This window comes from Anoplopoma fimbria, chromosome 7 (genome assembly GCF_027596085.1).
Source record: "Anoplopoma fimbria isolate UVic2021 breed Golden Eagle Sablefish chromosome 7, Afim_UVic_2022, whole genome shotgun sequence".
NCBI classification, from domain to species: Eukaryota; Metazoa; Chordata; class Actinopteri; order Perciformes; family Anoplopomatidae; genus Anoplopoma; species Anoplopoma fimbria.
In genome coordinates this window covers 16,373,844-16,634,858 of record NC_072455.1, presented here as the reverse complement: position 1 = coordinate 16,634,858, position 261,015 = coordinate 16,373,844, and the positions used below count along the sequence as shown (strand labels likewise).

General features: G+C 40.2%; 6 protein-coding genes and 1 non-coding gene across 9 annotated transcripts; 3 read left to right on the top strand and 4 right to left on the bottom strand.

Annotated features, from left to right (window-relative positions):
- Positions 1-5,396: 5,396 nt before the first annotated feature.
- On the top strand, positions 5,397-8,186 carry rpl34 (ribosomal protein L34). The gene is made up of 5 exons (XM_054601324.1): positions 5,397-5,432; positions 5,726-5,797; positions 5,921-6,020; positions 7,797-7,900; positions 8,061-8,186. The coding sequence occupies exons 2-5, from the start codon at positions 5,733-5,735 to the stop codon at positions 8,143-8,145; spliced, it is 354 nt and encodes a 117-aa protein (XP_054457299.1). The 5' UTR covers positions 5,397-5,432; positions 5,726-5,732; the 3' UTR covers positions 8,146-8,186.
- A 2,052-nt stretch (positions 8,187-10,238) lies between these two features.
- On the top strand, positions 10,239-11,919 carry ostc (oligosaccharyltransferase complex subunit). Its single transcript, XM_054601395.1, has 4 exons — positions 10,239-10,458; positions 10,822-10,915; positions 11,036-11,233; positions 11,393-11,919. Exons 1-4 carry the CDS (start codon positions 10,320-10,322, stop codon positions 11,409-11,411), a joined length of 450 nt encoding a protein of 149 aa, XP_054457370.1. The 5' UTR covers positions 10,239-10,319; the 3' UTR covers positions 11,412-11,919.
- Positions 11,920-13,415: 1,496 nt separating this feature from the next.
- On the bottom strand, positions 13,416-22,969 carry etnppl (ethanolamine-phosphate phospho-lyase). The gene is made up of 13 exons (XM_054601111.1): positions 22,814-22,969; positions 21,930-22,048; positions 21,334-21,493; positions 19,783-19,857; positions 19,401-19,494; positions 17,696-17,812; positions 16,810-16,892; positions 16,241-16,466; positions 15,491-15,645; positions 15,010-15,099; positions 14,493-14,623; positions 14,245-14,315; positions 13,416-14,079 (listed from the first exon to the last, which is right to left on the bottom strand). The coding sequence occupies exons 1-13, from the start codon at positions 22,870-22,872 to the stop codon at positions 13,978-13,980; spliced, it is 1,482 nt and encodes a 493-aa protein (XP_054457086.1). The 5' UTR covers positions 22,873-22,969; the 3' UTR covers positions 13,416-13,977.
- Positions 22,970-30,089: 7,120 nt separating this feature from the next.
- Positions 30,090-175,186, bottom strand: LOC129093468 (collagen alpha-1(XXV) chain). Its single transcript, XM_054601495.1, is given in 38 exon segments — positions 30,090-30,136; positions 30,139-30,171; positions 30,174-30,285; positions 31,827-31,880; positions 32,999-33,025; positions 33,437-33,490; positions 33,606-33,659; positions 34,204-34,239; positions 34,584-34,664; positions 35,175-35,201; positions 35,553-35,603; positions 35,693-35,755; positions 35,878-35,958; positions 36,185-36,229; positions 36,435-36,479; positions 37,751-37,774; positions 39,225-39,302; positions 39,551-39,595; positions 40,057-40,101; positions 40,886-40,954; positions 42,008-42,070; positions 43,604-43,648; positions 45,406-45,441; positions 45,827-45,859; positions 51,550-51,594; positions 53,801-53,827; positions 54,400-54,444; positions 56,411-56,455; positions 57,909-57,935; positions 63,246-63,281; positions 64,477-64,593; positions 65,239-65,310; positions 71,090-71,116; positions 73,227-73,253; positions 84,282-84,289; positions 88,101-88,145; positions 174,648-174,717; positions 174,847-175,186. Coding segments are annotated over 38 exon segments (2,127 nt in total). The 5' UTR covers positions 175,135-175,186.
- A 6,713-nt stretch (positions 175,187-181,899) lies between these two features.
- Positions 181,900-188,331, bottom strand: larp7 (La ribonucleoprotein 7, transcriptional regulator). 3 transcript variants are annotated; one of them, XM_054601261.1, is made up of 13 exons: positions 188,203-188,331; positions 187,652-187,866; positions 187,331-187,431; positions 187,120-187,203; positions 186,539-186,703; positions 186,317-186,419; positions 185,868-186,176; positions 185,525-185,678; positions 185,224-185,393; positions 184,637-184,746; positions 183,926-184,085; positions 182,801-182,892; positions 181,900-182,364 (listed from the first exon to the last, which is right to left on the bottom strand). In XM_054601261.1, the coding sequence occupies exons 2-13, from the start codon at positions 187,851-187,853 to the stop codon at positions 182,287-182,289; spliced, it is 1,728 nt and encodes a 575-aa protein (XP_054457236.1). In that variant the 5' UTR covers positions 187,854-187,866; positions 188,203-188,331; the 3' UTR covers positions 181,900-182,286. The 3 variants fall into 3 exon arrangements, with proteins under 3 accessions (XP_054457236.1, XP_054457235.1, XP_054457237.1); XM_054601260.1 differs by having other exon boundaries at positions 187,652-187,854; XM_054601262.1 differs by having other exon boundaries at positions 185,230-185,393; positions 187,652-187,854.
- A 447-nt stretch (positions 188,332-188,778) lies between these two features.
- Positions 188,779-188,852, top strand: trnai-aau (transfer RNA isoleucine (anticodon AAU)). Its single transcript has one exon. It is a non-coding gene; the product is annotated as a tRNA-Ile (tRNA).
- A 4,697-nt stretch (positions 188,853-193,549) lies between these two features.
- Positions 193,550-253,412, bottom strand: LOC129093172 (ADAMTS-like protein 1). Its single transcript, XM_054601091.1, has 26 exons — positions 253,379-253,412; positions 252,685-252,908; positions 224,873-225,000; positions 219,697-219,742; positions 219,093-219,329; positions 217,758-217,884; positions 217,444-217,518; positions 215,009-215,166; positions 213,508-213,619; positions 213,170-213,308; positions 213,021-213,071; positions 212,712-212,916; positions 211,538-211,685; positions 211,359-211,443; positions 207,778-208,100; positions 206,107-206,236; positions 203,166-203,376; positions 202,893-203,072; positions 202,614-202,767; positions 201,441-202,449; positions 201,202-201,329; positions 197,374-197,494; positions 196,935-197,139; positions 196,512-196,621; positions 196,204-196,424; positions 193,550-195,489 (listed from the first exon to the last, which is right to left on the bottom strand). The coding sequence occupies exons 1-26, from the start codon at positions 253,410-253,412 to the stop codon at positions 195,380-195,382; spliced, it is 4,671 nt and encodes a 1,556-aa protein (XP_054457066.1). The 3' UTR covers positions 193,550-195,379.
- Between the last annotated feature and the right edge of the window lie 7,603 nt (positions 253,413-261,015).

Below are 261,015 nucleotides of genomic sequence, written 5' to 3'. Positions count from 1 at the left end.
GTTTCGGAGGGGTGATGGTGCCAGTTGTTTTGATTTGGCTGAAATCTGTGCTGTGACAGAAACAACAGAAATTTCCATGCAGGCCCTGCCCCCCACCCGGTCCACCCTCGCTTTGGCCCGGCAGCTAAATCCGAGCCTTTGTGTCCCACATAGTTGTATGGATTTGTCAGCAATGGGGCAGGGGCAGTGGGGGGTAGACAGGGTGATGATAATCAAGCACGTTTTTTTCCGGGGAAGAGGGAAGGACAATTGACTGAAACAAGGTATTGAATTAGCTCCATTAAACAAGTGATATTTGTCATCTGCAGAACCAAAAGCAGTTTGGTTCTGCAGATGAGGAAAGCAGTGAAATTGGAGAGTCCCAAGATAAGCTTTTTCTAAGAGACTTGCTCCGGATTAGATGTTGAAAGCCTCATATTAGCAACCCCCCCACCACCAGCACAAGTCTGTACAAAGAGGCTTGGACAGACCACCTGCCCCTTAGGAAAATGCAGTCAGCAAAACAAAATGGGCACAGCCACCAATAGGATGCCCAGATAGTAACAAGTGAATCAATGAGGCTCTTAAAAACAGCTGAGTAAATGTATTCTAAAAAGACAAATGGTCTGCCATTGACTGAAAACACAAAAGCAAGATTGTTCAAAGTGGGAGAGACCATTTTAGCTGGAAATCAGAGGTGTATGGGAATACTCATTTTAGCAGCAGTAGCTCTGAAGAGATTAATGATTTGATAATCCTCAGACAGGACTGATCACTAAGTGCTGGGGCTGATTAGATACCAGCCCCCAGTGTGAAAGTGAGACCCTACTTTTACTGGTGGTCCATTTAAAAACACATGTTGCAGCTCAGATCATTTTGAAGAGATCTCAAATTTAACCTCGGTTATATTTCCATATTTAAGTAATTGATCTGTTCCGCTATATTTTTTGGTGTGAAATGATATATTATTGCATATACTGTTCTACAATAATGGAAACGTACAACAACAGTTTTATTTCCCAGAGTTTTTTTTATTCACTATTAGGTCGAAAATAACTTCTGGTAGGAAAATTGTTCTATTTATGTATTCACGAATTTCTTCTTAATTTCGGGACACTGCACCTAAACATACACTAGAACTTCAAGTTTAAGAGAGTTTGCTAGCATCCTCACAATGACAATGCTAACATGCTGATGTTTGGCAGGTATGATGCTTCCCACATTGACAGTCTTAAGAGTATTAGCATGCTGATATTTGCTTATTAGCACTTAACATAAAGTACAACTGAGGCTGATGTGAGTGTCTTTAGATTTGCAGGCAATTGGTCATATACCAAAATAAATGGACAAACTGAAATATGGAGATTGAGTGAAATCTCTTTTGACCTGCTTGCATGCATTTATCCAAATAGTCACAAAACTCAACATTTATATCGCACAAATTAATATTTTTCCAACAGCTGCTTACAGGTAGAGAATCAGTAACTACTCTACAGCTATAGAGCATGGGGGTCTTAACTTTAATCCGTTGTATAGAAGGTACTAGTTTATTTTAGACAGGATAAGTTTGAGTGTACTGTATGCAAGGTTTGCCAGGATGCTAAACTTAAAATGATTAAAAACTGGATTGCTTGCCTTTTGTCTCATACGTAGGCTACACTCTGACAAATCTACAGAAACTACAAGATAACATTTTACATTCGACGGTAAGCTACAATGTGTATTAAAGTAAAATACATTATATTAAGTACATTTCTCTGTTGGGGTCATGAGCTTAGCTGTTGTAAAAATCCAATCAATCTTTGCCTTTTGTGACCTTACAGAATTTAACTATGCAGGACAATAGTAGGGAGGGACACAAAGGACAAAATAGACGTATTGATCCGCTCACTCTAGCTTTAACTTCACATTATTAAAGGCAGATGGGACAATAGTGCACTGTCCCTTCATGACCTTAACTAGCTGAATATGGCGTTTAATATTTATTGGCTTTACATCCATGATATGTGGCCACAAATTTCCAATTGTTACGTTTGTTGTAAACAATTTCATTTGTGGGTTTCAAGGTTCAAACGAACAACAATATTCTGACCTGGATCATAGTTTCTTTGGTCTGATGTGAAGGAGGACAGCATTGATACAGGATGTGTGCTGCATTATAAGGTTAATCCTTATGTCAACCGCCACACAGATGGGCTGACCTGCTGGGCTGCAGGGATGAAGTTCCGGGGGAAGTTAAAAATCGCCGCTGCCTGTCTGGTGACGACAAAGCAGTGGGCTCGGGCAAAAAATCCAGCAACTGAAAAAAAAAAAAGTTGAAAAATGTTTCATGCTCTGATGTCATTAGGAAGGCGAAAGCAGAGCTGTAATCCTATTTTAATCGCAGTGGATTTATTAAACAGGAGCAGCAGGTTTAAATCTCAGCAGATTACACAGAAGGCCCAAGGAGATGTGGAGAGGGGGGTAGCAGAGGCTTGCGTAATCAAGTGCACTTAAGGTGATATGATTCATCTTTGACTAGTCGGGACCAATTGAGAGGGAGGGGCCACGGGTGTCAGGGGACTCAGATGGCTTTCCAGTCAATCAAATGTAAATTATCTAACTTGTGAGTTTATTGACGTTTTGGTGCAAGATCTAAATTAAACTTTCCTTTGAGATGTCTTAGAATAATTACTTTAGACAAGATTAAGACAGAGTGCCTGCAGATGTTACTAATTATTTGGATGTGTGTGTGCGTGTGTGCGCCGCAGTGTCTCTCGGAGTCGGTGCAAATCTCCTTGGCACCCTTTGTAAAAGGCCGTGATTCTCGTGAAGAACTAGTTAATCCAAGGTCGTGTCACATCTGGACTTAATCAAATCAATCCCTGAACAGAACATGTAGAACAAGCTTCAACCCCGAGAGGTCATCAGTAATGAAAAGTTTCCAACCTAAAAAAAACAAAACAATGAGTGCAGTGAAGGGTATTCGTTTGTATTAATGTTTGTCACATGTTCATAAAAAATGTTGTGGAAATAAAATCTTTCTTCTCATGGACAGTTCCATACAACAAACTTGGCAACTGAAAATAAATGTCTCTCTCACCTGGACTAGGTTCTCACCCACAACACAACATTTTTTTTTTAATCCGTTTCCAAGTTAATGCATCAAATGTAAGAGATGACATTGTAATTATTCAATTATCATTAAGTAGTATAATGTTTACGTTTGTCAAACAATATTCCCAGGTGCACTGAATAATCTCCAGACAACACTGCACAATAATGAGCCTGCCAACACCAAACACCAAATCCAGTCCATATGGAGTTCTGACTGAGTTTAACATAAAACCAGACAGTTAGTTTTATGCCCTTAAAACGGATGCAGAACATGCCATCCCTCTGTACTGAGCCTTGTGTTGTCACTGAACTTTGCCTATGCCAAATATTTAGTCTTAAAGGATGCCAAGCTCACCATCTGTTGGCTTTGCTTGCCACATGTCTGTTTCGTGACACAGCACCTCTTTGATATGGAGCCATTTTGATCCATTTCTCTCATTAGAGAGAAAAAGCTCAAAATTAGAGCAACCTAGTGTGCTGCAGATTATACTCTGTATTGGTTGGCAGTGTGCATGGCATGTACATTTAAAAGGACTTTACAAAGGGTGATCAGTTGGACAGGTTTTTTTAAAATAGTTAGCAACAATTTTGACACTTTTTGGATGACTCAACTCTCTTACGGATTACTTTTCATAAAGCATTTCGTGGAAAATGACAACAATCAAAAACATAGCCTTGTTCCTTTTGAGAAAGGAAATGATGAACATTTCAATTTTTTGCAAAATTCCATTTAGAAGAATGTTTAAAATGTTTGTGGCACTTGAAACAACTCACAGGCTTTACTGTTTTCGATCATATCAGGCTGAATCGAAAGCAAAATATTAATTATTGCTCTTTATGATACCTATGCAAATTTGGGACTACCATACAGAGGGGTGGTGTTTGCATAGAAATGATCATTTCCACTACGCGGCTGTGGCGTAGTGGAGAGCAAGGTAGTTCTCCAATCAGAGGATCGGCAGTCGATGTGTCCTTGGGCAAGACACTTAACCCCAAGTTGCTCCCGAAGGCTTGCCATCGGTGTGGACTGGATGTTAGTTAGAGTCTGATGGTGGCACCTTGCATGGTAGCCTGTCATCAGTGTGTGAATGGGTGAATGATATGTAATATACTACTGATTGTAAGTCGCTTTGGATAAAAGCGTCTGCTAAATGACTGTAATGTAATGTAAAATCATTAAGGCACCATGCAGGGTTACATTGAAACTTAACAGAGACGGCCTTGTTGAACACAGATAAATAAAAAAAAAAGAAGCTCCCTTATTCTTAAGAAAACTTACAATTCTTAATGAGCTCCTATTTTGATAATATATTAGATTTAAGTTGAAGAGACTGTTGAAACTAAATGGGGTATGTGCATGCATACATTTCTTCACAAAGCCAACCAAAACTGTCAGGTTTCTTCAACTAGCATACCACTGCTGCCATCTACTGGACAATAAAAACAAAAATGTAATCTTGTTGGTTTACAGTCACTTACATTGCTCCTTGGTTGTGTAATGTCCCCTTTAGCACTTGAAGGAAATAACCCTCAATTAATCTTTTTCCGTGGCAAACACTTTGACTTGCCAAGCAGGAAAAACACATGTGCGAATTTGTCTCCAGGTGTGCCAGACATGACAGTTGGCAAGCGAGAACAATAGCAGAAAGCTGGATCATGAAAATGGCAGGCAGCCATCATTAAAATTATTGGTTACACCTGTGCTACTCCTGCAGAGACATGTCAAAATAGACTGTGGAAGGGTTTAAATCAAGTGGTCTCAAACACAGTGTTGTGAGAGTGAATTATGCAATTGTGTCAATTGGTCACCTATAATCAATAAAAAGAAAAAGTAATTGTGTCTATCAGATATGGAGAGCTTTTTTTTTTGCACATTTTCACAACATTCAAAAGCCTGGTATCAATTTATATATATATATATATATATATATACATATACATATTAGTTTTTTGCACACACACAGACAAGATAACTAGTTTTTTTCATAATAAAGAAAGCAATTGGCTATGGTAATTTTAAAATAAACTCCATTAACTGTATCCTTCTATAATTGAATGAACATCCTATCATTTAGTTTGTACTAATCTATGTGTAGTAACTTGCCTCTGCACTATACTTTTGCTCTGGCTTATGCTTTAAGATGCTTGTTTAAGAAAGGAGATGCACTTATGACTTCTGTTGAATACACTTCCTGTAAGTCGCTTTGGATAAAAGCGTCTGCTGAATGACTGTAATGTAATGTAATGTAATGTAATGTAGTAAAACGAAACACCAGCAGGGGGCAGAGCCAGCGCAGAGGCGCTTTAACATGGAACATCCGCCTTGCTCCTTCCTCTTCCGGTTACGGCGACAACAGGTATGGCGGCCCCCTGCTTTACTCTGGAACATAATGATTTCAAAATCCGCTTTAATCCTATGTTTTAGAAGATAATGTGGTTGATGTCAAGTAAAGATCCTACTACAAACAAGTCTTTGTTTCCAACGATGTGACTATTGTATTAGTTTGTGGTTTCTGTGAGACATTTTAGAGATGCCATGTCGGGGTCCCTGAGGCCGCTATGTATAGATGGAGTCGTACGGCAGCACGGCTAGCAGTTAGCATGATAGCATTATGCTCTAAAATGACCTGACTCTTTGATTTGTTTGCAGCTTCAAAATGGTGCAGCGCCTGACTTACCGTCGTAGGTTGTCCTACAACACCGCCTCCAACAAAACCAGACTGTAAGTGCCTCTTTACAGCCACAGTGTCTGTTATGCCGCCTGCTTGGGAAGCTAACAAACACCATAGCATCTTCAGGCGTGAGCTGCTGTGTAAGTGCATCTAATCTAAGTGTTGTGTTGCAGGTCCCGGACGCCCGGTAACCGTATCGTGTACCTGTACACCAAGAAAGTCGGCAAAGCTCCCAAGTCTGCATGTGGCATCTGCCCAGGAAGACTGCGTGGTGTAAGTATATCATTGTGTTTTCCTTCTCCCCCCCAGTAAGCTGAGTGCATGCATTACAGGTCTGGAGAGCCCACATGGGGCTGCTCCCCTTATATGCTGCCTTCAATTAAAACAAAATCAGTAGTACATTACATTAGTCATTTAGCAGATGCTTTTATCCAAAGCGACTTACAGGAAGTGTATTCAACATAGGTATTCAAGAGAACTACTAGTCACCAGAAGTCATAAGTGCATCTCCTTTCTTAAACAAGCATCTTAAAGCATAAACCAGAGCAAAAGTACAGTGCAGAGGCAAATTACTACGAAAACAATAATTGCAACAGACTAATACGAATATAATAAGTGCTACAAACTACTACGAATAGGATAAGTGCAGTAAACGAATACGAATTCAATAAGTGCAGCGAACTGATACGAATACAATGAGTGCAACAACTAATACGAATACAATAAGTGCTACGAGTAGTAGTTGTTGATGTATTTCTAAAATCTATAACTATGTAATAACTTTAGATTCAATTGTGGACTTAAAAAGGAAATCCTGTTTCTCTGAATACATCTTGAAGTTAAACGTGCATTGGTTATGATAAGGCACTGAATAGGTGGGATGAAAGCCAGTATGCTCAAAATGCTTTGCTTCAATAGCAGCACAGCTCCCTTTGCTTGCTGTTTAGAAATAATTCCAGGACTTCTCCTGTACGCATAATGCTACAAAAACAGACATATACCCATATTCAGATCTTGTTCATGTGGTGCCCATGAAAACAATCTTGGGCATACGCGAGGTTCAGTTAATTACAGATGTCATGTTTCTTGCTTTGCATCGTGAAAGTTTCAGTCATGAGTAATGTGCTGAAGGCTGTCCAGGTGATCTTAACATAGTGCTTCATGTCCTGCAAGCATAATGGCATTTGTACGTACTTTTTCATATCAGGTTGAAAGATATTGGTAGGAACTGTGCTGATTGACATCCTCATGTTAAAAACAATTGACCTGAACTGGTACTTTATGAGCCCAAATTTGGCATCGCATTAGGAGGCTCGAGGTATCCAGATGTGGCATTTTTAAAATCCAGCAGATGAGACCTTTTTGGAATACACGGCTACGGTTCATTCTGTAAACAGGGATGGGGAATTTCTCAACAAACCAGTAAACCCAGTATTTTAAATGCATCGATTACATTGGTCAACCTAAAAACAAGCTGTCTTAATGTATTCAGTGCCTTGCGTAGTTTGCATTAGAGCGAGATCATAGAAACTGCTCAAATTAGCCTTAATGTGAACTTGTTCTCTTACATCAATATGTGGATTGTCATCTAGTGCTTTTGTTCAGGTTTCCTTCGCTCTGTAAAGTCAGTATTCAGTTAGGGGGGGGAATTACCCCCTAACTGAATTCCCAAATTTTCTCAAATCCAAAGTTGCTATGTAGTATTTTACACCTGGAAGCAACATATTATCTTGATCAGTAATGCTGTAATATTTAGGAACATAATTGTGTAAAAAGTGTTGTGTGTTGTACTTGCACACTAGGAAAACACGTTTTGCAGTTATGACCATGGCAGTATAAAAAACTTGGTGCACATTTCTTTTGGGTAGACTGTTCAAATCTTTAAGGATGCCATGAAACCTTTCCTTAGTCATTTCTATTGAGAAGCTTACAGTCTGGAGTTTGATTGTTTTCAAGCATGCAGATTGTCTACATGCTCCACTCGTTTGGATAACTTTGCCTGGTAGTGGTGTCTGTCTCATTGTGGATTTGATTTGTTCTGTATTGTAGGTCCGGGCTGTTAGACCTCAGGTTCTGATGAGGCTCTCTAAGACCAAGAAGCACGTCAGCAGGGCCTACGGAGGCTCCATGTGCGCAAAGTGTGTGCGTGATAGGTAAGAGAAGCACTTCCCTTCTTCTCCTTACTTTATTGCTGAGAAACTGGAGTGATGCATTTGCTTTAAAGAAAACTGGGACAAGTTGTCACCTCAACCCCTCAAAACAGTTATGGCTCTTCCATTATTTCTAAATTGTCTGTTTTGCTTTCGTTCTCAGGATCAAGCGTGCTTTCCTGATTGAGGAGCAGAAGATCGTCGTCAAGGTGCTCAAGGCACAGGCACAGAGCCAGAAATCTAAGTAAATGTGTACTTCAACTGCTGTCAATAAAAATTGACAAACCAATCCATTTTCTGTTGTGATTAACAATGTCTTGGTGTATTTAATTGAAAAGAGAGGAAATCTGTGTGACTGTTTTAAATTGGAACAAATGCTAAAAGTACCATTTTTACATTTTCGGATTGTAAGAAAATTATCATTCGACCTTCTTAACTTAAGTTTAACATTCTGACAAATACAATGTGGTCTACAATATTTTTTTCCGAATCATAAGTGATTTAATGGATTATTTTTGACAGTGACAAGCATTTCAGTGTTAAAAGAAAACAAATGGCATTGATGCCTGACTTATTTAAAAACACCTTTTTAAATGGACAGCTCTTAGTCAAATTGGGACGTTGCCCTTAAGGAGCAAAGGGATTACACAGTGAGAATCCCTGATGCACAATCCGAAATCCCAAATATTTGTATTCTGTGATCTTGTGAAGATTAAAAAATCTGATTTGATTTAGGGTAAATTATTCATCCTGATAAGTAAATAAGAAATTACATTTTTGCCTAAAGTTAAGCTAATATGCATGATTAAGCAGTAGAAAATCACAAACAAGCTACTTTAAATAAATATGTATTATATACATTTTAGAAACCTTTACATGTACTACACTGTACCACCACCAACTCAATTAAATATACGAAACAAATGTTGCCACTAGGAATATGTGACGATGGCCACATTTGAAAGTAGAGTTAAAAGCAATTTTACTGAACTTTGCTGAATTGGATAATATCTTTTTTTTTTTTTTTTTTTTTTTTAAACATTTGCTATACAGTACCAGTCAAGTTTGGACACACCTTCTCATTCAACTACTTTGAAGAATCTAAAATATAAAACATTCTGGTTTGTTAAGCATTTTCTTTGTTTACCACATAATTCCATATGTGTTCCTTCATAGTTTGGATGTCTTCAATATTAATCTACAATGTAGAAAAGAATAAAAATAAAGAAAAACCATTGAATGAGAAGGTGTCAAAAGTTTTGACTGGTACTATAAGTTTAAGATAAGAGTTTGGGGAATGTTTTTGCTTGGACGGGGTGCATCACACTAACACCGCCTAATAAAAATGAGTACACACACGGTAGGAAGGATGGACTGCACTCATTCATTTTCCGTAACCTGCTTATCCAGGTAAGGGTCGCAGGGGTGCTGGAGCCGATCTCAGCTGTCAATGGGCGAAGGCCGGGTACACCCTGGACAGGTCGCCAGTCTGTCACATGGCTGACATATCATTATCTACCCAAGATATTCCTTGTTGCCAGTGTTTTGGTACTTGTTGTAAAAAAAGAAAAAAAACAAGTTTAATGAAATCTTAAGTAAAGAGGTAAAAAAAAATGAAACACCAAAGTATGGTTTACATTTTGTACTACCTTGTCATTTGCAAGTGCCTTCATCATTTCAAGTGTTGATTGTAGAAAGAAATGTTATAGACAGACAACCATTCACACTCACATCCACACCTGCGGGCAATTTAGAGTCTTCAATGCACCTAAGCTGCATGTCTTTGGACTTCAAGAAGTACTACCCTGAGCCTTCCTCGTAGCACTTATTGCACTCACTGTATTTGTATCAGTTCGCTGCACTTATTGAATTTGTATTTGTTTACTGCACTTATCCTAGTCGTAGTAGTTTGTAGCACTTACTATATTCGGATTAGTCTGTTGCAATTATTGTTTTCGTAGTAATTTGCCTCTGCACTATACTTTTGCTCTGGTTTATGCTTTAAGATGCTTGTTTAAGAAAGGAGATGCACTTATGACTTCTGGTGACTAGTAGTTCTCTTGAATACCTATGTTGAATACACTTCCTGTAAGTCGCTTTGGATAAAAGCATCTGCTAAATGACTGTAATGTAATGTAATGTAATGTAATGTAATGGGAGGAACCCGGAGAGAACCCACACTGACACAGGGAGAACATGCAAACTCCACACAGAAGGTCGTCTAGGCCGGGAATTGAACCCGGGCCCCTCTGACTGCGAGGCGGCAGTGCTAACCACTACACCACCGTGCAGCCCTACTGGAGAAGAAAAAAGGAAAAAAAACATGTACTTCCGGGACACGTCAACACAGCCGCTCTGCAGACGGATATCGGCCATCGAGAGCAGCTCCTCTGTAGTGGTAGACAGGATTTCTTTTACAGCCATGGAGACATTGTACAGTTTACCGTTTGCGTTGCTGGAATGCCCAAATGTGAAACTGAAGAAACCCTCGTGGCTGCACATGCCGTCGGCCATGACTGTGTACGCGGTGGTTATCGTGTCCTACTTTCTCATCACTGGAGGTAAACGGGTCTGCTGAGCTAACACTGCTAGCCTGTTAGCGATGAATCTACTTAGTCAAGATGTCATGAGAAGGATGAAGTTAAATAATGCCAAATTGTAGCCTTTGCATTGCTTAAACTAGCTTGCTTGCTTGCTGTCACACATTCAACACAATGGGCGAGAGAGTAAGTTAAGCTTGCAGCAGAATGCATCTTGGTCTATTTAACATCTTGGTTAAGCAGTGTCGTTTGTAGTTGAAATGTCCAACTTTTCAATCACATTTAGTAGCTCTGTTGTGTTTACCATGCATATAAATGCCCTTAAACACTGCTAAGTTGTATTACGTTGTGATTGATTCCTCTTCAATCTCCCCCACATCATAGGTATCATCTACGATGTTATTGTGGAGCCACCAAGTGTGGGTTCAATGACTGATGAGCATGGACACCAGCGACCAGTGGCCTTTTTGGCTTACAGGTATGTCAGCCAAAACATTGTGAGCACCTCGACAAACTGCAGCTAAAGCAAGGAGCCAGTTGTTGATGGTCACGTCAGATTTAAGCCACAGTGCATAATAAGTCCATTTGTTTTTTTCAGAGTAAACGGACAGTACATCATGGAAGGACTGGCTTCCAGTTTCCTTTTCACGATGGGAGGCCTGGGCTTCATAATCCTGGACCGCTCCAATGCACCAAACATTCCCAAACTCAACCGCTTCCTGTTGCTCTTTATCGGTTTTGTCAGCGTTCTCCTCAGCTTCTTCATGGCCAGAGTATTCATGCGCATGAAGCTGCCGTAAGTCTAGGCTTGTTTCCCCACCTTCACCTATAATATTTCTTATTCTAACACCAATCTGTGTCCTAGTAAAGTCAATGATCGCCTGTAATTCTACTGCTCTGAACTTACATTTGTTGCGTCACAATGTCTTAACAAATGAATAATTTGTCTTTTCAGAGGATACCTCATGGGCTAAGGACAAATAGAGCACACCCAAATGATTTGGATGGACAGATGACATCAACGCATTGGTGCCAAACTAAAATATGGATAAACGCAACCCTTTACTATAATCAACCATTGAGAACTGAAAGCACTGACCTTGCTCAAGAAGTTAGACCTGGCTGCACTGACAGTCTCGCACTGGATCTGTCTCATTGGTGTTCTTTGACTTTCTTCCCTTTTCTCTATCTTCAAATTTCCAAACAAACTGATGCAGCAGAGGATCACATACAGATATGACAGCAACATCATTATGACCATTTTAGTCTTAAAATCCAGGTCCTCTCAAGAAATTAGAATTTGATTTGATTGAGGAAGTTAACTGGTTTGGAATCGGGACTATCACTATATAAATCATTTAGAGGTCAGTCTGAATAATGTTTAAGTTCTACGTTTTTGTAAAGAAATTGTTGAAAAAGCCTCTAACTTGTCACAGTTGCATTTTTGTACAAGGATGTGAAATAAATCTTCTTTTCAGAGCCCCTTGCAGTTGTAATATGTACGTACTTTCGGTATAAACACATTTAGAGTCATTTTCTATATCAACGTATCAAGAGCTACACCGGGCAAAGATTAATTTGTACACATTTTGTGGCCTGTTTGTGCATCCTGTTTGTAGGAGACAAGTCTGCACAATAATTGTAATTTGCCTCCAGCAGGTGGCGTCGTAGTTCTACCAGGCAGAAGTGTTTACCTGCCATTGCCACATTGTACTGAGGTGAAACATCCAGTAATGTGACTTCAGTTCTGAACCTTGTGACACTACTGTGGTTTCACTTGGGTGCTTATGATTATTGCATTCTTGAATGCCAACCCTAAAGGTTGTTACGATTTCACATTAGAAATGCATTACCAATGACTGTGTTTTTAAGTCTTTGATGTACCACAGATTCAAATCAGACATCACAGTTCTGCATATAGTTGTTACTTTTTGGTTCAGCAGTGTATGGAGTCCACACCCCATTACAAACACCATCTGTTGACAGTAGCTAATTGGTTGTGGCTCCTCTTAAACCTGTGGAGAATAACTTTCTGCATTGTAAATAGTGATAAGTCTTTGTTTTCCAGCTGTTCCTTAATATGACTAGCTGCTTACGATTAATGCTGTTTCTTCAGTTAAAGCAAATTTAGTTTATCTTGTTCATCACTCATGACACAATGCTCAGGTTCCAGAAGGCCATTTACATTTTAAGTTCAATGCAAGAATTGAATGACAACCTGAAGCTTTTGGTCACTAGACCCTCATTACATCAGATGTTTGACAAAAGTAAAAAATCCCAGATCTTAAAATCAAATCAAATGGGGCACACCTGTCCTGTCATGCAAGTATACGTGGGAAATGCAGTTCACAGCTGTACCTCCCCAAGGCCTTCTACTGAACAATGGATGCTACACAGCTGCTGATGGTAAATAATTGCCTAATGCAATGAGGATGTAAAACACAATGGATCTACATATTGGAAGAGGATGTGCTCCACAGTCAGTAAAGCAGTCATAAAGTGCTGCTGTACTTTCAACCCTCAGAACCATCAGTGACATTGATTTATAGCAGACGGCTCTATTAAAATATAAAATAATAAATGTAAAGACATACAACAAAACAACAATTGTTCTGTTGAGTAGGTAACTATAGCCTCCTGTCTGCTGCTCTCCATATTAGGGAGAATAGCCCTGGACTTAAGCCAACTCTCAGCTATCAGAGACTAAGCGAACATCTTGGTCTTTCATGAACACCATGGATGTACCATAAATTATATATTTTTCTCTGGGCACCAAAGGAAGGGCCTCTCTCTGACTGAGCACTAGAACATGCAAGGAAGGAAGTTTTGGGAACCATGTCCAGTCTCTGTTAAGATGGAATTTTGAGACATTGGGAAACAGTTGCACACTTGTCACTTGTACAGACAGTTTTCCCTTTCATGTATATATTACGCATGCATGTGATTCAATCTGACCACCCAGAAAGCAGAGGTCAGGGTCAGACTTTCCACAATTTATTAATAGAGTATTACATACAGTATTTTATTCGAAACAGATCGATAACCACAAAACAGGAATTCCACATGTTCAACTAAACTGATTAAAGTTTATTTTCAGTGAAAGCTGTATATGAATGCTTGAGTCACTGTATTTATTGACATGATACCTTTTTGATTTATTAATTTATGATTTATTAACATCTGACTTCCCTGATAATCAAGGTCACGTAAATGTTGGCAGAAATTAAAGTTAAGAGTGCACAGATTTGTTTCGCACAAAAATAAAACTTAATAAACATAATGTTATGAGGAACAAGTGGCTTGATTCCTAAGTGTAATTAAAAAAAACCAACTACCTGAGAAGACACTGCAATCTCAGAGATATACAGTATATTATCATCAATGTAAAATCATTTTTAATCAAGTTACATGCAAAGGCACTTCTTTTTTTTATCCAGCATTTTGTCAACTCTAAAGTTTATAATGTCCGACCCGAATCCTTAACTTGGTAAAAGATAAAGTGTTGTCCCTTCACAGGTCTAACTCTGTTTGTGGGCGGCATTATGTCCTGATGCGTTTGGTTTGTTGATGAGCTCCTCGACTGCTCCCTCTGTTGTGTGCTAACCCACTGTGACACTGGTGTCCATTTTCATCAGTTGGCAGCTTGAGATAAAACCATGAAGAGATGAAGTTAAATTGAAAAATCAATTTAGTTGGATAGTAAAGAAAATGTTGATATCTGTTGTAGTTGTCCATTATACATTTGTATAGATAATTCATTTTAGGTATAAAGGGTATTTAAAAAAAAAAAAGCAGAGTCACACTTACCTTTCTTTTACTGCTGTCATTCTCTACGCTCAATGTATTGTGCAACTTCAAGCCCAATGCTTCTTCAAGCTCTGGAAACACAATAACACATACAATGAGAACTAGTTCAGCCCAAGTTGGCAACCATTACACACCTTGATCCTTTTAAATAATGCACAACCCTGAAAGATGACAGCGCCTTCCAGCGCCACCCTCCTAGACAACACCAGAGAAAAAAAATTGTAATGTGAGGGAACAAAGTAAAGTACCTGTGAGAATTTGGTCAATTTTCTCCACCACCAGGTCAGCATCCTCCGTAGTGAAGCACATGGGGGGCTTAAATTTGAGCACATTGCGATGAGGTCCGTCAGCACTGAGAAGGATGTCCTGTTCCTTTAGCCTGGGAGAAAATATTAATTACTCTCTCCACACTGTATCAATTTACACACTTAAACTAAGTGGATGAGTCATTTAAAAAGCTGTTGTCACAGCAGACATCCTGAACTCACATAACAGGAAAAGCACAGGTGGAACCAATGATTTTAACGATGGTTCTGCTTCATGCAAGTATCCATGAATCAATGACATTGAGCCAGATGTTTTTACGATTCCACTTTATTATCCCTCCATAAATTGATAAGCCTTTAGTGCACCAAAGCCGTCATAACACTGGTGGAACTTTTCATGGTTGCAGTTATCTCAGCAGACAACAGAGAATGTTGACATATAATGAATTGTATTACCATTATTAATACATCAGTCACTAATCTGAGTTCTCACACTTACCTATATATGACCTCTTGGGCTTCTGCTGTAGCAGGAGTGAGCTTCAACCTGTCCTTCACAAGCTCCATGCCAGCAAAGAGACCTCGACCCCTGCAGGACATGACGCAATTTGGTTTAGTCATCTCTGACCTCTGCTTAATTCTCAGAAGTGTTACAAGTTGACCATTAGGAGATTCTTTCACAGAAAGTTATTTGATCAGTTTTCTCTCCCAAAACATGTTTGGGATCACCAATAAGTTATAATCTACCACTTTTTCATCATAGTGACAGGGGAAGTTTTCAATAAGAGCTTGTTAGAACATAATGGCAGGTGGAAGTCCAACATTAAATAAATGTTGGTCCGGGGATTACAGAAACATAACATATATATTCTTGTATTACAAACTCCAGATTGATCATTTAGTCAGATATAATTCAGCAGTGTCCTGGATCAGCTGTTGCCCTGTCACATCCTGTAACATTGGGAGGTGTGTGTGCTTACCTGATATCACCAACCAGTGGATGCTTCTCTTTCTGCTTTTCCAGCAGATTGGTCAGGTATCTCCCCACACGCAGTGCATTACCCTGGAGATCCTCTTTCACAATCACGTCTAGGACGGCCATACCGATGGCACACGACACTGGGTTACCGCCAAACTGAGAAATTCAAAACCCACACACAGAGGAAAGATTACACCGCGGTTACACTCACACCACCTCGCAAATCAGCTGCTTGATCATCAGGAGAATCTGTATACTGAGGACAGAACCAGTCAGCATTGTTTATTTGGCAACACATTAAACTCTAGTACTTTCAGTATGTGACTGGAACAAATCCAAACTGCAGCAAACTGTCTGAAAATACATAACATTCTCTTACATTTGTGTTATTATCCAAACTATTCTTGTTTCACAGCAATAAATATAATCTGAGGCAGTCAGTGGAAAAAAAAAACAGAATGTTTCCTCATCATGTGGAAAACAGATGTGTTGTTACGCTTGGCATGTATATACAAGAACACCGTGTCAAGGACGAGGTCAGGTCCGTGCCATTTTGGGTCAACTTCAAGGAAAAAGCAAAGATCATGTAACGTGTTCTTTGCAATCTGCCTTTGTTTGTTTTTTTGTAGATCGAAATAAATAAATGACTTAAAACAATATATATATTTTTTTTTTTTCCAGAAGGAGGGTGCAAAATAAAATTGACTTTTTTATATTAGATCACACGTACAATTCTTCATTATGCTCTTACAGTATTGAAATACTCCATTCCAGATGACATGAAGGCCTCCGCCACCTCTTTGGTCGTGACCACACATGACATTGGGTGACCGTTCCCAATAGGCTTTCCCATTGTGACAATGTCAGGCACAAAATCCTCTCCCTGAAGCTGGAAGGCCCAGAAGTGGGTGCCAACACGCCCAAAGCCCACTTGGACTTCATCGGCGATGAAAAGGCCCCCTGCCTTGCGGACATGCCTGTAGAGGGGCAGGAATATCAATGAGCGTGGAGATAAACTCTAAGTAGTTACTCATTCTCTCAATAAGGCACAAACTCACAAAAGCAACAAGATACAAGAAAGATTTTTTTTGATACTGCAGCACTGTCTGCAGCACTGAGAGAATATTCTTAATAAACTCTCAAATATGCATTATGGTGCAGCTGCTATGTCTTTTTCTGGGTCTGTACTTGTTCATTGATTTAAAAAAGTTTTTGCAGCGTGTAAAGTATGTTAACAAAATTTTTAAAAGAAAGAAAGAAAGAAAAAAACAGTACGGAGCACACACATGAACTAATCTCTGCAGTAACTTGGGTACATACTGTGCCACTTGCTGGAAATAGCCCATCGGGGGAATGACCTGCCCACCACAGCTCTGCAATGACTCGGCAATAAAGGCGGCAATCTGTACAAAAGAAAACCATCGGGCCTATCAATCTAAAGCCAGACTGATAAACTGGAAAAGAGGAGGAGTTCTGGCGTCTTTGACCTGTCGATCTCCCTCTTTCCTGAGTGAGCTGGCACTTTTGAAGTTGATATTGCACAAACAAAGAAAGAGGCAATCATGTAACGTTTGGACAGAAATGAATGTTAATGTTCTGTAGGTCACTGTGGAGTAAAAAAATAAAAAATTAAAAAATGTTGGCTGTGTGTATTCACTTGAAAACAATTTTATAAGATCAGCAGGGTGCATCATTCAATCACATACATGTATCTCTCCAGAATCACATGGGTTTCCTCCTGTAGACGCATTTCTGCACAAACATCCATTAGAAACATTCTGTAAAATCCCTGGGCAGAAATCCCGTCCCTCTCGCCACTGGAATCAGGGTTGGCTTGAGCTTTTCAACATAGGATTAAGGGCCAACAACCTTGGACAATAAGATTCCCCTACACATGTTCTTGTGAAATGGAATTTGACCCTAAACGCCAGAGTGCTTGGCCTGAACCTGAGAAAAGGAAAGAAAAAGAAAAAAAATGGTAAATGTAATATGTATTCATAAAAAAAAAGGGGGTAATGTGTGCCATGTTGTTTTCATACTCAAGGAAATTTGACATTGCATAACACATTTTTTGTTATTCAGGGCCATGTCCTTGGAAAGAAAAAGAGCCATCATTTAAAAATGCAAAATCAAGCAAAAGCCATATTTCTGTAGTTATTTCTGCAGTGACTTCTGCAAACACAACAGTATCAAACACAAACTGTACCTTGCCTCCTTTTTCATGGACTCCGTGTATCATATCTTTGACTTCATCTGCATATGCTGTGGCAGGATCAGGGTGGTCCGCTCTGTATTTGCCTCTGTACACATCTGGACTGGGAGCCTGTGTAAGGGACGAGAGGTTGAAATGATTACTAAAGACGATTCACAGACAACAGCTGTGTCCTAATGTGTGTGTAGCACATTAAGAAATAAAAAAGAGGCAGATATATTATTAGGGAAGTTAAAGTATTCAGGCTACATCTGCTTAAAAGTTTGATGTCGTCGTGTTGATGGACACCCTTGTCCAAAAATGCAACACATAATAAAAATAGAGGAGCTCCTCAAGCTAGAAAAAAAATGAATGTTAATAAAGAATTAATAAAAGGGACAGTGCAGGACTACGAATTAACATCTTGAAAAACAACAACAAAAAGAGTGACATATGTGGTAAACAGGTATAACTGCCTGAGAGCTACAAAGTACATTTCTGAAAGCAAAGTGGGTGTGGTCTTAGCTCAGGCCACACCAATTTTTGAACTTTGACAATCTGTCAGTCTGTCCACACACACACACACACACACCTTGTAAGGTTCTCGAAACAGCAATTTTCCGAATGAAAACCCCATCTAAATTACACTTTATAATTATGTTGAGATTTTCCTTTTAGACTCTGCAATTTGAATCATAATATAATAGAAAATTCAACTTCAACTCTGTACTGATTGAAGGTTAATTTGTCTATAAGGTGAGTGAAAAGAGTAACTAAGTGTGCTTTTGGATGCCTTAGCGCGTCAGGCCCTTGAAAGAGAGCAAGTATTTTGTCTTAAGTTTATGCAAGTGGCTGACCAAGGGAACATCCTCCCTTTTTAAATGTCGGACGGTGAAATAAACCTATAATGGCAAGTATTCTTCAAGCCATTTACTTATGGAACCATTTCTTCTTAATTCCAGTGGCAGTATGACCCTCAGGTAACAAAGCATTAACAGCACTTGTTATTTTCCCCCACTCCGTGTCTAAACCAAGTCCCTTAATTCCACTGCTGAGGCTGTTAAAGTATATATTGTTCTTTTATGGATCTCCTAAAGCAGGATTATAATCTCAAAACTTGTAAAGCAGCACTTTTTAGTCTTTAGTGCCATTTTCATGAGTGCACACTTCCAGACATAGGGGGCAGGACACACAGCCTATGCCCAATGTCAGCTGGGATCTTGTTTTTCATGCTTCTGGTTCTTTTCTTATCCACACACCAGGACTTGTGTGTTGTCGTTGCTGTGTGTTTCTCAGTGTCGCTGGTTACTTGTTGATCGGAGCAGGAGGACGTTAAGGAATTGGAAGCAGCTGGACACCGTCCCCTGTTTGCCATCCTGGTAGTCTGTGAGCACCCTGTACCCCTTGCACCACCTTGAGCTATGTTGGACATTTCTATCTCTACCCTAGTTAACCTGGCAGTATGTTTTCCTGCCAGAATAATTTGTTAGAATTCAGATTTTCTTATATCTGTTAAACTAATTCAGCCTTTGTTTGAAAAACTCCTTTCTTGTATTTAAACCCTCCCGTGTGATTCCCTTCTTTGCTGTGGTTTTAGAGCCGGACCATAACAACCAAAGGAGTGATAGCCCAGTAGCCTGCCAAAGCCCGGTAGTGCAAGTTGAGTCATGGTGTTTTAATAGTGTGCAGGCAGGCAGATGGGGAAAGAAAAAGCACTCACCACATGGACTGATTGATTCCGCTCAGCATCAGACGGGTGGTGGAACTTATACGGACTGATGTCAATGAGCGATGAGACATGGCCATGATACGCACTGCAAACAAAGCAAACACATTCAGGCCACGGAACAAACCACACAAAATTCATGTTATTAATTTCACCTGCGTTGACAGGTCAAAATGGCTGTTGTGAAAAGGGCCTATGTTATTAGAGTGTGCAAAACATGGATAAGTGAAGACAGATCTGTTTTCACCACACAAAAGCATATCATTAAAAAAAAATACACTGAATAAAAGGACTTGTTATCATCTATAAGCATTCATTTTGCCCGCCTGGCACTGTACCAGGTGCTTGTGAACAATGACAAGGCAAAAACACTTACTTTTCCAGCGTGATGATATCTTTGTGGCCAGTGTACTGCCATGCTAGTCGAAGGGCCAGGTCATTGGCTTCAGATCTGAAGTTCAAAGGGGCAAGGGTTATTTTGAGTTACTCAGTCACCACAGAATACACAAGGGAAGCCATGGACGTCACAAGCAGGTAATGGAATGGCATATGAAGTGACACCTATTTATCAAATTTTGGTAGTAAAGTATAAGGCGTAATTATGCCTGTTAAGTATCTTAGTGAGATATTGAAGCTAGTTCTACCCTGAAACACATTTTTTCTTTACTTTGTTATGGTCAAAATATTTGTAACTACATTTACATAAATGTGTCGGCTCTAAAGGAACTGTAGACTGATTTGTACTAGAATGAATCCTGTTCTGGCACCTTTGCCTTACCCGTATGTTGCTGTTATCATAACATTTCATTTCAAAAGGCAAAAGTTTTTTTTACATTGAAAAGGGAATCACATTGCAAAAACAACTGCGACAGCTGGCGACCTGAGAGTAAATTCATGGCCTTCACACTGACTAGTTTTCTTCCACACTAAGGTTAAACATTTGTGGCCACACACACATTATATCCAAAATTACGGGCATTAAAATGCCATTATAAAAGCCTCAACTCTTGTGGGAAAGCATTCACTTTGATTCTGGAACCTGGCTGCAAGGTTTGGCTCCTATTCAACCACAAGAACCTGAGTGAGGTGTTCCCATTCATACCTATGTGTTAACAGGCTAGTCAGGTTCTTCCACACCAAACTCAGAAAACTACCTATGTTTCATGTTGACACTAGAAAAGGGTCCCCAAACTCTTGCCATAATGTTGGAAGCGCACTATCGTCTATAATGTTGCTGTATGTTGTGTTTTATCCCTAAAGTGAAACTACAGGCGCATGAACAATATATTATAGCTTATCTTTTTCCCTTTTCCACTTCAATGTACAATCTGTTTGCACAGGAGTGCACTTCTAACCCGTTACACAGGTGTTAGAAAACCCTTGTGATGATTACTTAAGATCTCTGTTTAGCCTGTTTTGTAACTGTCTCAAGGCACCTTATCCTTGACCAGATAATTCCTGTTCACGCTGCAGAGCTCCAGCAAGTGGTGTAAATAAGTAACCCTGCCAGACTGGTCCAGTTTGATGACTAGGGTTATCAGGGAGACTGTGTCAAGGCTGAGAAAGCTAGACATGGAATTATATTATGTTGTTGTTCTTTTGTTTCGGAATCCTACACATTCTATAGGAATGCTGACCTGAATTGTTCACATTTAACATATATTTTTTAGGTCAACTTATGTTGTTGAACGTAATTACCGTCCAGACGGGCAAGAGGCTGATCCAAAGAGAATTATCTGCCCTATTCTCTCACGTATGTTGTTCCTTCTTGATTACAGTTAATTGGTAGCCATAAATGTTTGAATTACACCCTTTTATCTTACAGAATCATAAACTCTCTCAGGCTACAGTTCAAGTAATTTAAGCTGACACGAGACAAGACATGAATAAATGATAATTGCATCCATCAATCAGTTTACCCACATACCCTGAGTTGACAAAGTAGCACACAGAGAGCTTGTCGGGCAGTGTGGCCTGCAGCCTCTGGGCATACAGTACAAGGTTGTCGTGCAAGAATCGTGAGTTGGTGTTGAGCAGTTCCATCTGCTGAGCTCCTGCCTTCACTACATCCGGGTGACAGTGGCCCACTGGGAAACGAAAGAAAGGATGCACAAAGGATCAGAACCGGTCCTCACATTCAGGACTAAAACACGCTTCGAACCATCTGACTGTAATTTGAGGTCAAAACATACCATGACAACTGATATTGAAGGGACATAATTGGAGGCCATAAGCTTTTAAATTAAAGAGCGGTGAATGAGGGAAGTCAGGAGACATCCTGTTATACATTCCTGTCTCTGCGAGTGGTGCAGCTTTAGTCACTCTAAATGAGGTGTATGTTACATGACAACTTCGTAGAGCAGATCAGTTGGTCAAGTCAGTCTGCTCATGCACTCTAGTGAAAAGCAGTCTTCAAATATAACTCCTCTAGCTTTGAAAGCACATTTGAATGCCACTTTGGACATAAAAGTGGTATAAAAACAGATCTGATTATATTTTGTGTGTGTTTGTGCGTGTGTTTACCGTGAGCCACATTGTTGATGCAATCCAGGTAGCTGCGTCCTTTTTCATCATACATGTACTGGCCTTTGGCTTTCACAATCTTGATAGGGTCATGGCTGAAGAAAATCTTACAAGATGGCCTGCAGAAGAGCTAATATTAACATTTTTTCCATACGTGCAAAATTTAAACTTCGCCTTGATTGAACAGGTTTTTATGTTGTACAGTGGTTAAGATAGTGTCATACTGTGCGTAATGGGCACAGCCGAAATACATATGCTGTTATAAAAATGCAATGCATACAAATGAAGTACTGCTACAATTATACATTACATTACATTATTACATTACAGTCATTTAGCAGACGCTTTTATCCAAAGCGACTTACAGGAAGTGTATTCAACATAGGTATTCAAGAGAACTACTAGTCACCAGAAGTCATAAGTGCATCTCCTTTCTTAAACAAGCATCTTAAAGCATAAACCAGAGCAAAAGTATAGTGCAGAGGCAAATTACTACGAAAACAATAATTGCAACAGACTAATACGAATATAATAAGTGCTACAAACTACTACGAATAGGATAAGTGCAGTAAACAAATACAAATTCAATAAGTGCAGCGAACTGATACGAATACAGTAAGTGCAACAACTAATACGAGTGCAATAAGTGCTACGAGGAAGGCTCAGGGTAGTACTTCTTGTACTTCTCTATACAACCTAATTAATAAATACAATTCATTTCTGAAATTTGTTTGGGGACAAAATCTTGATATTCCGGTTTTAAAAAAAAGTTAAAACTATTTAAAGCTGCAGTAACTAGACTGAAAAAAAAAAAAAAAGTTGTGAAGTCGTATGTATGGAAAGCTTTGTAGTGAAATGTAACTGTGAGATGTCAGTGATCTTACCCGACGTGCTTCTTCCTCAGGTCTATCGTCTTCTCCTTCCCAAGTATCTCCGCAGACATCCTGCTGTTGTCGAGCAATAGAGGACGATGCACTCTTTCCTCTGAAGATCAGCTACATCTGCTCGATCACAAACCACCCAGCTGTTCCGACAGCCCAGGGGCTGTGCTCACACACACACACACACACACACACACACACACACACACACACACACACACACACACACACACACACACACACACACACACACACACACACACACACACACACACACACACACACACACACACACACACACACACACACACACACACACACACGCAAAGGCAGAAAGAGACACGCTCACACCAGCCGCAGCTCGTGCAGCTCTCTCGTGGTGCTGCCACCTAGCAGCAGTTTTACACGAGCAGGTGCCTCGGGGGGGGGCAGTGACGTGTCGTTACCCCACTAGTATGATTTCAGGCTGTTTAAAAGAAACACCTGTTAAAAAGATAAGGATAGAGGCCTAGTGTATGTTTTCATATATTTCCATTTTATAATTATAACTATGATTACCTACGTGTGTTAAAAATTTTTTTTTCTGTCTGTAAATATTATATTTCAGTTATTGTGTTTTTCTACTGTTTTTATTGCTTATTTATAATACTTGTTTTTTTATTTCATTTTTTATTTTTATCTTGTCTTTCTTCTACTATGTCTCTTGTGTGCACTTTACTCTATGCTGCTGTAAGCCTGCAAAAGCCTGCTAATAAAGGATTATCTTATCTCTTATCTTATCTTATCTTATTTCAGAAGCAGATATTGTCCGTTTTACACTACTTTATTTATCAAATGAACCAGCTATACACTGTTTCTGTTTTCTGCCAATTAATACTTCTATTTCTGTACAATTTAGTGGGGCATATTGTACTTTTTTTTTTTAACCTCACAACATTGAGTTACGGCTTGTTTTATAAAAATATTTTACAACTAATTATCATTGGAAAAACGACGCAGTACAGTGCAGTACAGTTAATAGTTAAAATGAGCTCCACATTGACCAGTTCCATTATTTAAAACTTCTTCCACATTAAGGCACCAGTAATAATAATCCAATAACATAAAATGATAATATAACAGTGACAGGCGTTGTATTAGCATAGACAAAGGTGCATCTTTTCTGGTTATTATCTGCAATTCCTCGTATAGAGAACGTCATTATAATAATAGTAATTCAACTAAGACTATAGATAAAAAAAGCAAGTCTATTGTTTGATGTAATTGAAAGACTGTTTATTTGGCTCCAACAGCACAGTCATATGAAATGTCATCTTGAAATATAGTAGTGTGTGAACACAAGGGTCTTTAAAGAAATGTCAATCAAGTGGGTAAAAAAAAACACCAAGTAATACAAAAACTGAACAAATATCACAACCAAAAAATGCAGTTTTAACAGAAAGCCAATTAAGTAAAAATTTGCTTAGTCATTTTGCTCCTGCACCAGGACTGCATTTTATTTTGGAGAGTATGTGGCGATACACTTTTTCAGTAAGGCTGCGATGTATTGGAGGGTACAATCTGTAAGAGTTTATGATAAGAGACCAGTGTCTTTTAGAATAATACAGATGGATGTGACTTTTAATAATCCTACGAACATCTGAGAGGTTTTTAATGAGTCAACTGTGGCCCATTGGTGTATGCTACTTTTTCTTCTGAGGAAGACATGACTCAAAGAATTTCTGCAACAATGATACACACACACACACACACACAGATGTGGCTCATCTTTGAGTCATTTTGGAGCCCCTCCTCAGCTCCACTAATACTGACATGAAATAAATGTTTGTAATAATTTGGCACATCTGCAATCAGCAGAATAAACTACATTTGAATAGTTTACAAGGAAACACAACAATCCCACAAACAAACCATAAAAAAAAAATCAATAGTAAATTAGCTGCACATGCTAAAGGTACAGCATCTTGTGAGAACAAATACTGTAACAAAGGCTGGAAATAAAAACAAAATTAAAAAAAATAAAAACACATTGCAACAATTTAGTAGATATTAAGTACTGGAAATAACATTTTGAAACACACGTGAAGAGACAGAATTTGAGGAAATATTTAAACCAATCAAGAATTGAGATTTAATTAAAGGTCCATGTTTACATTTGTTTCTATGTCTGCTGGTAAATAAACCAGGTAGTGGTATAGAGGGTAGCATGAGTGAACAAATGGAGCTATTAGAAAATCACGATGATGTGATAGTTCAGCTGCATTTGATGCTACACACATTAACCAAAATATAAATTGCACTTCTTGTCAAATGAGCACACAGTTTAACAGTACATTACTAATCCACTATACATATATCAAACTACATTCAATGCAAAAAGAGAGAGAGAGAGACAGAGAGAGAGAGAAGAGGAAGCGTGAGAAAAAGTTGTGATATTTAACTTCACGCCGGTGCATTGGCTGGGCCTGTCAACACTCAGGCCACTTTATTGTATTCGTTAGCTGTTCGACACACAAAGTGAAATAAAAGTAGATGAACCACTGTAAGGCCTATAATCTGAATTAAATGCACAGTGAATACACACTGGTCTGTTTTTTGTTGTAAATGACCACCTCCCTTTAAACTGGTCCATTTCCATTAATGGACTGGTGTAAAGCAACTATAATGTAATGCCTAAGGATGATCCAAAATTCTTCATAATATCAAAAGAGACACAGCGGAAACTGACACCAAAAGCCAAAACAACTGTAAGGAATGCTGTTTGGAAACCAAAATGCCTTCATTTAGGAAATTATACAAAAATAAATAATAACCTGCAAGTAAAATATTGAGACAAATACACAAATATATGCACAGAAAAACGTAAAATAAAACCCCAACAACAATAAAGAAACCTGTTGTGTAGTTCTTGCCACTGGTAGAGCGCATCAACTGAGCTGTTGTTGAGCTGCTATCAGATAGCACCATTAAAATCTATACAGATGTGCATCCATTCTTTATAACGATGAGATGAACTGTACAATCAAACGGAAACCATATGGGAATAAATCCTCTTGAATCCACCTGTGGTTGCTGCCACATCACAACAAATTGTTGGTGTTTCACATCTGCGTTTACAGTAAATCATTCATGCATATTTGTAATGTTGAAGAAAAGAAATACTGCGAGTGTCACCTTTCATAGCACCTACTATGTCAGAAGGCAATTAGAAAATAAGAAATATGAAAAGATGAATGAACCATGTTGAAAAATAAATCTATTGCTCCATTTCTTGCTCCATCTGATACGGAATGTGACATAACTGGCCACCAGTTAGACTGTGGTGTATTATTGGAAGTTGACCAAATAACTGTCTAATTTAGCTTTTCTTGCACTTTAATACATGTTTTCCATATGATTTTAAGACAATACATGAGGTGTAAAAGAGCAGTGTAACGCAACTGAGATTGTTTCGGTTCAACATGATCAGCCTTAAATACAAGCAACAGTAAGTTCAGCTAAATCTGATTGTTGCTTAGTTCGAGCTAAATGAACCCCAAAGCCCAAACAATGCTCAATGCTTCTTTTACACTTGCCCAAATCAAAACTTGTTTTCAATATTTAAGAAAACCATATGTTATATATTGTGTTCATGCAGTGAATTGACAACACTGTACAACTAACCCATACAACAAGTCCAGAATGAACAAGTAGCATATTTGATACGATGCTGGATGTGTTTTGCGCAAACAATATGAGCTTCTTCAAAACCCATGATTAAGATCAGAGGCAGTCGGCGGATGCAGTCTTCATACTGCACGCTCAGGTCAAGCTGTAAAAATGATTCATATGAAAAACAGTGCGTGATGTGTGTCTTTTCGATGCTCTCATAACAACTTCTTTTTTTTTTTTTTTACCAAACATAGCTTACCCTCCTGAAATAAACACCATTCCAATACTTCAAAATATGATATAAAGTTGTACATTTCTGATAAAGGAATGAATAAAAGCTTGAGGCACCAAAGGCTATTATACACAAAACACAAACAATGTTAAAGAAAGAGAGCAAAAAAAGAAAAAAAGAAATAAACATGATTGCATTCTGTTAACGCTCTCAGTAGATCTCGAAGCGTTGCCTGTTTGGTGAGGCAGATGCTCCGGCTGATCTTCGTGGAGATCGATGAGAGTCTTAGCGACTCTCCTGCAGAATCCATTCCCCGGGGCCCCGAGGGGGTCCATAGCAGGCCTGTCCAATCTCAAATCCATGTGAGCCTGATTTGTTTTCCTATCAGTGCAAGGAGCCCGCTAAGTTCTCCCCTTCTTGTCCAGAGACATGTAGGTGTGGGAGGCGCCATACTGGTGATGATGATGCTGAGCCACATGAGTGCAACAGTGAAGAACCTGCTGATATCATACCCTCTGCAGGGATCACCACAATAAAGCAACAATAACCAACAGCTTTACTTTCTGGTTGACTTTCAGGCTACCAGCCATGGCGTGACTCCCTTGGGAAGATTAAAGGAAAGCAGAAATTACTAATTCAGAGCTCTGGGGTTGTTGTTGTTTTTTTATGTTAGTGTTGTTTTTCTTCTCTGCAGAAGCCATGACGCAACCACAAAACAGTGACATGTATGTACAATACATATAAATATAGTTTCAGTACTACTCATGCTTTTGCAGGGTCGGGGGTTGCAATGTTCTGTTTGGCACAGTTCTTTTTTTTTTTAGTCTTTTAGAAAATGGTGCTGCATGAATGGGCGGTGAGCTTGTTGAGACCAAACAACATAGAACACCTAGCGTTTGGTGTTAGAGAGCCAGTCCAGATCCCCCTCCTCCTCCACTTCCTCCTCCTTCCTCGTCTCCTTTCACCCTTTGTGAATCTGGCCGGGCCGTGAAGCTCCAGTCTGAGCCATGCAAAGACTACAGAGACAAGTTCTGCCGACAGCCAAGGATCTGAACTCCACCACGATGCGGATGTGAGAAAGCGGACACACGTCTTGTTTTTTTTTTCCCCACACGGTGATGTAAGTAGAAGCAGCTTTGAGTGTGAAACGCGGGACGGCTATCTCTTTTTTGTTTCATTGTACACATAGACTTCTTTTCTCTTAGACATTTTTTTTTTCCATTAAAAAAACTATAAATACCATAAAAGAAGCATTATTTACAAACTCCATGCGTTTCAGGTTAGAGTGATCACTGCAAGAAAAACACAGGAGAGAGAAGGACATGAAGATGGACATGTTTTCACATTGTTTCATGACTGAGTTGTACAATATGGTTTGACACAGTGACATTTTTCACACAACAGTCAAAGGTTGTTACGACTTATGTCACAGAAAACCCATGCAAACAGAGAGAAGCTGAAATCCACATGAAAAAAAATGAACTTACGAGTGAACAAAATATGAGGAGCATTTTCCATGTCAATTAAACAGTAAAAGAGTAATAGAATCACAGTCCAAAACTTTTGATGGCCCTTTCCAAACCTTTCCCATACACAGAGGTCTGAAAATCCTCATTTGACTGTAGCTGGACCTTGTATTTTGTTCACTCCGTTACTGAAATGTGTCATATGACTTAAATGTAGTCTTACCTTCTGCCAGCATCCAGGCATTGGTAATCCATCTGGGCCCTGTTTAGTAAAGAGTAACAGGGAAGAAAAAAAAACATGAGGACTGGAAGAGGAACGGGCGGTTTGGTGTTAACAGAAGCATCAAATCAATAAGCCCAAATCACACGTGGGAGATGCAGCAAGCACATTGAAATGAACTTCTTCACAGGCTGCTTACGTAACAGGAATTTAACCTACAGTTAATACTGAACTATCCCAGAGCTACAAACCTGTGAATATGACGCTGCTTTTTTGTAAGTCTCTACCATTCTCTATTCTAACAGACGTATTAAGAGACAACTGATCACATTGTCTTTTGGAAAATTTGACACCAAGTCTTAATCTTTGATGCAGATAACACATTTGTGATAAAATCATAATAAATATTGCATGTAATGACAACTGCAAAAGTGTATACTTATTCAAGCATATAAAACACAGCAAAATATAGCTCATGCACATCGAGATGTACATGATTCTGCCCTCTGATTTTATTATAGTTGCCCCACACTCGTGTTTCAAAATAACAGTGAGCTGGATTTGGGGACACTATGACAAAATCAGGGGATTCATCTTAAAATAAAGTTATTGCAGATGGTGTAAATGTAATTTAATGAGATGACATTTGTGGTATGGGATGTTTTCTTACCTACTATACCTAATTTCCTTGTCTGCAGAGAGTACAACATCACTATGGCCTTTAGTTAGTATACTTTAAACACTAAAAGTTCCACCCATAATGTTCGAGCTTCCATGCATTACACTTCATTGTTTCAGAAGCAGAAAGCATCATGAAAAGCATGACTTTCAAAAAGAAAATCCCATAGAAGAGGTCTGGAGCAATAATCAGTGTATTCTATTGTTGTTCCCTTGTCGTCATGGTCTGGCCCAATTGGTACAACTACAGGAAGGGGAAATGGGAGTTAACAGAGTAGAGGAGGGGTCAATGGGCACCAGTAAAGGAGTCGGTGTTAGCATCGGGTTAAAAGGTAACTAGTCCATTGAGGAATCAGCAGGAAGGAAATAGGATTTAAGCAGAACTTTTTTTTCCAGTTTTAATCAAGGGAATGGAAGGGTTCAGTTAGAAGGATATATTCAACTATTAATTATCTCAATAATCATATGTTTATTTTGTGTATTTCATTTGTAATGATGTGTTTTATCTAAAAGAGGCTGCTTGCTGTCAGGATGTTAGTATATGAAGAAAAATGTTGGTGTATGTTTGTTTTTTTAACAATTCAGAAATGGAAAATGTAGTTGTGATTAAAATAAGGTGTGTTCATGCCTATCAAGCTCTCAAATCATGCATGGGTTTGGTCTCCGCAACAGCTGAAGGTGAGCGGCATGCATGGGGTAAGAGGTGGAGGAAGAAGAGAAATACTGTACCAATTGGCATGGGGCATCCAGCCCGTCCAGACCTGGCTGACCTGGTTCCCCCTTTTCACCCTTAAATCCCCGGAAACCCTGTTTGCAAAGATGACCTAGGAGTGTTACTGGGAGAGAGGTGCATGACCCTTGACCCCTGTCATCCGTCCACTACGACGGACACAAAGGGGGAGGAGGAGCTGCCCTGTGAGCTTGCTGATACCACAATCCAGCCCAATTATATGTTTTTCAGCATTTAATGGCATGTTTTTGTGTCTGAATTGCAGAGTTACAGGAGAGTAATGGACTCTGTGTTTCAGGTTGCTATGGTTTGGTGGACGCTGGGTATCTGTTTAGCCACAGGGCGCTCTTCCTTGTTTGGGAACCACTGCTCTACGCGGCTGGGGAGGCGATTTTCCAGCTTGGGACATACCAATGGGCAGGGTGCATCTAATCCAGGGGCACCCTGTTCTCCTTTCTCGCCCTTAGGCCCTTTTTTGCCCTTCTTTCCCTTCTCCCCCTGTGGATACAACGTTTTGGTGAAGTTAGCATCATTTTTTAAACATCTGGGAGAGCACTGATATTAGGAGGGATGTGATTATAAAGGGAGGCTATGGCTCACAAAGGAGAAAGACACATGGTCAAGTTAGATAGGAGGGGATATCAGACAGTAATGGGAATTCCTTAGGGCAGGAAGAGGACGAAAAGGGGAATATTACAGTAGGAAGGAGTAAAAAACAGCGCTGATCGCCAAAAGGGGTGTCAAGGGCAGGAAGGATGAGAAAGAGAAGTAGGGAAATAAAACCTCCAGGAGGACACAATTAAATCAAATACACACTGGAAAAATGTTAACTGTATCCCTCCAAGTTTGGGTTGAAGTTTGACTTCTTTGTCATTCAGAAACATGCACGGGACAAAAACAAGCTGCATAATAATAAAAAAAAGTTGATATAAAAAAAGCATGAAATTATCTTTATTTTCAATAAACTTCAGAGCTACATTTCGGCCCTCATGGGATGAGATGTGCAATTTTTGGTGCATGATTATACTTTTGTTGGTATGAAATTTCAGAAAACTGTACTACACTGCGTTTTTTCAAAATAATCATTTTCCTTGATCGTCACTCAAAGTCATCCATAACCTTTTAAATTCAAAGTTTAATGTATTTGTCAACCATTTTCGAACACAAAATTGATCCCAGCACGGCTTCTATTCCGGGTATTTAGCAACAACTGGAACAGAAGCAGTGCTGGGATCTATTTTGTGATGGAAATTGGATTACAAATACAGAGATTCACAGAGACGTGAGAACGCAAAAATGCAAATTGTGGTTATCTATTAGGAATGGGATACAGTTTCTCAAACACATCAAACCTCTAAGAAATACATTAGAAGTGTTAGTAAGTGGAAACATACAAATTGAGCACTGAAAAAAACTACTGTGTACATAAACAAGGGATCAGTTATCAACAGGCTCAAGAGCTCATGGAAGTGGCATGTTTTAAGTATTTTCATGCATGAAAACAACAGAATTAAAAACAAACGTGAATCTTAAGAGCCTGTTGTCAATGGACTGCTGTGGTCTATCATGTTGAAATCCCTTTTTTGGATGCCTCAGAATGAAATTTGACTCGTGATTTTGAGAAATGAGATGACAAATCATTCAAAAAAGGAGAACAAAAGTTTGAGAGGACTGGGGATGATATTTTATGCAAAGGAAATATGTTATATTTTATGACGTTTTTATGCAATTATTTTCAAAAAATCTGGTTGATGAGTTACTCTCTTAAGAAAGTCAAAAGGCTATTTATCTGTAACATCATAAGTAATCCATTAGGATCATAAATATATATATATTTTATTTCATAATTCCTGTCAACCACTCTATTCCTTCCAACAACCATATACACTACCTTTGGTCTGTAAATCACAGATTAACTGTAAAACTAAATTTATCATAGAAAGTAGAATACCTCTTTAGTTCCTGTCACTGTCCATTGACATCAGTCCTCTGTCTAATGTTAAGGGGTTGGCAAGCCATAATATTCTATCTACATCTACCTTTTCTCCTCTTTCCCCAACGTCGCCTTTCTCTCCCCTTAAGCCTTGCAACCCCTGTAAAAGTTCAACTCTACTTAATTACTATGGCTTTACTATGCAAAGACAAGAGGGAGTGTTAAAAACCTGGAAAACTGTAGGAAACACATCAGGATCAAAACTAAAGGAAAAGAAAAAGATGAGGGATGTGCAACAATAATATGTATATTATGTACAATATCTAGCTGCCTTTTAAGTATAATAAAAGTTTTGTACAAAGGAAAAATTGGCAATTCATCCGAATCACTTGCAATAACAGATCCTTACAAAAAACAAGCTTAATGCATTTTGACACTGGAGCTGTACCTTATTGTCGCTCACCATCAAAGGTAATCATTTTATCTATCCAGTTTGTTATTTAAACCGTCTGCATTGCAGTTTGCGATCGGTCAATCTGAAGAGCTGCAATGCATTTTTGGGCGGTGGAAAATCTGATTAAGATCACCCCTCATACTCAGAAATGCTAACTAATCTAGAATACATCCAGGCATTTCTCGCATAAACAATATCCAAATACTATGCAGTTGGAACGCAATACGTACTAAATGTTATGTCCTACTACTAACTAGTTAATATGCAATTATTAACAGCAAAGGTCCATGTCAAAAGCTATACTCCACCATCACTGATTAGATAATTAGCATCGGGTGTGTAGCACCATATGATATATATGAAGTAAACCACGACTGTCCTATATGTTGAATATGAAGTGCAGAAGTAATATGCTGGAATATTGTTATTTAAGATTTGTGCGTGATTATATTTTTAGGTTACCTTTAACTTTTGATATACATATTCAAGGATATTAAGGGATTTTTTTGAAAATGTAACTTAATAGCATGGGGATATATGTGATACTTGTGGGATTGGCAAACTGAGCTGTTGCATACAATAAGTTGTTCATGTTGATTGGGTGTCTGTGTATATGAAGTATACATCTGGTGCCTATTAGACAATTACTGATGATAGAGGTCAAATCTAGTTAAGCTTGTTTTTTTTTTGGGGGGGGGTTTATATTTAAAAGCTTTTTGCCAAGCACCCCTGTACTGGAAGATGCATTTACTGTCACTAATGCTTACACTTTTTGTCCCTATGCCTTCAGGGAAAACTGTACAAACAAAGTTGAAGATACTTACATCCAAGCCCGGTGTTCCAGTAGCTCCCTGCAAATATAAAATATTAGCTGTATCATCATTACAGAGTTGAATTTCACAAATGCCAACGTGGTTCTAACTCTCTCAGTGAAAGCGTGCACAAATATACAGATCATACCTTTTTCAATACATGTTGGAAATGTAGGAAGCAAACAACTGCACCTATTTTATATAGGGGTACTTATTTTACTGCTTAAAGATCACTTTGTCCTTTCCAGCAACAAACTCTTTAGGATACTATATTTAATTGCAATGACACCTAGAGTGGCTGGAGGAGCTTCTCTTAACCAGGATTCAAGATTACATAAATGCTTTTAGCAAAATGCATAAGCTCCACATGGCTGCTGCCGATCTTATCTTTACTCATCCCTCAATAAAGATAATGTTTTTTCAACATGATAATATCCTCATCGTACTTACAGGTAGTCCATAAGGTCCCCTCGGTCCTGGTTCGCCTTGTGCTCCTCTCTCACCCTAATACAAATGAATCAGTGTTGCAATCACATGAAACCAAAAACACTTAAAATGAAAGTTCAAATGTATTGTATCATTAGTCAGACATAAGTTCAAAATCAAATGTTAATCTTACTATGTCACCCTTTGGTCCAGCTGGACCAGCTGGACCCGTAGGCCCGTCCATGCCCTGCAAAAAGTAGCGTTGCCATGGTGAGTTTATATCAATGGACTATCGCAGGTATTTTAAAATAAAGTTGATTTTCAAAACAAATACAAGATGGAAAGCAAAAATTATGTTGAGCGTCCACATTTGTACAATATTCCCGTCAGGTTTGACCTACAAGCAGCACACAGAACTGCTGCCAGAACACGTGCATTGGCCACAAAGGACATCTACAACACTGCTGACACAGTTAATGTATGAGTGTGTGTTAATGCCATGTTAATGCAACACAGGACAAAAGGAGAGCCTTGAAATGCCTGCTGTAACAGCTTCATGTATGATCGCTTTTAAAATCAGTGTGGCTTAATTTAACTCATGACAACTAGCTAAGATGAAAACATTTGACAGATGTTTATAGAACTTTCTTTTCACAGTGAAATACAATTAACTGGAGTGATGGTGGTAACAGATTTGGGGGAAAGTGTGGGAGGGGGACTGTATGGAGGGTGAGAGGGAGGAAAGTAGGCATACGTTGGTTGGTGAAGCCTCTTGGTCACTTGACACTCACCCTAATTCCGGGCTTGCCGTCCAAGCCGGAGGCTCCCTGCGTGGTTATGGAGGTATGAGTGACATGAACAAGGCGGGATTAGTACCAGATGAGCACTGTTATTAGGACAGGTTGATGGCAGGGTTTACAACATCTCAAATACACTGTGTGTTACAGGGAGTCAGCCCAGGCAAATGAAAATGAAGACAGAAAATGGATAGCCATTTAGACAATCACACACATACATACAAACACAAACTCACTCAAATGGGTGCAGTAATGTATGCAATAAGAAAACAGACAGGGCTAAAATACAAATGAGAAATTTCTATGGATATCTAAGGGAATCAAGGACAGGGCTTTGTGGTTGGAGTTGTCCCATGATGCACGGCTGTACTTACCGGGAGACCCAGTGGTCCACGATCCCCTTTGTGGCCCGATTCTCCTCGAATACCCTTCACACCATGCAAACCAGGTTCCCCCTTTAAAAAAAACAAAGGAAACAAGGGAAGAAGGCGAACATGACACAGTTTTTGCACTTGTGCCTTTCTCTCTCGTGTCATATTTAACTAAGCTGATGTACTTGCAAGATTCCTGCACTTTTTTTGGGTTACATTGCACACACATGGTTGACGGCAGTTATTGTAAGTCGCTTTGGATAAAAGCGTCAACTAAATAAATCTAGGCTCGCTCATGTGGTTTCTACAAGAAATAGTGAAGATGCATCAGTGACAGAAAGTAAAAACTTATAATTGGCTTGTTTACGGAGATTCACAGTCATCTAGAGCTTGTTCTTTTCAAGGGTTAACAAATGTTTCACTTTGGAATGGACTTATACAAGTATACACATATTTCATAGGAGGGTATTACAAATACACTTGATTCTCACCAGAGAGGAAATGGTGAGAAGAACTAATGAAAAGGGCCTGTCTTGGTCATATAAACCTGAGTTGTTATCATACGTGCACTTTACATTTCTTGCTCTGATTTACCTTTGGTCCAGGGAAACCATGGGGGCCCTGAAAACATAGCAAAATATTAGTTAGTGGTTGGTCTCACAATCAACAATATTTATTTCTTATTCTATACAACTAAACCAAGTTGTTTTTTATCAGTCTTTCTACCTAATTATAATAATCTATCCTCAATTTCCTTCTTGTCCAACTCCCTGTCAATAACCTGCTGGTGAAGATGTGCAGACATATTCTTGTCTTTTGCCATTAAAGCTATGCTGTCTGAGAATACAGTTTGAAGTTACCTGTAGTTAGTTTGGAAAGGTAGATGTATAACTTGCATGTTTAAGCACAGCTTGCTCCTAAACGATAAGTACAGTATATCGTCCACTGATGAGACCTTTTAGAGACACTCACCATGGGTCCTGGGGGTCCATGGGGCCCTGTTGACCCTGGAGTGCCGACGATCTGGGAAGTTTGCAATGAACAACAACTATAATAAAACTTCTTTAGTATTGTTATGCCGAGTCATAATAAATGTCTTATATGTGACTTACTGAAGAACCTTGAGGACCAGGCAGACCTGAATCTCCCTTATCCCCTTTTACGCCATTGACACCCTATGGAGCAAAAGATACACAAGACATGTTTGGTTTCTATGGTTTCTGATGACCATAAACAAAGATTTTATCAGGCTCAGTCACGGGAAACAGTTATAGTTCAAATATATCTAGATTCTTACAGGTAGGCCTGTTAAACCGGTTGCTCCTTTCTCCCCTGAAGCTCCAGGCATTCCCATGTCACCTTTGGAACCTTTGTAGCCCTGAGAAGGGAGGGGAAACATGTCAACAGATAATGAAAAGGAGCTATGGTGAGTCAGTTATTCACCCTGTGGATACTTATGCAAATAGTTTTTATTTTTAATACACATTAGTATGTATAAGAGGCCTTCAGTCTCAATATGCTTCCTCCTCTGAGATAATCCTCAGTTAATTACGCATCAATAAAACAATTCAAAATTGAAAACATTATATATATAATGAACTCACTCTTTCACCATCGAGTCCAGGTAGACCGGGCATACCACGATCCCCCTGGGAGAGGACAAAGATACATTTTACATACACAGTCAAAATGCAGATGTTACTGGTTTGATTTTGTTTGCAGGACAGTAATATGTTGTGATTTTGTTAGTTGAAGAAAGAAGTCAACATGAGCTTTTGCACATGTAAGGAAAACATTTAAAATTGTAGCTATAGGCAGAAACACAATGCATAATGTGCAGGAAATAGAGTTTACCTTTATACCCGCTGGTCCGATTGGCCCAGGAGGTCCAGGAGGACCCTGAACACAGAGAGAGGAGCAGGAGGAGTTTCAATTAGATTTCTACTCAACTGATTTCAACTGTTTCAATAAAAACAATCATTTAAATAAAATAAGAAACTACGTTTCATCATTGGAACATCCCATCACAATGAAATGACTTACATAAAGGACACAAAATGTTAGCAACTGGTGATGAACAATCAAGCTCAACTGAGTCAAAGTCAAAAACATGTTAGCTACAACATACAGATAAATCATAATAATAATCAGATGAGTCAGCAACAAACTCACTCATTTACTCATATACTTATAGCTACACTTAGTAAAGGTAACTTCAATGCTAGAATGATGCTAGTAAAATGCTTATTCCATACAAAGATCACCAACATAATCCAAATAAAGTTGAGCTTTGGTAAATAAGGATGTACAATGCTAAACATGCTACATTTTCCCGTGCTAACGAACATAAAGTATAGTGTTGCACAAATGCAATTTGGTTTTTTGGCTTATAGGCTACATAAATGTAATACTTGGTTGGTAAAAGGGAAATCAGGGATCAGTTACATAATAACCCCCTTCCTCCCACTTTTTCTATGATGTGTACAGTTTTTTCTAACCTGGAATACTACCTGGCTTCAGATTTGCCATGTCAAGCTTAATTACATATGAAATGAACATTATAATTCAGGAATATGCAATATAACAGTAAAAAAACTGAAACACTAAGGTCTTTAAACTAGATTTTGAACAGAGACCCGGTTCAAGACAGGTCCTAAAGATTTGGTGATAAAGCAGGACCCAATGAATGATCTTATCATATCAATCAATATTATTCTTGTTGCATATTCCCAAATCAATGTTCAGTTACATCAACACAAACCGGGGCCTTGGAGTTCTGGGCCCACTTTGCCTACTTGGCAATCTAGCCTCAACTATAATCATGACTGCTATATGCTCGGAATGATTTGGACCAAAAAGTGGACCGTGTGAGTTTTGGAAAACCCCTTTTCAAATATTTTCTCATGAGGTTGTTTAAAATGATATTTTACTAACATTCAGGGTGACAACCAGCAACTCTGGCAGCCTGTAGGGTTGCTCACACAGAGGCATCAACGCAGCGCTGAATACTGTTTTCATTCATTGTTAAGCAAACACTAGCTGGGCAAGACGGCACAAGTACAACAAGGCAATGCAAATCAGGGTTGGGTTTTGGTTGGGCCCATGCGAGGAGGAGGGATGAATCACTCATGGAGATGACACAACACAAAGAATACACAGAGCCGAATTACCGTTACTGTTATTGTGGTTATCTTCTGCAGTGGGCCAAAGGAGTGGTAATGGGCAGGAGGGCGAGAGATAAGATTGCAGAGTTCACACAGGAAAGAAACCTTTGTGTCAGCACATTTCGGCACGGATACAACCTCAAAATTAATGATTTATTAAAGTCCAGCTAACAGCCTGTTTATCTGTAGAGGACGTACTCTGAATAGTATTAATTTGAAGGCATTGCACTTTGATTTAAGGAATACATTTTCTTATGAACCATAGACCATAGACCATGAACCATACCTTTCTATTCATTTCTCATGAAATGTTCATGTTCAACTAATAATTAATAAATGGGTTAAGCTAGCTAAAATCTGATTTGTTAGCCTCGGCAAACATGGTCAAGTGTGATATCTTACAGTTTAATTCACTTTTATTGGTAAAAAAGTTTTATTTTCATTTAGTTAGGTTAGAATTTATTTATTCATGTTTCATTCTTTTTGAGAAGTTGATCTCTTTTCCTTTTAATTGAGAGTAATTCATGATTTATTCCTCATTCTTAATTTCGTATTACTTATTGTTTATTTATTGCGATGACCAGTATGTGTTTTTAAAAATGATTAATCAGTGTATAATTCTGTGTGCTTAAAATTCATTGAAAAGTAAGACTTTGAAGAGGGGAGTTTTGTTTAAGTAACTTAGCTCCTGATCATTATTAGAGTTGCAAAAGGGAAACAGGGGTGTAAATAAGGTAATGCAGCAAATGCAACTGTTAGACAGTCAACCTCTGGTGAGATGTTCGACCAATGAAAGCCAGACAGAACCCTTAACTATCTTGAAAAACAGAACTGTCATAGATTAAGATGCTATATAAAAAGTCTTATCCAATAGTTTGGTGCCATTTCTGTTGTAAACCGCATACAGATCTGGAGGTGAGATGCTCCAAGTAAAGATTTCCAAATAGGGTGAGACAACAAAAATATCTGGGTTTTCAGGATCTTCTTGTTTTCTGGCTCTTTTTAGGCCTTTTGAGCTTTTTGGCTTTGGGCTATTTGACTCTCTAGCTTGAGCACCTTATTGGGGTCTTTTTGCTTTTTGACTTTTCTTTTAAAGCCCTAGACAGGGTTTTTTGACTCTTTTTGTAATCTTCATATTATTGTAAAAAACTAATACAACTGGGTTGTATTTTGGACACTGAAATCAAAGTCTTCTCTTTCTCATCTCTGAGGTTGTCTGCATAGTCCCTAAAAGGTAAGAGATCCCTTCTCCTGGGATAGGCCCACATTAGATTTTAATTCAGCATACATTTTAAAAGCACAGTTGAACACAAGCTAAGGTTGAATACATTGTTGTTCATTTTGATATTGACTTGCTAAATGCGATTTGCGAAGTTTGTTTCATGTACTGCTGTATATTTTACATAAGACAACAAACGTGTGTGAAATTTAACTGTGTTAAAGGTCTCTCTGAATGTGGTTAGTTAAGTTCTTGTCTGACCTGTAAAGCCTCCTGAATGTTTCCATTGTAGTCAACGATTTCAGTGGCTCCTTGGTCTCCTTTCTGTCCAGGAGGGCCCTGCACATTATTGCCATCAAGAAACACATTTAAACCCATGTTTTTTTATACAGTACTCCCAACTTAGAAATAACATAATTTCCAACATTTAAGACCAACATCATTAAAACTGCTAAGGTTAGACTGCTGCCCCCTGGTGGTAATCAACGTGAGATGCTGCATGTCATGGGAAATTAAAGCACTTTTTTCCCACATGCATCATCAAATCATCCGAGAAAGCAACGAATAGAGGCAATATAATTGTTTACCTTCGGGCCAGAAGATCCAATTTCTCCTTTATCTCCAGTCTCCCCCTAATGTGAGAAAACAAACAAAAGTTATAAAGGAATTGCCAATACTATTATTAGTAAATTCTCCTTTGCAGAAAGCAAAAACGTGGAATCAGTTTTGGAATCATACATCACATATATCTCATCATTATGGTGTAAGAAGTTCTAGAATTTTCAATCATAACATGGAAAGACACATAATACTGCTGTATATGAGTTTTTCCCTCTTCATCATATGGATTATTTTAAGGATCTTAGGATCCTTCTGAAATGTTAGTTTTTTTATTTCAGACTTGGAGACCTGGTACAAGGGCATGTATCTGCTTCCTGTTTGTCTGAAAGTTTGTGAGAAAAAACAAACAAAACTTTGAACATCGAATGGTGGAAATCCAAGATCGGATTCACATGCGAAATCTAACACAAGGATCCGCTCATTAAGGGCCTGTTCTCGCCAAATGAAAAGAAAACACATCTGCCATGCTCACCTTTGAGCCTCTAGGACCGGGTGTACCAGACTCTCCTTGTGAACCCTGCCGTGAGTAAGAAAAATTAGATGACGAACAGAGTCATGAGGGACTCTTTAAAAACGACAAGCCCATTTCTTGAGATGTAAACATGAAATTGATAAACACTCTTTTATGGGTTCAATCTAAATTCATAATTTAAAAAAATCATTTAAAATGCATATCTCACAAAGGAATATCATCGACCTCTTGTTCTCCTCCCGAGAGAGCAACACCGTCAGCTTCAGTGACATGACCAGCTTTTAATATGCCATAGCCGCCATGCAATGGAGAAAGTGTTTATTTGAACTCTGGCATTGATAAAGAAGGGGGTTTCACTTTTGGGGTTTCTAATATGATGTGAAACAGATCTGTGAGTCGTCTCAGTTTAGACTGGAGCTTAAGCTACCTGCTGGCTCAGTGCCAGACATAAACAATGGTAAACTCATTTATATTTGGTTTACTTTACGCGGACTCCAGGGAAAGCCTTGAACCTATTACAGGCTATAATGAGTTAGCCAGCTCTCTTTGTTAAGATAGCTGACTATTTGACGGATAGAGTGAGCCCTTGCTTTGGGATGCATTCTTCTTTTTCTTATTTCAAACTCTAGGAACTATGGCGTGTGCTTAAATCAGCTTGGCTCTAGATGGCAGCAAAAATCCATGACTTACATGTGTGAAGAGACGGTTGTGAACAAGCAGAAAGCTGTATAATGCACACTGCTGAATGGTCCAGTTTATTTTTTCTTCTCAGAGTTCATGCCATTTGTATATGCATTGCACACATGCACGTGTGCACTTAATAACTGACCTTTGGTCCAAGGGGTCCAAGTTCTCCTCTCTCACCCTTCCCTTGTGGCCCGTGGTCGCCTTTCTCTCCCTATACAGACAAAAGAGCAAACAAAGAGAAGTTACCTCTGCAACCGTTATCTGTCAAGGAAAAGTGTTGATCAAGGCCTGGTTTCTTTTTCTTGTCAGCAGAAGAGCTGCGATGCATCTTTTGACTGAACATCAGGCGTGAACTTCAATTTCCTTAATGTGAGGCAGTATTGACTGGACTGAGGAATCTACAAAAAAAACTCCACGCCCTTCCCATGGGTTTGCTTACTGGGCAGATTTACATGGTGAATCATAGATATTTATGCTGAGTCGGCACAATCGGTTTACAGATTGTGAAGGTGAAATGTTATTTTTTTAAGAAAACCCCCCAAAAAACTTCTGTATCAAGCCCTCTTTGTCCTAATGTGAATATAAGGTGAATGTTTAAGGAAAAATGCAAATCCTTTGTTGTATGGCTGTGTGCATTTTCTTTCATTGTAAAGTGACCTAAAATAGCCAATAGAGGGGGGTGTGGTGTAAGTCAAAGCTCATACTCTCTGTTACTTATTTCTGATACTTCAATTATTACCCTCCAAAAAATTGGATAAACCCCAAGTTGTCTCAAACCTGTGGCCAATCCTGAACATCAGGAAAAACAATCAGATAAAATATTTGCTGCGATGCTCCTCTTTTTCAGCTCTAACTCTGACATTTGAGTGAGCAACATGCCAGATGACAATGCAAAAACCAATATACCATGATTAGTGATGCACTGCAAACAGCTCTGTGCAAAAGGACAACGGCAACATTAATTGTAGTGCGACTGGATTATCACCGCTGGCTCCACAGTGTGAAAATGTCACGACTCAAAGGGAGCGGTGGGGATTAGCTCATTCTGACCACTTCCAAGTGACATTTTGAAGAAACGGGGGCTTAATCACCTCGGTAGAGTGATAATAATGGATAATGAGACCATAAACCCAGAGGAACTGCTGATTTCAATGACGATCCCACTGACAGGATGCGATAAAAAGCTGACAAAGCTGAAATGTGCACTGTGTCACTCTCACATTGTTATGAACAAGATTATTGTAATCAAGCAAAAGTCACCCACCTTAGTTCCTGGGAGTCCTGGAAGCCCTGGCTCTCCCTGGGGGCCGAGGTATCCAGGCTCACCCTTAAAAAAAAAGAAAAGCAGATATTAATTCCTTTACCACAAGGGAATTTTTGGTGTAGCGTTACCTGCACCCGCTGTTAATGAGCACTGAACACATACACAAGATGCATGGCCAAACATATTCAAAACGACAGGCATGCACTTACTGCTCACACAAACAAACACACTCAGGGACACATGCATAAATCACACACACACACAGACACGAATAAATCATCACTGGCTTGTTAATTTATCCCCTGGCTTCACATCCATTAATGACTCGCTCTTATGAGCCTCAATAGACGTTATGACTGACCTTGTTAGAAACTCATCAGAGCTAAAGAAGCGCTATGCTTAAAAGCTGTGTGCAAAAAAAAACAGGCTTTCTGCCACTTATGAAGAAGCGTTCATATTTTTACATTTGCGCTTTCACTTATGAGGAGTCAGCTTCCAGTATGAGGTGTGATGCTTGATTTGATTTGCATTACATCTGATTGGGAAATTACTTTATTGCTAAACCATCTGCAACCAGAGCTCCAACCCACTGTATTCAGAAACTCTGGAAGCGTTTGGAGAGGTAATGGACACTTGCCTCTCAAACTTTTAAACATTGATTGGATAAAGAGCCAAGAATGCAGAGCAGAACAAAGTGCAAGCGGAGCTCAGTACCCAAGAGTGCTAAGTTAGCAAAAATATTGTTAGAATCCATCAAGCAGTCAGGCCTCTTAAGTAAAAACAGGAGTATATAAAATGTAAAATGAAAGGGCTTTTTTTTATTTTTATAAGGCCAGCACATAACAAGCACACCAAAGAAAAAAAACAAACAGAAAAAAACAGAAAAAAGCATCATCTCATCGTGCCCGTGTGAGCATTCCTTGCATTCACGTTTGTTTCAAGCTAATGATCCTGAGAAACACTGAGGTGGTTGGTATTCTTTAAACAGAAGATGCAGCAAATTATTATGTGCCTCTTGTTTCACCATCTGCTGTTTGTTTTTAATGACAGACTAAACAAGCAAGCATTTTAACTAAACCAACAAAAGCCTAATTTGAAGAAATTTCTAAATAATTAAATAGAAATAGCTCTTCCGCTCCTTAGTGAGCGGACATATCCCCCCCCCCAAGTCTTTTGGTTCCACTTTCAGGAAGTAGAATGGAGTTGTTGCCAGGGATGCAGTGTTCAAATCATTAATTCAGAGACCGCTACAGTGAACCTAAATTAAACCGTTTTCTTCTTTTTGATCTGGCATGCTCAGATCAAAAGCATCAACTATTTGGCCTTGTCGGTTTACCCTGAGCGATTTACTTTTCACTGCACTGTATATACAGCTATTACTGTGCGTCTGCCACTTAAGCAGATGTAACCTTGCAGTCTAGGTACAAATCCCTCACAGCAGGAAAAGCAAGATTATGAGACCTTAATGTGTGGTGCATGACGCATGACGCTAGGCCAGCCGAGTTTTGCTCTGAATTCTGCCACAGACGGGCCGAAGAGGATGGACAGGGACAACACCGGGGGGATGACTGGGGATAAAAACAGCGAAGCATTTACCTTTATCCCTGGGAGTCCAGGCAGCCCTGGAAGTCCTGGCTCTCCCTACACAGGAAGAGTGTGACATGTTACAGCCAAGCCAAGCTAAGCTGAGTCAAGCCTCATTTGTGGGCTCTTTGGGGTTCTATCAGCCCTACACTTTATTTTCTATTTGTGTTTTCTCTGGCTATCAAGCTGCTGTAATCCTGAAAAGCAACATGCTCTCCGCAAGTGTATGTTGCCTGCCTGCGGTAAGCACCGGCGGAAGGTAGTGCACATGCACTTTCAAACCAAGTCATGCAGCCATGGCTTGACAGCGTGATTAGTGCTTGTTATAACACTCAACCTTTCACAAAGTGCAATGGAGTCTTATTTTTATGATTTCATTGGTTTGGGCAGGTGTGAAAAGTTCTGGTTCCTGGAAGGAAAAATTGTCAGATACTTTGGATTAAATTTGCAAAAGCTGTTGGAGTGAGCTGCCGTGGCTTCAAGGTCGTTAGAGTTTGGCCGTGCTGCTAGTCAAGAGTTGGCCTCTTTCTCTGTTACCAAGGTCGGGTCATTGTCAAGTTGAGAACTCCAAACTCCCAGTACATGCAAGTTTGAAAAAACGCACATTTGATTCAACTGTGGAAAAATAAGAGGTCAAGTCTCTCTGCGAGACTTTCAAAACAAAATGTTTGACTCCGGATAATTTAACGCTCTATTAAGACCGTTGTATTCATGGCATATGAAAAGAAATGATTAGCGCTGCACGAGAATGATCAACTGTAACGTCCCTCAGGGGATCAGGAAGAGGGCTGTAAGTTTCCATTTAGGCTAACGAAAACACCGTAAAACTAATGATCAAAAGTCTTTTTTTGTGGACTGCTACTTCACAAATACTTGAATGCCATCCAATGGTAATATTAAATGGGGAACAACAACTCAATCTCCTGATGGCCATTTTGATGAGAAATATAATTTGTAAGTGTGTCAGCACAAGCAGAACGGCTGTAAAACGAGAGATAACATAAAGCTGGTTAAAAAATTAGTACGGGCCACAAGTGTTGCATTTGCAGCACAGCAGAAAAAAATAACATTTGCTGAAAGCCCCTCAGTCTGTCTGGAACCAGTTTGTCCAAACACAGAAAAGAGAAGGGGAATTAATGGGGCGCAGCGCTTGGGATTAAAAAGTGTAATTAGATGGGGCACTGGTGCAATCTCGAAGCGGTTTGGTCAAGGGACAAGTAATGGCTTTTATTTCGTAGGAAAATAGCTCCTTCTGCTGCATGCTTGTTTTATTAGTTTCTCATCAGCAACTGTTTCCTTAACAATATTCTTGGAAAGTGTGAAACACCAGAAGAAAAACTGCCTGACAAACGTTGCTTAAAAACAAAAAAAACTTCTGTAGAATTGATGCGAAGCAGAGTGTTGGGATTACCTGGTGGTTTTATACTCTGTCAAGTACAGGTAACAATAAAAAATGGAGCAAAGGCTCAGTAAATCCAGAGGTGTTAGTTTGATACCTGGGACATTACGCTGGCTCAAAGCAAGTATCAAGCCAAAGTAAATGTAAGATGAGTGGGAGCACTGTGATGTAGAGTTCAAGTTGAAGTGTCAGGTTCTGCTCCGTGAGCCCCCACATGTACAACCATCCTTATTACACTTTAAAAAGATTCTGTTACTGCTTAGTTGAATATTTAAGTAAAGAAACCTATAATGATTAACATAATGTATTCAACAAAATATGGTTAGTCTATATGACAGAAAATGTACTGCCATCACTGCTTCATTTACTTCTATATACTACTATCTATCTAATGTGTAGCAAGTGCAATTATTACCTTTAGTCCACTTCGTCCAGGCTCTCCAGGTTCACCCTGAAATACATGCATAGAGTTTTTTTTTCAGCTGCTTCCTTTCTGGATTGGGTTGCACCAGCTTTTTGTAAATCCATTACTAAGTTAGTGGCTAACTTTAACAGTTTCTTTAGATTTCAATTTCACAAAAAGATATCCATCACTATAACAGTATTTTGACCAAGTATCAGATCAGATATATCGATCATATTACTCTTGTCAGTTTCAGTTAGCTAGGTGAACAGGAAGTCACTTTATGTAAACATCCCAAGAAATAGTTAGATTGTGTAGTGCAAACTCCTGTTTTGGTGACAATTACAATTTGCCTTAGCAACATACAAACAGCTGGTGCAACTCACGCATAATTGAGGACATGGAAAAACGTTTAGCTTAGCTTAGCCCTCACCTTGATGCCTGCTGCAGAGGAGCCTGCATCTCCCTAAGAAAAACATAAAAAAACAAATTAGAAAAAGGTTCAACATGGAAAACCATCTAAAAGTGATGGAGGTAATTACAAGACTGGATGGGTCTTTGTGCACAGGAACAAATATTATTTGCAATTACAGCAACAAAAATATGAAAGGAGCCAATTTGTACTGAACAATGCAGAACATAATTTGACAACTGCTGTATTTCCTGAGTTGTCTGGGTGAAATTGTGTGAAATCCAGAGCAGATTGTCTGCTATTCTAAGCAGTGTTCAGATTGAATGTACTTTTCACAAAAGTTTGAGACAGCATTTTTTATATCTACAGTGTTTCAAATCATTTCACTGTTTTTACACTGTCAAGAGTACAGCTGCAAACTGGTGATGACATGAAACTCAAAACTATAAAGAAATCCCAAACAGTACAGGAGGTAAGGGGCTTTAAAGCTATACTACCAACCATACAACCATTTAAACCCTTTGCATTGCATCTCTTCAGGTATGTTACAGAAGTAGAAGTAGACGAAGCTACTTATTCCACATTATTTCCAGCAAAATCATCCAAACATACAGAGGCTCTTTCCTATGCACTGCATTACTATTGCAGTGTACAGTAAAAACATACATAGAACAAGGGGCCAATAAGCGTAATTATGGGTGGTTGGTGGGAAAAGGGAGTGGGGGAGAAGGAGGTTGGGTCTTTAGCTCTGGTGTGGACTCTGTGGTTTCACTACACATACGCCTTGCACTCAGAAGTTGCTAGAGGAATGCCTCTAGCCCTCAGCTTTTTATGGGAGTCATTACGATGCATAGCACACAAGGCATGTTTAATTGCAGCATTTTTTTGCAGACAATAAACTTATTACTGTTTACAGCTGGGCTTTGTTGCATTCTGAAGTGCGCCTCTATTCATATCTTAAAGGTTATCATTCCGATTTTTTATAAGGGCATTTTCATATAGATATTTTATTGAAGGTACAAAGGATCTATGAGAATTAACTTTTCTAGTTGGCTGTGTAAACAGGCTCCTCGTATTACATTATCGAAGATGAATAAAAGGCTTTCACATGAGGAAGTTTAATGTTTTTGGTCAAGTACAACATGGATGTCATGTCGCGGTTGAACTCAAAATTATAATAAAACAGGAAACTTTATATATAGAGAGGCCCATTATTCAGACTTTTTTGTGTCTTGGTTAATTCTTACAACAAAGCAAACATCAAAGTCAGAGTTGGTGTACACCTGTTGCTTTTTGGCAGGGAAGTAAATCTAAGAATGCCTCACATCTGTACTTAATTGTTACATCTTATACAAAAAAGAACCCACTTTAGCTCACGATCAAGCTTGGGAGAATATGTAAGAATGATTAACTATTTTTCCCATTGTAAATCTCAGCAGGATGAGACCATAAGGTTCTAATATTGTGGAAAATGCATTTGACACACGATTAATTAAAAAGCCACCATGAGATATGTTAAGTATTGGAGGATGCCGCACACACAATTAACACTTCATTCCCCTGCTGCTGAACTGATAGTCACATTTCTGACAAGCCAGACACAAGTGACACTTAACTCGAGAACCAAGTGAGAGTTTTCACGAGTTTAATCTATTCCAAATGATGAACTATGAGATGGAAAATGTGGTGGAATTGGGAGGTGAGCTGAGGTGTGGCACAGAGTGCTGAAACGTCCCAATTGGGCCAATTATCATGGCGAGGCTACAGCCTGTGATTCAACCGCAGAGCAGAGCAGGACGGAGAGCTGTCACCACAGCTCCACTCCATTATAGGCGCCCAGAGCTGTTGCTGCATATTGGCATTTAAAGATAATAGCGTGGAGATCTCATAATGTATACTTGGTTAATCAGGCAATTTTCCAGCTGTTTGCCTGTGTGAGAGCCAATGAGATGGAGAGAATTAATCGGCGAGCAGTGGAGCCAGAGTAGAGTTGTGACAAATGTAACCATTAAATGTAACCACAGCCCTTTAAACATGACTCCTACTTCATATAACGGTCATTAGTAAAGATGACCAAATTTAGCGGCCTCAGCTGAATATCGACCTCAGTCCCCGAGTTAGAATACATGTGAGTCGACACAGATTGTGATTGGCTCCCAGGGCAGAGAGGCCCCGCCAACAGCTGAAACACGGCCAGGTTATAAGAGCTTGGACCGGATTTTAGGATTCAAAAATCGTACCAACCACTGTGCCACACCGGCCAGAGCCAAGAGCTCAGCCTGGAAGTTCCCAAAACCAATTTAAGAGTTTACTTGTTTTTTCTTCTTCTATTAAACCTTTGAAGAATGTGCCCATCTATGAAGTTTAACTTTCTCAACAAGAGGAGTCACAGTTAATTTCACACCTAGTTAAATACTTAGGCAGAATGCATCAGAGGTAAATGGTTTAGAACTAAAGCTTTTAACTGCAGTGATGATTCGCTATAAATGAGGCCGGGAATGGAAATGCAGAGGATGTAGAAAACATGTATCGTCATAATTGATGATGGCTTATAAAAGTAAAACAGCAGGTATACTGATGATGTATACTTTAAAGAGTGGTAGAAAGTTACAGTGCATTTACTCAAATTCTGTATTTAATTACAATTGTAAGATACCCGCAACTGGCTATTTTTACATTTACATGATTATCTGAGCAAATATGTTGCATTTTTAATCTGTTAAATACCTTGTTATTGAGCCCTTATTACACCTGGCTTATAGGTTTTCTGTGTGGCAGTTTGATAATACACAACTTTATTTAAGAATATGAACCATCTGAGCACACAGATATTAAGTGTTAAACTAGTTTTTGACACAGGGCCTCTCTACAAGATACGGCCTTAAAGATTAGGTTATAAAGCAGGACTTATGATGATATTGTATTTTAATGGTGAAAATTTTGAAACATCTCTTAAGCCTAATAATTAACACGTTATATCTTTCTTTAACCCATACAAAAGCGACAATTGTTGCTGTTTTCCGGGGGTTTGTTGGTCTCAGATTGTTTCTTAGCTCGAGCCAGTTGCCAGGCAACCAGTGGAGGATCCAGGAAGTTACTGGTTCTTGCCAAGAAATAGTTGGGCAAATAACCACCCATGAAATGACGAAATATCTTGTTACTAAATGAGCCTTAGAGGGGCAGGTAGGGTTGGTTTGTTACTTTTGTAAATTGTAACCCAATGGTTTCTTGTTTCCAGTCTTAACACTAAGCTTTAGTTATTGAGATCTGCATATAATAAAATAAAACAAAAGGAGAAGAAATATACAATAACACAAGAAAATGATCAGGTTGGACGAAAGAATCTTGGGGTCTTGTTAAAAAATCATGGCCAAAATGCAGAGCTTGAGGCTTCAAAACGTTAGTCTACACATCAATGTGTGACGTAACTGTGACTGTGTCCACTTCTTATAGTTTAGGGTTTGATCCAATAGAAGATTAAGATAATATGTACTTTCACCTAAAAATCTTTTAGTTGCAGTAGAGTAGAGTACTGTGGTATTATTAAAGTAAAGGATCTGAGGTACTCTCTCTACCACTGACTACAAATGCACACAACATCTAATAATGAACAGAGTTATACTGTAGGTTTACTCTCATCTTAAACATAAAACAACAGGGTTTTTTCATTCAGAGAGATTCAGAGAGTAAAAGATTGCATGTTCTAGGTTATGAGGGAAACAGATTTAAACTTGTGTCTCAGAATAAACGTGCATATAACAGAGCGGAGATGTCCTGTCAGTTATTCTCTTTCACAGTCTGCAGATCCCCCACCGTCTAAACAATCTCCTTTTGTATCATGCAAAGCCCGGTCTGACTGCTTGCACCGCCATTTCTCTCCCCGCTCTGCACTCCCTCAGGTCTCTCTGCTCACCATACCGAAGCTTTCTCTGCCTCACCTCTCACCCCGTGTTACCACATTTTCCCCCGCAGTGCGTGCTGTGTATTGTTAACTTTGGCATCATCAGCGTGGAAGATTAAAAGATGCTCTCGCCTCCCCTCATCTGTCCCCTCTACTCTCTGGTTTCCCTTTGCCAGTTAAACAATAATATCAGGAGGAGAGATTGATCATACACACTATTCTGACGACAGGAGGCTCAGTGTGTGGAAAGACATGTAGTTTTCTCTAGCTGATCCCGTGTCCTGTGTGTGTATATACGTAAGCATGCAGGAAACTTATTTTCTTTACTTGCACTGAAACTTCAATCAATCCTTGTATCCAACATGTGTTAAACTCATCCATATACTGAGTCATATCTTTATTGAAAAACAATTATTCCTACCATATGTTGTGCCTTATAGTCACTTTAACATCTTGACATTGATGAGCTGAGAAGATGAGGTAATCCTATCCAAACTAATGAAAAAAAAACAACTCACCATTTCCAAGTCTTTACACTACCTTCTGTCTCTTTTTATTGCGAAATACATGAATTTGCTCTTGAAGAAACCAATGGCAGGTGACTGGCTACAGAAATCTGAATTCCCTTGGTGCTCAATTCCACTATTTCTTTTTCACTCCTGCAGTGAAAATACATCTTTTTTTTTGGTGGGGGGGCGGCTTTTACTGCGTTGAGGTAGATCAGATCAAAGCTCCACTCGAGCTGCAAAGTTTTATCGGCCTCCTCTTTCCTTTTTGTTCACTCATTTTCCACAGATGATATCCTGCATCTGTTTCCCTCAAATGGTGTCTTTCTTGGCAGCTGTGTTCAGCAGTCTTTTAAAAACCCGAGTACCCATAAAGTGAGAAGTTATCAAAGTTGTACTCCGCTGAACAGCAATAAATTGGCAGTGACATTTTGAGTACACTGCTTCTAGTCATATGCTGGTCTATCAGTAGTATTTTGTTTTTATACCTAACTCAGCATCTCTAGCAAAAAGCAGTATCTCCAGTGAATAAAAGAATCACAGTATTTTGTGTCGGCTTTCTTTTCTTAGCAACTGTGTTGTCATTTTTTGGCAACTTTGGGAAGACTTTTTATCCCTTCCGAGCAGTGCGAGCAATTTTTGTGTGGGCTGAATCCACATTTTCAAAGAACTGTCTATTGCGATCCATATAATTATTTAGTTTTCAAAAATGGTTTAAAACTAATTTGATGTGTAAAGAGGCCCAAATCTTCTTAGGTCGCCCAAAACAAATGAAGCTGTGCCCTATTTCCATAAATGCTGCTTTAACCAAATAATAACAGCAAAGGCAGCATGAAAAGTCCTGGATTGGATGCATAATCTGATTTAGGACATGATGTCAATGCACTAAACAAAAAAATAAGAAAAGCGTTTTGGACAAAAAACATGAATCTATTACTTTAGGTCTGAACAATCAGTCCAGCAGAGCTCCACTTGTGAACCCTTTTGTTGGAAATGGATCCGAACTTAACAAGCTGTCTTGATGATAAATGGTCCCAAATTAATGCACGAGCCATCCGACAAGAAAATGAAGCGTCAGCATAGCATAGAAAGTCTAATTAAGCAGAAAAGGACGCATCAAGTGCCAGGATGATTGCTGTTGTGCAGCCTTGACTACAGGTGATGGGACTCGACCTAAGCTACTTCTGCTTCTGATGCTGCTCTCCACAGGTCACCTCTCACATGCCTAACATTAACTTTTTTTTATGTTTTACAGCCACAGCCAGACTCAACTTTTTCTCTGTGCAGGTTTCAAGACATAAACACAGAGAAGGAAAGTTAAAGTGGAATGTACATACCTTCTCCCCTATATCACCTTTCGGTCCATCTTCACCCATATCGCCCTGTGATGAAATTACACAGAGGTAAACATACTCAGTTCTTGAACGCAAGAATGTGTCAATGCTGAAATAAACAAGACAGCTGAGAATGGAAAAACTAAAGATAAAATATATAAAACATGATCACCAGATTGTTTGAACATGCGTTACACACGGTAGGACTTCTGTGATTGACTGCCGTGTAAAACAGCGTAATGGATGCTTGGAGAGAAAAGCCAACTACATTGTACATGTTGAATTCACTTTGGTCACTAACTGAGTCATCGCACATGGTTCAAATATGATTGCAGGTGATGTAATACACTTTGTGGAGCATTGTGGAGGTCCTTAACTCATGGCATCAACTGTGAAGAACTTTACTTCTAAACTCACAACTTTTCCATCTTAGCTGTTTGAAATAGATTGAATTTAAGGGCTGTTTTTAGCCACGCTAGCAGTATGGCACTATGGATGGCAATATTGGTTTGGTCCATACTGAAATATCTCAACAGTGGATGGTTTCCAGACAATTGTTCTTAATGAACTAATGTTAATGGCCTTACACGCTGAACTAAGATGGTGAACAGTATTATACCTGCTTGTTAGCATGCTGAAGTTAGCTCAGAGCTCTTGCTGATACATAACTTATCAAAAAAACATTGTAGCCTATTATGTTCCTAATTTGAAGGTGAGCATATCCAAGGATTTAAAATAAGATAAGATAATCCTTTATTAGTCCCGCAGCGGGGAAATTTGCAAAAAGGGTTGTGTCCTTATACCCATGTTAGAAGTTCAAGAAAATGAGCGTCCTGAAATAAGCTCTGTGCTTCTCAAACAATCAGTTTTTATCTGTAAGAGACTGGCACTGCTTTCTGATATTTGCCTTCTGGCTCTTTAGTTGGCAACCAAAGCCAAAAACAATAGTTTATGTTAACAAATTTGGCGTCCCTGGAAATAAAAGCTCATAGTACTGAGTGAATTTCAGTGCTGTCTTTGGCAGTCTTCTGGCTGTCCTTCACTTTTCATAAATCCACAGTGTTTTAAATTAAAGTCTAATCAATCAATCATGAATAGCAATTCCAAGAATTTAAAATCAAAAAGGTTGTGTCCTTGTGAAAGAAGAAAATCAGCTTACTGTAACAGGCCCTAAGCGTGACAGCAAGCGTTTGTCAGTTTAGATGCATTGTTATTTTTTTACCATCTATCTATTGGTTAGAGGTTAAAATAACTACAAGCATGGAGTCAGAATTTTAAAAAAAATCCTGGCTGCCTCTTTACTTAACTAACAAAAGCCAAAACTGCATTTCATGTTAACACATCTCAAAAACTTGTAGTATTTCAAGTCTGCAATTCCCAGTCTGAGGAAAGGGACTCAATATGATTACAAAGGTTGGAAATAAGATATTTAACATATTCCAACACAGTAATAGTTGTTTTTTCTGTCTAATATTTGTTTTCTACAAAAAAATAATGGATAGTTTTCCATTTTAATGCTTGTAAAAACTCTTTAATGCTTGTAAAAACTCTTGCATGTCTACTCTCTTGTAGACATGCAACCTGTGACAAGACCAAGGAATGACGACATGGCTTCATCTTAACCTGATTGACCGGTATTCCCAAAGCAATCTCCTCTAGATGCAGTTTCTCTAAATGTACATTCAACCATTATTTGCACCCATTCTCCACAGAACACCGGTGATGCTGTGAGCAGTGGTTGCCTGATTATTACAGTGAAGCCGATGTGTTAACGGTGGGGAATAAGTCTGGTTTGAAGAAAAACTCAGAACAACAACTGAGAACAAGAGCCTGCAGGGCCAGTTTTGTGGTCGATGAAGAACAGTGAGTCATCACCTCCCTCCCCGTCCTGTCTCACTATTGAAGCAGTCGCAGTGTTCACAACCCCCCCCCCCCCCACCCGCTGCCGTCCAACAAAAGCGAGTAAGAGCACTATTAGAATTATGGAATGGAGAGAATAAGGCTATTGTGTGGGTTCAGTTTTTTGGTCTCCTCCGAGGCATGGTGTTGGAGAAATTGGAGTTCAAGTTTGTGACTCACTAAATAATTGAGTCACTGGTAGCCAAATCTCAGATGGGTGTCACCTTTGAAAAAAACGAGGTGGAGTTGTGTGAAATAAAGGCAGAGCTGCCGTCATGACGGCTGTTCTAACACATGCTGGGATATCAAGACTGATGCTTACAATAATCTTTGGTGATCTGAATTAGTACTTTACCTTTTCACCTCGCTCTCCCATTTCACCCTGTTGGGAAAGAAAGCAGAGCGTTAAACACATAGAAGCTCAGGGGGAGTATGTTCAGTAGGGGGAATTATTGCAGCAATTCAGGATCAGATAGTATCTGGGGTTAAATTCATGATGGATTAAGGATGTTCTCCTGTGTTATGGCTGCTTTTTCCCCAGACAGACCCTCGAGTATCTGTAGTGTAGTATTTATAAAACTTACACTGTCAATATTACCAGGTCAGAATCCTACCTACAATTATATTTCACCACAAATTCAACTATTTGTAGTTACCACTTTCACATTTAATTGCACACATTAAATATCTGTTATTAAGGTAAAATGTTATTATTCATATATTGCAAAAAAAAGATAATGTAAACATGGTCTAACAAATGTATGTATAATGTATATTCAAAAAAATATATATAATAAAAAAAATGGTATAAAAATGGCAAAAAAAAAAGAAAAGGCTAAAAATGACAAAGTTTCTTTGATGGGAAAGGATAAAAGATGATATTTTTTCTGACTTGAAAAATAAAAAAAATGAAAAAAATGATTGCCATGAATTTACAAGAATAAGAGGTTTGACCTTGGCTCCGGGGACACCGTCCAATCCTGGGATGCCAACATCCCCCTATGGACAGCATAACATACACACAGTGGCTGTATTCAGTGTGCTGTCTCAGCAATGTGACCTCTGATTTAAGGTCAGGAGATACAAAAAGCTTCACATTTAGTTCATTATATAGAGATTATAGGTGTTATGCATTTGCAGGATGGTTGATAACAGAGCAGTGGATAGGATAGATAGTGTATTTTACTTCACTTTATTGCAAAGAATGGACTCTCTATATTGTGCTGTACAGCTTCAGCTGAATAAATTCCATAGAATTCTCCCGAAAAGTACCAAAGTATAAACTATAAAAGCCGCAAACTAAATTTGAAAGTAGAGAGGATAAACAGGCTGATTAAAAGCTTAATTTTCTCTGGTGTGGTTCTGAACATGAGCAAAAGAAGAAAGCCAAGTCCATCTGATTAATGCCAGTTTGTCGCGGCTGTCACTAAGAACCTCGCTCCATCTGTTGCCAAAAACAATTAACCTTGTGACCTTTGCAAACCTACCACATCATTAGCCTTTTAGAAGAGTAGCAGCTATTTTTCAAACCAGGGTGACAAGCTAAACTGGATGACGCTGATTATTGTAGCCAGAATGGAAGATCTGTCATTTAAATCAAAATACATGTCAATAGGCTGCTCAATACTGGCCTTATTGTCGGGAAAACTGGGTGATTGAATGCACTCATTTTGGTAACAAACTGTGCTTATTTTTCTTTCTCAGTTCGTTATTGTTTTCATTTTTTTCCCCCACAATGTTTTGTTTTCATGAAGGATTGTGTATGATCTGTGTATAGGGAGTATCCCCTCTTCTACACACTAGTGGTGAAACTCTTCATAAATACTGGAATCATGTATCATCTATCAGCCCACATATGGGAGTCATTGACATAATGATGATGATATATTGCCATAATGATGATGGGGTCTGATTAAAAACCCCTAAACTGGGGCTGATAAGGTTTGCATTAGTAATCATCCGTTTTTTGGTGGATATCTATGTCAGATCAATACGATGTCTGCCAGTCAACCTGCCACTGCTGGCAGAGCAGCCGTTATTGCTTTAGAGTTCAACTTTCTGCATGAGTGACGGTTACATACCATAACATAGTCTCTTTTATAACTGCATTGCACAGTATTGGAGTTCTATTTCATGCTGGCAAACTAGACTCCTTACACAAGTATGAAATTATGCCTTCAGCTTTTGGTGTCTCCATGTTGAGTATGGCTTCCACTCTGGTTTCTATTACAGCCATGCGTGCCTCTCAGCTCATATCTTTATAAATGCATGCTTGAGATTAGGAAGATGTCGCCTCTCAAATCATCTCTCCATTCACTCTCGTTTGTCCTGGAATTAACATGCTTCCCCATTTTTTTCCCCATTGCAAAACACCTGCACTTTGTCTTCTTTATTCAGTTTGAGAATGAAATGCAGAAAAGAGCCGAGAGTGTGAACAGATTCACAGGCGGCCGGAATTTGTGGTTAAGACTCGAGGATGCAGCCCAGGAGGATTTCTCCCAAATAGGATAGCGGTTTGAGATTGCCAGAATGCATGGCGGAACTTTTTTTAAATGAAAAGTGCAACACATGGCCAAAAGGACTAATGAAAGACTCTAAGTATGTTAAAGTCAGTTTTTTGAACATAAAATACTTTCAGGTGTGGCTGGAAGTTAGCCTTTTTGGTACTTTTTTATGTGTATTAATTTATGAGGGAGGCAATATACCATGTTACGGCTACATTTTGTACAGTTTTTTCACCTAAAAATATCCATCTGAACAAGACAGCTAAACTCATCTTGAAACCTTTGTTAATAAAAAAGGGAACTGACATCACGCTTTGCTTGTAAATCCCTCTGCTTGATTGTAAAATGAAATTTTACAACTGAAGAAGATTAACAAAACTAGCCTAAACTATGAATTTAGAAATGTGTACCGCAATCATCAACTGTATTGTTTGCATATCTCTTTATATGAATGACCTCACCTTCAGTCCATCAACACCTGGGTTGCCAGGAGGCCCGAGGGAACCCTGAGAAATAACACACAAAGGCCTTTAATTGTTTCATTGCATTCAACAATCACATTGTACTTTGCTTGCAAAGAAACTGGGCATTGCAAAGTTATGGTTATCAAACAATAAAATAAACAAAGCAATGTAGTTTTGCTGTTAAAAAAATATATAGTACCACGATACCATCAAACGTTGACACACACAGACGTTGGATTAAAAGCAGACCTGTCTATTGTTCCCATCCCCGCTTCAGTGTGTGCTGATCTTACAAAAACCTGGCCAGAATAAATATTGCATGTCATATTTTAACAGCCGCTATGTTATGGATGTCAGAGGCAAAGGGCAAGGCTGACTCTGCTATGAGAGAAGAGAAAGTGAGGAAACTTTTTTAATATATACTGTTGCTCCTATGTTTGCATGTGGTCCTTTAACTTACTTAAAGCAGATGATTTAGACTCTGAGGTTGTACCAAGCATGTTTTAATGAACTCCTACTCCCTTGCACAGCGGTTTGCTTATGTTGGCTGTTTGTGCTTCTTCGTAATAAAAATGAATTACTGTTACCGTGGTCACATTTATGCATGTATTAGAGATGAGTGAAACAATGGTGCATAGAATTGAAGTAATGAAAAACTATACTGTATATCCAAAGTGTAACATGGGATGAAGGAGAATTGGATGGCATTATGGAGTGAAAGCAGATACAATATTTAACTATTACTATATGTATAAGTTCAAATATATGACTCGCACTCTACTCTTTATCATGTTGTGACACCAAATCAATCAGCAAGGTGATGAAACTTGAATAACTGTTGTCACGGCCCCTCTGCTTAACACAGCACTGCCCCAGCAGCAGATCTGATTGAGTAGCCTCCGGGCCTGGCTTATGAGTCATTAACACGGCGGTGTGTCATCAGTGACCCCCTCCACACACACACACACACCCTCCCCACGCCGACGGGAGGCCTTGCCGACAGATGACAGCGCAGACAGGAAGTGTCTGATTGGGTTACACTGAACAAACACTGGCAGCTACCTGATGGCTGGATATGGCTTACATCTGTTCCCCACATCAGCCCCACCAGGGACCCGGGGCCTGTATCGCAACGCTTAAGTCCAGGTTCTCTGTTCTCTGTCTCCCTCCTAGTGTTGTTAAAGCCTTAACTCTCCTCTTGTTCATTTACCTGCCCCGACCGTGGCCCTGCATTACTAATCTCCAAGTAAATGTATTCAACACCCAGCACATGTTTTTACAGCCATTTGTGCAACTTGTGCACAGTTACTATCAAATCCAAAACATTATTCTACTTCTATAGAAATCCTCATTTGGTTTGTTAGAATTTCAACTTTTTCAGTGTGGAATGTATTTTTTTTTTTCAGGACAAAACTTAGTCAGGGAATCTAATTTTATTTAAATTAAAGAAAAGTAAAAAATGTCAATGGACAAAGAAAATATTATCTAGACTTACTTTCTCCCCTTGTGGCCCTTCAGGTCCCTATAAATGAGAGGCGAGACAAAGAGAGAGAGAAAGTGGAGGAGAGACAGAACAAAAAAAGTCCATGTCAGATGAAATAATATGATTTGCACAGCCAACATGGTCACAGCAGAGAGACTGGCAAGGCTTCTGGTCGGATTCCATACAGTGAGCACACACACCCTTCGGGCAGAACCGAATCACAATCGATCCCTTGTTTTACCCTCCGACAAAGACTGAAAATCAGCCTGTGCCTTCTTTTCATCGAGCTTCACCATAAACATTGAATCTCTAATGAGACCATGAATAACAAAATCTTTTACGGTTTTATCTTTCATGTTGATCTCTTTCTTTATTTGTTTTAGCGACTGTAAAAACTTGTTTGGCTGTTCCACATTCTAAGCTTACAGTCCAACACATAGAGAGGTTGATAACCTAAATGGGCCAACAGTTGGAAAGCCTTACAAAGCTAATAAGTTAAACAGGGTAAAAAAAGGCGCCACATCCCTAACTGATATTTAACTCGGTGATAGATGTGTCTGGGAGGACAGTTTCTATATTCAACTTGCTTTTTACCACAGTAAAACTGGAGGCAATGTTGGACCCATAACCTACTAAACTAGAACTGCTGGACTGCTTTATGATCTAAATGAGGACCAAGTTAAAAGTTAATTTCTTCCATTTTGGCTTCACACGACTCAGAACTGTTGCAGGACCCACGGCAGTTCATCAACACCTCTAAGCCTGGCTGCTATGACACTTCATGTTGGCCAATATTTTTCTCCCTGTCAGCTCAGGATCTACAGCGAACGGTGTCATTTGGCTCATCACTCTCAGTTGAATCAAGGCCAAGCAGGCCTTATACCCCACAAGCTCTCTACAACAGTTTTCCTTGCCTGATTCATGTTGATGCAGTATAATTGGCAAAACCTAAGATTTTGTTCCCTGATGAGTGTAAAAGGTTTGTGTGCCTGTATGCGAAAGTAGCGAACAAGGACACATCACGGTCAACAAGTTTTACTTTCAGTGCAATTTTTTTTTGAAGAAGACATGTAGGTTGGTGGTGGCCAACGTATGCCTTGTATCCAAAGCACCAATGGATGCTTAGCTCAGCAAAAAGGACGATAACAATGGCTAATTTTTCGGAGAATAAACTGTTTGTTCAATCTCTTGTTTTGTTTTTCTTGATGAAACAAGGCGATCACCAAGTAGCTGAAGCTCAAAACTTTCCCATTCTGAATTTCCATTTCACGTTCTCACATTAACAGAAATAGCCCACACAGTTACAGCTCATTTATAGTGCATTCCATCCGCACTTATAACAAAAACCTCAATGAACAACTTTCATTTTACCAGCCGACCAAGAAAAAGGTTTTCCTCCCGCTTGCCTTTAAAAGCCTTTGTTGGCTTTCCTCAGTAGGGTTTGGTAAACATCTTTATGACCCTCTAGGTATGTGAGAGCATGTGCCACTCGCCTGAGCGCTAATTAGCTTGGCTACATCTGAGAGCACTCAGGAGCTACTGGCTGAAAAGGAAATTTTTCACAAAGTCAAGGGCCCTTGAGGAAGTCTTGGTCCTGGCACTTTTGTTCTCAACTTAGGGCTCTATAAAAATAAAAATGGAGAAGAATCCAAACATTTTCTTTCAAAAGGATAATTTTTTCAACTTAAAGTATTCATCCTGATACCACATGCTCAGCATACAGCACCTCAGCTGCCTCATTTAACATTCATAAAAGAAAATAATCGGCAAATGTGCAATATCAACAGGACGCCTATTGAAGTCGAGCATCCAAGCACAAATACAAAGCGCTGAATGTTGGTGCTTTCATTCATGACTCGGAAATGACAAACAATGAAGCAATTGACAGGTCCATTCCCACACTCAGACTGCAGTTGAACCCTCAGTCACTTGAAGAACCACCAGAGTGTACATTTCTCGCTCAGCGTTCACAGGGAAAATATTTCGGCTGATAAAAGCACAGAAGAGCTTCATGTTGGATCTTTCTGTTCAAAGCCTCTGTTTCACTTAGAAGATCATTGAAAAAGCGTAGCAATATAGGACAGCTATTAACATTAACTTAAGTTACTTTCAGATTTAAAGGAAAAATATTTTTTGACAACCTTATTGTTACCTCAAGTTTGGTCGATATAGCAAAACATTGTGCTCGCCACCACCACTGTTGATTGTGCACATGTGTGCTTTATTTAAACTGTGTATATGACTTTTCATTTTGTAAGACCTTTCAATCCCACTAGCTTTACTGCTGCTACAACTACTACTGTAAACAAAGCAGCAGCTATGTAGCAAGAATATGGCACATATAGACCACCCAATCAACCGAAGTGTTAACTAAGAAGTAGTTTTGAAATGCTCTCAGTGGATTCCAGTTGAGTATTTGTCAATTTTATGCAAAATGACAGTGTTGACCACTGTACTATGGTAACCTTTATGCGTTGCAGTTGCCATTAAGGTCTCTGTTGTCTCTTCCTTGGTATTTCATCTGGGGCTCTGATTAATTATGTTTTTGTTTTTTAAAGCGAGTTTGATATATTTTAGACTAAATATTTACTTGACTAGAAATTCTATACCATTAGGATTGAGTATTTTCCACTAGAATCACATACTTAGCACTCTGGAGTGTTGGTCAGACATTTTGATAGAGCAAACCATTCATCTAAAGACCAAAGATGCAAGCAGAAGAGCAAAGAAAGTCCCCTTGGAAAAACCAACGAGAGAATGAAAGAGGTTTTGGTAGAAAAATATGTAGATATACGACAAATAGAGCTTGGCTGTAAAAAAGAAAGAAAATTAAATTTTGTTTAAGAACAAAGAAAAGATATTTGCCTATTGATGTCAACGTTTGCCACAGCATTGGAGTCCACCGAGCGTGTTCTAAGTCATTTGCTCACATCTTTGCCCCTTATGTTTGGCTTCACATTAAAAGGAAATTTAGTCAAGGATACAAAAATATTGTAGGTATACCTTCATTATAAGGTCATATTAAGTCAATTAAATCCCTACATGCATGTCTGTTGTGCTTTTAAACAAATAAAACATGCGCCAGTGAGTCACTGGCGCATGTTGGGTAGTTCTGGATTGAAAAGATGTAATAGAGGAGCAGCGAAATTAAAAATAACACCAAAACGCAGATAGGGGAGTTTTATTAACGGACACCACATAAAATACACAACTGTTTTTCTTTTTTAGTCTTTTGGAAGCAAAATCAAGTCCCAAATGAAAACTGTGTGCAAGGCTAGAAGCCACCTTTATAGAGATGAAGACCCCCTTAATTTACCCCAGAGAGACTTTATGGCACTGATGGTTTCGAATTGAGTCCTGAAAATATTTCCTTTTTCTTCCTCCCACCTCCCCCCTCCTCCTTGTTGCTCCACAAGGGCTTAATCCCTCTAACCAGCACCATATGTCCTGGAAGGCTGCTGGAAAAATCTGGAATCTACTTTTGCCTCTTTAACAATAGCATATACATCAAAAACGCTGAGCTGTGTCAAGTGGGCGCTAGCTCCTAGAGCACCATAAAAGAAGCAGAAGTTGGTGAAGGACCAGCCTCAAAATCCCTACCTTCAGTTGACTTGTGCAGATCTAAATGGGCCGATCAAAGGTTATCCTTTAAGCTTGCTGCACAAACTGGAGCCTATCAGTCTAGTTGATTATGCACATCTAATTCATATTGATTTCCAAAGGCCGATCAAGGGTGTGGACTGGAGTTTTGGTTCTGGATGGAGAATTTATTTTTATTCCCTCTCCAGAGGCTTAAGAACCCAAATTATAATTTAAAGAAACGTCTCCCTCTAATCCATTATCTTATTTTAGCAAAATAAACTGCTGCTGACTGGAAAGAGAAGCTAGGAAGCTCCACCGTCCATGTCACATCACATCTCTTCACAACCTCTAAGACGTGCTCATCTCACGCTGCTTTAGGGGGGGATTGATTCCTATATTATGGCATTACTCCTTATTAAAAGTACATTAGTGTCATGCTGTATACTCCTGAAATAGTATGCCTTATTTCAAGAAATACAGTGAGCAGCGCATATTTATTATTCAAAGCTCCGGGCGAGGCCTCCAAGCTCATTTTGAATGGGATTCAGCATTCATCTTTTGGAGAAATACTCCAGCTGCTCTCGTGAGAGGTTGTATAAGCACTGGAGACTTATGGGAGCACACCTGGGAACACTGAGAAATCTGCTGCAAATTTGACATTCATGACACTAAAAAAACATGCTGCTTACACAGCGATGAGCACAAGGGGGGATAATGGGTAAAACGTATAATTAAAGCCAACAAAAGCGGAAAACTGCAGCAACATAAAAGCAGAAGAGGGTAACTCTCGAGTTAATGCGTCTCTCTAGCCACTTAAGCACCACCATCCTTCATTTTCTCTCTCCATTTTTTTCTAATCCACCAACTTTTTCCACACCATGGAAAGGGTCAGTGATGAAATCAGAGATGAAAGCGCTTGATAACACCTCCTCTGTCAGCTTTACTTACTCTCTTGCAGTTGTGAAAACTGACATCACCGAGACTTTTCTCATGTCACGTTTTCCGTCTTTTCTTTCTCTGGAATTTGGCTTGACCTATTCGATGTAGCTTTTATGAGGAAACTTTAATCAAATGCTTTATTTGCTGAACACCACAAGTGGTATCCAGTTGCTGTTAACTGGAACAGCTTGTCCCTACTGTATAAGGAGTTTTTCTTGGAGGGTATCATAAATTGTATCATTGATATTCAGCATATTACCCCAAAACCTTGGGAATATCTCTTAAACAAATGTGCATATAAAAAAAACCATCCTAAATGCATGATTGCTTTGTTAGTTAAAGACACAAGATAAAAATGAATAAACTCTGTTAAGCTACAAAATCCAAATAGATGTAGTGTATTTTTGATAACGTCTCAGTGGATTTGTATGCAAATGAAACACGTCCAGCAAAAAGAAACCGCATCCACATGACATGAGCCATTTTGGAAATTGTTGGTATCGCTGGATTTTATTTGCATTCAATGTTGAACAAAGTTTAGGATACTCATAATGAAAAAAGGTAAACAAGTGGAGTTAGTTGATAAGACTGATACCATTCTCATGTCTGTATGGTTAAAATGAAGCTACCTACAACAGGCTGTTAGCTTAGCTTAGCATAAGGACTGGAAACAGGGAAACAGCGAGCCTGGCCCTGTCCAAAAGTAACAAAATCTGCCTACCAGCGCCTCTAAAGCTCTCTAATAACACATACACATATCATATTTGTTTCATCCGGACAAAAGCTGAAGCATAAAAATATCACAACAAGGAAAAAGTTTGTGCTTACCATTATTCCTGTTTCTCCAGGCTGCCCTGGATCACCCTGTATAAACACAAAACAGCCAGTTAATGGAGGAGCATTGGGCCAAGGCTTCTTTGAGAAGTTGAGAACACGCATGGTGTTTTAAAAAAGATCATAAAGAGCATTCTGAGTAAAACAAGTCAAATATTAGGGTGAAAAACAGCTGCATTTTCCACAATATAGTTGAGTTCCCCATTTCTTTTAGTGTTTTAACAGCCGCTGTGGTTCAACGGAGCCAGGTTGCCAAGTAGAGCTCAGCATTGTACTGCTCATATACCAAGTTGGCTGGGAGGCATTTCATCATGCTGTGGCACCTGTAGCCTTCACTGTCTCTTTCCAACCTTGTTCTAGTCTCTGCTTTCTGTTCAGGCCTGGCTCTTGGATTTCCCTGCAGTTTCTGGGCTAGAAAAGAGACATATGCCATGGCCAGATTTCTATGCCAAAGCCAGGCTTGAACATTATTCCATTTTTGCCTCTTTGTGACGGTTACAAGGCAATTTTTGCTACCCTCCTTCTGTGGCATTTGCGGTAGGAGAAATAAATCATGGGAGAAATAAAGCACACCGGCAAGATCATTTTAATTTCTTGGAAAAACGCAACAACTATTGCAACTGCAACTGGAAGAGCTGAAAACAATAATCATCAAAAACTTGGAAAGAATCAGATAAACAACACTTAATATTTTTTGCACTCCCACTGTGAACTCTGCCAACACAATAAAGATCAGCCGGAGCCCTCAGAAGGTTTTATGGCTTAAGATAATTGACAGGCCTTTTCTGTTTCTTCTTTCGCTCACAGGCAGAGATCACATAAATTAATGTGATGCCAGTGACAGGCTTAAAGACTTGGAACATGTTACATTATAATGAAAAACAACCAAATAAACGTAAATCCATACAAAGAGGCAGTCTCTTGGGAGCATATTCATGTTGAGCTAAACACATCAGGGCAATGAACTGCAATGTAGTTTGTCTAGTCTTCATTAGAAAGCTTTTCATGGGGATAAACCCTCCCAGCACTGTGTCAAAGTCATATTGAATAAGAGTACATAAAGAGCTGAACTTGTTTTACTCTAAATGGAAACAATGCAGTGCTTTTTACAGAGAAAATCCCTAGAATTCTACTGATTCAATGCCATTTAAATAATACACTCGCTGCAAATCTTTGTTCAGTTTATTCAAACTTCCTCAGTTGTCAGGTATAAATCAATACTCACTGCCAGACCGGGTACACCTCTGGGTCCATCTTTCCCTGTGTCCCCTGGAGGCCCCCTCGGCCCAGGAGGGCCCGGTGGCCCTGGAGGCCCTGGAGGCCCGGCTTGCCCTTGATCTCCCTGTGTGGCAAAATAACACATTTAAACATCAGTACTCTGTGTGATATTGTTGGATCCACTGAGACTGGAGCCACTGCAGTTAAATGATAATGAAGAGAGAGTAGTGGAATGATCTCGTGGGTGGCTATGGGCCGCCTCCATTCATAACATGGAGGAGAGTTTGCATTTTGGGCCTTATGGCTTAAACTAGCAGACAAGATGGAGCTGAATCTGATTTGTAGCGGGGACAGTAATCCCCTAAAATCTATGCATTCCTAAATGGAATTAATGAGTTGAATAGGAGTTGTGCATTAGGCACCAAAAAAAAAAAGTGTGGAGCTACAATAATCGGGGCAAAAATACACTGAAAAATATGTGGTCCATTATTCTACTGGATTATAAAAAACTCTAAGAAAACCTTCAACAATCCATTTTTTAGGGAAAGTGCTTAAAGTGTTGCCAGTACAGTAATTCATTTTACCTTAATGAAAACTTGTTTTTTCCCCTCATTTCCATATTTCACTTTAACATTAACAAAAGGAGTACAAAAGAGTACTTATGACGGTTGTTTCTAAAAGGGTCGCATGCAAACTGCAGAATGCCCAGAGAGAAGTGATTCGGTGAGACTTGGCACGACAGAGAGACGGGAGAAGACACAGCCACTACCTTAATGAGCCGTCGCTTTATGAGCTGCTGGTCAGCGGAAAGAAAGCCATGATTGATCTTAGGGAAGACCATCTGAGCAGGTGTGTGAGGTCAAGAAGGCGGAGGTCAGAGGTGAGAGAAGGTTGAAGAAGGATGAGGTCCCAGAAGAAGGAGGAGGAGGAAGGCAAATGCAAAAAGAAACAGATTTTGTTAGAAAGTCCTATGTTCATGAACCCCCGTCCAGCGACTTTACAGATAGGGGGAGAAATCCACACTTTTCCAGCACTGAGGTGGTTTGCTTCGGAAGTCTGGGCTTTTTTTCTTGGAGCCAGGACCCATAATTACCACCTCAGGGGTGTAAGGGCGCCACAGTGGGCTCGCAGACCCCGGAAAAAATGGGATTTTCTCCTCCTCTGTGAAAGCACTGCCATTATCTTCATTGCGCCTGCTGCTAAGTCAGACCCCGGGAGCTGCACACACTGAAACCAGCGTGGTCAACCTTCTGAGTTGAGGTTAATTTCCAACCTTGTTGCTTTCAATGCATGCATTATTCTGCTAGTGTCCATTGGTATTAAGTGGCTTCATCCATCGCTGAAAGAATCCCAAATCCCGAATGCCAAATTGGTGGATTGAAGGATTTGTGGCGAACCATGGGCATGAGCTTTAGAAAAACATTTTGCCACTTTGGTTCATCATCGAGTATTCCTCTTGGAGTTCCTTCCATTTATTTTAGCATCAATGGATACAAGCCAGACCACGGCTTCTTGTTTCAGTCAGCTACATATTTCTGGGTTGTAAAAGGCCACCTTTGCTTTAAATGGGGAACCTGGCATTAGGCATGGAACAGATATCTCTAGTGACTGACTGGTAGCGGCAGTGGGGGAAGAGGATAATGATTGACTGGCTGTGATTAATTAGATGGGGTTTTTCCTGTGCCTAGTCTATCGTCAGGCTTTGAGACAAAGCAGCCAACAGTGATTTATTTACTTCCAGTGTGTGCTACAGAGGGGTCGGACTGAGCAACTAGGCCGCACCACCACCGACAAACCTTGACAGTCAGGATCTGATTGCTGTGCAAAGCAGCCAGCGTAGGGAGACCAGGCAATCCCTAAAGGGACAAACAGCAGAACATGGCACAACACACACATGACACTCAAACACTGGGTGAACAAAAACAGTTAAAGCAGGAAGAAGATGCATCCAACTTCAAGATATTCTCACAAATTTGTGAAACAAGCAGTATAATATGTGAAATACTTTGACATTCATTCGAGGGGATTTTTTGAAACATCAAATTCAACTGTCAAACAATTTGTTAAGAGGACAAGACATTTCAATTCAGACCTACACTTTTTATTTTAAACATCCACGCTTTAAAACAGGTCCAAGTATAGAATGCATGCTACAATGTCATCACGAAAGTAAACATTTCCTGTTGTTTTCTTCTGAATATACAGACAGAACATTTGGCCAGATGATTATCTTAGAACAGACTTTGAACTATATCGTGCTGGTAAATTGAGGAGCTGTATTGTTCGCAGAGTTTTAGGGGACATTAAGGGATTGAGATGTTCACTGGCAATTCAATCAAATGGTTTCCAATTCCCTTGTTAACAATGGGCATGATAGATGTGATCCACTCATGAAAACGAATAAAAGAAGAAAGCATCAGGCCTTTTTCTTGTTAAGAGGAGACAAGGGTGTATAGCTGAATGCCACCTTTAATCTGAATCCAGAAACACTGACATATTGTCAGCCAAACATGGTTTAGAATGTTATACTCAAATAAATACACTTTGTTTAGTTTTATTGACTATCATCAATCATTCTTTAAGGGTATATTGTCCATTCTTAGACATATAGATTTATATTTCATTGCACTGCCGTGCAAGCTTGCAAAGTCTTTGATAGTGACACGTCTTTTACAGTCATGTTGGAGTATTAATGTCCACTGAAACATGAATTGACCGTTTGCAAAAAAAACACGAAACAGCGCTTGTCAATTCAAAGCTTAGCAAGAATAAATAGGCATGGCAGAGCTGTCAAGCTTTGTTTTTTTCAACAAGCTAAGGTGGTGTTCATGGGGCTGTTACTAGAATTTACAGAGTTTGGATGTTGTTGTCTTTTTTTCTTAGCCTTTCCAAAACGAAACACACAACAGAGGCCTTATTGCTTCATAAATTACTCTGCAAAAAGGGAAAGCTTGGTGACAAACACTGGAACGTAAATGTTTTTACCTATAATGCTAAGTATTTATAAGAACATGTAAAGATTCTACCACATTGGTTGTACAGTGATTGCATATTATCTATCTTTTTGTTGCAGGTTTTGCTTCACCAGAAATAACCAATCCAAAAGAACAGTATTTCTCAAAGACTGGCACACTAGCATAAACATGCCCTGTAAGAGACCAAATCTCCCTCCATATTCAAGTTTTAAGATAAAATCTGGTCTATCCAAACATGGCTTTGGTGCCATCCCTCTGGTTTCCAAAGATAATTCAAAAAGCATGGCTCATTAAGAATATGGCTTTCATGGCAGGCAGATTGAATTCAGCCCTGCAGCAGAGCAGAGCAATACCCTTACATTGGAGACAATAGCCATGCTGTGTGTAACTGGGACTGAAGCGCAAAATATTTCCTAAGTTATTTACAACCTCAAACATCTTGAGGACAAAGAAAGGAAAACAAGAACTGGATTATGGTCAGGGTGGAAACAGTCTATCCAAAGAGTCCTGGCAGGAAAATTAAATGTGGCGCATGTGCAGACTGGTGCATGTGAGTGTACTCTTGGTTGTATCAGCAACCTACGCTGACCAGTGTGTGTTTGAAATGTGTAAAAATAAGACAATGATTTTTTGACCAAAAACCGTAGTTTGATCTTCCTGTGCAGAAGATGAGAGTAAAGCAGAGAAAAGCTTGACTAGGTGTGTGTTAGTGATCACCCCGCGCTGCCTCTGCGCTGATGTCTATGTGTGAGAATGATAATGACATGGCGGTTGACAGAGAATCCTAACCATTCACAGATTTCTTTGTTTTGCTTCTCTCCTCGAAAGTGGATGTTGGTTATTTGGTGAGGAGCTCTATTGCTAAATATTTGCCTGCAGCAAGATGACTGCAACTGTAGTAAACAAAAAGCCAGATATGAGGACAATCAGCAACAGCCGTCATAGAACACTGGCCAGAACCAGCATCTCCACGACCACACCAAACACACAAAACATCCTGACCAAACGCAGGCTGAGGCATTTTCTGAATAGCTTTATGTGGATTGGATTACCAGTTCTATGCACAGATGGCTTTAATACATTCAGGAGGGGAATAGTACATTCATTTAAAGCCTCAGATTTGGCATCAATGTGATTCATCAAATGTAACTCAAGTGAAATTAATTTTAAGGACTCTTATTTCATGTGCAAACAGTGGGACTGTAAAACACCTCCTGTTCACGCCTGAAAAGTAAAATCCTGGAAATTACATAATCACAGACTCTATATTTTGGAAGAAGATTGCAAATTGGTCAATTCCCATAATGGGAGAAGTAAAGTCCTGGACAAGCTAGAGCAGGGTTTTTTTTGGTTTAATCACAGGAATGTTTCCTCTAGCTGACCCAGGAATTCACAAACCCTTGCCTGACACCTGTAGCTTGTGCCATCCCTCATAAAAAGACCACACAGCTTTCTTGGTGACACACAGAGCCAGTAACTCCTGTGAATTATACCCCACCAGTTGAGCTACGACGGTGGCCACACATTTGTTTGTGAAAACTGGCCAATTTATTATTTGTTGCTTGTTTAACCTTTGGTGTTTGGATGTGGCCTTTGACTTTCAGGGCCGACAAATGGCTGACCCTGACATGTGGGTAACAGGCACGGAAGTGTGTGTCTGTGAGGCCATGTGGCAATTCTCACACTGTCATTGGCAACAGGAGGCTTAGGGGTTTTGACTTGACCTAAACACAAACACATATTTTATAAGAATGCAAACACAAAAAGTCTATCCTTTTAATGATTATAACTTTAAATGTGTTAGATTTGATGTAATCTGGCAAACTGTGGTGTGTAGGGGACATATTTTTGACATGCCCTATTGTTTACATGAACCTCAATATGGGTTTAATAGCCTCGCCGCACACAGTCAGTACTGGGCATGAAATTAGTTTAATTTCCAGCCAGATAGAGTCAAGGTCAGGCAGCACTTGTCCCGTTATGTCTTGATTTATTAAGGAAATCTCTCTAATACTGTTCCACTACATTCACCAACTAATCTAATGTGCAAAGTCAATATGCCATTCCAGGGAGGTAATATAATTTGCTGGTGACCTAGACTGCTTTCATGCCCCTGCAGTCCTTCATATGTGCCTGGGACTGTTTGTTAATTTGTACCTGTTAGGGGACAATTTTGCTGTAATTGGAAGTTAATGAAATGCTTTCTTGAAGTGGACAGTTTATGTATTTACTCTACAAGACAAATAGGGCCTGGCTGGTCCCTGTTACAACTCTGTCAGCCACACTGCTGTTTCAAAATTGTAAATCACTTCACTGATAGGTACAGATGACTCCATTTCCTAGGTTAAAAGGGTACAAATTATGACTAGAACCCAAGAAATTCTTTCCAAACGGCAATAGTTTACTACGGTCAATTCAGCTAGTAAGCCAAGATATTTCCCTTCTGCCCGGTTGCAGTGGTTTAGTCTTCGCAACTATAATAATTATCCAATACTTTCCATATCATTAAAAATTAACTAAGGATATCACAAAGCTGTAAGATATTATTAGATCTTATCAAAGTGTGAAACAACTCAGAGATCCACAATTTCTGTGAACTTGGCTGTCATTTGAGGAGTGCCCATATGTGGCGTAATACGTATCGCTTCGGGACCACTAATCGAATTTCACAGAGAAGGTCATTGGTATTGACTTCCAAATCATAAGAATTGTGGTGCTTTGGCATGTAGAACTGGCCTGGAGGAGAGCTGACAGAGATAATTGGCAAACTACTAACGTCTGTATGGGCGCCGATACAGAATTGGGATCAGATCCACTTGGGAGATGGCTGGTGCTCTGGTGACTAGACAACCCTCTGTTTTGTTGTGTTCTCTTTGCGTTGTGCTCCAACCTCTATATGATCTCTTTCACCATATGGAAATCAATTACAGCCATTTAAAGTGACTTTGAATGCATACCATCTACTCTTGATGATGACAGCAGATACAGAGGAAGTGAAAAGTCCCCATATACACATGTGACCCCAGTTAATGCAATCTACTTTAAACAAACCTGTGCAGTCGCAGTCTGCTTTTCAAAGAGGCCTCATTTTTGAACCATTATTTGAGGAAATAAGGGCGCTCTTGCTGCTAGTTGGAGATGGAGTAATTCATTTCAGAGTCTGTCAAGCACGGAAAAGCACTCACATAATCATCATTTAGAAGCAGCACTTTTATAGAAATGTCAAACTACGGAGCTGGAAATGATTAAAGCTGTGAATATACCGTGTCACATTGAGGATTGAAGTGAATCACAAGTAATTATAGAGACAGAGCTAGTTGGCTTTTGATTATAGCTGATATTTAGCAGATATCATCTGCTGATGTTCAAAAAGCTTGTACGCATGTTCAATTTGAAAACAAGAGGTTAAGAGAAGGTCTTCGCGTCCCAAAAACTTTATCACCCTGAGGTATCTTACACGTGTTCCAGCCCATTCTTGATGTTAAAATGAATGGTGCTGAAATGCTTGTTGTATTTGGCCAGATGGGAAGAACACTATCCCAGGAATTCCATGCATCTCAAACCTTTTGCCCACAATTCCGCTGGGGGAGACACACACAGTCACATTCATCAGCTAATCACAATAAGTCAGAGTAAACCACATACCCGTGGTCCCTGGTCGCCTTGATCCCCCTGCAGAAGATAGGGAAAATAATTTGTCTTGAAATGCAAAGGTCAAACACAGAGTGGACGCACACACAGACACAAGTACAATGCTAACTGCCGAGACACTGAAAATCACCGAGGCATAATTCAGAACACATTGATAACGAAAATAATACAGGAACCCTCAACTATTTAATGTGGTTGAGAATAAAATCACTTATGATAACATGGACTGAGATGAGCTGGGTATATGGGAGAGAGAGAGAGAAAGAAAGACAGCAGTGGTGTGAGGTTTGGTGGGTTTTGATGAGGAGGGGCTTAGTGTGGGCGAACTGCATTGCCAGGCCAGATTTTATGCCCCAGAGATCTTTGGCTCTCTGCCCTCATTGGGGGTAGATCTCTGTGGACGTTCCTGAGAAAACGGTCGGTTTTGAATTAACCTGCATGGTGAAGTCTGTGGGTTTATCACATTAGAGTGAAACCAAACCAAAAGCACACTTTTGTTTGAAACAACTGAAGGAAGACCAAATGTTGGAAGCTGAATTATAGCCGTAATCTGTCTAGAATTGGATAACTGAAAACCCTTAAACCATCTCTTCTGCACTCCACTCTCCTGGCTGAGTTACAATTTAGCAACAGCACTAAAAAAGAGCCGGACAGCTTGGACGGGGATTTTGCTCAAACAAACTTCTATGCAACGCCTGAGTAATTTCAAATAAAACAGATCTCGGAATATTTGTAATTTTTCATTGGGTAGACGTTCCAAAACCGTATTTAACGGAGGAAAAAGTTGTGAATGGCCACACTGATGCACGCTGTATTCGTCTTGGGTGGGAGGAATGCACACAGTTGTTTTTCATTTCATTAAACTGCAGATGCAGTGGCTCACATTAGAGGCATGAACATGCATCCAATCAGCCGGACTGGGTTATTCACGATTGTCATAACGGATGCTCCAAAATCATTTAAATCTGTTTTTTTAAGCCATGCTTATGGGTTCCATTTTGTGCTTTGAGGGGCACCAAATAAGAGATCACACTGTAGATTTATTACATTGGTCAGCGACAATAACCAACATCATTCCACACCCTACAGTACTAGAAATCATCTGGTACCAAAGAGTGCGACTTGATGCAGATGACAACTGTGAACCATTTCTCTGTGATTGACTCTAGCTCTGGTTAGCACTCTCACGCTATATCAGTTTATGTTTATTTTACAGCACAACAATAAAATAATCCTATAATGGGTTATAGTCCATGTTGTTGCTCACCTCATACAAAATATTAATACATACTTAATTTATTCATTGATGGCCTGTTAAACAGAACAGCTCTTCCCCAGTAGCATTTTACAAGTATGCACTTTTAGCCACTTGTTTCCATCATGAGTGAATAAAGGGATTTATGTCAACTTTGGTGTGAATCAAGGGATGACAGGGCTTCTTTCAACGCAAAGCCATAGGCACACATCTGTCCCAGAGTCCTGATGACTTATAAAGAGACAGTGTGGTTATTTTGCATGCTCCACTGCTGTTTTATGGAGGAATGCTCAGCGAGGCATTTGAGGGCTCCAACTTGGACTCTGGCTTTGAGTCAATAATGTTCTGTGATCAGGATTTGTGAACGACAGGAGAATTCAAAAATTCAGCATGATATGAATGGGAATTATTGCCCCAAAAAGCAAAACTACACTGTCTTTATGGAGTATTATGCTAAAAAATAGCATTATGGGATGGTTATTAAAGACTGAAATGTCGATGGAATCACTTTCTTATTGAGAATTACATAAGAAAATTGATACCACCATTTACAGTAAATATGAATCTGGAGCCAGCAGTAGGGTAATAGTCATTACAGAAACAAAGGAGAACATCTAGTGTAGCTGGACAGTATTTGATAACCTAACCGCACAGAACTAGGCTAGCTGTTTTCCCCTGCTTCCAGTATTTGTGCTAAGCTAGCTGGCTGCTGCCTTTAGCTTAGCATGCAAATATCAATATTTTTCCAAACTCTGGAAGAAAGAGAATAAGCTGATTTTCCAAAAATTGGAACTGCTGCTTTACGCTGTGGAACAGAAAAACGCAGTAGATCAACAGTATACCAGTTAATATATCAAACTGAACATAATTACTCACCTTTTCACCCTTGGTACCTGAAGGGCCCTACGAAAAGAGAAAGCAATGATTAACAAACTTTTTTACAACAAAAAATGATGACCCATGTCAGTTATTTGTAATCACTCTGGTGCCTTGGCACACAGTGGTAAAACACAATACACTACAACGTCTGTAAAAACAGGGTGACTAATCATGTTTGCCAACAAACAAACAGCTACTTAACAAAGTTTGAACAGCATGAACTTCAGAGGGAGAAGGCGAAATCCAAAAATGAACAAATTGAGTTTTGATGAAACATTGTGCACTTTTTGAGAACTCAGTATTTGATTAAAATTCCCTGTCACAGTCTGGAACCGGTACTTTATGTATTGTAGATGGCAGGGCTTATACAAACATATAATTAAAACTAAAAACAGGCCCAAATCAAGTCCTTGTTTACTTAGAGGATCAAATCCAGCATCTCCGACCAAGTATTGGCAAGCACATTGTAAAAATGTGCCCTGAACACACAGCACTTTTTGTGAGGCAGTTTTTGCATCCAACTTCTGTCAATCAGCTAGCAGGGACTCCTGGGTGGGCTCTGTAAAAGGTCATCACTGAAGTAGAGGGTTTGACAACGAGGTGTGCATCCACACGCTGGAGACTAATGAGCTTGTGTTCAAAACACTATTTTTAACATTGAAGTTGAATGATGAAGCCCAGTATTCAGGGCTTTCTTTCTTCCTCTGATTTCGAACTTTTGGAATAGGCTAGAATTGGAAAAATCAGTATTAGGTCAGTGTCAACACAGCAGATTGACTAACAGACCATGGATACTGATGCTAACCTGTATTTAACCTGAAAAGCTATCTGTCAAATATTTGAACTGAATATTCCACAATCACTTCAAAGGTTTGGGCAATTGTGCATTTCTTTTATAACTGCCAAAAAAACATCACATATGTCCTCAGGTAAAAAGAACAAGTTGTTCAGCTGTCACCAATGCAACTATGGTAATAGCTCTGCGGCGGTAACTTTTCCAGGCTAATACCAGTCAAACGTGGTTTGCTTCCAAAGATATCAGACTCACAGAGGAAAAAGTCTGCTGACACTAATCCATAGATTGATGCCATTAGAAGCAGACCTGTGTTTGGTCCAAAGACTCACAGGAACACCCTCCAGTGATCCAGAACAGCAGGTTTTGCACACACAGACAGGTTTCCACTGCGCTGGCACACAATAGCACGGTCGAAAACCTAAATGCTCTAGAGATAGTCCAGCAGTTTTCCTCAGCCAATTTCCCACACTGCTCTGCAGGAAGTGAGATGTATTCGACTCAGTGCCTTTGGACATGATTTTTTAATGCGCAGTTAACTATCCATAGCTTTTTGTCTATGTATAGTAGTGCATATGTTCCAAACAGGATCTGGACTAGGCTCAAAAAGCCTTTGGTCATGATGTTATGAAGCTGTACAGCAAGCTTGTGTAGTGCATGGTCCCATTTATTTAAATATGAGGCATTCACTTCAACAATCCCAGACAAAAGCTGATGGGAAATGCAGCTTTAATACATACACATCTAAGGAGGTGGTCCATTTGCTTACTTGTCTGACCATACAAAGAGCCACAACACACTTGTAAACATAAAGTGCGCCATTACGAAAACAATGTTTCCGATTGCGGTTTCCAAGGGGGGAATAACGGGCAACAAATTGGAATCAAATGTGACTTTCACTTTTACAATGATGTAGATGCAGTCCAGAGAGGCTAAACACGTTTCCAGCATACTCCTTAAAATGGAAGGCAGCAAGAAAATCAGTGCAGGCTTTTTGTTGTGGAGGAAAATTGCCTTTGGACAATAGGCTATTGACTAGCTGTTACTGCAAACATATGAACGTCTGTAACAAAGAAATGCATAAATATACACGCTGCAGCTTTTTGCGAAAGCCTGCTTTACATATTATATTTGGCACTTAAACATACACATAGTTGGCACACAAAATGACTGGGCACCATAAATTTGTGGAAAGAAATTAAAACTCTGCTTTATATGATTTAACATTTCAATAAATCCAGATTGTTAGTGCAGCAATGTAGAAAACCAATCCTGGCTTGCTTACACTGGCAACCTGTTGCTTTTAGAATTGATTTTAAGATATTTTTGATTACGTATAAAGTCCTAAGAGACCTCGCCCTTCAGCTAGTTATCTATCGGATCCCTTATTAGCCCGTTTCATCCCACACCCTGAGAACCTCAGATTCATCATTCTTTGTTTTACCAAGGTCCAGATTCATACATGAATGGGATATAGCCTTTGCAATGAGGGCTCCTAGACTGGGGAATGGCCTAGCTGAGTACATCAGGGCTGCAAATTAGGTCTCATCTTTTATATACCTTTTAGAAACCAACTTTTTCAGAATTGCTTTACTGTGTTATAATTTACTTTTGACTTTTAGTTTATTTTATTCATATTTTGTTTTCAATGTGTTTGGTTTTACTGTAAAGCACTTTGTAACAATGTTATAAAAGGCGGTTTGAAAGTTATCACACACTACACAGTGTTCAGGTTCTACCGCTATCAAATTGTAAATTTCTATCATCAAATGAATCTTCCCACCTCAAAGTAACTGCAGACATACCCCCTGGTTGTTAATCGGGGAACTTAGTAATGCCATCAGATATTTAAACTTTATATGACAATTATAAATGATACCTTTTTAAAGCTAAGTATTTTGATTAAGTATAATGGTTGATAGATTGTATTGATTAAATAAAAACTTCACTCAGATGCTTTTACTGGTAGATTTAACCTTCACAAGTGGAATACTGCTTTTAACACACCTAAACATATCTTGCACAAAAAACATGTTCATTTAGCTCTTCCATCTGGTGTTAGAGCATGTGGTAATGATTTCCCTACACAGTCTGCACCTGCTCATTATATGGCCCATCATTTGCACATCACATGGACAGACAGCACCCACTGGAGCTTTTCCAAAAGGTTTAAGCCAGTACAGTGAGAGTCTTTTATAGAGCCTATTAAACAGCTCTCCTGCAAGGACCATTTCAAAAGGAGCGAACTGTACTACAGTAGAGCTGCAGCGGGTGTCTATTTGTCGAGCAGTCTCTGCAGCTTTGTGGTTTCAGTCCGGCTTAAGGAAGGTTTCTAATCAGCACCTGTGTATGCTTTTCACATCTTTTTTACTGCTTCTGCTCTGGCTCTTTTTCAAAAGCAGCCCTCCAGCAGGTGCTCCGTGGCTCATCAGGCTGCTTCTGTTTGATCAAACTTGCTCTCTGTGCGTTACTTTGTTGAAGACGATTGAACCTATAGTGCCTTTGACACCTTTACATTCTGATCACACTTTGTTCTTGAAGGGCCACATGCATATCCTAAAAAACGGCAAACTAATTTATAATGCTCGTTAGACCAATAGTTAGCCATTTTGGAATATACAACTCATGTTCAGCAGCTGGTTGTCTAACATCTGGTTACCTTAGCTACCTTAGCTTAGCATAAGGACTAAAAAAGTCTGAAACAGTTAGCATAACTCAGTCCGGCGTAACAAAATCCTTTTTGTTGCCGGGGCTATGTAACTTCATGGAGCCTTCTCTTCAGTGTGAAGTTGCTAGGCATCCAGTGGAGACCAACGGAGAGTTACTGCTCCCGCTCTAGAAAAAGCCTGGACCTTAACCACCTGTAAAACCACAACTTGCTGTTTTTACAATTTGGTTTTGTACAGATTAAACAAATCCATTACAATTGATTGGTCTAAAGAGCCTTGCTGGACTTTGAACAGAGCCAGGCTAGCTCTCTCCCTCTGTTTCCAGTCATTATGCTAGGCTAAGCTAACCGGCTCCTTGCTGTACCTTTATGTTTACATGAAGCTCAGCATTACAAGCAAATAAGCCATTTTGCCTAAAATGTATTTTATTCCTTTAACAGATTTTTAAATAGAAGCAAAGCACATTATTGCTGTAAGCATGTGTATTTTGGATTAGTTTTTTGTAATTTCCAATAGGAAGCACTTATTGAAAATGACACATATCTAATTGATGTAAAGCCTGACACACTTATGTCAAACTTCAGTCATGAGATGATTTGTAACAGAACATCCTGTATGCATGATACTGTCAAGTTTTTGGTGGAACACTGGATCAGGATTAAGCTTTTTTTTCCTATCCATATACATGACTCTCATACTAAGCCAACCCATGACCACTGTCTCCTGCAATGGTCCAAATGAGCTGTTGGTCTGAAAAAGAAGAGGAAACCCACTGCCACCTTTAAAACAGAGTAGAGGAGAAATATGGAAAGGTCTGATGGGATATATAAAAATGCGAAGGGAACTGGGGCCAAACCCGCAAGCAACATGAACATTGCCATTCAAATCTGACAATGCAAGTTACTTCACTTCATATTAAAGAGTGAATGATGTTCAATAAAATTATCCTGGCACCGAGGTACATTTCATATTTGGCCCCTGCAATGCAAATTACAGAGAGGTGAAAATATTGCACAACTAGATAGTCATGTGTTCTGTGTTGGTCTGTGCTTTACTGTAGAAGAAGTATAAGAATGTATCTTTATTTAATCCTTATTTCAACCTTTATCTTAGTAAATATACTTTATAGATTTTGACTTTCAAACATGTTTACCAGTTCCTACTGTAGAGCGGATGATGTGCTTTCTTTAGTTTCATATTCTATGTCAAACAAATGATGTATGTGCAGCCAAGATGCCTCTGCATTTACATTTCTTATTTATTATAACACTCTTGGATCACTAATATGAGGTATCCCATCCCGTGACCTTAGTATGGCAGCAGAGAAGCAGTTAAACCTTGCACTATTGATGAACCTTATGGGTATTCCTTCTGAGTATTTGACCAGCGCTACATAGCGAAGTTTTGTTGAGTCACACACATGCACAAGGAGGCGAATATAAGCATACGTGCCGCCTGTTTCACGCTATTCTGCTGATGTGAAAGTTGGTTGTGGTAATCTGCAATAAGTGTACCAATGTGGCCGTACCAATGTTTACTTAATGCAAAACATATTCTGTTTTCTTACCAAAAAACTCCATAGTGTGAAATTAATTTTAAGGCAAGGAATTAACTTTCTTGCTCGTGCAGATTTTATAGTCTTGGTGCTGGTATTCGGCTGTAAGGAGTTGACTTTGAAAAAGGATTAAATGCCAAGGAATAGAAAAAGTTGATTACAATGAAATCAATTCAAAGGCCTGTTCCAACAAAGTGAAATGACTCATCTATCACACACTAAATGTCCAGGCAAAGTCCACTAACTTATGCTGTAAAGCTTCTGTCAGCTTAATTGTCTCACAATGTCTCACATAAAAGTGAGGACAGTGAAAATCCATTCTTCACATTCCTACTCTTCTGTAATTTACTACAACACGATGAATCAAAGCTTGACAGTGCTCGCCTGACTGTGCAGCGGGAGGCGAAGGGCTGGCTTGCGTCCATAGCTTTAGCTGTTGTTGACATGAGCAAAGTAATTCTTGTGGGTTTGGCTGCAGGCTGCTGGTACAATCTTGTGAAGCAATCTACCTAATCCAACTAGATGCAAGAAGTCAGGAACAGGGGATCTGAATGTAACCTCGGTCTGGACTCTGCTGTATTCGTTTTCATCACAGTGACCTGTTAAATGGATCGTGGTCCAGAAAACCCATCCATCAGACATAGCTCATATCCTCATTGCAGAACCTGGGCCAACAGTGCTGGCAGCCGTTGCTGTAGCCTGAACTACCGGCCACATGGATCCAATCATCTCACCCTGGAGCACTGGCATCTCTGAGAGCGCAGGCCAACAACTACCGGTTTTACAACCTCTTCTTACGGGCATACGGTTTTCTCACACAGCTACACAATATTAATAAACATGTGTGTACACAGGAAGCTAAGCAGAGCAAATCTCCAGGCACCAAGTGTTGACAGGGAATGAGTAAGTCAAGAGGGGGGCAGGTGAGGAGTGCTGCTCACCGTAAAAGTGAGAGGAGGGCCACAATAAAGGGTTTGAAAAGACTAAACCCTGACTTACGCACTTCACACAGTTAAGTGATGCGTCATGTTTGCCAAACTTTGAAACTGAGAGTTCTAGATTTTACAACAACCTGGATTGATTTTAACTTGGCTGATATAAATGAAAATAAAATTGTGTCTTTCCAAAAATGCTATACTCTTCTTTCAAAGATTACCATCTATGACCAATTTGGCGTCTTTAAGAGTGTTTTCTTTTTGCACTATGTAAAGAAAATAATGCAGCATTCATTCTGTCAACATTTCCCATAACCTCTCTACCCAGCAAAGTTAAAACATCTCATCTGGATACAGAGATTTTATTGATTGAACCAATGAAAGAGTGAAAATAGTGGTAATGCAACTGCAAAATGCACTTTTAGCCATTTGCAGCTCCTGTGAGAATCATTGGAAGTGAAATCTACTCAACTTCAAACATGCATAAATCTGGAACAGAGTAAAAGACATCCAGTAAAAAACACATATCTATATGTACACTTCCATTTGTTAGCTCTGCATGGGCCCTGGGGGGACAGTTTTTTTCAAGGCGGGAAACTAATCGAGGACAGGGATGTGAGTAATCAGAGCAGAATGGGCAGGAGCGGACAACCACAAGTGGCTGGTGCTCGTCGGGGGAATCTGGACGCAGAGGTTAGGTAGGGATAGGAAAACCACACTGGAAAACTGACTTGGGAATGGCATCTGGTTCCCATATTCACAGTGTATCACAATTAGCCGGCATAAAATGACTTTAATGTGTGCGTATGTGTTTGTGAGTGTGTTAGTGTGTGTGTGCGCTTGTTTTTATGTGTATGATGTTCCTGTGGGAGCAAGGACGCTGTGAACTAAAGCAACTGAAACTGGTAGTGTGTCTGGTTGTAGGTGTGTGTTGTGTGTCAGGATGCAAATCAAACATGGAGGAGATTCTTATTCACCATCTCAGTCAGGGAAGTTCTCATCATTCCAGAGGAGGGGAACTATTTAAACAGCTTTAACAAAAGCTTTTTAAAAATCCTGACATCGAAGCCAATTTTTTTCTTTGTCTGCACAAATTGACCCGCAAAATTCTTCCCCTGGATATGAAATGTTGAATAACGGACAATGTTCCAGTGGGAAATAGATTTATTTCACTTCTTCTGTTGATTCAATTAGAACCACATAGTGGCAGCTCTACATTTCTCATCATTTGATGAAATGAGTTGGAGGAAAATTCCTCTCAATCAAAAAGCTTTTTCTTAAAGCTGGAGTGCAGGATTTTCACATACAAATGAACACCAGTTACATTAAAGCCCTTGCCAAACAAGTTCACACAATGTTGATTAAGCCTAGCGCTACCAGGTATAGCTCCATGTATTTTGCAGTATGTGGCGACTTTCCCGCCCTGCTGCACCCATGATGCATTTTATGACAAACCAGCCTGATCTAAAGGTAGCAAGGAATAGGGTACCTATGGCAGAAAACCCTAAGAAGTTTCCAAGAAAAGTTACTGAAATGGATGCTCCAGATAAGGAAACCTGGCATTCAGAGGTAGGATTAAAGTAAAAATGATAAAGCAATCAATGGTGAGGACACACATGGATTGGTGTAGCTTTTTGATTGTACGAGAGTCAACTGTGTTTTCCAGCTTGAAACTGCAAGCATCACAGTCATACTGTTTAAATTCTAAGCTACCGACGGTTTCCCCTGTGAGTATTCAGCCTGCTCAGCCAGCCAACCTGCACCATTAACTGCTTCAAATCACTATGAGTGAAGCTCACCGTTGGCCTGAGCGCTGCCTCTCGTCACTTGCTGACAGACAAGTGTTGCTGATGGGCACGGCATGAGCAGAGGACTGACATCTCAAAAGGTCAAACTCTTAATGTTGTCACATCCAGTGCCAGTAGTGCCTCCTCAGGCACCACTGCCCTTATGAGCCCAAATGAACAGCCACGTCATATAGATCCACTTGCAGCCGTCGGTGAGCCTCTAACGCGCCAAAGCCTCTGTGTGTCTCCTTCTGCATCCGTGCTCTGATGTGAAACTGTTAACAGGTGTAGCAATAATTTTAAATTAACATAACATCGGAGCACGCATGGCCTCCCTCGACTCTAACTAGAACCTCACTTTTGATAAACTGACGCCATCTCCTCTTCCGGAGGGCTAAAGTGATCAAAGTCCAGCTGGAATATGTTTTATTAACAGGTGTGGAGCTGCGGCGCATAACAGATGAAGGATGAAGGGTGGAGTGCATCTGAGCTCCTCTGCTTTACCCCCACATTGCCTCTAATCCCTGGAGCACAGCTGCATAATTCATACGCTGTGACAGATCATCCTCACCCTACGTCTCTGGAATCTCAGCTTGTGAAGCGGGGAGGTGGAAACTACTTGTCAAATACAGATACATATTCAACCAGTTTTATTTACCTCACTGCTAACATGACTGACTTGTAACTGGCCTGGCTTGAGACTCCAGTGTGGTGCAGAGGCATGCTGAAGTGGGTTCGCTATTCCAACATCGTATAATTTTCAAATATTTCCCCTTTCCTTCTAAGCAGATTTCAAAGTATACAAGTTTCTTTCTCTTTCTGTGTAATTTTAATTTAGTATGGCATACAGTCTCTGCTAAAAAAGTGAAGTTGGCGGGGGGTGTTAGTGGGTACTCTAGTGAAGCCCCGGCGATGGTGTTTTATGCTTGATTGGTGCTAAATGGTGTGCGCACACACAGCGGTTGGTGCTTGGAGTTGATGTTTTGACACGGGCAGCTCTTCAAGAGCCGCAGAAATATGAGGAAAGAAGAATTTTTAAAAATGAGAAGCAAAGACATGATAATTCTTGCCTCAGCTGGCATGCCACTGACTTTAAATTTTATGAACGGAAAAAAAAACATTCCTCTGGTTTCAGTTGCAAGAAGAGGCAAAATACTCTTCTTGTAAAGGCTGCAAAGGTTGAAAATGACCTCAACCCATAACTGTTACATGTCTCCATTAATAGTTTTACAAGACAAGATGAAATATCCAACTAAATATCACTTGACAACTGACCATGCAAAATTGACACAAAAGCCCAAGCAGTGGAGAAAAAAGGAAATTACATGAAAACAAATCACTTTTCCATGTCTTAACGCTGCTTGTGAGCCCCAAATGAATATCTTTCCTGAGGAGCTTTGATTGAGGAGATCTATTTTCTCCTTATGTCACTGAAACCGCAGGTCCCTGTCCTTCATCGGTGGCAAAGTCACGATTAAGTCATATAGATCTGTAATGGCTTCAGCAGTGGTTGGTTTGTTTGGCTCAGAGGGCTGTGTACAATTTACACAGTGTTGCCTGAGTTATAGAGGGAGCTGTTGAATATTCATAGGGACGTGTCCCCTGCCTTCCCCCCGGGTGGGCATACCAAACGAGAGGCCACATGAGATCAGTTGTTCCCAGTTTAAGAACATTTTTTTTTTTTTTCGGAAACAGATTTGGTGAACATTCGGTGAGTCATTGTCAGATCATTGCAATTTTTGAAGACTGTTTTTGAAGGCTGTCTTTAGAAATGCAGTCAACCTTTTTGGTTCTTTTTTGGTCTGTACTGTACAGTATATTTGCTTAGTGCAGTAGAGGTTCTGCTTAAACCTGGTTGCTTTTCCTAAAGTAAAACAATTGAGCCCTTCCAAACATTTACAGCTCCTTCTGCTTCCTAAAATGACTTCATCAGAGAGTGATTTACTGGCCCCAACTGGAACATTGTCAGGTACCTACTGTTTGTGCAGTGGATTTACTGTCTCAACCGAAGGAACACTCCTCCAAGAACCAAACAAAACAGTCAGCCCATACATTTACAGGCAAATCCAACTTTTTAGAGACAACACTCTGCACACTTTAGCTGGCGCTTGAGACATCTCACAGTATGATTTTATATATCAGATGTACGGCCTGGCGAGAGAGTCGGAGAAGTGAGACCACCTGCACTTACTTACGTCCCAGAACCCCAGGAGCGAGTGTCAGAGAAGGCTCTGAGGATTAACTTACAACTTTTACGGCTCGGTCGGCACACGCTATTATACCTATTCAATCACACATGCCTCTGGACTATAAATAATTCTAACAGTGCACACACACACACACATTGCCCGCTTGACCCGGTTATACAGAGAACTGTCACAATCCTCTGTGCTTATGTAAGTATGAGTTTTTCTTCAACTTTGGGGAGACTCTGAAGTTTTTCCATCTGTTAAGGGGAGTGGATCTGTGATCACCCTGCAGTGTAATGAGGTGAGATAATCTGTTCGGGTGCAGGGAGCTGGCAGGGATGGAGGATGGTAGCAAGGATATTACAAACCAGACTGCCCAAATGACAGGGAAGAGGGTCCCCATTAGGTGAAGGCACGGATAAAGAGATTAGTTTAATAATAGAGTCTTACTGTGTGGTACAACAGAGATTTCTGGCAGCCCATTTGTCATAATCAGATGTCTTTTACATCAATTGTAAATACATAGTGTTATACTTTTTTAAGTCTTTAGATCATTTATTAATACGTTTAATCTCGTTTGTTTAAGCTTTTAAAAAAAAAAATCATTCTTTCATCATTTTTTTGTTTTTAATGGGGGCAAGTTGCAGTGACTACCTGGAGTCTCCACTGGTTACCTGGTAACCTAATGGGGAATAATAATAATAATAATAATAATAATAATTAAGCCTTTATTAGTCCCACAATGGGGAAATTATTTCTCTGCATTTAACCCATCCCGGAGGAGCAGTGGGCTGCAATGAAGCGCCCGGGGAGCAACTTGGGGTTAGGTGTCTTGCTCAAGGACACCTCGGCATGTTGCCGGTAGAGGGGTTTGAACCACCAACCTTGTGGTTACGGGACAAGCGCTCTACCTCATGTGCCACAGCCACCCAGGCTAGGGAGCCCAAAATGTACCAAATCATGGCTTTATGCCAATATTTCCCTTTCATGTAAATTGTTCCTGACTTCAAAACAGTGAATTAGCATTAGCTCAACTGCGTCCTGCAGTCATGGTTTCGCTGTGGGGAGTTTTTACCTTCACATGGGGATCACAGTTGGGGAAGATGTGAGGCAGGCATACTTACAGGAGGTCCTGAAAGAGAAGAAAAAAAAAAAATACTTAGTGTGTTTTCAATCAGCGATCAAACAGACTCAGCTCATCAATGTTCCACTGAAACCACATATCCAAGTGACTCAGATGGGAAATCAGGCTCTTGCTGATAATTTGTTCTTTGGGAAGGAACGTTCGATAAAGATGCATCTCTTCCATGATGCGTTCATGGACTAAACAGAATACATAGACATTCCACAGTATAACTCCAAAATCCGACCTCTATTTCTACCTACACTATGGTATATAACAATAGCACTGTGACAAAAAATCCCAATCTATTTTCCATGCAGTCGGGCCAACAATGGGCACCAGGTCTGGTGATCACATTTTACATTCGTAAGTTGCTCTAATTTCACTACTACATCGGGTTGCACGCTTGTTAAAAATCCGCCCACGTTTTTGTGAGGTGACACTCGTCTTTTCCCCAATTACTGCAGCTCAAAGGACTGTGTGCCAACGCACTTCAGGGTCCTGCAAATCATTTAAGGTCTTTAGGTTCTTATTAAAAAGGTACCCAGCTGCTTTAACCCTGGAAAAAAAAAAAGGGATTCTTTTTTTTTTCTTTACAAGTCCTATGTCCTTGAACTGTTCTTCTTCATGACCAGGGGAAAGTGCAAATCATTCCAGCAGCTGGAGCATTTAAGGAGCCGTGTGTTTGAGGCTCGCCGGGCTGCACTTCTGTAGCGATGTTTAATGGATCGTTGAGCTACAGTAGACCACTTAGCTTTTAATAAACCTGTCCCACTGTGTCGAATGGCTCGGTACAAAGTTTTCAACGAGCAATTATGGAAAATCAAAGAAATTATGTGATAAAAAATGTGCAATATGCTGCAAAGCACATAATAGCAACCTCAAAAGGTATGTATTCTTAAATGTAATGGTCTTAGGTAGACCAAAAACATTATTTGATGAAATATAATCCATGTAAAATTAAATAGTCTGTGACATAATGTTAAATAATCCACCCTCATAGCTCGATTTGAGTTTCACTTTCTGTTCCCACACTGGCACCCCTATTCATTTCCTCCACAGTCCTGCTTTTGATAACCACTCACCAGCTAATGTAAAGTTTACTGAACACATTTCACAGGCATTGTATTGAATGTGTGATCGCTAACACCATGTTAAAAGTTGTTGTTATGCTCTAACATAACTTAAAAGGTTAAAGACGGGCTGCAATAGGGCTTCCTAACTCTCTTTTTAAAAGAAGAGTCAGGCATTTGTTGCAAAGAAAAAGGTGCTTCTCTTCATGCTTGACACTCATGCACCACTGTAAGGTTGAATTGCTCAACCGGCACACGTTGAGCATTAGTTCTGCCTTTTGTGAAGGCAAGTTCATCAGTAAAAAGTGCCTATTATTCACATAAGGAAAATATGTGAGGAAAACTTGTAACACTTTCCAGCGTTGGCCACCTGCTGGAACAGTCTGAGAGTGTTGCTTTCACTGCTACAAAACCGTTTTCATCCTAAACTGTCATGCCACACTTTTCCTTTCCATATGTTACCGGTAAACAAACAAGAGATCCAAATGAAGTATCCCATTCATTTTTAATTCATAGGTAAATATCACCGTGTCTTTTTCCTATTTGTTCTCTCTGTCAGTTGCGGCCAAGTCTGGGAAAGAGCTTCCCTTCGCCTTTGTAGACGAGTAAACTGCAAAACACCTCACCATGAGTTTGTGGGAAACTTTCTGCGGCGTACTGACTTTTGGTTAAAGCGAATCATGAATTAAATATGCTTTCCTTCAACATCAACCAATGTTGTGAACTTAAAAGAGGGAAATTGGATTTGCAGAAGGCTTACAGTGCAGAATGTGGCGTGCCTGTGCCCGTCAAGGACTGAATTTTCAGTCGTATAAATAATGTCTCCTAAATATTCTTTTTTTTAAAGTTTATCTCCTGTGGAACGTGTAAACAGAGTTTGACACTGAGCTTCAATAATGCAGCATGGTGCCATGATATTTGCTTTAAATGCTTCTGTGAGTTCTACACAGATTGTTGTTTTTTTATGCCTGCCAACATATCCTATCAGTAAATGCAGCAGAAATAACTACTAGTTACCAGTTAATATGCAGAATCATAATTCGGGCATGGACTGAACAAAGACTTTGAAAGTGTTCTTTTCGTAAAGCCATTTAAAAAGGTATTAATGTTTTTACGGAAGCTGAACATAACCATGGAACATGCAGATAAAAAGCTGGTGTAAACATCTGCATCGCTGACATTAATATACAGTCTCTCTGGCAGGCGAGGCATTCTTTCAGGTCAGTTTTCTCTGATTTGAAAACGTACCTCAGCCTTCTTTAGTGCTGTATTATGGGCTGTTATTCAGAGTGGTAAGGCCTGTCATCCCTATCGTTCCCTACTGTTTTCCCTAAGACCACTGTGCCTCTCCAGTCCAGACATTGTGATTGGGTTCTGATTGCTTGCTTGTTTCCAATTGATTTGTCAAGAGGAAGCTGTTCACATTCTCCACATTTGCTCTGGCAGACCTGAGAGAGAAAGAACTGTCTTTGCACAATGGTGCCATTTGATACAAGCTGGCATGATGAATGTTTATTTGGAAGTTATACGCTGTATAAACAAAAGCCGGCGGTATTACAGATCTGCAGCCAACCAGAACATTGAACTGTTGTCTATCTGTTTTGTTTTTTTTCATCTCCCTTGGCTTTCAAGTCATGCACTGGATTACTTCAGTATTATGTGACACAGAAAAAAGGAAAGGCAGAGAGCCCCGACACACTGATCCACATCTCAACATGGCCACAATAGGATTCGAAACTGAATTGGCAAAATCAAAAATTAAGGAAGTAATAGAATCTTTGATACTCATATAACAGCTCATTAGATTTGATTCCTGGTACTTTAAAAAAGAAGCGGATGGATTTAGTGGTAAAACCAGCTGATTTTGTTTCTCCCCTCAGTTTTTGTTTCTCAGGCTGCAAAACAAAACCACTTCCTTTTTAATCTACATCACCTAAAACTGGGACCTTGCTTTGCCTTTGTCTCTCTAATTTCTTTTTACAAGGGCAGTACTTTTGTTCCAAAGCGCTGGCTGCGCTGCGCTGCGCTGCACTGCGCTGCGCTGCACTGCACTGCACTGCACTGCGCTCTCTATATAGGAACATTGCCACTCTCCAGAGCCCATTATCACTTTCACTATCAGGTGAAAGTTGTGTGGATGCAGCTCCTCGCCAAGTACATGTTCTCGCTGTGAATTCAATTTGTGGTGACACGTCTGTGGGAGTGTCGCCGCACAACATGTCCTTCTCCTGAAAACTCGAGGCCTCGGTTGCGCCATGTTTGTTGAGTAAGCTCAGGAGACAGTGTGTGGGAGGAGGGAGGGGGGATTGGAGAACGTATTACGAGAACTTGTTGATGAATTTGTGTAGGCAAACAACTATTATATATGATGAACTTCATGGTAGGGTCAACATAGGAGGGTTAAAATGTCTCCAAATTTGGAAAGGGACGTCATACCCTTCAACAAGTTCGGGCATCACTGTTACTTTCTCAAACTGCACTGTCTCATAGTTTGACTGTGAAAACCTAGTGTTCATATAGCCTCTGAAGCTGAAACAATCCAAGTGAACACTGAAACCACCGGGCCACAAATTACACATCTATAACCTATTTTGGCCTCCAAAGATATACAATGTAATTTAACATGATTGTAACTACAGTATGATTTGCTTATGTCCTCCTGAATTATTCCTTGAATGTTTCTGGATTGAGACCTCAGTGATCTTTTGCCACACACATACACACACAAAACACACAAATGCACATACCAGGCTCTCCATTACGGCCTCTTCGTCCTCGCTTTCCCGGAGGTCCTGAAAAAAAAAAGAAGAATACAATACATTTAAGCCAGTAATTTACTTGTCTTTTTGTTTCATATCAGATTCCTATTCTTCAAGTATTCTCAAACTCTCACATCTAACCACCATCTAGCAGAATGAGGAAGAGCCACTAAAAAATATTGCCTTTGGATGACAAACACCTCAAAATCTCAAGGTTCATTAAGTATTTAGGCTCTATTCATACATAACCTGAGGTGGGAAAAGGAAACAAACACTGTGTTTCATGCTGTCAACCCTGTTTCTTTATCCTTTTTTTCAGTTTTTCCTTTCAGCACGAATGCCCTGGCTTTTAATTTGTTTACCTAGACAGTGTTTTTCTGTTTGCCATTTTCCTGTGAGCGCAATCAATCTGCTTAAGCACAGCTGGAGGAGTAAAACAATTACACGCCTTGCCAGGTTTTACATGTAGAAAACTTGACTGGGTCATATTGTATGAAGGTTTGGTTCTCAGTTTGGAAAGTGGGAGAATATATCCCAAAATGACCCATTCCTCTCAGCAATACATGCAGTCTTTTCCTGAGGTTGGCAGCTGGAAACTGTTTTTCAGGCATTGGCATTTTGTTCGCTCCCTGCCCCCAAAAAAGCGTGTGTATTGACTATATAGTCATACAGTAAAGCTGTGACCTTAAGACTAGCTGGAAATTAAAAGTTGTGCTCTTATGATTATACAGAAGTACACAGAGACACTCCACCCCATTTGAGGAGGTTTGTCAACTTGCAATGGAATGGATTACATCTAGGAAGGAACATTGCTCTTCCCACTAAACATGTAAGGAGTTGTCAGGTTAAAGAAGATTGGAAGTTGATGTAATAAAGAGGAACAATCTCATCCATCTGGTTCTGCATCACAGAAAATATTCAGATCCAATTTCAGGCAGCAACAATGCTGTAAATAGTCATTATGCAAAATGTTTTGGAGAATCTTTTGACACCCATACAGCCAAAGATTAGCATTTTGTAGTCATATCAAGGTTCAAGATAATAACATTAGTGTGTGTAGGGTTGGTGAAAGTTTTTGAACAAACTGCAAAGCCCAACAATAATTGCCTGGGCGTGTAAAGTTGCTCCAATTGATGACTTTGTGACACTGGGCTTTTATCATCAGCTATAAAAACAGGACAAAGATGCAAAACAACCATACTAGTTACCTCCAATAATAAATCCCTCTATAAGGTATTGGAATAAAAGTAACAAAGTAAAAAAGTGAAATAAATAAGAACACTTTGTTTTAGGACACTCCAGATATGTTAGTGGGGTGCAAAATGCCGGATTAAATTGCACAACTCTTAGCCCTCAATTTGATCCCACTGTTTGGCTCCACTTCAACCGCCAACTCTGCTCCTATTGGACTGTTTCCAGGATAATGTCAGGCGCTGCCAGCGAAGGGTCCAGGCACGGTTTAAAGTATGTAACCACAGGTGGAGTTCGACTCTCTCTTTACTATGATTCCCATCAACCCTGGCTTCTCCATAGGTTTGTTTTTCAAGGTTTTTAAAAAAAACCGAAGGGGTTTACTGCACTTGGCAGTATCTTCATTATTGCTCACTTTGAAATGACACTTGACACCTCTGAAAGGAATATTTTGTGCGACGATAAGACATCCCCCTGATTTTGGTGGTATATTTTTGACAGCTGCAGAGAAAACACTCCCCACATGGGAGTTGGTGGTCAAGACAAAATACCCAACATTATTTTCAGATATCATCATGATTTACTTTATTCGTCAAAACATTTTTTTTCTGATTATAGACTGTAAGGAGAGATACCAAGCCACTCTACCAGTAACATTTGAAACTTTGTAGAAATATGCCAAGAAAAATGATATAAAGTTTCAATGTATGAAACACAAGAGAAAGAATAACTTAAAGTCTATCAGGACCAGTCAAATGGAGTTTCCAGAAGTGTTTTAATCAATTAAGACAAAAAACAGAATTATTGTGAATCCTCTGGTCATAAATAAAATCAATCAGACTCAAAATTAGTCCTGAAGTGCTGAGAGATCTTAAGCTGCCTGTTAAGGAAAAACCTTATTCTTGGTCAAAAACATTGTATTTGGCCTGCTATTTTCTCACAGCATCCCAAGTACTGTCATGGAACAGTGGTTTCAGAAAAAATGTGGCAGGGAATTTCATGATGAGGGTCAACAGCTATGAACAGTAGGGACTGTTGAAACCTTTTCAACCTTTTCAACAGCTTTCGAGTCTGAAAGTGAAATAAGTCAAAGTGAACTTGACATTCATTCAACTGTTTGGTCAGACAAAGTTTGTGGTCAGACAAATCAAATTGCCCCCTGTGTAGTGTATTGTGTTTTTACATTTTGTTATATGGTGGTTCGTGCATTTTAGAAAGTAAGCAGCAGAAAGCCACATTTAAAGTGCTTTTGGCTTCACTTTAAGCCATGCTGCTGGTGTGGCTCTATGGAGGCAATGTCGGTCAGTCAGTCGGTCCACAACTGTGCTACAGATATCTCTACAACTATTGGTTTGATCGTCAATAAACTTTGTACAGACATTCGTGGTCCCCAGAGGATGAGTCCGACTGACTTTTTCCTTTACTTACACCACAATATTTACATTTGTGGTTTTTACTGAAATTGGATGGATTGCCATGAAATTTCTATTCAGACATGCTTGCCCCCCTCCCCCAAGGGGAATTTCAACTTTGTTGATACATTAATGGCTCAACTAGTCATTACATCAACATTCTAATTTGACCAAAACTTTTCACGTTCCCATCAGCCTCATCTGAACTTTGTGATTAAGGCAAATTAGCAAATGATAGCATGCTAACACACCAAAGACTAAGATGGTGAGCATGGTAAACCCTATAACCTACTAAACATCAGCCTGTTAGCATGTTCATGTTAGCATTCAACTCAATGCATCACGATGTCCAAGTATAGCCTCATTGGTTGCCAGCATGGCTGTTTTAGTCTTAAACACAAATAAAAGGAAACTCAAATTTTACCATGTTAAACATACAAATATACTATTTGTAATAATTAAATAAAGAGTTTTTCTACATAGAAAACTACAAGATTGTCATACTACCTATAGAAGTAATTCATGTGAGAGCAGTGATCTTTTTTTTGGTCACATAAAAGTTGACACACTGGTCAAATACAATAATCCATATTACGTCGTTGTATCTGTTAATATGATAGTGACTCATTGTGATGTGAACATTACCGGTTAGCTGTGAGAGCAGCATGGAACCATCAGCACAATGTTTTCAAGTGTCAGAAATGATTCATATTCTGCTTTTTTCGAAACTGTAAAACATCGCAAGATTGTTTACTGTTTTTGTCCAATATACTGATATATTGAAGTTGTCATTTTAATGCTATTTGGCAGAAAAGAATCCCCTGTAATTTGCAGTATTGTGAAACATGCTGTTTTAAGCCATGGCTGTATTGTTTTTGCTCATGTTGTTCATTACAACATTATTTCAATGTTAGGGATTGCCTGACATAATAAACTTATTTTTTATATTTAATGCAGTAGAGACCCAATTGCTTTTTAATACTACCAATCATCCATACAATATTGATTTGCTTTGAACAGCTAACAGAGCTTCACCTCTGCTCTATTTCTCTTTTTCTTCAGAATCAATCAGTTTCAAGTGAACCAGCCCTGAACTGACTCATTAACAATACCAGCATTGTTTCAGAGCTTGATGTACATAATCAGACCATTCAATGGTTCTCTCACAAAGTAATACAGTCATTCCTCAGACTAAAAGTTATGCCAAAAACAGCAAACTGGGTACCAGCTCCAACCTCCAAAGTAAATCACGTTTGACGGGAAATAGCTTTAGACTTCCCTAGCAATATTTGAGATATAATTTGCATTGTCCAATGTTAAAAGATCATCAGCACTTATTTAGTTTTGTTTTATGTTGAGTAATGATTAAAATAACGGTATTTATGGTATGCTAAGGGATACATTGTTGCTTTACTGAAACAAACAAAAAAACATAGATTTTGAGCATTTTGAACTGACCATTCAACAAACACCTGCTTATTGAGAACTTAGTGACAAACATAGAAAGATGTCATGTTTGATTCACTACACATTTTCTATGGTTCATTTTAAAACTATTTTCCATTGCGGTCATGCTAAATTGTAAACCACCACCCTATTTCACGGATACCAAAAGTGCCCCATGCTGACCTCACTGTTTAAATACGAGTCATAAAAATAAAATGTCCGGCATGATTGTTTGGGAGAAATGTCACGAAAATACAATAATTCCAGTGGCAATGTTTTCAGAAACTGACATGACATTGTTTTGCTGGTGTAAATTTGGCGCCCGGCGTCTTTGAATGAAAAAATTGTGCAATCATCATTTGTATGCTGTAATAAAAACACTGCACTTCAATTTCCAGCTGAAATGTAGGACAATGGTTTTGTTGTGATTGTCAAGTTCTATCAGGGTGTAAAAGTTAGGTTTGCTTCATTATTGTGTTGGAAAACCGTTAAATATCTTTAAAAATTTAAAACATTTGTAAGATGTCTCTTTTCAATTACATCACTGTCTGTCTATATCCGAATTCAAAGATACAGTATATTGGGCCATCTGAAGGTGGCTCCCCATTAGGCTCAGAACGTGGAGCTGTGGTTTTTAACTGAAATGTTAAGAATATTCCTGAAAAAAAAAATCTGATGATCAATGTCTTTATAAGCATTCCAAGGATTTAAGAAGATTTAGTCGAAATGGACTTTAGTATAGTCCATTTAAACCCACAACATGGATGGATAGGTTTATTAAACCTGGCAACTATTGGGTATCCAGGTCAACGGAACTAAAGCTGCAGAAAACCTGGCTTTCTACTGTACAATCATTTGTTACTTTACAAGTACATTTTTGTGGAAACGTCTGGCAAAGAGGACAACAATTTTTATCCAACATCCTTATTACTCTGCATGACAAAGAATAAATCAATACATAAAAGGATAATTCATGGAACACTGGGTCCAATGTCCAAGGGAAAAAATGCAAATCGGACCACAATTTCACAACCAGTCTCATCTGTAAATGTCACTGCTCTCATCATGTGAAAGGGGATGTGTATTGTTGTCAAAATATGATTTGTAAAATAAAACAGCCAACACACAGAACCTCTCCCGAAAATGACTTTGGAATATGTGCAGAGAATTATGTCGAGAAAATATTCTCCTCACGAGATGTCAAGTCTGCGATTTTCTCACCTCAAGAGCTCTCTGTGAAACCCAACAGACAATAGTGCAGATTACTTTTAAATATAATAAATTTGTGTGTCCAATGCAGCAGTTCAAGGGTTTGCAACCTTTTTGTCAGACTTATGCCCACAAACCTGTAATATCACAAGCATTCCATCCTTGACCACCAATAATTTCAACCATTCATGCATTCCTTTAGATATGTATCTTAACAACTTCTCCTTTATTTTTTCAATTTCAACCATTTATCCATCACTTTACTGTTTTAATTGTTCTGCTTACTTGCATACTAGTTTTATGCACTCTCAACAGGTGGTGTTTAGGTGTTACAGCTGATCCCAATCATACATTTGTATCTTAACAATTATTTGAGCTTCCTCAAAAACACTCCCCTTAGCCAAAAGCAACTTCAGACAAACCCCCTTTAGAATAAGCATCACCGTGACGTCACCCATTGGTTTGTGGACTACAGTTATGAAGCCTTTAGTTTGAAACTCTGGCGGTTGCCGTCTTGGTAAATTGGAACCAGAAAGGACAGGAAATGGTGGAGCTAAGTGCAATCGAACAATGAATATGATATTTTTTGGTGACCAAGATGTTACAATAAACATTTATGAACTTAAAACACACTGTGAAAGGGTTTAAGTTGTAAACCCAAGTTGTACCTGTCAATCACAAGTTTGCCACACTCGCCCTGCTTTATTGTCTATTTGACTCTCAATGGGACCATCGTTTTCTAAATGAACATCATGCTGTATTAGAGAGAGACTTGAAACTAGCGATTGCGATCATAACCTCATGTTTACAATGTTTATTGAGATAATAACTCAACTAGGAAGTAGGGTAATTTTCCCATTTACTTCTATTTGAGCTGACTTCTTTTAGAGTGGCACGCTGATAGCTATTAGAAATAATTCAAGTTTTAGGCACTTGAGCATTTGATTCAGTTTTCAGAACCAGTTGTTGCCACCTGGGGGTAAGTACCCTTGGTATGAAATAAATACAGTAGTTTATTATTCTCTGTATACACTCGACAAGTTGACCTCTGATGTCTTTTGAGGTTACAAAAGTTAAACTATTCAGTTAAACTGCACCTGTGTCTCCAGCAAAACCCTTAACTCAAAACTCTAGGCAGTCCAACATAGTCAGCAGATAACAGAAGGACGAGATGAAGATCTGGACTGTGTCTCCACCAGATTCTAACTCCTCTTGAGGTCATCGGTCATGGGTATTGTTGAGAGAAATAGAAAAGTCCCCTTGAACTTGTGACCCAGCGAACTAGCTCCGGAAAGGAAGCCCTTGTTGTACTCCAAATGACCTTCTTAACTACTTTTACTTATCCCTTGATTTCCTGAAACCCTTTCCATTTAAGAGACATATCAAGAGACAGAAAGCAGAACAAAGGGTTTCTCATGAAGACATTTTAAGTCCTGTGCAAGGCTTTAGGAACTAGTTGCTCTCTAAATGTTAGAAGCATGACTGGTGGTTCACTTGATCCTATTAAGCCATATGTGCTAATCTACATAAGAAAATCACACAAACAAAAAAATGTAATGATTGTCACAGCTTTGAGAAAGGTAATCTAAAGGTTCATACAAAAGCACCAAAAAGCTGTTCAACGAACATAACACATTTCCAAATTGTTCCAAATGCAAACATGAGATATATGGATGTTTGCGATTCACTTAAAGTCTGCCGCACATTATGTCAATAGAAGTTTAACTCCTGGAAATTAGAGGTAACTTTCCACATTCCAGGAATCTGATACAAGGAGCAGACTACAGCATGGTTAGCATGTAATGTCATGCAATTACAAAGAGCAACCCTACTATCAACCTCTCTTTACGCCAGTGGTTCTTTAGCAGCCTTTAAGAGCCATGCTGTTTGGATTATTTTTCTTACAAGCAAAAACTAAACTGTGGATCATAATACAGAACAGTATAATTGTTTGTTAACCAGTTTAAGGGTACTAACCTATAGTGTTAAATCAAGACATCTGACATGTTCTCTTTAGTGTTTTTGGCAACACACTATAAAACAATTCTGCAGAACAATTCAGGGGCTATTTCAATTTTCCAAAGACACACATTTGAATCCCAAACTGACCTATAAAAACAATTTCCTAAAGGATATTTCACATTATTCCCTGATTCAGTGGCATATATCTTCATTACCCCTATTTCCAACTGCACTTAACTCCAATGCAACCATTTCCTGAATAAATATGATGATTATGGCCATTTCCTTAATAATTCTTCCAAATTGTATTTAATCTGCTGCCCAGTAAAGAGACCATTGTGTCTGATTTTTACATTTCCTTATTCTACTTTTATGGTGAATTTATTCTGTCACCACATTATATCTTGCACAGTATTCTCAATGGTGCGCACGCACGCACGCACGCACACGCACACACACGCACACACACACAGTTTAAATGCAGATTTTCCATTTTCTGAATAAAATGTTACAGGGCTCTTACAGATTCTACTATTTTCTTCAAGAACGTCTTTGTATTTACCTGTAATAAAGGAATTGTTATATGTAAATTGACATGTGTTTATATTGCTACTCAAGAGAGTATGATTAGTTAGCTGGGAATTTACAGTTTGATTTATACAACAGCCGTAAAGCAAGACATCTCACTGATTAGGGGCTGAATAAAATCTAACGAGCAGTCATGACGGGTAATGGACAGTGACGCCTGCTCCACAAACTCTAATGAAACTCAGTTCTGCAGTTTTCCATTACAAGACAACATGAAAACGCAGAGTTCTGATATAATCCAGTGTCCATGCCAGTGTTGTTGTCATTATGTTAAAGTTGAAACTAATTCACAGCACCTACAGGACACTTGTTAATGTCAGATAGTCCCAGGACATCGCCCAACACGAATCTGAAACTAATTACATAAAGCAGCATTCATTATGATGCAGAGAGCAGCAACTGATTAAAAAGGAAACTAATGATGCATACTTTCTGCGAGTATGTCTATGTGTGTACACTCTGTACTGGTCAGAGGATGTTATCAACTTGAAATTAATTCATTTCTACACCCATCCCTGATGGATATGGCAATTTCGTTCCTGTGTGTGAGTTTTGTGCGTGTGTCGGTTGGGTCCTGCGCTGTGTTTGTCCAGATGCCAGTTATCAGTTCATTAAACCGCGAGTCAATCCATTATGATGGGAGGAATTTGTCTGTCGCTGCAGGCCCCATTAACACTGCGTCAGGCAGATTGTACTAGCATTAAAAATGCATCTCTCTCGCCGCACCACCAGAGTAAAAGAGACTTGGCCAGTGCTGCACTGATTGCAGACAACTTTTTCACTTAAGAGTCTCTGCATTGATTGAGTAGTTACAGTCCTGCAGTGGACTTTTAGACCTAACACAAAACAAAGACACACACATACTCATACACTCTTAACAAACAGTTTCACAGACTGAAAATCATTACAGGACAAGCAGCTCTTCTCTCGTTCTTTGTCAAACACACACACACTAGTAGAAGACAAATTACATGAGTATAACTATAGCTTGCAGGCACGCATGGATCATCTACGTTTTTCCTTCGGTTCAGTGTCAAGGCTGGAACGCTCCTGAGGAGGAAGCAGGGCCTTTGAGAGAGCCTTTTCATCACCTTCAGAGATCAATGTGTTTTCCTCTGGCAACAGGCTGAGTGCTGGGATACTTGAGACCCACCCTGTGCACTACACACTGCAATTATCCTCCCCGCAGTACTGACTGCGGTTGTAATGGAAGCAGAACACACTCCCTGATGAGGGGAGGTCAGTAATAAGCCAATCGATTGGCAAAGTCCCATCGCTTTTTGCTGCAAGTTAAATTGGCGAAGGCGGCTATCCTGACGACTCTATCAGAGAGCTTCACAGTAGAGTGAGGACATGCCTAGTAATAAAAGCTTGCAGCTTGCGAGGGAGTGTTACTTTTGGGTAACTTTATATTCTTAACTGATAATTTTATAAGAAAAAAAAAAAAAATCGTGTCTAAAAAATGAAAACAGAAAACATGAAGATGAGCCCAGCTCGGCCTAGCCAGGCTGAAGTGTAATCCACAGAGAAAATGAATGGTTTATTTTGAGAGTTAACCAAGTTATATCTTGGCGTACAATAATGCACAGTGGCTTAAGAATCCATCAGATAAATAAAACCTAATATGATTGTCAAGACAAACTGGCCATCTAAAGCCAACAGTCTGGTCAGCTTGTATATCTTCCTCCAAGAGAACCGCTAGGCGTTGGAAGCATGTTAACAAACATCAGCAGCCAATAGCAAAAGGTCTCAATACAGGTGTGATTTGTGGAGTCTCATTTGCACAAGCACGTGAATTAAATACTGAGGAAGGGCCAAGACAAGGAGTTAATTAATCCACTCAGCATATGCACACAGAGTGGAAAGCAACCTCAGCCTAACCTAGCATTGATTAGCTACAGTCAGTGACTGATTTAAGCTTCTGACCTGAGTAGTCCGGTAGTCAATCAATATCCCTCATTAGACCTTGAAATACTGAGATGCATATGCCAGCAAATAAGCCTACCATGCTTATTTTAGTACTTTAAAATAAACTACTGTAATTTGATCATTCCAGCTAGTAGAATCCTGATTTATTCTTTTGAAAACTGACTTGATGGCATCCAAAAGAGCCAATGGACACATGGTAAAATGAATCCTTCCTTGGGATCAGCCAACAGTTGCTTTTGAAGCTGACCAAGGGAGTGTTTGGCGAATATTGTGCCAAGCATACTGATGGCGATAAACGCTGTATCAGATAGACCTGCGTGTGTGCCTTCCTCTGTGTGTGCTTGGGTTGCTGAAATAGCTGCAAGAGCATTTCTGGTCACTGGAAGAAATTGTCAACCGTGATGCCAAAAGGCAAATAGGACATACAGTGCATGGTTAGCATCAAATGATCCCTCTCTTGTTCAAGTTCAAATGCAATACTTTATCTGTTTAAGACTTCTCTGGCTATTGGATGTCACATTGAAATCATGTGTAACCCAATACCTGCTGCTAACGGATGACATGACTGCTGGCTGACCTTATCACCACCAGGGATGTGTTAGCCAGTACGTGTTGTGTGCGTATGTGTCTGTGGTGCGTGTGCGGATGGATTTAGAGAAGCATAGCTATATAACATGGACCACAGGGCCCCAAACTGCTCGAGGACAGTCATCGCAGCTTGTCAACCATGATGAAGTCACTGGAGGAAAGCCAACTGCGTGCAAGTCAAAAATGTTATTACAATCTTTCAACTATTTTAATAGACTGGCATACAGTAGGCCTACTGAACAACTATCCTCCAACACTGGTTGTCTGGGGGCCTCATATTTGGTGCTTCTTTGAGATTATTCAGAACAAATACCGCATACTTTCATATAGAATCATATACTTCCTTTATGTATTTCCCTTAAAATTCATATGTTTTCCATTCATACGGTATTCCAAGTTGTTCATGTTTGCATTGCAAAGATCCTTTCCCCTCATTGTAATGCCGGTGTTTCATTTAATAAGAATATGAATTCTAAGTAGTTAAAGGGTCAGTTTACCCAAATTATAGAAAAAAAATTACGTATTTTTTCACTCTCTAGTGGTATTAATTTGGGGGGACCCTTCCCCACTACCTCTCCCTTCCTACTTATGGCACTTGCTCAGACCAGAAACATCTTCCCAGTCTGCCTTCAATTTGATCTCAACTACACACCTGTAAAGTTTTGTGGCTGCATTTTGCAAAGCTGCAGACAGACAGACAGACATATAAACACCTGGCAAAGCACTCAAAACCTCTTCTGCGGTCTCCAGTAACACATTTTGCCATGATGACTCACACACAGACTCACAGGGTGACAACAATACCAGTGTAGCTGTTGCTGCTGACAAATTACATTTATTATTTCAAACTAAGTTGACAATGTTGTGTAATGCACAAACCTCAAGCATCAGCATGGTAAAACACCACAAAAGCCTTTAGAAACACCTTTGATCTAAACTAATAATGATACTAACCTGCAATTTCACTGGGGTTTCCATCACCTTTGATCTGCCCATTATGGTTGTGATTTCAATATTGTTTTTTCTCTACACTTAACTATATTTTATCGCCACAGCTTTAAAGGGCTCCACTTGCACAATCTTTCAATTTATCAGCTAGCCTTGGTGGTCTGAGGCTGGTGTTTACTTGAGCATTGCATGACCTATGTTGGATTATTCCTGCAACACTTTGAGCACACAAGCGTGACGGGTACAGGCCCTTATGTCATAGATACCCTATCTTGTCAACAGCAAAGAAAAATGTATGATAGAAAGGCTGCAATGAGGAGGGGAGCGGAAGAGAAGCTGGGAAGGAGATCTCTTAGTAGAATAGAGGGATGAAAGATTTAGGAGCAAAAGGGAAAGCCGAGAGTCTGGAGCAGAGTGTTTTGAGTCTGTTGCGTGAAGTTGTTGAATTCACTGTTCATATAAAACTCCCCAGTCAGAGCAGATGTTACGGTTGTTACACTCTAGCAATGTACGTTGGACTTGAAATGACAGCGAAGGGATCTTTTTATGATTTCAAATGAAAGAATGATGTAATTGAAGTCAGAAACTAGAATTTCATCGAAATGAAAATGCTCCACTGAACTCCTGAAACTGCCTTCACTAAAGATGAGTGCCAATTTAGCCCTCTGCTTGGCACAGGCTGAAAATAAACTACAATCCAATCTTTCCATTTAGCACTCCAGTGAATAGAATAACAGTGTAGTATGTCACATCAGCTATGGTATTATCTGTAAGTATAAAGTCCAGCCTAAGAATGTAGGCAGGCCTAATCTCTCAAGACCAGCGGGTGCTGACGGACTGAGATCAGGGGGTTGATGTTCCAGTAGGACAGGTAGGTGCACAGTTACCAGAAACAGCATCTGGATATTAGACCAACTAATCATCAGAAACCTGTATAACATGCACAGTTGGTGAAAGTGCTGGCAGCACAAACGGCATAACTCCTTTGTATGTCTGCATGTACATGACTAAAAAAATATCAGACATGTGAATGTTAAATCAACTTTTAAGGCCTTTACACACTGTGGGCATGTGGAAAAAATTACAAAAATAAATACCCGTCTTTCTTTATTTTGCATCAAAACTATTTATACTGGCAGCTATAAGAAATTGCTACAGTTGCAGCACTTTTTTTAAACAAAAATGTTGAATAGATTTCCCCAGGCAGATGATAAACTACCAGGATCTTATTGAGCCAGAGCTTCTTCTGGCAGTGAATTTAAGTTCTCTCTAGTTTATAATTACGCAGTGTATTTGTCTGGGGCTTTTATCTTATCTTATCTTATCTTATCGAATTCGGACTAAGGAGCCTCCGTGCTGTTGTACAATAAAGTGTAAGTTCTGAAAATGTCTTTTTTGTAAAACATGACTGGTTGATGCCATTATTTGCAATGCGGAAGCTCAGAAAAATCAACCGTGGCCTGGAACAAAAAGTCAGGCCATGTAATCTTTGCATTCTGTGTGATTATTCATGACAAACACATCGGTTTAGAAAAATATATTTTTTCTAAACCGATGTACAATGTGTGACAATAAAACCTTTAATTGACGTGTGAATTAATCGCAGAAAAGTAACACCCACACCGGGTGTTACTTTTCTGCGATTAATTCACACGTCAATTAAAGGTTTTATTGTCACACATTGTACACCACAGGAAACAGTAAAATGTATCCTCTGCCACCGGTCCTCGCTCCGTACTTTGTTCCGTGTGGGATTTTAACGGGTAAACCTCCTGTTCACCAAGCTAAGTCCCCATAAACTGAGCTACTGACTACAGAATTTAATGGCTTTTCTGAATGTCTTAAATAAATGTAAAGCACTGCAGATGAGCTCTACTAGAATGCTGAATGCTGCAAGTGTCTCCCAGCACTTCATGGGTCCTGAGTGGAAACAAAAATAGAGTGTCATCATTGGACTGTCAGCCCTACACTCACGAACAGTCAGCCAGCTCCCAATTTATTTTCCCAAACCAGGAAACCCCTCTAAAAGGCTCTCAGGGAAGTGCATTTCTCCTTCTGTTTCCAAAAGACATCCCCAAAACAACTAAATCCAAACTAAACACTATTATTAGATATTATTAAAGACCACAAAGTATGGCAACCTTGCCACTATGGACTTGCAATAATGTAAATAAAGATACATCAAGAACACAAAACAGGCAGCTTGAGTGCAATTCTGAGTAGAAATAATAAGTAAAGGCAAAGCCCTGCAAATGAACAAGTCTCCTGTTTTTCTAACCCGTCAATGTTTCCTTTTAAAAAACACACAAACCACTGCAACTTCACTTACTTTTGTGAGCCATTAATTCCCCTTAATGAGGGCATTTTTTTCACAAAGCAATCACAGTTTCAAGTACGACCTTCCTCCGGAGCTGAGTCATAGCCGATAACAATAGGCTTTAAATACAACTTGTTCATTTTTACTGCAGAACATGATGTAAAAGCAATTTTGTTGCATTCAGTCAGGGGAGCCTTATAAAAAGGAATAAAAGTTAATTCCATCCTCTTACCTTGTTGATGAAACATTTATGCAGAAAGTTGTTCCACGGAAATTGCCCAATCCTACACACATTACTGCTCAAGCTTAAAGTCAAGTATGAAAGGATTTACACAGAAAATATCAGACCACCGGTTGTTAGTTAATGCAGTACTTTCCCTCTTTCCCTCTCTGGGCTAAGCGTCATTATTAAAGGAATAGTTCTACATTTAGTGAAATGTTCTTTTTTGCTATCCTTCTCAAACATAGATGTAAATTAAAGTTAATCTACAGCTTGCAGCCGGTTAGCTTAACTTTGCTTAAAGACTGGAAATAGAGGAAAAAACAGCAAACCTACTTTCTCCAAATTTAAAAAAAATCCATCCCCCACTACCTCTTAATCTATTTTTACAGACTATCTCTCGGCCAGGCACAGCAACAAAACTACCTTATGTCTCCCCTGGTTGCCTGGCAAAAGTGACAACGGGGTCGCCAACTCGTCACATATATTAGGTTAAGTGGTTTGTCCCACAGGGATCTCTATTGTCCCGTATTGACAGCTACTTTACTCTGATCATCAGACAGCACATTCAGATCATTTGCTTATCACATCACATCACAGGTGCAATCACCAGTCATCCAATCACATGCTCCCTTATGCACAACAGTAGTGTATACAGTGTATACCCCAATTCCTGCAAAAATCTGTCCAATCAGTTTGGCATGTGCAAATGTGTGTTAACCTGCAAAAAATATAAGACAACAAATCATGGGAAGCAAAAAAGACATGGGTTAAGCCCATCAGCGGTGGCTCGATGAAAGCCCTCTGTTAATCATGCTGTTGGGAATCCTCAATTGGCCATTGAGATGAGAATGACCCAAGTCAGCATGCTACAACCAAAATACACAAGAAGGCATCACTAGCTGAAAAGTGCAAGCAATATCGGTACCTTCTTCATGACATCTACTGCCAAAATAAATAAATAAATAACAGTGAGTAAAGCCTTGTATGTGTACCGTACGGTGTGAACACGGACTCAGCTAAAACAGCATCGACCTCTGAAGCTCATGATTTGTTTCATGATTAAAATGTTGATGATTACAATGAATGTTTAAGGACCAAAAGACTGTGTGGGATATTCTGGATGATCTGTCCCAGACCGAAGATGAGCCTGTGTATTTCTTAATTGCCGCCGATGCCTCAAACAAGAGACATAGAAAAAAGACACATCACAGCATATGCAACAGATAATGGTAATGTCAACCTTGGAAAACACCACTGTGTTTATGAGTTATGAGCAGTGCCAACAATGACATTCTGAAATCTAATTGCCCAGCATACACAGTCCTAAGGCCTGCAAGCACATCTGAGACCAGCTGTCAGTGGACATTGAGTCATGTTATAAAGATCGTGATCATGTCATGTAGGGACTCTCTGGCTTTGCAAAAGGACAAAGGACTGCTTGAATCAGTCAAGAGCAGCAAAACATATCCATGGAAAAGTAGACTTGGTGAGTCATGATGCCCCTTTTTTCCACTTTTGCATTTGAAGCATTTGATTTTTTTGCTGTAAAGGTCCAAATTGTGTTTTATTTGATCATTCATTCTAAGGTTTATTCACAAAAGCTAACCTAATGATATTTAAAGATAATTAAGTTATGTACGTCACACGTCTCCATCCTGGGGAAAAAAAAGCTCATAAACTGCTGTATATCTTAAGGAAACTTAAGAAGGCTAAATTCCTGTGCCAAGTTCTTGTTAACTTTTAAAGAGGAGCAATAGAAAGCACCATTACTGGAAACATTACAAACTGGCATCCGATGTGCATGGCCCACGACATGAAGGGCTCTACAGCAGGTGACTAAAACCGCACAGAACATCATTGGTATTGGTGACAAGAGGTGCCTGCGAAGAGAGAACGCGATATTAAAAGACAATACCCACTCCAGCAACAGCCTGTTGCCATCTGGCAAGCATTACAGAAGCATCAGCTGCCGTACCACCAGACATCAGAGCAGCTTCTTTCTTAAGGCTGTGGGACTCCTAAAATTATCCTCTAGTCTCCGCATATAATGTAGTTTTGTTTAGTTATTTTGTGTTTATTTTCTCATGTATATCTATAAACTGCCTTTTGTTGCACCATGACAATGAGTGAACCTTGTACAAAAAGGAAAATACACTTCTTTGCCTTTCCAATATGAATATACACTGTATTTTCTTACAATACCATATCTTTGTCCCTTATTTGGTACCAAGAAATTGGCAACTTTATAGAAGACTGCAAAAAGTCAATACACCAGGCCATAAAACAACTCGTAGTGGTCTTTACCTTTACTTTTGTAAAAGTATCATTTTACAGGAGCTAAATACGCTTCTATTTCACTGTGAATTTAACAGACATACAAGAGTTGTATTGATCTTTTCTCTGACCCTGCAAAAAAGGGAATATGTGGAAGTAAAACCATTGGTGAACCACAGCGTCCGCCCCTTTCATGCTCTGGGAAACACCAAATGCAGGGCACACGCCACCATGCAAATATAATCAAAACATTTGAAAAGCCTGACCTTATAAGAGAAAAAGCATTTGTGTAATTGTATTAACCAAATTATTTGGAACTAAGATTGTAAATACCAAAGTCACAAACTTGTTTAGAAAAAGAATGAAACATAAAATAATGCATAAAGTCATGTGACAATTTAAATCTGGAGGACTTTTCCTGTGATTAACAAAGAGCTGCCAGACACGGTAACATAATGCCACATGAGAAATAAGTGAACTCTTTCCCGATCCCTTGAAGTTCTAGTTAAAAGACAACAAGGAGTGTTTTGAAAGTGTTCAGGCAAAGTACCTCTGTATCATGTTTCCTCCCTGTGTGTCAGTCAAACTGACCAAGTCAGAGGTTAAAGGAGGAGGAGGGGAAGTTTGTTCTCCTGGGACAATTTGTAATCCTGACCTGTAGTTTCAGGTGGTTGGAGGGCCACAATAAAGCTTGCGGTGGGGCCCGTTTCTTCATTGGTACACATTGTTCTTATTAGGGGTTTGATCCTGAAGGGTTTCAGCTAAGAAGCCGCAAATACCACTATGCTTACAACTCCTTTGCTCTGAGCCATGGTATCGGCCGCCGTGGAATAGACATTCCCCCATTTTTATATACATCAAACTAGGTTTACTATATATATATATATATATATATATATATATATATATATATATATATATGCAGTTTTTATAAATATTTAAGCAGTCTGGTCTATGATTTTACAGGAGTTTTGGGGAAAAGTGATAAGACTGTCAATTTAAATCCCTAGACTGTCTGTGAAAATACAGAATGTGTGGAGAAAGTAAATGAATAACACTCTCTCCTCCCTCACAACTAATTTCAAAATTCCCCTGGGCAAAGCACTTAACGACTGCTCCAGTGGAGCTCCTCAGGAGCCTGATAAAGGACCGTGGTTTTTCTGGGCAGCTTATAGGTGAGACAGCAAAGCAGACAAGTAGCTGACAAAGAGTGAGCAGGATAACATATATTTATGTAGCTGACTTAGAGTCAGAGAGAATCACCTACCTCCACATCAAAGGGGACGTATCATGAAAAGATGTCAAAGATATCATGAGACAGGCGCAAAACGGAACATTTCAAACAGAAGGTGAATACTCTATAGTCAGAGAGACAGAATGAGTAAAATCAAAGGAACATTAAAGCATCTGAACCTGTTCTAGTAGAAACCCAATATACAACTGTGACCCTGAAAATGAGTATTCAATTATTCAGTGTTCAGGGGAATATGCTTATTGGTTTCATGCAAAGAGTTACACGACAAGATCAATACAAATTTCATGTCTGTATTCTTAATATGAAGCTATAGCCAACAACTATGTATCTACTATAAAGACTGAAAACAGAGGCTTGCCTGGCTACGTCTCGAGGCAACAAAATCCACTAAGTAACCAGAGTTGACTTACAGAAGTTAAAATATAAAATGGTTAAAAAAAGTTCAATACAGCCTTTTATTGACAGAATAAATAACCTGCTCAAATAATTCACAGCAAGAAAGCAAATTTTGGTGAACTATTGCTTTAAGAAAATGATTGCATGAATTAAAAACATTGGTACAAACTGCCACAGTTACACTGATTAATGCATAGTTATAAAAATGGTGGTGGATGACATTTAAAATACCATTTCCAAATGTCACTTACTGACACATTTCCAGTAAAGGGGAATTTTTAGACATAACATTGCAGGGAGGGCAAGGTGAACCGTGGTAAACATGGAAAGTGACTCAGAAGTCCTGGAAAAGAGCCTGCATGGTAATTCAGAGGACTACTTGTGTCCTCATGATCAGACTCAAGCTATTTCAATAAGAAATGGACAAAACCATTAAAGTGTAGGATGCAACAGGAAGTGTTAGGACACCTAGTGTACATCTGGACACGTAGTTCATGAGATAATATGAGAAGAATACAATTTCACTTCATCTGATCTTCACTCCTGCGGTTTTCCCTTATGGTTGTGTTTTACACTAGAACAACTACAGGCTCTCTAGTAAACTTCAGCATTTTAATGAGTTTGTGAATTAAAGAGCTTTTAAAGCACCTTTTGTGGCACAGGATCCAGCTGGCCGCCGTACAGAACAAACTGTCATGCACAAATGAGAGCCAGTGCAGAATCAAAAGAAGGTTATGTGAAATTTGCAGACGTTTTAAATTACACTGGACAATCATCTCCTCTTACATCACCCTTGATGAGAGAGATTATAGGAGATCAGGCCTCCGAATCTATTCTGTTCCACCATAAATCATACGAAGACATGTAAGATTCAATTTGTCCAGCTTGCTTAACCTTGGCAGCACGGAAATTGCTAACCAAACGAAATACCCTGAGCTCAGTATGAGGGGTATTTACAAAAGAGATTTGAGGAGGTGGGCTGTACCAGTAAATGGCAAACAAACTAATAAGCATGGCCGAAAAGAAAAGGAGTCAAGATTGTTATTAGATAAACAGTGAACAAAACCAGCAGTGCAGCGGAGGATCTTATGGTTAAATGGCTTATGAGCAGAACCTGGATGCTATTTTCAGGCCACCCATTTGTTCCAGTCCAAGCCAAAGTAGAAATCCTCCAGCAAACAATGCAGCTATTGAGTTTCTGGATGGGGCGGTGATAACATCTATACTTATTTAGAGCTTGTGTGTGTCCACAAGGATACGAGAACGCATTCTGGTATGGATTACCTTCATGGCATAACGAGCTGCTACACAAACAGAATATGAAGAAACACAAAAGCAAGTGGTTTTTATACCGAAGCGGCTCACACGCTGCATATTTAATGCTGTGGTTCGTTATTTTTCAGTCTTTCATGTCTGCAGGGCATTGAACATGTATGTTGCTGTCACATTTCACAAAGACTCTGTTTAATCAAACTACAAAGCTTTTTGTTGCTTCATTAAAAGACAGAACTGGGCCAGAGATGATGACATTGAGGAAACTTTCGGGCTTGAATAAAGAAACTTTTTGGGTGGAGATCAGATCGGGTTTTCTGACCAAATAAAGTGACAAGTAGCGTAACTGGCATCTCTTTTTGAGTCTCCTGCCGTTCCAATTTCCAAACGCTAATGAAAATGTCATTAGACAGTAGTATATGCATGTTTCCTTATTTACTGCAGGGGACCACTGGAACATCAACTGGACCACACACAAGACATGCACGCACTTTCCACTCACAGAAAGTAAAAGGCCATTTGCTTTAAGCATTTTAATAAAGAGGGACATCTTCAGAGATGCTATGATAACAGATGACTCTTTTCAATGTCTACTCTTTGAAGAAGAGGAAATACATCTAGACTATGGTTTGTGTTGACGGCTTTCATCTTGTTCTGTTTAAAAGTATGACCATTTTAAAATCAGACTAAATTTGTTTTGTTTGACAAAGATCAAAAACTTTAGGTGTATTCTATTGCAGATGATGAAAAGCCAAACTTTGTCCTAATATTGGACCCTCTTAAGGGAAAGCTGTTTCTGCAAACAGGGCACTGATTTTGGGTCTGCTGAAGTCAATTACTCGTTCGGGTGGCAGCATACTGTTCGCATTACAATCGCCATGTTATGCTGTTTATTGCTGCGTATGTTCCATGAGAACATGTCAATGCCTTGCACTTGTGGGAAGCAGATGAAAGGCGAGGCAATGTGTTACTCTACTCTTAAAGAGAGGTTCAATTATTCATAGCCTGCATGTGAAGATGTTCTGGTCCAGATTCAGCACCAAGTCATCCTTGACAATTCTCTCTGAAATCTATCAGCCTCTGTGACGATGGGATGCTGCATCCATCTGCCTTTCAACATGCCCGGTTCTCACAGTGCTTGTCGAGCACAACAACTGAGCAGTGTTGTCATGTGCTGTCTGGTATCTGCCTCAGATGTTTTGCATATCACACCTATGCTGGCAGGCTCCACTTTCCACAAGCTCCACAGAATCAATCATTACTGGATAAGAGTCACAGAGGCCCTCAGAAGTCCTTTTGGTGGATCATTTTAGGAGAGCTCAGAAAGTTGTGATTTTTGTAGACACTGAACACTTACAGATGGGCATTATCAAAAACAGGTGATGAAGATTTTAATCTAGTTGAACTTGAAGGTTTTTGGTATCTGGAAGGATGTACTGTAATTCAAAGATAAAACATTTATACTATACATCATATAACGCAAGTTTGTCATACTCCTTTTATTTTGAAAAAAAATAAATCTGTCATCGGGTCAGAATAAGTCCAACGTTTTTTAATTGTCTTTGATTGATGTTTATGAGATGGGATGAGTGGATATCAAAACCATGATAATTTAAAGTTATGATATTTGCCATATAAAAGCCTTTAGCAGATGGATAAGACGGTATCAATATTCTAATCTAACTTGCAGCAAAAAAGGAATAAGTATATTTTTCAAAATGTCAAACTGTTGCTTTTAAAAGTAAAAAATGCACACATACAATTAAGTTCATATGTTGAAAAACTTTAAGGGATGTTTCTCTGATTTGCAATCCTGCTTTGCAATATAGTTGGATTAGCATGTGATTCATAATCTAGAGGGAAGACAGAAACCTTAATAACTTTAGCTATTTCCTGGGAGTGCAACAATTCACCAAACCAGACTAATACAGGCGGCTTAAAGCAATCCAGCTGCAATAATTCAGTCAGCTTGAAATATGACAAAGCTGGGAGGAAATCACAGCCGAATGGATGCAGACATTTCTGTATCGGAAAATCCTAACATAACAGCCACATTTTGTTTTTATCTTAGTACCTAATCATGCCATTTACTACTAGTTGTCAACAGGCTTCTTTCAAGTTGATAAATCTGTATCTGACATTGTTATCAGTCCTTTTTTATGTTGTTATCAGCTTTCCAGGCACTAACCGTAACAAATGCACACAAATGATCTGTGCTTTAAAGTCTTATATGCTCATTGTACCAACCAACCAATTATTACATTGCGGCTGTGGCGTAGTGGAGAGCAAGGTAGTTCTCCAATCAGAGGGTCGGTGGTTCGATACCCGGCTTCGGCAGTCGATGTGTCCTTGGGCAAGACACTTAACCCCAAGTTGCTCCCGAAGGCTTGCCATCGGTGTGGACTGGATGTGAATGAATGTTAGTTAGAGTCTGATGGTGGCACCTTGCATGGTAGCCTGTCATCAGTGTGTGAATGGGTGAATGATATGTAATATACTACTGATTGTAAGTCGCTTTGGATAAAAGCGTCTGCTAAATGACTGTAATGTAATGTAATGTAATTACATCAGAAAGGTAGATAATCACAAGAGAGGGCCCCAGGGCTGAGTTTGAAATCTTACAGTGAAATAACCAGATAGCAGTACTTGAGGAGAGAGTCTCTGATTGCCCTTTTCACCCGCAGACAAGCAGTAGCAAACATAAGAGTATATATACGTTCTTTCTTGCTGCAGCTGTGGTCAGAACCCATTATGATAAAAAAACATATCAATTTTATCATCGATTAGTTGGGTCTATGTTATGATGCAATGCACACATTGTGGCAACGTCACCGGGGGCAGTAAGCTAGCCAATGCCATTCCTTGTGTAGGTTAAGTGATGAATAACAGGAAATGACGTCTCCTTTGTTTCTGATGTATGCATTTAAAAAAAAGGTTTGGGGGGAGACAATCATTACAGCTTAAAAAAGTGCAGAGGCAACCCCACAATTATAGATTCTAATTTAAAAACAAACGTAATAGGCAGAAATAGCTTCAGGGCTTATATAGCTAGTTTATTAAGGTCCCTGCTACATTGATCCATCACGAAACAGAGAGAAAACAGAGTGAAGGTATTTCTGTCCATAACAATAGCTTTTAAATGAACCTGTAATGGTGGGTTTGTCTAAATGGACACAAATCAACCGGAGCCAAAATATTTGCTGAAATAGATTGCTGTAGGGATGATATTTTTGTAGGCCAGGAAGTTAGCATCACACTGGTTTCTGATTTTTCCACTGGATATTTGAAAAGTTGCAGAAAATAAGCTGAGAGGCAGAGAGGCGTTTATAAAACTTACACATTTTGTTCAAACAGATAATCTTCACAAATTAACTCCCTTTTAATGTGTTGAAGCTTAGCTTTTTACTTTCTGGAAATAATACAATTTAGCTTTTTTTCCTTTTATCCGATTAATTATTGATTAATCAAACTATTTATCAAAAAGTTGTTAGTTGCAAGCCTAATAAACATAGCAACAAGGAACTATTAATAAAAAATGTTTGTTTTGTTACCATCTAAAAATAAGAGACTATAGTGGACATTTGAATCAAACTGCAAATATGTTATTATACATTATATGACACCATATTGCTCAAGAAATGTCATCATGAATCAAATATATACAATACACTTAACTGACCCTCTGGGGAAACTAGTCTTGATTTCTCACTATTAGAACTGGTAACACTTCTCCATGCAGCTTGATCTACTATATTCAAAAGGTTCTAATAAAGCTTGGGAAACTTTGTTGAGCTTTGGCCTTAGCCCAAGATAAAATTCTCTAATGCATGTACTCAGTGAATGCACAAGCCCCCACCCGAACCCACACCCCAGTTACAGATGGTGAGACCCCAGCTTGTTGGGCTCCCCTGTGCCAAAGCTCTGCCAGGGAGGCCCCTTTGATAATGAGCCTTACACACAATTTACAGCCACACTACAATAATCCTGCAACAACGGTTTCCACATAACTTTTGATTGAATGGGTCTTAATGGGCAGGACCAGGCTTGTACTGGGCTAATAAGTGGCTCTTGGTGGGCTTTGCCAAGATTTACCTCCTTGTTCTGTGTGTGACTGTGTGTTCTTTTCCAATTTTGAATATGAAACTAGGAATTTCACCAAAGGTTTTAGTTTTGACATAAGCTGTTATATTATTAGTAAAACTTTTTTTGACATAACTGTACATTTAAATAGAAAATGTCATGTTTTGTAAAAGTTTAATTTTGCTTTCTTGCAAAGAGATGGGTAAGAAGATCACTTAGACTCTCGTCTGCACTATAAATGTAAAGCTAGCTCCAAGAGCTTGTTTAGCGTGGCATAAAGACTGAAAACCGGGGACGGGGGACGGCTTGCCTTAATATCTCCAAAGGTAACAAAACTTCTTTAAATCACTTAATTACCACAGGGATGCTAGGCAACGATAGGAGAGCTTCTGGAAGCTACTGTTCCCAGCTTAACAAAATAATTCAGCACATAACCTCCAGTAAAATGTGTTTTGCATTTTGTTTTTTGTTCAGATTAAACAAACAAGATAAAACATATTATATTAAACAGTTATATACATTTTTTTATAGTATACAATTTGTTTAACAGAATGTAAAAGTACACATGCCTACATGTACACATGCCAAGTTACCGTAACATTTAAGAACATGCTTGTTATTTTCCATATGAAAATAGAGATAACCGTTGTAATTTTACATATATGTGCATGTCATTATAAAGATTGCAAAATATTGTAACAATGTTATTTATGGTAAAATTCAGTTTGTTCATAGTGTAGATTTGATAATGGTTTCAATCTTCTCATTTAAATATTGGCAAAAATGCAAAAAGGTTGAACTATTGCTTTAAAATGCTTTGAGTTAGTGGCTCTGTTCCCATAGGTTCTGATGGATAACACAGACAAACCCAACACAGACACGGCGGTGTTAATGGAAAGTCAGCTCTCTGATTTCTCTGACATGGGAGTAAATTTACCCATAACTCCTCAGTGTTTGTCTGTAGCTTGTTTTGCCGCCGTGGAACTTTAAAAGCTGTTTAAAAGCACACAGTAGTGCAATTGTTCAGTGCTGTTGTACAATCAGTAAACAGCTCAGTTGTTATCCTGTCACATTACAAGACGTAGGACATGAGTGTGACGTTGCCAGAAGACATTACGCATGTAAAGCTTTACCACAGAGGTTAAGAACACCCCCGGCATAAAAAGCCCCTTCACCCGCTGTTGTTGTGTGATTTGTGGAGTGGGTAGCTGGGGTTAGATCATGGGCCCTGCTCTAGGTTGTGCCTGTGCCAGGACTATGATGCAAAGGAAAAAGAAGTGGGTCTAGAAGAAGGGTGTGGGAATTCAGAGCTCTACATGAGTCTCCAAACCTTAGCAACCTGTCTTTACTCAATGTTCACCCAAATGACAGAGAGCAGGGCTGTGGAGTCAATGTGGAGAGACAGGAGAGGATGTAAGTGGACCTGTCTTTTATCACTGCTGACTGGTGACCTCTTGGGAAGGCTCTTCTTGTTCTCTGAGGGCAACTTTATCAGACAAAGAATGAATTTATAACATTCTAAAAAACAGAAAAGGATTTAATTGGAATTACATTTGTGAGATATTTGACTCATCATTTTTCTAAATGTCGCTTTTCAATCATCAAGCTCTCTGATGACGTATTCATGAAAGCAGATGTCAGACAGCTGACATTTCCCACACCGGAGACATTTCCCTTTACCCTCTAAATTTTCCCCCTGAATATACCTTGTTCCTGTCTTGTCCGCTAATGGTTCAGCATATGCCAAAGGGATAGACAGAACCCTCTCCAAGTTCCCTGCTTCTGGACTACATTTAAAGGCTCCTCTAAGGGTAATTTAACAGCAGTAGGTGATGTCCTAAGTGTATTTAGGGGAAGTTGGGGAGACAGGTGCTTCCCATGGCGCAAAATGCAGAACACCGGAGACCTGGAGAGAGGTTAGATGCTTCAGACAAGGTCACAAGCTGTTTTGGCTTTACCACTCTGCTTTTCTGAAGACTTTGGCAGGTGGTGACAGCTGAATGTAAGCAAAAGGGCTTTGGACTTGGTCTCAAGTCTCTCAGAGGGAGAGGGTGGGCAAACACAAACTTTTAGACAATGCAGTCGCTCATGAGATGATAGACTTCACGCTTGGTTATTTTCTTGGTTCTTGCAAAACCCATGGATTCATCAAATCATTCACATATACAGTATATCAGATCTTTTTCCTTTTCATTTCTCATACCTTATGTTTCCACCATCACAAAAGACCTGTGAATTGAAAATGAATTAATCCCCAGTCTCTTAGCTCCTTTCACCCACCGTTTATAACTAATTAAAAGGAAGTTGACAGAATTTTATTCACTTACTACTCAGTTTTGCTCATTTAATCTCCATCAGGTCATTCAGAAGAACGCCTATGTATTGCAATCCATTTAATGACATTAACCTGCAGTAAACTAAGCCACAATGTTGGTTTCACCAAGTATAGACAGTTAGAAACATTTATTTATTGGTAAGGGGTTTCTTAACTCCGCAATACAGTCGCATTCCGCATTTTCACTGGAGAATATAGACTCCAATATCTTGCTTTATCAAAGTTTGGAAGTAGTGTCTGAAATCCAATTTCTATTGCTGAAAATGCTAAACCTGCTTTGACATTTCAATTCTCCAGGGTAATTGCTGCATTTTGTCTTAGCCTTTTGCAGAGATAAGGCATGATCTTTCCTAGCCAAGGTAATAACATGCCAAATCATCCATCCTTTCCAATGCAACAAAAGAGAACTAAACTTAAAATGACATTAGACCAAGGTTGTACATTATACCTTTGACAGCAATGAATCTGAAGATGAAGCAGCTATGAATGCACTCTCTGGAGCACCATGAAGATTAGGTATTTCCTTTATTCTTTTTCTCCAATACAAGGACTAAGTGGTCTTCTTCAGCCAAACAGCACACATGGGGCAAAGGATTATTAAGGTGGACATGCTTGTTTTGAGGATATATCGGATAAAGTATGAATATTTCAGTTTGGATGAATACAGAGCATGTACAGAGTTGATATTTGCCCTCTAGACTCTGACCTTGTCACTTCCTGCAAGCTTAGACAAAGCTCAGCAAAGGGAATATTGGAACATGGTGATAAATAAACTTCCTCCCATAAAATACTTGAAATGTGCTATATGTTGGCCAGGCACTAGTCATGAGGCCTGTAAACCGACAGGAAAAACTCTGATTTCTGGGAATAATATTTTATCTTATGAACCTCGATGCATAAATCAAAGCCCAGCAACCCACCTGATATGCAGCAACAGGGAATAAAATGTGATCAATGTGGCAAATAATTATTTACCTATGCATGCTGAAATAACAACCATGGCATGGTAAAACACATTTCTTCCTTATTAGAAAATTGATTTAAGAAAGTAGCCTCATTAACGCATTGTGGAAAATTTTACTGTAACTAAATCCTATGGTGTGACTGTGTTTCCTATTAAGGCAGTATAAAAAACAATGTTAAATGACTGTATACAGGAGAACAGTTATATTTACATCAATAAAGCCAATATACAACATTACTATCAACAAGAAACCTGGGTACAGTGCACCAACATGACATTTCCCCTCCTAAACAACAGCAATATCACCACGAACTGGAAAAAAATATCCAGCCTGTAGCTAAGTACAAACACAAATACATATGTACCCACTATGGAAACTGACATCATAAAGCAGATTAATGGCCGAAAAACGTATAGCATCTAGAAGACACCAGCACAAGAAGTAAAGCCAGTCGACAACTAGTCGCAGGGTATGCAAATTGATCCCCGGCTCCTTTATAAATGTCAAAGTGTCCTTGAGCAAGACACTGAAAACCTAATTGCTACCGATAGATTTGCATAGCATATCTGCTGCCATTGGTGTATGAGTGAGTCTGTGAGTGAATGTGTAAATGAGATGAAAGAATTACACATTGTCAAGTGCATTGGATAAAAGTGCTGAATAAACATCCATTCACCACAGACATTTACCACGTACCCCGAGCCTACCTGTGAGACATTACTAAAACTAAAATATCATGCATTTTATTAATTGTTTTCTCACTGTTGTAAAGCTACTGCGGAGTTCCCCAGGGCTCCACTCTGGGGGCCCTCCTGTTTGCTTCCCTTGGCTCGGATTATGGAATACAACTAAATAAGTTACCATAATTATTCAGACAACACACAAATTCACAAAACCATATTGCCAGAGGACTATGGGATGCCTATTTTACGCATTTCTTCAATATGTCAATAATGCGACAAAACCATGGTTCAAAAGTTGCTTGTACCGGGGATGTTTTTTCACAAATATTAAGGGACATCAGTCAACAGACAGAGGCTCAAACTCACAAAGCAGATGGCGTTTAGTGTAACCTGAATTTCAACAGCTACATTAGATATTTATATGACAAGAATGACATCACCTGGAAGGGAAAATATTTCAAGAATTAAAGGACATATGTCTCAGCAGGATTTGAAAAACTTGTCCATGCATTTATCTTCACTGGTCTGGACTACTGAAATGTAGTCTTTACAGTTATCCTAAAAAAAATGTAATTAGACAGATGCTGCTGATTCATAACACTTCTACTCGAGTCCTCACTAAGACCAAGAAAGTGTATCACATCACATCACTCCAGTTCTGGCGTCTGTCTTCACATTCTGAATCAATTAATTTTCACTTCAAAATCGTTTTTGGATTTACATTTCGAACGAATGTTGGTTTATAAGGCACTAAATTGTTTTAAACTAAAATGCATTTCTGATATTGTCACAAATAACCATTTAGACCTCTCAGGTCATCTGGAACCAGGCCTGCTATCTGTCCCTAGTCTCAAATTAAACATGGATAAGCAGCATTCCATTTGTATGCACCATATATTGGAACAAACTCCCAGAAAACAGCATTAATCTCACTTCTTTTAAATCAAGGCTGAAGACTTGTCTTGTTGTTAGCCTTTTTTTATTCTCTAAGTCTTAGAATTTTCAATAGGCACTTTTTTGTATTTAAATGTCCTTTTATAATGTGTATCTTTTGCATTTGACTCATTTGTTTTATGTAAAGTGCTTTAAATTCATCTTACAGTGAAATTTGAATCTATCAATGAACTTGCTTTGCCTTGCAGAAGGTTACTGGGGTGCGTTTTCAACTTAAAACTTTAAACAACTCTAAACATGTTTTAGTGCAGATAATGTACAAAATTACACAAATGTATTATGTACAAAGAGTGGTTAAACATCATCCTTGGCATTCTCAGTGGACTAAACTCAAGCCCCCATCTAGTCAGTTCCACAGTCCAAAGCCAGCTGTGGCCACATACAATAGAACACAGCTTCCACCTTGAAGTGGCAATCCTGACAGAACATTAGTTTTTGATCATGACAGTCAGACCAGTTAGCCATTTACAGTTAAATTTCCAAGCAGCAGGTCCAAATCCTCCTCCTCCCCACCTCTTTGGTAGGAATATCTCATTCTGGACAGTGGGGGGCTTACCTATGAATGCCATATGCCAGCATCTTGTTTGTGTTTGTGTCTGTATTTGTATTTGTACTTAGACTACCTTTTTCCAAAAGAGTGAGTTAGATACATGTTTATGATACAGGCAGTAGAGAATGCAGTGTGAGACTTGGACTAGTGCTCACGCGTAATGTGAAATAGATGGTAATCACGGAAAAGTAATCCGGTATGAGTTTTTTTTATAGCCAAAATGAATTTTCAACAGTATTTACTATGTGTTCCATTAGAGCCCTGCATTTGTAAGCTTATAAAGTTAGCCTACTATCACCTGGAGAATATTTCAAGAATTAAAGGACATATGTCTCAGCAGGATTTGAAAAACTTGTCCATGCATTTATCTTCACTGGTCTGGACTACTGAAATGTAGTCTTTACAGTTATCATAAAAAAAGTAATTAGACAGATGCTGCTGATTCATAACACTTCTACTCGAGTCCTCACTAAGACCAAGAAAGTGTATCACATCACATCACTCCAGTTCTGGCGTCTGTCTTCCTGTCTGTCAAATAATTGACTTCAAAATACTGTTGGTTTATAAGGCACTAAATTGTTTTGGGCTAAAATGCATTTCTGATATTGTCACATGATGAACCATTTAGACCTCTCAGGTCATCTGGAACCAGGCCTGCTATCTGTCCCTAGTCTCAAATTAAACATGGATAAGCAGCATTCCATTTGTATGCACCATATATTGGAACAAACTCCCAGAAAACAGCATTAACTCTCACTTCTTTTAAATCAAGGCTGAAGACTTGTCTTGTTGCTTTAGCCTTTTTTTATTCTCTATAGTCTTAGACTTTCAATGGCATCTTTTAATTGTATTTAAATGTCCTTTTATAATGTGTATCTTTTGCACTGACTGTTTGTTTTATGTAAAGTGCTTTGAATTGCCTCGTTGCTGAAATTTGATCTATCAATGAACTTGCTTTGCCTTGCATTACTAAGTGAAGACAGTAAATCCGGATTTTCACGGCAGCACAAGCGGCAAAGCTATGTTTGGTGAAATAGTGGTACTTCCTTGGCATTCCAGTGGAATAAACTCTTAAGATCTAGTCACCACAGTCCAAAGCCAGCTGTGGCCACATACAATAGAACACCAGCTTCCACCTTGAAGTGGCATGTGTGGGCAAGTTGATTATGACAGTCAGTGGTGAGCAGATTTGCAGAATTCCAAGCAGCAGCGGGAAACCTGGCACAAACGCTAGCATTCTCATTCTGGACAGTGGGGGAGCTTACCTATGAATGCTATATGAGCATCAGGAGCTATGGCAGAACATTCACAGCGTACTTAGACTACCTTATTGCAAAGGGTGAGTTAGATACATGTTTATGATACAGAGAGTAGAGAATGCAGTGTGAGACTTGGACTAGTGTGCAGGTTTAATGTGATATGGAAACAAACCATAAATATGAACACGGAAAAGGTAATCAAACGTATGCAGTATAGCCAATAATGTCGAACAGTATTTACTATGTGTTCCATCAAGTGCATTTTTAAGCTGATCAAATTAACTTCTAATCATCGCATGCAACATGTGCCTGCTGCTTTTGGGGGCTTGACGTAAAACAAATTATCACAAGAACAGTATTCAGCAGTATTCAACATGAAGGAACCTTCATCCATTTTCTGCAGCTTCAACGACCCTGACCGTTTTTAAAATATAAAAAAAGACCAGAAACATGACTGACACCTTTGCCAGTTGATTTTAGTTGTCAACGTATATTAGCTTTGCCATCACTTATATAATGCCTGGCAAATGTTGATTGCCAGCATAGATTAAGGCTATTCTGTCTACTGTACAGGAAGCTAATTAGTGTTGTTGTGTTAACACTGATATTGCAGGCTTGATTAAATCCAGGCATATGTATGTGTATCAATTACAGTGAGGGAAACCACCAAAGAAGTTCTCCCACATTTGGACCAGCAAACCCTGCCTTTCATCAAAATGAACGAATTGAGAGAAATAAGAGGAAATGAGGCGACGTCTCTAACAGTGATGATTGGGAACTCGGTGCAGTAGAAGAGAACATTGTTGTCTTTGTTCAAAGCTATGCGTATGCTTCAAATTACAGCTTTGCTTCGATAAAAAAAAAAAGGTTTGGGCATTTAGAAGTGTACTTTTCATTGAGACTTTTCATGAACCAGATGCTTAAAAAAAGGAAGAGACAACGTATGGAAAGTGCAGTAATCCCAAAAACTGTTATTAAGGATATGTAAATGGCAATTGGGGCAGTAATTGTTTGTTTATTTACCATATGTGATAGAAAAGCTTGAGCGCTCTCTGAGTCTGCCGCCCACAACAAACGGGAGATGGGAGATTTGAGAGGAGCAAACTGAGGGGAAAAATCGTTACCAACTCGTCTCCGCCTCCAGAAGGAAGAGGCCTGGTAAACAAGGGGGTCAGAGGCTATGCTGATTAGCCAGAGGAAGATAAGTTGGGCTTCCTGCTGAGAGGAAGATACTGCTGATGACAGGCAGGACGGATCAGTGGAGGGGAGAAAGGAGTGAAAGAGGATATACATACAGAATCAGGTTCACAGCCACACAACAGTCCTTTTCTAATTCTCGAAAGATTGAGAGACGATACTAAGCCTGAGATTTGTGTAAAATGTCCCCAATAAAATGTCAGGTTTTAACAAACAATCCAAATAGTTCATGGTTGGTTTGACCCATCTATCCACCAGACATCCTCCCTACGCGGACATTGTCAATCTTTACTCTCAAACGGACTTCTTGGCTGCAGCCCTGCACATCCTGGATCACGATTATGTGAGATAAATTAGAGTTACGGTGCATTACTTTTTTTAGGTATATGTACAAATACTGAATGAGAACAGTCTGACCAAGGTGATCTCTCCAACAACAAAATAATGTGGCTGACTTTGTGTTTTTGTGTCTGTATCTGAGTAAAAGGGTAGAGACAGGGGGAGGCAGAGAGGAAAAGAGCAGTAGGGCTATAAATCTGGACAGAGCACTAAAGAGACAGCAGACAGAGGAAACAGGTCTGATAAAGCACCACATTAATTACCATTTCCTTAAGAAAAGAAAACTAATTTGCTAATTACAACCTCCTGTTGCCTCTTACTCTTCCTGAAGAGCTACTCCGGTAATTCCACTTCACCTGCCCCTTAAAACTTTACCATCAGCTTTGCTAACATTGAACTGGGAATAGACAAAAACATTACTTAGAAAACAACTGCTAAGAGGCAGAGATGAGAGCACAAATCTGTTGAATTCACATTGGGCATCGTAAAATGTTTTGAACAAAGCAGAGATTTCTGGAGGCTAGACCTTATTCATTCCTTCAAAGAGTATATCAAAGGTTATACAAACACATTTGGAACCAGACTGGTGAACCCAAACGAGGTCAATTGTGCAAAAGAATCCTAATTTGCTCGCCGCTCCAACGTGATAATTGCACCAAAGAAAAATGTTATTGCACTGCGAGGCTGTGGAGCGAGTACTGAAGTGCACTGAATAATTGTAGCCATCACTTACTCACACACCAATAACACTCAGGGAACTGTAGTACCTAATTGGGGAGCTGACGTGTGTTTGCTTTGCAAAGTGAGAAGAGGATTGGGAAATTATCGACAGGCAGATCTGCTGGAGTGCAGATTGCCCTTGAGCACTCAGTTCCTGGCCGAGGGATTGCAAGGGTGTCTACTTTAAATTCAGGGTAGTTTGGAGATCGTTATGGTAATAGTCTTGAGTAACTATGCATCTAATGGACAAGTGAGAGGAAACATGAATGTATCTGTCTGTACAAACGGTAACTGGAACCAAATGAGCACTTGTGGTAAAGGCCACATTCCAAAATTTAATTGGGGATATCTAAATCCATAGAGGTATTCCAGCTTGCTGCATAAGAAGTCACCTCATCACCATGTGAGAGACTGTATGTATCATAAATACAATCAAGATGTGTACTAAACAGATAATGCATTATAGTAAAACGTTGCTTTGGTGTACTTTGTATGTTTTTATAGTGTCAGTGTGCATTTGTCTCAGTTTATTCAATTACCTGGCACCAACCCAGCAAGTAACTGCCAGCTGTCTGTTGAAAAACTTAAACATCATATTTTTTTAGTTAGCAGGATTTCCAGATCATTTTACACTTCATTTGAGACCATAATTATTGTATTTAAAAAAAGGTATTAAAAGTGCAATAACATTACTGATTAATTACAAAAAAATATATTTACAAATCCATACAGACAGAAATGAGAGGCTTACAACAAACTGACACCAACACTGTCCTCCAGATGATAAAAGTCAACATGACTTTGACAAACACAGCACACATGCTTTCATCAACATACTTCTTCGTCACATTCTCTGAATATCTGGTAATCGGTTACTACACAAAGCAGCCACCTGTGCATTCCTACTCTTTGGACTTTGACCTTGGATTGTTTACAGGTTACACTTTCTACAATTACCAAATAAGTGGGCTATTGTTAACCTGATTGACATTAGCAGCAGGGAGCCAGGTTTGGTTCGTAACCCTCCAATAACTCTGTGGTGACCTCTATGACCCCTAGACAGGCTGCATTAATTATTCCCCCATTCAGCCAATGAGCCAATGAGTATTTATGTGCCTGATGCATGTAATTGAAATAAATCTATAAGTCTGTCCATAGATCTATCTGCTAAGGACGCTGTTACATATGTAATTGCCTCCTGCGTGCATGTGAGGCAGGAGTCTGTAGTTGAATACTCATGAAACCATTCATGGGCATTTTGCATGAAGTTTTCTTAAAGAAGAAATGCTGAGCTGAATAAAATGCAGCTGAGATCAGACAGGCAAGCAGGATTGGGGAAATGTGTTTGACATAAGAGGCAAGCCAGCGTTGACCCTTTTTAAATCAGACTGCTGATGCATAAAAAGATATGCACTAGGAGGTGGCAGCAGGCAGCAAAAAATTCCAACTCAGATCTCCAATATGGTTTGCAAAGCAGGTTCAGCAGGTCTCGGGTGACAACTTCCACCTTGAACATTTAAAGACTAAGGAAAGGCCGTGTGTACAAAGTCGATGGAAAACACAAAAAAAACAGCTTTGCTCAAGCAAATGGGCGAGAAAAAAAGATTTCCTTGGAGTTGAAAATGTTTCACCTTTAAATGAAAAACTTTACTGATGCATTCAATTTAAAGCTGATCAGCTTTGGGATTTTCACCATGCACTGGTTGGAACTGTTTTTCAAAGATGAAGGACACACTAATAGTCACAGTTTGTGGCAGTTTTAAACCGTATGACTTTGCTTGCTTCATGTATAATAGAGTATTCATTATCCACAATAAGGGAAGGAAGCAAGTAAAAAAAAAAGGAAATCATATGAATTGTCAGATGTCTTTTCGGGTCTATACAACCAGAGGAAAAGAAAGTCTTGGTGGACATGGTGGAAGCCAACAAACTTGGAGACACACTTTTACTGAACACAATTACTGAAAATCCTTTGTAAGAATTTGTGCTCCAAATTAAATTTTGTGTTGTTTCTTTTCATCATCAATACTTCCCGCATAGCACAATGCTTAGTATTGCAAAATCATCCTGGCAGTAATTTTTACTACCACAAAGTGAAACAACTCACGACTCATCTGAAAAAATATTCGAATTTGAATTTGATGTTATTACCCAACACTCCCTCATCGTTGGCTTCTACGACGCAAGCCAAAGATATTAGACATTAATGTGTGTGAGAGAGTGTGAAAAGATGGGTCCAAGTTTCCATCTCCGATATTTGACAGTATCACTGGAGCTTGTTGGACCTTGTGGTGACTTCATGGCAATGATTATCATAAAAAGATATGTGCTGAATTTTAATTGGCGCCTTCTGACACGGCTTGCTAAAACGTCGCCGTTATGGGGGTGGTTCAGTTTTTGAAACGGCTGCTGGTACAAGTCATTAGAAGCCACATTTAAAACTCAGTACCATTACCATTTTATTTTCCCTGTCAAGATTTGTAATAAAATTAATTTTGAAATATGTAATTGCTGGACAGTGCACTGCGTGGCTGTTGACTCTGGCCACGGAGGCAGAAATAATTTACATGCTCAAAGTTTATTTGAGCAGAGGGGTGGCCAGGGCACCGCGTGCCAAGGCCTACCTCTGGCATTCAAACCCCGACATCTGGGCTTGATTCATCAAGGTATTTGCGCAAACGTGCAACAATGTGCAAACAAATGTCATGAACAAAAGGCGGCCAAGAAAATGCTTTGCATGATGCACAGAGTACTTGAAATAAATAAACAAACCAAATGGGGATACAACAAGGCAATTTAGAGTCCTATTTTTAAATCTAGATGCTTGTGGCCTCAAAAACCAAGCCTTTTATGAGACTCGATGACAAGAGATGGAACAGGGTCAATTTGTGCTTTTGATTCACCAAAGCTTTGGCTCTTTTTATAGCTCGACACAGGAGGGGGAATGTTGGAGATTCCAAGTCAACGCACTTGCTGGAGCTCTTTTTGCAGGCTAATTAAAAAGAATTACACACTTTTAGATTCAACATAAAGTCTTATCCTCCTTATGCTGCATTAATGATAACCAAGAAGGCCAAAGACACAAAATATCCGCTGATAATTTAAACAGAGAAAGCCTACACTGACACATATACAACCAAGCAGGTTTTTTTCCTGAGGCCATTTAATTTTTGGGATTCTTTTTAATGGGTATTTACACTTTGCTATAAACGCCTGAAGCATGATGAGGTGCTGAAGGTGGATTTTGCGCAGACCACTGCATGTTTGGATTTTGTTTTTGGTCGCAAAGAGTGGAAACATTTTCAACTTTCACTCATCATTGTCACTTATTACCCAGCCATCCAATCCCAGTGGAGACACTGTAGCCTGCCAACAAGATGTGATCAACCGTGTTTTATTATGATTATGTTGTGGTCTTACTGTGTAGTTTATGTTATGCTTTCCCTTTTTTTTGTGTTACTGTTGACTTAGTTGTCGTCTTGTCTGGAGCTCTGAACCAAACAAATTTCCCCATGTGGGATAATAAAGTTGATCTGAATCTGAACCAAAAGATAGTGGTCGCCAAGATGTTTTCTCACCCACAAAATTCTATGAATCCACATAGACGGGCATGTCCATCCTCTCTCCCTACATACTTTAGCCTTTTCTTCATAAAAGGCTAGAGTGTGCTGACATTTTTACTTCTGCATTATTCCATATCCAAGCAACCAGAAACAACCAAAGCATCTCAGCTGAAAAAAACACTCTGCCTCCATCGCGCTCCCATCTGGGAATTTTCAGAGGAGCGCCTGACGTTTAGCTGGGAGAAACTGCTTTGGTGGTTTTCTATAATTTTTCAGGACGTGGTGTTGAAATTTTTTATTAACCGCTGCAGAGCTAACTGCACTATACAGGGGTCGAGTCAAAAATAAGGTTAATAAAGAAACTATTATATCTCACGGATACAAACTGTTAAATAATATTGTCAAGTCACTGAAGACTGCTTATGGATCATTCTATTAAACAATAAATCCTTACATTTCATACCTCCACGGCTGGGTCTTAGATTGGGAAAAAACAACTAGAAACATTTGTCACATCTTGAGGTCGATTTCCCCCTGACCTTATCAGAGGATATTATCATTTTAATTTACAATTTAATTTGTATAAAGTGGTTCTAACCAAGCAATGATTGCAAGCCAGTTTTCTGAACTTTTAAAGATGAATTTCAAGAAAAGTATCATCAACTCCACTTTTAAACCTGAACATCTGTAAAAAAAAATCACATCCAGTGTCTCTTGGATGGCTCAGATTGCCTGTTTTTTTCCCCGTCATTATTTCATTATAAGAGGGATGAAGGTCTCCTCTCTTCTTGAATAGAGTACAATTATTGCTGATGAAATGAAATGCTTTCCTGTCACAAGCCTTTTGCTTCTTTGACATGTTTTGGCATTTGGAAGACGGGTGGAGCCTCTGGGATGTTACAAGAGGGACCACACAAGAAAAAGTGTGAAGGAGGAGGTTATTAGGCAAAGAGGGGATTTAATTGCAAGCAAGCAACAAAAATTCAACATAAAATACATCCAAAATATGTGGGCTAAGAACAACAGTGCAGTTTTGAATGAATGAAGCCGTATTCTTTGACCCAGCAGCATTCAAAAGAGTGATCAGGTTTATTCATTTTATTAACCAAAAAATAACTACTGTTCAACAAACTAAAATTGGATTTTTCATTAACAGACTGTGGGACCATTTTAGCCCCCGTGGAGCCTAGCAGATGCTGTCTGCAGACTTAGAGGACTGGGCCGCCAGTCTAATTGTATAGCCTGAGTAGAATGCACAGGGCTATAGTGTCTGACTCTGACACTTAGCACATGTGATGGCAGCCATGAGTGCCAACTGAAAGCCTTGCACTGCTGCAGGCGATGCAGCTCAACACAAGAATGAACAGGCAGCGTAAAGCTGTTCACTGACAGACCAATGCTATTTGGCTGTTAACAGGTCCCCAGCTGGTGTCTGCTGTGTGCTATATGTGCTAGCCCGGTAGCATGCCACTGTTTTGGTCTGCGGATGTTCACGAGCATGTGTGCAGCACGGATGTTGGCATGAAAGCGCCAGAGGCCGCCCGAGCACAAGCTGCCACCAGAATAAAGAGGTAACAGCGTGCATTTATTTAGACAGCTCGTGTCTACGACAGGCGGTATGCAGACCACAAGCTCCAGGGCTGAAGGGACTGAGAGGGCTCGTTTGTACACAAAAAGCCCTGTGCAGGGATTGGGTTACGACTAGAGTCTGGGACTTGTAGCAGCTTTGCCACTTTGCTGGTGGGGTTTTTCACGGTCTGATGCAGCCTTTACTTTTAAAAGTACATGAAAAGCACTAACTTATCCCTGGATAAAAGACAAATATGGTAACAGGTTTACATAATTCTCACTGTCTTATTTAGAGTTATTAGCCAGATCTTTGGCTTTTGATTTCTTTGGATATATGTCTGTGGGAAGCCGTAACTTTCTGCAATGGATTTTAGCACGATGTTAGCACACAGGGAGAAAATGAAGTTTGGAAAGCCACTGAGGCATGTCTCCAGCGAGAGTACTTGCTTTCTCATCTCCAAGCAGGGAATGCATGGTGGGAAATGATGGTGGGAATGGGTGATGGGAATGGATGGTGGGAATGCCTGTGGTTTTGGTTTCCTTCCCAAAACCTCCTTCAGTCACCAATATCGTTTAATGAATCACTTGGGGTTGCTTCAAATGAGAGCAGACGGGTCCTTGATGGCACCCCACTGAACTCGCTCCCCACCACTGATCATACACCACGCCGCGTTCATGAACCCCAAATGATAGGCTGACTTGGCTGACGATGCTTCGCAATTCTTCCAGTAACCATTTACACCAGTACACCATATATTTGTTAGATTAACTTCACCGTTGCTGTCGTTATAAGCGTGAGCACTCAAGTAATTCATATTTGCACTGCTTAGCTTATTTGCTCAGCTAAACAAAGAAACAAAAAGCCTATCCGTCAGACTTTGTGACAAAAAAGACTGGCAAGCTGTGAAACCCACAAAGAGTACAACATGCAAGAATCCAAGAAGCGACTTCGCAAGATGGACATGTTTGAGCTTCATTGCATTGTGAGAATAATTTACAAGTCAATTAGAAGAGGACGTTCCACCATAACAATATTCTTAGGAGACAATTAATGTCAGAGTGTCTCGCTGCTAACAGAACCGTGACAGCTCTTCCTCATGAGCAGTTTATTCAAAATGCAATTAACTGACCACTAGAGATGAAGACTGCTTCACTTTATGAAAGACATCAGTATTTACTCAAATATTTGTCAGGGTATATCAGTCAAGCACGGACCCCTGCAAGATGCAACTTCCTAAAACTTTAGTGGAGGTTTTAAAAAAACAAGCACAAAACTTGCTGACAGCCTATGCTGGAAGCAAACAATTATCCTTCAACATACTGTACCTTGTTTTTTGCAAGCATGCCACATAGAAGTGTCTTTAAAAATTGATGGCCTTTGTTCTGGAAGCGGCAAATTTGCTGACAGTGAACAATGAATGCAAGAACTATTCCATGTACAGTATTGTTTCCAAGTTTTTGAGATGGTTCCAATTTTGGGATGGTGATTTTTGGGGAATTTTGAAATACGGAGACATAGTGGTAGATGAGAACACTGTGTGATCTGTCTGTCACAGGAACAAAACTGTGCCCTTGCACAGTCTGTTAGCGTGAAATGTAGGAGTGCATCTGTCCCAGAAAATTGTTAACAGTTTCCAAACTATAGCAAAATGATACCAGTTTGCACTATATTCAAAGACAGATAATTTACTTATATTCTCTATGGGATTTGGTTTATGGTCTGATGTGCTCCGAGTTCCACTACATGGAACAGCATATGACTTAAATAACAGTATGAATATATCAAAACCATTATCTGAACTGTTGGCAGTGACTGTCAAAAGTGCTATCATTACTCTGTGACTGGGGATTCACTGTAAGGTCCCATTCATTAATCTTGTCTTGTACTGGATCACAGTTATTTCCCTGCATCTCGTTTTGTTGCCAGGGGTATTTCATCAATGCTATTCATTTTTTCTGGGTTGAGGCTTCAATCACAACAAAAAGGGAAAGCAAGCAAAACCTTCTACAGTGGCTTTTCTCATCAAGATGACCATTCCGATCATTAGGAATTTTGGGCGGCGTATTCTTTCTAATCATCTTCAGCTGGATTAATGTGGGGTGACAAAGCCCATCAGTTTGAACCTTTGCCCGTCTGCATGACTGCCCCTCACTGTGCCGCTGCTAATGAGTCAGAGCAGGACCAGACCCAGGATAACGAGGAAGAGAAAAAGAATACTGAGCAAAAACATTTATTTTCAACTTTGCTCCTTTTTGACCAGACTCTGATCCAAAAGAGACAAGTTGAACAGGACATTCTGAAGGAAGACACTTAGAGACACAAAAGGTCTGACTTTTGAAATGTTCGTTTTTTGACCTAATCAGTGAGTTGAGAGGAGAAAGAGATGAAGTCTTGCTATTCCATAACCCTAATGCTAATTATATTCTATTTGTATAGCCTAATATCACAAACAGCCACAGAGGTCTTTACAAACTGTACGGCATATAACATCCTCTGTCCTTGGACCCTGGCATCGAATACGTTCTGGTTCTAATAATGCAATATGTTCACAATAGAGGAACTTCAAAATGAGAAGTACAAAAATGCCATTAAACCGATGGCTTCATTTTGCAATGAAGTACAAGGATACTTTTGTCCAAACAAAAATTCAGGAGCTACTTGAAGCAATAATGTATTCTACAAAAGTTAGATAAATACTGCAAACCTGGTATTGGGCAAGGCAGGTAATAATGCACTCTGATGAACTGCAAATCAATCAAATCTTTTAATTATCACGAAGAATCCCAAGTGCAGCACTACAGAACCTCAACCAGTTATGTTCTCCGTTTAAAGTCCTTCTAAATGGCCGAAGAGTTTGTATTAATACCGACATTTCCTTGAAGGTACTAAATATAGAAACTCTTACAATACTCTGTAATTTTAGAGATTTCAAAAAAGCTTTCATTAGGAAAACTTAACTGCAACAGTTACTCCTCACTGATTATATAGAACTGGCACCGTTTCTCCACTGGTTTCAGCAGGCTTAGCTTGTTATATGGGTGCTGACAATGCCAGAATTAATGACTCCAATTTCACCCATATTACCCTGTCATATGTCAACTATAAGTGGTTTCAGGCATGGAGAGAAGCCCTATAGGAAATAAGGACATGCATGTGCCGAAGCTGGGAGAGCTGGTTTCTGATTAGACGAGCTGAGGCACAGCCGGCTGCAGTCTGTCTGCCTGACATATATCCCAACAAAGCTTTGCTAGACACAGAAGAAGAAGAAGAAGACAGTCCTCCTGTTCCTGCTCTTTGGAGCGGTCGCTTGTGCCTGCTGTTAGAGCGTTCCTAATGGAGTGGGACAGGGGCACTACAGGCAGGCAGATAGTGCAGAATGGGCTCTGTGAGTAGGGGGAAATACGACCAGCAGGAGTTCCAACCTAGCCGTCATCTATCTCAGGATCTAATTAAGCGATCACGAGGAAAAAGGAGTACTGGCAACAAGAGATGACAGCTTTGTTAATGTGCTCCAGCTTAATGTTTGGAGGCATAAAGCTTGACGCAATCTGTGCTCACGATCGCCATGTCTTATCCTATTTGTGTGTGTATTTATATCAATAACTAATCCTCCTTTAAAGGCTTTTCATTTTTTTGATGGTGTACTTTTTTTTAACGTCTCTCAAGACAGAAAGTAAAGCAATTGGTGTGCAAATATTGTGGCCTGAAATGTGCAATATTGGAAGTACAGGCATCTGTTGAATGTCCTTGAGTGTATGTTCTGGTGTTCATGTATATGGGTATATTGAGAGTATATGGAGAGGCTGTGTACTGCTACGTCACCTGTTTTCTCTTGAATGCCCAAGACAAATTTCTCCAAAGGGAGAAAATAAAGGCTTATCTTATCTTAGTGATGACACCATTAATCACTTAATTGATAACATCATCCATTAACCGGAATGTTTCTCTGGTTACAATCTCTCAAATGTGAGGATTTATTACTTCTCTAATTAAAAATATAATTGTATATTTAATGGGTTTTTGTCTGTTTGTTGGACAAAAGTATTAGTTTTTTAAATAATTGTTTGACATGTTGAAAAATATGCTCATTGATTTCTTGATGAATGATAAGATTAACATCACTTTCATATCTGTATTTGAAATGTGACGTTACAGCCTGGAGATGATTTGCTTTGCATAAAAAAGAACATAACAAATTTTAAAAGATTGTATGGATTTTAAAACATGAGATGCAAAATGATAAAGAATTACCTTTAGCTCTAACTGTTAACCCTTGCTTCCAGTCTACAAGCCAAACTAAGCTAAAATGATCCTGGCTTTAGTCTCATAATTAATGGACAGACCTGATAAATTGAAAATAAACATATTTTGACAAATGTTTTTTTTTTCCATTAAGAGATTCTATACATTCACGACAACTTGAACAATGCTTTACTTACCCAAGTGGCGATTGAATAAAGTAAAACTAGGATATATCAGTCTTGCTGGAATGTTGCTGCTCTCTACTTCTCTGTTTAGTCTGTTGCTTGTACTTTTGTATTTGTACTTCCCTGCACCGACATCTCTTACGAACCACAATTGTCTATTTTAATTTCATGTCAGTATGAGAAAAACCTTTAGGGGACTATTCTTTGCATTTTAAGGGCACACCGTGGAGAATACATTGATGCATGTAACTGACCTAGCAAGAGAGATGCAAAAAGCATTTCTGGTGGGGTATTACTGTATGTGATCATATTGTGACAGTTTAACTGAGATGTGGTTTTGTCAGGGGTGCCAGCCAGGTTTCTCTCCTGGCATTTAAGATTCGTCAGTCCCAGTTGCTTTTTATGTTAATAATAATTTTATCCTTCTCTCTTTTCATATACCCCACAACCGTCACAAAGGCTGTACATTTAGTTTATATGTACACCCCACACATTGAATGACCCAATTTTACCCGAACAAGAACACAAACACACCAGTTTGTAGAATTTCACAACAGCACTATATTTGAGTTTTACACACACAAAACAAGAACCCTCAAAAAAAACCACACACAAAACCAATCAAACACAAAACAAATGCACTCACGAAGTCAGTCAGTCAGTCAGTCAGTCAGTCAGTCAGATCCAGTCCGGGTTTTCGTCATTCAGTCTGATCCAGTCCGGGTGTTCGTCAGTCAGTCTGATCCAGTCCGGGTTTTCGCGGAGGTGCTCGAGGTGACGGCCGGTCTCCAGCTGGTCGGGGACAGAAGGCTGAGTCGTTGACCGGGGCACAGGCAAGGCAGGGAAGTCCAGACAGGCAGGGTCGGCAACGGGAAATCAGTCCACAGGGAATTGCTGGAAGGTCTAGCATGAATACAAAAAACGATCTGGCTCTGGTGGTCTCCTCTAGATGCGCTATCTCTCCTGTCATCTCTCTCGAGGTCCTGCTACCTGAATGACACATATACCTTCAGGCAGTCCAGGTTTGAATTGCCGCGTAAATCTCAGCGAATCAGTGCGTAGAGTCCACAAAAGTGGGTGTTTCCCGGTGTAACCGGTGGTGAGATCTGGTATCACATCCAGGTTGTCACACTCCTTCCCCCCTGAGAGAAGCCTGAACGTAGGAAGGCTTTTCCGTGCCTTTCTGTGCAGAGGTTGTTTTCTTTTTAATAATGCTCTCCTCCTCCGTACATGAGGCAGGGAAACCAGGAAAATCCTCTTGTCGCTTTCCTCTTCAAAGACTTGGAGGAACGCTGGTCCCTGTCCATCTCTTCAGCTGTGGGGTAGCATGCTTTGAGTTGGGCCACATTAACCACACGGAGGTCTTCTCCAGAGTCTTCCAGGACCACCTCAAAGTTTATAGGACCAACTTTCCTGGTCACCCGATATGGACCTTTCCATCGGGGTGCAAGTTTGGCCGAAAAGAATTTATCTGCTTTGGAATAGGGGTGAGTACGAATCCAGACACGATCCTTATCTGAAAAACTTCCATCCCGTCTCCCTTTGTCGTAGTTCTGTTTTTGTCGGCGTTTGGCTTTTTCCAGGTTGCCAATAACAAGTTTTCTAAACTCTGCTAGCTGGTTAGCTGTAGCGTATGCAGGTGCATCAGGATCACATGGCTGTGGCCTTAGCTCAGTATCCAAAGGACCTTTCAGAAGACGACCAAGGTTGAGCTCTGCAGGTGTTACTCCTGTGGACTCATGCACCGCTGAATTCAATGCAAAACGGAATTCAGGTAAGTATTTGTCCCAGCTTTTGTGTTTTTCCTCCACATATGAAGCAATCATGGCTTTTACGTTGCGGTTAATCCTCTCTGTCAGGTTCGTTTGAGGATGGTAGGGGGAGGTCCTTTTCCGCTTGATGTCCCACCGCCTGCAGGTTTCCTGAAAGACAGATGATACACACTGAGGCCCCTGGTCTGAGAGGATGTAAGTTGGCACACCCCAGCGAGTCAGAACTTCTCTCGTCATAATCTGGGATACTGTCTTTGCTGTTGCTTTGCGAAGGGGAAACATTTCAACCCATCTTGTGTAATAGTCCACAAAGACAATGAGGTAGAGATTGCCATTGGAGCTTCGAGGAAAGGGTCCCATGAGGTCAACTCCTAGCATCTCCCAAGCCTCATGAACCACAGTTTGTTGCAGTTTCCCAGGAGGTTTCCGTGTCTCAGGTTTGTAGAGCTGGCAAACTTGGCAACATCGCACATGTTCTCTCACATCCATGCTCATCCTAGGCCAATACACAAGGGCTTGCAACCTTTTATATGTTTTGTATCTCCCAAAATGGCCAGATAGGGGATCCTCATGATAATGGTGGAGAAGCTGTTGGCGGAGTGAAGAAGGAATGTATATCTGGTAGAGGGTTTTGTGAGGAAATTCCACCATTCTGTATACTTTATCCTCCAAAACAGTGAACTTTGTCGTAGGGTTTTCCATCACTTCTCCTGTTTCTGTGATTTTTTCATACAGGCTCTGGATAACAGAATCCTCCTGCTGGGCCTTCCAAATGTCCTCATCTGTAACCTGGAGATTTTTAGAGGTGTCCCTCTTGGAGCGTAGCACAGCAGCACAAGTTGCAGGTTGGTGTTGTGGGTCATCCACGGGAGCTCTTGACAGAGCATCCGGCACTGTATTGTACTTTCCTTTACGGTATTCTACCGTAAAGGAGAATTCTTGGAGGCGGAGTGCCCACCGGATCAATCGAGTGCTGGGCTTTTGGGTTTTAAAAACCCAGACGAGAGATGAATGATCAGTCACCACTGTAAAGTGTCTTCCTTCCAAGTAATATCTCCATTTCTCCAGGGCCCAAACAACAGCGAGACATTCTTGCTCTGTAGTTGAGTAATTCCGCTCCGCCTGATTTAAAGTACGGCTGGCGAAGGCGAGGACCTGCTCGGCACCCAGGCCAGTCTGTTGAGCCAAGACGGCCCCCAAGCCGACGTCACTGGCATCAGTGTAAACAATGAACGGGAGGTTGAAGTCAGGATGACCCAGGATTGGTGGAGAAACCAGATGGTGTTTCAGGGCTTCAAATGCTGCTTGACATGAGGGGGTCCAAAGGAACTTGGCTCCTTTCCGTTTAAGGGCATTTAGGGGTTCCGTCAGCTGAGAGAATCCGGGCACGAAGCGATGGTACCATCCAGCCATCCCAAGAACCCTTTGAAGCTCTTTGATGTTCTGAGGGGCAGGGAAGTCCTGTACCGCCTTTGTCTTCTCAGCATCCACTTCCACCCCGTCAGAGGAAACAACATGGCCCAGAAATTTCAGAGAGGTTCGGAAGAACTGGCTCTTTTTCATATTCACGGTAAGGTTAGCCTCTCGTAGCCTGTCGAGCCTGTGTAGTTGACATAACAACCGATTTTTCCCAAAATCATCAAGGTGAGCATTGATGGTGGCAGCTTGAAGGAGGTCCGGGCATGGCGGCAGAGGAACCAGGTGCACAGGAGCTACAGCAGAAAAGAAAGCAAGCTGTGGTGGAAGACCAACATTTGACCTTGCCTCAGATTCTTTCAAGAACTGATACTGGTGCTTCTTGTTGGACTTAAACCAGTAACGGCTCTCGGAGACATCGAACTGTAGCCCAGAAAAGAAAATGAAATCAAGTCCCACCACGGCAGGGAAAGCAAGACTTTGAGCAGGCAAGACGACACAAGGTAATGTCACTGATTGGGACTGTAATGTGAGGTTCATTTCGCTCCATCCTAAAGGTTGTCTTATGGCAAGTAAACAATCAGCAGCATGATCTCCTTTTCTCTGAATAATCCATGAAGGCAAGTGGCTCAGAGAGATTCATTAAAACGTTTTTTTCCTCTGAACTGCTTCCAATACAACACATCTGATAGGACAAAGAGAATACTAATGACCGCATTTATGTTTGTATTTACATTAGCCCCCACAAGCCCTGCTTTTATTTCAGCAAGGGAGAAAATGAGGCCCTGGCAAGGGGGTTGGACTAATGAAACATTGATGGAGATAAAGGTTAACTGTTCTTCTCCGAGGGACTTTTGATGACTAATTCATTTAGAGTACAGAACAGGCTGACATGGTGTGTCCCTCTGAAGGAGAAAGGGAAGCAGTTTTGTTCCTTGCAGACATATAAGACAGTAATTAGCAGCATGAACATAAGTGCCCCCAAGGCAGATGTCATGAGAAATCAGGGATTTTCTGACATTTCGAGCCATTTAGCATTTTGTTCTTTATGGAAGGGGAGCAGTAGCTAATTAACCAGCCACTTATCTTCCTCCTACATAGTAACTCAAATGATTTACCAGCCACCAATGTCACAGCTGTCATATTTACATGCCTAATGATTTGTAAAAATTATCCTTATCACGTGTACAGTACGTTTGTGTTGTGTTAGCGTGTTGCTGCGGGAATGGAATAATTAAAACCCTTTACCATACTGTTAATTTGCTGATTGTACATCAAATACAGCATGTGATCGTCAAATACATGCGTAAATCCCTCCTTCATCATCTTAAAAATAACCTCTCCCAGGAAGACACCTGACACGACAACTGTGTTTGATGGCGGGCCGTGGTATGCTGAAAGCTGGTCCAGCATGGGAGAGCTGCCAGCGCCGCCTCCCATTTCAAAGCCAAAAGGAGCCGATGGCCCGTTGTACTCACCGAGGCTATTTGAGAGAGTTGGCCTCTGACCCCATCACCCACACCCTGATCACGTCCCACTGTGCGTGCTTTCAAGTGCTCGACCCTGTCACCCTTGCACCGTGCCCTCGGCTTTCAGTGCGAAGCGTGTATCGATTACCCAATTCCTCGGCTGAGCATCACTGCTACTTCGGAGATCTTTGAGAAGCAATATTGGCATGCAACTTTATCCTACTTACAACATACTGTACATATCTGCATTCTAAAAACACTGAGATCACGTTGGTCCTCGTGTCCAAAATATTGAGGCAATATTCATCATCATAAACTGTCTTAGGTTTCTATCTTAAATCCCCTCTCTGCAGAGAATCAGGGTTTGTTTTAACCTTGGCCTCATTGCTCCAGTTATTCTCCCTCTGGCCTCACTAGCGAATGCATTAGTCAGTGGGTGCCAGGCATAGCTTTCAGTGCCAGTGGTATGACTTGCCTAGCCTGTATAGGGCACCCTCACTGGCCCTCCTCCTCACTGATTTACTGTTACATGAACGTAATGAAGGCTCCAGCCCAACAGGTGGCATTATTTATAGTGAGCTAGATAAGGAAGGGGGCCAGGAAATGAACCAGAGAGAGGTCTGGATAGAAACTGGGAGAGGTAAGATAAACAAGTAATCAAGGGTGGGGGAGAGAATGGACGTGAAAGTCAGGCAGGGAAACGGGAAAAGAGACAAAGAGGACATTGTAGGAAAGACGATGGACGAGAGGAAAGGATGTGGCAGCGTGAGGTAGGGAATGTTTCAAATAGCAGGCAACATGAGGTAACGAAAGGTTAAATCAGGGAAGAGGCATGGTGGTGAGTGTGTGGAGGGAAGGATAACCGCTCTGTGCTTAGCTCCGTCTGCTAATTACTCTACCCAAACACAAATTATTCATTGCTTTGACATGTGTGCCACAAACTCGTGGTGCTATTTTGTAGATTTTAGATGTTAATATGAACCAATAAACCTTACAATCATGACAGCTTTTTTTTCTTGAGCGGCCATTAAGGACAATATCCTTGATATTTCAAAGTTAAAGAGGGAATATCACAGTAATGGTTAAAAGAGTGGGTATCATATGCATTACTTTAATCCACACTGTAATGACCATATCAAGCAGGTTCATGAGATTACATTTGGATTGCCCCAGTTGGTGTTGTTTGCTGCCTCTGACGGCCGCCAGAGCCTGGTAATAAAGTCCACAGGATTAAAAGTCCTTTGACAATTGATCCCCTAGTCTCTCTCGTCAGCATTAAAGCAAACCCTCTCCAAAATATGGTCATTATTCATTGTGGTGTTTCTCAACTTAACTTTGCAGCCAAATTTAGTTTTATCTCTCACTTCCCAAAAGCGCTAAATTAGAAGTACAGGTTATTATGAAATTGCAAAGGGAAATACTGCAAAGGAAATATGTGCAAAGCTTGAGTGGAATCCAATATAACTCCGCTTGCCATCTCTGTGTTGTTGCACAAATCGGGTCTTTTATTGACAAAAACATTCCTGCTCTGTGGGGGGATGCAAACCGAGTTTGGTTGCACACTATGTCTCGCCTAGTTTGTTCTCTGGTTGAAAACTGGGGTGCAAATTGCCAGTTATGCAATGCAGAGATACAGAACACAAGAGCTCATCAGGGACTTAGACTGGACAATGTGCAACTGGAACACAATGACAGAGAGAGAAAGGGTATTTAACACTGGCAACATCAGGAAAAAGGTTTCTGACCATTTCAAAGCCTTATTTAGTGTCCCCACTATGGACTAAATTACCTATGATGTGACATAATGCGTTTATCAGTATTAAATATTAATTAAAATAATATTTTGCACAACAAGATGATAGCTCATTTCTGCTGGGTTTCACTAATGGTACACAACATTTCCAAAATCTGAACCACAACTTCTGCATAATGTCATGTAAATGTGTTGATTCATCATACAACCATTTTATACATGAACTACCATTGAAAGGCGAGATACTGTTGTATTAAGTGACATACCTGAAGTCATCAAAGGCAATCCAAGACAAGCGGTTGGTTATCCAGACGAAGGCGGGCAAAAAAAAAAGAGAAAGAGAACAGTTAGGACAGTTTTATGGTGAAGCAACTTCAATGTCACTTTAAAATTCACATATTCAAGTTAGACAAGTGACTGCAACAAAATGTCAGTTAAACATATACGCAACATTCAGCTGTCAACTTCATGCGCAAATCGGAACACATTGGCCTTCTACAAGATGCTATTTGAAGCAACTGGTCTAAAAACACGCCGAATCAAAACTATATCTTCTCAGATCCATTTCGAAAGAGAGAAAGACAGGATTCACCAGAGCTAATGGAAAACGCATGACTTCATCTTTGACCATTGTTCATCACACTTGTTTGTTCTCCTCTCCTTTGGACATTTTCTGAATGCTGTTATAACGAATAAGGACTGTGAGCCTTCCATGTTAAATATCTGGTTCACTCTACGCTACTATATGACTATGCAAACACTTGGGAGTGTGGGGGGCGGGGGCCAGTGGTGGGGTGTCGACTTCGAGATATATTACCTTACTAAAAAAACTATCCGCATGGATTTGTTGACACTATTTTTTGTACTTACTGGCAAGGCCTAGTAGCCGTGCTGTTGACAGCGTGCATAAATACACGGGATATTGACTAAACACATACAATCCCACCTGATAAGTGCCAGACATACATGGAGGCCACAGACAGTGTCTTCCAGATTAAAATGATCTCTGTGTTCAGCTGAGGGGCGACAGGTTCCTCTCAACTGAGTCCTGCTGGTACCGGAGTGATTGACTAGACTAGACTCTCTGCTCATTACTTGTTTCATGCTGTGAATGGGAGATATGTGTGTGTGTGTGTGTGTGTGTGTGTGTGTGTGTGTGTGTGTGTGTGTGTGTGTGTGTGTGTGTGTGTGTGTCCTCACTACATCAGCTTCATGGCTGTTCAAATTCTTACACTCCTTGAACATTTGCTAATTTTGTGTATTTACGCCTAACTTGCAAATTATTCCGCCCTATTTAGCCCTTATTGTTTTGTCTGTGTAAGTTTGTTCTTACAAGGAAAAGCATGCTTGCAATAAATGATTAGCTAGACTATTTCCTCGAATCACTGCAGTTTGCCACTGCGCTGAGCAAGCTGATCGATCCTCATACTGCTGTGCTATCATGAATATATGGCTGTCTGCAGAGGCCAGCAGCCTACACACACACTGATTTATAATCTATACATGTGTTACACACTGAATGATGACAATTTCCATTCAGTCGCCAGATGAGTTTTTAATTCTGTGAATACAAACAGAAAGACAGTCTCGGGTGAATATCTTTCACTGCCGCTATCCTGACTGTCCTTTCTTGGCTTCACTAACTTGCTTCTCTAAAGAATTACAGCGTCACTGCCAAACATACATCAGTGAGACTATCTAAATACAACTGTAATTAGGTTAAACAAAATATAAATACACAACCTAAAATGTACAGCTTAACATAACTAATAAAGCACTGCTTATCACCAGCACAGGACAAAACATTTATCTGTGTACGAGCCTGCATGGAACAATGCAATTATACGGCTAGGTTAGTGACGTCACGCTGGCGCCAAAGAGCTAGCGGGCTCGACATTCTTAGCTTAGCTACTGATGCTAGCTTTAGTTAGCTGCCTTATATGTCAACAATAAGCACTTCCTAAACATGAAAACTTAACATAATGTATATGACGCTTGTGTACTTCTCTCACCTGTGAATACAAACAGAAAGACAGTCTCGGGTGAATATCTTTCACTGCCGCTATCCTGACTGTCCTTTCTTGGCTTCACTAACTTGCTTCTCTAAAGAATTACAGCGTCACCGCCATACAGAAGCCGCTACTGCCCCCTAGTGGCGAAAGTGATTTTCGCCCTCCGATTACTTAAGGTGAAAGCAGGTTAGTTTAGAAGTAACACAAAGCGTTTTAAATTATAATAACCAGAAAATAATGGTGTGGGGGACAAGTTAATAACACACACTAATACATTAACAATCCTGCAAATAATTGTAGCCATTCAACTGTCCAGGGTGCCACACATGCTACAGTGGAAATGTTGCTGAGTCCAGGCTAAAGACTGTGGTAAGTCCCTGCCAGTTGGTTGTTAGAGATTGGCAGCATTTCAAAGAAACCAGTGAAGGTGACATCTGCAAGTGATGGCAAACTGGAACAGTTTTTTGGAAAATCCAAGCCATCCATCAGATTTATTCTATCCATGTTCATTGTCACACTGCTTTGTATTGATAAATACGTTATTTTACATTCACTGAAAAACACAACATGTCATCCATTGCAACAACATCATCCCTTCTTAGCTTATGAGTTCTCTCGGTTCCTTAGTAAAAGCTGCTTTAAGGGTCTTTTTGAATTCGGCCCCAGGTTCCCTGAACTTGCAACCCTCCTCTACTAATAAATTGTAGGGAGTTTTTATGGAAGATTTCACTGAACCATGTTTAACATTGAACAGTGGTTTGCAGAAGGATCTCAGAATTCATTCATGACACTTGAGGTTTTATACAGTCAAGAAAGATATACAGGTAGGCCTATTTAATGTAATTTTTAAATAAAGGGATCAAATTTCAGCCCTTTCCGACCCTGTGTTGGGATTTATGGGTTTGGACCAGATGAGTTATGCTTTCGGTGGGCAGATAGAGTTAAAGAAAAAAACATGCACTTTTCAATTTAGCACAGACCAACTAACTGTAGAGGTACTTTCTGCTTTGCGTAAGTGTTTACACATTTCATATAAAGTTCAACTGTGCCAGATGCCTTTAAGAAGTACCATAAATCCCATGTTTGGATTCCTAATATTTTCTTGCGTTTATGACTAGTAAACCTGCCTCGCTCTGGATTTGCTAAAGAGGCCGGCGCTTTTTCCAAGCTCCAGGGTGCAAGTGGCTCCCCACTCATTTCAACCATTTAGTTTCGAGCTGGTTTGTGGTGAGCTGCCAGGTCAAAGCCCGACTTTGACCTGATTTTTCCTGGTTCTTTCGCTTACTCGTGGAAGGCATGAGATCAAGGAATCCAACTAATGCAAAAAACACTGATTACATACAAAATGTTATGCAGAGCTGGATTTCAAAAGCATCATTAATACTATTTGAGCTTGTTTGCGGTAGCTGCCGATTGCCAAGGTTATATTTCATCTTTACAAGAGTCTTTGGATTTCTCTATGCACAGTGTCTTTTAAAACTGAGTTCAAAATCATTTATAGTCAATATCATGACATAACTTTCAAGATGCTTGAATATGTCCTTGTGCAATGAATATCCTGAACCTGCAGAGATCCCAAAGGACATCGACCATGTAATAAATATGAAAATATTTTCCTACGCAATTCAGTTAAGTCACAGAATTTAGCGCAGACACACTGCTCTCTTGAGGTAATGATGACACTTTTCCGCAGATGACTACCACTGAGATTGAATTGGATAACGGCTGTCAGCTTCCTTTCCATTTGCGGGCGCAGAGAAAGTGATAACCCCTGATAAATACAGATGAAAAATTCAGAGCCCTTCCTTGGACCAAGTTGTAACATAGGTTTTAGAGTGCCTGAGTCTCATGCTTGAGCAACTAACTCTCCACGCTGAGAGGACTTTCATCATGCTTTGGTGACAGAGCCGGTAATTGGAGTGCCCTCTGCCTTTAAGCACAAACCCACATGTACTACTTTGATTCATGTCCCTTCATTACGCACAGACCCTCCCACAGTGGGTTAAATCTGTTGGTGCTGAAAAGTCATCTGCCCTGATCAGTTGGGGACCTTGTGACAGCAGTGCATCCTCTGTGGAGGTTGGATAGCTCCACTGCTCCAGAATCCCAGTTATCTGAACTGGGTGGTTATCTGAACTGCTAAGGACAGAGCAAACAGGAGGAGTGGCTTGGTTAAACCAAAATGTCTGTTCTCCGTACCACCTTGGTGGGCCCTTTCATATCCTTTTGATATTTTCATAAATCAGCAACAAGCAGGGTGGATGGGACAGAAAGGGGGGGGAGAGAGAGGGATCAAGTCAGAGAGTTTGGGACACCCGGGAGGGTAACAGCTGTCTTTGAGATTGCTCCAATGTGTGAGCGCAAGAGAAAGAATCCTTTTGTTTCCAAGCGGTTTTCAGCTTCACCGCGAACCTTTCATCTGCACGGTGCAGACAAAGGCCCCATGCATCTCGGATGAGGCAAAAACCTCGGGAAGCGTGTGCAGGAGGAGTAATGAGTAGGGAGGGAGAAAGCATAAACATGTTCCAGGAAGTGAAACTGCATGTACATGAGGACTGAAGTGGTTTAACTAATGACAATGCTGGACAGTGGTCTCCATAAGAAACCAGTGAATGGCAATGTATGTGAGAGTATGGTCACACTGTGAGCACTAAATCAATTACCGTTTTATCAGCACATTTGATAATGCCAATTTTTTTTAATGCTATGTAGGAAAAGGTCTCATAACAACACTTACTTATCTGCTGGAGATACATTTGCTTTTAAGATTGAGTGGTTTGTGTTTCTCTCAGCGTCCTCATAATAAAAAGCATCCTCATCCTTTTAAAATGAAAGAACTATTTACTCAAGAACAGCTTTGAAAGATTGAACTACTGAAGCTAAATAAAAATAACTTAAACAACACGTGGGAATTGCATTATTTTTTGGCCATATTGTTATTTTATACAAGAGCCCAGGCCCTGCAGATAGAGTTACCCACTTCACCATTGTCAAAGTGTGCTATCCATTGTCTTTGTTTGACCACAAATACCAAAGGGTTCTTCTGAAACTTTTATGAGCCATGTTGTATTGCATTATGCATTATATACAAAGTTAAGTTTCTAACTTTTTAATAACTGTTTCTGAACACATGAGCCATAAAACAATTGGTGTGAGGCAAATATATATGTACATTTTTATCTTAATCTAATTCTAAATTCATATAAACTGACTGCTGCTAACTTAATCCTAGCTCGATCTTGTAGTTTCTTGGCATTTAAACTTCATATTATGTCTGCTTTCACTGCAGAAATGCCACAATTTACCCCTTAAGGGTGATCGGCTTTCCCTTATTCCTTTTTAGCTCCTTTATGTGGTCGGTGGTTGTCACATTGATCATGATTTTACATACCGATTTCAAGCTCTACTTTCATCCAGCTGGTTTTCTGAATATTTTGTCACAATAGGATGCTGCAAGATGCTGGTTTCTGACAACACATGGTTAAAAGTTCTTTATTCATCACTGGAGGGGGAGTCAGGCGGGGCACCAGATTTTAGCTGCTGTCGTGGTTATCGAGGACGAGTCTTAAGTACAGACCGTCCATGTGCCTTGTTAGTGAACTGAGACACAAGGTTTTCCTTACAGATTGTAAGTGAAGAAAATCCAAATGGTAGGGTGAGAGATAGCGTTATCATGAAATAGTCTTGCTGAAAAGATTTGAGCAGGGGTTCTGACTTTAAGATGTAAACACAACATTGAATCACAAACTTTGAGGAGTGATGCACACGCACAAGGATCATTCAAGATGTGTGTTAGGGCTGATGCATGTAGACTATAGTTTTCTCATCTGATCTTTAGTCTTCGAAATGCCCCTACAGACAAGTTTACCTGCAAGGTTTCGGTATTATTATTATTATAATTATCATCTTTCTAATGCTCTTCAAGCATCCACTTGTGTGGCTCTTGGTGCCTTCTGGGTTCGTCAAAATAAACAAATGTCTTCAAGTAAACCTTTGCAAGTGCCTTCCTTCATCTTCTAAATAAATTATAAATAAACAGCACTGCAGAATGTTGACACCTTTTCTTCTTTTTTTTACAAGAAAGCAAAGTTTATAGCGAGCATTCCAAGTCTGTCTCTCACTTCCCACTAATGAGCTCCCAGTGGGGCAGTGAATATGTTTTTGTGATGCACTATATCATTGCATGTGATACTTTTGACCAGACTTTTAGCACTCGATTAAGGACTTATTCAAGCTAAAAAAAAAGCTCAGCAATCTGCATTGACTGTGGATCAAATGACTGCTGCATGTGTAATGTGAAAGAGGTCGCTCAGTGATGAACCAATAGACAATTGCCAGCTTTTTAATTCCCCTCAGGTAGTTGATTTGAGTTTCCAGCCCACAAAATCTATTTTCTTTTTTTTTCTATTTTTTAAAACTATTTTTAGCAAAGAAATTAAAATAAACTCACCATACACTACCTGCCCCACACAAAAAAGCGGACAGATATCGACATATATAGCTAAAGTGCTATATATTTGTTGAAGAGTTGGAAAGAGAACGGTGGAGACCAAACAAAAATGCCATACACCAGACTTTTAAACAATGCTAATGTTGCTCAATGTCTGCTAGATGTTAAGATAGACAATTGTTTGTTAAACACATTCACAATTACAACTGTGTAAAGTAATGTCTCCATGTTAGCTGCTCCGATGTGAAAGCTAACTGCTGCCTGTTAAACAACATGTCCATTTGTATTTCTACATGTGTTAAATAAACAGCATTAAATGTGTGAATAAGGCTGCTTTGGAGCAGTTAGTAGGCATCTATGACGGAGCAAGGCTGTCCCACTGCTTCTAGTCTTTTGACCTAAACACATTTTGGAACCATCTTGGTAATGAACAACACTGACAATGCTATTGATTTTTATCATACAATACTGACATTAAAAGGCAACAAGCATATGGCCCAAAATGTATAACTTGAAGAAAGTATTGACGTGTAGAATGTATAAATTAAACTAGCTTTATAATATAAATTGATATGCTTCCCTGAGGGTAAACGCTCAATAAATGTTTTCATTACATTTCACCTGGGTGGCAGGTTTTTCTGCGGTAAAGTCATAATCATCACACTTAATCATAGGAGACACGCTGCTACCTACTTCTGTGGAAAACTGTTACACGAGCACAGGGCATTCAAGGACTTGGCTTATATTGACTTGGGTCTACTTTCTTCTCATTCATAAGGCTAAAGATCACAGTAAGAAAACTGGCAGTAAAAAAGGAAGGAAATGAGACATACAGTATACCATAATGATCTTGCCAAGATAGTGGAGGAAAGATATTGAAACTTCTTCTAGCAAGTGAAATAAACAAAGTTTGATTGAGCAGCTCATGGAGGGCAAAAGTTGCTCAAGGCTAAGTTGTTGTTAATAAGTAACGTGAATTATGGCGGCTATCAATAACTGAAATTGAAAAGGAAGTCACAGCCCTGACACAAGTCATTTCAACTCCAGATATGCAATGAAGCTCAGCATCTTGTCCCCCAGCATTAGCCATTTCTTTGTAAGTAGTCTCTCAGTTGCAGACATTTCAGTTTCTAAACAAAATGAAATGCAGTCATGCTGTGCTTTTCAATAAATACTGACAAATATAGAGGAAATACTGCGCTCTCTGTGAGTACACTGGCTGAGGAAATTGGATGCTGTGTGTGTTTGTGGAAGGATTGCTAATGATTTCCCTTTTTGATTTATCAAGGTTTTTTTTCCTGGTACACAAGGCAGTATTTATTCAAGTTAGGTCTCATAGGAGACCTCAAAATGTCTATATGTAAACAGTAGACTTAAGTCATGTAGAGCAGACGCAATTTGAAAATGTAAAGAAACTCTTTGCTAAATTTAATTTCTAAGTATTAGTTTTGAGGGGTGGTAATTTAATAAGGTCTAGAATACTTGCCATGTTTTCTGTTTTTTGTCAGTTGGCTGAGTTTACTGGCATCAAAGGAAAGCAGAAATATAGCAGTGTGAAAAGGTTGCCTTTCACCCTTTTTACTTTGTTAGTCCCCAAAATTGTAAGTGTGTTTGCTTAATATTAATTTCAGTCCAATATTTGATACGTTATCATTTGTGTTGTTGTTCTGCCTGATATGTTGTGGTAGATCAGCTGATATGTTGTGGCAGATCAGCTGCTTAGCAGCTCAATCAAGGAAAGTGCAAACAGGTTTGCCTCAGTATGTCCTCTTAGCAGGGAGGGACTTGGAACTGTTAACGCGTAGGACGATAGGTAAGATAGTTCTTCAGTAGTTGATGTACTGGTATGGATGGGTGCCCAGATATAGAGTGAGATGTCAGCGGTACCTTAGAGATCTTGTATGAATGGTATATTCGTTATTCTGTGTGGTTAAGCTCACCATATACTTACTTGGACAGGTGGTAGGTTCCGGTTAGGTGAGCTTGAGAAGGTAAAATGCTACTCAATGGATATAGGGGTTTTAAGTTACACAGTGCCAAACCATCTTGTCAGCCGATTTATTAGATGTGGTGGCACTACGCATGGATAGCTTGGCTAGTTTCCTCTCTCTCTGTGCACTAAAATGTATCAAAGTTGAGAACCACATTTTGATTTGCCCAAATAATTTGCAGCAAACATTAGTTAGATTTTGTCCCTCGAGTTTCTATGAGTATAGGGGTAGCACTCTAAGAGCTCCTTCTAGTTGCGACAGCCTTTAGAGTGCAAAGCCGCTACAATTTGGAACATTATGGGTTCTGTACTTTAGATGTTGAACATGGTTGTGTTTGTTAAACAGGTTGTGGATAAGGAAGCCAAAATAAAATTCGTCATAACATCGTTGGATAACAATCTGTATCCTAGACCCTAAAGCCACAGTCATTACACATATATTACCTGTTAACTGTGGTATAAAGCAGAGAAAAAAGGGGGGGAAGAGCAGCAAATTACATTCACAATCACACTTGAGAAGATCGAACTTGTAAATATTTGGCATTTGTGCATGAACAATGACTGAAACAATCTAATGATCAAATAATTGCTGATTCATTTTCCTGACAGTGAACTAATCAACTAATTGTTTCAGCGCTACTTGGCGGATACTTTTTGGAGTTGCTGCCAGAATATGAATTGTTTCAAGTACCCCAAGTACAACAAAATATTAAAAACAAAACAGAATGATTTTTAGCACTGCTGTTCTCCAGTGGTCACAAAATAACGTGGTAGTGACTCTTTAAAGTGTCCCATCATGGGGCCAAAATGGCAAGGTGATTGGACCACTAGCTATGGATTAATAAGCAGGCACACAGAGACATCTACCCCAGGTGAAACTCGTGAATGACTGCTTTGCTTTGGTGTTAACAACGTTCTGTCTTTCACAGATATATGGTTAGAGCTGTCTGCGCTCCAGACGTGTGTTCACAACACACACTAAACTGAAGGGCTGGGTCAGCTGTTGGTTTAGATGGCACCTCACCATAAAATATAGCACATCGCCTTGTCTGTCACTGGCATAATTACGTCTGGGCTGGCACATGGGAACCTTGACTGTCATCTGTACTCACTATCACCATCTGTCCACTGCATGTCACAAGGAAAAGGCACTGCAAACGGACGCGGCAGTGATAAAAACACTGTTGTGTAAGAAAGAAAGATGCTTTCTGCCCTTACATTTTGATAATCTAATGAAAATGGCTTGATAATACAGTATTTTAAGAAGATATTCGGGTGACATAATTTATGTCTTACGTACAAATCTGTATTTGCATTTGTCCTTTGGCGACAGGATCAACAAACTATGCACGGCTTTATTTTGGTATGTTGTATAATGATGGTGCAGTGGATTAAGAATTTAATATGGTACTAAATAACAGGTGTGAATACAGGCTGACTCAGCCTCTGAAGCATCTTCCCTGATCTATTCCAAAACTCTATCCTCTGATGTAGATCCAGCGACAGCACTTGAAGAGTAAATACATGCTGCAAACATAGTCAAGGTAACAGAATCACTTGGTCATTAATCAAACGGGGCAGTTCTCCTGAGGACGGTTAGCCGTTAGTGTCAGCAGTGGCAGTGATGAAAAAGATCAGGAGCTCTGGTATCCTGATGCCGGGCAGAGTGTCATGCTCAGTTGACACGTGTTTGTGACCTGGTCTCAGTTGTGACACTTGTGAGTAATGGCCCTGTCCTGTGAGTTTGGGTTCTCCAGAGCAAGGTGGTTAGGACAAGATGAGGCACTGCAGGGATTTTATGTCTTTTTTTTGTGAGGTGGCGCAGATTTGCGAAGAGAAGGGATCTTCTAAAACAACAGTGTCAGATTTCGAACATGCTGTTATGAGCCCCCTGAGACCCCTATGAGCAGCGGTTTGGGCAACAAAAGGGCCTCAAAACAGTAAGGTAATGTTTGCTGTCTGAAGAAGAAATGTGTCTGAGCTTACGAACAGGCCATGTGGTCAGCAACTGGCAGTTGAGGCTTAATGTTGACAACTCTGAGGAGTCTGAAATTGAAAACCTTGTCAGTCAATCCCACACTTGGCCTAAGGGTTGATGGCGCAAAGTGGTCGTGGCTTGTTGCTTTATTGTATTTTCAAAAAGGACCTTTTTCCTGAATGTGTTCGGTGAACCAAGAAAAGGGATTTCTGCGCAGGTTTTAATGCCATTTCGGTGCCAAGGTACTTTTAGCATCTCGCAAAGTCCTGTAAGATCTTGGGCCTCACTCTTACAGGAGTGCACTTGCATGAGCCCACTGACACACGAAATAATTTGACCTTTTACTTCTCGAACTTATGGTTCTAACATTCTGATTCACAAAGTCTTGAGGAAATGCCCCGAAATGCCCTGAAAAGAGGGAACAGAGTTTCATTTGGGCAGATTTCAGCTGGACAAGCAACAGGGCATTTCCATTAATTGCCTCATTTGTGTGACACAAGACAAACTAGTTAAAGGCCTTCTGCGCTGCCCAGAGTTGATCAGGCAATTTCAATGTATTCAGTCAAACGGGCTAATTTCCTCACCATTAATCACAGCAGCCCTTTCACTGACAGATGGGAAGACTCTTACTGATCATGGAGATTAATGTGACCGTCCGTACATTGCAAGTTCAGTCTTGCTCTCCAGTGGACGCAGGCAGGTCAAACTATGGTCCACTTTCTAAGTTTTCCTATTCTCACTCTTGACTGACTGCTGCATTGTAAACAATGCAACAATAGGTCAAATACCGACTCTGCAATCAACTTAAATGATAAAGCAGAGAAGCCAGAGCTTCACATGCATGGGGAAGGAAAATAAATCTACAATTGTAATATGGCCACTGGGCTAAAACTCAACTCCTCACTGATCTTGAAATGCAAAAGTACGAATATTTTCCTTGGTCTCCAAAATGCTTCTTAATATGCCCGGGGAAATCAAAACACACCTCAGATATTGCTAAATTTTATTTAACTAGAGCAAATAAAGAAAACTATATAACTTTTTTGCAACTTGTTGGAGCGCCAACAAAAACTTCTGATGAGAGCCAAATTTGGCCCACAGATCCCTCTTTGGGAAGCCTTAGTCTCAACAAAAAATATTGCACTGCCAAACTAGACAGTCAAAATTTCCCTCCTTTGAGAACCATGATGGCGGATATTGACCTGGTTGTGTTGGCCCTCACTGGGAATGAATGGCTGGACTCCTGACTATGAAAGTGGAGTAACCAGCTGCTCTCGTACCTCAACGACTACAACTCCCCCTGCAAAGACATGCACCAAATCTCAACTTCCCTATCAAATCCGCCCCTGACACCCACATATAGACACACACTCACAACACTTGATACCGTGAGCTGCGAATAAAGTGGATCAGGGAAGACACAAATAACTCCCCCAAAGTTTCGAGTGATTCCAGCAGACCCCCAAGTCCACAGTGGCCACTTGTTCACTTTCAGCAGCATCCAGATTACAAGATTTCAGACAGACTGTCTCACAACGGTTGTGACGCCTCTTTAAGGGTAGGCTCCTCTTTCAATCTGATAATATGCCTCGATAGCAATTTAATCCCCGGCTTAAATTTAGCATTCTCAGGATTACAGTACAACCAGCATTTATTAGACCGTGGAAAAACTTGAGAAAGTGCAGTTGCATATGTCAAATTTCACACAGAAATCTCCATTGGATTGTTATGAAAGGTTTTTTTTTTAAGAAAGAAAAGCAATGCTGATGAAGGACAGTTAAACATTCTGACAATTAAAAAAGACTAATAGTCTACTACAAAATGTACAGCTAAGGCTGATGGGAATCTCATTAGTTTTGCAGCTTTCATAAACTAAAGCATTGGGCGAAGTAAAATGTTGACATGAAGATGGCGCTAGAGGAAAAAATCATTGGGATTCATCCTCTGAGGACCATGAATGTCTGCACAAAATGTCATGCCAATCCATCACAACAGTTGTTTGAATTTTCAGCCTGGAGCAAAGTGGTTGGCAAACCAACCAACAGACTGACATTGCTTTCAATGGAGCCATGCCAGTAGCATGGATAAAAACATATCTATACTGAGATACAGTAAGAGACAGTTGGCACTGGAGCAAACTGCCGTTTGCAGTGAAAGACTCTCACAAAGGCCACCCGTTGTGAGTCAACAAACATGCTTTCTCATGAAGATGACAAGGTCCTCATCAAACACATCCACACACAAAGGGATCTTTGGGATGCTGACAATGTTGGCCTTTCATTGAATGGGCATGGGTGCTTCCAAAGTCCAACCAACACACACCCCCACTGGCCTCAACTCGTTGCTATGACGCTAAAAATACAAAACAAGAAATGCCTAACATGAGGACCATCATAAGGCCATTGACTAGAATCAAAATTTTAAAAGAAATGTACTCAATGAAATCTGATTAAAATGATTGTGATGAAGGAGAGGGGAGGTTCATGGGTTGTTGAGTAAATGCTGCATGAGCAGGGGAGGGCAATGAAAGTGAAGATGCAGAAGAAAGGCAAAAGATCATGAAAGAAGAAAACAGTTCACTTGCAGTTTTGATGTTTAATTTCAAGCTCTATTAACTGCAAGCTAATGGAAGACTCAACCTGGAAGTCTAAAAATCAGAAAAGGTTTGCTTCTTGGTCCACCAATTTTATTTCCCACAAAAGTTATTAGTTTTCACATATCCAGGGTCAATGTGTCAGTGTGCAGGCATACGGTGTGTTTGCCTGGCAACTCCATTACTCTCCTTGTTCTATAAAGCTGTTCACACATCTTTTTTGAAATCAGTAACTACTGGTATGTTTGGTAAAGATCTACTGCAGAAAGCACCTATAAGAGGACCAACAAAACAGTACACACTGTACAAACTATTACACATTGTAGAAAGAAATGCATGGTTTTTGAAAGTTCCAACATCCCTTAGGCGTCTTTAAATAATTATTTTATCCAAAGCACTCTCCATCATGGTTTATATTTGATTTTGCATACACACATTTTCCAGCATTTTATGGGGCATCTCTTTCCAGGGGCGTAGTACCTTTGATTTGTGGATTTCCTAACCTGGGCATAGTATGAACGCTCAGCTCCCCTCCGTCAAGGCTTTTGCTGAACATCAGGGTTGTGCCAGAGACACAATACTCTCCTCAGGGCTTGGGATTGAGCTCACTGTTGGCAGGAATTTGGTTTTGGACACTTTAACCTGCCAGCAAATCTGGGTGGGCAGCTGGTAGTAACCTGAGCCCCATCTGATCAAGGCCAAGTTCTAACTCGGTGCTGTCCCTGGGGCACTATTTCTAACCTTGCAGCCTGGTGCCCGACCTTACCACGATTAAGTCTCTACGATTTAAAATGCCAAACAAAGACCGCATTGAGTACCTCATGAAAATGTGATACTAGTGTGTTTCTCTTTAAAGTAGAACAACCGGCACTTTCTGGAGTTGCATCAGAGTTTCAAGATAAAATATGTTTATTAGTGTTTTTTTATGATCAGGAATTTGTGGTCAATTAGACCAAAACATTTGCTTATTTCATTTAATGTCACTGTGCTCCAAAAGTAGATAATCAACGAGTCAAGTGTAACCTGTACATTTCTCAGCAGCATGCGCTTTGTCGCTTGGCTCGGAAAGCCCTCAGACATTTCACTAAGATGGACAGGTTACTGTCAAAATCAATCTTGAATGATGAAACACTGTCTACCTACGTTAGATTTTCTTTCTTGGCCAAGTCTTGAAATAGGAGCGGGAGAGTGAGCTTGGACACACAAGAGAGTGAGTCATCCCAATTCAGCTGCCGTTCAGACATTACCAGTTTAGACTCTTTGCTTTTCTCAGATGTTTCTATCTATTTCAATTGTGAAGTTGAAATCTAATCTATCTAATTTAACCTATAACAATGTGCCAAACTACACACATTTTCATTATACAGTACTAAAAAGTCATCCAAATTTGCTACATTAGCCAATGAAAAAGGCTGGTAAACACAGAGAAACATAAAGCAATGGATCAACATTTTGGGAAGTACGCATAGTCACTTTTTTCTGAGGAAATTGATACCACTTATATCTCCGTTAAATATTAGGATACAAACAGCAACCGGTAAGCTTAGCTTAGCATAAACAGCGGAAACAGCTAGCAGGGCTTTGTCACAAACACTAACAAGACTTACCTAACCAATAAACCCGTTCGTAAAGCTGCCACTTGATTTTTGTACAGATTAAAATAGTAAAGGTGCACTCAGTAGGGTGCAGATCTCCACGAGCTGTGTCGACATCAACCACTGCTGTATTGTGAGATTTCCCCAAAGGTGACCTACTCTTTAAAGTATCTGACACATATATAAAACCGATAATTATTTGTATTTTGATTGATGCATTTGGTAAAATGAAAAAACCAACAGGCTGTATGCACTATATAGAATCAGCGCTGGCTGGCAGCAGCGTACAGTATGAGGTAGTGTTCTGAGAAAGGGTGGAGGAATTCAAGGCTGCAATGTAGTCATAGACAGCAGGCACTTTCTCTCGAGTTGCCTTTGGTATACAACTTCAAATCCAAGCACAACACCAAGCTGGTTCAAGAGTCAGAGCGTAGCTTTGTCCAGTCCTGGAGCACCGGTGTTTGCAGACAGGGCTGACTAATACCCTCGGCGTCGATCTTATGTCATGATGACGAAAGGCTGCGACTATGTTTATAACTAACCGGCCAGTTTGATCTGACCTTGTTTACATTGTGCTTAGAGCTCCCTAAGGAAAAATGTAAAACCTTCTCCTGAAATATCAATATTTGCATAACACGGCATGCTTAACCTTGGGATTTTATGGTAGGATATGCAAGTTGGATCAGAATAACGATGCGTGTTTCTCTGGTTCACAGTTGACAGCATTCTCTTGTATTGGTGATATACTGTACATTTGCTGTGTCTAGAGCAAAGTAGTAAACAAGCTCTTTTTTTTTTTATTTAGGGGATTAAGCAAAAGTACTTTGTCCTTTTAAATCCCCAGTCATATACCTGCCAACCAACTGTTAACAGCTGCAAGACGTTGTAAACTGCCAGGAGATTGATTTGGCAGTAGTGCACAGTTCAGACACAAAACCAGTTTTCAATATTTAGGTCACAATGTTTAGTAACTGACAGCTGTTGTGGCGAGTGCAGCTGTTAAGTGCATGTAAATAAAACAATGTCATTGGCATAGGCTTGCAACCGTGGAAGAATCATACTGTGAAGTGACTGTATTGGGGGAGTAGTAATATTGTCAAATGAAGAGTACCGGGAAATTGACACAAATGTTAAACGATAATAAACGTTTATGGTCGGTTATGACGGTAACATTGTCTGCAACAAGTGATTTTGACTGCACAAATATTCAACAGGCATTTGAATCGTTTTATAAAATGCAGTTCTTTGTTCCATTGTTTTTCGATAAAGAACGAATTACATGAATTAAGCATTGTGCTGTAAAGTACCATACCAAAGTGAATATATTTCTGTGCATCTTTAAAATACATCATGTACTCATTGATTTCTATATAAAATTGACTGACCACCTTACCTTTGACATCATTTTCAGATTAACTGCCTATAAAATCAGATCACACCTACACTTGGATGACCCACTGATCATGTGAAATGTCACAAAATATTGGGCTGTAATTCATACTCACTCAGACTCATGACTGTAGGTTTGCTAAAAAAGGAAAGGTATACGGCTACTGTTATGGCTCTCGTGTTCACAGCTGTCCACGCCTAGTTGGCAGACATAACCATGCCCTGCCACGTCTGAAAACTTAATAGCAGCTTCTCCAGGCGTCTTCTCTGAAATTGAACTTATTATTTACATCACTTATGGAATTAATCATCAAGGTGGTTCAAGTTATACAAACCTACCTATGAGAAGAAAATTTTGTATTTCTATGACGCCCAATCTGCCATGTAGAGTTTTACAGCCGAAGTTCAGTTATAGACAGAAGTGTTATTTGACCTTGCGACAATTTCTTTATTGAGAGTGAGTGAATGGATAAATGAATAAAATCATGTTCTGAGTAATTGTACTGCTCTAACTAGGCAGGTAACCCTCCTGCCAGAATAAATCAATGAATACCCTCATTAAACAGAACCCATCTGCCTGCTTTGAAGTCATCTGAAAACCTAACAGCAGGTGCATATCTGTACCTTTCCATGAAATTGCTTCTTTAACACCTTTGAGGTTATTTCCTAATCCTCACTGCCAAAAAGTCTGCATTTCAGTTCAGTGTGTGAAATCAAATGTGAAGAATCCAACTATGTATGTCACAGGCTTGGTCCTAAAAGGTGTTTTTTCACAGGTGGATGAAAATACGCTGCAAAGGGACATTTGGTAGGGAAAACTGTGGGGTCTCCATTGGCAAACCGATCTCAGTTCGGTCCCAATGATTTCGGCATTGAGCCCAGTTGTTGTGGACTTTGGAGGGAGCCAAAGTGGGAACAGGTGCATGGCACTTTTAACTGTGGATGCCTGCTGGATTGTGTGCAATTGAGAGCATGCTTTAAGCTAAATACAACAAAGGTACATTAGAGACTCATTTCAAAGAGGTGTGAGACGATGCCTGAGATAAACAATTACTCTGCATGTGTTCAACTAATCAATCATCCCTGTACATTTGGGATTTGAGCAAAAAGGGGGAATCAGCTGCTAGCCTGTGTGTTGATCCTCAAATTCCAATAGCAGGTGTTGCTGAATGGCTCAGTATCCGGGGTTTTGTGGGTCTTTACCACATGACACATTTACCACACGGAAATGAGCATGTTGTACACATGTACAGCTGTTGCAAATGGGGATGGATACAGAAATACCCACGCTTAACTTAGGGTACCTATGCACACAGCCTTCACAAGTTTTATCATTGATCTCTCCCATTATCACCAATTTTCTTTGCTGGCATATACTGCAGAGGATAGTTTTGTACAAAGTCGACCTCTGGGGATCATGCAAATAATCAACAAAGCAATTATAGACCTAGAAGCTATGATACGTTACTCTCTTTCCGGTTAGCCTGGTGCTAGTAACAAGAACCTGATTAGTACATTCCAGAGCTTCAGTCCTGTTTTCAGCGCTAAGCTAGACACCATGAGTTAGCCCATTTACATGTTCTTAAAACTCTAGTATTACACTCCATTACATCAGATACACAAAGCAGCTGCCTCACTGCAAAATCTAACATGGGCCATAAAGTCGGGAAGCTGAAAACTCGGGGGTTTGAGTGTGTGGGTTCGAAAAACAATAGAAGTATTGATTACAGCATGCTGGGTTGTTTCTCCCTGAAGGTTGCTAATAGTTCCCACATTGTAAACATTTCAACACAAGCCTTTATTCAAGGGGATGTTTCCCAGAAGAAGCGGCAACCGTTGGCACCCACCAATCCCATGGTACAAGAGTGTGTTTTGGCCCGACGGAGCTGGGAACTTAAGAGAGAGAGAAAGAGGATGGAGGGGGAACGGCTGTAGTAAGATAATTCCATGCCCCTGCAGCTACAAGGCACAGCACATGAACTGGTTCCACAAAATTTACAAAATGTGTTGGAGGCCAAGGTTTGTACCACATACGCAAAAGAAAATATGCTCAAAGAAGGCAAACGTTCTATTTTGGCTTTGGGCAAAAAACTAAATAACACTTCATCTTCTATACAACCCATGACACTTATGTCTCTTGGCATTTCTTGACGGAGACAGAAACACTGGCATTTTGTAGTGGTTTGCTTATTTAAGGCCATTTGAAGAAACTTAGTTCATTCAACACAGTTGTAAAGGTACAAATTTGACTTTGGTGTTTATTGAAATTACCTGGTGTGGAGAGTTGACTCGGGCGTTTTTTTCCATGTAAAGATCGGATTGTTGGGCAATGCGTTTCTTCCCCAAACTTTTTGGAGCAGTGACTATCGTGCATGGACTCCTTCCAGTAACTCTGACCTGTTCATGTGTTAGCCGTCACTTTTAACATGCACAGGAATTGTTTAACCATCAGCTCTACGCTGTACAGTGCAGACGCATCTGATACATCATGTATTACAATGGAGATACTGCAAATAGTATTGTAACATTTCTTTCAGCACCATCTCTTTGGGACTTAAGTACCGCAACAGATGGGCAGAAATCTCATGTTTCTCCCCACCGGTTACTATTTTAGTCTCGAGTGTTGTTCTGCTGCCTGCCTCACAACTCTGACGAGAGCTCTCTAAGGTCAAAGGCCTTGTCCACTCTGAGGGCACCAGACCATAAACAAGTGAGTTGCCATTTCCCAACTTCCCCTTCTGTTTGACTGCTCTGACGTCAGAGTGCGGTATCTGTGGCATCTCCAAAGAGCCTTGAGTGTTTGAAAAGGTGGCGATTGATAGATGAGCTTGGGGAGTCATCCACAGCCGTCTGTCTCTGAGCCCTGCCTGTGCCAAACAGTAGAGTCAGCCTGTCTGCCTGCCCACCCACCCGCCTACATGTCCAGACTTTGGCAAATCTTGTCAACGCTGAGTGGCTGACGCGATGGCACGGTGCTGTATACAAGTGTGTGGTGACCTAAGGTCCGAGCAACCTGGAGCTCAGCCATCAGCCTGGATTCATTATTGCACCAGCAATGCTAATTAAAGCACATTTAGTGAATCATTATTCACATTTCCTATGAATAACCAGTATAAATAAATGCTACAATCACAGATGGGTGTCAGATTTTAAACATTTTGGATTTACAGCATTTTAGGGTAAATCTGCAGTAATGTATTTCAAATTGATACAAATAATGACTAATGATCCATAGGACTATATAAAGTACTCCCACCATTGACTGGCTGTTGAACTTCATTGTGTAGCCCTGGTTGAGCTTAAAAAATATATATTGTAAAAAGTCTAAATTTTATATTAAAGAATTCATGGAGCAGTACTCTCTTGTGTGTCCAAATCCACAATAGCTGCCAAAACTTACAAGCCACATGCATAAACCTGGGTATTAATCGCTTCATGCCTTTTCAGGATGGTGAAAGAAAAACACCCGGACAGTATCCTGTAGCCAGTGGAGTAAAACCTCCAAGGATATGGAGATTAGGATCATGGCTTTGGGGCAGCAAAAAAAAAATTACCATGATATAAAATCATTTGAAAAATCCTTAACAAAAACATAACATGATCCTGCAAGATTAGGGCAGGAACCAGTTTAGCCAGTGCAAAAATTGAGGTGGCACAGAAGTCCTAATTGAGGCTGTCAGGCTTTGCCAAAGCCACTTTGATATGGACCACTGCACAGCTGCAAGGAGAGCGGACTGTCAAAAGGTCCTGAGCGAGCACAGGCATAATTGTCTATGCAGAAGATGAACTATAATATCTACACAGTATAGGCCGAGGATTTAATTCTCTAAGGTGTTACATAAACTTCAATCTCTAGTTTCACAGGGACACAAATAAAAAGTGCATCACCAGGATTTAAATGCATCTGAGCAGAGGGGTGCTTTGAGAATGTTTTGACACAAGTAGGCGATGAGCCATTATTGGATTTTACAGCATGTATTGGGAATGACTGATCATACAATAACACTAGCAAAGCCAGGACAAATGAAGGAACCACGCCATGCCACAACACGGGCAACATTATGCACAATATAGTAGCCATATCCTATTGACACCCCTCGAGGGTAAACACAGACAAAGAACAGAAGGAACACACGAGCCAGCCTTTTCAGCTTCCCCCTCTCTCTGTCATCTGTTTTCTGTTTCGTTGGCGCTGTCTTGGCTAAACAGCAGCAGCCGGTTCAGCCTTGCGGCAGAGCTCCAACACTCTCACCTTTTTTAATCCCCCCCAGCACAGCCACCCCGGAGGTGCTGCAGACATGCACCTGTCTGTGGGGATTCATTCAGTCTCGTCCATACATTGTACACCTAAACCATGATTCAATATGTTCACAAAGCATCGTCCTGTTCCGACAGAATCACTCCTTATAAAACATGGATACAATATGTGAATGTGGGATTATTTCTGTATAAATTGAATTAATTATAGCTGCAAGGATTTAGGATTAGACAAGGAGTGTTTCCTTTTTCCCTTTAAACTATTGGCCAATTTAGTCTAAAAAAATATAAAACTCCAATATTCAATTTAAAATGATATAATACAGAATAAAAGAGCAAATCTTAATATTTTGTGCTGTGGAGTAATGTTTTATGAGTGGTTCCCCATTCTGTTTGTTTGTATGTGTGCAAGCCAGCGGGTGACGCTATTCACATTCCTCACAGTTGATGAAGAAGAGTAGCAATGCGCTGACAAAGGCAGTGAAGAAGAAGAGCGCCAACATCAATGTAAACAATATAGGCTTTCAAATATTGCTTTTTAAAAAGTTTTGTTAGACCATTGGTAAGAAACACTGAATGCAAACATAACTTCTGTCAATTTACAAGAAAACTTAACAGTGGGGCATTTATACAATCTATATGTTGTGAAAATAGTGGTAGCGTCATTTTCTGTCAATTAATAAAAAAACAAAGTCACCACCACTCTGGTTTACTCCACATGAACAATTTGAGTTGACAAGAAAGTCGATGCACACCAGAGCTTTGATAATTATAATGTCTAATACATGCCTCCTGCTTTAAAGACAACTTTTTACAGCCGGACTACATTCCAAGGACGAGCCATGGGCTTGTGTCAGCTTAGTCGACGTCTATACCCAACTTTATGGAAAAGGTGTTAATCCTCCATCTTGGCAGCAATATAGATACATTGGACAAGTGCCATGCTAATCCTCTATTTTTTTTTTCTTAAGTTTGACCTGTTCTTCAGGCACATCTTGTATTCCTCTTCAAATATTTGCTCATACATGACCCAACTGACCAAAATTCACATTGGATACTTAAATTAACTGTATGCCTGTAAATTATCATTTTTTTTGATAAAAATTGAAGTGCCTGACAAACATCTTGACTATATCAGGAAATTCCACACTGAATAAAAATGGATTACAAGTGATGGAGATTGGGTGCAGACCATATAAAGTTAACTTAATTATAACGTAACACCTACAAATGTTGTTGAATTCATGCCTTCATATTCAAGCTCGAGTGAAGGAGTTTCATGAAACGAAATTGGCCTTTTTCAACATTTCCAGCCTGCTAACATAAAATGAAAATCTGTGAACCACAGCTGGAGGCCTCGTAACCATCAGCCATTCCTTAAAAGGAAGCTTCTGGCTCACTATTATTTCTAAGTGTCATTTCTTTCCTGAACAGAGCCTCTGTTGTTTTCATTGACATGCGTGGTGCGCCGCATTCACATAATGAAGCATGCTGACTTCCTTACTCCCCAGTGTGCCTGCACGGCCTCTCGGAAGACTGGAGTGTGAGGAGGAAGGAAGGAGGCTATAAAAGGACACTAAAAAAAAAAGACTGCAACGCAGGAGAGTCGGGCGAGTGGTGCCCTGCTTGGCTTGTTTACCACCAGCTAATGTGAGACCTTAAAAGCTTGAGGGTGGCTGATTTGCTTCGCATGCATGAAGGTGTGTAAAAACCAATGTGGCACAAATCCAAACTGGACTTTGCTGTGTCTCTCCAAGTGTTAACCTAAGCCTGTGACACATCGTCTATTCACAATTGTATCATTGGATAATGGCCTTCGAGAGTCTGTTCACTTTAGGAATCTGTGTGCTGCTACATTTTCAAACATACTCTAATCTTTCATCCCTGACGTGTAGTCTTTACTTTCTGGTGTCTCTTTGTTTTTCTGGAGGCGTATTACCAACCAATCTGTACCTCCTTTAGTAAATTTACAGAAGCTCCCTCACTCCAACTGAGGTTGAGTAAACCTTTAAAAAAAAAAAATCCACTGCTATGGTCTGTGATGGAGTCAAGACACGGTCTTGTCTTAGAGCCCCGTGAGAGGATGGTTTCAATGAGCAGACAGCGGACCACATGAGAGAGGCTGTGATGGAAACCCCTCGGCACACACTGCAAATCAAAGCAAAGCTGTGTAAGTGTTTTTCCACACACTTTGAAGAGACGGGGAGGGATGGATCCAGACCAGTGCCGTCTGGTCTGGATCCGTGAAGTTCTTGAAATTCAAAAAGTGTGCTCTGTGTACAGAAAGGTAGAAGTGTGATTTCTCATAGAAAATAGGTCAAGAGAAGAGGTGCTACAGCAGAGCATTGAAAGATTTAGATAGAGAGACGAATTTATATTGTTTCAAGATTGAAGAAAAGACTAGAATTTTTTGGTATAAAGTTATTTCAGTTGTGTAAAAATATTGGCCAGTAACTGCTAAGAAGTGAGTGTGTGCAAAACATCATCATAATGCCAGACAGAAAGGGTAGAACAGTACCAACCTCCGGGTTACATCTCTCTCATCAGTGAGTCATTTGACCCATTGTTAATGTAAAACGTATTGATTGTTGCAGTTGTAATCGCCTGTTCACTAATGTTTTCATGAAACAAAGTAGGTGAAAACCTACACTACTGCCCCAGTATTCAAATTATAGTGAAGGGGACACAAACAAACAATTTCTCCTAAATACATAGCCAATAGAAAGTTTATGCTAATTCCACAAAACCTGGCGTGTGTTAAATATCCATTGCAACTGTCGCATCCCAGACATCTCTTGGATTCATGGACAAGCTTGCTTCTGTCCAGCCTGGTTTATGATACAAAAACAGGGCCTGCTTTGATACCGAGTGCAAATATTGACTTCTCCTGGACGATCTCACTGCCTTGGGGTTGAAGGGATGCAGACCTCCCCTGCTCCCAGGCCTGCTCCCCACACCTGCTGTGGTTGGCGGCCTTATTTACACCGACACCAGTTGGAAATGTCAGTATAAGGGGCAGGCAAGCCCGAGATGCACAGGGCTCATAGGGCGCGCGCAAACTGTACACAGTGCATCACATATAGACACAAACACACACTCTTCTCTGTTTCATCTCCAGCCCAGGGTTTTCGAGAGTCTGACAGGAGCTGCTTTCTTGGTGAGAAATAGGAGCCATGCCAACAGTCTGTCTCAAATGAGCTTGAATTTCAATACGCACACACCTACACGCACAACAGCCAAACAGGCGACAAGACCAAACTGACATATTGAATATTTTAAGGCATCAATATTGGGCAAAACCTGACCTGCTTCATCTCTGCGGCAGTTTAGAGTTTCAGAGGCTTCTAATGGATGTGGGGAGTGCAGGTAAAATCCCAGCGAGCTAGACAACACCAAACATTAAAAGTCACACTGATACATTACCAGCTCACTGGAGAGAAAACACACCGAAAATTACTCAGAATGAAACCATTTGCAGGACTTTGACATTTTGTCACAGCAGATAAAACAGTGTACCATTTACCATCATCAAAGCATGCTATACGGCACAGTAAACTCTCAGAGGGAATGCTGTTTTCATCAACCATTTAATGTGGCCTCCAAAGACATTTATATAATTTATCATTCTGGAGCTTCACAGAAAACCGTTTTTCAGAGAGCATGCTAAAAACCCTGTTTGTTTTCCTTTTCTTTTTTTTCCCCAACTTTGAAGCAAAAAAGATATAAAAAATATGAATAAATCTTTTTTCTGAGGCCTGTTTGAGGAGGGATTTAGTGACCTGAACCTTCTCATGAGGGATCCATATCAGCAGTGCACACACAGGCTACTCCGCTAAAAAACAAAATGTTGTTTTTTTCCCCCCCACCAATCTGTTTCTGTTCGTCATTGCTGCTTAATTTTGGTCACTTTTTTTGTCTCTCCCAGTCGATAAATCAAGTCAATAGCTGTAGACGCCAAACAACTTGCTTCCCCATGCTCCTCTCATTGACTGCAGAGAGCCTTTGAGCAGGATAAAGAGGCAAATTGGAGGGAGCAGAGGAGGGGCCACGTTGGTAGAGGAAGGGATAAATGTCCCTGTGAGTCAGAGATTGCTTGTAAAAGGCAGCTTTGCTCCTGGTTGTAATCAAACAGCTAGACAAGTTTTCTGTGCAGTGGCTTTGTGAGGAGATAACCCCCAGTCAATTAGAGAATATTTTGCAATGGCTCCTTCTGAACCATCATTGCAAGCTTGGGGAGATCTCATTTGAAGAGTGCAGAAAGGGGAGAAAAAAAAATCCTGGCAGCCCGGGTGCAGAAAGCAACACAAAGAGGCGATTTGAGCGAACAATTATTAGGACGCACCAGACTCCACTGGTTTGTGTGCACATGGGGAAATTCTTTAGCACATGGCAATTAAACACGGGTGGGTTGGGATAGGGCCTTGAACATGACCCAATTTTGACATCAAGAGGTGGCAAGCAGTGCCATGATGATGTTTTTGGTGACTTTTGCGTAACCTGTTTTACAAGCTATTTGCCTAATTTTCAGACTTATTGCCCTTCCGTTTTGGCCTCTGTTCTGTGGATGTAAAACTCTGAATGCTAAGCGTTCTGCACAGATGCACATGATCTGTTTTTCCCCGAACTGTAGTTGATATTTGTAGGATTAATTGTAATTGTACAGGAACATCATTTTTCAGTAACACATGTACGTAATGGATTTCATCTAAAAAGCACATATACTCTATATTGTCCATTTTCCTTTTTTCATGGGGTACTCTAAAGGAATAGTTCAACATTTTGGGAATAGAACTGCAGTCCAGTTGTCTTCAGCTGGATGGCTTTCTTGTAGCCCTTTTTGTGTGATGGCTTTCTACTAGCAGACTAAAGAGTTTTAAAGAATCATTCATATTCATTTGTCTTGGACTTTTCCCAGGATTGCCTAATCAACATCTTTTCCAAATATTTTCATTACCTCTTAAGCCACTTCTTCCAGCACAGGTTTTGTCCCCAAGAGCCTCTTTGTATAATTTTAAATGTGGAATAACAAGTATAACACCAACAGCAATATAGAATTAAATAAAATAACAAATAAATTCTTTCCTCAGTTTGAAATTTGTTCTGCGTTGAGCGCAATTTATACATCTCAAATTGACGGCTCTGACACCAGATCTGGCGAGGCATTAGCAGTCTTGGTGCGAATGAGGGAAGTCATTTCTCCACTTCCTCCCGTGTTGACTTTGGCCAGCACGCGCTAATCCGAGAACAGGCCGGAGGGGAGCACTCTACCTGGAATAGGGTGTCAGGAAACTATAAAGAAATTTAGCACGAATCCATTTTTCTTCTCTTGTAAGCCCTCGAACGTTGCCCCTTTGCACTTGCGGCAAATCTTAGCCTCTCATTGTGCTATTCTTTCAAGCCAGCAAGTAACCGCAAATAAAAACGTGTCCAAAAACTGTCAAATACTGAACCACTGGTCTCCATCCAGCTCACCGAATATAATGACTCAGTTTTCACAGGCTATGCAGGCTTCTTCAAAACGAATGCATTCAGCAAAGCCTGCTAGACATTATGCCCAATGCAGCGGGGCAGTTTGCAACCTAAAACTCTGCAGCTCTGACCTCTGTCAGCAATACACCCAGCCTCAGGAGCCAACTCTCAGAGGTAGCTTCATTGCCGGGGCCCTGACTTTGTCATGCCACCACCAGTACAAACACAACGCAGAGGGCAAAGACTGTAAAGGGAAGCAATGGGTGTCAGCCATCTTGGTTAATTCACTCAATGATGAAAAGCCAAAGGATTACTCTCCTTAATATCCACTTCAGAAGGGACTGGCTATATTACCTATCTCATTTCATTCAACTCAGCAACATTGTCCTTGCCTGCAACTGGCTTTAGGGCTGGCAAGATGTAGATTTATGGGTATGACATTCACAAGCAAGAGTGCCTCACCTCCTATGGGACTGCGTATTTCTTTGGTTTAAATCTTGAGTTGCATTGAGTTACGTCTTGTTATTCCCTGTTCTAAGTCAGACGAAAACTACACCCTCATATTATTGGGACCTGACATTTGCAGTAACGCAGACGCTTTGCCAGCTCCTGCCAACTGACCTCCACCTTAAAAAAGTGACTCCAAGTTCATAGGTGGGATAGCCAATAGTGCATGAATAACTGCTTTAAGAATAACAAGTATGTGATTGAGTCTATGACGCTGGGGATCTGAGTGCAAAACCCACACGAGTGACAGACTTTCCCTCTCATTTATTATATCACATCAAAAGGAAACATGTTGAAGCTGACAGCGAATGCACGCTGAGGCTGAAATCCAATAGTCAATTTGGGTATCAGTATGTTTATAAAATGTTCTATACTCCTTAAATTTATATTACACATGCATTTGGCACTATGGGGAAAATGAACTAATCTGGTCACCATCGCTCCCCGGGCACCAAAAATACCGTGGCAAGTTCAAACTACTGGCATGTCATGTCACATTTAATCAGCTGAAATGCACGTCATGTAAAGTCACGTCTCTTCTCTATATTTTTTTTCCTATGGCTATTAAAAAAAAAAAGGCTCTAATGCTGAACAGTCGCAGCAAAGGCAGGGAGAATGCTGGGAAGGTCATTTGTATTGAAGGTCAAGGGCATGGTGATGGATCCCTAGTCATCTTTCGCTGTTTAGCACTGAGAACGAGATAATCTCTACCTGAAGCAATTTAAATGCTGACAGTATTATCTGCAAAGAATCACCTTCAACATTTCTTTTCAAAGATTGACAATAAAAGATAACCTTGACTACAAACACTTCTTGATTAAGTCATAATTAACCACTGGTGTGTTAAAAAGTCAATATAAGTCAATATTCCCACCACCTCTCACTATGGTTGGCAGGTTGCAGTGGGTTTGGTCATCTGCTGCAGCTTCAGACTTCCCATTCATTTGTACACAACCAGTGAAAACACTTGGGGGGCATACTTATGAGATAATAAACATTTACAGTGCGCTAAAATTTAAGGAGAAGGGATGGCTCCAATTAAACAACTGACTTGGCACAATTTATCGTTGGCCATCAACAGGTGCTATGGAGGAAGATATGGTCGGATAGGTCGCCTTCTAAACAAGATGATGTTCAGTAATCAATATTTATTTATTCAAATAAGTTCAGTTTGATTGAGTTTTATGCTATTTTACACATTCATATATTTGTTTAGGTATTTCTTGCGGGATTTTTCCCGATTGATCTGCTATTGGCTTTTTTCCTGCTCCAAACTATCATTATAATTTCAGCCTTTAAAAATCCACTATCCAAGCTAATCTGTCACCAGATCAATGTATGTGCACTTAAGAAAGAAAGAAAAAATAAATAGCAAAGCATACTACCTACAATAGAACATCCAAATATACTTGGATACTTTGATATATTTCTACACTTCCAGTCAGGTATATGCAAAGAATTTCCAGCATGTGTTCAATTTATCCGGTGCATGCTCTACCTGAAGCGCCCTGCAGTTGACACAGCAGGTGGTGCAATGCTCTGCGTGAAATGAATGGCACTTCCAGCTCAAGCCAGCATACCGACAGTGCCAATCTTGTTGAGAAGTTAACTTTGTATTTCAGTGACAACTACCCCCCGAGTTGTCAAACTGCTTGAGATAGTAGCACAACTCGTGGGAGGTGGCTCATTAACCTGAATCCAGGACGTCATGTTGATTGGTGCAGAGACAAAGAGGATAATCAATGGAGGAAAACTGATTACAACGTCTATGTTTACGCGTGTTTATCACCAATACATTACATTCATCTGGAAGATGATTTCACCTAAGAAGAGTTGAAGAGTTTCCAATATTAATGGATGCCCTGCTCTATTACCTGAAGTACACGGTCAGACACTACATGCTATAAGCTAATTTAAATAACTTAAAAAACAGACATGACTCACTTCTCAAACGTTGCTCTAAAGTTTACCTCAACTTTGGGTGCGAAGACACTGGAGAAGATGTATTTTCACAAAAAAAGCCCATAGTTGAGATAAAACCCATATAAAAACAAGAAATCTGTATGTTTCCACAGTATGGAATGTGGGTCACGGCCTGAGAAATATATCAATATAAATAAATGCATTCATGTAAGTACTAGAATGTAGAACACTTTAATGGCAACTGTAACTTTTTTTGTGTTTGCATCATTTGAATGTCACATTCAGCATAAATGATCATTATACTGTTATGTTTGCAAGTAAAATGTATAAAATATGTATGAGGTGTTCTGATTTACAATCTCGCAACATTTCCACTCAGTATGCCTGATTCATTAAAACCTAACACACACCAGTGCATCAATGCACACAAACAACCTAGCAACCTTAGAGTGAACAGCATGAATCCAGATGAATGGCATTATCAACTGAGATAATCTGTCTTCAACAGTGTGCTGTAGAACAGGGGAATACACCCTTAACTTTAAATCTGTACAAGTATTTCAATTCTTGCAAGTTTTTTGTATATACTGACTAAACACACTAATGTGAATTCAGCATTAAAAGCTTTCGATGGTTCACTTGACCTTTTCTGTGGCTATGCCTGTAAAGCTTTCGGTTTCAGCAACAATGACAATGGTGGCAGATTTACCACTTGAAATTGATTGTAATTATTGAGACAATAGGTCTTTGATTTCACACGGATGTAAAAGCAGGTCTCTCATCCACAATTACTTTAAAATCCAGGAAGCAATATTCTTAGGTGACTACATTATTTTTTTTACATTAGAATAAATACAACAATAAGTCCACATCATAAAAGCCTTTTATGTGAGAATGAAACATAATGTAGGAAAATACAATAGATCTAAGCTGTGTACTGCTGATCAGTGTATGTCTTGATGTATGTGGCAATCACATGCATAATTAAGGCCCTTTTTCATTTCAAATGATTCAGATGGAAATAATAAATAGATATAGGTCATATAGGGAAAGCACTTTTAAATGGAGACAGTTTTATGACCAGTTGAAAATTCCTTGTAGCAACATAAAATAATTGTGGAAAAACGTAGTTTAATCCTTCTTTTATCATTTTTATTTGTAGGAAATAAGATACGCCCCTCTTAAGTCTTGAAATATCGAATATCACAAAGGAATCCAAACCTTGACACGCCTGCTGACCCTAGTTACTGTTGCTAAGATATGATTGCACAATCACTGCCTGGGTAATTTTCATCTCCTAATCCCACTTTCACCTCACCAATGCATGCCCCTTACATAACTATAATACTATATCCACTTATCAAAGTAAGGAGAGGCCAAAATATGATTCATAAAAAGTTCTCACAATTCAAACACACAGTCCACGAAAGAACAAGAGAATGATGTATTAAGACAAACACAGTTGACCTAGTTATTATGCCACAGGGTCCCAAATTAAAAGTAGAAATTAGACAACCTGTTTTCAGGCGGCCATACAGTGCATCAGCGCCGTTTATCAAGCTGTCGAAAATTACAATTTAACTAGCCGTCTAGCCTGCTTGGGCCGTATCAAATGACCGCTCAATTAAATTAAAGTGCATAGGGTTGTCTGTCTTACCACTGGGTTTTCCAGGCCTCAACTGTGGCTTACACAGCTGTTTCTACCCTCTTCTTCATCAGATACAAGGGGAGAGGCCCCTGAAAGCAAGACTGTGTCTGTGCTCCAACCAGACCATGAGGCAACTCTCTGCATATCGATTCATCTTTACTGACAAAGACACAGCATATGCATGTACATTCCCAGGTATGTTAAATTGGCAAGTTGCCACTTCCCCGGGCACTGTACTGTTTATTTGAGCAAAATTATCTAATTGCATGTTTTAGATTAATTGCATGCTAAAGGGGAAAGGAAAAAAAAAGAAAATCATAAATATTGAGGAAAAATACCTTTAAATAAGCCTTGATTAGAAAACCTCACATCACAGCTTGTTGAGAAAATTGAGACTGAATGACTTCAATCCCTTTATTTCATGCGTTCACCCTCTCTGCTTTAATTCAGAAAATAAAATGAACTAAACCACAATATCATCAAAAACCATTGCCACATGACAAAAGCTGCAATGAAGGACAGTCACGCATGGCTGCATGTTTCTGTGGCACTGTCTCTACGTGTGTGAGTGCCATCCTCCACAAGTGTGCACATTTTGCAATACAGTTGTGTCCACGGGTGTGCGACAGCGTGTTTGTGAGTGCACACAGGCTCAAATGTTTGCTCGGTGTGTTTATGACCCTCTCAGATCTACAGCATGACTCATATTTCATGTCACATTTAGCACAGCTTCGAGGAGCAAGAGCCGGCTGGGCAACAGCCTGGGGGGGGGGGCAGGGAAAGAGGGGGAGAGCAACAGGGTCCCTTTAACTGACAAACTCCGTGGACACCAACAGTCTGACCCAACCAGTTGGAACGCTTCGGTGTTCTTTGAGTCCAACATGTTGGTGGCGCCCCAAGGGAGTCTGGGAGCATACATCATCTGGCCGAGCCGCTGGGCAAGCCCTTTTTGACTCCATCACTTTTTCCACTTTGAGAAATCCTTGCTGTCTTTGGATAGCTTGAGGGATTGCTTTGCTTGTTTTTTCAGAGACTAAATGGTTTGAAAATTGAACACAGGGCACACCAAACGGTTAGCTCTAATACATGTTTTGCAACCACCATGAATAAATACTCTAAAAGGATAACTGCCAGTGCGGTGTAGACGGATGTATCCTGCTTTAAACCCTGGACATTAAACAAAAGACAATACTTGTATTGCTATTTTAATTCAGAAATGTGAATGAAGAGGATGCATCAAGAAGATTGACTTGTAGTTAGGAACTGTAGAAAAAATATTTGGGGTGTCAGAAAAGGGGGAGGATATTATCATATATTCATATCATATTTTTGACTTCTGCAAAATGCTCATTTTGAGAGCACAGCACACATGGATATTTAAAGCGTTTTGTGATTGACCATTATAAAAGGCCAATCAAAACATGGCAGAGCTGGTGCCTGGTCCAGTTCACACATTCAGTGTATCTGTTCATTTAGTAGCTCATGGTACAAAAATATATAGTTTATTTTGAATATTTATTAAATTGGATGTGATCATCTGTACGATGAAAATGAGTAATTGCAAATTTCTCATTGATTATTGATAGCGTGCATAGTCAAAATGTATGTGTAAGTACCACGATAAATGTTTGAATTGGATGCATCATCTTATCTTTGCCTTATAGTTAATAATGGTAAAATTGTGTTGTACTTTTGTAAGGGGAGGATAAAATGAATATATTTTGAGGGTCTTGAATTTCTGAAGCATGAAATATAAGATTCCATCCCGCTTAATTTCCTGACAGTCCCTTGCATGTTTAGACCCAGAATGAAAAATTAGTTGGTGTCAATAACTTTATATTAAGTTCAAGCTGTTCTTAACTTAATATAAATCAGCTCTTAGCTAATGCTGCCCTCAGTCTGTGTGGACTTACAGTAAATGATGCATACGCACATTTAAAATAAACAGACTAGGCAAACGCCATCAATGCATTGTTTTCATGGCAAGACCATATTAGCTATAGTTTGCATGTCAGGCGCAGGTTGGCAAAATTACAGCTTCCTGCCATGGCATTTTGTTATTTTTTACACACCAGTCTGTTTTATTTGTAGTGCCTGGTTCTATTAGGCTGATGGAGTACAGAGCAGCAGCATCTGTGCCCCTAACCCCCCCCAATCCTCCATGTCTGCAAGGGCTGAGAGGCCTGGGGCACAAAGCCACAGGCGGTGGGTGGAGGGAGGGGTGTGGGAGAGCGTGTGGGAAGCGCCTCAGGGGTTCCTAGCTCTCTTCGCTTTCCTGGAGCCCAGAATTTCCATGACACGGGTGAACGCTGGCATCGTCGTGCTTTACTGGTGATTTGAAATTGATGACAGACACTGGAAAATCATTCTTACATTGAAAAAGAACTAAATAGGAATTGTTTCACAGTGACAGGCATCAAGGGCTTAATTGTGCTCTAAATCAGAGATCGTGATAAATGTAGTTTGCTAGCACGCCAATAATGCTTCACAAATAGGAAATTCAGACTATACATCACACGTTTCATCGCCGGCCCTTTAATAAAACAAGCCTGTTAAAGAAAAACAATATATGTTTAAAAAGTGCACTGTGGGGTTTTCTTGTAATCAAACAAGTTATGTTTTGAATGGTCTTTTTTAAGTATTTCAAATCTTACACCTTTTACATTCATGCTCACTAGCTAGCACCTGTAGTTCAGTGGAATAATGTGAAACCATGGGCAGCTATGTGCATCACATCAACCTGCACAAGATAAAGAAAACAGGGACCCACTCATAGAACAACAGCTCCATAGCGCTACTAGTGGTCAAAAAACCTCACAGGGAATCTTTCCGATGAGACATTCAGTGTCCATAGTGTCACTGAACTATGGCCATGTTGAACAGTAGACCAGCTGTTCCACCAGGGTGCCACATAGGAAGAGGTCCCCCTTGTCTATTGAACTATCTTTGAATATTGGTGGGTGACGGATAGTATGTGGGCTCGGGAGGGGAAAGGGTGAACTTAAGCCATCACAAAGGACACTTCAGTGGAACTTTGAATCCAGTGTCAGAGGGCACCCAGCAGATGAGGCAGAGAGTCTGTGAGCCGTCTTTTGTGGAGGATTTTGCCACCCAGCTCTGACAGAGGAGCACTGGATCTTGGGAGAAAGAGCATCAAAAGGCAACCAACAGCAGTGATTCCCCTCCTGCACTGGAGGTTACAGGGCAATGGAAGGGCGGGTGATGTTTTATCGCCTCAACCAAAGTGACCCTTAAAAGGTGCAGAGACTCACACATCCATTGACAAAGAGCTTAGGGATATTTTTTGCTCCATATATATATATATATAAACAGTTTGAATCTAATTGTCCACCTGCTTTGATGATTTGCTGACATTATAATCAACCCCAAAGAGAAGACATTAATTCCCTTACAAACACAGCCTATTCTTGGAGCAAATGCATGTCAAATAAAACAGGAGACAATTATTTTATTAATTTGTAGGGTGTGCCGTTATGTTGTGGTGATGGAAACCCCTTCATTTAACTCCAAGTTGTAACCCCAGGATTAGCCAAGACAGGATCGCCAAACTTCCTACATTATGCCACACAAAAATGGCGAGTCGAGGATCACTGCCAGGAAATGTTCAAGGACACATGAGACGAACCATTAGGCATGAGCTCCATTCCTTTGGCCCTGTCCCCATTCTCCCAGCCTGAGGTACTTCAATCTCCAGCAGAGTGCCTGTTGTCCAGCCATCCATGCATCAGAGCTCATATAAAAATCATATTCATTCAGAGTGTCCCCTCAGGTTAATGTACAGTACAAAGGAAAAAAAAAAGTGTGCCACCCTTTCAAACCCCAGTCATACTCATTACCAGTGCTTTCAACTGGCATGCCTCATCATCTCCCATTAAAACTTGCTGTGTCAAAAGGTATAAAGAGACCATCTGTGCTATTTCCAGCAACCTGCCCTTTATAATAAACCTTGTGTGAGAATTGACAATTAGAGCAAATGCACCACTTCTGATGATTCATAGTGATAAATCACGTCATGTTAATTCATTGGAACTGGTGTAAAAACAGAGCTGAATGAGTCCAGCTTTTCATACTTAAAAACGATCCCTGCAAGACGTTATTCACCGGGTGGAGAGCATTATGCTCATGATTTACATGTAGATACCGTTTTAAGCAATTTAGCCGCAATCAAAATCATAATTGCCTATTCACCGTTGCCTCTTGGCAAGGCTTACCAGGGCCGCAGCTTTCGTCCCCGGCCTCACTTGCTCACAAAGGCAGCTTAACCTGATTCATCTAACCAAAAGCAGCTGGCTGCAGTGGCTACCTGGAAGTCTGCTTAGCTTTACCTAGCACTCAGTAATTACATGGCCATTAGGGCACCTCCCAGCACCAAACCACACAGAGGGCTGAATTCAAAAGTTGTCAGTGATTAATTACCAGTTGCCCACTGAGTTGAGGCTATCTGAAGGGATTGGCACAACTGTAACTGTATCAGGCCACTGGGATTACACACTTTGTCGGGCTGAAAGGAGGAGTGGAGCCCAGTTTAGCCACATGAGTTGAAAAGGAGTGATTAGGTAGAGAATTATGTGGGCTGTGTGTGTGTGTCTGTCTGTGGAAGTTTGCCTCTGCTTAAGTGAATCAAATCTGGACTTGACAAAGCCAGCCAGACAGATATGGCTGCATCTGCTTCTGTTTTTATTTTGAACTCTTGAGACATAACAGCCAGCTGATTTAAAGCCCTGCTGCCCCTTTGCTTGTGACAACTAGTGTTGGGTGTTTAGGTGTGGGGGGAAACAAAATCCTGCACATTACATGTTGTATGTTTTCTCAAGAGCCCTTTGGCCGGTGTTTAGCTAGCAGGCTTTTTGAAGCGAGAAATGCTGCAGAGTGGGAAAAGGGGATAAAGGGGAAGGGGGTTTGAGATGTATGGGTGAGTAAACAGGGAGAGAGCAAAGCACCCGTGCTTGCTGACTGCACATTTTATTATAGTCCCATTAAACAGCACGCTTTGCTTGGAAAGTAGATCCCAGGGGAGGAGAGGGTACGCAGGAAAAATGAAAAACAAAACTACCCGCCAATGCTGAAACAATTTTTAGAGGGAGACTTCAAGGAGTGGCACACTGAGTGGGTGTGACTTCAGACAGTTCACATCAACTTGGTTTGATGGGTTTGCTTCTCACCTTAGACCAAAGACTATTTACACCTGATGTATGGTGAGAGAACTGTTTTTTTCAAACTGTAGTCCTGAAAAAAATGACAGAGGTTCAACATGAAAATGTGGTGTGGGTTCCCTACTTTAAAAAGGAGAACCCTACAAATGTAGTGTTGTACTTCTAGAACATCATTGGGCTCAGTTCAACAGTGAAAAAAGGTATCAAAATCAATGCAGCAGAACCAAAGTTGGCTTTTTTATTCCACGCATTCTGCTAGCCTTAAGCCGTGATGAGGAGCGGGCTTAAGAGGTCTGGTAAGATCACCAGATGACACTGCAGGGCAATGGTGATAAACTAGAGGACATTCTGAAATTCTGACCTGATAATGGTACTAGAAGAAGTAGTTAAAGGATCAGCAAAGTTGCTACCGATAAGCTGGGGAACATGAATGTCCAAACCAAATTTCATGGTTATAAATCCAAAAGTTGCCTAGATATTTCACTCAAAATCACAAATGTCAACCTTTTAGTCGTAGTTAAAGTCAGAGAATCACTAAAAACCAATGAATTCATGCCCATGAATGTCTCTACAAAGTTTCACGGCCATCTATCTAATACTCGTTGAGATATTTCAGTCTGGATCAAAGTGGTTGACCGCCCGACCAACTCTGCCATCCCTACAGCTATGACGCTAGTGTGGCCAGACACACTCACAGCAATAGTGTTTTAGTCACTCAGAAGCTAATAACTGAGTGCTAAATGACAGCAATACCAGCCACTGTGACAAATAAATGGCCCCAGAATAAAAGAAGCTCCACTGTCATTAACCAAGAATTAAATCAGCATGACTACAATATACTTCAAGTTCACAACTCTTTTAAAGATGGTACAAACTTCCCAGGATTCACAAACAACCTATAAAATATCCTGAAGCTATGGACCATTGCTCTGTCTTTGCATCCACTCCATCTTCTTTGACAGCAATAAAGTGAAGACTGTGAAAAGCACATTACGGTCCTCCCCTCAAAGACAAAAAAAAAAAGCCACATCTGAGCCACAGGCTGTCTCCTAGTCAGAAGAGAGGAGAAATATTGAGTGAACCCATTCAGCATTCATATAAAAGATATTTGGCCTGAAAAGGCTTCCTCCAAAGCATTAACAAAGTATGCTGCATGTGTAATACACTTGCACTGCATGAACATTGGAATTTTAAAAACACACAACAGATTCTTCAAAAGTATACTGGTGATATATGTGCTTTTAAGTGACCAGAATTACATAAAAACTGGTAGAAACAATAGAATCACATCTGAGAGTGCCAGTTTCCAAGATGGAGCTTGGTGCCGCCTTGGCTTTTGGGTCACCATGCTTGATTGGATGTGAAATGTTTTCATTGTTCTGCCCTGTACAGTGATGTGGTGGGAGAAAATAAATAGCAGACATATGATAGGGATTGGGAACAGAGAGCAGCATGATTGGGAGAGTCTCATTATGGTTAATACTTCCAGTACTTGTGCATTAATTCAGGCCTTTCAACTCAGCTGATGACTCATTCGCCATTGATAAACCACTTGTAAAAAAGTAAAATATGTGGATCGTTCATTTTGATTATAACTTTCACCTGCCTGGTTTCTTCTTTCACCTATGTCGGATTTTGATAGATGTTGTGATCATTTTATTGTCTGGCTGCATGAATCTGTTCGAGAATCATTTTGTCCCTCCTCCCCCAATAGAGAGGTCAGAGGTCATGGTCAACAATAGAACAGTCCCTGGTTTTAGTAAGGATTCAGCATCCTGCCCCAAGGACACTTAAATCCTGCAGGACTGATTCCTTCCGACACCTGGATTGTCCATCCAAAAAATCCAACCAGTAGAGCTACTCTGAACAATGTCACAACTATGCCCTATCCACAGGGGTCACGTACTGTATGTTCACACTTACTGAATTACATTCCCAGCTGGAGTTGTCTGAGGATGTGATGTGGACAGATCCCTCTGCATCAGACTTTGAAAAGTTGTGAAAACATGCACGTTTCCTGCAGCATGTAGTCTACTGAGTGCTGTGTAGCTACACAGACAGCAGTCTGATAGACATGAGTGTAATGCTCATGTGTGCGCCTCATTGAGAGCATGTGTTACTACCGCGCAGTGATATGTCATTCACAAAGGCAATATAATACACTTTTATCTGATTTCAGGGTCTACCTTTATCCAGATTAAGACGTGCTGAGGATCATGTTTGGCAAAGCTTTGGTATACTGAAAACTAATGCTCATCAGTGACCTTGTAGATATTTTTGAGAAGCTGGAATATTTTACATGAAAAAAAGCACAAAATGCTATTAGCAAACGCTTCAAATATACTTTTGGTGGAATTCTAAAGCAATTCACTTATCCTCAGTCCTAAAAGAAAAACATTTATCTCCAGGAGATCAACTTTTTATGAGCTAAACATTCCTGTTTCCGTTTGGTAGTAATGCATTTTCCATCCAATAGGTTTTAATTGGTGAATTTAGCTTAAGAAGTCGAAATCAATTCATTAAGGAACACTCAATTCTTCAATTTATCTGACAAATTTTGGATAGAGATGGTTTTCATTTAACAGAGACTATATTCTATTCCTTTGACCTACACAAGATTGAAAAAAAAAAACATGCTTTCAGACACAATAAATGGATATTCAAGCCTTTAATCGGTTACATCCACAACCTTTGTTCTTGATGCATAACAGATGGAAAACATTCTTAATGGACTGATTGAAATTTTAAACTGCACAACCATCTGACCTTTACATTAGAACTGAATTCTAGCCTATGGAGAATATGCAATTATGCATCCATTGTCACGAAACACCTGCGATGTTATTTTATATATAACATTCTTCATTTTCTCATTCTTACTGGAGCTGTCAACACATATTGAAGAGCAGCATTGTGGAATATAACAATGAAGCACAGTAGTAAATGCCATGGTATAATTCAAATGTCATGGAAAAAAAGTGATGTTAGAGCTCAAATTGTGCTGCTTTCCCTCAGACATCCTTGAGCAACACAGAAGCATATTTTCAACTCCATCCCCAAATGATCAGAATACTGATCCCCACTGGAGGAAGTAATGTTTCCATCTACTGGTGGCAAATGTGAACTTCAATACCTCGTTTCCGAGAGGACAAGTGAGCAGAGCAGACAACACCACAAGTCAAACAACCCCTCAGCACTTCTATGTATAGGCTGCTGTTAAATACCTTTCTTTCTGTTAAGTGTAATGGTCGGTCAGCTGTTTGCATCCTTCACAGCAGAACCTCCACAAACTATCACTACACCATCCAGGCAGACTGTCATGCGTCATCGGTTTCAATGAGATAAACCAAAAGGACCTGTTCAGAAAGCTCCCATTCATTCTCACATCAACTCTGGACTGAGCCACAGACATACTTCCAATCCAGCACAACAGCAGACGACCACAAGACCAGAATGCATCGGTGTGTGTGGGGGGTAGTTTTATTTACCTGGAGGGCAGTTGCATTCAGGTGATGCTTGTCTTGCAGTCCGAATCTTGACAAAATTTTCATAGGAGCGCTGAAATAGTAAAAGAACACAATTTTCATTCATTTGCATACATCAATAAAAAAAATCAAACTGGCAGGATTTCTGAAACATTGTCACTTTAGAAGCAACCAACAAGAGCCCAACAAGAGCCAGTGTCACCTGAGAGAGCGCCTCATCCACTCGTTGGTCAATCAACGAATTAAAATCATCCATGGAGTAGCCAGGAGCGCGGATCAAGGTGTGCTCGCCATTCCCACCCTCCAAATCCACAACCCGGTTCTTGACATCAGCTGTGTTAACGCTCAGGAGAATGCAAAAGGCGATGGACGCCACTGAGCACAACGACGAGATAACGTTCAGCACTGTCGCTCGGCAATACTGTCGCTTCTGAGACGACACTTCTTTCTCCATCTTTTCCACGCACTTGGATGCTCCTCTTGCCTCCATTGAACTACACGTGAATGTTCCTGCGTTCCTGCGACGTTCACGTACAGTGACTTCGTAGTTGGCAGCGACAGATGGAGAGATAGATGAGTGGAGTGGAGCCCCCCCAACTCTGCTCCAAGCCAAGGCAAGTCAACCTGCACCGACTGCTCCTGCAAAACTTGTTGCACAGCAGTCTGCTGCAGAGGAGATTGCTATTACGCACAATAAAGTAGAAAGGAGAGGCAGCTTGTAGTGGAGACAGCGTTCCCACTCGGAGCTTCCTCACCACGGTGCAGGCATGCCTCCCCTCATTACCCACAACACACGCCTCCAGCCCGGTCTGGCTCATTAACATAATGTATTGAGACGCTCCTTTTGCGCTCTTTTATTGAATGCATTGTCAGATCACATGACACATGACAATAAAAACACTGTGCAATAATAGTTAATATAGTTGTTTTTTTCTGTCTGTAAATATTATATTTCAGTTATTGTGTTTTTCTACTGTTTTTATTGCTTATTTATAATACTTGTTTTTTATTTTTATTTTTATTTTTTTTTATTTTTTTATTTTTTTTTATTTTTATTTTTATCTTGTCTTTCTTTACTATGTCTCTTGTGTGCACTTTAACTCTTTGCTGCTGTAAGCCTGCAAATTTCCCCGCTGCGGGACTAATAAAGAATTATTATTATCTTATCTTATTATTATCTTATCTTATCTTATCTTATCTTATCTTATCTTATCTTATCTCCAGTTGTAGAACGGAACGCTGCGTAAAAATGCAATTACTTTTTTGTAAAAAACACTTGCACACAATAAATCAGTCATGGAATTTTAGTGTGAGTCTAAACTTAAGATAAGATAAGATAAGAGATAAGATAAGATAAGATAATCCTTTATTAGTCCCGCAGCGGGGGAATGTGCAGGCTTACAGCAGCATAGAGTTAAAGTGCACACAAGAGACATAGTAGAAGAAAGACAAGATAAAAATAAAAAATGAAATAAAAAAACATGTATTATAAATAAGCAATAAGAAACAGTAGAAAAACAACAATAACTGAAATATTAACTTGAAGGGTTACATTCTATGCAACCAATGTATGTACGTTTTCTTTTGTATTTTTTGGGCCATGGCGCTGCGTAAAAACGCACAGAAATCTTAAAAGCTCTCTTTCTGAGGGTGGAGAGGCGCTCACTGAACTGTGTAAACATGTGAAAATAGCACATCTTATTGATTGCTTTTGTTCAATAAACATCATGCAGAGAGAAGAGAGACACAGAGCCCTGAAACCCACAGTCTGTGACCCCTCTGTACTGGTTGATACCATGAATTCTGATCAGATGTCAGTTAATATCCATCAAGACTGAAGCAGATAATCATCAATGATTCACATTACATGATACTAGCAAAAACTAATTGGGGGTAAAAATCCCCCTTAGATGGTCCTTCCTGCAGGGTTCCAATCTAACAAACTGCCAGAAATGAAGAATTAGTTTAAATATTTTTGCACTTTGCATCAACTATGATTCACATTCATAACTGAACAGTATGAATGGCACAATGATAATAATCTAAAAGATATTTCCTCAGTTTATATAAGCATCAATACAATACGTGTTCCCTCTGTCAGTTCATAAACGCAGAAGGCTGACATTTTAATTCAATGTTCAGACTGTTGCTATTCATTTGAGCTAGTGTTGAGTTATATTTAATGAACAGCAGTATCAGCATCTATCCCTACACACTGTTCAACCGTTTCCAGAGGCCAAATTTTGAGTGACACTGAAGAGAGAAGTCATTTTTCATATGCAGTCAGAAATTTATAATAGGAAAGGACTTCAAATAAACCTCCCTAGACTCCTGACTTCTTATTCTGAGGTTCCTCTTCCCTTTTTGCATTTTAATGTTTATCTGTGAAAATAGATCTTAACTGCAAATCACTCAGAGAGAATGAAGGATATGAGTTATCAATGTGGATTTGACTTATTTATCAGGGCAGTTTTTCTCTCTTGTGTTCCCAAATATGCAAGTAAATTCTACAAAATTGGATTTATTAATTATCTCTGAAGTTCTACATTCCTATATTTCATATCCATGTCTGCCGTCTCATGTGAGTCAAGTCTTATGCCAGTGCAATAAAATCAGCATCTCCCTCACATGCAATTCAGAACCAGGTTAAACAACTATTACTACAACGTAAATAAAAGTGAACATAGCAATTCAATTTATTTATTTTGCACGGCGTCAAAATGTAACATAAGCAATCCAAAAGCACTTTAAATTCATTAGTTTGCAGAGACATCAATACAATAGAGTCATTGTTTTGTTGCACAATCTGCAGACTTGGAGTGCAAAACCCATTTGCCCTAGTACTTCATATAATGAGGGGAAAATCCATGGGAAGGTAAATGCACACAGGTGATTTTGATTATTCTATCTGATTAGGTCTCCTCAGGTGAAAGACCGCTTGATTGACATCTCCCTCAGTCTCCTGTTAGCTTTGCTCCACCTGTTGCCAACTCCAACCCGAGCAGAGGTCGAATCAGCCAGAATAACTGAAAACACGTGTGTGTGTGTGTGTGTGTGTGTGTGTGTGTGTGTGTGTGTGTGTGTGTGTGTGTGTGTGTGTGTGTGTGTGTGTGTGTGTGTAGGTGTGTGTACGTGTGTGTGTAAAGCCTTTATTAAAAACTACAGATAGAGGGTACTGTTATTTCACTTTGTTAACTTCATAAATATGACCCAATGTAGTTACTTATGTGCATTTGACCTGGTATTCATCAAGGTTTGAGTCTACAAGGTCTATTTGCACAGTTAATTAACTGCATTTGTTCAGCTGTGTTTTGTTATTAATCGCTCAGTTAGTTAATTAATTTACAAGGCTGATGTGGCAATATTTCCCATGCAACTGAAAATCTATGAGGCTGCTGATATTTCAGTCTAAATGCTTCTTCAGACACTTTTCAATCCTGTACAATGTGATTCTGTATGAAACATTAAATATTATGGTAGGGGTTTTATTAATGGAAGAGTACTGATTTGATAGAAGGGTTAACCATATCTACCTTCCCTTTTTTTAAAACAGACATCGCCAATATTTCCTCAGAAATCATGCTGTACAAAAATGGAATGCCAAAGTACAAATGATCAACAATGTTTTCTTTTGAAATCACATTTACTTCATCATGTCTCATTCACACATCTTTTCCTTCTCACATTCTTTTTATTTGTATATATTCATATCATGTTTTTGCTAATTCATGTTTTGTATATTAGGTGTTTGTTTTTGATTGTTTGTTTTCTTCGAGCTGGTCCATTGGATTACCTAAGGTTTATTGCTTTTTGAGGTCTCCTGTCACTTCCTGTTGTAAACTAAATAAAAACAACCATTGTCCTCATAAAATATATGCTTTAACTCATTCTCAAACAGCTTTATTCTAATCTTATCCCAGATTGCAATACAGGTTTTTTTTAAAGGCTGTCTATATTCTATAGAGAATGCTGTCAATTACAAAATATGATAAGCCATTTTTTTATGGTGCCAAACAAAATAGAGAAGGTATATTTTTTTATGTGGACCTGGTGTTCTCTCCATGCGTAGATTTAATTTATAAAGCTTTGGACGCCATCTACTGGACAAACTCTGCAACGCCCTTAATGTTGAAGATCCATAATTCATAATTTAACATTTTGCGCGTGGTGAAATGACAACATCCATATGCGAAATCAGCAGTTCACGAGGTCAACATTCCCCTTATCCCTCGTGCTTATATCCTTTCCAATTTTTTTTTTTTTTTTTTTTTTATTTTTTTTTTGGACATCTCCACAAAGTGACAGATGGAGTCCTGCGACAAGGTCACGTTGCAAAACGCACGACTGAACTGCACTTTGCATGTTCAGCATTAAAAAAAAAAACCTAGAAAAAAAAGCAACATAATCTCGTGAGGCTGATAACCTACTCTGTATATATTATATGTTGTTATTTATCAACCACAGGGGTATTTGGAATGGTCTTTTGCGCGCCAAAAAAGCGCATCATCACTCGCAGAGTCCTCGCCTTGACAACCGGCCTGCATCACTGTAATCCACTGGTGTTTATTTTTAGAAGCTGTCCTGCGTGCTTCTCTTGTTGAACGCACATCCATGTTCCTCCGGTCAATAATTCATATGTAGGCCTGCAGCAGCACAGTGTCACAGAGCAGGCTGCATCCACCCAGAGCCCGCAGGACCGCACCGGGTGCACCGTGAGATATGGAGCAAAACACGCAGCAAAACGGCAAACGAGCCACATCTATGAGGTGAGGTGTTTTTTCTATTTGTGTTTTATTTATGGGAAACATTGCAATTGTGGTTGGGCTGTCATGAAGAAAACATTGCAATTGTAGTTGGTTACCTGGTTGTATTTTTTCAAATTTATTTTGTTTTTAATGGAATTATCTGACCTGTTGTTGAAGGGTTTTATTTTTTTTGAGATGGTGGATGCATCTACAAAATGTGTGATCGGATTATTCGTGCTGATTTTAAAACTAAATAGGCTCATATAATCAACTTGATAAGAACAACAATTTGATATGTAAGTGAACGCAAACAATTTAAGTGTTTTCTGACAACATCTGTGAAAGTTCTATTCCATTTTAATATGTTTTATGTGGCCTTGTGTTTTTTTATTTTTTTTTACACTTTGTCTTAATGCCTCTATATGTATAGTGTAAGTTAAAGCACAGTTGCCTTGTTGTTGAAAGTGTAAACTTGATGTCCAGGAAGCACTTCATCACTCAGGGAGCCCAGACACGGGCCTCTCTCACCACAGAGTACCAGGAGAGGTTCCTTCACCCAAGCTGCCACACGGCCGTCGTCTCAAGCTCAACACAGAAAAACCCTTACCATTCACTGAAGGGGACAAGTAACGAAATGACCACTTTGAGGTAATATCTAAAGTTTTTCTCTGTCACTCTGGGAAATGTAGGAAACAGGAGTTGACAGAGAATTTGGTTAGCACATTATTTACAGAGCATAGGGAGAATTAGGGGGGGATTGGACGAGTTTTGAAACTACCTGTATAATAAAATAAGTCAAATTAACATGTGTTTCAGATTATTCTATGTGACCCACAAATGGAAAAAACAACCCCCGAAGGCCCCACAACCATCTGGGCCACCAAAAGTCAACCAGAGATGCAGCAGCCTCGAACAAAATCCTTTGCACTTTGAAGCAAGCCAGGTGGCGTCCAAGGTGGACTACACATCAGTTTACAAAAGTAAGCAATTTGACCATCAGTAGAGTAGTTCTTTGGGGCAACATAAAACAAAAAAAATCTACACACCCTGATTCAAATTCACTCTTTCTGTCTCGCATTTTCAGACGATTTCCAAGCCTGGAAAGTAAAGAGGCGCCTGCCATATAAACTAGTTGACAGCTTGAAGGTCAACCAAGGATTAGTCGTCACAGACCTTCCCTCAAAAGGGCACTCCCAGAAAAATTCTGTTCAAGTTGCAGCCAACTGTAAACCACTCCCACAGGTGCAAAAACCCCAACCTTTTGAGAGTGCCACCAGCTACAGAACCGACTACGTCCCCCATCCGGTGCAGCCCAGGATACGGCGGGTGAAGCCCGCGCACCAAACCAGAGATCTGCTATCGGAGCCCTCCGCTGTTCCTGTAAAGCCAAAGGTGGCTTGGGAAGCAAACCAAGACATTTTTGACGATGCCAGTGCATTCTTTGAGGAGTTCAAGACCTGGTCCCTTCAAAACAAGTTCCACGGCAAAGGCAAAGCCATAGAATCCGGTTCATTGGCAGACTCCTACGACTTCTCCTCCAGGACACATGCAGACGACACGGAACACAAGTGCCCGCATGCCAAACCAGTCCTGCCATCTAAGCAAACCGGAGAGAAAAGCAGGGAGCGCTTTGGGGGAACAACTACCATGAAGGATGATTTCAAATCTTGGGACATGCCGCAGCGCTTCCCCTCTGGCCGTAAAGAAGAGCCGGACTGGCCCAAGAAAACCACCTTTTCGCCGTGCACACCTAAGCCTGCCGAGGGCTGCAAAACAACTCCGAAGCCAGGAAACCCTCATCCCAAATCGAATGAGAGAGCATCAAGCTGTAACGCCACCGAGACAACTCACTGTCCTAATGAGAATGGAGCGCCTTCCAACTTGGAATGCAACTCTCCGGGGACCGAAGAGTCCAGGATGTTCTGGACCACCTCTCTGGACAGAGGACCGACTTGGGCCGATGGTGGAACTTGTGAGGATTCCCCTCAGGACCACCAAATAATCAGCTGCATGATTTCTAGCAGAAGCTAAGCTTTTCTAGAGACCAGACTGGTGATGAGATGTGGGGCTGCCACAGGTAGCTTCTACCTTTACAACAATAAAAGCCATAAACGCAACTGAGATTATGTAATGGCAGCTATTTTTATACCATTAAGCGGCTCACTGATGCTCCTCAGCACAACTCATTTTGAGTGTTATGTAATCTACTTAATTGAAGGCATTTCATATTCTGTTTGGGAAACAAGTTTGCACAAGTCGGACAGCTAAATGTGGTCTATCAGAGTTTTTTTAGGAATGGTGTGTGTATATAACAATTTTGCAGCTGAAACATCTGCTAAACAGGGACCAGTTTAACTTTTTATCTAGTATGAACACTCCATCCAAACTACAGGTTTGTTCATTCATGGTAATAGTTGGGATTTAGCACATTAAGGTCAATGCCTATTATTATTTTTAAACACAAACTATATGGCGTGGACAACGTTGTTAAAAATACCAAACACTAAATGCTGTGATAATCAAAGAATGACATTTTTATTAAAAAAGAAAAAGGCCAATTTCCTCAAAAGGAAATGCCATGACTTGACACGTCTTCACTGGGAGAACTTTCAAATCAGTCATATTTACATCATATACAATAACTTTGTTTAAAAAAAAAAAAAAAAAAAAAAAAAAAAAGGTATCAATTAAAAAAAGAAATTGTTGCCAAACTGTCTATATGCGAAGCAGCTCCAGTGCAAACAAATATTAAGGGGACATTTTATTTTAACTAGTTAAACATTCAGTTCTCTTCCAGTTAGTTATGCATTAACATTAACTGTCCCCTTCAAATCACATTACTTATAAACCACATATTAAACATGAACGATTGTCAAAAAAACGAATATCAGAAGTGATCAGTCTTCTTGGAAACGGATGTGCTTAGTGGCCTCCTTGGCCCGGGCAAGGATGATTTTTTCGGCTTTAGATATGAGCTGAAGTGTTAAAAGAAAATAAGAAGTTAGATGTGATAGAGAATAAAATAAGGGAGGCGTCAGTGCTTTAAACTGTTGTATGTGACTGTGAGTGTATATGACAACATTGTACCAGGTATCGAAAAATGGATTCAGGATAAGCTCAAATATACATCCTAATCCTGTCCATCCTTTGTACATTTTGAATATTACCATATCAAACAGTGTATATGAATCTGCATTACAATGTCTGTCAATGCCTTTTCACAGTTTAAGGTTATATATCCTAAATACAACATTATTTGGATTTCTCATACTTTTGCTAAGAGCTGATACAATTTACCAGTAACATCTTGTTTACTCAATCAAAAAGGAATGATCAATAATACATTGCTGTGCAGAGTAACATGTATGCATATGTGTTTTTATGTTTAAAAATGTAAAAGGTTGATTTTACCTTCTCTGTACCCCGCTTCTTTTCCCGTGGACGGTTGAGCTTGACTTGGCGGTCCACCAGGATCTTCTGCCAGTACCTTTGTTCATGGTCACCTTTAAAAGTCATTGAATGGAAATTTATTATGCTAATATTATTACCCATGGCACAAAAATGTTATCAACAATTCATAAAAAACCTTTTGACCAACACAGAACTGAAGACAGGCTGATGAGTGCTGTCCCAATAAATTATTTTCACCATCATCAATTATGAAAACCAGCTCAGTCATCCGCATCCTCTTCTCAGCCGGAGAGGATAAGAGATGCATATACGGTGGGTTTCTTCCATGACACTAACTTATGCTTCCTCGTTCCCCCTCCGCCATCATGGAGGATCTTCTAAACCCTTGAATGCACCTTGAGGAGACGATGAGCGAGGAGGCTTCAGCAGAAGTCTATTCATCATCCGTGACTCACAGCTGGAATAATCTCAAACCATGATGGGACTTTTGAATTCATAAGTGAGAGCTACTTTTATGATGATGAAACATGCAATAAATCTTTCTGTCCTTCTCTTTTCCTCTATGACATTTCACCTTGATATAACTTGTGTTTTTAATCATTGAATATAGGCTACTACTGTCATTGTGACATGATGTTTACAATGGAAATAGCAGCCGTCATCAAATTACTATTACCAACTTGTATTGTCATATAGATAGACAGAAGTGTAATATATATATATCTTTATTTGTATAGTACTTTTCATAAGAAGATTTGTAGTGCTTCACGCAATAAAATACATAAAGGAATCTCTGTAGATTCTTGTCTCTTTGTGTTTGGATTAAAGTAAATAAATGAGATGCTGTGAAAACTGTTTTGTTAATCTGACTGAGATCATAAAATACAGCATCATAACAAAAGAATTGACAGATGATGCAGCTCTGACACACAACACATTTAAGTGAAATTGCTTTAAAATGCCGACTCAGAGGAGAGGATGTCTCATTTTGTTAAACGCCTGCATATCCCGTAGGCGAGACTAAGACACGAGCAGAGGAGTCATAATGGCGTAGCATAATGAAAAGCATCCTGGGAGCTATGCACAAGCAATTCTCCCTTGAACGAAGGAAATAAAAATGCAAACCTGCGAGAATCTCCACCTTCCAGCTGTGCTCTTTCTGTAGCTCTGCTCTAGCGTCACTGACGGCTTTAGCATCTTCCGGGGTGTGAAAGCGGATGTGACCCTCAGAATCTCCTTCCAGGGTGTCAACGTAAGCCACTGGGGATATTTTGCACAGAGCATCCTGCATAAAATTCAAAAACAAAACTTTGGTTAATAATCTTACAGATCAGTGTGTAATGAGATTGAATTGTTTTGTGCACAATGCCTCACGTGGTAATGGTAAACCTGTGTCACTAACTTTACCTTGAATAAAGGACATTACTCACACAGCAAAGCTTGGAAGGGCTGTTGTTGATCATAACTTTCTTGAATATCAAAATGTTCATTTTTTTTTAGCAATCAGTTATCTGTAATATACACCAACCTGTCCAGTGTTGGCTGTTTGGAGAGATACTTTTCTATACCAAACTATTGCTTTACAAAACCTGATTTACTATCTTGCTTTGAACCCAAAGGAGAGGCAAAGCTCCTTTATTCTATGATATTATGCTTCTATACCATCACAGAAACTTATATATCAAAAATAGATTTCAGAAATCTGTATTTCCAAAAAATGTAGTGGAACGATTCCACTTTAGCGTCGTGGAATTTTCTTAATAAAATGAAAATGTGCATATTGGATTAGGGAGGAAAAACAGCATCGAGGTGAGAGAGTGTGCAGTTCCACTGTACCTTGATGACTTTCCTCCCTGGTAGCGGCTTGTTGTCTGTAATCTTCAGGATGACACCGCTGGTAAACTGAGGGCCTTGGTTAATCTCTTTCTCACTTTTTTTCTTCTCAACTATAGGACAGAAACCCACAATCCAACATTGCATTAAACAGAACTGGACCATACATACCCAAGATGTTAATTATTACTGTCATCTTCAATGATGTTAGCAGGTAACAGGTAAGCACTAACATGTACCAGTTTTGGTGAAAATGATGAAGTAGTTATAAAGAAAACATGTATTTCCCACAAGAAACTGATTTTTTTTTCTTTGACAATTTCATTGTAATTAATATCAGCATCCACTTTTTCCCTTTACTTAATTTCTTCAAATCTTTTGGTTTTCAGAACATGTGTATATCAAAATGGGTTCACATATGACCAAAAAAAGGCAAATCATCCATGCTTATGACATTGGTTTATGTAAGTAACAATGTCCGCTGTGTATGCAACTCCTCTAAGCACCACTTGTGTCCAACCCCAATTTTAACAGTGTGCAGTTTATCCTTCTGAACTGGAATCACTAAGATAATTAAAGACACAACTCACTGTTACCATCTTGAGGATCATGGTCCGTCTCCATTAGACTCTTGCGCTCCTTGTGATCAATCTTATTGACGCGCTCCTTGTGATAAATCTTATTGATGCACTTCTTCAGGGACTTCATGCTGCGCTTCTGCAAGGTCAGATACTCATCCTTCAACTCAAGCCACTCTTTCCTAATGCAGCCAAAAGAGGAAGAAAGATATTCATCAGTGTGTTTAAGTAAATTTTGTTCTGTAGGTTTTTTTTTTTTACCTATTAATTAATTCTTGTCGACACATGAAGAAGAATATAAGCGGGCTCTTACTTGGATAGAACCCGGAGTGGGATGACTTCTTCCCCTATTTTCAGTTTTTCCTTGTGTTTCTTATTTCTCTTCCTCTTTGCCTTAACTGTTGAATCATCTCTGTTTTCTTTCCCTTCTTCGACACCTCTCTCCGTGTCACTTTTAGTGGGTGTATCTGAAAGGGGAACAACATAGTAACTCATGGTTTCACTACTGTAAAAACCCATCATACATTTTCAGATCTTTAAGAAGTAAGGCAAAACGAAGAGCGTGAAAGAGGAAAGTAAAGATATTTGTATCTTGACTTGTATTTATATCTTTATTGTTTCCGTATTATGGACCAGAAGATACTGTGATCACTTACCAGGCTTAGTTAAATCTTTCTCCTTCTCTTCAGCTTCACTTTCACTCGTCCTCCTCATCTTAGATGGCACTTCACTTTCGGATCCCTCTGCAGTCTGGGACCGTCGTCTTTTTTTCTCTGACAGTTTGTCTGGTGTCTTATGAGTGGCGGTGACATGGGATTCAAAATCCCCCGCTGCTGAGCGCTTCCTCTTTAGCTCTGAAGGTTTTGCTTCCATCTCTTGCTCTTTGGATTCTTCAGCAGAAGTCTCTAATGTGGCACCTTCTTTCTTTTTCTTTTTCTTTCTCTTTTTCTTCTCCTCTTCTTCACCTGTAGCAAATGAATGTCAAGACATGGGGATCAATACAACCAACTGCATCAAAAACCCTTTTCTTGATATTATTCCAGCAGCAGAATGCTTATGAGACAGGGATTTTAAGTTCATGGGAGGTAGAGAGAAGAAATCGTACTTGATAGTGGATAGTCGGCTGGCAGAGGGATGGTCTTCCCCCTTTTCGTCTTGGGGAAAATCCCTGGCTTCCTGGCAGAATCTTCGGGGGGGTTGTTCAGCATCTGTTTCAAAGGTCAAAATTGAGAGTTTTCTTCCTGACAAGATCAAACACTGGGCTGACTGATTAATCAGATTTTTAAGGGACACAATGACATTTTATGGATTTAATTGAATTTATCACCTCTATGGCGTTCTGTGCATCTGCCTTTGTCTCAAACTCTATAAAGGCAAAACCCTTGGTGTCGCCAGTGGACTTGTATCTGGGCAGGCTAACATAAACCACATTTCCGCATTTTGTGAAGACTCTCTCTATCCAGCTGTGCGTCACATCCTTGGGCAAGAGTTCCTTGTAAAAAAACCCCCCAAAAAACAAGAAAGAAAATTATTATCATATGATCCAAGAGTATTGTTAATACCAGCAGGCATATAAACGTTTGACAAAATAACCAGCACGAGTATGCGAGTCTCCATGCAGAAGAAAGCTCTTGCCAGGTGTATTTCCTTTGCTGAGGGAGCATCAATCTTTATGGATTCGAAGTAAATTAAACTGTTTCCCAATAGACCATTTCAATGGAATAGTATTGCTAGGCAACAGCTTAGGTCTATGTTTACTACCACAGCTTATGTCATTTACATACAATGCACCAGGATGTTTACAAATATGCAATGGTCTGAAGATACAATTATTTTTCTTTCTGTATATGTAGTCCAGACACTTCTGAGAAAATCAAAGTGAAATAAGAAAATAAAACTATTTTTTACCACATAGACTGTGCGATCATCAACATCATTTGGTACATCTCCAATCGGAAACTGACGCCTTACTTTATTTCCCTCCAGGTTAACCTGAAACAAAACAGAAACGCATTTGTGTTCATTGCATACATTGAACTTAAGTTTTGAGCCATGCACAACCTCTCAAAATATTAAAACATTAACAAGACATCATAAAAAAGAATTGGCTTCATCGTACCTCAACTACAGATGAATTTTTCAGCGCTCTGGCAATCAGCTTGGTGTCACTTGTCAGCTTCTTCATTTTATTGAAGCTTGCCAACACAGATATATCAACATCTAAAAAAAAAAAAACCAAATAGCACATTTGGTACAATGTTTAAGCCAAAACCCAATGATGTTGTGTAATAACATGATCATACATGATCCAATGGCTGAAATGAGTGTAATGTAATATATATATATATATATATATATATATATATATATATATATATATATATATATAATTAATATGAAATAGTGTAATATATATATATATATATTGATAGGCCCTTACTTCCATCATCTGACTCATCGATGAGTTTTTTAAGAAAACGGTCCTTATGAAGGTTGACATCTCCGAACCAGAAGTCCACTTGCCTCCTCACATCACCCAGCAGCTGTTTAACGCGGGACCTTTTCTTTTTCTCAGTCTCTTTGTTCTTACTGCTGGATTCTGCCGCACCAGCATCACCAGCTTCCCTCTCTGCGTCAGTCATCCTGTGGGTGAGACTGTAACACAACTCAGCAACATGCAATACAAAAAGTTACTCACACCTTACCCATTTACCTGTAACGTTACCTCCATACGAAGACTATCTTAATGGACAGAGTTGCACTGTGAACTCGCTTATCTTAATTTACACGAAGTCAAATTAAATGTTATAATTAGCTTCAGGAAAGAGCATAAAGGGCAAGGCAACGCTAGTTAGGTAAACACAGTAAAACTCACACAGTTCGCGGGTAGTGACATTTAAAAAAAAAAAGCTATAGGCATGCCCACTGCATTTCAAAACACGTCAGCCTCTCACTTAACATTGAGCTGGCTTAATAATTAATATAACTCACTCTATTTCAGATGAAGAAACCCCCACAAAAACCGGGTTAGCTCGCTGGCTAACTTATTATGAACGGCATTACTTCGTTCAGCGAGACGTCGCAGAATAAACGCGTCACGTCGGAATCAGGGTCGCTGTTTAACCAACTTCCGGTAAATAACACCAAAATAAGATGCATTTTGTGTTCATTTGAAGGTTTCAACATTTATTGACAGTTGTGCAAAAGTTACAATAAATCCGATTAGATTTTGTTCCAAAAAAATACATTTATACATACATTACATATTTGAACATAGAATTCACAAGGAGTGGAATTGTCAATTAAAATATATTAAGTTAAAATGAATAGACAACAGATTAATATGTGATAGTACATAGTACCACCAATAAAGTGTCCCATTAATATACGTTTTTAAATAGTATATTTAGTAATCTAAGAGTGTAACATAAAAGGATTTTCACTTTCTTGTGACATTGCTTATTTGGAAGAGAAAACCCCCACAACTAAGATCTACTCAACGTATTTGTAGCATGGGTATATTAAGAGTAGAGATTTTAGTGTGTGTAAAAAAAGGTGGCAACACATGGCCGGTTAGCTCAGTTGGTTAGAGCGTGGTGCTAATAACGCCAAGGTCGCGGGTTCGATCCCCGTACTGGCCACGTAATTTTCTTGGACTCCTCCACCATCAATTGTTTTTCACGCAAACTCGTACAACAAACAAACAAACAAAACAAAAGTATTATTTTATATTTTTTAGCTTATAACCTGAACCTGTGGGCTGCACGGTGGTGTAGTGGTTAGCACTGTCGCCTCACAGTAAGAGGGGCCTGGGTTCAATTTACCTGTGGAGTTTGCATGTTCTCCCCGTGTCAGCGTGGGTTCTCTCCGGGTTCTCCGGCTTCCTCCCACAGTCCAAAGACATGCAGCTTAGGTGCATTGAAGACTCTAAATTGCCTGTAGGTGTGGATGTGAGTGTGAATGGTTGTTTGTCTCTATATGTCAGCCCTGCGACAGACTGGCGACCTGTCCTCGGTGTACCCGGCCTTCGCCCATTGACAGCTGAGATCGGCTCCAGCACCCCTGCGACCCTTAACTGGATAAGCAGGTTACGGAAAATGAGTGAATGAATGAACCTGAAGCAAGTGTATCAGCAAGTGTCAGAGGTTCAAGATCTGGTCAAACTTTTTGAGCTTCATGCACATGTCGTCCTCAGTGCAGAACTCAATTCTGAGCTTGATGAGCTGTGATAGCTGCTTGTAGAAAGTATTTGCCCACTGAGCCTCTAAGCAGTGGACTGATATGTTGCACACTTTGTGGAGTACCATCACTAACTTCTCGTTGCTGCTGACCTCACACCTTTTGAAGACCCATTCCCCCCATGCACCCCACATATCATCATCTGTGAAGCTCACAGTTATGCTTTCTTGGGTGCAAAACAAATCTAGATCTGTGTCAGTCAGGTCATTCCATATGGCTCTGTATGAAGAGTGTATCAAAAGAAGCGTAAGAAAATGGACATATGTTGAAATATGTATTTGTATAATTTTTTCAAACAAGTCCCACTTACACAACTTTTTTCAGAGGGTTTGGGGTCAAGTCACGGAGTGACAGCAGACCTTTGTAGCTGACTCGATTTCCCTCCATCCTGTGAAGGCACATAGGTATGAGAAACATGTCCTGAATAATGTATTGAATGCTTTATACGTGAATAAAAATAAAAAAACTATCGAATATCAAATTATATTCAGCATCTTTATCCCCTATGAGATGAGACATTTTGACAGAAAATGGCCATAGAGTTAGGAGTAATTGTTTTTTATCCAGATTGAAGATTGCAGCACTTTGTTCTATGCTGTAGACTGTATTCTATGGTGCCTAAAATCAGGCCTTTCCTATCTTCAACTGAGTTTATCTTATTCTAGGGTAAGGCTTCTACACTTTTAAGACTTAAGCTCAGTGCTTATAAACTTTCCACCTATTTAAGTTTCTTTAACGTTTTAGTATGTAACCATCTAGTCAGCAAAAAGCTAAAATAAATGTTAAAAGGCTACCCAATAGCATTAAATAATAGGAGACTCCAGATACAGAACATTTTAAAGGAATATATGTTGTTTTGTTGCTTAAATGTACAGCTGTTATATTGAGCTGGAGTTCAGTTCATCATTTTACCTTTGTCAGCTTTTAAGTGATCCATGATTCAGACAACAGATATTCTGGAAAGACTTTCATTTCCCCAAAATGCTATAATTTGGCATATTGTGATATCTGTCACACAAGTTTCTTACCACAGCTCTTGAAGGTTTTTTTTCACCCGTATGGCACTAGAAAGAGCCAGTAATTCATCATCACCGATGTCTGACCATCCAAGTCTAAAATGGAAAGTGAGAAACATGTCTGGGTGATTCTTTATTCTCAAATAACGATTGTACTCTTTAAATCCACTTAGTGCTTGTATTTTTTTGATACAGATTCATATTGTAGAAACAATTGACATCTTACCCAAGGTGGGTAATATTTTCTGACACCTGCAGCACATCAGCAATGACTTGAGCTGTGTTCATATCGAGGTTGTTTTCTCCGAGCCTTAAAAAAGAACAAGTGTAATTAGTGCATAAACCACATTATTATATCTTCCCCAACATGGTGGTGGTGACACTTCACACTTTACTTCTTGGTGCGTGCAGAGCGGTATGCTTCACCCACATGGAAGCACAAAGATTGAGACAATGCAAACCATATGAGGAACTCACCAAAGTCTGTTACATCTGAGCAGCAGGGGCTGCATGTCCCTAAGGGCCTCACAGCTTACTCCTGTCCCTGTCAGATCCAGCTCGGATATTTCGCCCTTTGTGAGGTTTAGGAAGTACTTGATGGCATTGTAATCCGTTTGGGAGAGTGTTTCATCACTGACATTCACTTGCAGTGTCTTTGGTTGCACAGCAAGGCCCAGAGAGGGGTCCTGTTGCTCAAACAGGCAGTGTAAAGGGTTCAGGATATGGGCCCCAGTCTCACAGAGCGTTGTGAGCTCTCTGATGATCCTCTGACGATAGTCGTCCACTTTGTCCTTACGGCAACACAGGCCCACCTGCCTTGATAGAAGACTAGCATTGCGTTCAGAGAGGATTCCCGACAGGAAGCGGTTGAAGAGGTCTAAATGTCCGTAGTTGGACCCCTCCCCGGGATTTGCACTGTGCTGAAGTGCATCAGGTAAAGGGTGATCGGTCACTGCACAATAAACTGCAGCAAAGAACTCTTGAACAGTGAGGTGTGCAAAGGAGTAAACCTCCTCAGTGCAGCCAGGCTCTTGTGCCACTGTCTTGTCAAGGAAGGTACTAACAAGGCTGCATCCCTTTAATGCTGCAACATCCTGGTCGCTTCCGTAGAATAGAGTTTGATGCTCCATCAGCTTCTTGAAGGCCAGGTGTCCCAGCTTCAGCACAATATCAGACAATGGATGGACGGTCCCTGCACCTTGATCTCTGTGAAACGTTTCGGCTCTCGCTTGAGTGTGAGAGCGAAGCAAGGCCACCAGATACTGCACATAAATATCCGTCATGGTCTTGGGGCTCTCTCCACAGAGGTCTTTGCTTTCTTTGAGGATGCAGCACACAATGTAGCAGAATGCAGGTATAAAGCACAGCGTCAGCATTAGTTCATTCTCTGACACTACTGCGATCATGCGTTCGGCAACTGCACTGTCCTGGAAATAACGTAAGAAGAAGTCTTGAACTTCGGTCAAGGAGAAGCCGGCGATGAGCACAAAGCGGTCGATGCAGCCCACGGGGATGTGGTTGATGGCTGCTGGTCGGCTGGTGAGCATGACAGAAGCGTTGGGAAGCAGTTCGCCTTGCATCAGACTCCCGAAGACCTCGACCACCTCTGCATCCTCATCTGGCTCAGTCACAAATGCGTCTACGTCACAGCTGCTGTAGTGTCTGAACTCGTCGAAGCCGTCTAAGATGATCAGCAGTTTGTTGTCATTCGCCAAAATGTTATCCAGTTCCTTAGCAAGGTGCCGGTTTTTACGCAAGACCAGCTCCCGGAAGTTTGTAGGTTTGTCGATCAGATTCAGGTCCCTGAAGGTCATGTGAATGATGAAGTCAAATCCAAGGTGGTCCCTGTTTCCCCCAAAATCGAACAGCATCTTCTGCACCAGGATGGTTTTTCCGATGCCGGCCACCCCTGACACCAGAACTTTCTTGACAGGACGATTTCCATTCGCGCTCGAAAAGAGTTCGGCTGGTGCGATTTTCCTTTGCACCGTTGACTTCTTCTGCAAAGATAGTCGCTTTTGTCCAAACGTCAGCACCTCGTGTCTCTTTATATCCAAGCCCTGGTGTCCGTCGGCCAGCAACAGATTGACGTAATGTTCGGAAAAAAGGATTTTCTCTCCGTGACGGGTGTTGTAGAACAGCATGCTCTCACTCCGACGGGTGAGGACATCTTTATGCTTTTGTTTGACTTTCTTATACTCTGCAGAAGATAAGATTCATGTAATGTGTCCTTAATGCCGATTGAAGAACACATTTAATATTGGTTCATGAAACACCACAGAATTTACTGTTTACTGTTTATATGAACAAAGCGATGCTATAACAAGGGTTTAACTCATGGCATTATTGTCATCTTAAATGTACCATTGAATTGCATACCTGCGGACTGAGGCTGATCGGTGTTGCCTTCTTGGGTGTGTGTCTGTGCCTCTTGCTGATGACTGCTAATTGAGAGAAAAATCTTAGCTGCTTCCTCGCCTTTACACGTCAGGATATCCAACACCTTTCTTACTCTGGCTCGGGGCCCCAACTGACACAACACCTCCTCACGGTCATCCCGAGTGAAAACCTCCCGACTTACTAAGATATCCAGCAGAGAGTCAATCCGTCCCTCCAGTTCGTCAACGAGGGAAACTCGCAGAACCCCGAGTGCTGTCAAACAAGAGTTACAACCATCCTTCTCCACCATCGCGAATCTGAAATAACCATCAGTGAATCATCTGACGATGGCGCTTATTGAATCCCAGCGCCTAGTTTCATGTTGTAAAGCCATTTCCCTTCAGAAATTAGAGGGATCCTGTGAACGCATGTCCCACGTCAAAAGCTGAGAAGTAGGATGTGAACTGTCCGTCATTAAAAACAGAAAGAGGAAGGTTTTTTTCATTGTGATATTGCGTTGACAGAGCTTTGTATTACATAACAGACTTGACTGACTTGTTCTTCCTGTTAATGGTATCATTATCTGTTCTCAAAGTGATGTGACTGAGTTGAAAGGAATGGATGGGTGGTTTGAAAGGAATTCCAGCAGTTGTCTTATAGATCCACTTTAATATGTCTAAAACACTTTGACAACATAGTGCAGTGAGAATCATAACAGATTATAAAAGGAATGTATTTGGTTTTATTTAATAATACACCAGGCATGAGCAGAAAGCAACACATCAGTTAACCAGCAGAGGGTCCCCATTGCACGCACATCAAATACCCAAAAACCTGTAAGGAAATGAATACTTAAAACCCACCCCTGTATTTATTTACAAAACTATGCACAAGAACACACATGAAAATAAATAGTTAAAAGGACAAATCAAATATCTACATAACTTAAGAGCATATGTAATATGTTAATCATGTTTTCCTTTGACAAAGTCACACCTAGAAAGGCCAAGTTATCTGCTAAGGTGTGTGTTGCACTTGATGATGAAGCATTGTGGAACTCATATTGAACATAATGTCAAAAGTGCAAACCCTGCTTATCTGGAACAAGTATGGTGCATGAATGGTGAGCTTTAAAAAGTTCCCTCCTGTTTTAACCAATATCCAAATGTAACACAGAGTTCATATTTACATGTTTTAAGTTCCACTGACACTGAAATCTGAAAGGAAGAAGAGTTACACAAGGCCTGTTTTCCTAAAAATGTCACACTAAAGCTAAAATATAATTTGGTGAATTGGATGAACAGGTATGCTCTCATTATGTTCAAATGTCACACAGTGGTTAAATGGACATTTGAACAAATATCTTTCCAAGAAAACAACAAAATCACAAAACAAAATACATATATACAATGTTACTTTACAAACTAAAAAAAATAAAAACCCTACAAGCCATGTTCTTAACAAAGACTTGGATGAGTTGAGTGCAAAATAAGAGTCTTTTTTCCAAAAAATGACTTGCTTCAGTCTTACACCTCCATAGTGCAACCTCATGCAAGATAAATCTTTATCATGTCCAACTTTTTATTCCACCAAAAATGCTGTCATAGCGCCTGCAATCATAATTCCTTTCATCTTCTACTGACTTGACCAGTCATTGCGTGCTAAATTACCCAAAAAGATGGCACATGTTCTTTTTTCCCATGTGACTGATACCAAATTTACTGCATATCATTTATCAAAAATGTGGTTTTTAGCCATGTTAGACATTTTCCATTTATATGCATGATTATTTTGTATTTAAACAAGCCTTTAGCCATACCTCTATATGCTCTTTTAGCATCGGAACTATTTATCAACACTGTTATGGAGACCAATGCAATAAAGACAAACACACAACTATCCAGTGGTTATCAAGAGCTCAGGGGTCTACCCAAAATCCCTGGGTATGAAGTCAATCAATGAAAAAAAAGTATTTTAAATGCATATTTGGGTATTGTAAGCTAAATTTCATGACAATATGCATCCTATTTGGGAGATTAATTGATGGTGCTACAGTAGAACATGGTGGTGCAACACCATTGTTCCATTCTTTAAAAAAAATATACTACACCAGATATCTTAAACATGAACATGTTGTTTGTATGAGTTCCCCTTTATGGAACCACGCGGTCACCACAAGTTTCTATCAGTGATAATGGAAATATATCTTACGTGTTTGCATAATTTAGGAAAGCTTCATGACTTGTTTTTCTAAAGAAGTAAAACTGAAGCTGTCATTAACAGGCTTCTCACTTCACTCAAAACTTTCAAATTTAAACCCACACATGATATCTTTGCGGAGAGTAGATCACAACCACTCTAGGTATGACCTTCCAAACATTCCTCCACACTCAGGAATCCCCATCCAAGACTGATCATTGAAGACAGTTATGGGTGCGAGTATGGGGCATAGAGCATTCCAGTCTCTGTTGGCTGTCTGAGTATCTTCCCCGACATATCCAGGTTGTCCAATGGCCCTCGTTTTTTGTCCCGCCTCAGGTGTTTTGGCAGGAATGACAGCAGCGGCTCTTAAACTGGGGCAGCAGACAAAGCTCCAGCTGTCGGACCTTCTCGCAGTACCTCGTGCTGTCTCGACACTCTCCTGCTGGAGTACACAGACATAACTGTTTACTACACATACTCACTTTAAGCCTCTCCGCAAAACAGAACCCTGTCAAGTATCTAGCCATGCAGTTTGATATGAAGCGGATTCTAGATACCAAAAACATCAGCAAGTCCTCATAGAAATAATATCTCGAATGTAAACTGCTTTTATAGGGAATATCAGTGTTAAGTTAACTTTTAAATTCTTTGAGTACTGTAAGCCAAATTCCTCTAACTTGTTTTGTAATAGGGTGCCAGCAGAAATTTTAGAAACCGATGCTTCCAAACCTCAGCACATGAAACCGAGACTATGTCCATAATGGGCTGGGCCTATTAAGGGAATTTAATGTGCCATGATGGAACTTTTGCACAAATTATCCGGACAATAATGTTTATCATTTTATAACCAAATTTAAGTTCCAATTTAAGTTATTCGTCCATCAGTTCATTGAGGAGCAGACCTCAGAATCATGCCATTAATGTGATTATTACATAGGGCGGCTGACAGCAACCAGCTACTACTGTATGGAAGTTATCCTCAGAATTTTCACCTTTAACATTTTCAGAGGAAATTCAACCATCAACTTTTGCAATTATACCATACTGAATATGCCATATAACATACATAAATTCTGGATCATTTCATAATGTAGACTTTATCCCAATAAATAAACCACTTGACACCATTTTGCCATCTGCACTTCTTCTTTCTCACCTCTGCCACAGGACAAAATATTGCATCGTTGCCAGCTGGGAGGGCGAGGCCTCCACATGCAGTGGTGTTCACGCGTGGCCTTTCCAGTTCGACGGTGCGCACAGGTCACCTGGCGTGACTGGAAACCGTGGCGCCCACAGGTGGCAGTGCATTGCGTCCAAGGCCCAACCCGCCAGTGAAGGGCACAGACTTCTGTTGAGCAATTCTTCAAGGAACTGGGCCTACAAATACAAAACACCAAAGTATATCAACATCAAATATTAAACTGTTGCTATGCAGTACATTCATTTTATGATATACACATTTACCTCTGGAGTCCACTGCACATCCTGCAGGAGACCTTGGTGGCATTTGTGTCCTGACAGTAAACATGCCGTTGCTGTGAGGCCAAACTGGGACCCACACATTGACCTTGACACTGAAAGAGGAATTGAGCTTTTAGATTAAAAATACTTCCTGCTATTAACTATAGTACACTCTTGTGGTTTTGGCAAGTGACTTCCCTAACTACAATAAATATGTGGTTTATAACAGATAAGGAAGGATGATCAGCGTTGTAGCCCTTAAATAGTTTGGAAAGCAAACACTAAAAAGCGGCAGTTATTCTGCAGTGGAGAAACTACCTCATACACAGATTGTGAGGTCGATTGTGTTTTGCACAAAATAACAGACTTGACACAGTCCATGTAGACGTGTTGAGATATGTTTGGGGTCAATGTAAGCAGACTCACTGCTCCCCAGTGGGTAGTGGCCCATCTGGCACAGGGCAGTAGGTTGCATAGCCTGGTGTCTGAGGGTCTTCTCCCTGTGCCAAGGCAGTGCTGGCTCTCCACCTCTCTTGATCTGCCCTCAGGACCCTTCACACAGCTGACACTCCTGGTCTGGGACCCACCTCCACAACTGGCTGAGCATGGAGACCAAGGATCCATTCGCCACCTAATCAAAACCACAGAGGATAAAGGGACACTAATTTATAAAGTATTCATAACCCAGAAGTACTCCGCACTATAGTTTCTCAGTGTTGTGAAGTCCTGGGATCATCTGAATATTTTTGCAACAGATGCCTGCATGCAGAAATGACACAGCACTTTAGGATAATGGAACATTTGAGTGAACCCCATGGCACCTGATCTTATTTTACATGACAAACATGTAGTAGTAGCAAGATACCTGAGGGGGCAGGCTTGTCCATGGCACACCTCAGCTGACTGGCTGCTGTTATTCCTCTCAGAACAAATAGGGCCATTTGCTCCCATACCATTACCTTGGACACAGTTTCTTCCTTTGCCACCTGAAAAAACAATAAAAAACAATATTATTGTTGTTGTGGACATCGCAGAAAGCAGAATCTGTACTGTATATTCCTGATAATAGTAACAGTGTCATCTCTGTTAATTTTTGAGGATTTTAAAGCAAATATTAACTCAACAAATGTAACATCTTGCTGCAGTGATCTTACCAGTTCAGTTAGGAGGTTTACAACCCTATACTCATCAACATCTATACACCATATTATCTGTAGCTGAGGACACTGTGTATTGCCTTTCAGTAACAGAAGCATAATTAATGTTTTTTGTGAAGGAATTTTCCTTATTGTATGTTAAACTTCCCTCTTGTAGGTTAAGGGTAACTGTCTGTAGGTCAGGTCAACTGTCTGTCTCTCTTAGCCAGTCTCACTCTATGTGCCTGATCCGAGCTGGCTAGGGCAGCTGGTAGGCCAAGGTTAGCTAGAAACCTTGTGTATTCGGTTTAGACTGGCGCCTGGTTGGAGACGCTGGATAAGACAGGCTGTACAGAGGCTATGTTGTTGCTAGCACAGCAACGGTAAATGTATTTCCTTGTTTAGATCTTATATCCAATAGAATACTCACACATGCCAGGCTGAACTAACCCTATTTGGATATAGCGGAACTTAGCTGGTCTGGGGAAGGTTACAATGCCTATAAAAAGTATTCACCCCCCTTGGATATTTTCCCCTTTTGTTGCATTTATACATGATATCATGGGTATAATTTGGCTTTTTTGACAAGAATTTGCAAAAACAAAGCTTCTTTCATGTCAAAGTGAAAACAGATTTTTCCAAACTAATGTCAATTAATTAAAAATATATAGTGTAAAATAAGTGTTTGCATAAATATTCACCCCCTTCATGTTAGTATTTAGTAGATGCACATTTGGCTGCAATCACAGCACTGAGTCTGTGTGGATATGTCTCAATCAGGCTGGCACATCTGGACACTGCAATTTTTCTCCATTCTTCCTTGCAAAACAGCTCAAGCTCTGTCAAGTTGCTCGGGGATCGGGCGTGAACAGCTCTTTTCAAGTCCAGCCACAAATTCTCGATTGGATTGAGATCTGGGCTTTGACTTGCCCACTCCAGAACATTCACCTTGTTGTCTTTGAACCATTTCTGTGTAGCTTTTGCTGTATGCTTGGGGTCGTTGTCTTGCTGGAAAATAAATCTTATTCTCCCAAGTCGTAGTTCTCTTGCAGACTGAGTCAGATTATCCTCCAGGATTTGGCGATATTTTTCTGCATTCATGTTCCCCTCTACCTTTACAAGCCTTCCAGGGCCTGCTGCTGATAAGCATCCAAAGAGCACGATGCTGCCACCACCATGCTTCACGGTGGAGATGGTGTGTTTGTGGTGATGTGCAGTGTTTGGTGTTCGCCAAACATAGCGTCTAGTCTGATGGCCAAAAAGCTCAATTTTTGTCTCATCAGACCAAAGAACCTTCTTCCAATTGACCTTGGAGTCTCCCAGGCGAGATTTCATATGAGCTTTTTTCAACAGCGGCTTTCTCTTTGCCACTCTCCCATATAGCTTCGACTGGTGAAGAACCCGGGCAACAGTTGTTGTATGTACAGTCTCTCCCATCTGAGCCACTGAAGCTTTTAACTCCTTCAGAGTGGTCGTAGGTGTCTTGGTGGCCTCCCTCACCAGTCTTCTTCTTGCCCGGTCACTCAGTTTGTGAGGACGGCCAGCTCTAGGCAGATTTAAACAAGTGCCATACTCATTCTATTTCTTAATGATGGATTTAACTGAACTCTGTGGGAAGTCCAGTGAGTTGGAAATCTTTTTGTAGCCATCTCCTGACTTATACTTTTCAATGATCTTTTCTCTGAGTTGTTTGGAGTGTTCTTTTGTCTTCATGTTGCAATTGTAGCAGGAATACTGATGAATGCCATTGTTGTGATTGTGTGTGTCAGTCTGTCTGTCTGTCTGTCTGTCTGTCTGTCTGTCTGTCTGTCTGTCTGTCTGTCCACGGCTAATTTGGCCTACTATTGGAAACATGAGCCCAACATATTTATTTATGCTCATTTATGACTGAATTCTCAAAGACCTCTTGTGGTTGAGTGATTCACACCATTTAGAAAAACAGATTCATTGACTGAACCTCCGGTTCTGCCAAGTGAAGCCAATGCAGAAGTGTCTTTAAACTTGTTCTTTCTACTGGCCAGCAGGTGGCGCCACCTCTGGCTGCAAAAGGAGTCCAATGGTAATGAAGTCTATGAGAAAATGACTGAAAACTTCTCGCTTGAATTATTACCTCAGTAAACATTGCAAACATGAGTTTATGGTCTCGATCACCAGTTTTAGGTCTTCTTCAATACAACATGATGTTCATTTCGTAAATTATGATCCCATTTAGAATAAAATAGACCATAAAGCATAGTGTGCTTTAGGGCTGGCTTACTGTGATTGACAGGTTGCTGCCGCTACCAGAGCATTATATGGCGACTCTAAGTCACTCCACCACATTCTAGCTACCGTTAACTGGTTGCAAAAAGCCAAGATAGCGACGGTGGTAATTCTATATGGAGACAGCTGAATCACCTTTAAACTGTCGTTGAGTGCTGACTCCTCACTGCTCTTTGTTTCAGTAGCACAAGCTCTTCTGGCTATTGTCAAGGCTAGAAACAAGCCTTCCCTACTCTGTTGTCATGGCACAAAAACTAACATCATTCAAAAAGGTTTGGTCTTATTTTGAACTGGCAGTTTCCAATTTATCACAAAGAATGTGGAAGCATTTCACTTTAAAATGTACATAATTCTGTTGGGAAACACTGACTTGAGCATCTGCAGATTCATTTCATACCTGATTTATTATGATCTACTAAAGTTATGCATGATACCAGATGCATAAATCCCTGAATTTTTCATCTTTGCTGACATCCTGATTGTAGGGGGGCTGAGAGGGACAATAAAGTGAGTTTCAAATCTTCTGTGTTAAAGAGGGTTAAGGGAAACAGAATCTGTACTCTACGGAGGGAACTTCCTGGTTCGGAAATAATACTGCACTATCCTAGAACCTGGGAAAGAATTGTATTTTCAAGTCCAATTTACCTGTAAAAGCATTCAGAGTATTTAAGGGTTGCATTACTATTTCTGAAGTGTATCCATTAGACACAACCTTAAACTCAGTTGGAATTAAAAATATGACAAAATGCAGTTTGGACATTTTTCAGCACATTTAAGCTCCCTTATCCTACGGATAGATTAGGCCACTGGGGTGCACCCACTTAATCTTTGAAACATTGCCTGGAACCTCTAATTGTTGTCGTATGGGAAGGAAAAAATGCCGGGACATCAGGAAACCCAGCAGTGGCGTTGCTTTGATGAGAATGCAGCGAGGTCGCGACTGATCATGCTCCGAGGAGACGAATGACAGCGCCACTCTGAGACGACCCGCGCTGTGGCACGCTCCGGATATTCCCCATCACTGACCCAGCCAAATGAGCCAACAAGGAATTTAAAAGCATACTGTATCTGTGTCTCTGGTTATACCTGTGTGTGCGTTTCTAATTTTTTTTACATCAAAGATGCCATTTCTCTTCTTTTTAACACTGAATGAAAGATCTAGATGTCTTGTGCTTCATTTTATATATATTTTTTTTGTGGTGTTGTTTGAGTGTTTGGAAAATCAATATTCACACAACTTAACGTTTATTCATTCAAAGATTCTTGCAGGAGGATTCTGCCTTTTTGGATCTCACCTGTAATCTGCAGCCAGGATGAAAGAGATGTAAATCCAAGATGGTTCCTGGCAGTGCAGGTGTACAGGCCTTCATCCACCTTGCTTGGAGACTGGATCCTCAGTGAACCGGTGGACAACAGGCCTACTCTGCACACACAAACAAAACACAACCACTAAATCAGCTACTTTAACACCTCAAAACATGCAGTTTTGTTGCTGCCTTTCGCACAGAAGATCACAATAAAGGGTAGTTCTTACCTGCTGTTGTAATGTAACTCTTTTCCATTCTTTGTCCATGTCAGGGATGGTTCGGGGTTCCCCAGTGCCTCACACATCAGCTCCAAACTAGCAACGGATTTCTGCAGCAAAAACGGCAATCCCACAGGAACTATGATTTCAGACGACGGTACCACTCCAACCTTTCTGGGTCGTTGGATTATCACCGGGCTTCTTGGCCTGGACATGTGGGCTTTGATGTTTGGTTTATAAAGGAGGGGCCCTTGCGTGGAGGATTCCGCACTTTCTGGAGGATGAAGGGTAGACTCATTGGTTTCACCTTGTGTCATAGTGAGCTCACTGAGCAACTGTACGATGAGTCGTTCTCCCAATGGTCCTCCGAGGCCTTCAGAGAGGCTTTGCATGATCTCATCTAGCCTGTGGGTATCGGCGACAAGCACCAACAGGCTTGAAAGTCCTGAGCTTGCTCTATCATCCTCTAGGGTCGACCTGTTCTTTTCACTGGAGTGTATTTTATCAGCAGTGTCTTTTTCACTTTGGAGAGAACCTTTGAGTTCAAGCAAATGCTCAACAATGATGTCATATTGGTTGAGCGAGACGGTTAGCTCTTCAGATCTTACCCCGGTTGAGGCCGCGTCTGGCTGCCCAACATTTTGTTGGCCACCTGTGAGGAGCCATGACTCTGGAACAGAGAGCTTCTGCTTGCTGCCAATGATCTGTAAGACAAAATGTTCTTGTGCCTGACCTGCGACACAGGTGTATATCCCGGCGTCAGATGCACGAAGCTGCTGAATCTTAACGTATCCTGGTGATGTTATTGAGAGGTGTGGGAGGCCGACCAGAGGCTTTCCTTCCTTCAACCATCGGATGTGGCCCTTACGGAAGTGGCGGGTTGGACAGCGAAGGACCACAGTTGTCCAGGGGAGAAGGTAGGCATAGCCTCCCACTACCAACTGTAACTTTTTGCCCTTCCTCCACTGGATATACACCTTTCTCTGGGCAAGTATGGTGGGATTGGGCTTGACAGAATCTGTGATGAAATTGACAGTTGACAAGTTAATGGCATAATTATTGTCTGTGTTTTCGTACTTCTGTGAATTTGTGCTTTTCAAGTAATTTCCATTGAAACAACTTAGCTACAGACAATTAATCAGTACAAATGGATAACATAAAGCCAAACAGAGGGTCTCTTACTCTCACAAAGCCTGAGGAAGCATGGACGGATTCTGATGGGCCGGGCCATCAGGGAACAATTTTCCGAGTCTACGGTCCAATGTCCCCTATCTTCCCCTTGTTTTCTGCAGACTGCCTGAAGTCTCTGAATTCCATTTCCACAAGTCACTGAACACTGGGAACATTAATGATATTATAAGATCTAAAAATGAGCAGACCCTTTATAACGTACATATGACATTACATTTTGATTTTCAAAACTTTAAATAAAGGTAGGTTGGTGCCTTTGGGAAAGCCTACCTCAGACCAGTCAGTTGTTACCCATTGAGGAGGGCACTCTTGCTTGGCACAGGGCTGCTGGCTTGCAGGGTTCTTGGAAGGGCAAAAGGTGTCAGGCAGCTCCAGGATGCTGCCATCTGCCAACCGCTGTTTGCACAGGACCTGCCTCCTTTGAAATCCACCACCACAGCTCTGGGAGCACTACGAAAACACGGAGGCGCCAGGGGTTTACATTAGCAATACGTGCCAGGCCAAGCATTTACGCTGGTGAACTTCCTGAGTGATATCCTTTACCTGTCCCCAGTCACGTGTGTCCCACATAGGAGGGCAGTCAAAGCGGTTGCAGGCTTGGACAGGGCTGGGTTTGGAGTTCTGACAGTCCTCATCCCTCAAAACCTCAGTACGGTTGCTGTCCCGAGAAGGCCGGTGAGTGCATGCCACAGTGCGGGTCATCAGACCAACCCCACAGGTAGCAGAGCATGAACTCCACTCCCCTGTTTCCCACCTGTGAACAAAATGTTCAACATCAAATTACTGTATGTCATGGTCAACGATCTGTAACATTGACTTGAACCAGCTGGCTACCAGGTTACTTTGTCTGTTGTGATTTTCACCTGTATTTGCTAATTAACTACACACATGTAAGTTTGGAATCTTAAAGGAAAGCATCATAACTTTAAAAAAAAAAACTCATAACCTTTGAGGTTCCTGATTAATCACCATACATTATCTTTAGGGTACATAGGTAGCCCCATTATCCAATCTATAAAGGAGTGCAGTCAGGAGTTGAGTCAGAGTGCTTGATGTTTTTACTTGATCCCATGAGAGGACAGTCTTGCAGACTTATGAATGTGTAAGTTCATGAAAGTAAAATCCGTGAAAGTGAATACGAGTGAAAACGAAAAAGGGTGATTCGTGGGGCCAGATCCTGGCAGAGAAACATTAAATCTCCCACTGAATTTAGTGATATTGGAGATATCCCTACGGCGTAACTTCTTCAATAAGCATTTTTCCATTGACCTCCGTGTACCAATATTCATTTCATTGTCCAACACAATTTCACACAGGGCAATGAATCCAGCTTCAAAGTTTTCAGAGCACTTTTATGTGTTCACATGTGTCATGTGTGTAACTCTTCGCTTTGCACTTAAAAGGCATCTTAAAGCTTTGGCTTTGACCAAGATGGCAGCGATTTTACTTCTTGCTTGACAAATGATGTGATATTTTAAAGCTATTCTTATTTACTCAAGGGTCCAGGGACGGAGGCGAATTGGGAATGAAGCTTGTTTCTGGACCGGTGCTATACTCAAAGCCAAATCCTATGGCCGTTTCCCTTCAGCGGGAACAGTATCCAAAGAGTGTAGCTTAATATGGGAGGGTGAGGAGGCCTCAGGGAGGGAGTAAAGGGCCAAAGGAAACAAGTCCAATACAGCGTTTGTTGTGCCTGAAAACAAGACTCAAGGCCTGGAAAAACAGACAAGGGCAGGCTGCAAGCCTCTGGGTTTTCTGACAAGAGTGTGAGTGGTGGAACACCGACACTGCGCATGGTGTTAACTTTAAACGTGTGGCATACCGCAAAATCCACTCACCGTTTAGCCGTGGCCTACTTATACCAAACTTCAAGCCTTTATGCTGTTTTACCTTTCAGGCATTTCATTTTGGTAAATTTTGTGTGCTCATTGTTCACCCACTGTATTCCAAATTGATGCCCGCTGGATGATAGTTGGATAACTAAGACACTACAACACCTGGCCTAAAGCTTGAATAGTGTAAGCTACATCATGCTTTGACAGCAAACTTCTTATAAAGTCGTAACATCATAGTTGCATTCCAATAATTTCAACAAGTTCTTCCAACAAAGCCAATGGCCAATTATTCAACGAAATTGCATTATTCCCAGAAGATAAATTCTGACTTCCCAGAGTTCTTTTCAACAAGAAATAGCTTCCTCTAATGGGTAGATAACCATAACATTTGTTGAGCACATTCTTGCTCCGCAGAGGTTACACCACATCCTATTCCCTTTAGAGTAACTCAAGGTTAAAGTATCAACTTTGTACATAGGATGTTGATCAAATCTTCCGATAACATTCCTGAGGTTAATTCCTTATGTTTTTGGATAATGTCTGACATTACTTGTTGCATCCCAATCAGGCAAATAAAAAAATGTATGGATGAAATAGCAAAATATAAAGGAGAGATTGTTAAGCACATTCATACTCCCCAGAAGATAAACCGTTTTCATTTTGGACACTTTATGATCTTTCCTACTGCATCTTCTTAAGCTGTATTTCAACTTTGTACACAAAATATTCCATACTGTAATGGGCAGATTGACATTGTGTTATGATGTCATGAATAGATAAGTGCTCCCAAGGGGATATTTATTTTAATGATGATTAGGCTTGCCAAAAGTATCCACCCAAAACAAACGTTACATTGCGAACCCCTTTGATAATGTCAGAGTGGCAAATTTCTCACTTTGATGTGTGATCCCTAAAGGTCATTCTTGGTATAAAAAGTAGAAGCTTTTTGTTAAAGTAGCTTTTCAAAATAGTATGCTGACTTCAGCACCAGATGCATCCTTCATTTCTGAGCTAAAACAACCAGTGAAAAAAAAACCTTCTCCAAGGACAATTTCACATGTCAGCCATATTTTATGCAAGATTCTGAGCAGGTTCCACAAGCTGTCCCTCTGGCTTCATTTCCTGCTCTCAATGAAACAACCATCCATCTCTGTCATTCTGCTTCAGTATCTTTTGGACCCAAATGGCCTACATTTGTATTTAATAGGCCCAAGTGATTTAAGCTGAGATGGATAATGTAGTTGATTAGAAGGATTTGAGTTGTTGTCAACACAACCTGTGATAAGTAGAGATTAATTGATTCAACTAGTGCAATGTGTATTTTTTGAAAGTTAAGCAATTCCAGGTGTAGAACCCTGGGATGCATCAGAGCTCTGGAAAATAGTACATTAATGTCCCAGCTCCCTTTATTGCATATTTTGCTAGGTTACAGTCTTGGCAAGGTAATCAATAGCATAGCCAGATTTCAGTCCTGTTTTTAATTCATATTTTTTCTTGAATGCAGCCAAACCCATTTTTTTTCCCAAAACACAATTCCTTCTCATTTTAACTGCATCTATCAATCGAGTCTACTTTAACGTTCATGCACAAACTATTTGAAACAATGTCTAAATGATAATGATGAACAGTATGTTTGTCTTTTACTGTACCTGGGTGGGCAGGGCTGAGTTTTGCAGTCCTGCAGGAGTTGCGGGGGCCGACGGGAGCTCACACACAGGCTCTGGTCTGCTGCCTCCCTGGTCTGCTTGTTCAGGCAGATGACCACCGCCTCCTGCACACCTGGGACACGAACCACGTAATATGCAGGGTTCAATCGGTAGTGCTTTTACATATTAATATACTCGCTGTACCATATTTTCTTAGAAAGAATGCCAAAAATGCAAACACATAATGTTCTTGTTAAACAATTCTTACATATCATCGCCCTCACATACTATGGAGCACTGAATATTATAAGCAGACACTGCAAAAGCAACAAAAATCAGGCCTCTCAATGAAAGCAAGCAATGATTGTACCGGGGCATAAGGAGCATCATAACAGTACAGCTGGCTGCTTAAATTCTGGCCTGAACTGTGGACAAGCATAAAGGGTTTGATGTCAGGTCACTTTAAAAGGATTTTAACAAAAGCCTCTGATTCTGCTCCTAACGTTGGGGACAATAACAGTGAAGCCGACACTTCAAACGCCACAGTGGTGTGATGGTCCACAGGAGCACAGCCCTCAGGGGGTGTATGTGACATCTGATACCACTCTGTAATCATCCTCAAATGGGAGTTTGTTGGGTTTGGGTGAGCTCACACACACAGAAATTCACAAAAGCCTACGCCCATGTGCAGAAATGAAGTTAGACTTGCACACAGTGCATGCATACAGGCTTGGATGTGGAGTTGGGGAGATTATAGTGGGCCTCGATGAATGTTGGCTGGATGTTTAGGAAAGCTGTCTCTGTCTGGCACCGTACTCATTGCCGCTGTGAGAGTCGGTGACGTATGACCTTTAGGGTTAAACCATCCATTATCATATAATATCATATGACTTACTTCCACTTCAAAGTACTTACTGGCATGGCTTTAGTCATCCACTGACATGACGTCACCGGTTACTGATGTGACATTTCTGTTCAATACTGGGACAAATTCAGCGACACTGACAGAGTGTGGTTTGCCTACAGGATTTACAGTGCATTCAAATCACTGTGAGTAATAACATGTATTTGCTGTATTTATACAATTAAAACCTATTTGTAAAGGGGTTAATGTAAGGTAGATATTCATTGTCCCCAGTGGTTGTATACTACTGACTTAGGTTTTCTCCTGACTTATCCTCTAGCGCCACGGCTGACATTTGTAGTTTTGAGTGAATATTGGGTGCATTGTTATGAAATTTGGTATTCACATTCATGTCCCCCTCAGGATAAATTTGTTGACCACTTGACTTTCCGTCTTTTACCAAAATCAGGTGTAATTTAATTTGTCCATTACTTTGGACCAAATATCTGCACAACTAGAAACATGCCCATCAGCCTCAGCTGTACTTTGCATTAAGTGCAATTAGCAAATGTAAGCATGCTAACAAGCTAAACTTAGATGGTGAAAAAGGTTAGCATTAAAACTGCCAAAGATCAGCATGTTATTAATATCATTGTTAGCATGTTAGCATTTAGCTCAAGAGACAGGTGTGCATTAGTTCAGCCTCATAGAGCTGCTACTATGGTTGTAGACTCTTAATCTTGATAACTTTTCAACTTTTCATTCCTGTCCTTTCATATTCTATTTCTTTACTCTCTCAAATCAAAAAGCAATAATAAAATAATCCATACCTCCCCCACAACTCTCTGAGCACTCCGTGAACCCCTCATACTCCCAGTCATGCAGTTCCTCTCTTTCGGGTGTCTCCCCCTGTTCCTCCTCCTCCTCCTCTTCCTCTCGCTCCATTTCGCTTTCTTTTCCTTGGCCCACAACACCAGAGCAGGGAGTGCGGTAGCAAGGCTGACTCGTGGCAGGTTTCACCCCCTCACACTCGTCATCCGGCAGGTCAGCAACACTTTGTGAGAAGGACAGCAGGACCTGGCACTTGACGGTCCGGCGCTGGGTGCCGGCGCCGCATGTCCTGCTGCAGGGCTGCCAGGGACCAGGGATGAAGCTGCAGAAGAGAGGCAACAGGTTTGAGAAAACATAAACGGGATGATTAATTGCACACATAAAAAATATAAACAATATGCTGTTTATATTGTTAGTTTACTTCACATAACTATGTAAGAAGGCATGGAAAGGCAGTTACATTTTTATTTGATAAGGACTGCTTCCAAACCTGCAGTGCTGACTAGAAAGTATTAAAATAGAAAGTTACAGGTTTTTGTGCATTCCTCCTCTTTACAGATTTTTGTCATTTACTGCTGAATTCATAAACCCACTCAGTTTTTATGAAATCATGTCCTGCTGTGGTGATTTGCACAGCTGTGAAGCATTAGGATCAGTAATTATTGGATAAACGGCTTTCATGTGCATCCTTCTTCATTCTAAAGAATGGATCAGAGGAAGGAAATACTTGTAGATCATTGGCGTTCATGAATGCCTGAAGGCCAATCAAGGTTGGGTGAGAGTTAGAGCCCGGTATCTGAACTTTGACCTCTCCATGGCTTTGGGAGAGTGTAAAATATTTAATAAAACTGTAGAGTGTAAGACAGAGACATGTTTTAATCCCTCTTGATCTTCATGTTGGCCAAAATTAAGAGTGTAGTTCTTTGAAGGATCAAGAAAGGGTAATTGATACTGTGACTTCCAGAATGTCTATAATGATTCAATGATGTTCAGATCTGATTAGTAAGATCATAGACACTGCACCATTTTGCACGTTTGTTCATAAGTGCTTATGTTGCAGTCGTGGAGTATTCTCATTTTGCAATATGCAGATATGAAGACCAAACAGCCTTTCCACCACATGGTGCACCTCCTTTACACACAGCTATGCACCTGATCATGAATACAAGGTGTTTGGAGGCAGCCTACATGTTCACAACATTTAGCAACTGTCCTCTTCAGGGCTGCAATCAGCAGTTGCTGTATTTGCATTGAAGCACAGAAACGCATGAATTATGATGTGATAATTCTTTTGCGTATAGGTGGTTGCTCAATATATAAACAGTGCTTGTGTAGTTCTAGTTTTGCACTGAACTCATAAATCGTTACGACTGACATGCACACATTCCGAATCGGCTATGAATGTCACTGCATTATAAATGCTGATGCAATTGCTTATCTAAATCATGCATTACATACTGACACATCATTTGAATTGAAATGAATGAAGCAATTCAAATCTCCAAATGGATTTGTAATTGTAATCATATTGAGTAAAATGGCTCTGTAGCTCAATTGGTAAATTTTGATAAAAGGTGCTAAATTTGACCTTCGAGGCATATCTATTGCTGCAACATGGCTCTTAACATGTCGACGGCTAACGACGGCTAATGACAGCTAACGGTGCTAACAGCTCAAACAAGTGCTGACAGAGCTAAAAGTGTTAAATATGTCTTTATATAGAAAATAGTTGTTTGCTGCTTTATTAATGCCCTGAATATCATATAAAGAACTTTTAGGTCCCTTCAAGTGAAGATTTTTTTTGTATGGTGTTAAATGTAATAAATGGGTATTTCTTATGTTTTCATTTCATTCAAAATAGTCAAACAATTGATAGAAATGTAGTTTTCTTAACCTCAGGCTGGGAAGCGAACATTGATAAACACCCTGCAGTCCAATCGTCCCTAAATCGGTACACTGCCTGGGTTTGTTAAACTACCAAAGAGGCTTCCTACAGCATAGAGTATCTCTACTCTATCTCCTAGACGTACCTATTAACATGGCAGTCTGCACCAATGTGCAGCATTCTTCCTTGGTTAAGCAGTCTGACCACAACACAAGAGCACCCTGCTGTTTTATAGGATACCTCAATAAAGAGCTCATAATTACAGCTCTTTATGACTGCTCAAGGCAGTTAGGCCTTGGAACATGAGCAACAGAGTCAACAAGCGAACCCACAGAAATGTTGATCTTCACGAGCTGTTGAAGTGCAGCTGTCGGTTCAAAAGCAATCGTGATTTCATTCATGGGCGGAAACAACACATTTTTGTGATATCCGCCAAAGCCCCATGCTAAATCATATCAATTCAATTTGCATCAATGGAAATATGTTATTTACTCATGGTGGTGGTAAGGTGAAAAAAGGCTTTTTTTGCCAAGCTGTGGAACATTTAGGTTTAATCTTTTAAGAAGTCGCACAGCGGTGGCTCAGGGCAGGCATAAGGTCTGGCAATGGAGGTGCAATAAGTCTAACACAGGAATTTCCTTCTCTTTCCGTTCACATCCGTAACCTGGCCCCATATGGTAGGCAGATATTGTTGTTGGCTAGTGAATGCCTGCATATTATACACAGATATTTATGTGCTTTTGGAGCAAAGTCATATGCTTTGGCATTTCTCTCTCTCTCTCTCTCCCTCCCACTCTCTCACTCCAAAGATAAGTCACAGTAACAGATGTTTTGAACTGGCTAACATGGTCGCTAATACAAGTCATGCAAGACGCTGAGTAGAGTCCAAACATTGTCCATCTTCAGAGGACAGCCTTTATTATTCAATTGATATGTGGGACAAGAACATCTGGAACATCTGAGGCTTTCTGAGGTAATGCTGGTAGTCAGTGACTGAACAGTCCACTGGTTTTCCAAAAATATGTTTTTCTTCTTCCACCATCAGCTTCCCCTTTTACCTTAGATAACCTCGTAGGTCATATTCCTTACTTATATCTGATGATACACACCTTCAGTGGAGCAAAACAGCAAACCTCTAACTTTTACTCATCCTGACAAAACTTTCCTGCCATTGTATCACACAAACATTTGGCATACCCAGGTGTGCAAAGAGACATGCACTCAACCTGGTGTATGTTTTGAAAAGTGCAAGTGGGAAAAAATGGGGGCTACAGCACTACATTTTAACCTGTAAATGGCAGTTGCACATGAACACAACCACAGGACTGTTGTGGTTTGATGGCATCAACAGGCCCTGTGTGCTTCAGTTTCACCTCCAGGTAGAGTTACAGTACTTATTTTTCTTGGTTATGAAGCTTGAGGGACATTTACATCTTTAGCAGTTGCATCCTCCTAACTTATTTGTGGTATTAGGCCCCAACACCTATTATGGTTTCAACAGAACATTCACCTCTGGCCTCTTTATTTAAGGTATATGGTTGTAGTCCAGAGTGCCAGTAAAAAAAAACATAGAATTGCAGTTCCTACTGCTTTCAATAGAAAAGAAAGCAGCAAATAGAGATATATAGCATCAGTTATCCAGCAAATATCCTTTTTTTGTGGGCATGCATGCATAGGTTGGTGTATAGTACTCACGTTGGTTCCTCAGAAACACTGATCTCCTCATCAAGCTCTATGGCCTGCTTATGCCACACAGGTTTTGCCTCAACTGGGAGTGTATCTAGAGGAAAATCACCATCAAAGTTTGAACATCACAAGAGAAAGTTTACTTTTGAAATAAGTAAGACGGTCACAAAACAACAATCTAGACCCACCTATGGACTTATAACAGGGCACGGTCACCAGGCACTCCTCTTTAATGTGGGGTTTGGTGGTGGGGTTACAACCTCCAGCATGGAGTCCTCTGTGATCGATGCATAACACCACCCTGTAGCGCAGACCCTGTCCACAGGTCACCGTGCACTGGTGGTAACAGGACAGTTCAGGAGATATAGTCTATAAATCACTGAATAACTCATGATCATTTTCACACACAGCTAGGATAAAGTGTTAAGTCTCACTCCTACACTTATATCTCTTTGCTTGTGTTTGACAGAAAGCCTTTGACTCAAGGGAAGCAAAGAAAGAGACCTTCCAAAATCCCTGCAGCTCTCTGCTCAGGAGTGCCAAAACAAGCATTTAAAGGCAAGTTCACAAGAAAGAATTTACTAGGTAAACAGCATCCCAGGTTTTCAGAGGGCCACAAATTTGACTCCTTTGGGCCTCTGCTTGTGCCTGTATAACTGGTGTGGCTGAAAAAATCCCCATAAGGGAGTTCAATGGTATATTTATGGTTAATGTAACAGCAACTCTGCCAAATAAGTAAGCTAACCAGGAGTGTTAGATGATCCAGAAGCACTGACCCGATAAGCTGGATGTGTTTGGCAAAGACCGAGTTTTAGGATATGTGCTGTTGACTTTGGGGTTTTAATTAAAGCCTTGTATATTTTGAGGGTGTGTTCAAGGGCACGGGTGGTGAAGGACACTCAAATTGAGGTCAGCGGTGCTACTGAGACTCACACAGTAAGGTTGTGTTTTAACTTAAGCAGTTGCAAGTGTTCCTGTCATGTTTAAAAAAGCTGATGGATACCTGATGAGACGAACAAATCACAGGCCTGATTGTCCGCTGAGTATATTTTTGTTTCTCCACAAGACAATTAATCATACTTATTTTTACTCCTTCAAACTCCATGGGTTAATTAAGACCCACTGTGGTGGTTCACAGACTTTACCATTTGCTACTATTTGAGAAATCTGTTTATATTTTCTAGCTTTAACTTTCTGAACATAGTTTTGTGATGCTTTATAGATCAGAGTGGCCTTTAAAATTCATTTTCTTGACTATATATTGGCTTAATACTCTGTAAAAATAATATTCAGTGATAATAATTTAAAAAAATAGTCTAAAGATAAATGTCCAAAAGACAGAGTTAAAAAAAGGGCACCTACGGGTGACCACTCCTGTGCCAGCCAGGTGGGGCAGTCGAAGGTGTTACAGGGCTGCAGGATCGCTGTCTTGGGGGAGTAGAGACACTTCCATTCCTCGGTGGGAGTAATGGTACCCTGCATGTCTTCCTCCACGCAGGACACTGAGCGACTCTGGATGCCTCCGCCGCAGGAGGTGGAGCAGGCGGTCCACGGACTGCTCTCCCATCTGACATTATAAAAGCTCAGTCATGAAGTCACTCATGGAGATTGGTAAATGTTAGAATTTGTGTTGCTGTGTAACTATTTCACCTCACAGTTTTAAGTACATACCGAGGCAGGGGTTGGTAAAGGTCATATGGCATAATTTGCTTGTAGCCGTCACTAAAAGGCAGAATGGATTAAGGAATTAATCATACAAACTGCTGTTGACTTATCATGAACGTGGATTTAATTAGTTTTTAGAGAAGTTTGTCTCTAACCTGGCCATGCAGGGCTCCATGTTGCACTCCTGGAGTTTGGGTTTGGGTTTGACGTTCTCTGGGTAATAATGGCAATACTGATCCACAACCACCCGGCCACTCCTAAGGTCAAAGCACTCTGCTGAGGTTAGCTGGTAACCTACAGACAAAAAAGAAAGTCAGTCTTTCCAAAAGAAGGGACAGAAATGATCTATCATAAAAGATATGGTGGAGCATTAATTTAATATTAAGCATTTATCAAAGATGTTATCATTATCCTGCCATATGAGAGCACTTAGCAGTATCACAGCGTTCTTAGTAACTAGTCCACAATGTGAGCAGTGCAACTCCATGCTTACCTCCACCACACGTGATGGAGCAAGGGAAGAAGTCGGTCTCTCTCCAGCGGTGGATGATGGGCTGGTAGTAGATGTACTGGACCACACTGTCTGCTCCACTGGTAAACTCCACCTACGGAAGCAGTGTTCATAGTGTGACCACCAAATCTTTTCAATATTTTTCTATTCAGCAAGGCTTTTTTCATTTTATTATAATACGCCTAAAAGATGATGAATGCAACCATGATGAGTTGAACGAATAGTTTGACATTTTGGGAAATGCACTTAATCGCTATCTTGCCGAATGTTAGTCCAACGTCATGTGTTTCTACTTGTGGAGTAAATAAAACATTGTTAACACAGAACTACAATTTAAACCCCAGCAAGTTCAGTTTAACAGAGCCCTTTTCTGAAATGCAGCCAAGCTAGTCAGCTGCTAAGTTACACAACAACCGCTCCCATTATCTGATACATAGCTACATGAAGATAGTGTGATGTTTAGTGTGGGTTTGTTTCGGAGTATAAAATATAATTAATACTCCTGATGTAGATTTAAGGCTACTTTTCTCAAGCAGTCCCATATAGACCAGACAGGGTGTTATGAATTGCTACCATAAAAGGGTCGAAGGAAGAAAATGAATACAAAAAACTACAACTCAGATAATGCTGAAGTGATTATATATATATATATATATATTATATACAAAATACCATTATAGTAGCTACTGGAATGGTTCACGTGAAATCGTGGGAAAATTTGACCCTCAGGAACCTGAAATGTCAGTTTCTGCACATTCACAGGTTGTTGCAGGATACAACATTTCTTTGATAACATAAAGAATACAGACTGCTTCCATAGAAATTAGGCCATTTGTGTCACATGTATACTGAAGAAATTCCCAAAGCCAGATTATACCTTCAGCACATATAAATCAAACTGTCAATCATTATCATTCACGTGTTCACAGTGGACAGACTGTCTGGCAACTTTTTAATGTGATTTTCCATTTGTACAATTTTGTTTCAGCACTGCGATATGAATTGGCTGTCTGCCTTGTAACAGATCAGAAAAATTATGCATTTATAGCTTCTCAGATTTCTGTCTCCTGACTTCATATTTGTTGTCTGATCCTGACTTGTGTGTTTATGAGGTGGGAAGTTTATACAGGCGTTTCCCTGTCCGCGGCCTGGATAACTTTTAATGTCCACTCACTGGCCCTGGTGTGTGAATGTAAGCGTGTGTGTGTATAACTCATACACACATAAAACCAAAGCTCCACAACTGTATTTATGAACTGAATTTATGTTGTGTTATATTTTCAAACATACTGTAAGTAAACCACATGTGTTATGGTTCTTCTTCAAGGCCCAACATTCCACCATGAATCAAATACAAGTTTCCTAAATTTAAGCTGAGGGAAACTGAAGAGTTGGGTGAAATTCTATTACACAAAGTAAACTGAATGAAAATATTGACTGGTGCAGCTTTCAGACACTTGAATCGATAAATTGATGCTCTTACTTTGACTGTGAAGTCAGCTCCAAGTGGGCCGGTGATTCTCAGGACCTCCTTATCCGAAAGTTTCTGGAAGTCCAAGGTGGTGTTTTCCAGGTGGTACTGCCCTGTTATATCCAAGATCAGCTCATCTTTAACCCCTTGTAGAGTCTTACTCTCCACGTCTACAGAAGAAATAAAGTAGATAGCTTGAGCACAATGGGCACATCACTCACAATATAGATATAGCGGGTAAAATAAGTATTGAACACGTTCCCATTTTTCTCAGTAAATATATTTCTAAAAGGGCTATTGACATGAAATTTTCACCAGATGTTGGTAACAACCCAAGTAATCCATACATACAAAGAAAACAAAACAAATAAGTTCAGAAATTAAGTTATGTGTAATAGAATGGAATGACACAGGGGAAAAGTATTGAACACGCTTACTGAATTTATTTAATACTTCGTAAAAAAAGCCTTTGTTGGTAATGACGGCTTCAAGACGCCTCCTGTATGGAGAAACTAGTCGCATGCATTGCTCAGGTGTGATTTTGGCCCATTCTTCCACAAAAAGTCTTCAAATCTTGAAGGTTCCATGGGCCTCTTCTATGAACCCTGATCTTTAGTTCTTTCCATAGAAATGTCCACCCTCGTTTCATCTTCATCATCCTGGTAGATGGCAGCAGATTTTTATCAAGAATGTCTCGGTACAATTTTCCATTCATCCTTCCTTCAATTATATGAAGTTTGCCAGTGCCGTATGCTGAAAAACAGCCCCACACCATGATGTGTTTTTGGGGTGCTGTGCAGTGCCATTTGACCTCCAAACATGGTGTGTATTATGGCATCCAAAGAGTTCAATTTTGGTCTCATCTGACCAGACTATATTCTCCCAGTATTTCACAGGCTTGTCTAAATGTTGTGCAGCAAACTTTTAACGCGCTTCAACATGCTTTTTCTTCAGCAATGGAGTCTTGCGTGGTGAGCGTGCATACAGGCCACGGCGGTTGAGTGCATTACTTATTGTTTTCTTTGAAACAATTGTACCTGCTAATTCCAGGTCTTTCTGAAGCTCCACAAGTGGTCCTTGGCTCTTGGACAACTCTTCTGATAATTATTTTCACTCCTCTGTCAGAAATCTTGCGAAGAGCACCTGGTCATGGCCGGTTTATGGTGAAAATTATGTTCTTTCCACTTCCGGATTATGGCCCCATCTTTTTGCACCTCCCTTTCTTCATGTGTTCAATACATTTTCCCTGTGTCATTCCATTTTATTACACATAACTTAATTTAGGAACTTATTTGTTTTGTTTTCTTTGTATGTATGGATTACTTGGGTTGTTACCGACATCTGGTGAAAATTTCATGTCAATAGCACCTTTAGAAATATATTTACTGAGAAAAATGGTGACGTGTTCAATACTTATTTTACCCGCTGTATATAGTTATAGTCATTACAAAATTCTAGATCTGCTTATGATAAAGGATCATTTATTGTCTACATTTTCATCATTATCGTGTCAAACGGAATGAAACACCAAATAAAAGATGCATTTAATATGTCAAGAGACTCTTTCATGTATTACAGACCTTCCGTCAGATCCAGTTAAAAAAAGGAAGTGGACTAGCTGCTGGGTTTGTAGGCACACAGACTCTCTTTTGCACTGCTACAGGGGAGAAGGTGGGTCTGCGAGGAGGCCAGCGCTTCAGCCAGCTTTCCACTGTTTGACCCCACTTTAACCCTGACCTAACAGTGTCTTGTGTGATTCCAGCGCGGACATTTAAAACAAAAACAACGGGAAAAAATGCAGGAACAAGCAGTAACCAGAAGTAACCAGCAGCAGTAATCATGTGCAGACAAATGGTTAGAATTTAAGCGCCCTTGGCCAAAAAAAACAGGGAAATATTTTATGAAAAATTTGTCCATTGAGAAAAAGAAGCTCTTTCGGCCTGGTTCGGGAAAATATCTCTAAACTAAACGTGGAGCAAAGGATAGGTAAAGGGAGGCGGACCATTTGTTATCGATTTGATCTGGTGGGGAGTTTGATGCCAGTACTTCGACGTCGGTTATATTTGCTGGAAGCCTTAAACCTTCTCAGAGGGGAGACATAAATACCTCCTCTGTTTATTCTGCACTGAGCTACTCTTATAACCAGAATTTATGAGAGAGACCAAAATGTAATATATTTTAGAATAAAAGGTTAATTTTATATTGTTATTTGGGTGAAATATTCATTTCAAAGGTCAAGCAAGTATAACACATATAATGAAAAAGAAATATTCTTGTTGAATCACAAGTCTTTAAAGCATAACATGACCTGCAGTGAAACTCCCAGAGCACATGCAGAATGCTTTTGTTTGATGTGCAGGTATTTGGCAATTAAAAACACTGCCAAATATAAATATCATGTTCAGCTGTTTTGGATGGAAGGGCACCCTAGACCTACCAGGACTTACACAAGTGATCCGGGCCTTTCAGGACCAGACGAACATGACGACTCTTATAGGGGACGACAACAACTGTGTCCTCAGCTTGAGAGAGACAGACAGAGAGACAATCAATCAATCAATACTTATGTGAATGCAATGAAGTCAACTGGCAATACAAATACAATCAAGACACAGAATGATTGGACCTGTATTATACAAGACAGCACCTGAAAAAGAACGTTATGACATCACTGTAACGTTATCAGGGATTATTTTTTCAGTCTTAACACCGTCATTTTAATCAAATAAAAAAAATTAGACCTGAATTAAAGATCATATACTTTTTCCTGAAGCATGCTGGGTTTTGTAGTGTCCCCGCACCAGTCTGCAAGATGATCCATCTCCATTGCAGACACCGCAGTTGTCCTCCTTTGCTGTGCTCCCCAACTCATGATCACATCCTACAATCTATAAAACATAGACAAATAGACAAAAATACAAAATGTTCCCAAAGGATTGAACAGCAACCTGATTTCCAATTTTCAGAATCAAAAATAAACTATCAGAATAAACTACAATTAAGATGCTCTGCATTAAGAAATGGAAAACCCTCCGGGTTCTTCCAAATCCATGCCAGATCTATAGTATGTATTTCTAAGATAGCATGGGAGTTGATCGTAGTTTTTTCCAAAAATGTTAAAAAAAAATTAAAATCCCCCATTATCTGCAATCATCCGTAGTTGATTGATGGAGTATTTCACGATTTCTGTCAGTTAGATAAAGCTAAAACCGCAGTGTGATTCTAAGCATGGTAAGAGAGTGTTTTTGCAGACACACAACGCCTCGGGACGTAATTTAATTAGATCGGAAAAAAATGCATTGTAAAGTGTTTCCTGGGCTGTCATTCAAAGCCCGAATCTCAAATATTATTCTCAATGGGACTTCATTTGTAAAGCAGATGGCATGACGTTAGCATTGTAACTCAATATTCTGTGTATAGGTTTTCTTGGATTAGCTACTTTTTGGCTCTTGCATCCAAATACACTTTAAATATAGTGTTTTGTTGACAGGAATTTATATTCATAAACAAAATAAATTTCCATTCAGAAAGCCATTTTCTTTCATGGGCGTATATGGTCGAGATTTAATATCATTTTCTATAAATTGGAGATGAGAGTCAGCATGTCTTTCACTTACAGATTTAGGCAAAATATGTGTTTTCTGTTTTAGATTCGCCGACATTTGTATACTATATTAAACTGTATATATATATATATATATATATATATATATATATATATATAAAGAACAGTATCTGCTAATCTATCCAGCTGAGTAGACACTTTGTATGCATTGCATATTTTCCCTTGAGTTCTCCAAGACTTAATTCAGTTTTATTTAAGCATGTGGCTGGCGTCTGAGACTGCAATCTGGGGAATATATTTTTCCGATTTCCTTAAAAACAACTGATCGTAATCATGTTACTGGTTTCTATAAAGTCTGTCTTGGTACCTAAAAATTGTGTAAATGTCCCAACACTGAAACATAAAGCTACAGGAGTAAGTTACTTCTCTATTTAGTCAATAATATTTTGAGTCTACAAGTCTTTATTTGGCTGCTTGTGATAGATTAATAAAAATAAATAAACAATAAAGCTCTCTAATTCTTTCTCCTACCTGGCAGACTCCGCTGATACACATGTCCAAGGACTCGGTGTAACAGCGTGTCCCGTCCAGCACCTTGGGCGCCAGCTCAACCACGAGGCCCGAGACCTTGGCGTTGCACTTGAGAGCGCAGGGGTTGTCCGGGTCATTGTACACAGGCAGCCACTCGTGGTACTGGCCCTGGTATCGCACGTCTGCATGAGCTGAACACTGCTGGTCACGGAAATCACCTGCATCTGGAGGGCAGTCCTGAGGGTAAAAAAATAATATTTAGCCATATTTCTATTATTAATGCGAGGCATATCACCGTTGTCAATGTTTGTGGTGGAAGGACTGTTGATACTGCGGTTGCTGAAACTCAACATTGTGATCATCATATTGAATTAAAGTTGAACCAGTTTGATGTCCCCCCCCCCCCAAAGTACAACTTCTCACTTATTCTCCAACAACAGGATCCTAGATCACTAAATTCCACCTCTTACCATAATCATTAGTCATATTGTTCCACCACACAGAATTCTCAATCGCAACTTGCTCAGTTTAATTCAATAAAAAACACAAACACTTGAAAGCTCTACTGACATCTATTACATAAAGATGAGCTTGCCGAACTTACCACATTACTGCATGTGCGATATTTGATATTCTGCCCTTCACAGGTCCTGTGGAAGAATAAAAAAATGAACATGTGGGTGAGCTGATAAATGATAAAACAAACCACAATGCACACCAATGATCTTTGCCCGAGGCAGCTGGTATTCCAACCGTTGACTCTGATCGTTTTCTGAATTGCAGAGCAGCGATTGGAATCACTACGATGGAAAGATGGAATGTTCAAAGTAAAAAAGTGCTTGCCATCTCCTGCATTATATAAATTGAGCGAATAACACATTTTGATTGATTTCAAAATAGCATAAGTATCAGTAAAGGGAACGAGGAACAGGGCTCGACGGTAAGGGTTGCCAGGTTGTCATTGGCAACCATTTTGAGAAATTGCCAATCGATTTTTGGGCTGATGGCAACCACTTTTAAGCATATAAAAAACAGAAACAGCAAAACATTAACCCCAGTCTCATCAGCTGTAGGTTAAAGGGCATTCATCTGCGATTAACATGACAACAGCTGCACTATTGGCATGTTTATAAGGAATTGAGGGTGAACAAGTTAACTGATAATACTCAAGATTCAAATACTGTACATTTTTAACAAACCATTGCTTTATAAACCAGCAGTACTGCACATACATTTAGTAAAGCAGACATAGTCGGGCCTACGAGCTGTGTCTGCTGAACAGATTGGAGCAGATTGGACAGTCTGCAGTGTCTTTGCCCAAATTATGATAAACTATTGATGGTGACTATGATAGGCCAATTATTCAAGACCCCAGTGGGAGCTAATCAAAGGATATTCGTCTGAGTTTGGAAACTTAAGAGGAATTCCAGTGTCATCGGCTTTTAGCTAATCTGGAATCATGATTGGAGGCAACATCGCAGAGTTTCGACTCACGGATCAGCGAGGGCTTGAGGATTTTTTAAATATTGTTCCAGAGAGCCGAGGGAGTGGATGTGAAGTGTGTGGCATGGCAAGAACATTAGACCCTGTGACGTATCCAGACAGTCCCTTCTGCCAAGCCAAACAGCAGGTCATAGGGCTTGGAACCAAACAAGATAATTTCAAATACCATGAGTTGAGAGACAGGTAGCAAAGATCTGGATCAGTGGGAGGAGCAATAAATAAACGTAATGTTAAAAATAGAGGCAAAGGGAATTAAATTAATTTCCCTTTTCATTTCCTCTTGACGTTGGAAGCTACAAAGTGGAGGCTACGCAGAAGTAGGGCTGAGGCTACACATTCATCATGGCGCCATCATAAGTTGGGGAAAAACGACTATAGAGCACACAACACATAACTCAAAGACTATGACCCTGCTCTTGCTGCCAAATCTGCACAAAAAGACACAACTACAGTAAAGAGAGTTTGCTCATCAGTTAAAACTACAATCTAGCATGCCAATTTCATCCAAGAAAAAAGGACAAAAAAGGAACTCAAATGCGCTGTAACCATAAACAATCTTGAAATATTGGATATGCAGTAAAATTGGCTTGGCTCATAATGTCCATATATATGTCATCAACTCTTCTCATTAGATTGAAAGTTATTGCAAACAGCGCTCCATAACCTTTGCAATAATATTGACACACTTAAGGCAAGTGGGCGCATTAAAATGTGGAGATGGTTATGGCTGAAATATGCTCTTACTGTGAGCTCTGCTCTTGATCAGTTTACAAAAATGAAGTTAAGAAAGATGAAGCAGCAGCAGAAAAGGGCACTACTTCTTTTCTTTGTCTACTAGTCGATCATTCAGTCCAACATTTTAATCCACAGCAAGATGTCTCTGCGACTATTGGCTCAGATTATAATGACATTTGGATCATATGACCTGGGGCTTTAAAGACCCCCTGACATTTCATTTAGCACCACCAGCACATCAAAGTTTTTACTTATCCAGTGAACTATCTCCTCATCTTCAAGATGGATTGGAACAAAATTTAATTCGGAAATTTACAGTTCCCAGATGAAGTATCCTAGAGATGAACTGACTTACTAGAGCTGACATATCTCCTCTGAATTTCTAGATTTCAAAATTTTAAATGAGTTTGGATTCTACATAACAGATTGTTGTTGTTGATTTTGACATGGGTTAAGTGTCCCTGTAGAGAAGCTTGGTGTTTTTAGCACTGCACAGGCCGCGCAGAGGGTGGGCCCCCGTTCTGTGCAGTAGGAGACGTAATCAAGGTGCCAGGCCCAAGTTAATGAGAGCAACTTAATTAGTCATTGCCTTGGAGAAAATTCAATTTTAACTACTGCACCATTTAAAGTTAGACTTTAAACACAGCTGTGGCATGGCCTTGTTTAAAAACCAAAATGCCACAGTAATTTAACGCCACAGCCTGTAATTTCAGCAAATCAGTGACCCAATTAAGAGTAAAAACATCCTTATCAGCGGTGAGAAGTTATTTGCAACTTCACTTGACTTGTTCCTTGTCCTCATGTAGGACTGTTTATCTTTATTCGCTGATGATGGAAGGTTATCAATGGGGTTCATGACTCTTTCAATTATTTTAACAAAAGTCAAAATAAAGTCATGGCTGGCCTCTTTTTATAAAAATAAATAACAAAAGAAAAAAAGACTCACTGAAGTTTCTGCCAACCACCAAACCTCACAAAAAAATGAGCAGCGCTTTCTCCTGCCATGACACCCAATCCATATGTCCACACATGCTTCAAATGCTGTTGTTAATAATGGAGATTGTGATCAAGTGCAGGGACTAATGAGGGCCGGGCGATCTGTGTTTAGTCTGTTTAGTCTGTATTCTCCATGTGCCCTTTTGGGACGTTGTCTAACTCTTGTGCGTTTCTGCATTAGCAGCAGGTCCCTACTCACGTATGTGCGTGAGCGTGTGCATGTGTTTAAAGGTCAGGGAGTTGGAGTGGTTTGGAGGGTGTCGCAGGCCCATTTCCAGCATCTCTTTCCAAAGAGTCACACTCAGACACACACACACACAAGGGGCCTTGTGCTGTGCTTTTTAATGACGCTGTTTGATCTGCCACCCGGTTCCAGGCTCCTGCTCCTTCAGTCCCACGCAACAGCAGGCTGAGGTGGGATGAGGTGGGACGGAGAGTCCTGCCATTTCCCTCAACAACCCCATACATTACTGCTACTGCCAAAGGACATACAAGTTTGTAAACATACCCGCCTGGATTTACATGAGCAAGTATGTCCAAAAACATTGCCTACAACCCATATGAAGCTCAAACCCCAAACACCTCTTAACACGTCAATTGCTTTTACAGTCAGTAGCATTCTGAGGTGTGCCTGACCACAAAAATTCTGGGCAAGCAGAGAGAAATGCCTGCTGCTGATATCATTAAATGAACTCCTCAAAAAGCCATTGACCTCAATGTTTACAGTGCAGCACATGGGGGGTCTGGCACTTTGAGTTTGAGGTTTTTTGACAGCCTTATGCTTTTTTCCCTGGCTTCCCAGCACCCGTGCAGACAGATTCATGGTTATTCAGAGTACATCTCGATTGTGACATCAGGTATGATGTGCCCTGTTTCGTCAGTGAGTCTTTGGACAGTTGTAATGTTTTATGATCTCACTGGCTGCTCCTGTCACTCCTGAAGCGCCCCCTGAAGCCCCATACAGTGAAACAGAGGTGACTTTGGCAGCAAAGCTCACTTGCTACCTTTAGTGAGAGAGCAAGGCATTCGCGGAACTGTAAAATAGAGGAATGCAGTGAAGTCACCCTGCAGTTATTTCCCAGTCTATAAATGTGACAACATTGCTATGGAAAACATACCCCCTCATTCCTTCTTTCTCCTATTTTTTTACTCTCTTGTTCCTCAAATCCATTTGTAATTGACCACTTTGCCCAGTACACTTGGCTTCGAGCTTTAATCTTGAAGCCCACAGGGTAAGCATGAAGCCTAACCAACCGGGTGACTTTGGCAACAGGATGAAAGGACCGAGAGGTCCAAAGTGCAAGTTCCAGTTCGTCCTGAGACTTAAGCCGAGATGATGAGCAGTGGGAATCCAACCAATGTGGGTTCATTGCTTGCGGAACCCAAAGTCTGTCACAGAAAACACTTATTTAAAATGACATGTACTTTGGTAAGGGACATCCATTGTTATGCTTGCATTTGTTAGAAATTATAACCACAAATCACTGATGAATGCATGACTCAGGCTCATATGGCCGTCTAGACAGTTTCAGGAGGTGGATGGGCAAGTGATCTCAGTTGACCCCTCAGGGCTTTTTAACATTCACAAGTATTTTGAGCACTTCCATTCCAGCCCATGGGAACGGAGCGCTTGGTGAGATTTACTCACACTATTCGGCAAGCTGTCTGGTTTTATTTGGCAGAACGACTGTGAGCAACAGAAAAAGAGCCTCTACCCCCCTCCCACTCCCCACTCTTGAATCTTAAAGCCATGATATGGCACTTTAATGGAAACCAGTCCAACCCCAGTCAGGACTTTGCTCTTTAAAAGGGGAGATTACCTTGGATAGTGTTTGAACACACGCTTACAAATGGTCCATGTAATGCTTCCATTTATGTGAGGGTCAGTGAGGTTCTATCTTGAAATCAGACATTTTCATTTTACTGTATATCCTCCTGTCCTGTAATGTAATCATCTCATAAGTCTATGACATAGCACCATTCTGTGAGTACTGCACTTGTAAATGTCAATGTAATTTTTTTATGTCTCTGGTTCTAATAACAGCAAATTTTCAAAGTTGTGGAAGACAATTAGACATTTTACCAGCAAAGGGTAATCACTGAGAATACTTTATGGTATGATCTATGCGATAAGGGTCAATGGAACTCCAAAAAGGGGTAGAAAATGTATGTTTTAAACTTACATTTTGGTCAGATATTACACATTACATTGATATTACTCATTACGACTTTAAATAAAGCTAATTAAGGAAGACATTGTTGAAATAAGTTGTTGTTTGTTCCTTAAGCTATTTCATTTTTAGAAATCTATGCTTCCTCAAAGTACACGTAGTTTCAGACCAACTCCGATCAATGCATCAGAACTTGGCCATATTTTCCATGAAGCACCCCTATATCAAATATGCAATGCTGTAGACATTAGCAGGAAAAATGTTGTATTTTATATTGCACAATAGAAAAACAGCTTAACCCATGGTGTTGCCCACTACATTATCACACAGAGTATGTATCAGGCTTTAGGGTGCTAAGTTGATAGGCGGCCTTACTTGGAACTGAGGCATCGTCTGAGGGAGTATGAGGCGCCTCCTCCACAGGTCCGGGAGCATTCACTCCACGAGCCCCAGGCATCCCACAGAGTGTCTCTGTCCTCTTCTGACCGGGCCGTCCGCGAGCTCTACACACCAGGAGAGGAGACAGGAAGGAGGAAGTGATGAGTTTGTACAAATGAGTGATCTGTCATGGACGTCCTTGTGCAGTTTCCAGCCCATCCGTTCAAACCAATGCGAAGTTGTCTTTATGTTAAATCTTTTGTCTTCATTTCTGCCAAAACCCAACCAAAACATGACAACATCATAAAACTGAGTTATACTCCTCTTTTCCCTTTTGCAATGGAAGCAACCTGTATGCATACTCCTCAGCCATATGACTTGTGGTTTTCTCTGTTTAAACAGATTGTCTTGCAGAGCACACAAATAAAAGCCAAAACTGCTAGTTGAGAACCTGAACTAAATTCCAGGAGCAGCTGAAAACGAAACACAAGTGCATGTGACAGGATGAGAGAGGACTGCAAGGGAAACTAATCAAAAGCTCTCGACTTTTGACCCTTTGCATATCTCAAATGTCTGAGTCATCCTTTCGATTATGAACTGTTAGTCCTCTCTTAAACTCAGTGCCTCACGTGTGTGCGTCTCCCTCTGGTAATTGCATCTTGCTGTATTTGGCAGCAGAGGTAGGGATATTACTGAGTGATCCAAAGTCAATATTATTAGAGGATGAATTTTGCGACGGCAAGGACAATGTGCATCTCAGATGTAGAGTGACAGCCAAAAAGTAAAGTCCTCCCCACCCCTCTTTATTAGACTCTTTAAATCCTCTTTACCCTACAAGGCCTTTAGTATTTTCCGATTAGATTTGACTGGACTGACTCACCTAGACAAGGTGTTTATTTGTAAGGCTGGCACCGGCATCTGATGTGGATCATCTACTGCTCCACATGAGTTTTGTTTCTTTGTCTTGGCTTTACTTAGCAGCCTAGCTCTTCTCAATGCCCTTTGCAGGTCTGACTGAATGAAGTTAGAGAGCTACGTTATAGGCTCAGATTGTATGAAAGGGGAATAGATTGCTTTTGCTATCTAGAACAGGGACAGCTTAGCTATGCAGAAGTGATCCACACAAAAGCTGCCAAAAACAACTGGTTCTATACCTGTTGAATGGATGAAAACCTGGAAAATGAAAAAAGAAAAAAAGACTTGGAACTTGGAACCGACACTGGGACAAATCATCCACCTCCTATGGCAACAAGAATGTGGTTTAAAAGACTAGCAATGAAAAGGAAAAGATGGATGTGAGAAAAAAATTATCATTTTTCCACAATAACCTGAAAACTTTCTGGTGTTGGTGAAGCATGAAAGAATATTTGAAAATGGCAGAAATGCAGCTTTTGTGCACTTTAGACAGCCTCCCACCACGGGATCTGTACACCACCACGACAGCCATTTAAGCTTGAACATCCCGCAGAGCTTTTGACTTAAAAATCCCAAATCCTGCAGATTAGCAATGAAATGTGAGGCACAACAAGCCCACTTACCCTGAACACACTGAATAAGGCAGGGACTATGCGAACTTTATGTGTAACACCTGCTCTTTGTGCCCACTGAGCTGACAAACGGTTTACAGTGAATGACCAATCTTGCATTTGAGATAAGCAGATTTGAGATTCTAGAGTAAAAACTCAGGATACGCCAAGTTATTTTGACCTCTTTGGCCCCTTTTCCCAACAGCATGGCATTGTGCTTCGCCTACAAACATGAATGGATCTCGCAAGGGAAAGTAGACACAAGGTAATAATACTGCCTTGATTATTTTCTTTGGGTCATGGTAGCAAAACACCCATGCTGTACACTGCGGGGCAGGGTGGTGGGTTTACATTATTAAAAGTGTGTGGGGACTGATATAAATGGTCAGTGCTGATGACGCCTGAGGAACAGCAGAGGGGAACGGCAAGACCTAAACACGCAGCCAACGGAGCATGCGGCCAAACATATCGGCAACGGCACTACTTTCTGCACAGGGCCAACTATTCCAATGTTTGGATCCACAGTAAATAAACAGGCTGTGCTCTGGGCAGCCGGTTAGCCCACCACCTCAATTCTCCCTTTGAAAAGCAATCAGTGAATTTTACACTCAATTAGGGCTGGGAGCTGTGTGTTGCAAAGCCAAGAGAGCCGGAAGCATAACAAGGCTGGTGAAGAGAGAGGAGGGGAGAGTAGATGAAGGGACGGAGGGATGGAGATGAGGAGGTTGCTTGGCTGACTGTGCTGCTATTGTTCTCAATGAAGGCGGAGGAACACAGGGCTCCGCAAGTCGGACTGAGAGGATTTGGATCCAATAATCAAAAGGCTCGTATATCCACTTGGAGCCTTCCGAGCCCCTCCATCACCGCATGTCCCACCTCTCCTGCTCGGATCCCTCCAGGGTTTTATTTGCACCGTTAACAGCTCCAATTCACACAACAAAGCACTTAGTCACAAATTGTTTTCCAGCTCTTTTACTGTGGAGAAAAACAGAGCAAAACATATCACCACAACGCCCACTTGGCTGTCACACATCTAATCTTTTCACATCTAGTGGAAGAGAGGAAATGAGCATATGATAAAAGACTGGTGATCTCCATAATATGTTATTCTGATGGACAGATTCTATTTAAGTCACCTGTCAGCAGCTGAGACTTAGGGCATTTTCCCTTGAAGATGGAAAACTCCTTGACAGGGGAAAGAAACCAGACTCTGGTGCCTTTTTTCGCAGACTGTGTCAATAAGCATACGATGGCCTTTTCAGTCGGCAAGACATACGATATTTGCACATCTGCTGAATCCCTTGTCGTCTGATCCACGCTGCACGGCACTGTACTGTACTCACCGCCATGCCATTAGAAAAGCAGTCAGTACAATGTAACAGCGGGTACTAACCTCAGACAAAACAGCTTGCATGACAAGTCAACTTTTGTGCTTTAGATCAAAAAACACAGAGGAGGCACGGGGACTTTTCAGCAGCAGGAGTAAACAAGACACTTCAGGTCACACTACCTGCCTTGTTAAAGATACTGCTGAAAGGACTCCAGGATCTAAAGAGTGCATTTCTACTGCAGATATTATAAAATACATAAATACACACACGACAATCTATTAGAACACATGCTTTCCAAATGTTTTACTGGATGTGACGAGTTTTAAGGGCTTAAAAGACAAAAATATCACAAAACAAAAATATTTTTTCCAAGATTAACATTTAGGAAAAAAGCAAACAGTACAGTACCAGGATAAGAAGAGCTGTCACCAGAAGCTTGCAAGATAAAAAATCTCGCTCCATGCCTGTGTGAGTCACTCTTCCAGCTGAGTGTGTGTTTCTAGAAGTGTGTGATGCCCTCCTCTCTGGGTCACTCTGTGAGTCCTGTCTGTTTGCCTGCCGTCTCCTCTCTGACTTGCTTCCGTTCTTCCTCAGGAATAAGGGGAGGGAAGGAGGACTGGGAGTGTGCGTCAGTGTGCGAATGTGTGTGTGTAATTTTTTGTGCATGAATGTGGGGGGAGTAATCTGGGGGGATCGGAGACTCTACGAGTCCTTCAGGTCTGGTGCACTAGCCAATCAATAAATGGGCCTCAGTCAAGCGTTCTAGTTCAAACAAGAAGCTGGGCCAGCTGCAACTTCACACATTTGGTGTGTCTCTGTGTGTGTGTGTGTGTGTGTGTGTGTGTGTGTGTGTGTGTGTGTGTGTGTGTGTGTGTGTGTGTGTGTGTGTGTGTGTGTGTGTGTGTGTGTGTGTGTGTCAGTGAGTCGGAATAATGGCAGACAGACAACGATTGCAAACCAATTTTCTTCCCCCTTTGATTCTTTCCATTTCTTTGTCCGATATCTCAAATTTCTGCCTCTTATATCCCCTTTTTTTTCCTCCCTGCTTGCCTTTCTCTCATTTTATTGCACTCGTGCCGCTGTTTCTCATTTCTTTTCAGCTCTGGACTGCTTTGCTCAGTCTACTGCCAGCACTGTGTTTTGGAAATGTCAAAAAAATCTCAGTCATACAAAGCACGCTAATCCGCTAGCATGTTTTGGATATGGGTTTGACATGGGTCAAATATGGGTGTCGTTTAAGAAAAAAAACTAAAATGTCCAAGCATATACAGATATGCTGACTCTAAACATATCTTAACTAAACATCTTAACAAAACTCACCAGACATGTTAAGGAGCATGTCCGCCCCCTGACTATGTTTTGCTTTACAAGGAGTAACATGTGAGATCCCCATGTAAATCAGATGACATAGTCTGGTCACTGAAGCTATCAGGAGAGACTTCTCAGCCATGGTGACTTTTTTTCTATTTCTTTATGAGCCAAAAGGTCTACTTCAATAGAGCCTTTCATAACATCTGGCAGTTAAAGCCAGTGAACATTTGCACTGTGGAGGTGGGGAACAAGCCAGGTGTCCCCTGGAGGGACAATACCTCTGGTTAGGGAGAAAAACAGCAAGATGGACAACTCTTGGCGCAGAGGGAATATACTATACGCTGAGTAACTTTCCAGTTTAACTTTTCAAATGGCAAGGCACAAAAACCCCCCAAAAAGGCTGAAAGAGAAAGTTAAAAAACATATAAAGCAGTCAACGTCGGTGCCAACCCAATGGTGCCCCTTGATGTGACTCACAAGGTAGCGGGCTATCATTCAGGAATTCCAACCCTGACGTTCCAAACACAATAAAAACCCTGTGCCCCTCAAATCAAGACTTCAAATGCACCTCCCAATCAAACACCAAATCAAATAGCACATAATTGGTATCAATTAAGGCAGCGAGGAATGTGCCGCACTCCAGAGCAAATAGTCAGCAACCCTAATCACAACATCAGAACGGATGTCTTGACACTTTACCAGTACACACACACACACACACACACACACACACACACACACACACACACACACACACACACACACACACACACACACACACACACACACACACACACACACACACACACACACACACACACACACTTTTTATACTTGAGTTATACACAGCAAACCAGTCTTGAAGTCTTAACTTTTCTGCTAACAGTATGGGACTTGGCTTGTTTGACTTGTTAGTGGGGGATGTCTGTACATTCTGCAAATTGGGGAATTATCCACACACACACACACACACTTAACACCGGTGTATTTTGTGATGCCAGCAGGGAGGAGAAGCAGACGTGCACGTTTTCATAGGGTCTACACAGAAATCATATCTCCTTGCACCCTTAATCCATAACCTTCTGATATTTGCTTTCAGAAGAAATCCTTCTCAGATTTGCAAATGCATGACTACAGAAAATAAACCGTGGCATCGATGATGTGCCCAGAGTTTGAAAAACCAAACACCCGAGGAGGAAATTAACGTGTTTGACTGACACTCACTTGGAGCCGGTTCTCTACCACAACATTGCTAGAGGTGTCTCCTCACAGCTTCAACAATAATCAATGAAGATGATGAGGTGAGAAGAAAAAACGATATAGTGCATTGTTATTTTACACAAGGGCAGGCTTGGGGTATCAGGTTGCATGAGGGAAGCAAGTGGTTCAGAAGATTAGAGGGAACTGATTGTCCACAGACAGACGCTCTCACGCGGTATTTTTGTCGATGTGGCCATCATTTCAATCGGTTATGATAACATTGTACTCCCTAAAGTAATCGTTGCAATCTGGGAACACGGCAAAATCACCTCAACAAAGTCCAACAGGGCAGGAAAGAGGAGCTAACAAAATAATAATCCCTCACTACACAGAAGAGTCTCTAGTGGGGGCTACAACCTGCACGGCAAGGGTCAAATTATATACAGGGGTAGCTGAGGTAGCACTACTGCTAGTGAGCTAACCCGCTAGTATGTTTTTTGCCAGTTGAACACTTTCGGCTGTTGTCTTAATGTTGTTTTTAGAGGATTTAATTGTTAAAAACAAGTCATAATGGATACATTTAAATAGAAGCAGATAATTAAGAATGATGTTTATTGTTTTTTTTTACTACAGTGGAGTTCAGTGTCAATTATGATATTGCACACTGAACATTTACTAAACAGAGCTAGTGAAAGTATTTTTCTGGATGTCAGACTGATGCATAAAATTATTTGAGGACAAATTCTGTAATAATACAGCTGTAATACAGAAATAGGAATGTATTTATTGAAAAAATCCTTAAATATGGTAAAGGTTACATTTGCTTGAATATTAATTCTAATAATTATTTGGAAGGGTTGACTTTCTACAAGTCTTTATTCAGTTTAACTCTTTTATAATCACTTTACCATTGAAAAGTGTTGCGTTGATAACATTTCTATCACAGTGATAAGCTACCCGAACTGTTAAACCTTCATATTTGATTGGCTGCTCATGTTTGTTGCCCCATCTGACTTCTTTTTCAGTGATGTTGCCCCCTTACCAACATCGCTCATTCACAGTAGGGTAGAAACACACTAGAAAAGCCCTTCATGCAAAATAACATATCATGTTAGCCGGCAATGTTTTTTAGGTTTTGTAAAAGGTCACCAAGTAGGCTTTCCAAGCAGCAGAAGTTTAACTGATCCTTTCCTCTCCTCCTATGTGGAGTCAAATTAAAAGATTGCCATATTACGGAGAAATTACCTGAATTAACAGGCCCAGAGTTCTCCGAAAGAGAGACAAATGAAGCTAAAGTTACCAGGGACCGACATTAAGTTACTCTCAAGAACCTAAACCCTCGGCTCCCACGAGGAGCCTTAAATGGTTCAGTCGGGATAAATGGTATAGCCTCCCACCTCCCCCACCAACGGCGTATGTGCTCCAGGCATGATTTACACCAAAGTCATTGTTTAAAAAGCTTTCTGGGCCACAGTATAAAATGTTTAACCACGACAGTGATTTTACGACCTGCAGCTGAAAATCAAGCACACTTCCCCGTCCCCCAAAACCAGAGGATTAAAATAAAGATGTAATTCCCTGACAATCAGCTAAATCCAATTTAAGCCAGATGGGAGGTCAGCTGCAAAATGCAACTCAAAGTAGGCAGTAGTACATGTGCTCTCAAATACTCCCTAAACGTTTGCTTTATTCTTCTTTGTCTTTGTCTTTAATGATTAGCATTAAACGTTTCTTCTTTTTTCTTTTTATGGCCACCTGATCGTGATTATTTACGGTTATTTAATACTTCATATGGAAAGGTGGTTAAGAAATGCTGGTTCTACAAATGATATAAGCAATATTTGGTTTCAGTATCTGGTGGTAATCTGAAGATGATAGATTTACAGAGCCATGAAAACATCTTCTGAGGATACTGTATCAAGGCCGAGATGGTAGGAAGAACAGTGCTGCATACAAGGCCATTTTAGGGATAAATAATGCGCTCAAGGGAACGACAAAAAGCAAACTTGGCCTTAAACGGACCAATGTCTGCTTGCATACAGTCCAGCAGATCTTCTGACTGTAACTCCCTGCAGCTCCGCAAAGGAAGACATTTGTTCTGCCTGGATATTGGTCCCAGAACTTTTAACAGCATGAATGAAAACAAAAATGATTTGTTTCTCATAATAGCAGCTGCATAGTAAGGATCTTGTCAGCTTGGATAGGCCCGTAAAATCAGGTGATGTTGTGTTGGATGGTTCCCAGATGGTAGTTTCAACATTTACATCTGCTATTTAAACAGGACAAAGAATATACAGCAAGGTTAACAATGGCATCAGTATACTGTAAATCAATGAAATCCACCTATAAATTGTGTTTTGATTAGGAGTTTTGTATGAGCTAACTCCTATCTGCTTCCTTTATCAGGTTTAAGAATTTAAAGCAACAATATCAGCTCTGTAAGGCTGTTAAGTAGTAGCATGTTGTTACTTTTTAGCTAAAAGCTCACAACAGCACACAGCAACAACGCTAACGTGCTAATGTTCAACAGCTTTTATGCTTACCATGTTCTTACTCTAGCAAGTTAGCATGCTAACATTTGCTAATTAGCACTGAACGCAAAGTAGGCCAATGGCAATGTAATTAGTTTTGCAGACATTTAATCATAAACCAAACTGAAATTTTAACCTGATGATGGTACAACATGAAAATTCATGGGATCACCAAAGTCAGTGGGATTCATCCTGTGAGGGGCATGAATGTATGTACAAATTCATTAAAATCATCCTACACTTGACATTTCAGTGTGGAGCAAAGTTGTCGGCCAACTGATTGACAGCATATTGTAAATAAAATTACTCATAGAAATGAAATATTTCTTTGTAAGTAAGAGGTTAATAAGAAAACACATCTGCTTATTCCAAAAGTCAACAAAAACGTCCTTAATAAATATATATTTTATATAATTTACTGTGCTCTTTATAGTGACATTTTGAATAAGACAGTTACAAAAATCTGATCCCACCTGAGCAAGCCTCTAAAACTCCCACAATGCAGAGGAGGAATGGTCACATAACTAAGAATCAGCGGTGACATTTACTGCTTCCTGAAACTGCGTTCATAGGTTCTCAGCACCGAGCTTTTCCCGTTAGCACATCCAGGAGAGCTCATATGTTTTAGCAAATTTCTAGTGATCGAAAAGGGTAACTCCATCAGGGTCCCACGACACCAACAGCTCCCCCAAATGACTCTCTCTTCAACCCAACCATGGCCACCGGGGCATTTTAAAGAGGGCATGACAGGAGGGGATGGGTATAAATTAGCTATGTAAAGCTGCTTTAGTTGACTAAACTGGACCGCCAAGGTGGGCTAGAGGGAAACGAGGAGCGTGGGACCCGCATCCAGATCTGGGCAGACACTAAGCACCATGGCTTATTTATGGACTCCTAGCCAGCATCAAGCTTGACTGATCCCCTGTGTTCCACAATTGAGACCATATTGCCATTTTATCTGGATATCATAGCCTTTCAGAATATTTTTTTGAAACCATACTACATTTTCTGAAAACACAAATCAATAAAACTCAATATTTGTCCATTTACAAAGGAGTACATGACTCACTTTTAGGACGAGAATTACTTTCAGGCTCTAAAAAACCTACTGTCAACTAACGGCCTTTTAATGGCAAACAGTTAACAACTAGCTAGTAAAAGCTGAGCATTAGCAGCTAAATAACCTACTATTTTCCTCAGGAGTCAGTGAAGACCAAAACTGGGCTAAAAATGTCAAGAAATACAGCTCCAAATGAAAGACAAGGTTGCTAAAAGGCTGCAGTGAGTTTAAATAGCCAGCTGTTTGATACCATGTTAGCCATAACAACATAACACCATAATAACAATAAGGTGATAGCATGTCAGACATTATGTTTCAGTATTTGCGCTGCTAAATTTGATTTTTGAAATCCCTGACATTAAAAAAGAAATCTGATATATTGTCCAACTATAAATGATACAAGGATTCTAAATTTCAGTTGCTTAAATGTGCCAGCTCCAGATATTAAAATGGTCTATTAAAATAACCATGTGTAAAATAACATGTCATGTTTCATTAATAAACTGAATATATTACTTCATTTCCATAGTTAACACTGCTGAATGCACAGCATGTCTGTAAATCCTCTCTCTCCTGGTCATGTGACACTGAACAGAAGACATGACTGCTCCATCTGGGGCTGTTCACATTAGACACGCATCCTGGCCTTGTCCCCCCCCCCCCCCCCGAACTCCTTCCTGTCTGAGTGACTAATTTGTTTTGGTTTCCTCATGCATTTCAAAATAAATTACTCGTATGCTCTTGAACTGTGCTTCTATCTGGTGACATAATGCTACAAGTCAGTGGGAGCAGCAGTTATAACATGTGGGACTTGTAATCAGTAAACATGAGTATTAGGAATTAACAGCTTGCTGTTTTTGTCTGATACTAAAAAGCAGAGGATGCTTTTCTTTGAGTCCTTTATTTATCACTTGTCCACATTCTGTTGGTATTTCAAGAACAAACAGACGTCTGGGGGACAACAAGACAAATTAATATGATGATTTTTGTGTCTGTTCAATACAATGCACAATACACGGATCAGCTGATCTTGACAGGGACTAAAAACATTTCAAAACTCAGCACTTTTGATTGGTGTCGTAATGATTGAATTGTTTAGCCACTGTGACGGCAGTCTAAGTATGGTTTATGACCAAATCCTTCCAGCAATTAACAGGTTAAGACAGCTCCCTGGCTCCTCTGAACATGAGTTTATGTTTTCCTTTGTTAAGAAGTTTGATAATCTTCTTTTTAAAAGGAGGACCTACCTTTCCAAGGTAGTTAGAACTAGTTTGGTAGACTTTTGACTAGTACAAACTCTCGACAGCTTGTTCAGGAGGCTGTCTGGGAAATTGTGCGCCATGATGAAGAAATATTGCAGCTGTTTGCGGTAATTAATACTGTGAAATCAAAGATTCCTGGCTGGAATAGACTCCATCAGGATTGCAGAACTGTAAATATGACATCCACGGTCATGTCAGAATCCGTAGATAGTAAGTTCAGAAAGGAGAAAATGGAAATGATGAAATGGTTGAAATGGAAAACCTAGATGTATAATAATTACTCCAAAACATGGGAAATGTCGTAACCATCAACTTGAAACAGCTCATTTTAGTTAATATCACAACGCCAAGAGTCTTGGAACCAACATCCAGACTAATTACTGCATACATGACATGAGAGTTAAGAGAACTGAAGTTCAAAGCTGTAAAACAGTTCTTCTTGAACTACAGACATGAAACAGGCCCTCTTGTTAACCTCTTCCATAATTGCAAAACGAGACACAACAGTTCAACAGCAATTTTTCGAGCAGAGACACCAGGCAGAAACTCCAAATAAAGGGGCACCTGGTTTGTCTCAGCGGCTTATTATTCATGATGTGCGAGTGTGGAGTATTTACACTTGAAGAGGGTTGAAGCTTTTCTACCCACAGAAATACGTGTCTGATCTCCTGTATGTGCAGCTAAGGTTTCAGTTTTTAACCCCAAAATTGAGTCACATCAGTAACATGTGTTTTTCATTGTCGATAATGTTGTGTGTTGTCTTTGGCTGTGGGACCGTCAGAGAAAGGGATAGTAATATGATAAAGGTTGGTCAAAGGAGGCTTTAACCGTTGGAGCGTCCTCTGAAATCTGAATAATGCTGCAATAACGAGCTGCGCAAAGTTGCGTGTGCACTATAGTTCCTTGTGATGACCTGTGCCTGACCTACAAATATGGAAACGATTAAAGAAAAATGGATGACACCTCGAGCACATTGTTCCAATTCCCTTTGAAAAACACAGAAATTCACTGAATCTTTTTTATACAAATGCTATTAGGTTTTCATCAAAACACTTCTCAAGCAATTACTCATTTCATGATGAAGGCTTGTCCCAGGTTGAAATATGTTGGATTTATTTTTACTGTTAAATTACAAACTAGCCTGTTTAAAATCAGAGAAAACTGGCTTTGAACCTAAGTCTTTTCTTCTCCTCATAGCTGATAGTCCTGATCACTGCATGCATGATAATGTGTTCAAACACGTAGGTATACTGTATATAATGATTTTTAAAGTTTGTGAAGAGCAGATTTGTAATTGTGGAAAAAGTGAAACTGTGTCATTAAAGTGTCTTTTGTGAATGTCGGAGTTAAGATTCAAAGCAGAAAAATGGGTGCGAGGCTCGGCACTGAAAGTTCCCACACTGTATGTGACACTGAAGTAACACATGTTTTAGGCAGGCATCCTATTAAGACATGCCCATTTTTTGTTAAATCTTAATATAGCTACACATTAAAAAACTTGAATTCCTATTTTCACATGTTTGCAAATGTTGATATACAACCACAGGCTTTGAATGGACAAAATGTTATTGTACCGCTTGTATTGAAAATTCTTTACATGCAATGACCCCTTGATATGTACCATATCGTTTTCAAGGGATCCTCAAGGACAATAATGCAATATAAGCACAATTAGACAAAAATCAAAAGAATTAAACAATACCTAATGTGACAAGAAATATATAAAAAATATATAATAAGACACTAACTATTGAAATCATACTACATGCAGAGCATGCACATTTATCATCAATTCATAGATTATTTCAAATTTCCCCGCTGCGGGACTAATAAAGGATTATCTTATCTTATTATTAAAAAAATTTAATATCAGTAATAGCATTAAGTAACAAAGTTTTATAACAAAGTGATCCAATAAGAAGACAAGGCATTTTTGTGGATATATGATAATGTATGGAATAATCAAATGGAGCTTTTAACATAAAGGATACATGTTCCATTAACTCTTTTAAAAAGTGATTTTATTTAAATGTATACATTTAAAAATAAACTGCAGGCAATTCTGCATGTTGTGATAGGAGAGGGCCAATTTCATACATTGTTATGATGAGTTACAAAAGGAGAGCCAAGAACAGATCTGCATGGTTAATAATAAACTTCATTGAAAGGGGTAAGATTATTTTTGGATCCAGCCTGATATAAAACATCAGCACAATCCAGTAGTGGTAAGATGAGTTGTAATGCAAGCCTCCCACTAACAATACATGAGAAGCCGTTTCTGGATTAGTAAAATACCCAGGTTCATTTGCTTCACAATATAATTAATATAGCTTTCAAAATGAAATGTATGGTTGAGACTTGACATCAATTCCTATGCAATACAGCCCTCTTCCCATAACTTGCCATGGTGCCGGGAGTGCTGACAGCTCTTTCAAGCAGCCACACTTCAGCACGTCGACTGTGCTTTGTCCTGCAGCAGCCCCATTCAGAGGAGAGGAAACTATCCATCAGCCTGCCACAGCGCAGCTCTGCAATCAAGCATTCCTCACCCATATGCTTCTGTAATCAGCTGGGAAACGCATAGAAGATGCAACCGAATTGCTGAAAAAGGCACGGGGAGGATGATGTCATCTCTACATTGGAATGTGTGAAGCTTTGATGGATATATCATGCTGACTTCAGTGCTCCTTTTTTTGACGCAGTATGAACAGGAGAGACAGGAAAGTAAATGAGAGACAGATCCTTAATGACATACTTGAGTGGAAAGAAATCGCACATATAGTGAGTCATTTGAACCATATACACTTCCTTTTCATCTGCATTTTCTCTCTTTAAGCCTTCTTCTCTTTTTCAGACCATCACTCCATCGGGTCTTCTTTTCTCTTTCCACCCGTCTTGTATAAAATTTACTGGATAGCATTTCAGCTCGGCCTGTCGAAACCTATTGAGCAGATTGCAGATCTATATGGAAAAGAGCACTCACACGCCCGCAGTCCTGCCCTTCTTTTCCAAAACCACTGGCATATCAAATACAAGGCGCTCAGGACAACAAGGAAATATGGCCCATGGGACATATATTATGGTTATTCACCAAAGCCTCAAGATAAACACGACTCAAAAACTCCTGTCCAACAGCGAAGAGGAGCTTTAAAAGCTCCTTTTTGCTGCGGAAAAAAACAAGACATGAGGCTGTTGTAGCAACGCAATGCCAAGCTTACAAGGATCCAAGAAGTATGACCACAAGATAATGGCTAACAAAAATAGCTGACATCATTGCTCTGTATGTAACCAGAGGCAAAACAGGAGCGGCATCCTCGCCAACTAGATAGGAGGACCAATGGTGCAAGAGGGATGATGCACTGAGGGCCGCGTCGGGAAATTATGAATGTCCGATTTCACTAAGCAGTGGCAAGACACAATTATCAGATTAATTTGTGATTATTCTCTCACTTTATTAACATCATTGGTGGGGTGATTCCTACTGATTTCTGTGATCAGCTGACCGTTTCCTCTTGAGGTTGACGTTTGTACATTTGTACAAGCCCAGCACTTAACAATAGACAGTCAAAGTAAGCAACTAGCTGGTGAACATGGTGAAACATTCCGCAGCTAATGAGTCAATTTTCCCTTAGAAGTTGGAGGAGACCAAAAACAGAGCTAAAAGGAGACCCGAAACATGACTCCAAATGACGATGATGATAATGTTGCTCCGTATCCACTGGATGTGCAAATAGATCAATGTTTGTAACATGTTCACCTTGTCAACTTGAAAGATAAAAGCATTGTCAATTTTGTGTTTGCAGTTTGCGTCTGCTGCTCCCAAGTGGCCACAAAGTCAGGTAAAATCTGTTGATACATGTTTAAAGCTAATGTTTAGTGAGCAGTTTAACGATGCAGCCTACATGACGGTCATGTACAGCACATATAACAAAAAAAAGTCCACATCTTGGAGCCTGTGGGTAGTGATTGCATGGGGAAATGTCAAATTATCTATGATAAAGGTTCTACAGGACTTAATGATAGGTTGCTGCACGTCATGGGTTCCTGTCTCTGTGTGTCTGAGTGTATTGTGGGTAAAAGTTTTGTGTGTGTGAGTGAGAGCTAGAGAGACAGCGAGAAAATAAATTGTCTGTGTGCGTGTGTGTGTGTGTAATCTCTAGGCTATGTACGTTTACTTGCCAAGTAATACATCATTCCCTTAAATACACTTTGAGAAAAGTTTATATTGCAAAACTCACGCCTCAGGCTATGTTCCTTTATGGTTTTGTTGAAATATGGAAATCACATCTAGTTTCTCTTTCACAGTTTACAAAACAAATAGTGGCAAACGCACGCTCGTGAAAAGAAACCTCATGTGTCCTCTGTTAAGGTTAGTGTCAAGTCAAAGCTTGCCCAGGTGATGGAGGGGGAGAAGGAAACATTTGGATGCATGACTGAAGAGTAACCGCACAGGAAGAGAGTTGCAATGGATCAGTGCACCCCCATCCCTCACACTCCCACATAAAAAAAAAACCTCTACCCTGTTTTCACAGGAGCTTTTGGGCTTACAGCTGTCTAAATATGCTACTGTAGTGAACTCCCCACCAGTGAGGTATTCAGCCGCTTGGACGGTAAAACTGAACGGCAGTAGAGGGGAGGAAAGGGGAAGAAAACCCACGAGCACGCTTCCCATAATAATACCCAGCATTACTTAATTCTATCTTGACCCCTAATTGGATCTACTTTATTTTTATTTCCCCTGGGTTAGATTATCTTTCTTACACCTTGTTTCTTTGAAAAAAATAAGAAAAGGGACAGTTACAGGGAAAACGCTCTGTAAAATGTGTGTAAATACATTTTCTGAAAGTCCTACCGATCAATTATGAGAGAGAAAACAGAGAGAGCAAGCACCGGACGACTGAACACCTTTTAATAGTTTCTGTTGCAGCCGTCAAAGCTCAAGAGCAGCACCTTGTGTCCCAGAGACAAAACTACAAGTCCCTTTAAAGCTCATATCAAAACAGGTTGTAAAAACAGGCCAACGGATGCACGTCCATTCAGCTTTTCAAAGTCGTCTTTATTAAATTAAATATGAATATACTGCATTTATTATTCATTTTCAAATGGCTGCAAAAAGGGCGGCCTACAGCTTACATTTGGTCTGCCAAGCATCCAAATGATTGAAACAAAAAGAACAGATTTGTCTCTGACTTTGACCTCTGACCTTTACAGAGAGGTCAGAGTCAGAGGAAGGCAAGAGAAAAAGAGGTATTTCTTAGTAAGACAGACCAATAGATTATTCATTCATAATATATATTGCAGGAGTAGGGTTTTTTTAGAAAAACTCTGGAGAAAAGAGCAAAATCTCTGAGCTCCAAATATCAGTTTCAGTTCCCAGTAGCCTTGGACACACATGCAGACACACAGAGTCCATGGAAGGTGCAGAGAAGAAGGATAAGACTTGTCTGGAGTGTTTGGGGTGGTCCAAGCCCTCTCAAGTGTGGCAGAGCTTTATATAAACCCATAGCTTCTGGCATCAGACACAAAATAAGAGGGTGTTAAAATAAATCCCCACTCTCCCGCACGTACACCGAGCTTACATATCCATACATCACACAGACATGTTCACATTTTAAAACATTAGCGGGTACTGTAAAGACAAACGCTTTTCTCTCGCTTTGCTATCGTCATCGAATTCCTTGAAAAGTTGTGCGGACACACACAAACAAATTAAGAAAAGCGGTGGGGGCCCCTGTTTGAGTGCCTACGTGTGTGTGTGTGTGTGTGTGTGTGTGTGTGTGTGTGTGTGTGTGTGTGTGTGTGTGTGTGTGTGTGTGTGTGTGTGTGTGTGTGTGTGTGTGTGTGTGCGTGCCAGACAGGAGCCACAGGCTGAGCTCATCTAGAAGGGCTTCACTCTACGCCTCCCTCTAATTGGTGTCTATTGCAGCGTGCCGCCATGCAATTGAGGGCAAAACAGCGCCAGGCCTTAAAAACCTCATCCCCACCTCTACCTTCCCCCACCCATCACTCCATCATCTCTGGGAAGCTGGTGAACGATGGAGTGGAAGAGCAGCTCCTCCGCTGTATTTCATCCCCCTATCATTATCCCGGTGAGGTCATTCAGAAAAAAGCTGATTGTGAGAAATGCTGCTCGTTTGCTTGTGGTTTAACCTGTAAAACCAGAGGCGCCACAAATCATAACCTAGCAATAACAGTATGCAGTACATTTTTCGCTTGGGAAATAAAACTGTGCTCGGTATTGGAGGGGTCAGTTGGAATGAAATGGAAAAGATGCTTCTCCTTTAAAAAAATCTTTTTATCGGTTTCATTTCTTACTGAAAAGAGATGAGCTGTTGATCCTTTCTGCGCAACATTGATGATTTCTTCAGTGATCAAATGATTGATAGCTTTATATTGTTACTGCAGACATTTGGCTCCACAGAAATGCAGAGATTAATATCATAAATCACGGACGGACTATCTTCATTGACAAACCGTATAACTACACAATGCAGACGTTTCATCGGGGGACAATGCAACATGAATAGTTGTCTTTGGTCAGTTAACACCCCGGTTCTTGGCTCAAGTCCTCCAGGCAATGTTCTCCTTGTGGGACCTTAACCGTGCACTACGGGCTCATAAATCTGGAAGCTTCGATGCTCTGCTGAGTCACCTTTCATTGTGATTCGGGTCAGGATTTGGAAAAAAACGCTGGGAAGAGGATTCCAAGAAGTTTGCACGCATGTTGTGGGAGGATAAACATGCTGTAAAGTACCAGATGCTGGTCGATAAAGGACTTATAGATATGAGTTTTCCTTTTTTTCGTAAAAGGTCCGTACCCATATCTATTGCCGACTTTCAAAGTAAGTCAACTGTCTGAAGAAAATTGAAAAAGAAAAAGTATGGAAAAAAAAAAAAAAGCCCAAAGTACCGGTTCATGAAGCCAGTCAGGAAAAACAAACACACACACTTAAATCCTGATCCTTTAAATCGCTTTGGCATCACACATGGGCTTTGACTACTTTTGCCGTGCTTAAAATATCAACTTCTCCACATTCAGTGTCCGGTGTGTGCATCTGGTAAGCATCTTTGGAATTAATGCCACGCTGACGGATGAACAAAAAAGGCCCCGTTTCTTGAAGCCTCAGTGGTTTCTACGCTCATGTTGGAAATCAGAGAACGGGCCATGCTCACAATCAGCCCGAGAGCAATTGTAAACCTCATGCATCAGACCAATTAAACCACAACCACAGTGAAGTTACAATGAAGACGGTAATATGCATCTGTAAAAGACCACAAGGCCATGTCATCTAAAACATGCAGCTTCTGCTTACATGAGATGTTTAACTAGCGTGGTTGAAGCCTCTGCCTACAGGTCAAGTTGCATGATTTTATCCTTTTAGACATTTGTGTGAATTTGTCATAATTAGCATTTGAATTCTTGAGTTATGGACAAAAACATGTTCGCTCAGGTCAAAGTGACCTTTGTTCACCAAAATCTGTCAGCTCTTCATTGAGTCCAGGACCCAATTCCAATCCTATCCCATCACCCTTTACCCTCTCCCTTCACACGTCCATTACGTTTGCATGTACATTTCAGGGTCCGCAATATGAAGTGTCATCCCAAACCAATAAGCACAAATCGGAAGTGGGTTATAAAACCTTGCAGCAGCGAGTCTGCATAAATGCTGACTTAACCAGCTGCCCCTACTGAACACTTACAACTCCATTTTCTGTTCTACATGGAAGACATGCAGTACAATTGTAGTTCAGTGCGACTACCCTTCAACATTTAATCATACACTGGTCCAACTAGGATAAACATTTAATATTGTCATACGGACATTAACAAATTAAAATAAATGCATCGCATTTAGGCTCAAATATTCCCTTCGCTGGTCTAGAAAACAGTAGACCTGTTCATTTAACATTTAAGTGGTCACAAAAACAGTTCCTCTTTCTGCAGGGAGACAAAATTCTTCCTGAAGCCTTCCGCTACATTCCTGCCCAACACCTTAAATAAGGGTTCTTCGTTTAGCCGTGAGTGTGACTACAAATGTAGTTCACTTAGTCCCAGAGAGGGAGGGTGTAGAAGTCGGATTGGAATTGGGCCCGAATAACGTTTGAGCCAAACTTGAGGAATTCCCTCTAGGCATTTGTAAAATATCGCGTGCACAAGAATGGGACGAATGTAAGGACAACTCGAAAACACAATGCCTCAGGCCAGGGCTGTCGTCGGCACGGAGGCGTAAAAGAGTTTATAATAAAGGCATTCTGCAGACAAAGAGACACTCAATATCCTTCAAACCATTGTGCATGTCCATTACTCTGCTGTGCTGCTGGGAATTGTGCCATTGTACAGGTCATCGTTATACTGTTTCGCCCTAAAACCTTCCATTTGATGCTTTGACTTTGTTTGGCAGACGTCTTTATGTACTTTGGATGAGAACAGCTGTAGCTTTGTAATCAAACAACACAAGCTCAGGTTAATTAGCATTGAATCAAATCTCTTTTAAATTGTTCAAATACGCCTTCATCTGCTCTTGTGATAAAGCCAACTGATATTTGGCTAACTCACCAGGCTGACAAAATAAGAGCTTAGTCAAACAATCATAAAGCAAAGAGGAGATGTAAAATGCACTGATTCCTCTAAATAAAACTGCTCCACAACATTTCTCCAGAGATCTCATCGTCATTATTGCTAGTTATTTAACTTTGCCCCCCAAACACCAGTGAATATTTTGAAAACCTCTTTCAATACCATTAACAGACTGGCAAGCTCCACTGCTTTGTGCCTTGTAGAAGATTGATGTGTGTGCGTGGATGTGTGTTTGAACATGAGATGCGAACATGAGGGTGAATGATAGACTTGCATGAATCTTTGCCTGCAACCTAAATAAATCCTTTAATTACACTAATTTGAGTCTAAAGGCTTACCTCCTGTTGTGTAAAGTTCTAGTGTAAGTATGCCGTCTCGTGTTGCAAGCACTGTTCACTTTTCAGCTTGGAAGAGTGTCAGAGTCATTTTTCAATTTTGTGGTTTGTGAACAGATTACTTTTCTCTCTCCCAGGGCTCCCTGAGAGCGAGAACCGTCTGTGATTGTGTGCAGGAGGGTGTGAGCTTGCATGTGTTTGTGGTGCCGGCACACGTACACTTCGTGGTCTTGATTTTCTCATGTTTACACTCAGAGGACTTACACCGGCTTGCAGTGATGGGTTGTCGGCATGCACGAGAGAGAGAGAGAGAGAGAGAGAGAGAGACCACCACGTTCTCACTGTGCAGATCAAAACCTTCTTTCGATATGCTGTAAGCAACGAGAGGCCTATAAGGGACTGAAAATCCTTTAAGAATACACAATTTACAGACAGGCAGCAAAGCTTTTTTTTTGCCAAAATGTAATTCAAACCTTGTTCTTCTGCAGGGCATAAAACAGTGGAGCTTGTCTGTCATCCAAAACTACTACTACTGAGCGAGGTGAAGGACACTGTTGATGATTCTAATGCTGCAAAAGCTGGAAAAAATGCCTTGTTGGAGAAACCCTTTTATGAATCTGCTGCTTGACTGTTAAAGCCTTTTTTCTAATGTCGTTATAATAAAATTCTCCTGATTTGTTGAACGATGGGATAATGTTTAGCGTACAGTGTGAGAGGCATCATGACCTAGTGAGAGAAAACTTTCTTCTGTTCTTTCTAAATAAATAATTTGACTTTACACACTATCCTTGCATGGTTCCTGAACATAAATGTTTTAGCAATTACTTTCATTATTGATAAAACTATTAATCTAAGTTAAATCTCTCTGTTCAGATTTAAACTGATTCTTTTGCCTGAAACACAGTTCAAAATACCTAAATATATTGACATATATGACAAAGAAAAGCAGGAAATACACACATTTGAGGGGGAAACCAGCAGATGTTGAAGCCATTTCTTAAACAACACTGCCGAACAATTAATCATTTTCTAAATAGGTTTCTGGTCAATTTTCTACCAATCCATTAAAAGCTCTCTAATATGTGCCATCTTTGGTTTTCTTCTTCGTCACATCTTTTTTTAAGTCACATTTTAATTTCTTCAGATATAATGTACAATTCGACTTGAGGTGTGACACAAGTTTCATAAAATAGGTTCCAATTTTGAATACTGGACTAACACAGGATTTTTTGGAGTTATGTTGGAGGATTAGCGCAAAACACCTAAACAGAAGTTCCTAAGGATCCTGAATCAGGGATCTATACTTCTACCTTTAAACCACCCAGCTGTAGATACACTGCAGCAAGCCAACCCTACAGAGAGCAAACCAGCACATGGCTTTCCAGATAGGAAAAACTGGGAGATGTGTTTGTTTGTTCTGCTACTGTAGTGTACATGCCCAGCCACAGCCACACAGAGCCATTAAAGCCCACATGAAAGACTGGGATCTGGTTTGGGTTGCACCTTGCTCACTGCCTAACCTAAACTCTGCTCCGCATGTGTGGCAGGGATCCTTCAGCAGCAGCTTATTACTGCTGCTACCCAGGATAACACTGCTGCTTACACTGGATACTGGCTACATACTGCAGTCTGCCTGAGCCAAGAGCCCACTATGAACACCTCACACAGAAGCTTACATTGGAGTGCCACTCAAGTTGGTAATTGCCACCCTGCAGTCAGTTTATGTCAAGTCGAGAACCACACGGTGAAAAACATCTTGTCCCAGACACATTCTTATTTCAAAGCAACATTTATATATTTTTTTATTAACAGCTCTAAAGCCCAAAAGCTTGGGTGGGGGACTCCCACCCAGAACAAGGACTTGTTATATTGAAATGTTATTGTTTGGCTGCAAGACGCTGGAGCATAATCTAATTTCTCTTATGACCCTCTTATTCAACCAGAATGAAACCACATGTATGTCAAAGGACTTGACTGATCTTGTCCACGTGTCCAAACACAAGCAGAAACAAAAAAAGGAATATTAGTAGCAATTGCCACTTGGAGGCAATTAGTACCTGCAGTGCCAAAACCCAGAGCCAAAACCTCCAAAACATTCCTGGATGAAACTTTTTGGCGTCAACACGTCTCCATTGTACAAGTGCGTCCCTGCTTGTGTCCGTGCATGCCTGCGTAAATGCATGCCGAGCGTGGAGTGGAATACAAACATCTGCGGCAGGGAGTGAAACGTAAACAATTAGAAATCAATCACTTGCCCAGAAAAACGTGTGCATGCCTTCACACGCCGAAGGAGGAGCAGATCGTGCAGGAGGTGAGGACAGAAGAGTGTGAGGAAGGGAAGGGAGGTGGGAGGAGGCTTCGCCCATTAATCAAAGACATAGTTTTGGATGCTGTGCATAAGCAAGGTGACATGCGATAGTGTTGAATTGTAAAAAAAAAAGGCGCAGAAATCACATGCACATGGATTCCCGGATTGCACAGCACATGCACATGTCAGCAAATACAAACAACTGTGGGATTACATGAGGGTACGCTGTGCAGATGGGAGTGTGAGTGCAACGGTAGCCAGCAACACAGACACACTACTGGCTGCACACACACACACACACACACACACACACACACACACACACACACACACACACACACACACACACACACACACACACACACACACACACACACACACACACACACACACACACACACACACACACACTCACTCACTCACTCACTCACTCACATTTGTTGTGTGGGTATTGTGGTGAGGTCTTATCCCTGGTGGTATTACCTCAGCAGCACCACTCCAGTAGCCACAGCACAATGGTGTGAGACCACATCAAGCAGGTCGGGGGGGATATTCGATGTGCCACTGTGAGGACCAAGGCTTTACTGAACACATATGTTGATGGAACAAACACGGAGGGGAGAGAAAGATCTCCGGTCCAAAGCCACATGGCTTCACACCACGTTCACCAGCACTCAGCACTTTCTTCAAGAGCGCTGGGACAAACACCCTTCAGCCAGCCAAAGAGAATAAGACAGGAAGGAGGTGAGTGTCTCCTTGTTCTGTCTTGTTCAGTCTTTTCTTTTCCACGTTTCAAATGTGCAAAGGACGTATTTCGTGTGCAAGCTAAAGTCTATTCTTCTATGCCAAAAACAAACACTGGCATAGCTGCTAACTGGCATCACGAAAGCAGTTATTAACTCGCTGTTTGGACGCAAGGTTTTCCAATCCAACTACAGCCTGAGCGGCTTCACATAGAGGCAAAGGTGTTTCTAATAAACAACAGAGTCCAACGCATGCACGGAGGACAGAGCCAGATCATTTAATTTCTCTAAAGAAAACAACTCTGAAAATGAATAATAATGAGCATATGAGAATATGCTTATTATTAACAGTGCAAAGAGAAGAGTGGGAGCAACATGACAGCATGTATGTATGTATTGTTTTAGTGTCCCTGCATGTAATGTTATGATTAGATATGATTTAAATAAAAAGATTACTTTGAAAGGAAGGATTTGTATATGGTTGTATGTGATAGCCTGAATATATATTTAATTTGGACTCATATCCTTATTCCAATAGGATTTGCAATAGTTGAGGGAGGGAATGATATTCTTTGGAGATCTGTGCCGAACAAAGATGTTTTCTTAAGTCTGAAGAATATGTGTAGGCCAAGACATCTCTGCTGCATGTCAATATTTCATTTAGAAAGGTATTTCTCTCACAAATATTGTGCCTCCTGCAATTGAAAATTGCAGTACGCCATATTGGGATTGGCATCAATCTTCTCATCTAACTATTAAAGATAGAAAATAAGTGTATTTACCAAAAGGTACCAAACATGGTGCATTTTCTTCCTCATAAAACATTTTCAGAGACGATTGTTGTGGAATAATTCAAAACCTACAGTCAACAGTAAACCTGTGGAATAATGTAAAACCATGGGCAGGACTGACACTCTCTCATACCTTGCCCGATAGCACTTCTAGTGGTCAAAAACTCCACAGAGTACCTTTAAGCGCTATAAAGGTTTCATGCACGGTTTAAAAGAGCCTTTTTCTTGACATTTAAGCTCAGAAACCCCCTAAAGCTTTAACATGAAGTGCTGTTAACACCAGGGGGCACAGCACGTAGCGAAAAAAAATAAAATGTAAGCCTAAACATCCTCTCAGCCTGCCAAAACTAACATGCCCATCCCTTTAATGAAGACAAATGAAGTGTTTAATTGTGCAAGACCATTGCCCTTTCCACCTGGCGCTCCATGCAAAACACAGCTGCCAAGACGGCGTGCAGCTGAGCGATGGGCCTCTCCTCTCTCTCTCTCTCTCTCTCTCTCTCTCTCTCTCTCTCTCTCTCTCTCTCTCTCTCTCTCTCTCTCTCTCTCTCTCTCTCTCTCTCTCTCTCTCTCTCTCTCTCTCTCTCTCTCTCTCTCTCTCTCTCTCTCTCTCTCTCTCTCTCTCTCTCTCTCTCTCTCACCACCCCGACTGGCCCTTGGCCCCTCTCGCCCAACCTCAATTACTATGAACCCTGACACCCTGCCAAAAGGCAGAACTGTCTTAGCACTTGTTCACCCCGAAGGTTTTTAAAAGAAAGAAGAAAAAAAAAAAAGCCCCAGACGTTTACAGCCTGAGGTGCAATTGAGCATGTAAAAACATTAAGGACCGACTTGTTTGGCATGTGATGAAGTGAGAGAGGCAGAGGGCAGAGAGGAAGACACGCCAAACAAAACATCGAACATCGACGAGAGAGATAAAAAAGGTGAGAAAATAAAACAACAATGAAAAAAGGGACAAGAGCGTCATTCCATGAGACGTGAAGACAGGCAGTCCTCACACCGGGCCTCAAGTCATTGCTGCAAAGTGGGGCTCTAATGACTGTCATTACCAAACACTTCACTGTCACAACCCATAATATCCTGGCCATTATTGGTGTGGATAACACTATGTGTGACCAATAGCAGCAATCAGTCCCCATGACCCTCAGTGGAGCGTAGGAGGGTTTACAGAGAAAAGGAACTACTTAGAAGTACTCTTTGTACTTCTGTCTCTACTGCTGTACAGCTGTTTGTGTGTCCAACTCCTTTACTTTAGTTATATAGCTTTTTATAAATAAAATAATTCATTTGAGACCATTGAACTCTTGAGAAAAACAAATGTTATTTTTTACATCAAACCTGCGCTCATCAATATTTTAAATGAGCAACTGATCAAATGACTAATACGATTAATAAGGTTAGGGCTGCTGTCGGGAAACCGCAATATCACACAAAGATATCTGGAAACTGACACATACACACACGTCCGGTAAATGGAGGATCACCTTTCAGTAAGCCACTTTAAAGCTGTCTGTTGACAGGATGATCACATTTTGCCGTCTAGACAGCAGCCAGCTGAGGAGAATACCGTGTGGTGAGTCTCTCTTTCTCTTTCTCTTGCTGTTTCTCGCTCTTCCAGCCCGATTTCAATTTCCAACAAAGATTAGAAGTGTACCATACTTGTTCTCTGTCCTCCTGTCTGTTTCTTTTTTATCTCTCTCTGTAATCACCACAAGGCTGGGTAGTAGCTGCCACCTGACCTGTGCATCATCACCTTTGGAATAGAAAGTTAAATCTGATATAAATGGCTTTCAAACACTGCTTTAACCTTAAGAGTTATATAGAGATAAACAGTCATAGATCAGTTATCTCCCTGCAGTTAAATGAATCTGACGATACAAAAAATATATATATTTTGAAACCTATTTTGCAGGATTTGAGTTAGTTGCTGCTCTCAAAACTGCTGGAAAAATTCATTCATGGCCAAACAATGAGTGGGAATAGTCGTAGAGAGATTTATGACTAGCTTTTCTGTTTATCTTTACAGTCTTACTCATTCAGTCATGTTACGGAGAGAAAAATAAAGACTTTCTCAGACTCGGAGGCCAACATTTAAGACATCAGACCCCCCACGCCTTTTTGATTCAGGAACCTCTCAACGTAATAAACTGACTTGATATTTGTTTATGAATGCTGACATTGTTGAAGCTCTACAGTACATGCTTGCCATCACATAATAAATATGGGTTAATTTACAAAGGTATGCTAGGCCTAAGCTGTTAAAGACAGCTCTATTCCATCGAAGTAGCTTGTGCCGAGGCTGCCAGGAAAAACACTTTCGTTCGGAGAGAACAATTCATCTGTGGCCCTCTTGAGGGATAGGGTAAAGGGTGCTGGGGAGGTCAGTCTTATTGCCCACCGCCCGACCCTGGCACATACTCATGAAAGTTAAACTAGAGAAAGCGAATACACTTTGGAGTCTGAGATCTGCCTCCTGGGTTGCTTGCTAATTAAGCTGAGTTTTTCTTGGCTTGGAATCAAGCTTAATATTGAACCAAGATCCAACACACAAAGCAGCGCTACGGGAGAGAGCCAAATCGACTGAGTGCTGGGAGGAATCACAAGTATGGCTCCTGGGAGTCTGCAGGATCCGCATCTGAAGACATGTTAGCATGTGGCAAAGAATGGCAATTATAAAAAATAAAAAATAAAAAAATAAAAAAAATTCTTGTCACACAAATTAAGGTGTGATAAAAACTTGGAGGCTGTTACGTCCTGTCTAAAGGTTCTGACCCTGAACATCCTGTAAGAGTCATCCTGTATACCTTCAGTCTCTCTCGTCCTTTCTTTATTATAATTGCATCAGATTTAATGGTCAAAGGGCAGCATTCTGTCTGTTCAACCAAGACAGAGGTGAATATTACAGACAACACTAACTAAGGGAGAAGTGGTTACGTTATTTTTTGTTCTGTTTTTAGGTTCTATTCTTCTTTAAAGCTAGACATTTTAGCCAAATACTAGGTGTTTAAATTAATAGTTATATATTTTGAGAAATATGCTTATTCATGTTCTTGTTGAGAGTTGAGAGAGATGATGTGATTGATACCACACCCATGCCTTAAGTGTGCATCTAGAGCCGGGAGGCCATTAGCGTAGCTTAGCATAAAGACTGGAAGAAGGTAAACACTTATCAAGATCATTAATTAACATGAACATTAACATAAACATAAACATATTGGAGCAATATCACTCTCATATATGTTTTTTAAATATTAAGCCACCACCAGCAGCTGGTTAGCTAAGCTTATCTTTATGCTAAGCTAACTGTCTTCTGGCTCTTATGCTTTCAAATCTCAAGTCTTGGATATAAAGCAAATAGGTGAATTTTTCCAAAATGTTAAACTCTTACTTTAATTCACAGAAAAGGGTAAATGAGATACTAGCTCACTACCAATGCACCGTTTTTGCACCTGTGTGGTGATGGCAAAATAATCCAACCAAATTCACAATAATGAAACCCATAAAGAGCAACTGAGGCCCGGATGGCATGAACACAGAATGTGGGAGTGGATATATATAAATGTCGTTTGTGAGATGTTTGGTTTGAAAACCACTCGCTGATGCAAAGTCAAAAATTTGCTTGAGGTCAGTGCATCATAAATCACACTGCTGCTTGGTTACAAAATGAACTCCAAATGCTGTAAATATAGCTGTTCGTGGTTTATAACTACAGTACTATAAGCATGTACCACGGCGCTGACATTCTTGATTTCTGATTGTTTTTAAATGTGTTATCCATTAAGTCTGCCTTTGGGAAATAAAAGAGCATGTATAAAGCAAAGATGGAACAAAACACTGTCAAATATATGTCAATTGGTATGACAGTCAATAAGAATATCACACTTAATAACAGCGACCAGAATCAGAATGATATCTGATCGCCTCTTAAAACTGAATATGACCTTTGCCTGCCATTGATCTGTAAGGCTATCCTGCACATGTGAATGTTAAAGTAAGCCCTTGTGATCCTGCCTTAAAGTGTGATGGCGGTTCAAGCAGATCACTAGTTTCAAAAGAAATGTCCATATATTTGATCAGTGTTCAAAGGGCTGCTGAATATTCTATATGTTAGGTCAAAGGGTCATTAACTCAAGCGTTGAGGCTTATGAAAGGTGTGTAAGCAGGACTTTTCACCTTTCACCTGATGGAGGAGGTCATACATGCAAGAAAGTCCATGTAAACCAGAATATCTAAGTCAGGTCAATAACATAATGTCCTCATAGCAAATAGATGAGGGAACCCTCAAGATAGCATTTCTAGAGATCCCTCTGAAATTGCACCAGGACCAATCCCATCACAAAGGAATGATGAGATAGGCCGACCAGACGTCTATTTCAGCTCGACCCTCCCTCCCGCCCAATTAGATAAAACATCTGGGTGAGAGATTGGCTTAAGAAAACTGCTACGGCCGGGACTCATGTCTCATCAAAGGTGTTGACAGAGTGGGAGTAATGTGATGCAAAAAAAAAAAAAAGCAACCCCACCCTTGAATGTGTTAACTGCGTGCGTTTGCCTGTGCTGCCCTGTTTCAAATCAAGCTAGGTCAGCCCGCCCTTCACTCCCAATGTCCCACGATCATCATTCACTTGTATTCATCACTGAGGTGTTACATGGCAGAGTTTTCACTCCTCTGGTGTGGTGCTTTACGTAAACACACCGCAATAGATTAATTGGCTGATTTGGTTTCATCTGACACATCAATTTATTTCTTATTTAAGCTATAAAAGGGGAAAAAAGTTAGACATTTGAAGTTTGGAATTAAAAAGCAGTTGGAGTTCAACGTCAGGGACTTACAGGGTCTTCTGGTTTTTGGCCGCCATCTTGGAGAGGCTCCTCTGCAAGGTGATCTCGTCGAATCAGAGTGAATTCCCTGATGAACACTGCATCCCCATCGTTGGCCCAAACAACAACCTGAAAAACAAAGAATCTATCAGAGGTGTCTTTCAGGTCAATACACCACCTTTTGACCACAAACACAAAATGAGGCAGTGTGATGCAGCCAGAGGAGCCTAACACAGCTGAGATTTCACGATGAGAACCAAAGAAATAGTGAGATAGGTAAAACAGAGCAAAAGAAAAAATAAAACAACACATAAGTTACAAACCAGGCATCTAAACATACAAACCATGTTTTATCACTTATTATTTAAGTATGGGTATTCCATATGGGGTTTAAAAAGAAAGAAAAAAGGAACCAGATACACTAAACCAGAGCCCAGTGATGCAACAAGGCCTTTGTTATTCATGTCATAGTGTTTCCAACAGACCATGCTATTTCACCACTCCGGAGCAATGGTGATGGTGGGAAAGTAAGTATATTGTAGTAAAACTTATGTTTCTGTTTGCAATTATTTAGTGAGCATTATGTTTTTTTTTTCTTTTGGTTAGTGCTCTGAACCGCAAGTCCTTCTTGATGAGGGGAACCGTTACAGGCCCTTGAGGAACTCACAGCAGAAGAGATCTGATATCAGAAGACGTAGTAGCATACCTCTTCGGGGAGACGGGTGGGGGTCGAGGTGCATCGTGGATAAGGCCCATTAGCAGCACAACAGGGCCCACATTCTCCAGGATGCACAAATTCACAGAGCAGAGGCCCTCAGCTGCTCTCCGTGGGTCATAAACACTCTGTAATGACCCGGGTCAACTGCCTGCCTCCCGGGCCTCTGCCAAGGCACAGCGAAGCAGAGCAGGGGATGTGGGTTTTGGGTACTTAGGGTTTTTTTGCATCGTAGGGGGCCGCCGATTTTGAGTTAAAAAAAAAAAAATGCTGCCAAGCAACTGCAGCAAAACTTACACCAGCTCTGTGTGGGAAAGAGCCACAGAGTGGACTCTTAAATAAGACAAATCAAATCTGGTCCAAAGCCCTACACTCAGCACTGCTTAGCTGTAGTCACTTACACTGCGGAGGCATCTGTAACTACACATAAGTCACCGCAGTAAAATGTGGGCAAAAGCCTCCTCAATCAAGATCATAATGAACAAGCACGCTGTTGTTGGGTACGGATGTGCTCATGTGTCAGCTGTTGGGCCACGACGTAACATTTCGGTTTATCTGTATCTTTATAAATGAATACAGCATTTTCTTATATTTGTATTCCAGCACAGACTAAAGATTCATCTGTTCAGATTGTAACTTGGCTCGTAAAATAAAAATTCTTTATCTCTTATTGTCTCTAGACGTAGAACTCATATTATTTGATGAAGTAGATGTAGTTGCATGATTTTTGCTATTTTTGTTGTACACACATGGTTGAATGCACTTGTAAATTGCTTTAGATAAAAGAGTCAGTTTCAAAAATGTATTGTTGGACTATTTATAATTAATCACCTGCAAAGCGGCTGTGTGCAAGGGTCTGCAAGTGTGAAAACTCGTGTTTCCTGTGAGTAACCGGTAGAATACATTGCTGGACATTTAATACAGCATGTGTTTCCCAAAATGACTCAGCAGTTTAAAAAACTTCGAAACTATAAACCCTACAGACTTGATTGCATCTAGCATGGGAAACCAAAGAAGTGATATTAAAAAAAAAACATTATCATAATACAGCCTACTATTGGGTGCTTGAATATAGCATGAGATCTCTACTGAAGCGTGTCCTTTCTGCCATCGATGCTGAAAATGAAAATGTTGCACAACTACAATCCAGTGGTAAAGCCAACATAAGTCAAACATACAAACACTAAGAGAAGCTTTGCTGATGTGTGTGTCGGCTAAGATGTGCTGAAAACCACTTAAGTGACCAGATGTCCTCGCTCCAGGCTAAATGGAGTCCCCAGTCGAGATGAACATGCCGATTGCTTCTTTCTCAAGAGATTTTTTACACCGTCTGCAGAAATTATTTTCTCACCCTTTTAGTGTCTTAACACTAGACAAATCTGACAACCATTTCCTTGTCATTTTGAAGTTTGCATCCATCTTCCTTGAAGGCCGTGCGATACGCTGGAACCAGACTGAGCCACGAGCTAATGGTGCATGACAGCTAAACTCTCACTGGCTGCCGTCTCAAAAGGGGGATCTATCAAACCCTTTTCTCTGAGCAATCAAACTGGCTGTCCGGTGCCAATGTCAAGCATCCTGCACACCCCCACTGGACTAAACCATTAGGATCTGGCAGAGAACTGGATGTTTCAAAAGAGAGTTCTAAGTGCTGGGTTACAATATGGTGTCAAGAAAGGGGGTTGATGCCACTGAAAAAATATTTTATTTACTTATTTGCCAAGTATATTTTTTTCTGCCTGGATTTCATTCCCTGATGTTTTTTTATTTTTACACAATACAGGTAGTGTGACATTCCTGTACAGGTGATACATTCTAGGCAGGAGGTAATAGGAAATATCATAGGTTTGGGTCAAATACTGAAAAAGTCAATGCATCCTGTGAAATGTTCCAATCAATGTTCTCATTGTTTTCATTAGCAACACTAGCAGCATGGCTCTAAGTTGGCCCAGTTCTTTGGTCCAAACTGAAAAATCTGTTGAATTGATTGCCATGAAATTGGGCACATTCAACGTGCCCAGAGGACAAATCCTCATCATTTCAGTGATTCCCAGGCTTTTTATCTAGCGCCATTATGCGGTCGAATTTTTGGGTTATGGACTTTGCGTTTAATGCCAATTAGCTAACTGCTAAAGAGCCACATATTAATGCTTACATTGCCTCAAAGCCAGGTCCACAACTCCAAATGAATTATATTGTTACTACATAGCTGCTGAATGTGTTTTGAGGAAAATGCTTTGCTAACACATTAGCCTAAACAACTTAATAAGTTGATAATATGCCAATGTTGCGTTTACAGCTTGCTTTGATGCCCCCAAGTGGCCAAAAAACAACTTAACATAATCATAATAGCCTTAATCACACTTTAGTTGCCAAGAACAGGTAGTGTAGGAAAAACTATCATAACAACTAAGTTGCATGTTTGAATGTATGCTTTTGGGAGAAAGTTCTCAGCTGAAGTCCTCTGAACAAGAGATTGATGGGGGAGCCTACTTTAACACCAGGACATGGAGTCTTTTTTCTCTCTGGGATCTATCGTGAATAGGTTTGATTCTGTACAAGCATGCACAAACTCAGTCAATGTTTGAGTTTATTTTAAACATACATGACATGGGTTAAGAAAACACACACACACAACATGCTGGTTTGCAGGGCGGCAGTGATGGAAACAACCAACTCCAACGGGCACCCCCATCTCCAAAACTACCGATTCAAATCCAATGTGTGTGAGTGTGTATGTGTGCGTCAATGTGACAAAGGCCAAGGGTGAACGTAAAGCAGGGAACCAGGCCGGTGATTCATTAACCTCCACTGCAGATTAGATTTCAAAGAGCACGTCTCAACCATGGCAGAGGAGAGGAAGTGAACTCGGGGGCAAGTCAGGTCTTCAAAAGCACATAATCAACAGTAATAACACCAACCTGATATTATAATTGAGCTTTCCTATAACGTGGTGCCAGCTTCCACTGTTTGGGTGGAAACTGTGAAAAGCGAGTGACTTTTACCGTGCCGCACTAGGCCAAGACCTAGACTTATGTTTCGCGCTCTGCTGCCTTTGATTAATACGATTCCGTCCAATGTTTAGATAAGGACACCACTTTTTCGAGACTGGCTCCTGTCTGAATGAAACCTAAGAGGGAAAGATATTTTTGCTAATCCACTTTCAAGGGGATTTATGTGAGCTTTCACTTAACACATTTTGGAGGAGGAAACATTGTGGCCTTCGTTTCCCCTCCTTCTCCGTTCTTCTTTCATAAGCTAGGTAAAAGGGTGCCCTTCTTCTCATCGCAGGACTTTTGCCATATCTGTCCCCGGCCCACACAAATCGGTCTGTTTGAGGATTTTTCCGCTCACCGTGAAGGGACGATGGGATTATGGGGCACTTAGTTTGATATTTGCTCATTACAGACCAAAGCCTGCGGGCCCTGCAGGATTTCAGGACTGATAAAGGTAAGGCCATGACAGAGTCTTGGCTCGCCTCAGGCAACAAGCCTCCATTCGGTGTAAAAGAGGAAGAAAACACTGATGGTTACAATTATCACACAGGATACCTGTGATGCAACCGCTCATGACTAAGCTCTCCGGGAGACTAAATAAAAGTGAAACACCACTTTCAGCACATTCTCTGATTCCTGATGGATTATTTAGTTATCTTCACGTTCTCCCTCCGGCCGCCTTTGAAGATGTACCTTCTCCCGAATTTCTCTGCCAAATTTCTCTCAACTTGATTTACGTCTCCCAAGTGCAGTCTCTCCTGCGAGCATAAGGATAAGAGTGGCAAGGGGCTAAAACTGTCTCATTGCTGCCCTTTGCTGCCCTCTTCAACTCCAACCTCTTCAAGCCTTGAGGGGATGCAATGGGGGGGAGGGGGTGTGTCTACCTTTGATAAATGAAAACTGTTCCTGGCGCTGTCATCACATCCGTTTGCGTTCACGCTCTGTTACTCATTTTTTTAATGTCTCATGAAGATGTGTTGCACCTTCCTAATGCCTAATGATGCGTGCCCCCTGATCATAAAGTGCATGTTCAAATTAGCAGTTAACCTTATCCATTTTCAAGGGGATGACACAAGCCAAACGCAGACTTTATAATGGCTGAAGAAAGATGAGGATCATACAGACGTCAGAAAGACGAAGACAAAGTATTGCATCACGCCGATGTGTTATAAACTTGAGACACGGAGGATAAGAGTGCTTACGGTGTTGAAATCCTACATAAACACAAGACTTTGACCACTCAGCACTTGACTCGCAGTGGCGCAGTTTCTTCACTCCACTCCAGACGCTGCATGACAAGCCGTGCAGCACTGCTTGAACAACAGACACCAGCAAAAGCACATTCGTATGTGACTGGTTTACTTCTGCTCCTGAAAAGCCATGGCAGTGGAATCGATCATTTCACCTGAACATCACAGCCTACTGTCTGTCCAGGGCAGGTACAGACATGAAGAACAGGCCCAAAAGTATCAAAGTGTGAAGAAGAGGAGCTCCAAAGACTGGTATCCTCCGGATATGGCTTTTGTGAGGAGCAGGATGCACACCAGGAGGATGATAATGGAAAGAAACCCTCAATGGACAGGTCACAGAGACGACATGCCACCTGCCAGGATACTTACAGCACTCGGAGAACAAACTGGCCACCAAGTTAGCAAATAAGGAGAAAGAGGTGAGAGTTGTTCTTCATTAATGTGACAGAAAATGCTCCAAAATTGTAATAGTCCACCATTTTACAGGGAAGCTATACAATATTTATGACGGAAAAAAAATATTTAATTGCCGCCTACTTTCAAATTACTCTGATTTAAATTTGTAATTGTACCCTATTTAGTTAATTGCATATTGTATGTACCAACTAATACTTTGAATAAGATACACACAAAAATAGCTTTTGGTAAATGATTATTGTGCAGACTCTGATAATTTATTGAGGGTAAAGGAGGTGTTGGTAATGCGCAGTGTGTTGCAAGGTCTAGTACCATTATGTCAAAGCAGAACAATAAAAGTCTCACATGGCCACCGTTATCAGTGTCAGCTTAATGGGCTCTTCAAGAAGCAAAGAGTCATACCTCAGACGTAAGCAAGGGTGCCTGAATGACGTACATTGTAAATCACGGTCTGCACACTTAGTGTCTGGACTTCAGTCAACTCCAGCAGAGTCACATGCTTAATCCTGGATGCATTAGTTCTAACTGTTTATGCTTTACTCCTTTAGGTGTTTATCATCTGACAGGAAGCAGTGAGGAAGTCATCGACACCTGACACCATTGAATGCTGCCAATGTGACTGTTGCTCACATGACAACAATAAAAAGCCTTACATTTATAACACAAAGTGGAACATTTTAGGCTTTGTACATATGTATGATAGTTTTTGCTACTCCGTATTTAATAAATATGCTTTAATTATTCATGAATGGTGTGATTATTGATGTGAACTTTTTGATTGACATTCATTTGTGATGATGAGCATAAAAAGCACTATTCATTAGTATTCACTTTCTTGCAAAGAGTTTGATGAGAAGAGTTTGATGAGAAGAGTTTGATGAGAAGATACCATCTCATATCTGTAATGTGAATTAAATGTTTATTCAGTTAATAAGAAGGAACAAAATTGATGGTTGAAGAAACAGCCCATTCTGTCAAAAGGTGTAAGTAATTTTTAAGGTCTGAGTCCACTAACTGTGTCCCGTGAATTTTCTGTACAAGGCAACAGGATAAGTCATCTGAAGAGGTCATCATCGATCATTTAATACCACATTTTTCACCAGACATTTTTCTTCAACCATCCGCTGGCTTTTGAGAGAATCCCTCAGAATATATCAGCCTGCAACACAAACAGAGACCAGATACTGTAATGCGTGCACCGGCTGTGCACTTATAATAAATCACAATTCTTCTCTCCCCAGCTGACCACAAGCTGACTGCAACTCGAGCGCTTGACCGGTCCAAATGTGCCACATTAGCAGGTGGCATATTTCCTGCTAAGTAGACAGGTTAGTCCACCTGCCGACCATGTGTGGGGCCACAAGGGCTCATCATGGAGTTTCTACTTTAGTCGGGGGGGTAATTATGTGGTAGGACACCCCCTTTGCTGACTTCTCCTGGCTTACAATACAAACAGATGGAGCCATGAAATCCAGTGCTTTTTGTGACACATTAACCAGCAGGGAGACATCTCAATGCAAAAATAGCTCCACCGCTAACGTTAATGTTTGCACCAGACACAGTGTGGTTTCACCGCTCAGGTAACGACTGCTATTACATTTAATGTGGAGGTTTTTAATGAGGCCATCAAACGAGTTTTGACAGCATAAAGAACAGCATGCTGAGCTGTTACAATGCCAGAACTGAAAAATACTGTAAGACCGCAAAACCAAGTGTTTTCTTTTATATAATACATACTGTGATACCACTGACACTGATGTGCTGACATGATTCTCCTCAGTGGCAGTTATATCACTGAAATGTTTAATTAGAAAGTGAATGGGATCATTCGACAGAGTAGAAGCATCACAGGGAGAGTGTTGGTGTGATATACTGTAGAAAATAAGCGCACTACAAAGATCCTGTTTGCGCAAGTCAAGCAGCTGTGCAGAAAATGTAATTCTAATGTAGTAGTTACAGGCCTATATAGGAAGCTGGATAGCAGCATTTCTCTTCATATAAAAATATATTTAAGCTACCTGATTGAACACAGGCAATATGAAGAGTCATTTTAGACTCACTGGTTTACTGTGGTGCAGGGATTACTGTATGTAGCTTACTTTTTTAGGCCAAAACGGGAGTTAGGGTCACAATGTTTCACTCGACAAAAAGCCAATGGGAATTCTCTATTGGATTTTGGATTATTGCAGAGAATATGCTCTGTGGCAGACACAAGTTTGTGATACTTGTACAATTTGTTCATCAAGATAATCTTAACAAAGCCAAAAAAACTAATTCATACAGCTTTAAAATAAAACTGGACAGCTTGCAGCTGTTGGACAGAGAAATAACTACTAGATGCGTTGCTTGAGTCCACAAAAGGATAAAGCAGGACCTCTGAAAGATACAGCAAAGTACAATAAGAGGAGCCTGATGATGGATATGACACACATAACCCATTGGTTATACTGTCCATCAGTAACAGCAGCAAAAAAACACAGTCAGGCCCAAATAGGTTCCCACGGCGATGCTTTTGAGGGCAGAGTGACGGAGTAAAGAAGAGAAGACCAGATCCGGACACATCACATGTCATTTCTTGAAACATGCCAGATCTTCCTGCAGCAAGTTTCTGCACCATGCACACAAGGAATGTAATTGCAGGACTTAAATGTTGAACTAAAAGCTGTTTAGTTAAGTTCTGTGGCTGAGAAGATGCATAATGTTTAAAAGTAGAGAGCCAAAAATATTATACAAGTCAGCACATTGGTGTAGAAGGAGAATTTACAGTAAAATAGCTTCTCAAGATTGCATAAAAGAATAGAAAAGAACTGACATGACTTGTTTCTGAATCATCAAATTATAGTTAATTCCCTGTAGTTCATTTGGGCCAAGCTATGAGTCCAATGAGTGAAAAAAAAAAGCAGCTGAGAGGCGTCTGCTGGACTCAGGTTTGACATTACAGCTCTGCTTTATTAAATCCACCCAG

Bases quoted from the DNA above. Each gene is read 5' to 3' on its own strand.
- etnppl (XM_054601111.1), bottom strand. From the start codon at position 22,872: ATGTCTGCGGAGATACTTGGGAAGGAGAAGACGATAGACCTGAGGAAG. The intron at 19,858-21,333 runs GTATGTGGGTAA...TTTGAACTTCAG, and splicing joins TGCTACTTTGTCAACTCAGG to ATCTGAAGCCAATGACCTGG. The intron at 14,080-14,244 runs GTAAGTGTGACT...TTTTATCTCAAG, and splicing joins ATGACAGCAGTAAAAGAAAG to CTGCCAACTGATGAAAATGG.
- larp7 (XM_054601261.1), bottom strand. From the start codon at position 187,853: ATGACTGACGCAGAGAGGGAAGCTGGTGATGCTGGTGCGGCAGAATCC. The intron at 186,704-187,119 runs GTAAAAAATAGT...TTTTTTTACAAG, and splicing joins ATGATCGCACAGTCTATGTG to GAACTCTTGCCCAAGGATGT. The intron at 184,747-185,223 runs GTGAGTTGTGTC...TCTGTCCTATAG, and splicing joins TGATCCTCAAGATGGTAACA to TTGAGAAGAAAAAAAGTGAG.
- rpl34 (XM_054601324.1), top strand. From the start codon at position 5,733: ATGGTGCAGCGCCTGACTTACCGTCGTAGGTTGTCCTACAACACCGCC. The intron at 6,021-7,796 runs GTAAGTATATCA...TCTGTATTGTAG, and splicing joins GCCCAGGAAGACTGCGTGGT to GTCCGGGCTGTTAGACCTCA. The intron at 7,901-8,060 runs GTAAGAGAAGCA...TTTCGTTCTCAG, and splicing joins GCAAAGTGTGTGCGTGATAG to GATCAAGCGTGCTTTCCTGA.
- LOC129093172 (XM_054601091.1), bottom strand. From the start codon at position 253,412: ATGCACCTCGACCCCCACCCGTCTCCCCGAAGAG. The intron at 213,072-213,169 runs GTTAGAGACAAA...TCTGCCTTTTAG, and splicing joins ATGGAGCCCTGCATGGCCAG to TGACGGCTACAAGCAAATTA. The intron at 208,101-211,358 runs GTGAGTACTATA...TCTCTTCTGCAG, and splicing joins AGTGTTTCTGAGGAACCAAC to CTTCATCCCTGGTCCCTGGC.
- ostc (XM_054601395.1), top strand. From the start codon at position 10,320: ATGGAGACATTGTACAGTTTACCGTTTGCGTTGCTGGAATGCCCAAAT. The intron at 10,459-10,821 runs GTAAACGGGTCT...CCCACATCATAG, and splicing joins CTACTTTCTCATCACTGGAG to GTATCATCTACGATGTTATT. The intron at 10,916-11,035 runs GTATGTCAGCCA...TGTTTTTTTCAG, and splicing joins GTGGCCTTTTTGGCTTACAG to AGTAAACGGACAGTACATCA.